General features: G+C 40.4%; 2 protein-coding genes across 3 annotated transcripts; one reads left to right on the forward strand and one right to left on the reverse strand.

Moving 5' to 3' along the window:
• Positions 1 to 1,986: 1,986 nt before the first annotated feature.
• On the reverse strand, positions 1,987 to 202,778 carry LOC126039439 (multiple epidermal growth factor-like domains protein 6). The gene is made up of 38 exons (XM_049802584.1): positions 202,629 to 202,778; positions 188,287 to 188,421; positions 187,526 to 187,635; positions 185,960 to 186,064; positions 89,116 to 89,238; positions 68,790 to 68,912; positions 61,825 to 61,950; positions 57,476 to 57,598; positions 54,693 to 54,815; positions 51,964 to 52,101; positions 49,745 to 49,867; positions 49,045 to 49,167; positions 47,897 to 48,055; positions 45,205 to 45,336; positions 42,776 to 42,904; positions 42,286 to 42,414; positions 41,303 to 41,437; positions 40,154 to 40,288; positions 39,606 to 39,731; positions 38,361 to 38,492; positions 37,302 to 37,430; positions 35,550 to 35,681; positions 32,349 to 32,477; positions 25,996 to 26,124; positions 21,159 to 21,287; positions 19,360 to 19,488; positions 18,716 to 18,841; positions 17,515 to 17,643; positions 17,158 to 17,286; positions 15,922 to 16,053; positions 11,077 to 11,205; positions 10,085 to 10,210; positions 9,273 to 9,401; positions 6,948 to 7,076; positions 6,501 to 6,629; positions 5,708 to 5,833; positions 3,141 to 3,269; positions 1,987 to 2,092 (listed from the first exon to the last, which is right to left on the reverse strand). Exons 1-38 carry the CDS (start codon positions 202,721 to 202,723, stop codon positions 2,013 to 2,015), a joined length of 4,794 nt encoding a protein of 1,597 aa, XP_049658541.1. The 5' UTR covers positions 202,724 to 202,778; the 3' UTR covers positions 1,987 to 2,012.
• A 32,112-nt stretch (positions 202,779 to 234,890) lies between these two features.
• GOLIM4 (golgi integral membrane protein 4) lies at positions 234,891 to 269,823 on the forward strand. 2 transcript variants are annotated; one of them, XM_049802607.1, is made up of 16 exons: positions 234,891 to 235,724; positions 250,874 to 250,948; positions 252,205 to 252,254; positions 253,002 to 253,055; positions 253,574 to 253,724; positions 255,045 to 255,127; positions 255,698 to 255,781; positions 258,679 to 258,846; positions 259,665 to 259,997; positions 261,173 to 261,411; positions 262,610 to 262,689; positions 263,162 to 263,274; positions 264,466 to 264,633; positions 265,369 to 265,437; positions 267,461 to 267,541; positions 267,906 to 269,823. In XM_049802607.1, exons 1-16 carry the CDS (start codon positions 235,538 to 235,540, stop codon positions 268,056 to 268,058), a joined length of 2,088 nt encoding a protein of 695 aa, XP_049658564.1. In that variant the 5' UTR covers positions 234,891 to 235,537; the 3' UTR covers positions 268,059 to 269,823. The 2 variants fall into 2 exon arrangements, with proteins under 2 accessions (XP_049658564.1, XP_049658565.1); XM_049802608.1 differs by lacking the exon at positions 255,698 to 255,781 and having other exon boundaries at positions 234,892 to 235,724.
• The last annotated feature ends 18,535 nt before the right edge of the window (positions 269,824 to 288,358 follow it).

A 288,358-nucleotide genomic window follows, 5' to 3' on the forward strand; every position in this document is an offset into this window, starting at 1 on the left:
ATACATAGTTAAGATCAAAACAAGTCAATTGCTTAACTTGGATCGTACTTCTGCAGCACTTTCTAAGATTATATCTAACTGTCTCACACAAGAGTTACCTTATCAGTTCCGGTTCAGTGAAATCACCCCAAATTCACATAACTGCAGGATCGGACCCAGGCCATCACATCTCCAAAAGAACATTTAAAATGTCACAGCTGACAGTAAAGCCCTGCAGAACGCCACACACTTCTGACTAGTTTTGGGACAACAATTTTGCCACATTTACATTGAGTAAACTTTCCAGCGACATTTATAGAGCTCTAAAGAAGAAACGACAAGGGATTAGCATCATCCCCTGTGATTTTCTGGCTGAAAGCACAGTTGGTTAATTAATTTTGACACATTCACAAATATCTTTACTGTGTTTTGGATGACTTTCAATACCGATGAAGTAATGAATAACAACAATAAGACTTCCATGAAGCTTGAAAAATACCTACCAAACCTGTATTGCTTCCTGTAGATCACGGTTTGAATTAAACTCCCAGGTGAGCAAGCTTTGCGGGCTTCGTACTGGACAGTTAATGACTACAGATGTGTTTAAGACCTGAGGTGAACCATGGGTTAAAACTGTTACTTCGCCTACTCATTATCCAACTGCAACAACAAACATCATCTTTAAAAATCACAGTTAACACCAATTATTGTCACTTTGTCTCTTCTAAGACAAAAACCTTCTCTTGCAGAGTTGCAGTTCGTTATGGTGTGTGAATGGTAGTGTGGACAGAAGACCTGGAACTGCCTGTACTACCACGTCTGCTGAGCCCATGGTCCTGACACCCTTTAATAGGTGCGCTTTTGATATAGTAAGACTCAAGAGGTTGTTACTACATAGATTTTGTAACTCCTAACCTAAAGAGAGGTATAAAGAGGTACTCTGAAATCTTTTAGTCTGGTTAACTCAGAACATTAAAATAAAGAACATTATTTCTTTATTATGACATAGTCCTATATTAAAGAACAACCTGTCTAAAAAGACAAAATAGCACCAAAATGTCTTTGTTATATTAAGTGACCAACAGCAGCTGTTGAATTGTATCAGGGCTTTTTAAAGCTGACTTAATCAAAGTATTGTGCAGTAAAAGCACATTATAATCCTTTATATAAAGAACACAGAGATTATCTTTAAACTTCTATCCTTGCTTACTATCTGCTTCCTCTATCCAAGATAAAACTCTTTTCTGCGTTAGCAGGTACTGTTGGTGAGAACTGCTGCGCAGTTTGACTCAACAAACCACCGAGAAACTCAGCTGACAAGATGGGAGAACACAGAAAGCCACAAAAGCGTGACAGATGACACCATGCTCTTTGGAAGATGGTTTGAGACATAAGCAAGATATAGATGGAGACCTTCCAATCAGTCAATCCACACTGGCAATGCGGTACATATTCTTAAATTAATTAAAAACTTATCGAGGACTGTGGTGGATTCTTCTTCAGTTGCAAGTTTAAAATTAGACTGAATGCTTTCCTAGAGCACACAATGTTCTTCAAAGAGGAATTAATGTGGTGAATCTCACTAGTTTCTGTGCAATGTGGTTTTGCAGTGAATCCATATTGCCTTCATAATCTGTGAAATGCTCATTAAACTTCATGCTGGTTGTCAAGCAGGTTCAGAAAGCCACTTATACGTGGTGTGGCTCACTGCACATTGATATGTTACGTACTGCTTAGCCTGATACTCTTTGGAGCTGGCCTTATTAAAAACATGTCCAAGCTTTCAAACAATGAATTATATTATATATCAGAAAGAATGTCCAGAGCAGATTAATGGAGGGGTAAGAGCTAGGAATAAATACATGAAACAGATTCAACTTTTTAAAAGGATCCAGCTACTAAATGGCCTCTGTAGTCTTCCATAAGAAGTGTGAATACTTCAGTACAATTCAAGCTGAATTGAATAGCTGTTTTCATATCCAAATTCAAATACCGTCTGTGCATATAAAACAGTTCATTTATTAGTCCAAATGTTACTGTTGTAGAGCTCTTGGAAAAATATTCCCTCTTTCTTGAGTTTGTTCTTCATAAAAAGGAAGCTTTGGAGGGCCACCTAGAGAATTAAGTAGAAACACGGTTTCAGGTCTATATAACATAATACTGAAATATTATATAGATTATACAATTTACACTTAAATAACTCAATAAATTGTATTCTTCAAAAGAAGGTAGAGGACTAAGTTACACTGACCTCCTCACAGAGGCAGAGAGCAGGCAAAACAATAAAACACCTCTGGAAGGTTCCCAAAGAGTTTCCTAAACTAAATGCAGAATCGTATGGTATCACCATCAAGCCAGTTGGTGATTAGTCTACAAGTGGGAGGCAACTTTCACTCAGTACTATATCTCATTATGAGGAAAAATTATCTAAATAAAAAAAAAAACCAACACCAAACCTTTTTGTGATGATAGTGCGATAAGTGCTTTAGCACCCTCACAAATCAATCCAAATCTATTTTCCAATCTTTTATCTACTTGTCTGGCTTATCACATCTCACCATGCTCTTCAAGACCTGACACCTCTACAAAAAGTAAGAGAACATGATGGCACGTACAGCAAGTAAACCTCCTTATTCACCTTACAGAGGCTGTGGATATCAACTATTTCAGGCAAGATTTCATACTGGCAGGCATAGAAGAGTGTATCGCTCTCCGGCACAGCTGTGCTGGAGGCAGACTCGGGAATCCTTGAGCAGGCTGTGCAAGATCCCCGCAGCCTGCTCTGAGGGGAAATCACTGCACTGAGTCAGTTCAGCTTGGCCAAGACCTCACAACCACCTGGAACGACTCCTGGCATTTGCATTTGTCTGCTGGCATTTGCACCATCAGGCGCCTAGACATTTAGGAGGACAGCACACACCAAACGTAACCCTTCCAAGCAAAGCTGCTGCTATCACAGGCTCTGAGTTTTTCACCAGAGGTGGAAATGCAGAACAGCTTCTGCCTCACACAGCCCGATGCAGAAACTGTGGTGGCTGCTGCTGAGCACCATGTTTGCGTGATGGGTTGACACTCCCGTCCAAACGGTCCACCGACCACCACCATAGTCGATGCATGATTTCTTCAACTAAGAAAGGCTGCACATCTCCAGCTTGTGTTACCTTCTTTGCAGGTTGGCCCCATCCACGTGGCTGGGCATACGCAGTTCCCGTTGTAGGGATTGCACTGGGATTTGCTGGCACACTGGCATCGCAGGGAGCAGTCGGGGCCGTACTGGTCTGACCTGCATTCTGGAAGGACAGAAGCATTTGGAAAAGGGTGAACGCTCCCTAGTAGTTTCCCTGTTCCCCGGGATCAGGAAGCTGCTCAGACACCTACATCTGTTAACATTAAAACATGACATTTTGGAAAGCCTTGCAGTCCTCAAGTTTCATCTACCGCATGGTCTGCCCAAACTGTAGCCCAGCTGTCCTAAAGAAGTTCCCAGAATGGAAACCATGACTGGTGTAAAAACAGGGGTTGAGAGCCCAACAGAAAAGATCTTGGGATCTGCTCAGGAAAGTTACAGTCAGCATCCTGGATCCACACTATCTTCTGCAGCTCTCCACTGCACAGCTTTGCTGTCTGCGTGCACCAGCAGAGAGCCTTCACTCAAATAATGTGAAATTGAAAATTAATCCATTTTATATATACTCTTACATCTTACTCCGACTGTGCAATTCTGCTGCCTCCTGACAAATTAAACTCGCAAAATGTCTCACTCCCAAACACAAATACATTTCATACCTCACTGCAATTTTTTAATGCAGAGTACGGCAGGAAGGAAAAGTTAGCAGCAGGTCACAAGGCAAGGTGCTAAATACACTGTAAACAAAAGCCCTCTCTCCCTCACCTTGCTAGAGAATACTGTAAATAATGAAGGCGCTTGCTTTCTCACACAAGCACCGTTTAGGTAAATAAAAGTGTTGCCGAGCCCTGCATCAGCTGCAGCCCCAACACGTGGGAGAACTCTCCCTGTGCGCTCAGAGCTTGGCCTTTTCAATTAGGAAATGTTATGAGAAAAGGTCTCCTCAAACACCTCTGGACCTGATTTTCATTTATGTAATACCACATTTTCATGTTAATAACAATGTGTATTTAAGACATCTGTTTGAAAGTCTGCAATGTTAATTTACTACAGAAAAAGAGCACCCATAAAAGTCTGTTATATTCTCTCTCTTTTTTTTTTTTTAATTAACATTTTGCCTGTTTAATGGGTGCTTTACCAGAGTTCAAATTAAAATCAGGCCTTTTATCTTTATGGCTGCTGCACAGTCACAGCTGCTCACAGTTATATCACAGATGAACTGAGCCTAATTGAAAATAAAAATGCAAATAAAACCTACCCCATAACAGCTTTTCATGGATGGGGGCTACCCTAGCTGGTTTAAGAAAAATAAAAATGACTCCTAGAGTTTGCAAGAAGCAAAACCTCCGTTTACATTTTTGGTGCTGAGCTTCCCCCTTGTGTTCCACTTCTGCCTAAAATTTCGCTGGAAAGGCCCCTGGATGCCCAACGCCGTGCTTGCTGCAGGGGTGGCTGATGTACCCCATTGCACCAGTGCCTGCAGACTGGGTGGCTTCGCTTTTTGACCACAGGACAGTGCAGAGAGGGAAGCAAATAATTTTCCATTTTAGTTTTGCAGGTTGCCCTAACACTTAAGCTCCCATCAATTACTTTGCATTAATAACAGGCTGTTTAAAGCTGTTTCCTGCTCTGTCCTAGAACAAAAGGAGAAATAATATTCCTCCACTGTGATTCGGGGGCTCAGGAGGATTATGGTTCCTGATGGGAACCTCCAATAGTAGCACATGGATGCTCACTCCTTTTATCTTATTTGCCACAGCATTAGGATCACAAATCTCTTCTTACACTTGTTTAAACCACTGCAATTCCTTACTCCAGTGATTACCCTAAACTCTAAATTTACTCTGTCATAACTGTGATCAGACTCTGGCTCAGGAATCTTGCCTGCCATTGCTGCCTCTCAGCCCTGCAACCATCTCATCAGGCTACAGCGGTAGGACTGGTTTTCCCTACAGGAGAATTTTCTCACCTATTTTTATACCCTTGTTACAAAATAATTCTGTTCTCATGGGCCAATCATTTCCCCAAACACACAGCCCAAGTGCCTGTGCTGCAAATGAGGGAATTTTATTTGGATTAAATGTTCCTGGACTACTGCTGAACCCCAGAGGCAGGCATAGCTGCTGCAGCTCCGCTACCCTCATCCGCAGGGATTCTGCCCTCCTTCCCGGTGAAGCAAACCCAGAGCTGGATTTACTTTTGCATTGGTCTCAAAAGGGTCACAAATGTCCGCATGACAAGACACACAGCAATTGTATCCCTTCATGCCCATTTGCACCCTCTGGAGTCTTCCCAGCTACGTCTGGAAAACCATGGGCTTCTTGGTATATTCTTCACCAGCGTACGTTCTCCAAAACTCAGGGAGAATGACATTTTACAGCTGACCCATAAACAGTTTTCCTATCAGTGTATCAGTCTAAATATTGATTAAATCAAGAGGTACAGCCTGTTGATAAAGCTGTTGATAACCCGTAAGAGTAATTTGCTACAAACAATGTGCTCTTGGATACCGGTAAATGTCCTTTCACAGTTATGCTTAGACCAACAGGTCATATTGGTTTAACGATACATAGCCCAGCCCTTAGGAAATATTACCCTTACCAACGCCACATTTGTCTCCAGTCTTCCCAGGTGGGCAAAGGCACTTCCCGGTCTCTGGATCACAAGGAGCTCCTCCACAGTCGCACCGGTGCCGGCACCTCTCTCCAAACCAGCCCCTGTCGCAGCCTGACAGCAAGAGCACTTTTTTAGATGTGCATTTGAATGGCAAGATGTACATTAGGCCAGAGTTTTTCCAGGATATCTGAGAGGAAAGCTCATAAACTCTCCACTGAAGCTAGCGTAAATGCCAAGTTTAATGAAGAATGAAACATAGTGGAATAGGCATAATATTTATATGAACTCTCCTTCTGTCAGGTTTGTCTAATCTAACCTACCAAAGGTATCTGTAAAACTGTCCCAGAAATGTAACTGGCACTTATTTTCATTTTTAATTAGAACTCTCTAGAAGACCATTCCATAACACTCAACAGGTCTGACATGCACCTATTTAATAATCTCATTTGGAGTTTTAGAATCAAAATTACAATCAGTAAAAGGGACTTATTTTTAATAAACGACATGTGGAACTCATTGCTGCAAGACATCATGGAGACCAGGACTTTCACCGTGTTAATTGGAACCAGATTAGTTAATTTCTAAGGAAATGAGAACACCCAGCTATATAACAGGTAAACAATCCCAAATCTAGTGGTTTGGGATATTCATAAAGCTCAAAATATGAAAGAAGTTGCTCTCAATCAAAAATTTGAGTAATGACATGGTTTTAGGGGGTTTTAATTTGGTTTTTTTGTTTGTTTGTTTGTTTTCTTTTACATCAGAGTGGTACAAGTACCTTTCTCGCAGTAGACACCTTGATAGCCCAATGGACAAATGCACTGTCCTGTCACTGCATCACAGCTCGCTCCATTTTTACAGGCACATGCATGAAGACAGCTTAGCCCATAAAATCCAAAGGGACACCCTGAAAAATGAAAGTATCAAATGAGGAAGCTTATGAAGAAAAACATATATCTCTTTAAAATCCTCTGTATTGTTAGCTACGTTCCCTGGGAACCAACAAAAACAATTGTATTTACCATTCACTCTAATAATGCCATGTGCTTTTAAACTTCTACCACCCCAGCATCAGAGGTATGCAGGTTAGTCCGATCTGGAAGCAGCCAGGTGATCTGGGACACCCCAAAAATTTTAACTGAACCGGTGAGGCGTTTACGTGACTACTCCGAAGCCCCACATCCCATCGCTGTTGGAGGAGGCTGCCCAGTGTGGTTCCACTTACTGTGCTCACAGGAGTGGCCGTAGTAACCCTCGGGGCATCGGCAGCAGCCCGTGAACCTGTCGCAGGTGCCGTTGTGCTGGCACGAGCAGTCCAAGCCGCAGCCGGACCCGTACTTCCCTGGGAGACATTCTGCTGGCAGGACACGGACAGAAAAAGACAAACAACAACAACAACAAAATCACTGACCTCACCCAGAAAAGCTCTTACGTGATAGCTTGTATAGCTGAAGTATGATGCCCATACAGTAAATTGCAGAGCCAAGGAGAATGTTTGTTATGAAGACACAGCATTTCTGCACAACTATGATGTATTTACACGCTTTGATGAGAAATCTTTTGTATTATATAGATGTCTGAACAGCAATTGCCTTGTACTTTTTATAGTCTACCTTTTTAAATTTGTCTCTTCATGTAGTCAGCGTTGTAAAGCCACATAGTAAATGGCATAAATGGTATCTTCAAATTTTTTTCTCTATCTACAGCAATATTTTCTTTCAGGCACTCAGAAAGTGTGAAAGAAAACACGAAGCTTTTCTTCCTCTGTGTTATCATTGGAGTTCACACTATTCCAATTCCTAATAAAACCCGGAGGATCTCTTTTTCACACATAGCAACAGACTTTCCATGTATAATGAGATATCTGCTTTTACAGAACCAAACATTTCTCAAATTACCGAAAGCCGAGTCATGCAAAAGTGACTGTGCCAATATAATTAACCTAGGCATCACTTCTGCATAAGTTAACTTCCCACTGCTGTGATAATTTGAATCTGGGCAGACCAACTTAAATGAGCGTGGCCGTCCAAATAATCAGATTCATAACTGCAAATGTCAGACAAGAGCTTTCAAGAACATCATATCTAATCACTAGAAAAAGGATGCCTGATTAGCTGCCTTTGATTTCGAGTCAAAACACACTCAAACCCACACTGCTGTGGAAATCAAGACTCAATTTTCCCAATAGCTTAGCGATTTCTGTCAAAAGATAAACAGTGAAGATCTTTCTAGTGATATAACCCACCATCCCTTATACGATGTGAGCATGTCTGCCTCCTGTGCTTGACTTCAGAGACGTTTTTTCTAAGCACACCTCTAAGATACACCCACGATCCACTGCTCCATGTGGTGACACCTGCACGGCCCTACTGAGGTTTTGCAACCCAAATGCTGCCTATGGGTGGTTACAGAGATTTCAAGGAACAGACAAACAGAGATGAACACAGGTGGCCTACACAACATGAAGTTAGCCAGTTTTTGGTAAACTGCACTTTTTTAGTGCCTGTCCACGGTGGTATTCACATTGTGAGTGGCTCCATGTAGTTAGCATCATTCCTTTTCTCTTGGCTCCTTCTCTGCACACACGCATGCACAAAGTGGGTGTCTGGGTCTTCTCAGGTGCAAAGTGAAACAATTGCATCGAAGAATGCTGCTAAAAAAAGCGTCAAGAACGACTAGTTCTTGGTAAGAATATGTATGGAGTTTGAGGTAGATATTCTACAGATGTCAGGGACAGAAAGGCTGTAAATGACAGCCTGGGAGTGTGTTGGGGGGATTGCACCATGAGAGTTACGACGTAACGATGACATTTGTCTTGAATGTGAACTCAGAACTAACTACTCCGAACTAACTATTCATATTTCATACCAGTAAACTCATGGTTTCCTGAAGGTTTAAGTCCACAACTATACAGATATCTCTTATCTAGAGAGAGACATGGGAACACAGAAATGCAGAATGACTTTTGGGAGATGAACAGAAGGAGAGACTTGGAAAGACTCTACTCTGGGCTGGCAGGAGGGTTCCTGGAGTGAAAACTGAGCTTATTCTGTTTAAATGTGCTTTGTTTTGCGTAAGGGAGAGCTGTCATAGCATGACAATCTCAATTGCTTTGGACAGATGTTGTCAGAACTGTACTAGCAGGGAAGTCAATACACGGGAAGTTCAACTGCAGTCCAATGTCAAAGGGAAGAGAATAACAAGAGAGGAGGGAGATGAAGGCTTCTGCTGACCTCGGAGGAGCACGTGAGAGAAGATACAAAACAATGTTCCCATGAACGAAGGAACACAAAAGTTGGACAGGAGAAGAAATAAGAGTCCGTGCACAGGAATTTATGAGAGTTACAGAGCAGGACTCATGAGGAAACTTGTCTCTGAAAAAAGACCTAAAGCTCTAACTAGGGGCAGTTCTGCATGAGAGAAGCTACAGAGATGAACGCAGCTGGGAGGGAGTCTACTTAAGCAAAGCCTGTCCCCTTTTGTGGGTCTGTAGACACTGCGAACTGCTGCTTGAATGTACACATCCACTATCACCAAAGCAGAAAATTACCTTTCTCGCATGATCGTCCTGTCCAGCCGAGCCCACAAGTGCAGTTGCCATCCACGTGGTCACAGATACCGCCGTTCTGACAGGTACATGTCAGGTGGCAGTTGGAGCCATATTGTCCCTGGGGACACACTACAGAGAATTAACAAAGTTTGAAAAAAAAAATAATTAGCATCCCAAAAAAGGATGAAGGTGGCAGGGAATAAATACAAACACATGCTTCCCACAGAGTATCCCTGGTGTCTCCTGAGGGCTGTGGGACACTGTACTCTGTGCTTATTAGCAGTTTCATTCAAACACTGTCTGTCTCACCATATCTTTTTCACTTGGCTTCACTCCACATTTACTCCTCTTGCTCTCTGCCCTTTGTCCCATCTCTCAACTCTTCCTCTTCAGCAAATCCTCTCCCTTCACTTTTTCAGCTCAAGCAACTTGCTTCTAAATTTAGCCCCATCCCTCCACAGCATCCTCCCCCTGCTCACGTCGTGTGGTACAAACTACCCTTTTCCCCATCTTTATGTTCTGTTTGGACTGCAGTCTCTGAAAAGAGTCACTTCAGCTTTGCTGAGAAACCAGCGCAATGGTACCGAGTGTGGTGGAGCAAAGCGGTGAGATGCGGATGGGAGACGGGAGCAGGATAAAGACGGGGTGATGGAGCGGAGAGGGACAGGGGCCGAGTACAGCAAACCGCAACCTTATCAAGCAACCGCATTGGGAAACACAGTTATAAACAATGTTTGGCGCTGAGTTGTATTTGCTGGTGGTTTTAAGCATGTCACCAACTGACAAGATGACCTTGGGTCCCGCTTTGTTACCTTGCTGACAGCTGGGTCCCATTTGGCCGGGAGGACAGGTACACTTGCCAGTCTGTGGGTCACACTGACCTTTACCACATGCACAGAACAGGGTGCAGTCCTTCCCGTATCGGTTTTCAGGGCAAGCTGAAGGAAACACAGACTTTTGTTAAGCACCCTGGGTATCCAATGCCAGTTTTCATTTTTAACATAGGCGGGATCTTATAGGTAGAGTTGGCTTCATTTTTATTCCAGCTAATATGCTTCAAAGCAACAGCTATGAAACCAAAATCCATCCAAAGTCATGACTGCTTCTTCCTCTGAAACTTTACTTGAGGTTATAAATACAATCCATGGTTTCACACGGAACATTTAGTGGCTTTCCTACCAAAAAGGTGAACGTACAACTGAAATATCAGCTGCTCATCCTTCCAGCTAAAGAAGTCTTTCCTTCCTTAATATTGATGCTGTCCTATGCTGAAGAGTAAAGCTATAGGCTACTAAACTAAAACATTGCCTTTCTGTGAGAGAGAACTTCAGAGAGATCATAGCTTTGGAAACAGCACAGACTTTCAGCCACACAACTTAGCTCTGAAATACAGAAGTAAGAGTAGGGTTGCTATGGAGCCTTTACCAGTTTTGCCATGACAAAACTTGATCTTTTTCCCATTTATTGAAACTAATGGCACCATAGTGTGAAGCAAAATATTGAGATAATTTCTCAACCTAGAAATTTTGGACAGGAAGAAGGAACTTGAGCAATTCATGCTGAGCTGGCTCTAGAAATAAATTTGGGCAAGCAGGTTGTAATCCTGGGATGAGTGTCTTTGCTTCTACACATGCAGAAGAGAGGGAAAATATTTTGCAAGAGATTTTTTTACAAAGCTGGAATCCTGATTTACAATTCAAGGAGGAGGTAGCTGGGATCTTTCTGTTTTTCTACTGACAAGCTCTTATGCAGATTATACTCTCTGCTGTTTTTTGAAAGAAGCAGAACATGAATGTTGGCTTACTTTTACTACAGTCGGCTCCAATGAAACCAGGCGCGCAATCACAAGTTCCCGACGCAGGGTCGCACTGGCCTCCATTCATGCATTTACAAGGGGTTTGGCAGTTTGAACCATAAGTACCTTTTGGACACCCTGTTTTAAAAGAACAAAATAGCAATTAGGCTATGTTGCTACTGGGCCCATCGCATTTCATGTCATAAGCACTTCGTTGCTTTCAACCAAAATCGGCTTTTCATTTTCTAACTCTATTCCCTTCTAGAGGGCCAGGAGTAGATGGCACTCCTTGGGGCAGCAAGGCAGCGCTGACTTCCAATGTCAAACCCCTGGAGAGCCAGACCGACCGCTGCTGCCGCCGAGCCTGGTCCAACTGCTCCTGGCTCTGCCTGCTCTTCCCATTCCTCCCACATAACGGTAGCAACAAAAGCGAGCCCCATTCTTCAGAGGTTTTTCCTCTTGGATTTCTGTTCCAAGTCAACCTGTTCCCCCTTTCCCTCCTATGGCAGAGATGGAGAGATGGGGCCCTGGTCCCTCTTCCTTTGGGCAGCAACAGCCTGGTTTGCCTGAGACGGTGAGAAGCCGTGAGCCAACTCTGCCCCTTTTAGCAGTCTTTTTAGCTGACCAGCTATGGATACTGGGCCAGGTCTCGTCCTTTAAAAACGTTGAAGAAAGTTTGTTTCCTTTATAATCTACTCCTTCCCTCCAAACTGGAGCTAGCGTTACTCTGGCGCATCTAGTGGGCTGCGGATGGAAGACTATGAAAATATGCATGCAACAATAACACGAAATTTCAGAAGACACCGTCTCAGAAGATAGATACAGAAGAGAGATGGTTTAAATGCAAAGCCAGAAAATTCTCCGGAGGAAAAAAGCAAAGCTGTTGTATTTTGTAATAACCAGAAGAAACATTAGACCTGGATGGATTGCTGAGCCAGTGTTACATGGCAACGAGCTGTCCATGAAGAGGTTTTCCAGGTGGTAGCGAGTATTTCTGGTTTCTTTTTGGACAGCTAATGTTGAAGGAGAGCTGAATACAAGATGAGAAAGACATGAATGCATCTGCCATGCTTAGCCCATGTCTTCAAGATGCTCTTTAGAGTGATAGAGGCTGGCACTGAGGAAAAGAGCTAGGCAGAGCTGCTAGGCACGTGCCTCCGTGTGTCAGGGTTGCCTCCAGCATGCCACCACTGAACTCTAGAGATGCAGGTTATTCTCCTAATTTTCCAGTGAAAAGGGAGAAGCTGCTGTTTTTAAAGCAACGCAATCATTGCTGAACAGTTCCACTAGTGCTACTACCACTGCATGCCATTTCTTTGCTCCTTCCTTCTCTTCCCCTGGCAAAAGAAAAGCCTATGGCTACTCTGGGAATCTGGTTGAATATATATTTGCACATGTCTCCAAGCAACAGATCTCTCACAATCTGTGCATAAATAACTTTATATATTTTCTCTCTTTTCTGAAGGCATGAAAGCATGGTCTGAAGTGGCTGGAGAAATCTCTGGATTTTTTGAACTGTTCAATAGAGAGGGAGAGCTTATGGTGAAGCTTTAAAGGGATGCCTTTTAAAATAAAACTGAAAATTGGCTTCCACTCAAACCAGGATAGCAAATCATCAGGACTAAACAGATACACACTTTTATAACAAGCAGATACTCTCCCCAGCCATTCTCAACCACGGCTTCTTCTCAATGAATACTTCGTCATCAGTGCTTCCATCTGTCAGTACAGAAAATCTGTTTCATGTGCAAACCCTGGCACCAAGGAGTGAGCCCTGCAACATCCATTTCATTTCCACCAAGACATGAAGTTAAGGACACACCCAGATTCAACGATTTAACTGGACTCTAAGTGAGTTTCTCTTTTTCTCCTCCCTTTCCTTTCAGTCATAATTTGGCTTTTCTCTTTTTTTAATTCTGTTTCCCACACTCCTAAACATGTTGCTTCTCCCTGGCAAAGCTTTCAGAGTTGTTCCTCAGCTCAAGACTAGAAAGAGATGCTCCGTTACTGAAAGGGATGCAGTAATTGCCTCCTTACCAATGTATTTACCCTTGCAGCATTTTATTTATTACGCTTCAACAGGGAGCAGCACAAGCAGGGCAAACACATCAGCTGCAACGTTCAAGTGATTATTAACAAGGCCATCTCATCTGTTACTACTTTGCAGAAGAACTTCTATGCAGATAGCTAGGGCAACTTACACAGTGTCCTGCCATTTAAGTAGGCTCTGCCTTTATAAAGAGGGTTAGCCTCTAACCACCAGTTATCTCACAAAGACATTTTCTAATTAAAGAGTTTCCTGTGCATCTGACTTTCTGAGAATGGCAGGAGCAGCAGCCAGATTTCTAACTCATTTCTTGATTTTTTCCTTCTGGTTTGGGTGGGTTCGCCATGACCAAGAGCTTCTAAATCTTTTCATACCAACTGCATACGCTAGGGCTTTTCTTACCGATGTTATTAACTGCATTTTCAAAAAAATCACTTCTGAAGCATCCTGTTACCTACAGCTTGAAGGTGAAGCTGGTGAGGTCTTTCTGGCTCAGGGTTCACCCATCCCAGTAAATGTCACAGAGACATAGCATGGGATTCTTTTTATCCATTACAATACCACTTACTGCTTTTTATTCATAACTCCACTCAAGTAGATCTGCCCATCCACCGAGTTATGGACAATTGATGGGAACCTTATTGCTAGTTTGTCTGCTTCCTTTGGATCCTGCCAAGAGACTGTTTCAGCTCTTCACTCCAAAATTTGAGAACACGAAAGCCTCGTTGCTCTTGGCTCCTGGAAATTTGACTTCCCAGCCAACTACACCTTTTATAGATACTTTCTTGAACCTTTTTTCACAGTACTATAAATATAGCAATAGTTGCCAGAAACCGTTTCCAGCAGCATCCAACCACATGTTGACTGGACTGAAGCCCATTTCACGTCTTTGGGAGCGGCTCCCTATCCTGTTTTTAATATTATATCGAAAGCTTCTTCATCCTGGAGCAGCCCCAGTTCTCCCTGTAGTGAGGACAGCGGGAACACGGAGTATTCCCGCCAAAGTCACGCCAGCTGTCCTTGGTTATCAGACAGTCACTTCAGAATCAGGTCCACAATCTCTCACTCCACTGGCCTAAACCTAAAAATAACTCCCACTTAAACTGTTTTCCTTCCAGTTTTGTGTCTGTCTATGCAATGCTCAGAGTGGCATAGGGGAGAATAGGAAAAAAACTCCTCATAGATGCAAGACAAATGTTCTCTCTCTGTGAACCTCCACCATTCCATTATCTCTCCAGTAAACATTTAACAAAACTGTATTTGTTAAGTGAAAATTTGCTGTGCAAGATACTGTGGGTTTTTTGGAATCTAAGAGAACACAATGCCATGAAGGCTCATGTCTCATATGCTACAGGTTTAATCCTAGCTACACAGAAGTCCGTGCCAAAATCCCCTCTGAATGCAACGAAACATAGATTTCATTTTGTAAGTAATTTCTTTTATATCAGAACTTCAGTGTAATTACTAATGTTTTAAATTTTAAAATTCCGAAATTAAATCTTAAGGATCTAAGCAAGCTCAGGGACATTTACTATAATCTATAGAGATTTGGTACTATACTACACGCACAGGTAATCACTACTGAAAGATTGCTACATAAAAGTAATAGGCTAACCATGATTAAGTCTTTTAAAATGATACTGTTAAATAGTTGATCTCCACTACTGCTCTACTGTAATATTTATTATAATCTAATGTATAATGGATCCAGATGGCTCTAGCCAAGATGTTGAAGGCCCTATTTCAATCTCACTTACAGTGAGAACTGATGTACAAAGGAAGATAGAATCAATCCTTACATTTACACTTAAAAGAATAACTTGTGATGACATGATGGTAATACAAATGCCCGTCTCTAAAATGAGCCTCTTTCCTATTTCTACTCGAGGAGTAAAGCACAGGTTTAACCCTTACTAGAGCCACATATATTGCGGCTGGCCTTTGTATCCAAATTGTCACCCAAAAAAGCAAGCAAACCAAACAGAGCTGTACTGGATTCCTAAGAAAGAAAAATAAGCATTTGCCAAAGAGAGAAAGACTGAGCTTGAAAGACAACAGCTTTTTTTTTTAAACAAGATTATTACAAGCCATGGAGTAAGAACAAAATTAAAGTTGTAAATAATAAGGTAATTAACTGTCTCCTTTATTGGATACTTTGGTATATGTTTCTTATCAGTTGCCACATTCCACCAGAAACAACTTCACAGATGTCCTAAAACACTGGCATGAAGCATGTGGATCAGGGAATATTTTTTATGATGGAGCGTTCGGCCAATTGGCATGTTGTCCTCTACACTAGTCACCATTTTTCAATCCAGAGTAACAATTTGTTTTAATTTGATTGTTCCTCGGAAGGCCCAACAACTTAAGTGACTTTATGAATCAGTTAGATTTATTGCCAATTGAAGCTTGTTGTTTTCTAATAACCATTTGTCCTCACTTGAGCACGCAGAGATTTTGGGAAATATTTTGGCCTAGGTATTTGGAAATGAAGGAGCTACACAGTATCCAGGTGTAGCTGAAGATGAGAGGTAAATGCAGAGAATGATACTGATATTCTTCAGCGTGGCATGAAATTGGAAAGCATGTAGCTAGTAAATGAGTCTGTCTTTTAATTATTTTCTTTTTAAAAAATAATCCTTTGCAATAATACAGGTAATTTTATTATCATAAATTAACCCAACCTATGCTTATTTTATCTCAGTCAATGCTGAAGGTACTGACACAGATTAACTCAAAGCACCAGCACATGCTTCTGCCTAACTCGGTCCTCGCTCGGAAAGCGGACAGCCCACAGAAATACTCACGGAGGTTGCAGCGGGCCCCGTAGTACCCCGGGCGGCACATACAGTCGCCGGTCACCGGGTGACATTCCTCATTCTCGGCAGAGCACTGACATACTTGGTTACAGTTCTTACCATACGTGCCCGGTGGACAAGCTTGGGGAAGAGGAAATGTAAACCAATAAATTAAATTTGTCTTGGTAAATATAGCACTCAAACAAAGAGCGAGCTCAAATTTATTAAATAAAATCCCTGCCTACAGAACAATGCTCTCCTCCGGGACTTTGGATTTATTACATTTACTTGGAGGTTACTTCACTGCTTGATTTTGTTTTGTTCAGTCAATTTGTGCCCAACTGTCAAGGGCCAGATACAATTTTCTTGTCACTAGAAAAAATCATAGGGAAATGTCAGGTAAAATTGACTAAAATAACAGCATAATTCACAAGGAACCAGGCGTGTGGATAAAGACATTCTAGCTTTTGCAGGGAGTTTAAACTTGCAAAGCTGCTGTAGTACCAACATCTTCATGGGTTTCATTTTGCCTGTTGACAGCCACATTGCCTACAGGTTTTGGACTTTCCACATCTAATTCTTGCAGCTCACTTCCATTAAGTTGCCCTGGTTGTGGGTCAGGATTTAGAGTCTTTTAGTGGAGGATATGGGACACCAATGTCAATTCTTTTAATTCATTTTTGGTGGCGTTTTTCTTTTTGCTAAAGCAGCCCTCAGGCAAAATGCAAGGAAGAACAAAGTCAAAATTAGGCAGCTGGGGTCACAGAACGAGCCTCCTTTCAAAGACAGCTCCAGATGGCCAAACTCAATGCTGAAGACAAACCAGATAATGACACTTCCATGAGCTCTGACAGCAGGAAAAGACAGTCTCTCACGACGACAAAACCAACAGAAAGCAGAGCTGCTGCTTTACCCATGGCACAGCAATGGCTGCGGGCTGAAGCCGGGCTCCGCTGGCACCTCCTCAATCTATTTTGATCCAGTTTAGCCCCCAGCTGCTCCCTGCCAGCCTGAGAGCTGCAAAGCTAGAGAGGGCAAACCCTGCCAGCCCAAACTGCACCAGGCACAGAGGCCAGAACCGAACAAACCATTTGGGTGAGCAACAAGCAGTCCTCGTCCATCTTCACTGCTGTGAGGTTGTTGTCTCCTCCCTCTTCAGGCATTCTATCGTCAGGTTTTTATTTAAGAAATTAATTTCTTAATTAATTTACAAGGGAAGTATTTGCATTCTTATAACATACTTACTTTTCTCACAGCCATAGCTAGTGAATCCTGGAGGACAGCCGCACTCGCCCGTCAGGTGATGGCAGGGGGTACCCACGGGACACCGGCACCGCTGGGCACAGCCCGTGCCATAGCGGCCGGGCAAGCAAGCTGCAACGATGCAACCAGTCCTCGTCAGGGCATGGGGCAGGGGCCAGGCAGGACGGTGCAAAGCTACCCCCCTCCACTGGATCTGCTGCACCCATCCCTGGTGAACGCTTCCAGACTAACCCCACAGAGCAACACAGGAGCAAAAGGATCCTGTCACCAGGTCTGGATCTGGGAGGAATGTACACGGTGACCTGAACTTCCCTCCGTAAATGCCCAGCAGACACTCACGTTTGTCACAGTGCCTCCCTCGCCATCCCTTTTCGCAGTGACACGCTCCAGTTTGATGGTGGCAGGACAAGCCATGCACGCAGTCACATTGCTCCTCACACTGCTTGCCAAAAAATCCTGGGGGACAGACTGCGAGGAGAAGCAGAGGGTGTAAGGGTTCTTCCTGCTGCACAGAAAACATCCGTCATTGGCAAATAAGCCAATATCGTTCTTCTTGCACATGGTGATGTATATTTAGAAGGCTGCATGCCCAGGAAATATCATTGAAAGAGAATACATGAAAAATATTAAAGGCACTTAGCATTGGCTATTAATGGGTCCGCACATGGAAGCTTGCAAAGACTTAGTCCTAGTCTAGAGCACAAATCCAGATGGTGTCTATAGAGAACGCAGCGTCTTTCACTTTTACACAGTCATGCATAGACAAAGGGACAGCTCTTTGAACAGTGAAAATACACTGTGTCCATGTGTACTGCTTTCCACCTCACAGGTCTCTGCAAAGTGATCAAAGAGAAAGCGAGGCTTGAAGAAAAGAAAGGTGGGCACTGTGAAGGCTTTACAGGTCACACTAGTGGCTGAGGCTTTGCAAGTCCTCTGCACCTCAGGGGACATCAGAAAAATGCTTGTGGCTTACAAAAACCACAGCACCTCAGTAGCCGAGCTGAAAGTGCATTTCAAGTCATCTGATATCTACCATTTATAAGATTTCTATTTCAGGGATTTACATGGCTTTAAAAAATCCAGACAGCTATGTCAAACCTGGGCAATCTGGTCCGCATGCAAAGTTGGTACAATCTGAACCATTACAGTCCAATTTGCTGAGCTCCCCTCAATGACCCACTGAGATGCAGCAGCATGTGGCTGATCTGGCAAACTCTCCTTACAACTCACTCCCTTTTGTACATTCTTCCTTGTACCCATAAGGTAGAGAAATACCTTAGTTTTCTGAGCAGGCAGGGAACAGAACTAGGAGGACATAAAATGATTTGGACAGGGGCACATATTTGTGGTTGGGCAGAGACCTGCTGTGGGGCTCCCAAGACACGGTGAGTGCTCACACCAGCTTTATTTCTTATTGGCCTACAGAATACAGGAAAATTAAGATACAAACTAGAAATGGACTTCATATTGTGAAAGCAGAAATGACTGATTGCAGAAGAGAGCGTTAAAACACAGCATCTGCAGAAGGAACTGCCCTTACCAACATCACAGCGGTCCCCAGTCCAGCCGGCGTGGCAGATGCATTTCGCCAAGTGCTGGTCACAAACCCCGTGGTGGCAGCTACAGTTGTGCTCACAGCCCTCTCCGTACCTCCCGTCCGCACACTCTGAAAAGAGAGGGGGAAGACTGACGGGGGGGCAGGTTGGAGAGGCTCCAAGAAGAATGCATTTATGCCTCTGAAATATGGTGAGTCATCTAAGCTCATCCCCAAAACCTTCAGTGAGGGAGATTTTGAAGCCTCCTTTGACAAAATTCTCTAGAAATACATTGTTTTCCTCTTGAAGGATTTCTTCTGGTTTTGTTTTTTCTCCTCAAATTGAGTTCATTAGCTATCTTCTCTCTCCCCAAGCGACAGAGAATAGCTTATTCCTCTCCTCTGTCCAGGAAGTTTCTAGCACCACAGTACATTTAAGTGCCAATACCGTTTTCTCCCCTCAGTCTTCTCATCCCTTACTAAACAACCCCAACTTTTTCACCCTCTTCATACCCGGTGCTCTCCAGACCTCTGCCCCTCCACTCTCTTTTTTCTGGGCCGTCTCCAAGCAGACCTCACCAAGAACAGAATTTCCTTGCAGAGTGACTGAAACGAGGTGCTGGAGGGGTGGAGGACACGTCGAGACTCACCCAGCTCACATGCTATCCCCGTCCAACCTTGGGGACACAGGCACTCGCCCGTCACGCGGTCACACGTCGCCTGGCCGTGGCAGACACAGCGCTGTAGACAGTTTGCCCCATACCATCCAGGAGGACAGGCTGTGAAGAGGAGGTAGGACAAAAGCCTTCCATGAAGAAATGCAGGAGAAGGACGCAGGTTAAACACAACCTTTCCCACCTTACACTCCTTCTCGCCCTGGGGATCATGAAGATGCTGTGGGAGGTACGATCAAGTAAAAATGGGGCCACAACTGATAAGGAACTATGCAGACCAGTGTAAAACTGGTCTGTGAACAAAATAGGTGATAAACAGAATTAGCTATGGCCCACCAAATGGCCTCAAGATTTTCTGTTCGCACCTAAAAAAAACATCTCTTGGTTCCTACCAGCTTTCTCAACACCACAGAGTCGGGTTATTGATTTCTCTGTTTTCAGAATTTCTTGGTACAGTCCTCTTAAAATCACAACTCCTTTTCTAATTGATCCTGCTACCCACAGCTGGCTGACACCACTTCACAGTTTACTTGATTTTAGTTAAGGAAGTTTATTAATTCCCATCACAAGCAGATCCTACAGATAAAACCTAATTTTTTTGGCACAGAAAATACACATCTCTGTCATGTGCCAGAGTAGCACCTTTTCAAGATGCTAACAGGAGCAAGCTCTCACTCTGCAAAAGCACAGTCACCAGAGGATGGCTCACCCAACCTCACACATTTATTCTACCTCCTTACTTCCAAAGAGAAAAGAAATCCCCAAATGTACCATTAAAACCAAATGTTTTACAATGTCTTCATATTTGACAACAGCTTGTTTTAACTTTTGCTTTGGGTTTGTATTTGAGGCCTTCATGCAGAACAGAATATTTTAGATCATGTCATACATGTCATAAAGAACAGTTTGGTGCCTTCTCAACTTTTTATTCCTTCATGGAAAGAGCTCTTCGTATTAGGTTTTAAAGGGGGGCCCGCTTAATTTATATATTCCTTTACTCCTGCCAGTTTTCATGCCCGTTCCCTACCTGTCCTCTCGGTACACTGAAGGGCAGCCGCTGCGTGCATGGAGGTGCTGACTCCAAACCCCAGCTCACCCAGGAGCATCCGCAGCAGCATCCCCAGCTCCGTGGCACTGCTTACAGAGCCAGGTACCTCACGGGGGAGGCACAGAAAAAGGAGCCTTCTGCAGTGGGAATGGACAGACTTTTTCTAGCGGCTTGGATGCAGGGGATTAGGATGTGTAACGTAAGCCTCAGTGCAGCCTTTCCTTTGCCAGCCGCTTTTCTTAAGGCTCATTGGAGTTGGGCTTGTGTTCGAGTCACATGTATTGGTCTAATTGCCAAGGCTAGAAGTCCCAATGCCTTTCACATGTTCTGGATTTAGCCTATGTCTGGAACAGTGTACGGTAATGACGAGGATCAGTCGGGCGCACGGGACAGTAAAGCAGGCCATAGAAAAGAAACAGAGTTTTATTTCAGTGTCATAATTGGGAGTTTTATGGACCTTTTCTCCCTTAATCAGCCTTCAAAATCAGCTCTGTTTCTAGTTTATGATTCTCTTTCAGCCCCCCTTGCCCCACGTACACCGAGCCCCTACACCTGGCCCCTGCAACACAGTGTCGCAGATTTATTTAATGGACTGATCCCCATCATTGTGTGGATACAAAACCAGGGCAATGAGCTGATAATTAAAATACCAATGAAGCCCCCTGGGCAGAAGTTTTATTTTTCCCTCCTATAATCCTCCGTGAAGGGTTTGATTTTCCGACTGTACCTTCTTGGCAGGTCACTCCTTTCCACCCCGGGCTACAAAGGCACGTCCCGGTTACGTGATGACAGAGCGCTCCGTTGTGACAGTGACAAGTGCGGCTGCAGCCTGGCCCGTAGCTGTCCCCCTGGCAGGCTGCAATGAGAGAAGTCCATAAAACTCCATCAGAAAGCATCAAAGGAGGCATTGCACAGAGTAAACCTGAGACAGAACCCAGCACCAGGGAAATCAGTTTGAAACTGGCTTCCGACAACACACTTTTCACATCATAAGGGTACCTAAGTCCATATATTAACTATGCCCGACACTAAACAACGTGGCTTAAAGATATGTATCATAGCACATTCTGAAGAGGTTTTTATCGAAGGGCAGGATCGCTCGGGTGATGGATCAGCTGTCATCCCCTGCCCTGCGGAATGTCTTTGTGCTAAACTAATGGTCCAGCAGAACCGCCAGCTTGACAGCCCGGGTATTTATTTGCATCCTGGTAAGAGAACTGACAACTTCATTGTTTTCAGTGTTCATTTTTCACAGCTGGATGCCTTCGCTCACCAAGAGTCTCATTCTTTGGTCAGAGAGGGGTGATATTTTCAACGCATTCGGTTAAGCAGCTGGCTCCCAGGTGGAAACTTAACAGCCATCTCACAAACGTACACTTGCTGCAGCTCCGTTTTCAGTGCTGCTGCCTATGAAAAATGGCAGTGATAAAATTCCTGTAGTCTCCATTGCACTGGAGATTTGGATAGCTTTAAATGGTGGAAAACAGTCAGTACCGCTACCCTGTTTTCTTCAGATATCGCCCCCAAAAACACAAAACGAGTTAATGAAGATGGATAGACTCCTTGCACGTTTTTTGCGCCTGCCTTGCAGAGGCTGTCCTTCACTTACACGTAGCTGTCAGAGCCTCTCATCCCTGCAGCACTGCTGACATGCATTGGAGAGGCAAAAAAAGCCCTGATCCCGAGGAGTGTCCTGAACTCGCTGAACGTGACATCTCAGGATCAGACCCAAATGATGACTTTTCACCAGAACCTCTATGCCTTTGAGGGTGTCAGTGTGTGGAGCGAGATGCAGTGTTGTGGGAGGACACGTGCCTGGGGACCGAAGAGAGGCGTGAAACCATCTTGACCTCAGGGGTGAACTCGGTTGACATCTTGACCTCAGGGGTAAACTTGGTATCTGACCCAATCTCAGCTCTTCTCTTCCCATCTGAGGACTTCCAGCTTCCCGCAGTTCTCACAGACACCATTTCTCCCAGGACTTCTTTTCAACAGTGTTCATTTTTGTCATCGCTTGGACCCCATCCACATTGAAACCACAAGAAAGTGCAGGAGCTCAGTCCCATCACAGTTAAAAGTCTGTTCTGCAAATGAGGCTTGGTTGCCAAGTTAAAAGTTCAGCCCATCCTACAGAGCTCTGGCTCAGTTTTGGGAGCAGAACTAAATATTTCCACAATACAGACCAGAACTATATCATAACCAAGCCAAAGGAAAAAACCAGCTCATAACCAGGTCCCCTGACTGGTTACTTAGTGGTCCGTGTGAGGTTTTTGGAGTATGCGTGCAAAGCTCTTGTTATGCTTACCAAGAAGACAAGAGAGTTTTCCAGTGAAAATTCTGGTACGAAAGCAGAAATTTCTGAAGAAGAAAATTTTAATTCTTCTGTTGGGTGGATACAGACATTTTTTAGCTTCTTGGTAGGACAATCCTGATTATTAAAGTACTTTTCTGAAGATTAAGATGACAAGTGATATATTGAAGTTATTTTATGAAGTTCCATAACTGAATGTACAAATATCCCTGGGCCTTTTCTCCTTTATTCATGATGAATGCAAAGGCAAGAAGCAATAGAAAGGTTTAAATTATTAGACTTCTTCCGGCTTCAAAATTTTCCTCTCGGTGCCTTTCCTCTGTAAGAGGAGGATTTATTCGCTTGCAATCTTTAAAATCCCTTTTTGCACCCAGAGCAAGGAACACATGAAACTGGAGATTTTCTTCCAGACTCAAAGTCAACAGCCATCAAAAGTGTCAGGGAGCATGGGGAAGTGACGGGTGCTCAGACTCTATAGGGTACCCAGAAGCTTTGATTTCATGCAGCTCCTGTGGATTATTCTCCCCCAAATGAAGCTTCGGCTTTAAAAGAACAGGGAATTTGCAAAGTCAAGTTCTCCCACACCACAAAATGTCAAACCCCTGGTTATCAGGGCCCCTGAGCAGAGACTTTGTCAGAGCCGATCTTTCTCTACTCATTTAGTTTGCAAACTAGTGTGGTCTCTTTTTTACCACAAGAAATTGTGAAGATCCAGCTGAGCCCCAGCAGCTTCAAAATCAGGTGGTTTTGGTACTAATAGAGTCAGGGCAAAATGCAGATGCTGAATTGAGTTCAGCTTCTACAGACTACATGCAACATGAGATTTTTGGAGGTGGTTTTTTTTGTTTGGTTTTTGGGTTTTTTTGAGACTGCAAAATTTGGAGGAATTCCTATACAGAAAGGAAGGTTACATCTCTAGCAAAAGATACCAAATGTCAAGCCCTCACTTCTGTATCACTGAGTCATCACAACACTCAATGAAACAGTTTATTTAAAAAAAGGAGAAAAAAAAAAAAAAAGCAACATACTTTTCCTAAACCTCTTTCCTGGAAACCTGAAATATCTTAGGTGGACACTCAAAAAAACCCCCAAAATAAAAAAAATCACCAAACACAAACTTAAGCTGAAGCAGAACTTGCTTGGCAGATTTCATCCCAGATTAATATAACTCATTTACAAGCAACTGAAAAACACGGTCATGTAATAGAAAGCGTTAGGCAGCTTCAACAAAAGGCATTACTGTCCGTATTGCTCATAATTAGATAGCAGTGTATAAAATGCGCTGCATGGCCGGCTTAAGATCAATTCAAATCCCATGATGTCAGAATTATTCCTCAATATCCTCCAGCACATTGCCTGCAATCTGATTACTTGAACACGAGTCCTGTCCTTCCAGCTGCTAGAGCTGGCAAGTCCCAGGAACTGGCAAGGTGAATATTAAACACCCAACAAGGATGGGGAGCGGTGAGCTGGCGTCTCCGACCCATGGCGGCCTTACTCCGAGCAGCTTTTGAGCGGTGTGGCTGACATCCAGTCTTAAAATCAAAATGAAGATTCATCATTTAGCCAAGAGAAAAGGAGATTACCCTTTGTGCTGTTAACCGACCCTGCTCTTTTACTTACAGGCAAAGGAGACCTTGGAGGCTTTAGCATCTTCACCAGTGTGAGAAATAAATCAAAGCAGCATAAAGATCTAATGGCTGCTGCGCAAGAGAATAAACAGGTTTTTTTCTCATGCGAGTAGAGGCACAGAATGCTCTTGACAAAGAGTTGTGTTTCTTAATTGAGTTTAATGAAATATGTAGGAACAAAGCTTCCCATCCCTAATACAGTCCCTAAGGAGCGGGACATTGCTAATGCCACGGCTCGGCTGAAGGGCAGAAAAAGTGGGCTGTGACCAAGAAGCAAACATTGTACCTGTTCAGCAGCACCTTTTCTGCTCTGTGCTATGGCTATATGGCTCTGGCTCTGCATTTATTATTTCACGGTCAGCTCATTAACCTACACCCACAGGGGAGTATTACCACCACCATCTTCAGGCAGTGGGAGATGGAAAGCCAAGTGTTCCTATGGGGGGCCCCGAGGAGACAAAAAGGAATGCAATGGTGGGATGTTTGCAGAAGTATCTAGAAAATGGAAAGATTCACCAGCGTTGACCTTCCTGTAAATCAAAAGAGCAGGGGATTTTGCAGGAGAAGCCCTTTCAGAAGACAGGCTGTTGCATGGTGGGGGAACATGAGGGAAACATATGAAGAGAAAGCGCAGCACTCAAACAGGGCTGATTATAACATGGTATATGGCTGGAGAATAGAATTGTTTCAATACAAGTATCATTTCTCTCTATTTTCTAAGCTAAACTGTTTTTCTGTTGCAGAAATCTGCAACCTGTGGATTAAAGAAGTCTTACAAAAGCGTTCACCACCAATGAACGTTGGGTCCTTGTGGAGCTGCCTTGGGCCCCAGCTCTGCAACACAGTCCTGCAGACGGCAGTCATATTTTCAAAAGCAAGTATAGACCGTGACATCATCCTAAAGTGAAACTAGGAAGCTGAGAGGCTAAAACCTAAAAATCTTAAAAAACCCCACCCTATTTGCTATATTTTGCAAACAGTCTCAGTGATCTCCATATATAATGCTGTGTAGCTAACAAAAAGAATTTAATTTCCCATGAAATTTAGTGAACAATTTCTCAGAAGAGCCAATTTCATATATGCATACACACAAACATACAAAAAACCCTTATTAGCTTAAAGATTGTAGGATAATCCACACTTGTGGAAATCTAGGAAGTTGGCTTTTTTTAAAAAACAAATAACTCTTCTAAGAATTAGTTACAAACCTATTTTGTCAAGCTCAAATAACAAAACAGTCCCAGCTTTGATTTTTGCACATTGTAATCTGTTACTTTATAATTGATAATTAGATGAGATACACCAAAACAAGAGATACAGCATTTCATCTCTTAATGTTGCACAAAAATAAAAAGCAGAGATTCGTCATATGGTAGGAGACAGTTCTGCTATTTAAAAACTGATTCTTGTAATGTTTGACAAGTGCCAACAGCAGTTAAAAAAAAAAAAAGTTGATTATTTACACAGCTACCAAAAATTGTTCCCTTTTTTTGGCATCTTTGGAAAGGAATGTGACTTATCTAAAACTGTACCCTGGGACGTCATCCTACATTCCCAGAAGAAACCCGTGTTAGTGCTGAAAGCGTTTGTGAACAGCGATGGCGAGTGTAGCCTGTACGTACGCTGCTCGCAGGTCTCTCCCAGCCAGCCGGGGAGGCAGCGGCATGTTCCCAGGACGTGGTCACAGCCAGCAGCATTCTTGCACTTGCACACCTGGTGGCAGTCAAGCCCAAAGAATCCATCTGGACAAGCTGAAAATGCAAAAGATTCATTTTTAGCAGAGTTCCTGTTTCTTTTTTGTATAAACTTTAGCTCAGAGATCTGAAAACACAGGGCGCTGCTCGTCTTTTTGTGGATGCTTTGTCACACGCCGTCTGTGACTATGCTGAAGAGCCAAAGTTGCTTCAAGGGTTAAGCCTGCACAATTCTGCTACACGCATCTCAGAAAAACGTGACCCATTTTACACAAGCAACAGATTTCTGCATAGAAAAAAATAGCTGAGAATATTGAAAAGCCATAGAACAGGAAAGAGAATGGGTCTGGATTCACACAAGCGCTTCTGTAATGGACAGAGGAAAAAAGAAGTAATTCAACACGATGCAAGACTATGGGGCCATTCCTGCCTTTTGAAATGCAAAACTTATGCTCCCATTTACTCTCTCTAAACATTTTTAACAGTGAATATAAGCCATAGCATTGTAGTTCAGTGCTGAAATGAAAACCTGGCAAAGAGAATGAGGAGAGAAGACCAAGACAAATCAAATGTAGCAAATCAACTCCAGGAAGCTTAAGGAGCTCAGTACCTACGGACACATAGGACACATCTAGGACATGTAAGGAAGAGCAGCCCCATGGACTCAATTTACATCTGTACCAGTGTTGACAGCAGTGAAAATAAGCCATTGGTGCCTGTCAGTGGGCCACATCATACCCAAAATGCTGCATTACAAGATCATTAAGGCTGCTATTCAGAGTTACAAAAAAAAGAAAAAAAATAATTAGGAATTATGTTGCCTATGTAGCCTTAATTTAACCTCTGTCTACATATATATGTGTGTGTGTGTTTAGATTATATAAGTACAAGTATAATTATAATAAATCTGTAGACACACAATTGTATGTCATTCTTTCCACAGAACCCCCGAATCACTCAGTCTCGGGAGCGAGGGTGCTCATTAAATAAGCAGTTATTCAATAAAACTTAGCTCTTTGTCCTCCTTGTTCAATATAAACTTACATTTAAAACCCGATCCTCACTCTTCTACCATGAAATCAGAATGACTGGCTTCCCAATAGAGTCTTATGATGATTATCGTCATATACACTACCCAACGACTCCTCCACTTCACAACTCTCTACCGGGTCAGAATAACACCATTCTCCATATGCACATTCCACCCTTGGACTCTTCTGTCCCTTTTCTTGCCCTATGTCTTCTTCATGCCCAGGCTCTTTGTCCCAGTCTGCTTGCACTGCCTCTTCCACAAATGTAAATTCAGTCCTCTAGCAGAAAGCACTGCTGTCTCCTTCGGCTACAGGGGGGAAATTCCCTGTCTGTAGATATAAGGCAAACCTGGACCTTCAGACAGTGACAGCCGTCGCGTAACGCTGCAACATCTGTTTTGGCTTCTCTACTCTCAGGGCTCCTGCTCAGCTTGTGACTACATGTGATTGTTTCATCTACTCAAAATCAGAAGACTGCTCTTCCCTTCATCCTGTCCAGACTGCAGCTTCTTCTTCGGCGTAAGAAAGATTTCAGGCTTGCACCGCTTTCCAAGTACGCGCTGTCCCAGAAAAACTGAAAAGTGCCTCATACCGATATAAGACTGTACCACATCCGTCAGCCTCTCTTCAGTTCGTACTGGGGAGAGAGCTGTTTTCAAGTTGTAAGGAAGAGATATCAGCATGTGGTTTCAATCTTTATGCCCTTATTTATTATTCTTTGGTAGCACGTATGGCACAGCATACAAGAAAGGACTTCTACTTAACCCTAGGTGACTTCAAAGGCTGATAAAGTTTTTCTTTGTTTAATGCAGGGACTACACAGTGTTGTCAGCTATTCCTAGATATGCAGAGTATTTATTTTTCCCTTTTATCTGATTAAAACAGAAATCTTGCTGGGCTATCTTATGATAATGAATAACTGCTAAAATTCCAAGAGAGAAGCCCAGTCAGTCTGTCCTGCGGTAGTGCTGATTTAGACAGCAGTTCAAATGCAAACTTTGAGTGCTGCACTTCACAAGGGCTATACGTTGCTGTTATTCATGCATCAGTTAATGAACATACTGTAGGAAAAGTCCAAGACTCCTGCTGCCTCCAATTTGTGGAATAATTGTGTGGCATTTTGGGATATTTGGTCAGATTAAGCAGCGAACTGGATAATTCTTCTGTTGGCCTGATCCCGTAACTGGACACATGCCTTGAGTCATACAACACATACCAGAGCAGCGGGGAACAAAATTAAACAGAATTATGGTGCAGTGAAAACAATCGCAACCTTCAAAGCGGGAGCAGCAGATGCTCAGCACTTCACAGAATGAAACCAATTATAACAATTGCCTTCCCACCAAACAGGAGCAGAGCAATCCCGGTGCAGAGCAGGGTGACCCGGCTCGCTTGGCATGGCACGGCACGCTATGAGCACGGCTGGTGAACGCAGGCACGCTTTGATTCCTTTTGGGTTGGCTGGGTGGGCAGTTGGGCTGCCTGACATCAGAAGCCCATGGCCCAGGCTTCCTGCATGTCAGATGTTAACATTTATTTGAAGACAGCATTGATATATTTAGCTGTTTATCACAAGAAAGATTGGGTTTGGGGTCGGGGTTTTTTTGGTTGGTTGATTGGTTTGGGTTTTTTGTATTTGCCTGCTTAGCTGTAAGCGCATTAAAACCAAAGCCCTACAGCAGTGGGTGATCACGACAGGCATGTTTTCTGGAGAAAATGCTAGTCGCATTATCTATGCCTTAACAGGATAGAGAAAGGACTTAGAAAGCCATCTTTTGCTATGATCACTGCCTTTGCACAGTCCAGGAATGCAGAGGCATTAATTGCTGCTTCAGTTCAGGAACAGCCAGAAGCCCACATGTGCCTGAGGTACCTTCTCCCCAGGCACGTAACATTGTTCTCTCAGATAGGAAAGATATTTAGAGGCATTGCTAGTAGCATCACTCTCAAGGAACCACAGAAAATGATTCGTTTTCCTTTGGTAATGCTACACCTTGTGAAGAACCATACAGTGTTTCTTCAAGTGTTCCAGTTGTATCACTTGCTGCTTTCAAGAAAATGCAAAGGAAGCCTTTCCTAGGTTGTTCAGATATCCTGCAAACATTTCTTAGTAGATTATTTTGTTTCCAGGCTTATCTGCAAGCGTTAGCTACTTTGGAACTGAAACAGTTCTGCTCCTTTTGCAGCTATTTTGAAAGAGTTACAAGATTGACAAGGTTCATTTTTCCAATGGACTGAGCAGAGCTGAAAGATGGAGTGGGCATGTACCACCTTTAGAATTGTCTAATTTTCTTTCAGAAAGTGGCTCGATAGCTTTATTCTTACCCATTGTTATTATATGTGATCACACCACTACTGGAGAGGCAGCAGGACGACTGAATGATACCAGGTGGAGATGAAGTACAGCTTATTGAAGCTCACGCAGCGCAGAACAGAACCGAGACACTGATGGACAGGTGAAACTACTTTGAAGAGTGTGAGGTCTCTTGGGAGCATCCTGTGGCTGAGGGCACAGAAGTTCAGGCAACCCCTGAAAAATTCACAGCAAGGTCTCACAAAACGGCAACCCGGAGCAACAGTATCTCCTGCTACTGCCTAGGCTTGGAAACTGTCGTGCGCTGGTGGATGATGATGTGGCTTTGGTTGTGGTTGTTATCTGTATTACTGACAGGCGATATATGTACGTACATACCAATTTGCAGTGAATATTGCAAATATCTTTTGAGCCACCACACTGTCCCCACTCTTCACGCTCTTTTCAGAGAACCCTGAATCACATACAAGGTCTTGGGTCATAGCTCCAAAATACTCAAGTCCAGGGAACTGAAAGGTTTGCCTTGATTCAGTTAAAATTGAAATATGACGGAAGCATCACCCCTGCCTCAAACACGATGGCACGCTGAAGCATGGCGGTGCTTTTCTGTTAGGTTGACTGTCTCGCCAGGGGATGAACACTGGTTACTGGTCAGAATACTGCAGCACGTCAGCTGGTAACATGACTGCTCAAACTGACGAATACAGGCTTGCTTGACCGAAGTGCCGTAAATCCTCCAATGGCTTTCTACAGTTGCTAGTGCGCATCCACAGAGGCAGAGTAAGCTGGATAAGCCTGGTTAACTTCACCATAAAGAGAGATACTACAAAATCCCAATGTTGAGACTTAGCAAGGACTAAGATTACATTAACAATGCTAATAATAAGAGATTATGGAAACTACTACTTCACACTGAAGGCAGTAAATTAAGGAAAAGGAACAGCAGTACTTTGTTCCCACCTGAAAAAAGAAAACCAATTCCAAAAATCCCAAAGGCAAATTCTGGGAATTCTGTGATTTCAGCTTGAATCTGGATCCCATGCTGCCACAACGCAAAATACCAGAAGCAACAACCACAGGCTCAAACATGCTTATTGCGCAGGGGTAAGATTAATATTAGTTATTAATATTAGTCAATATTAGGTTTCATAAGGTGCTGTCTTCTCCTAGGACTTTGAACTTAGAAGGCTGCAAAAGTTTCAGTTTCAACATTTCTGTGATGATGGAAAAGTCCTCCCTAGCCCTGGGATGAAGCATCAGCAGTATGCGAGAAGTCCAAGGCAATTCAGCCGCGCCAGGTCTCAATCTCTACGTTCTTGTCTGCAAGGCGCAAAGCTTGGCTGACGTGGGTGGACTGCCAAGAGGACGGCGAAAAGCACATCCTTGCCAGAAGGAAACCCTGCCAGTCTCCGAGTCACTAAAAACAGAAGTGTTACAGCTCCTCAGAGAAAAGGTGCCAAGAAGGTTCTACCAAGGGCAAACCACCCACATGTTTTCCTCCCTCTTCATCTTTTGGAAACAGCCAAACCATTCTGGCTGAAACTTTCTACGTGAAAAGGTAACAGAGGTCAGCTCAGAGGAAACACTCTGCCTGCTTGAGAGAAAACATGCAGAAAACAGGGTCTTACAAATAGCAAGTGCTAAATTCTACTCTCCCCTCCACAATCTTCTTTCAGGAATTTAAAAAGATAAAGATGTCCAACTTGACTGATTTGGAAGCTGAGACTTGTATTTTTTTTTCCAATAGACGTCACCCAGGCTTCTCCATATTCCTCACGTCTACTTTGGCGAAGGATATTTAGCCTCTTTGTCCCCATTTTGATTCCTGCTGGAATGAACAGATTCATACCACAACACAGATAACCATATAGCTTTTCCAGTTTAAAAAAAAAAAGAAAAGAAAACAAAAGAAAAGATAGACTTATGAAAACAGAGTTACAGTAAATAATTTAAGAGAGAGACATAGGGGAGATACCATAACCTATGAGGCACACTTTGCAGCAGAACCCTGAGAAGAGTATTTATTTTGTATAATCATTCCTGGTAAGAATGAGAGGGAAACAACGAGCAATATCTGAACTGCAGTCAGTGGGGTGCTTTCCTACATAACCAGTAAGGCTGTGGAGCAGCTCCCTTCCCATCAGAGGGCAGCAGCTGCCTGCGAGTGCTGCCGCTTCCCTCTGTTGTAGTTGTAACGCCACCTTTGTAAACTGGCTGATAAAGCTGTTTTCTATGCAAAATAATTGTGACTGGTTTAATGACCATCATTTGTAGAATATTCAATCATTTACACTTAAATAACTTTCATAACATCTGACTATGTGCTGTTTCTGTTGTATTCAAGAGTGTATTTTTTATGATCTGCACAATGATGCAGCATGACAGCAACCTCCTTAGACGATGCCACAGACTGACTCATAATAATGTTTCCGAGGAATCCAGTCCAACCTTTCCAACACCTTACCAAACGGTCAGGTAATAGAAAATGATCTGTTGGATTTATTAAAGTTAAAACTAGATCTGTTCCTAAAGAGTTCCTTTGGGAAGATGCACAGATCCATGTTTTTCTCTAAAACGTTTCAGAGATGCACTAGGAACAAGCAAGTGTAAGGCAGGACAAGCATGCTTCTGCTCAGTGTGCTAATAATAGGAGTCTGCTTGAATAGAGAGTCTTCATAAAGATGTGTTATAGCAGGAGTCTTAAGCATGTATCTAATTTTAACCACGTTAAAACACGTGCCCAACACTAGGCACCTGTCGAAACGCTTTGCTGAGTTAGGATGGAAGCGTGCACCTCAGTATTATCTTCCAATTAAATTCCATGGTTTATTTAGATCAGGCATTGTAAACTGTAAAACCAGCTCTCTGCATAAAAAACCCCCCAACAAACCAACCATCTGCATAAACCCAAAAGGGACCAGAGGGAGCAGCGGTACCTCTTCCACAAAAGGTTCCTGTCCAGCCCGCTGCGCAAGTACAGGCTCCGCTCACGTGGTCGCAGGCAGCTCCGTTCTGGCACTGACAGCTGTACTCGCAGCTTGGGCCAAAGCTTCCCTCGGGGCATCCTGCAGCGGAGGAATCAAAACCAGATGATGGGTTAATTCTGGAGCAGATCCAGGATCAACAGGGAATTTTTAAATATGTGGGAATTCTTACTATTCGCAAAAGAAGAATCAAGGCATAATGGTAACGCCTTAAAACTGATGTGATTAAGTGTTCAGCTTGGGGTCCAGGTAAGTTGGGCTGTGTTTATTAAGGCCTATTTTAGAAAAACTCTAGGGCATTGGAAGACTAAATTCTGCACAGAAAACTAATATCATCTGGTAGTTGAAAAGCCTGCGACTTGGCACGTTCTGCTTGATGACACTTTGCGCGCTGGTCTGGAGTTGCTTACACGCATATCTCCTCGGGGGCTTCATCAGTCAGGAGGGGGAAAGCTCCGAGCTTCTGTACTCCTTTTGAGGCCCTATCCTCTGTTTTCCTGCAAATCCTCTTTCCCCAGAAAGCTGGAGAAAATAGGAAGTGTGGTGGCTTCCTTCAGAAAGCTCCAAACTGAATGCTGCATACTTTACTTTCAGGCTCTGCTTTGAAAAATTAAAGCAAAACCATTACATCTGGGGGACGGATTAACAATTACATTTCCACAGCAGCTAATGTAAGGAGTTTTAAAAGATTTGCATGGTACTCACTATCGAAGGAAAGAAAACAACACTTGAGAACGAAAATAACTTCTTCCAGGATTATAGGAAAATAAATTAAGAATAGGGACAGTTGCCTAATTCACATTAGGTATTTTGGACAGGCTGAAATACAGAAATATACTTGGCTAAACACAATATTACAGGGCCTCTACTCATGTTTGAAGTCCTTGTGAACTCCTCTGTAAATGAGTTAGCAGATTATTGCCAGATCTCTCTTAAAAGTGTATGATTTTAGCATTTACATCAACAAAGTGATTTTCAGGCAATCTGGAAAGAATCACGGAGAACAGAAAACAGTGAGGATCCTCAAAGACAACTCTACATCTGGAATAAAGGGGTGGGTTTGGTGCTGCCTATTTGGTACCATAGGTGGGCAGTGCTCGGACCTGGTGTGAATTTGGTTGCTCCTGCAGCTTAGTGACTCTCTACTAAGTGGAGCCAACCCCTCGGTCTCTTATAGAGGCTACAGGTTGGGATGGGAGACAGAAGGATAGCAAGGTACCTTAAGTATTTCTTTGCTTTCAATCACCTGTGTCAGAAAATGGGCCCTTGTTTAAATGTAGTTGTTTGAATGTATTTTTTGCACTAACAGGTGAAATTCAGTCCCAGGGTTGCACCAGTGCAAAATCCTATTATTTACATCGCCTCCTATTCCCAAAGCTACAGATCATCGTGCATCACGCATCCTACACTAGTTTAATGAGTAAATACATAGAAATGCACTTGTGCCTTAAAAGCTCAATCCTGCTCACTGTTTACTCTTCACTTGAAATTTGAGTCAGAGTCCAGAGAATCTATGCAAGGAAAATAGTATTCCAGTGCAGTAATAGGAGGGGGGCTCTCAGCTGAGCTTTCGTCAAACCTACAGCATGTAGCCTGGGGCTGAGACTTTCAAGGTGATGGCAATGGGTCAGTAGACTTCACAAATGATTTTGCAGTCCACATCACAGAGAATCTGCCCTCTGCTCGAGCAGGCACAGGCTGGTGCGATGCACGCAGAGATACAGCCACCCAGCCAGAGAACCGGAGCTGCCTGCAAATCCGCAAAGGGAAAGAGCCCGACCTGCCTCAAGAGGCTAGAGGTGCCTCGGGAACAGAGGAACTCTCCAGGGATAGCACAGATCTCACATCCAAGGCAGCATGAAAAGTTTAGGGAAGAATTATGGCTTTCATCATCTTGCACACACACACACACACATATATATGCATTTTTTTTATACGTATATTTATATATGTATACACACACACAATTCAGGTGGGGTAAAAAGCAGACTGAACAAAACGGAAACCCCATAAACAGAACATTAGGGGTTGCCAGATGTTTTGTTGGTGGCAATGGCTTCTCTGATTACCTTGCCAGAGACGATGACAACCAGCTATTTGGCTACTTTCTGTCTGCAGAGATGCTGTTTTGAGAGAGGTCAAGAGCAAAAGAGAAGTGGAGCTGGCAGCTCTTTCTCTGGGAGCTGGTCTTCCCACTAACTGCCCTTCCATTCCCTCTGTGCCAACAGCAACAAGAGCCGTAAGATCAACTTTCCAAGGTTTTTGTCTTAGATCAGCATTCCAGATTAATTGTTTTGACATTTCTGTGTGACACCACCAGTTAATTCTGCCTACATTGCTGAGCGTCTGGTAGCTACATCTGTGCTACTGTAAGACTGTTAAACTAATAGATAAAAGATTTATTTTATTTTACAACATTAGTACTACTACTACTGCTACTACTAATAGCAGCCTAACTATGCAACTTATTGTCAAAAGATGAAGTGGATGCCAAATGTTTGCATGGAATCAAAAAGGAAATAAGCACATTAATTGGAAAAAATCAAGTTGTATTAAATATAGAGATATTGCTTCTGTCTCAAGAAGCTCCTAAGTGACAAATTGATGAAACTTGGGGAAACATATCGAGAATTATCTATGTGCCCATTTTTATCCTCTTAAGGCATCTGCTGTTGACCAATGTTTGAGACAGATTAGTGGGGGTCATGGCCCTCTGGTAAGACCATTGTGCATTTTTGTTGTTAATAAATAGAGGACCCTAAATCTTCCTGATTTTTCTTCTGTTATGTACATGTAAAGAATTTCTACATGTCTGGCCTTAAAACAAGATTTATGAAGAAAAAGTGCAGACCTAAAACTGGATAAATAAAACCGATATGGAAACTTCTATGCCACAAGCCAAATATACATCAATCCTATCACTCACACGAGGTCTCAACATTAAAAATAGCTGCGGAGTCCAAAACAAGTCTGAAAATAACTTTTTTGGAATGCAAATTAGGGAAACTATCTAACCCAGATGAAACCCAAGAGCCCTGCGACGCGCTGGGCAGACCGGAGGCGGTACGGCCTGGAGGTCTTCTTGGAGAGAATTATCAGGAAAAATGATTTCTGGTTTTGCAAATTCCCCGTGTCGACAAAGTGGCAACTTACTCCATTCGCAGTGTTTCCCAGTAAATCCCGGCTCACAGAAGCAGGAGCCGGTAACTGGATCGCAGCTACCGTCGCTGTTATTGCAGACACACGTGTTTTCACAGCGCTGTCCCCAACGGCCACTATTGCAGGCTGCAAGGTAAAGCAGTATTTGCATTGAGAATCAACTTTGAGCTCGGCTAACGGATTATTTTACATTTAAAGGAGAGAACAGAAAAGATGCAAAATGGCTCCTTAAGATACAGGCACTCTGGACTAGACTCTCAGCTGCAGCATGGGGCACAGATCAATGGAAATAAATATCTTTTTTGCTGATTTATTTCAGCTGAAAGTAGGGGTCCGTAGGCAGATATTACACCATTCACGTAAAACTAATCATTCATAGTCAATCCATATCAATCAATCCACAGTCACAAACACATAATTTCATGGAAATAAAATATTAGCTATTGACTTACTTAGCATAAATCTGCATAACCAGAATAGCTAATGGATAAAACAAGACAGATTTGTGAGCATCCTCCATATTTTCCTCAAAATGCTGGGAAATGCAACATGGACACAGACAGAGAAATCTCACAATCTTTGTTAAAGCAATTTACTGCTTTCATTCTAAAAATCACATAACACTGACAGGATTATGACAGTGTACCACAGCATCTCCTTCCTTTCTTGTAAGGATAAAGATGAAAGCGTCAATTAGGGCAATGGAAACCTGGTTTTGGAGTTGGGCATCTGTTTCATGCCCAGTCTGCAATAGTTGGAAGAGCTGCCTTACTGAGACATCTCTGCAAAACAACTTTTCTCATATCTTAGCCTGAACAGGAATAAAAGCTTTTCTTTGCCATGGTCTCTTAATTCTTTAGACAGCCTAGGGAGTTATGGAAAGCTATCTAAATGGCTCTACACATTACCATTTGGTTTGATTTTTAAAATATGCATATTGGTGGAAACTTCAGATTTCCCAGAGTTTTCTTCAGTACGGAGCCTGAGAAGCCAGGTCCAAAACTTACTGCTGTCAACACTGACAATTAATTTATATGATTTTATGTGTTTAAGACCAAGTTTAGAAAGCGGTTTGTATTCTGTTGGCTTTTTGCAAGAGGGATCATAACAAATCAAGGAGAAAAGACGTGAAACAGGAAAAGGAAAGAATAAAGCAGGATGGCTTAACATTTATATGGTGCTATCCAAAAAGGGCAAATCTGCACTTTTACACAGCCATCAGTATGGAGAGCGATGCTAAAGTCAACAGAATGATGCTCTGCTCTTCCAGAGAACAGAATTTCTCCCAGCATTTATATTCACAAGTTAAGAAGTGACCTTAAGACACATGACTGTACATGCCACTCACTTGTTGAATAAATCTCCCCTAAACAAAATGAAAAAATGAGAATTAATCTTGAAACTAATCTGTGCTGAAAATGAAAAACAAAACTGTCTGTCAGTCAAAATGCTGACAGGACAGATGGTATTGGGCAAAGGGATCCATAGTGTTGAAATAAGAGCTTATATCAATACTTTGCACTTCATCAGCCATCTATTTCAATACTTTGAACCTAGATAATTAAGGATTATAACCACCCAGGCTGTGCAAACCCATAAACACACAATTTCAGAAGCAATAAGATTAGCAAAAGTATATTAAAAAACTGTAATAGGCTAAGAACAAACAGAGCTGCTTCTTACGTTTGCAGTTAAGTCCCTGGGAGATACTATGTACCCTGTGGAGTGAATACACGTTTGACTTACGGTGTTTGCAGTCGTGGCCAGTCCAGCCGGGGGGACACGTGCACTCTCCGGTGATGTGGTGACACTGAGCACTGCTGCTACAGCTGCATAACAGCAGGCAGTTTTGTCCGTAGTAACCATTGGGGCAGGCTGAAAACAGATGAACAGACTGCAATTTCACCTAGGTAATAACTCAGGCACGGGCTGATCTTTTCAAACAAGACAGCAACAGCTTGCCTCCTAAAACATCCGTTAGCTGAAGCCAGAAATCAAAATGGCAAAATGAAAGAAACATCCGTAATTTGTATACTAGGTGTCTGGGGCCAAGTCCTGTAAAGCAGGAATAGCTTGAGTGACTTTCAGGTACTTCTCCTGCACATCAAGATCAATCAGAGAAGGAAAAAAGAGTGCTGAGCAAACCTTCGTTGAAAGCGATGTTGTGACTAACAAGGAGAAAAAATATGCCACCGCTGAGGTCTTGCACGAAGCAGCGCTGCCCCTGAGAGCCTGCCTATGGCAGCATGACAGGTATACCCAAGCAGCCTTTAATACCCATAGGCTGGGTAAGGAGCCATGCCGCGGTAGCATGGACCGGTTGCTCGAGCATATTCCCATGGTCTCTGGTGGATTTGCAGAGGCAGCACTGATCCTACTCCTTCATCCTCACTACTATTTCATCCTGAGTTAGCTACATCAAGGAGTATTGCTACAAACATAACCCAAGAGTGATGCCATAGGGGCGAATTGGTTGGCAGTTCTTGCCAAGCAACCAGTATTACAACGCAAGTATTATGGCTATTAACGTATTTCTAAGTATATATTGCCATAAATCAGGTCTAATGACAACATTGACTTGCAATGCAGTTTAGCTTATCATCGGCATTTATCTGTAATCTCCCTCCAGTAAATAATGTCAAATCCAGCCTGAGGAATTCCTGAAGCTGAAGGGTACTTTGTCTTGGATCAGTATGTCTAACCTAACAAGCATCTCACAAAATAGCAAGAAGGTAGAAATCAAACCATAACCTGAATTTTCAAACTGACTTTCTTTTCACGGGGAAGGCCAATGTGAGGACTTACATGCAGAGCAGGATGCCCCGGTGTAGCCAGGGGGACACTCACAGGCTCCAGTTTCTCTGTTGCACTGTCCGCCGTTGGCGCAGGGCTCACAGAAGGACTGGCAGTCTGGTCCCCACCGGCCGGCTGGGCAATCTAAGAAAAAAAAGCACATGAGATGTCCCCAGTGCCATTTTCTGTTTCAAGGCAGTTAAAGATTTCTGCTGTTACCCTGAAGAATTTAAAAAGATAGTAAAACTAAGCTGGATAAAGGATTGTTGTATTATCTCTATAGACCTACAGCACTGTCACAGTAAATCTTCTGAAAGAGGCAACACGCCTCTGTACTGCAGCATGCAAGAACACGTCTAAAGAGAGACCCGAAGGCTCTCTTCCAACTTCTGTGGTGGTGCATCTGTTTATTGGTTTGGTTTCTGATACAGTAATGTCAGGAGTATTTGGACATATCTGAAAAATTAATTATTGCACTCAGCAAAGGACATGTCCAGGGGACGGTAATCTGCAGACAGATGCAGAAATAGAGGGTTGCTGTTGTATTTTTACTGGGCTGGGTGGGGGTCAGGATGGTCATCCAGTCCAGAGGGACTGGATGTGAGGTGGAGTCCAGGTTTCCATACGGCTCCAACGCCTTCATCCGGGTCCTGCTCTGCAGCATGGGAAGCCACAACCTGGATCCACGCAGGGCAGCCCCTCCTCAGGCATGCAATAGCCAGAGCCCTGCAAGTGGAAAAGGGGCATCCCGTGGCCCCTTGGTAGTTCAGCGTCCCTGAGGCATTTTTCATCCCTTTACTTAGTTACCCACAATAACGGTCTCCTTTTTAATTCCTTCCTCTGTTCTAGGTCGTTCACTTGCTGGTTCCACAATAGCTGTCTTTGGTCAAGGCCCTTCAACAGCTCCTGAGGCAAATTGTGTGCATATGGCAGCACAGTCCCAAGCTCTGCTCTGGGGCCCAGAGCTGCTGCAATGCCCCGATATCTCCACCCAACTTGTAGAAACCCAGCCCAGCCTACAAATCACTATTATTAACTGGAGCAGAGAGGTTGGTTAGGGTAACTGAATCACGCTCCCTCCTTTACAAGCGATCCCATGTGGTGGACGTCGTATGTTCTGCATCAAGACTTATCCTTTACCCATTCTGCAAATGAAGCCTATTGTGTTGCAGCAGTTTTGGTGGGAAACAGAATAATTCCACTTATCATGTCTGTCAAAGCAAGACACTCACTACCCTAGTCCGACAGCTAACACACCTTGCTCACACGTAGCACCAGTCTTCCCAGCTGGGCAAATACACTGTCCCGTCTTTGGATCGCATGGTGCTTCTCCACAGCTGCATCTCTGCCTGCAGTTCATGCCAAAGCTCCCGGGCTGACAAGCTGATCAAAAGAAACCCAAAGGCATGGTTAGGATAAGGAAGCATTTTGAAGACATTAGGAGGCAGCAATGTTAAACTGAGCTGTGCTGGTACCAAGTGATCAATGTTAGCATCGGTGTCTCAGTGACCGGTGGTCTGTAATTAACTGCAACAGAGCTCTAGAAAATCTGTGCCTGAAGCTTTAAAAGGCACTATAGTTACCTCGACAAATGTTAGTTTTAGTAACTGGCCTCAGCCTTGTGCCTTGACCTTTGCAAGCAGAGTGACACAGCAGTTGCCAGGCTCCAAATATCATTTTGGCTTCAGTGGGCAACAACAACAAATGTACCTTTATTTGCAACTTCTATATCTGAACATAAGTTTCTTGAGTAACCTTTCCCATCCAAAGTGTACCTCCCAGGGAAACATGCAGTGAGTACCTACATAAATGGCATTTTTCTCCATGAAACCCAGGTGGACATGGATGTTTGCAGACTCCCGTCTCATGGTCACACAGAACATCGGTAGGACAGCTGCACCTCAGTTTGCAACCAGCCCCATAAAAGCCAGGCGTGCACTCTGGAAAATGCAAGTAGACACAGAACACGTATAAGAAAAAGGAAGAGTTAAGAAAACTGAACAAAAGTCAGAAAATAATTTGGCGGAAACTTGCAGAAAATGTATTATAATGTACATTTTAGAGGTGCTGATAATGAAGTGTAAATACTTATTAAACACTTGCACAGACATTTCAAAGAGGTTATTGCTTAAATACAACCCAGAAACAGAGTGGCAGAATACTTAAGGATATATTCAATTACAGCCATCACAGAATTACTCTTCTTATCTGTCTGTACCTTCTGCTGCTCTCTGCCTTGGTGCAAAGCCAGTGCTGGGCGAAGGATGCTCTCCCCCAGAACTGAGCACATCACCAAGACGCTAAAGATATTAAACATTGTCACTATTATTCTCCACCAACCCCCCCCAGAACTACTGTCATAAATCCAACACGTTCCTGCCTGCCCAGAGAGGAATCTGAAGGAAGAATCTTTATTGCGTTACTCCATTACTGTCTGGAGAGGACTACTGAGACATGCAAACATGAATGTGGAATACAATTCTCTTTGAACTACCCCCAAAAACTACAAAGAATAAGTTGAATTCAAAGACCTGCAAATCTGAAGGAAAAGTAGCGTTACTGAAACCATTTACAAATAACCCTGCTGCCATAAAACAGAGGTTTTACCACTTATTTACTTGTCTGTGTGGAAAAAGGAAAGAAGAGAAGTGAAAACTCCCACAATCCTCATTACTTAGGGTTGCATTAGAATTTGGTTTCTAGATTTCTGTTGTCATCTGATCAGGCTAAAACTGCTGCATTCTTAAGCTGTATTCCCCTTGATGTCCCTGTAAGCCCTGTGATAGCAGGCACTCATGGCATTTGCTGTATGAAAACCCACAGACAAAATAATTAGTAGAATATGAATATATTAGTAGCAGCAGCAGCCGAACAAAGCAGATGGAAGGAAGAATGAGAAATAATGCTAGGACAAAGGAATAAGCAGACATAGGGACTCTGGCTTTCTATTATACCTTTCTGACACTTTTTGCCGTGATAACCAGGTTTGCAGGTGCAAGTCCCGTTCCTTGCGTTGCATTCCAGTGTGTGCTCTTTCACGCACTGACACTCCTCTGAGCAGCCAGCTCCGAAGGCCCACCTGGGACAAGCTGCAGGCAGATGAAAAGGAATCATTAGCTCTGTAATTATGCATGAGTTATTTGAAATTGCACACTGCTGCAGAATGCAACTGCTGCAAAAAGCAAAACATTCATTTTATTTTCAGCAAATACATCCACATTCCTATGACAGTGCCTATTAACGTGTGGGTGTGTAAAATATAGTTTACATGATTCCTACATTAAGTAATTCGTTTCATTTCAAACAATATGTGGTGAATGCAAGAACCAGAAATGTTTCAAAGCAAACTTAGTTAAGTTTCTGAATCAAAAAGTATTTGGATACACTCCAAGACAAAAGCTTTCACACACAAAAAAAATAAAAAAAATTAAAAAAAACCACCACACAACTATTTTTCAGTCTTGCATAGATTTTATGAACAAAACCAGTAAGTGCAAAGAAACTTGACCGTCTCTTTTGCAACAGTTTTGTTTTGATACTTTTTATTCCCATTTAACATTTTGCCCTTGTCCTGCCCCAGCCAGCCCTGCTCCTCAGGTCCCACTCCAACCGTATCGGCAGCCACTAACTACCTCCAACCAGACTTTAACCACACCGACAACCCTAATGTTAACCTGCCTACCCCAACCCGACCTATAGTCCTCACCTTTGTGCATCAGTAAATCTCAGTCCTAATGGCAATGATTATTTGCTAGAGGAAAAGATTAATGAAGTTTCTGGGGCTTCCTGACACGCATCAAAAGTCATGTTCTCCTGCTACTCCTGGCTCGTGGCAGAACCCAAAGCCTTGCTTATTTTCTACATGATGTGGAATCTTTAAGACCGTTATGTTGTGCATGTGTTAAATAAACAGATCTGAAAAATGATGAGGACTTACTAAGATGGCAGAAGCGCCCGTAAAGCCCGGGGTCACACAGGCAAGCTCCATAGAGTCTGTGGCAATAGCCGTTGTTGGCACAGTTGCATGGTTTGTTACAGTTCTTCCCAAAGAGGCCTTTTGGGCAACCTTTTGAGCGACAAACACAGCAAGGCATCAGCCGTTAAGTGTTAAAACACGAACACCAAATCAGCTCTCTTTTAGCTGACGTTACAGAAGAGACCGCGCTGACTTGTCGCTGACCTGGGGCTCTGCGCAGCCCATCCCTACAAGGCGCTTGCTTTTTCTCACCCTCTGTCTTGCTTATTATTTAAATAAAAGTCACTGCAAGGCAAGCTGCAGTGTTATAGCACGTCTCGCACAACGGAGACCGTTCTTGTTCAGACCCTTAAGATTTACCACGCACAATTACATCTAGACAGAAGCGAGGGACAAGAAGCGGTGAGGTTTCAGGCACGCGCTACAGCCGGCAAGACAAGGGGAGCCGTACCATCTTCACAGAGCTTGCCGTGCACACCGGGCGGGCAGCGGCACTGCCCCGTGACGGGGTCACAGGAGCCTCCGTTCTGGCACTTGCAAACGCTGGCACAGCCTCTGCCATGCGTCCCGGGGGAGCAAGCTGTGGAGAGAGCAGGGAAGATGAATGGGCCAAGAAATCCTTTCCCTTCACTAGAAATGAAGCGAAATAAGACTCCAGTCATCCAAACCGAGCAAGGAAAGAGTCCCTTTAGTCAAGTGGGCTCTAAACAAAGTCATATTCTTTTTATGTAAGGTAATACACATCCATCTAGTATTTACCAGATAATTTGAAAAGGACACCTGAATTAAACAAGCTTACTTATGTGAAGTACTATGTGATGTATCCAAATTCTCCTCTCCACACAATGCACGAGGCTCAAAAGACATTGCCTATGAAGTGCAAAGCTTAAAAATCAGAGCACAGTTTTGAATACTTGGAGATAAGTATTTTAAGCATCTTTTTCTTCTTCCTCCCAAATACTATTACAAAAATAACATTGTCTTTTTCTAACATAGCCTCTTAAATTCCCCAGATGATCATGGTAGAAACGCATCCACAATAGCACGGGATTCTTTCCTAAAGCCCTCATCGCTCCAGCACAAAACAAATTGTGAAATGAAGCCTTGCTCCGCTGTTTGCAGCCTGAGCTAGCTGAGTAAATACAATTGCTGGAGTCATCTGACTTAACTGACATTTTATCAATGTACATTAAGAAACTTGACATTTCACATCAATTTCCATTCGCCTTCTTTGGTGCATTATTGTGAAAGATGTCCCTGCCCATGGCAGGGGGGTTGTTCTAGATGATCTTTAAAGGTCCCTTCCAACCCACACCATTCCGTGATTCTGTCATTATTACAGAAATTTTGTTCCAGTTTTCTCAACTGCTTAGCTTACCCTAAACCCATGCACTATGCAGTATATTACGAAAGCGAGAGAAAAGAGTGAAAGCGATCACATATGGCTAATTCATACAGATTATATATTGTATTTATCACTGTCAAAGCCTACTTCATTGGACTGCAGGTCTGGCTCAATAATGCAATCCCATTAAGGTTCTTTAAATTCCAGAGGCAAATTCTATCAGATTACATGCATGGGTATGTACTGTAAATATAGAGCAAAAATATTATTATTATTTCTTAAGTGAACTAAAGAATTTGTATCCTGACTTGAAATTTTTATAATCTATCCTGAACCACTAGAGCACCATGAATAGAACTAAGAATATCCTATCTGGATAGCTTGAACTGTCTTAGGTAGACTAGAAATTATCATTTCAGTCCTCCTCATTCTTATTCTCGCAGCTGTCCCTAGCATTTACAAACCAAACCCACGATCAGCTGCCCAAAATAACTACAGGAAGACTGCTGATTTCAGTCATTTGCTGTTTTTTCTATAGTTCTGTCCTTGCGATGATGCCTCCAAAACAATCTCGATGGTGTTTAACCTGAAAATTGCTATCTACCAACGCTAAGTAATAATTCTTCATCGTCCCTTTGTCTCTTCAGGGACAGCACAGACTTTCTGAATATGATGGGCCATCACGCCATACACCATGAAACAGAGAGATCCATCTCAAACGTGCGGGAGACCTGCTGTGTGAAGTCTTAGACAAGCAGCAGACAAGTTTTGCCAAACTGCAGGTGAAGAACAGCGCATGGTACATCCAGAAATCGCCGCTCTATCTTTCTACTTGGTTTTGACACATACTTCTGAATCAGAGATATCTTCTGCCAAGAAGTGGGAATAAGGAGAGTAAAAAGCTATTGCAAAGGGCACTGGCTGACTTGGTAAGAGAATTCTGAAAAATACAATTTCCAATATTAAAAATTAACCATACCAAGAAAACGATGCTGATAATAAAAAGAATGATAAGGGAAAAAAACAGGTCCAAGTTTGCCGACACAGGGCAAAAAAAAAACCAAACAAACAAACAAAAAAAAAAACAAAAAAAAAAACCCCAACAATGTCTTGGGATGCTATAATGGAAAAAAAATCAAATTTAGTATACATGTCCACCCAGACTGTCACACCACCTGCCAGGACAGACTTCTGAAAGTCAGCAAGACAAGTTGTGCAGCAAAGCATGGCAGCCAAATCTTGGCACTTTTCAGGAGCAGAGTGAACAGGAATGAATACTGACACAAATACTTAGGAAGGGGTACCGTACTGTACCGCACTGGAGGGCAGAGACCTCACTGCTTGAGGTAAGCATCCCTTACAATTTCTATTTAACGTGCCACATTACAATAAAATTTTGATCGGCCTGTGAGGCAGCTGTGATCCTTAGAGAGCTTTACAGATTTAAAGTACAACAGGTTATTCCTATTTCCTACCTATCTGCAGTGTCACAGCACTAGGACAAAGCCCCCACCTTTCAAATACACTGTACTCACTTTCATTACAGATAATGCCGGTCCACCCAGGTGAGCAAACACAGCCACTGTGTTCACTGTTACATCTGCCTCCGTTCAGACAATCCTCACAGCTCAAGCTACAGTCATTGCCAAAAGTGTTATCAAGGCAAACTGAAATGAAAAAAATATACAGAAGGTTTAGTGAGCATCCAGACAAAATAATTCCACAAGCTCTTAACTGTCGTTCCAGATGCACAAGTGCAAAAAGGAACCTACACAACATTGACAGTCAAAGAAAAGTATTCACATTGTTCGTGTTAATGTTGGTAGTGTTGCAAATACCACTGATTCATCACAAAAGACAGTCCCAAATGGAGATTCCCAAGTTTTCCTCTTCAAATTTTAGAGTCCAAATAAAAGGAAAGCTGGGACTTTAGGTGGAATTTACTCCCTTAAATGCTGTAATTCCACATCAAAGAGCACTTAAAACTACTTTTTAAAAGCAAATATTTTGCCTTCAGAAAAAGTGAATTTGCACCTAATGCCTGATAATATTGTATATAATTAAAAGTATTTCTTGGGAGAGAATCTCCTTTTCTCCTTGCTAGGCTATCCTTTTTGTTATTCTATTGCAGTAGTTGGATGCGGTGCTATTTAAGCATAGTTCAGTGATATTTTTAACAGCATAGTCTGAGTGTTATCCTAGGAAAACAAAGCATAATCACACATTTATCACTTCCTTTTTTTCTTCATGGATATGAAAAAAAGGGTTAGTTTATATGGGAAACCTTGTATGAAAATGCATTCCTCCCTCACCTTCCCCACCCTCCTTTTCTCCCTTGCCCCCGCAGACACGAGCACGCTCATGTTCTCTCTTTGTTGGGTCTATCGAGAAAGGCATAGAAAATAAATGTTACTTTCTGCTAAAATACCTCAGTGACACTAAGATCCTATCCACACGGTCAGTTTATTGCCTTTGAGGCTTTATGGCTGTGGCTGGAGGCTTTTTGGAAGGGGATTTTGAACGACACCTGAAAGCGAGCTGGCAGATTATTTCAGCTAACAGTAAGTCAGCAGGCTGGTTGCTTTTCACCAGCAATTTTCTATGTGAGGCCAGATTTCCTCTAGGTCTCAGCACCCGACTGTTCCTTTTTCTGAAGCTGAACAAATGCCCAGGCTTTCAGGGACATTCAGAATCCCAGTGCTCCCACTTGGAACGTGTTACAAATTCATACTTCAGGAGAAGAATACAGGCTACCATTAAAAACATCATGCTTCTACATTAAAAAGTCATTCAATCTACAGAAAATAGTTGATTACTTGCACCAGCTTATTGTTTAAAGCTGAATTTTTGTAATATAGATAGCAGCAGAAAAATATGTCCAAAAGTATGAGAAATAAATCAACATCTGGGAGGTAAAAGAACTTACTAAACCATTAAAAGTTTCATTCCTCCACCACCTTTTCCTACAAACGCTCACGTGCTACAAAGCCTCCGCTTTAGAAAAAGTGCAGACACTCAGCTATGACTGATAATACCCAAATTTATGTGGCTAAACATAAATAAAACATGTAAAAAACTGGTCAATAAATATTTGATTGTGGTTTCCAGGCCTGATAATTTTGCCTGTGGTTATCTCATTTATCAGTTTCCCAATTGGTTATCAGTGTCGTTGAGTCCGGCTGGATACTATGTGATTTGGGAGGTCTTAACAGTTTTGTTCATAAAAATAAGTTAATTTTTTATTAAAGCCAGGACCAGTTCCTGATTTTTGCCTGTAGGGCACAGTCCTCGGATGAGTAATTAGAGCTCATATAAAAAGCACAGGACACACGTAACAAAAATAAGAAATCTCATTCCTCCCTGGTGACCCACCAGCAAATACTGCACTCATCAAAAAGAAAGCACAGGGTTTCAAATCATAAAACTCTTTAAGTGGTGATGTTTCCACCTGCAGGTGGAAAGACTGAAGTCATGCAAAATCCAGGTGGAGGGCAAAGCTGCCTTGCACCCACTCCTGTGACTGTGTGTGCTCATGTGCTCTGTTTGCCACCAATTGCGCCAAGCCCTTGGCCAAGCTGAGCTCTACGTGGATGGGTCCAAGCTTTTCCCGGAGAACACGCTCAAAGCATCAAAAGGGACCCGAATCTCCAGAGGGTTGTTTTTTCCACAAACAAGAATGCAAATACCTTCAGCAAAACCCCTCCAATTATTATAAAATGGCTTGTAAACAGGTACACGTGCCCCCACAAGCCCCCTTCCTAGCTCAAGGAGAAAGGGAGCATTTCCCAAGGGCTTGTTCCCAGTAGAACGGTTCCAGTGGGTTTTGTGCATTGCAGTAACCCGCGCAATCCTCTTGCCCCGAGGGTGAAGAGAATCTCTGTCTGTTGCCTCCAGGGCTTTCTGCGGACACTCTGGTTTTCCAAGAAGGCTCCCATCCCCTGCTTGCTGTGCTGCTCCCTTTTCCCATGCCTTCCTCCGCATCCCTCCCCGCCACATCCAGGCAGCAGCAGCTGCGACCGGGGAGCCTCCCTGTTCCCCAAACATATCCCATTTGGGATGGGACATGTGGCGACGTCTCCTCCCCACCGGCGTGGCAGAAAGCAGGATTAATGCTCACCGCTCCTCTGCTTAAGCCTGGCCAGCCCAGCACCACTCACCCCAAATCCTCTTTCCAAGACTACTCCCCCCAGTTTGCTGCAAGGGCTAAAGCGACACTTGTTCACTCACCGACCCTCTGCACCAGGGTGAGCTCTCCTCGAGGGTCTTCGTCCTCATAGACGGCACCGAGCGCGTAGCGAAGGAGCTGGGGGGGACCTCTGAACTGCAGCCCCGGAGCCGTGGCGAACCCTGCTGCCTCCTCCGCATCCACCTCCTCCCCACCTAGGGCTGACACACACACATGTGCCATCACAGCCTGGCTCCGAGACTTCCTCTGTGACGCTTTTCTCTCATTTACCTCTTTTTGGTTTTGTTTTTTAATTATGCTAGTAGATATTCCAGCTACACCCCTGTGCAGTCTGCACAGCAGTCACAGCTGATTCATTTTCTCATCTGTATTTATAAACAGAGTTTCTGCTATCCAAAAAAGAGAAAAGGGTGGGGGGGAAAAAAAAATAAAAAAATCTTTCCCTTTTCTTTCTTCTGAAAATAAACTCTGGTCCTGGAGAGTAAAAAAAAAAAATAAAATCTAATGGAGAGTTTCATTTTCCTCACTTGAAGTTTGAGATTATGTTTAGCTAATGAAGGTCATTACTCTAGCTCATTTTGGAAATGACAAATATAGAGTGAGGCTGGCTGTCCGATTTATTTTCAGAAAAACTAAAATCTGAGCCTTAAAATGATGGGAAATCAGTTGGCTTTCTTTTTGGATTTGGTTAAAATACCAAAGTCTGCCCAAGGTTTAGCAGGTGCTAAACTTGGTTATAAAATCAAGTTGCTAGGCTAAGCTCTGTACTGGTTACACTGGCAGAAATCCAGAATCACACCACTGGCTTTAGTGGAAAAATAAAACCCCCAAAACTTTAGTGGTTCATCAAAGCAGAATCTGGCTACCTTTTTTCCACAGGATGTTAAACTTCATCCAATAGTGCAAGAAAACTTTCAAGAATAGTATTTATTTCTAAAACACAAGCTTTACATTTTCAAACCTATCCAGGGGATTTAAGCGTTCATCTCCCATTAATCTTTGGCAAAACCCATTACTTGAGGATGAACTCGGGATCCACACGTTGCACGTAGCTCTACCCTGGCCACATTCAGAGATGGCTGAAGTTGGGCTTCCAAAATCCCAGGATCCATGGAAATCCCAGTTCCAAATTCACATTTTAAATCAGTGGGAGATACTTAACGGCCTGCACGATATAAAAATAACTTACCGATGCAGGACCGTCTGTTAACACCAAGCCTGTAACCCTCCTTACATGCACATTCGTACGACCCCAGAGAATTAACGCAGAAATGGTCGCAGTTGCCATTATCAAGACGACATTCATCCACATCTAGAAAAGGCAGATATAAATGCTGATTAGGTGCAAGTCCCTCTGCTTGGAGAGCGCACTCTGTGCCTGGCTGCATCTAAAAAATTATTCTGCACATAAGAAAACCTGATTTTCTTAGTACTTTGGGGCTCTCCGTTTCTCACTAGTATTGGAGATATTAAAACATTTCAGGGCAACATGGAATAGATTATTTCACCTTTTTTGTCTCAAGTGAAAACAGCTGCTTTAAGCTGTTAAGCTCAGTTGATCCTTTGGTTATTCTGAGGGCTCTCTTTTTGTAGAAGTAGTCTTTAACACACATCAATATACAATGTCCAGGGAGAGAGGAGGAAGTTCCTCTCCGCTGGCTCATCTACCACAGCCCCACTTCTCCCTGCTGGATGCTGGGTTATTACTGTATTCCAGTCTTACAAAGTGGAAATTATACATTTGTAAACCTTATCAGCAAAGCAGGCACAAGGTCACTGATTCTCTTATTAGGGAAATGCCCGCAAAGCCCTGGGATGAGCTCTGACAGCATTTCTTCCTCCCGTTGTTGTGCTTAGTTAGACTGAGCCACCGGTATCAAAGGACTCACCGTCACAGGCGCAGCCGTCGGCGTTCAGCTGGAACCCCGCTTTGCAGGCACACTCGTAGCCACCCGCATAATTGATGCAGAATTGGGAGCAGCAGGACTCTCCGGTCTCGCACTCGTCCAGCTCTGCAAGGAAGGGGCAGCTCATTCAGCCCTTGGACACGGTCTGAGCTGCTGCCGCAGTTTTGCTCAGGAGCTACTGCACTTTTCAGCACATGCCTTTCTCTGTTTCCTTTCTCTTCCCCTACATAAAAAACTGTCTGAATCCTGACAGCAGCTGTCTTCTACCTTCTCCCACAGCACCCAATACCCTCCATGTCCAGGGAGAGGCATCTTTTCTGCAAGTCTTAGCCGCCGCAAGGTGATTTACAAAACAGACAACAACTAGGTTTCACCAGCCCACAAAACCCATCTATTTAACAGTAACTTACATTTAACTGTTTTACGTTCAACCTTATTCAATGCAAACTAACAGTAAAACAATGCTCTGATCTTGCAACGCATTTGCCGGACACCAGCAGCCTGGTAGGTGCAATTTTTAATAATTAACTGCCCATTGCCTTATCCTGCCCTGCGTCCATCCACAAATTGGTATCGTTGACACCACTGTTCAGGTGATTAGATATGAGAATCGAGCTGTTATCTTTTCACTGCAGGCTCTCAGCTGATCTCAGCCCCTGCAGCCTGCTGAGTGGGTCGGTGGCCATTCAAGGGCCACCTTGTCAATGCTGAGTCTGCAAAACGCTTTTGAACGTTACCCAGATGAGCAGCCGCAGATGGGAAAGGTCAGTGTCTCAATTAACCTTGGAAGGAGCACCAACATTATTAGGAAACACCGACAGGAGAAAGAGGAGAAAGAAAATGTAATTAATCAATCGAGGTGAGGAGGTCAGCATGAAAATGATTAATGTAGGTTACGTGAACACGGAGTGTTTTCCAGAAATGTCACAAGCCGAGCTCCTCTGCAGTACATCAGACGATGCCTTGCTCTGGGGTCTAGAAACAGCCCCTTGTCTGTGTAGGAATGTGAAACGTGCATCCAACAAAAAGGAGATTTTTTTGGTGTTAGGAGCTGCTTTTCATGTCCTCAGCCTTGCCAAAGCCTTCCCCTGTGCTCTCGCTTCCCTTGCTGTGTCCAGAGTAACTGCTTCCCTCTGAAATTTCCATCAGCAGCTCACTGAGCCGGGGCGCGGGCAGAAGGCTGTTCTGCCTCCTCTCATCCATACACAAACAAGAGTGCATAACCCATCCCACCCCTGCGAGGCTCTGGGTCCAGATCTGCCTCCCTCACTTTCTTTTCTTTTGGTTTTTTTTAAGCCTCAGCACCAACTGCCCTTGCAGACCTCGGTGCTTCCCTCCTCCCCTGCTCCTTCCTCTCTCCTGCGCTTGGCTTTCTTTGTTGCAAGACCCTTCTTGTCTGTAATGCCTCTCACATTCACCAGAGCTCCTGCTCTCTACCTCTCCGCACGACTTGCTATACGCTTTATGATGCCTGCTCTTTTTCCCACCCCCGCCTCTTCTTGGCTATTCTTTAAAATTTTAATGGCATAGTGACAGCAAGCTAAACCAGAATGAGATACAGTTTGCATAGCAAAAGCTGTAAACACCCCACACCCCCCCAAAACCCCCACATTGTAAAATCATTTAAAACATGAAGGAATTTTTAAGCTCTTTTCTCGAAATAAAAACAAATCTAACTCTGTTGCTTTCACTTCCTAAGTGAGACTTCTCACAGCTAGAAGTGCAATCTCATCTCTGAGCAAATCTGATGGAAGTACAGCAACTTCCATAACACAAAGTGGAGTTTGCACACGAAGCACTTGAGAACAGGAGTGCTACCGCTCCCAGGCAGACCTGACCCTCTTCCCAGCTGCTGGCTGAGGAAGGGAAGGAAAAAAAGGTCAGAGAAGCGATGCTTGGGCTGGACACAGTGAAATACGGCCACGGCAACTGGTGACGCACCAAAGTGTCATCTTCCATTTGGGAGGCAGAACTCCTTCCCCTCATTAATTAATAAGCCCAGCAAACATGTAGAGCAAGGCAAGCTGGAGCAGCAGCTGAGGAAGTGCCAGAGGATAGTATTAATTAAAACTTGTAGAAGAAGGGAAGGGGATGGGAAGGTGTTTACTTGAGCGACAGCTCTCCTGCAGGCTCCTCTTGCAGAGAGACCCACCACACCTCCTCCTTCCTCCCACAGAGATGAGGCATTCGCCATGCATTACCTGCGCACATTTTGCCATCAAAATCGAGGCGATAGCCGTCGTTGCAGGAGCAGCGCGGCCCCGCAGTCGTGTGCTCGCAGTGGTGAGAGCAGCCACCGTTGTTGTCCTGGCAGCTATCGACAATTTCCATTTCAATGCCTTGCAGAGAAATAAATCGAAAGGATGTTAAAAAGCAAGTACGGGGGAGAGTCACTGGAGAATAAGCCTTCTGTAAAAGAGCATCCATAAGCCGACTGTAGCAGGAAATATAAACTCAGCTCCCACACACCCCCCAGAAGAGCACGTTTTGGAGTCACTGAACTCCGCGTATTTGTCTCCTTGTGTCATAACAGTAGAAGCTCTTGACTTCAGTGACATGAAGCCAGCTCACTGTTTCAGCAGTCTGCCTGCTACGGGAACATTCACAGGTTTCCTGAGATTTATGCTTTGTTTGAACGCAATGGCGAGTTCTGCCCTTGCCCCAGAGGAGGAAAGGAACCATCTGAGGAACGTGGGTGGTCCATCTCAACCCAGACTGCTTATGCTTTCCAAAAAGCAGCTTTTAGTTTTGTATGTGAACAGGAAAGAGTTGGATCCTGAAACATCCACCAAACACAAATGCCTTACACCTTAGCCTAGCACCTAATCACAAAACAAAACAATCCACAGGTTCTGACCCTTGGATGTCCCTTCAAGGGGACATATGGCAGCTCCTCTGCTGTGACTTTGTCCCCCTACAGTTAAGACAGAGTGGTGGAACGATGCTGCCACCAGCCCCCTTTGCCCTGACAGACCACCCCATCCTCTGGCACTCGGTTGCGCTGGACACCCCTCACAACATTTTGGCCGGGTCCAGCAGAAACCCGTGTAGAGGAAAAGGAACATCTGTCCATTTCATTCCCACCAAGGTACTTCATGAAATGATTTCTTTAGGATGAAAAGAACGTATAAGGTCGGTTATAAAGTTTCTCTTGAAGAATTAGTCAGATTGTCTTGTCACAGAGCTATTTAGAGAGGAATTAATTTCCCATATTGTGTAGGACAACTGAGAAACACCCTCCCTAAAGATGTCATGGCACTTCCAGAAACATGCCAGCTCAGAGCGGCAACCATCAGATCTGGTACAGAAGGATGGCATTTCCCCACTGCCGTGGCTCACAGACACATCTGCATCGTGGCTCTGATCCCTTTTTGTGCCCCCAGGGAGCAACCTGCCCGCCGACAAGAAACGCAAGTCTAGCTGGAAAAGGCTATAAATTAGGAGAACATATATCGAGGGCTACATCTCATGCATAGTCTGATTATTTGCACCAGGGAGAAGAAACCTAGTCTCCTGTCCAGTGTGTTGAGCTGCGATTTAGGAAACCAATTGATCAAATGCAGTATCTGACTTTATACACTATCTTCATCATTTACTTTGTCTCAGTTCTTCATCAATAAAACTGGAATAACAGTTCTTCCCCTTGCCACTGGGGAAATGAAAGAATAAACAAAGATTGTAAATTGCTCAAACACTGGCATAATCCTGATCATAAATATATGCAGAATGTTTTTATTTTTATTGTTTGCTCTCTAATATTGTACATAAGGCACAGAGAATCAATGTCCCCTGAGATTTGCTGAACATTGAGAAAAAATACTATCAGAAAATCACAATAAAACCTAAGTGGTCTAAACCACTTTTTTTATCCCCATAACAGATCATTTTGTAACTCCATATTAATTGCATTTCCTCCGCCATTGAACTACTCACAATTCCCCATCACCTATGAAATAATTCTCCAGAATGTCTTGCACATGATTGGGTTTTGTTTTTAATGTATGTTAATGCTTTGAAACTGATTTTCATCCTTATTAAGTATTTCTTACACACACATTCTTAAAGAAAGCATTCATTCTCTGGCATGCAGTGTATTTTCCTAAGGAAATTCTGCTGAAAGTTCTTGCACAGTATTATTAGATTGAATGATCTTTGCCCACCTCTTTGCTGAAACAGGTCATGCTTTTGTCTGCATTCCAGTGAGCTTATGTTAGGTCCATAATAACACCAACTCTTCCACATCACCTCCTTTATTAATCTAAATTTGCCCTCAAGGACAGCCCAGGGATCACCTACCAACTAACAGTGCTGGGAGTCAGCCCCCTTCTCAAGAAAAGTAGCATTGATTAAGAAACCCCACTGGCAAGAAGTAAGTATGTGAGGGAAGACAACAGGGCTCAGCATCAGTTTAGTTTGGGAAATTTTAGTTTTTCAAATATTTTTGTCATCCCCAATCTTGCTTCCCCCCCCCCCCTTTTTTTTTTTTAGGGCATCTACTTAACAGTATCAATGTCAGGAGAAACATAAATAAACCTAGACAGATAAAGACAAGAGCAGAACATCACATTGGTTTTCTTTTGCATCAGATCCAGCATATTAAAAAAACTGGGAGGAGGAGAGCAGGAACAAATACATTTCATAAAATAGCAATATTTTGGTCACTCTGCAGTAGAATTTGCCAGACTCTGAAGATAAACCAACAGGGCTATTTGCTCTTTGAAATGCAGTAATTAAGGTCTGTGAACACAGGCTTAGGAATGTATCAACCTGCAAAACCAGCAGTAGCAGAAGATGAAGAAAATAGTATTAAGCTTGAGCTTTTGCATACATTTATTTTGCTGGAAGTGCTAATCCAACTGAATTAAAAATGAAGCGTAGCAGTTTGCAGATAAGATAGCCTGAAAGGCATAGCTTTAAAAGCGTCACTTACGGTAGCACTGCCTTCCATCAGCCCCCAGCTCGAAGCCGGGATTACAGACACAGGTGAAGGATCCCAGAGTGTTCACACAACGATGAGCACACCTGGCTCTCCCTTCTGCACACTCATCAATGTCTATGAAGCAGAGAGAAAGGCAGAGACATTCATTTGGATATTAAAATAAAAAATAATACTGCTCTACATGCACATGGCTGCATTTCCAAATGTCCACTGAAAAGAGCATCCTGATGTTAGTGTACAAATTACAGCATCTGATGAATCCAGGAATGCTGAACCCACAGCGTTATTCTCCCAAATAATCTTTTCTTTCTAAACACTGTTGACCCTGAACCTCTCAACCTGAATATTTACAATACCAAACATTATATTTACAGCATCAGCCAAAGCAGTTTGTTTATTATTCCTGTAACAAGAGCAATGGCAAAAGAAGCCACATGAAGAACTCAGGAAAAAAGTCCTATCTTCCAGTACCCTAAAATTATCACTAGGTCCTCAATGCCATTATATTTAATTTAATGAAGCAGGAAATGGCTGATTATTTTCTGAATGTCAATTGATTTGGATTAAATGCTGTCTGGGTCTCAGCAAGTATGACGGAGACAGATCTTCTCTGTCACATCCCTGAATCCTACACCTACTTCTACAGAAGTCCAGCAGGCACCTACTCTAATCAGAGGAGTTTTACCCCATCCATAGGAAAAGAAAAAAAGGTGAAGAGCTGTAGGTGGGGAGACTGTTCTTCACCCAGTCCTCTGTCAAGTAGTTTGTTCCTCAGCTTTATACTTGCTAGTCTGTATTTTGGAGTTTAATGTCACCAAAGGCATCCCTCTTCCTAAAAACTTAGTGGAAAAGCATGAAAACATTTTTAAGGAATAACAATTAGGAGGAAAAAAAAAAAGACCAACAAAAGCTCAAATACTGCTGCTGTGGAGTATGGCTGTAGAAAACACCAGCCTCCGTGCAAAGACTGGCATTATCTTACACATGACGAACCCCTAACTGACCTCCTGCTCCTTTTTTTTGTTCTGATGTTTCGCTTGCAAAATACAGATTATTCATTGCAACGATCCTGGGTCAGTCTCTCACACACAGGAGAACAGTCCGGTGTGCAGCTCCTCACCTTTTACCACAGCAAACCACTTTCTAACAGGTTTTTTTTCCTCCATATGTGCTGTAACCAGTGCCGTACTCATGGCCCCTTGTACTTGAAGACAAGTAGCTTTACGAATGCAATCAGCCTACTTGCAAAAAGAGGCCCCAGGCAGTGCAAACACCACACACCGACTCATGAAAATTTCAGGATAAATGACAGCTTCTCTGAAGCAGCAATATGAGTAGCTGCTGTTTAGAATAAAATGGGTTATTTCTCCTTTTTCTGTAATTAATTGTCACTTTGCAAGTAGAGCATGTTGGCAAATGCTGTAAGTGTTCTTTTCTCTTTTTCTGCTTTTTCAAAGAGAAAAATAAAAAGTTGGAAAACTGAACCCCAGCCACCATCCTGCACATGTTTCTCTGTATCTTGTAAATACACTTAGTAGCTGAAGTATGACGCTTTAGTTGCCCTGTGTCTCCTAGCTCGGTTTCCAAATACCAGTTTGAATTTTGCAAAAGCCGTTGAATGTTTTCTGGGAGAAAAAACAATAATTTTGTATCCATGGTAAGACACGATGCTTAATGATTCAAAAGACTGTTTGCATGAGGTCAGGAAGAGAATTTGTTCTAGTATATAACATTGCAAGTTACCTACTGCTTTAGTTTATACATAAATTAACAGAACTGTCAACGTGTATCCAAGATAAAACGAGTAACATGCTGGCCCTAGTATTAAACCCACTGCTGTTTCCATCCATTAATCATCAGCGAAGTGTCTATGTTACTTGAAAATACTTTGCTTTTTCAGTACCTTACTCATGAGTAATCCCAGTAAGAGAGGGGAATCACTGAGATGTGCAATGCTACTCACAGAAGGGCTTACAGGCAACTGAGCAAAATACTCAGGGTAGGAAGTAAGTATTTTGCAAAGCACCCAGCACCCTCTATACACAAGACAACAATTTAAATATTGGCAAAATTTTGGCCAAGTTTTCAAAAGGAGTTTAAAATTAGTGGCTGAATACATACCCTGATCCTGACAAGGCTGTTAAAAATCTGTGCCCCATAAAGTCCACAAGTGCTTTTTACTTCATAGAACTGATAAACTATCTAGCTTCCAAGCATCATATTGAATGAGAAAAGCAGGTATTTTGATTTCTAATTTCCCCACATTTCTGGTCAGAAATGCTTTAGAACCTTTTGAAAATCCCAGACTAAATACAGGACTTTGGAATTCAACTTTTTAAGCTCCTCTCTTTGGAAATCTTACACTTCATGATTTCTTCCTTCACAGTAGTTTCTCTATTAATATGGAAACAGTTCTCCAGCTAAAAAGCCCTTTGAATTCTAAATAGGTTTTCAGTGACCTGGTTCAGAGTGTTACTTGAACCAATTTTCCAGGAGCTGTATCTGGGGCATTATTTTAAAGGGGCCCTACAAGAATAACACTATGGCGTCTACAAATCCAGTTGCTAGAAAGCATGATTTAAGAGATCACAGAGCAATTTTCATTACTAAAATGGTCCTTCAAGACTATTGGCTAACATAAATATCACAGAGAGAAACACTGTTCCAAAATGCATACATATATCTGTATAACGTATTCTTTTCCATTCAAAGCTCAGTAAGCCAGAGTGCTGCTTAATATCTTTCTTCCCAATAAATAGTCCATAGCTTCTTACCTAAACAGGACTTTTTGTCTGCAGAAAGATAATGCCCTGGATGACACTCGCATTTTGCAATTCCTCTCTCATTCTGACAGATTTGTGAGCATCCTCCATTCCCACTTGTGCAGGGGTCTATCACTGAAACCAATTAGAGCACACTGTCAACTTAAAGGTCACGTTTTTGTCTGAAAATGGTCTTACCTGCCATCGTTACAACTAACAACGAAGATTACTGTAGCTGTAAGAGATTACATGGAAAAAAAAATATTTGACAGAAATTGGTGTATAGTAAAGCCGTTGTTTTTCTGTACGCTATTTTCTCTGTTGCTGGACAGCATTTTTCATAGAGCAGCAACGACGCTTTAACAGCAGGAAACTGGGCTCATATTACACTTTGGAAGTAGGACAGGAAAAGCACATTTTATTCTTATTTCGCTGTAACTGAGCAGATATCAAGAGTCGTGCTAAACAATAGCAATTAGCACTCCAATATGTGTGAACCCATAAGCATATACAATGGCAGAGTTCTTCACGGAACAATATGTATTTAAAAGTCTCTAGAGGAAATAAATGCTGAAGATCCCCAAAAGGCCTCCTTCAGTCTAAAAACATACGCTGCTCATGTTGTACATCCAGAGTTTTTTTCTTTTCTTGAACAATAACATACTATTTCAAGGATAAGCTGTTCTAAGTGGCAAGTACTTAGAAATACTATTTATAAAGTGTTTGCAGAAGTCTCCACCTCAAAGATTTCACTGTGTTTTATGGGTTTATTTCAGGAATACATACCTGCTGGAAGTGTACTGATGTATTTGCCCAAATAAAAACTTTGCACGCACAAAAATAGACCTACCGGCACTGTTTGAGACAGGTCTGATTTAAGAGCCAGAGTTTTCATATCAGTATCTGGTATTCTGCCCAAGGTTGAGGTTTCAGTTTAGAATAATAGTTATACTAACACGCTGGTGAATAACATTACATAGGCAAATTTGGAAGACACCTTTGAAAATGTGTCCTCTGAAGTTTTGCTTAGTTTTAAATAACGCTTTTTAAAAGTCAAGCCTATTTCCTTACAATTCAAGCGCTAATTCAGTATTAGGGTGTTACTAATTACCGTCCAATTTGAGACATTTGACCAGTATTCCTCACTTCCCTCCAGCCCAACATGTCCTTCACTGATCATCTCAAGCTCTGTACAAGGCAACTTCTATCAGGGCACCAGGAAGAAAGTCAACATCAGTCCAACAGCACTGGCAGTGGAGTCAGGGTTTCAGTAACCCTGGGGAAGGGTTGAAGGTGCTTTTCTCTAGACCTTGCTACTTTACTCTTCCAGTTGCTAACCGCATACATATGTATAGTTATGCAGGAGAAGGGAATAGGAGAGAAAGACCTCTATTTTATATAGATACATATAAATATGGGGTAGGTTTTTCCACTTTCTCCAATTTTCACTTTTCTATGTAGCCAGTGGCATTTTGTTCCACCATTTGGCAAAACAGGAAGTTGCCCCAGAACACCTTCAAATTCCCTCGTTTCACCTCCTGCCATCTTAGGAACATAGGTGTTCAACTCAGCAGGCTGAGAGTTTGACTTGACAGTATTAAAAAAGAAAAAAAACACAACCCCCCCCCCCACTGTTAAGGATGAAGAACTGAAATTTTCTGTTGGACTTTCAACACGATAGGTTGCAAATAGGTTTCCAAAAGACAGCACCACTTCATGCTACATTCAAGGCTGACAACTTGGCTCTGCAGTTCGACAATTCACGGTCTACAAAGGATTTAGCTTCAAGCAAGAACTCACTCCTTGCCGATACGAAATATTGAGTTATTTGCAGCTTCTTTTTCTATTTGTTTAAATTAAATGAAATTACTATCAAACAGCATCTGTTAAACCTGCACATTATAAAGGTTTTCCAAGCATCTAAAGCTTTAGTTTGAGAATGATTACAGCACAGTAGTGTGAGCGAGTATGGGCTCTGCATGTGCTGTGGACCTTCCAGACCTTCACTGCAAGAACAGTGAAGAACAGGGTCTCCAGTCCTATCTGCCACAACCTCCAGAGCACCTAAAGAAAGAGAATTGGGCCTTATTGAGTTAATTTTCTTGCTCATGGCAATCAGGACTTGACAAAATGGAGAAAATACAAAGTAGTAAAGAGTAAAATTTCCTTCTCGTGGCAGGGAAGGCTAAGGGTGGAAATAGCATTGACTTCTAGAAAGGAAACTCAAAGTGGCTTGATATTTGTTCTTGCTGACCCTGGGTAACCCAATGAAGAATTTACCCCAGCACACATCCTGTATAGCCCGTCCTCTTACAAGTATCACAGCCACTGCTGACCACATCCATACATGTCTCGCCCCCAATACAACTATTCCACCACTTCATCTGGTGCTACACACCTCTCCATCCCATCGGTTTGCCTCCATGATGAAGGCTGCACCACCTTGGGTGTTTCAGTACGGCCTTTCAGGGCTACAGGGTGCAGCATTAGCTCCCAAGGAGTCAGCGAGGATGAATCCACACCTGCAGCCCAGCTACGCCTGCTGTAGCAAAAACCCTCGTGACGCTGTCATTTCTCCATCCAAACTAGCACTATGGCAACCACCCTTTCTGGTTGGAAATTAAAATCAGCCAGGCTCACCTTCTCCCACCTTTTCTATGTAAAACATCTCTAATTGCCAACCCAAATGTATTCATGACCACTTTATGCTCATTTGTTCCTGTAAAAATTTTGTCCATCAGCTTAACTAGCACTTTTCTCTCCCAGGTGTTTATTCACCAAGGTATTTATGGGAGAAAAACATCCTACTCAGTCTTCATTTTGCCAGCTGAGTTCCCCTTGTGAGACAGATTCTCCTTCTTCTGACCACAGCTGTCCTCCTCCAGGGGTTGCGCTATTATATTTTGATTTACACTACCCTAAACAGAGGTAACCAGACATACAAGCAAACTCCAGATAAGGTCTGACCCGCCGACAAAGCTGACCTTGCCCCTTCTCCACTGTTCGGTAATTACCAGTTGGTGATGAACTGCTGCCTTCGGTGGGTGTCTGACCCTCATCAGCCCCATAATGTGAGGGAGCAAACGGCCACAGCTGCCAGTGTAGTGGCAAAACCTCACCAATTAGGGGACCGAGCCTGCTCATTTTGCTGAGCTGAACCAGTGGTTGGTGGCTGAGACAGAGCACAAAGTGGCACGTGGAGGTTTGAACTGCTCCATGACCGCCCAAGGGACAACTCCCACCCGCTCGGACATCGCCACAGTCAGACCCTGCCGATCCAACCTCTGTCTCACCACACCACCATAAAAAACACCAAAAAGTTTTATGCAGGGCTCTGCACACCCAGCTGGCTTGGCCAAGGACATCTCGAGCGCCAAAGGCAGCGGAAGAGCTACGAGAGGTTTGGAAACAGGCTGGAGAAGAGGGGAGGAAGGCCTCTGATGGCCTGTCCCCACTAAGGCTCTCCTTTTCTGGCTCTTTCTGACAATCTTGGGGACAAAACGCGGCCACCCCGTGAGAGACGGAGGAGAGGCGAGCTGGCTGCGGGTGCTCCCTGAAGCGCAGTGTGTGTGCAGTCTCTGCCGAGGGCAGGATCAGGGAGGCCAAAACCGAAGGCCAAGCGCTCATTGCACACAGCATGAGTTGGAAGCGAGCTGAACAGCAGGATTTACTTACACTTTATACACAGCATATAAAATCTCCGAGCAGAAGAGGAGCCATATGGAAACGGTTTTGTGACAGGAATTTTAGCGCAATAAATTCATAAATTTGGCCCTATCTGTCTCTGGCATATTCAAGGGTACCATGTGTGTGCGCTTGTGTTGGGGAAGGGGGGGTGGGGCCTTAAAAACTGATGAATATGCTAAGATATACGAGAAAAAACCCCAACAATCAAACCCAAAGGTAGCGTTCCTGTTCTGCTTGTGAGAGTGTTTGCTTAGGAACGTGAAGAGGAGGATGAATGAATCAGACTGCGATTAGGAGCAACATAAACCAAAAGCAGATAAAGAAAAGGCTTCACGTAAAATAAAGCATGGTATACAGGCCAAGTCTATATACAATATGATGAGTAATAAAAATGTTAGAATTAAACCTCAATTAAGTTCCTAACCTCTACCATCATCGTCAGTGTGCAACAAACAGCCAGAGGTCTATGAGGCCAAAATCTTGTTCGAAGTTGTGAAGCAACATGAATTTCACACCTCAAACACGTGTCATTTTCGTCCTGTTAATAAGCGATTCCTAAAGCTGCTTTGGCAAGCAGGTTGAAACATGAATGAATACAGGGACCCGAAGCACTGTCCTGGGGGCTTTTAAATTGCCTTTAATCCGTATCTCCCAGTAGGTAGCTCAGGACTTACCTTCACAGGATTTGGCATCCCTCTTCAGCTGGTAGCCCGGCTGGCACTGGCACTTGTAGCGGTCTTCACTGAGCTGAACGCATTCCTGCTCGCAGCCCCCCCTGTTAACGCTGCAGGAATTGATGGCTGGAGCCAAGAAAGCATTGAAGGAATGCACGTCAACAACCCAAGAAACTAATTTCCTATTTTAAATACATAAATGACAGTAAAAAACCCTCAAACCTTGCCAAACAGCTTTCATAAATGCACCTGTCCCCATTCCCTGCGTGATTACTCCCCCCTGTATTCATAGTGCTTGTTTGACACAGCGTCCCACGTCGGCGAAAGCCCGTGATTCCAGCGAGAGGCAGGTGAGATCTAAGAGCTTCAATGCTGACTGAAGTACAGCCACCCTTTGATCTGACAGCAGCAAAGCACTCGAGAATCCACTGAGGTAAGGAGGGGAAAAAAAGAGCGGCCCTACTGGCACTTGCCCACTGTTGGGGTTTTTTTCTGTCCCTGCTATCATTGATTAAAAAAAAAAAATATTTGTCTTTCAGGCTGATTTCCTCAGCCTCATGCAAAGGAAGCTGCAAATGACAGGAGTCACAAGCTCCGCAGGACAGACTTACAAAGTAAACCACAAAGAACAAGAGGCTCTTTAGTACATCTCTAAAGATGTTTCTTCTTTTACCCAGACAAATTAATATTCTTTTTTGTTCAACATAAATCCCTAGCCTCTGGAGAAACATTTCTCCTCCTGCCAAAATACGTTAACACACACCCACAGCTATTCACACACTGCATATAAAAATAAGATATATCATTTGAACCTGTTATTGTGCTGTACGTATGCAAGTGTGAGTGTGTGCATGACTGCATCTATATATATTTTAACAGCAGGGACGTATTATGTTCTCCATGAGTAACTGGGAAGACTATTTGGTTCTTCATGGAAGGCAGGAAACTCTGGACCCAGCGAAATCAGCAACAAGCTTTGATATTCATTTTAGGAATATTCATATTAATTCATTTATCTGTAATAGACATTAAGAAAACATTAGCCACAAAAGCTGCTGTAGGATGCCCTTCACCCTACGCTACCCATTAGCAAATACTTAGTTTGTGCAGTCAAATATGTGCTGAAAAGACAAAAAGAAAAGCCAATTTTTACATTATCATGGCTGCATACACAGCAGTAGCCAGGAGACACCTCACTGCACACTGGACCTGACCCTGGCGTCTGATCTCCACCTCTGTCTGCAAACCTCCCGCCCAGTTAGCGAGGTGACTTGAAAGCAGCTCGATATCTACACGGGAGATGGCAGACCCGATACACTCAAAGCTTCCCCGCTTGCTGCACATTTGTATCCAAAGACCTGTTTTTCAGCAAGAATATTCAAATGAGATGAAAATATTTCAGAAGATGAAAAACGCCTTAGATCGGCTCCAAGTGACAGAATATACATCTCAATTTTTAAAAGTGCCATTTTCTCCCGCCTTTGCTGGGCATGAGCCAATCTGGATGCAAGGGGAAATAAGAAGCAACCTGCTGTACCGAGAACTTTGGACGTTTCGAAGCCAGAAGGGGACAAGCGTGAACTCCCGTGCCGAGAGCTTGCACCGGTGGGGCTCTGCCGGCGGCTGGGGATCGAGGGATTACTCCTGAGCAGCCATGGCCAGCTCTGTCATGCCTGCTGCTGAGGCATCGTGCAGGCTACGTGAGAGGAGGTGTCAGACTGAATGTCAGAAAAGCTGCCGGGGAAGGAACAGGATGAATCGGGCTCGTGCTGCCAGGTGCCAGCAACGCATTTTTGATCAGAAAAAGGGAGACTTGGCACGTCACGAGTCCAACTGCACCTCTTGTAAAGGGGCTTACGACTGGAGGTCTGAGCACGTGCATGGGATTCAGGCAAAAATACGGCACGCCCTCCGCTTTCAAAGATTTTACTCTTGAAAAGTTTGGTAGAAAACCAGCCTCGCTGCAGAGTCCTGACAGGCACAGCAGTATGGGACCAGCCCTGGCTCTTTGCCCGAGCGGCTGGGGGTAACGCCTGGCGATGCCGAGGGAGGGAGGCAGCAGTGCGGGAAGGGGGACGGCGGTGGGAGGCAACATGAGGGAAAGACAAGGATCTGAGAAATATACATTTCTCAACCCATTATTTTTTTATAATAATGGTCATATTTGTACAAAAAACCCCTAAGTATGAAGCCATAGTTAGATGTGTATGTAGCAACCACGGGGTTAGAACATGCAGTCTCTTCAAACCTATGTTTTCCATCACCTTATCAATGACAAGAAATGTAATGTCAGACATACTGTGCTTTTACTCATGTGGAAAAACAGATTATAGATTTGTAGAGAGATTTTCTTTGTTACTTCCTTTATTAAGAGTCTTAGTGTGTGAAAGTCTCCATAAAAACCCGCATCTCAACAGCTTTTCTACATAAGGCAGACTTCAAAGATAACAGCTGGCACCAGAGATGAATTGGGGTCTAAAGACTGTGCTCTGCTTTCACTTCTAGGAGTTCAAACAAGAATAAATTCCAGTGAAGACAATGAATTTGCATCAATCCAAAAACACAGCCTGATACTACAATAAACATATTCTCTGCCTGAGTTTCTGCTTTCCAGACATCAGTTGGTTAAACTCTAACGAAGTTAAATTCTTTATATTGACACAATCAAGGCTTTAAAAACAAAACAAAATTGGACAGTGTTACCTTTGGTTACTCTAATTACCTAACTTGTAGTGAATGTTCAGTCTAACACATATATATAAAGATGAATTCAATATTGAGCAAAATTTGTGGGACGAAAAAGCTAAGAAAGAAAAGGAGCATTGAAAAAGACGAGATTCTGGCATGGCAGAAAGTATTGGGGATCATCAGAAGATTCAAGAAGAAAGTATTTTACTTTCACACACTAGTTATCATTGCAGAAAGCAAGCCATTTTAGAAGTTGTTTGCCTTTGAGTACAAGAAGTTTCTAATGAGAGTGGGAGGAACGACAAACAACAAACAGATTTCTTCAAACCATGCTATTTTGAGGGTCATACTAGCAGTGGAGGGATGGACCATCAGCAGTTAGTCAGGATCCCAAACACACTATGATGACGTGGTAGATCCCAAACACACTATGATGACGTGGTAGGAGGACCGGACTCGCTGGAAAGACCTTGGGACAGACATTCAGTAATCTTCCATGCAATCGCACGAGAAAGTAGCTTATCCCCGGTTTTTGACTCTTCAGATGTAGGCTGAATATCTTATAAGAAGATAGATCCACTTCCTTATGTATGGGAGACTTCCAAGCCATCTAGGCTGCAAAATCTGCTTCCCCTCAAGTCATTTTGGCACTTTGGCTCCCAGAAACATAGGGTTGCCAAAAAGAAAAAGAAGACGTGGAAGAAATGAACATAATAGAAATCTGGGCTGGGTTCATCTGATAAAGCCTGTCTAAAAGGATGCTTGTTTCTTATTTCTGCAGCCGAGATAATCACCTTCCACAACACCTCATTTCCAGAATGTAATCCCTTTTATTTGTAGTATGTGGGAGGGATTGTTGCATCCTCTGACGTACCCACAAAAGAAATATTATTGCTAATGCAAGGCCTATTTGAAACGCTACATCTGCTGCTTAGCTGCACTAGGTCAAAAGAGAGGTGCAATATCGGGTTTACTTCTTGATTGGATGAGTGCTCAAAACTGACTGTGTAAACCGATGCAGCAGAAGAGGCAAACTCTCCATCCTCAACAGTCAGCGGAAGCAGTTAGTGCCCAAATCCCAATGCTAGGTACTTGTGGATTACTGGTTTATAGGAAATGCTTTTCTCTGTCCTCATCGATTAGTCACTGTCTTGTGCTCCAATGCATGAAAGCTTATTATATCCATTTATTTTGGTGTCTTGTCCAAACAGCTGAAACAGAACTCAATATCCTCTGCTCAGTATTGTGTATATCCATTATCATGATAGCAGTTCTCTCTGAAACTTCCTCCTGTCTCTCATCTTAGGATTTATTTGTTTCTCCTCGATAATTTCTGAGATACTGCAAACAGAACTGAACATTGTATTAAGTATTTTTAATAACTTCTTGTGAATACTTACATTTGTGAAATGAAAACTTGCTTTCTGATAACGTTCATAGCTAGGACAACTCCAGACTGAGCTTCTTGATTATTTGTGCCATGAGAAAACTACTATTCTATGTCCACTGAAGGTTTTACATATTACACAGGTAAATTCATTTAATTACCATAATATCTCATTTTTGCATTTATCATTCAGTTATCTCGGTCTTATCCCCAAAGCCACTTTAGTCCCTTTTTTGTAATAAATTCCCTCTCCACCACAGCTTAAAATGAGATTATTCAGTAAAAGTAACGTAACTCAGACATCACATTTTTCACTTCTGGGTCTTCCTTGGTCAGATCTGATCAGAGAGATTAATTTCTCTCTTTTAATTCACAGAAAAACACTCGTGTTTCTAGTTAACTATGAACCACTCTGCTTTTGCATTAATTTTTTCTATCACACTACTGTTTCCTTACCCTTTCCTTCTGTAACTAAGATAATCAAGAAAAGATTGGGACTTCACTGCACTTTTGATTGCAGTTAATTACCAAAACACTAGAAGTGTCTGTATGTGGTAAACCCAACAAACGTAAAAGGCTATGTTCTTTAAATAAAAAATATTATTCCCGCAGCTTGAGCACTGGTACATCTTGTGTTCCAGTTGCATCAGTAAATTTATTGCTGTGATAATACCAGAAATAACTGATGACATATGTGGCTGATGTTAAGCACAACCAAGAGACTTTGTGCAAGAACCGAGACAATGACCAAACTGTGAGTGAACTTACTCTGCAGATGTGGTCTGACCATACTTGACTGTTCTTCTCGTATTACCTAAAATCAGGCTTAAATTTAAACAAATTACATCCTTTTCTTCTCCCCAAATGACAGAACGTTTTAATTCTTTTTGCAGAATTCAACAACTTGACTTTTGTACCGATTTAAATGCAACACAAGGACAGTATATTTTTTTTTATTATTATTATTTTTAGCAACATGGAGAATTAACTCTGCATGACTTGTTTCAGGGCTCAGAGTCCAACTTAAGAAACACAGGGTTTATTTTTAATGGCAGAACTGCTGCTAATCCTCTCCACAAGCACACAAATAGGCATTGTGTCATGGGCTGAACTGCCGAGCTCCACGGTGCTCCTTTACATGAGCATACATAGGGTAACTCCATGCTGTAAATTAGCGGCTTTTCACCCAAATCTGAAAAACAGGGTAAAGCCTTTGGGATCATATCCACCCTTTTCCTACTGTTTACTAATGCCTGTTCCTTGGAATGGGATTCCTCTGACCAACAGTAGATGTCTGTCAGTACAACTGCGAGCATCGTTCAGATTAGCAGAGCAGTTGCTGAGATGAGACCTGCAGCCAGCCCATGCTCTATATTTAATGTCAGCAGAAAGGGGAACACATCTATGAGCAAGCATTCATGAACTGAAGATCTTCAATATGGGAGCTTTAATACCAATTTTAAAAAGGCAATCAGTTTGGTTTGCAACTTCTTTTGTTGTTGGCTTTCATGTGTTATCTTTTGCTTGGGTGTGCCACAGAGGAGTACAGCATGGGTTTTGCTGGCTGAGCAAGAGAAATTTGGTATCAGTTGTAATGGAGATGTTACAAACTGGACTGCAGTGGATGAAGATGTATCTAAGGGCATAGGACTGCTGTGGGAACAAGGAGCTTTTGCAAATCTATAGCACTCTAATTATCAGCCCACACCATGAACAGAATCTCAGGAAAAGTGCTCAAAACTCTCAGCTTCACATGCATTGGCACCTCCTGCGTGAACTAAAACGATTAGCACAAACTAAACATTCACGTAATATGCCTTGGAGGAAAGTTTTCAGCCCACTCCATCCATACTTCTCACTGTGCCTAATAACTGAAATGTAAAACAGACCCAAGCAAACAATTCTGCTTTAGTGTTTTACCTAAAAAAATTCAACACACAGCAAAGGCTGAAGAGAAGAGATGAAGGGTAGGGCTTCTTCTCTTCATGTGTTCTCTGAAAACCAGAGAAGACCTCTGAGTGCATACTTAACTATTTCATTAGACTTTTAGAGCTCCCTCTCTAGCTACCAGTCCATAGCACCATACTCTGACATGTATCCTAGTAATTCACAAATTTGGCCTCTGCTCTTGATCCTCCCAAGAGGATTTTCTGCTCTGCTCACTGTAGCACAGTTGCAGAGATTTGACTTCATCATCTCACCCCTCAACTTAGTTAATGATATCCTTCTGCCTCTGCTCATGCCACCACCTGGGAAAGTCTATGGGGTCCCAGCCTGGGCAGTCTGACTGAGATGGTCACCTACTGTAAGGTTAAATCCAACTGCAGGGTGGCAACAACAAGCTTTTACTTTGTCTTCATCGCTGAAGACACAAGCTGCACTTTGGGACTGCTTGGTTGGAAGAGCAGCGTTCTGCCAGACACCTGCAGGCAGGAGATTTACTATCTGTTGCTTGTACCCCTTCAGAAAAAACAGGCAAAAAGCCTAAATAAGAGGAAGAGTAATGGGGGCAGAAAAGCCCAGGGCACGACTGAAACATGGAGGGGGATGTGACAGACAGAAAAAATGCTCTGAATTGAAAAACCCATTTTCACTGGAAATGAAGACCCCCTATTTCTTTAATGCCTGCTGCAAAACAAAAGACATTTTCACAAGATTGCATCACAGAAACATGGGACACCATCACTGCTTTGTTCTCAAAATAAGAACAAATTTAGAAACACTTGAATTCTTGCAAACTACTTGAACTGGAAGGGATACTGACATCCTTTGTGATTTAGGCAAAACTCAGACTGAGGAAGTCTACAAACCTTTGCACTTATGCGGAGGCAGGTTTAGAAGAGAAAAACATGTCTTGAAGTATGTGAAGTGCTTGTTAATGTTTACTTACCTATACAAGTGCGCCCATCAGCATGGAGCCTGTATCCCGCCTGGCACTGGCAGTGGAAAGAGCCATGCGTGTTGACGCAGCCTTGCTGGCAGCCACCGTTCACCACCGCACACTCATCCACATCTAGAGGAGGAAAGCAGATGACAAGAATTACAAGACAGCCTCAGCAAAGACATATCCTGGTTCTCCTGGATGGCACGTAGCTCATACATAATGCAACCATTACACTCAGACTGGGTTTTTGTTTACTTCATTTCTGTGCTGTAAACAGAGCAAAGAAAATTGAAATTTTATGGTGTTTTTCCATGTTCCCGCAGGCACTGCCTCTGTAGTCTCTACTTCTGAAGCCCTTGTAATTAGAGTGATCTGTGACACAGCTGTTTCCTTGGGGCCAAGAGAAAAATATAGGGAAAGAATTAGGGTAAGATAACACATCTGAGCTTCTAGGTGTCACTGGTCAAACTTTTGGCTTTTATAAAAATTTGCTGTATGAAGATTTCCTCTTGCATCAGGCCTGTAATCCTATTAGCAGGTGCTCTTGAGGGTACAAGCACATACAACTGACGTAAATGGAAAAAAGCCATGCAAGAGCAGCACCCGTGCTCTCAATCAACATTACATTTTCAACCACTGAATACACAGAGACCTTAGACATTACATTTAAAAAGAATGATGATTTTATGCCATGTTTTCTGTGACTCTTGCCACACCTCTGGGCTTCCTTGTGTTCACCTGAACTTTCCATAGCATCTTCTCAGACGACTTCCCAGAAAAATGATGGGATTTCCTGATGATACCTTCTCTGAACCTAAGCAGGTATCTTTCCACATTTCACAGTTTAGGGGATTACGTTCAGTCAAATGAAGAGGGAAACTAGCATTAAAACAGCTTGAGAATGCTGCTGTCATGTTTCATCTGAAAATGGTGGACAAAAAAGATCAAGAACAGTTTAAGTAAACAGACCCACAAACTGAATTTCCAAAAGTACCACATAAGCAGTTTCTGCCCCTTATCAGCAACACCAGGCTACTGTAAATAGCATTTGATTGGCATGTTGACGCCATTACCTTAAAAATCAACACAGGAGTCATTGGAAATAAGGGTCAGTTAGTCCACTCCCTGAAAAAATTTCACCTGGTAGATGTTTGCCTCGAAATTTGTCCGTCCTTTCCTTAGCAGCTCCCAGGGATGGCAACTCCACCTCCCTCCATCCTACCCAGGAGCGAGGCTGGTACCAAATTATCCTGACCACCAAAGACACTCTCCTCTAGCCAAAGACGAACCTCCCTCCTGCAACAGGCATCTATAAAGAACCCCCCATCAACATTAAAGACTCCCATTGATTTAATTGCTCTTTAGATCCTCTTCTCAAATCATCTAAGGGATTTACCCACCCGAGCGGGTGTGGATGAGGAGACTGGGATTTAAAGACATAAGAGTGGCTGCAACAAGAGGCAAGTCTGCAATTGCTGCTGCGGGGAAGCGAGCCAGCAGCGGAGCAGAACACAGCAACACAAAGACATTCCCCCCCCATATTGCGCTTGGGGAACAGGGGGTCTGGCTTTCATATTTTTGCTGTTGATATATCTGCTTTGCATTTAGCTTTCATGGTTTACATTTTTTTTATGCTTTTATGTTTATTCCATTTTAGAAAATCTAATAAAAATTAAATGAAAAAGGAAGTTTTAAAGATGACTTGGAAATGCACAGTGTCCTGGTTCTAAGGAAATGTATTTATAAAGTTAAATTTTAATACTTCACATGTGAATTTCACTCACCTAAAATGAAGTCCTGGTGTTGACTAGTGTTTAAATTCAGACCATTTGCTAACTTGCGCCACTTTTTAATCCTTCTGTTATATTTGCTGTTCTATTAGACTGTATACTACATACATTTCCTACTGCCTGGAGACATCTGGAATACTCTTTTTTTAAACAGAAGTTTTGCTTTCTTTAATGTAAACAGTAAACAGAAAATGTTACTCATCTTGTTGAATTCTATACTGTTAAGAAATAGCCTGCTGAAAAATGCCAGGATGAAATCAAAACCAGGAAACTATTTGCCTTGAGTATCACAGAAATAAAATAAGCAAAAAGGCTCAGAAAAATATAACAAGGAAGCAACTGAACTATATAGTACAGCATGTTCTAGTGTTTATACATCAATAAACTCAAATACTGGGAGCTTCAATATTTTAATTTTATAGGCTACTATCAGCTGCAGAATTTCTCTAATACACCAAATACAGTTTTAAGTTAGGATATCAGCACTTACAAAGGAGAAAAAAATAGTCCAGCTAATAAAAATGAGCACTTGGAGTTAGCTCTATTTGTTAGTCTCTATTTGAACGTTTAAAGAAGTGACTTAGTTTACGGGGAAACTCCACACCCAGCAGCTCCAGCACCCGCTGCAGGTCTTCTTTCAACGGCATTTCCTTTGTGCTGGCACATCCCAAAAGGCCATAAGGCAATTATGTTGCTGAATGGCAATATAATTAAATGAAAAATAAAAAACTAAAATACTTGTATCTATAAGCTATACCTAACCCCACCCGAAGACTCCCTGCAGCAAGTGGGGAAAAACAGGGGCGAGATCAACAAGCCTGCAACACAACTCCACGACCGTCTTCCCAGGATGCCACGTGAGCGGCAGGTTTGGTGACAGACGATCCCTTCTAGTCTCAGGCTTTCTCTGCAAGATCAATATTTTAAGGATTATATGTTGAAAGATTCCGTCACGTACTACAGATATAATCAAGAAAAATGCAACGCACAGTTGCCTTTCAATGTCTCCTACATCTCAAGACCAGGAAACTTTGCCCCCAGTTACAAAAGAAAAATGCTTTAATTATTTTGTCTGGGGAGCAGCCTGCAAAGTAGACACTAATCTAAATGCTTGAACTTCACTTGAAAGTTTTAAAACTCTAATCTATGTGGACTTTTATATTTAAATTGCTATACTAGTAAAGGACTTATATACCAGGAAAACAACAACTTATGCTGTTACAGGTACAGAAGTAGCCATTTCTTTTTCTGCATGGGAATAATTATAGAAATACAAAATTATTCTAGAATTACAAAGTTATAAAAATATTAAAAAAAATCTAGAAATATAAAGTCATTCTACTGGAATTCTAGAATATTATGGGATCATGGAAGATTGTACCTGTTTAACAATACCCTATACTTAAATTTGTATTAGTTTTCACTGCAGATCAAACTGAAACACCTACGTGCTCAACTTTCTGTAGTTACAATTTAGGACACTTATCTGAATAACCTGAATTTCAAACCATTTATGGCTAGCTTATCACAAGTCAGACTGTGCATTCCCACAAAACAGAGGGAGAGCAATCCGCCAAGATGAGAGGCAAGAAGCGAAATGAGAACAGTGTGCTGTCCCCAGGCTATCTCGCAAAAGGGATTATGCTGCTGGGTGAATAGAGCAGAGTCAGTAAGTGAATATTCTCCTCTTCACCCGTGAAAGATTTCAACAGAGATGCATTTTAGTGGGGTTTCCCACTGAAGGTGTCTCTGCTTTCCATGCTGTCTGTACGCAGCACATATCCCAGGACGTACAGGGATCGCGTCCCCGTTTATTCACTTTTCATTGGGAACAAGCTGGCAGGGACGACGTTATTGTCAGTCATACAAGCTAAAAGTCAATCCTACGTGTTTCCAGGACGTAAATTATTTTAGCCACCGTGACATGTGCCTTTTTTAGCTCCTCTTGCTTCTGAGGTCTGTGCATTAGAACTGAGCTCTGTGCATCATGACTGCACACTGACCTTTCCTCCATCCCGAGAGGATGCACATCTCAAGTCCCAAACATGGGAAAAGAAAATGTGGTGTACAAATACACAACCCGCTGCCAGCACTGTGCCCTTTCCAAGGGCAAATCCTGCTGATGAAGTTACAGATCTTAAAGCCCTGCACACCCCTGAATTGGGGCTCTGCCAATCTTCAAGGAAGTTTGTCCCCAATTGATTTGACGGGCCACGCTGGTAAGAGTTCGATTTCCCTGCCCAAAACCTGTTTAAATACAGAGCTGTGTGATTGCTTGTTTGGAATTCAGGGTCATCACATCAGTGGCTTTTTTCATATTGTTACTAAAATGTTTAGGAACAGCTATGATCAATCAGCTGCTTAAAAATAAACTGACAGCAGTGTTAAACACAGATAATTAGAGAACCTGCAATCATGTTTTTATAAAGGAAAAAAAAAAAAAAAAGCAAGATGTTGCCAGATCCCTGCTAACAAACAGCTTAGCTTTTTAAACCATTAAGAAACGTAAACAATGTGCAAACCTAAACCCTAAAAGAAAAAACAACCGAGTTCTGATGGCAGTAGGGCTTCATGTTTGCAGTACCCTCTCTGTTTTTATGATCTTTCCTCTCTTTTCTGGCCATATTGTGCAAGACAGAGTTATAAGCACGGGGGCTGATATTCAACTCCCAATTTTTAAGTTCTCCACTTGCAACAGCCCAGTACCACTTGCAGGTCAAGAGCAGGCTGCAGCCACAGCTCCCACACCTCCGAACAGAGGGGAGCTGGTGTTGCAAAAGGCACTTGTGCTCATACTGCAAATGGGGTAAATCCTTAAACCTGCACATAACAAATACCTGAACGGTCACGGGCCTCCAAAGGAACCTAGAAACGTTTGTCCCTGTTTTAACCACTGGACAGGTGCTTCATGCAATCCCCCGTCCTCTTTGCTTTTAAATCCTCTTTTTCCAAGGAACCTGTCTAGAAAATTCTGCAGTAACTACTCCCACGATTAACGCATCACCCGCTCTCCCATAGGTCTGCAACGATGCATCCATGAACCTCTGTAGGCATACACATATATTTGGGCTCTGGTGTAGGACAGCTGCCACTTCACATCTCAAAGTGCCTGTGGAAATACCAAAAGGCAAGCCTGCTTATCCTTCTAATTAAATTTCTCTTTTAAAGCACTGCATTCTTCACAAGGTCATTATTTGCAACTTTTATCACTTTTCACGTGCCTTCTGTGCAGCTGCTTTGGAAGTACAAGATTAAACGGTCTTCTAATATTGTTTATTGCACACTTTTCCTGCTCGCACATTTTTAGGAAAATGAAAGGTATAAGGTTAGTTAAAATACAGCTTCTACTGCAGACCCGAGTTCTCTTCTTTGGGCTGGCCAAGCCAATGATGGCACAAACATTTTGAGAATCCTGAATGGAAAGAGAGATGATGTGCCAAGGGTATCCCAGGGATGGCATTCACATCAAGGGCACTTTGTCAAGATCACGGTGTGAGATCTAAGCAGGCACAGGGTGACAGAGTAAGGTTTACCTCCTAGCTAGCTTCACGGAGCAAACGGCATTTCTTCTAGGTGACAAATGAACAGGCTTTCTGTCCCTTCACTGTAAAAACATGCACAGATTGATAACTGTTCGAAGCCAGTGCTTTCTGATAGAGAAGCAGAGAAGAAATTTCCTCTTCACAGTGCCCAGGCACTGCTAGAGAAAGAAACCAGAACTGGACAGTAGGGACCTCATCATTTGGGGATATTCTTTTTATAAATTTTTATTTATTTATTTTTCGTTTTGGCAAAACCTCTTTACTTTGGCAAGTAAAGAACAACATGAAGTGAGGCAGAGACCAAACAGTTGTGAGCATTGCCTACCCCACAAACACCAGAGGCTTGATATGGATAAAAAGATTTCTGTCCAGCTGGGAGCTGATGTAAGAAACATGTTCTGGGTACATGCTAGAACAATCGCCTGCACGCAGGGACCTGAAACACCACAATACCATCTGCGGATCTGGCCCAAACGACTTTCACAGAAGCGTAACTACACCCTTTTTACCAGATGCCTAAGAAATACTACATAAAATCGGAATGAATGACACACACACATTTCCATTCTCCATTAACCACAATCCCCCGAGCTCACTGCAGAAAGGATGCAACCAGCAGACGCAGAGAAACACAAACCCCTACTTGCATTTACTTAGAGAATGGTTTATGCTGATAGTTTTTAAAGTCAGATTATAATTAAAAATAATTATAGTAATTCTTTATCAAAAAATCATGACTGGAAAGAGGAAGCACAGCCTACTCTTTGCAGCATTATCTTAAAATTCAGTAAAATCAGGGGTTTGTCTCTTATTTACCCAGGGAGCTCTGTGGGTCATTGCTCCCCACACAATATTGTGAGGATTAGTCAGTAATGATGGTGATGATAGAGAAACAGAGAAGAGAAGAGAAGGCTGGGTCTTATGTAAAGAACCACAACGAGAAACCTTAAGCGGCTATATTTAAAACTACCGCAAGCGGATAAACTGTTCAACTCAAACATTTATTTGGAAATAAATTAACAAAAATCTGGCTTACCACTCCCTTGCCCTGACTAGGTCTCCTAGTCTCTTCAGTTGTAGATCATTTAGTACATCTGACATGAAAACTCCTTTATTGTTTGCTATTTAACATGATATTTAAAAATCAACAAAGATGTATGACAGTGCTTTCCCTTCTGTTATTTGTAACGGCACTGTGATTAGTCTCTTTTATATATTCCAAAGGATGTTTAAACCTCACACAAGTTATGAAGTGAAAATATCATATGGTCTTTCCCCACTAATTTACATGGCGTATTTTACACATTAATTTAGTGTGTTTCTAAATTAAATAATTTATATACTTAAGGGAAGGAAGGGAAACAGGCTTGGTTCCCAGCCATTCATAAGCTGATCACAAAAGTCAGAAATTACTTTCACAAAAGAAGTGAAACATAAAATAAGTCCCGCTATTGCTATAAATAGATAAATTTATGACAGATTCAGCTCACAGCTTCCTTTAACTCACATAGTCTCCCCAAGTCTCGAGTTTGAAAATGTCCGTAATTTGACAACCGGTGTGAATCCACTCACAAATGTACTCACTATTAAGCGTGACATAATTTGCTCTTGCAGCAGAAGTTTTTAAAAGGATCTCTCCTGTTTTACTAACACTAAAGCAGTTTTCAGGGTTTGAAAGTTTGATTGGAGGAATTTTGAAACTCCCGTTGCTAGAAAAATATTTGTCCATTTTTTTCCACAAGGAAGGAAGTTTGACATTTGTATTGACTCTAGGAAGAAAAACACAGGTTTAAAGTCTGGTCAAAAACAAAGCCTAAAATTCAACAAGAAAAAGCAAAATTTCTGTTCGTATTAATAAAAACCATATTTCTGTTTCATTGAACCCAAGTGAGCCGCAAAGAGCCATTTTTGATAGCTGTGAGATTTTAAATTGCAAAATCCCTAGTCTAGGGCTTTTTTTATGCTTCACAAAAACCCATAAATATGCTACAAGCTCTTTCAAGTGGTCTACTAGAACCTGATGTTAAAACACCTTCCTAAACCAGCTTTCAGGATAGATAAATGTGCTCTTGCAGAGCCAGCTGGGTCATTTTGAACTGTTAGAGCTCCTAGGCTTTTATTTTTGCTCTTCAGCTATTTGTTTCTGCCCTTTCCTGGCCCCTTCGATGGATTATATGAGCATCCATTGTCTGCTCCGGTTCAAAGTCACCCAGGTTAGCTCCAATCACTGCTGAAGCTTACTTAAATTTCAGTAAGTCACAGGTGTCTGAGGCAAGCCTGCTACAACAAAATTAATTAATGGAATAGCTTCAGCAAACCAGACTGAAAGGAGCATGTCACATCTGGTAAGAGATTGGTTAAAAGGCATGCTTAAGAGATTCCTTACCCAATTTAGTCCCTGCAAACCGACTCCGCAATGAAAAAGAAACCTTGTTAGAGCAGCCAGTTTTCCACTATGTTTCTTCTTTACCTGGGATTAAGGACAAAGCAGCTTTAACCAGCACCTGTTTCGGCAGGGCTAGCCAATTTGCCATGCACAAATAGACTTTCCAAGTCATCTGATTGTTCACCTTCCCCTGAAAATCGATGCCATTAAAAAAACCAAAGCTTTTTGTACCAGATCCACTGTGTCTTTCAGTCCATCACCTTCCCTTAGACCTCCCCAGTGATTTGGTCATATTGCGGAGAGAAATTTTCTACCCTGTAGTTGGTACCTTGCCCTAGATTTCAGAGATTTTTCCAGGTAGCTTCAATGACTTCTAGTTGTGTCTAGGTCGGGTTTCCTTTCTCTCACCCCTGGTTTATCTGTCTTTATACCGAGAACACCAAAGGACAGAGACCACGGCACTGTGAAATGCTGAACAGCAGAGTCATCTATGGGACTATGTCTGTGTTAGGTAATAAATTATTTATGTCCAGGTCTGAAGGGAGATGCATTTCCTGATGACTGTTTTCAAGGAGGGAAGAGGACAGAGGCATCTCTGAGGTATGGCTTTTTGGGGAGATTCATGGAGCAGCTGTGGAAAGCTGCTTCCAGCACAGATGCCCGGTGCAAGCTGCCCCACAACCCACTTTTGGGGAGGCTTCTATAAGCACTGAAAGGGCCGATCCACCTGATCAAGTCTTAAAGGCCTGGATTTAATTTCCTGATCTGTCACTGGCCTTATTGGAGAATAAATATATTAATAAATTGCTGTGAGATGTCATGCAACCTTATTAGTGGGAGCCACAGATGATTTGAAAGAACGACATTGATTTACCAAAGAACCTGGTAATTTGAATTCATTGTCGGGACAGGGGAAGAATATATCAGGGAAAAAGATGCTCTAGGATTTTTTTTAATTTTTTTACCTTTTTTTTTTAAATATTGCTTTCATGTGAAGATTGCACAATACAACCATTGAAAGTGGTGACTCAATCCTCACCAATGACTGGATCCCACAATCACAGTTCATTTCTCAGATGTCCCTCAAGAGCAGATCTCCTGGACAGAGTGATGTGAAAAGACAATCCCGACCAATATCTGTACTGCCAATTTCTGCTTACTTTCAATGCCTGACATGCCAATCTCTCCTGAGATATTTAACAGGGGTTTAGCTCAATAAACAGCCAAGAGCCCCTCATCCACAACTCTATATGCAAACCATATGTTGCAGTTGAAAACTCTGAAGATTATAATTAGAACTGTCCATTCAATTTAAACAAGGTCAAGAATGAAAACTATTTCAAATTCAATAAACAGGCCATTTGAAAGTGTAGACGCTGTGGAGGACAAGCTTAACAACTTAATTGACAGGTAAAGCTTCATTTCTAATCCTCATTTTGATATCGTCTGTAGCCTCGGGAGTCAAAACACATCACTGCTCAGTCCTCAAAATATGCAGAGAAAATGAAAATGTCAGTTGAATGAAAAAAAGGAGAAGCATCTGTTTGATAGCTGTGTAAGCCTGTGATATGTAAACTGCTTTGGAGTCAAGCAGCCCTAATTAGAGTTTCAAGGCATTCTTCATTAAATATACACACACAGACACACACACACACATATATATATATATATATTTGAGTTTTAAGCAATTATTGAGGCCAGATAATTTGCAAGAAAATCAGGGTATAGAATTAAAGTAAGGAACATGATAATTTCATGGACTGACCTCAGACAACAGTGTGACGTTTTCACACAGCCACAAAGAAATAATTTTCTCCATCTTTTCACAAAGCAGATCTGTACATTTTTCTCCACTGTGAGTCTTTAGAACAAAAAAGAATGATCCATTTCTGAATCTCAGAGTAGTACACAGCATCTCAGCAAAGTAAAGCCAAAAAGGAAGACTGATAAGGTTACCAGCCTCCACAGTGGGGTTATACTAATAGATGTTTTGGCAACTGTACACCCTTGATGACTCCAGTTCACATCCATATGAAATCCACACAGATGGACATAAACTCACAGTGGAAAACTGGTGCCAGGATAAGTGAATGACCACATGAGGATAAGTGAATGACCACATGAAATAACAAGGGAGTACAATCCGAAGAATGACAATCCAGACAAACGCATAACTTATGATCTTCAAAAATGTTTATATACTGAAGAAAACAGCCTCATTAATTTTACTGTTTCCTGTGGAAAAGAAATGAATGTACCAGCTGTAAACAGTGAAGTTGGAAGAAGACCTTTTGCCTGTGCACCGCAGCAGTGTGGGCTGAAACACAATAATTAAAGTTTTATGTAATTTCTGCTTAGGAGAAAGGCTTTGAGATCACTAGCATCAGCAGCTTCGCTGCAACGCTCCTGCAAGTTCTTCTGACGTGGGGCAGAATAGCAGATGGAAAATTTGTTGTGGGGCTATCAATTTTTAAATACAGTTCCTCAGCACAATTCAGTTAGGCCATGCTGGGAGGTGGGAGGGTGGCAAAGGAGGAAAGGATCTCTACGAGGAGATGTACTTAATAAGCGACAGCATGATACAGCCCAAACTCCTTGCACAGATTCAAATCTGAGATGTACTAAGGAGGTTTATACGTTGGGCCATCAGCATCTTCTCTCGGCAGGATATGACAGCTTGAAAAAACAGTTATGAAATAAAAAGAGAAATGACTGATCTGATGAGAACATCTGGTTTGTGTTAGCAGCAATATTAATGCCCACTTGCTGAGCTCAGTAAGTGTCTTTACTACAGTAGAATGCATAGAGAAATGTCTTTTCCACACACAGTAGGTAAAATATGCAAAAGAAAACGATAATCTTGCAAATACCTTCATAATTTGATGTTTCCAGCTTACAGTACATACACTCTGCTGGTCGGAAACATGAATGCTATTTGTGACAAATGTCCTACTTGGGTTGGTAAAAAGCTTTAAGACATCACACGGATAGACTCATCTTGCAAACCGACTGGAACATAAACCAATCTTGGGAATAATCGCTTTGGGAGGAGCAATCACCAGTCAGAACTGCATTCTTCAACACGTGAAACGCTTGCAATGCTGGCACCGTGCTTGCAGTGCCAAGACTATGCGGGACTAGGAAAACAGGGAGGGACAACACCATTCAGCCACCAAAGTCCAGCTCTCTGCCAATCTTACCTAGACGAGGCCACAGCACAATCCACTCCAGTTCTGTAAAAACTGGCTCACTGACGGTACTCTACGGCCGCTAGTTCATAAGGCCCCTTTCTCAAGAAGCCGCCACAAGCATCGATCCCCCACTGGAGCTATCGCAACTCCAGGCCGTTGTCCAACAGAAACCCCCAGTGAGCAAAAGACTGCATCTTACACAGATTTTCCCGCTCTGCTTCCTTATGCCATATATTAGTTGCGACTCTGCAGAGATTCAACCACAAAAAGAGAGAAGTGGCATTAACACATCCCAAACCTGTCCATACCAACTTCCAGAGCTGGATCCTAATGAACGATGTCACCAGGCACAAAAGATTTTTTTTTTTCCCCCTCCTTTTTTTCCTCTTCCCAAGATTAAAAATGACATCAAATTAATCACTTGATTGCTCCATTTTTATTAGTTGTTTTTGAACTCCTTGGCTGACATTGAGTCTCTTTTGGGATGGTAATTGTTAACAAGGTTCTCAGGTGAGTCTTTCAAAGATCCGGTATGCAACAACGGCAGGTTTATTTCAAGTTGGTCTTCTAATAAATCCCAGCTAAAGCCCTCAGGTACTCATGTAATTGAAGTTTGAGTAATCCAATATGATGTTGATCAAACTACTGATCTTTTAATAATGAACTGTAGCCCTCCCAGCAGTTGCTATATTGCTGACAGTCACGTCTGGATCGCTTCCTTTGGGCCAATGCTTTGAACAGGGAAGCTGACAGATTTCTGTTTGGTTTAGATTTTATCACAAATTGTTTTAAAGCTTTTTAAGGATATATCAGATGGCTCGTAAAATCCACGGGCATTTCAATAAAACACGGGATTTCTATTAGTTGTCCCAGGGAAGACTGGTATTAAATGCTTCTAAAGAAGAATATAAACACCACTCAGGAGTTGTACTTCTTCCTATCTCCGTATCTGCCATTAGTCCTTGTTTACGTAGCCCGTAGGCAAAGCTATAGAAAAAGCAGTAGTTACCCTGCACAATACTCTCCACTGAAAGGCAAATGTGCACATTTTTCCTCTCATAATTTCCATTTAAAGTATGAATTGAAGGTTTCGAAGCCTTGCCTCTCTACACAAGAATAATTCAGTTGCAATTTACATTTTCGATGTGCTCAAAATGAACGCCAAGATGACTCATGTGCTGTTTATAAGATGCTTATATTTGCTGGTAAATACCTTGCTACAAACAAGCTATAATTTAAGTATTCAAAAGTCTTGCTTCTGCATAAAATTACTACTAACGGTAATTTTGGAGACCATGACCAGAGCTTCAATTTCAGGCTTGCAAAGCTCTTCCTACACAATGATTCTTAAAAGTACGAGTGTGTTTTCTTCTCTGACAACGGCAATCATTGTATCTCTGTAATTGCGGAAAAGATTACCTAGCTTTTAATTCACATTAGTCAACTGCAACAATACCATGCTTCTTCCCTTTCCTTTAAAATAAACTAATTATTGTCAATCAGCCCAGTGGAATGTTAACATTCTCCATAACCTGCCTTTCGGTGGTAGTCATAAATGCTAGAAACTAGCTGATACAAACTAATCAGAGCCCCAGAAAAATCTCAAAACATGTCTGTACTGCAGTCTATCATTTTTGTCATATTATTTCTAAATATTATATTTTGTCTGGACAATAACAGCCTTTTCATATAGTTATACAGTGCTTTTCATCTGACTATTCAAAGCTCTTGCATTAATTAAACAACATTAAATCCCTGAGTGGTATAGCAAATACTATAATATTTCCAAACCTTAAATGTTTTCGTTGTCAAAAGCTGATCAATAAAGCTTTATGCATCGAGCAGTTTGGACAAAGAAAATTTTTCAGGCCAGTATGTTTGCTCACGCCCAACTTTCTGCACAAACTCACAATTGCAAGACCCGGAGTCACACGCAGAGAACCCGTGAAGGGGATTACTGTCATTCTCCCTGCACTTTACACAACCACTCCTTTCCAAAGATAATAGCAAGTTACGGTTCCCACTTAGTATTTCCTTCCAGCTGGTAGAGCCTGTGTGAGGCTTTTCAGATCCCGGAGGAAGACACAGGAGCTGGAAGCCTTGGGGAAGCAGCCCGTGTGCCGAGTCTATAATCAGCTGTGACGCACGGTGAGCTTTCAAGCGCCATATGGACTAGACCAGCAGACGCCGTAGAGATGGGACTCTTCGTTTGTTGTTACCTGGGAGGCCTGTGACATCTAGAAACAATGTTTCCCTTTCAGGCCGTGTCAGATCAGTGATCAATAATTCATCTGCTAACTGAAATGCAGAATGGAGTGCCAGTTTTCTGTGGTATATGAATAACACTGTGCTTTTTAAAAAACATGCTGCTTTGGAACATAGCAGAAGATGCGCTGAAGGAAATGCGTGACACGCCGATAAGCTGCACTACACCCAACCCTGTGTAAACCATACGTAACCTGAAAATTAAACTGCCAGTTGTATGGTTTGTTTATGCAAAAGGCTGTTATTAAAACGCTGCAGATGAATTAAGCATTCAAAGAGAAAACTCCAGACGCAAAAAAACCCCTCCATGGAAAAAAAAGAGATTTTTTTCCTCCATGGAAAAAAGGGATTTACCAAGATTATCTTGAAATAACCACTGAATTCTTGAAATATGAGTCAGCCCCATTCTGCCCTGAGAGCCAAGGCTACAAATGCAGGTAGGACTCCTTCAGCTGTTGCTTTGGAACCTTGGATTGGGATATTGCTCTTGACACCAGCCGTTTCTACCCAACTGGTCTGCATAAAACTTCTACTTAAAAAGTGACTGCAAACTGACTGTGCCTGTCCTCAGCTCCAATCAATAAAAACATGCATCCGGGATAAACGAGCTCACTCTTCAATGGCAATATTCACTTTGGAGGAAGCTGTCATAACTGTTAGTTCATCTACCCTGAGGGATATCAGATGTGAGAAATTATGTAGTTTAGCTCACAGCCATCTTTGTTCAGTGTGTAAGAGAGGAGCGGGGAGACAAGCAATAGCCAAGCATGAATCTAGAATAAGCTAAAGAAGTGCAATTGAAATTCAAAAATATATCCATTATCAGAGCATCAGATGCTCTTCTCGGCTAAGACTGCCACATAAGTGCTCAAAAAAACAGGTTGGAAGTGTCTGTTCTGGTCCGAGTAATGTGTCTACCCTTCCCTGATTGAAGAGAAACAGGTCAGACAAAATGACTGTGATTTTGCCGAGTTTAGTATATGATACATTTTAATAAGATTGAAAGGGTTCACGTGTCCCCGGTGTGTAATTGAGTGGATTAGGCTTGGGAGGGCACACAAAATGAGAGGGGACTGACCAAACCAACCCGTGGCATTCGCTACGTGCTGACAGCCCCTGCGAGCCTGAAATGAGCCCGCCGAAATTCAGCTCAGGTTCCTGCCTGCCTTGGGCTTGCCATTAATCAGGATTCAGGTAATTCATTTTAAAAGTCCAATAACCTACAGTTAATGTTACCTTTACTATGAATCAGTTGTAATTTTTACTACTTGTTTTGAGCGCATTTTTTGCTGTAGTGCCACCACAAAGAGAGAAATGCAGAAAGATGACACTATTTGCCTAGGAGAGTGCAACAGCTTCTTGCAGCTATCGATCCCAGCTGGCTCCGAATGCAGCCCAGGAGTGCCTGAGAAAAGTCAGACAAATGACCTCCAGCCTTCATTTCTTCTCAAAAGCCAGAGACAAATGCTTAAAAATGAGAATCAGGAATTTCCAAAGAATTACTCAGGACTAGAAATAAAATTACATTCCCAATAAAGTTTGCAAATGTAGCTAGAATGCCTTCAGTAGTTTCTGCCCAGATCTCCTCTGCACCCATGCACAAACACCATGCGGTTCTCCTGCCTAAATTAAATAGCCTCCAAAAAACCACAGAAGTCTGCCTGCGTAATGCTGAATAGTGTTTAAAATGCACAATTAATCCTTAATCTTAGTTAATATAATTCCCTTTATAAGAGGAGTAAGGGAACTGTTGATTTTTCTCAGCTGGGATCTGAAATCAAAAGCAGTAATTATGCTTTTTATTTGTGACTAAAGATACTGACTTGAAAAGTTGAAGTAACCATAAATAAACAATATTCAAATGTAAAACCAGGTATTGCTTCTTGTCGAATTCCCTTCAAATGATCAGACCTCTACCGGTATTCTGTATGTCCAAACTAATGGAGAAGAAAAATGTTTATTCTTCGGCTTCTGACAGAGTGCTTCACTGCTTTTTTTGTATTTTGAAACTGAAATACTTGGGAGTTTTCTGACTTAGCTGTAAGAACCCATGTTGGAGTCCCAGGGTACCCAAGAGCACCTAACAATTGGGGTTGGAAATACCAGAAATTAGGTTTTGTCCTCTTTTCTCTCATCATTCTTTTTATCTTGCCTATTCTTTTTCTCTTCCCTTTTGAATTGCTATAAAAACACATTACATTAAAATATCTTAGTTATCAGGACTGTTCACCCAGGATTTGTTAAGGTCACAAGATGGAGTTGCGCATTCCCCTAATTCTCTGAGGTGGACATTAAGTGGGCAAGCTAATTCAGTTATAAATAATTGGATAATTGTGATACAATTCCTGCAACTGGTTTTATTTCCGTATCTCAAGACAAAGTCTTGAAATAGAGAAAGCTGAAGAAGGCTAAGTAGCTTCACCTCATCTAGGAATACCTTTACTCTATTGCTCTAAGATTTGAGTTCACGTGGAGTGGTACTTGTTGCACCTGTAATCAGAACCGTGTCATTTTGGGTTTTTTTTTTTAAAATAGAATTTATTTTCCTTATTCTCCTTCTACTGAAGTGTTCCTGAAAATAACTAACTCTGTGTCATGGCATGCCATAGTGTTATTAGTCAAATGTAACTTTCTCAGATAAGACAACGGAAAAGCATCCTGAATCCCTCCAGTGGACTAATTACACCCATTCTATTAAAAAATAAATAAATTAATGAAAAAGCTTCTTGGCGTTTCCCTAGAGGTGCACGGTATTACGTCCTTCAGGTTTTTTTCACAGGACATGGCAGAAGCCTGGTGCATTGATTTGTTGGGCAACGAAAACAGTCCAAGTGCAGAATTAGCATGTTTGTTCTCTTTGACAAAAAAAACAGAGTTTGACAAGAGTAAGTTACACCTCAAACCTTACAGACTAAATACATGCTTAGGTCATTTTAGTAAACACTTTCTTGCTCTTCAACAAATCCCTCGGTATTCCTTTTAGCCAGGCTATTAACTCTTCCGTGGCAACGGTGTTTGGAGAGTTCCCATCCGACCCTGGGATCAGGCTAGATCAGTGACACTGATGACTATTACACATTACTGGCGTAAACAGCGGTGGCCTTGCAAAGTCACACACCAGCTCTGGATGCAGCTGCTCTGAAAGTCCCTCTGGCAAAGGTCAGGAAACCTGCCAGGGCTTTGAGGTTTGACCAAAACCCCCGGGGATGGGGTTGCAGTGATTGCAATATTACTCTAATCAGCAAAATAAAAGCTTCTTTTCATCGACAGCTAATCATAGGACTTCACTGGTCTCTAACTTCCTTCAGTTGTCTTGACAGACGAGAGCACAATAATATAAATAAGAAATGACATTTTACCAAAGAAGGTTAACATAAGGTCACGACCCTTTTTTATTTGACTTCTGGAGCTTATTCATGTGTGAAAACACGCTTTTGTAGCTGTAGCCTCAGCATCCCTTACAGATCTGGACTTGTGCCAATAATTGAGTTATAAAACAGTATTTATGTTCAGAAAATACCATTTCTGCTTTTTGTGATGTTTGAGTAGAATTGTTAAGCATTAGTATAATATATTAAATGAGAATATCTATACGACTCACAGCGTATCTCACTGACATAAGAAGTCAGTGGTAGCTCTGCTTAACAAATAAGGAGGTATTACACACACACACACACACGCAGATTTCCTCTCCCTTCCTTAGACCAAGTTACAGCTTTCTGAGAAAATCTACACACAGATGCTGACCAGACTGCCCCTGAAACGCTGAACACCGGTGCAGATACATGGGGCACAGAATCAGGCCAACAGCCATACACTGGTAAATGTCAAATATTAAGTTGTTGTAATATTTGTGCGGTGATTTAAATCCAAATCCTTTCTCATCATTAATATCCATCAGACACACGAAGAGCAAGAGGTAAGCATGAGCCTTCTGTCAAAATCTGTAATGCCTATGTGACTATCTGCCAGAAAATATTTCTCTGTCAGATAAGAAAACTGAAGTTCTGTCCATGAATACCGGAGAGTAAAATCTGCAGTACAACATGTAGATAATTAGTTTTGAAAGGCTAATCAGTTCACCTCCCTGGCTGGCATTTCTATGTAGATGCACATGCCTTCGCCTTACTACAACTTGCCTCTTGATGCAAGTATGCCTCCACTGATGTGAAGTAAGACTTTACATACCACATAACTCTGAATGATACATCCTTCCATAAGAGTCCCCAGTTAGTTATAAAAGATCCTTACAGGCCTCAGAAGGAGTACGGACCCCATAGCGTGGGCTGTCCCAGGCTGTGCTGCTCGATCCCCTTCCTCATGTGGCTCTAACCAGCCGCAGAACCACCTGAGAAAGGGAAGGCTTAGTCAATGCCAATAGCAATAACTTATTTCAAGATTATCTCGCCTATTCTATGTTGTCGTCTTGTTCATATTCATGATACCTTGTGTCTTGCACGTACCTTTGACATCCTAGAAGACAGAGATGCTGAGCACCCTCAGTTCATTCTAGCTGTGGAATTAGGCATTTGGGTCTCCTAAAATTGCTTACAAAACCCCCAGCTATTATTGATGAAATCAGCAGTACACTTCATTATGTTGTTGGATTAGTGAACTTTCATCCACTTTCCTTTCCTTAGCACTAAACTACTACAAACAGCCGAAAACAGTAAAAAAAAAAAAAAACCAACCCAAAACAAAACAGTTCTTTCCTGACAACATCTTAACTTTTTGTCAGAAGGATGCTCTATTTTGTTGCTGAAAAAAAAAAAAAAAGGATCAATCTTTGCACTAATAATGACTTATGAATAAAATCTGTACTACTTCCACAGTGCATGTCTAACGATACACCTTATTTGTACTTTGGCTTATAAAATACCCTGTACACCTATTGACCATTTGAGTCACCAGTGAAATAAAACCAACCATGAGACGGATAATGGGAGCAGAACAATAGTACCCATCTACTTAATGCTGGAGTTTAGACTAAGGGGTAACATAAAGCACAATGATGCTATAAAAAACAAAAAAATGTTACAACCTAGAACAACTATAGGACTTATTCCTCCAAAAATGCTGGCTAACCTGAATGAGATGCTGTTTTACTCTCATCTGCAACATGACCCCTTTGAGCAATGCAGAGGCATCAATAAAACACCAATTCAGTGTCATCTCCTGAAAGAGCAGCACCTTCCAGCAGCACACACAGTTTTGTTAGGAAGTGGACTTTTCCCTTATGTAGTAATCAACCACTAAGTTACTTATATTTTAATATCTGATGGCTAGAAGTTGGCTGAAGCTGGCCTTCTTGCAAGTCAGTACAGCCATATGCTTGTAATCATTATCATCTCCAAAAAGTTCAGGTGCAATTAGTGTCACCGCTACGTTCACTTTGTTCTATGACTTGAACATTTTCAATTTATTGAACATTTCAATTTTTGTCTCAAGATTTCAAAAAGCAGCTTCAAAACGGCTAATAATATATTCTTCTGTAATTCCTGGTTAGGATATAGTACAAGAATCAAACATCTTAAGCTCTGTTTGAGTATTTAAAGAATGTCAAAACACTAGAATTTAAAGTATATTTTAAGAATAGAAGAATTGTGCAGAAGAAACACTAATTTAACTAACTCATTAACACAAAACTATTTTAAAGGAAATGGGACTCTGGCATACTAAGCAATTTAGGATTACAATGAGTAGGCCCTGCTTTCAAAAACTTAGGTTTTGGACAACTTTTGTGCAGCTTTGAAAGCTGTAAGTAGTCATCAACATACAGACCTATACACTCATCCATGGGAATATTACAAGCCAGTCCCCAAAAGAGGTAAGAGAAGGCTGAGGTGAAGTAGCAGGAATCTGTGAATCATGCATAGTATTTCTGGCTTAACCTCTCAAAAGGCCAAAATGAAAGCATGGAGGACCGACCATAATGAAGAACTTCAATCAAAATAAAATAACCATCTACAGATTATTTACACTGTCAAGTTGGATGTCAAACGATAGGGTGGTGTGGAAAATAATTCTACCATCTTCTAGTGAAAAAAAGGAGTGCTGCCAAATAAATTATAAAGTTAGGATGAAGCAGATGACCACAGCCAAGAAATACATTGCTTGGTACAAACCTTAAGAAAGAAGTTGAAGGACAATGGTAAAATGAAATCCTGGAAGAAGGGAATTTGTAAAATGCTATGCAGCAGGAAAAGCCAGGGAAAATGGTTTCTCGTGAAAAGATGATAGTACAGTTCATTAAAACCTACCTAGTGCCTTTCATCTTGAGACAATCAAAAGACATCAACGATATACTTACTGCAGCAATGAAATGCAATCGAGGGTGCAATCCAGGCACACAGCCAGTGCACACAAGATCATATGGCAGCAAACATTCATTACCTGTGTTAGAGGAGAGTCCAAGAAGGAACTGCTCAGGTCTGCAATACAGTACACCTTGGCTACTTTACACGAGATCTCCTCTAACTTTTGCAGCATGTGATGCTGCAAAAAAATGTGGTGACTATAGGTCAACAGATCAGACAGGCTTGCTTACACCCACTCTGTGTTTACCAGTGCATCTTTAAGTCTAACCATAATTCATTATGCCTTCTAACATAAGCTTATATGATGTTTTGCTTCTACAGAAAGTCAAGCTTTTGCATAAGAACAAATTTTACCCCATAATGCACTGACTAGACTTATATTTCCCTTAGGAAGAAGACAAATGGGTTTACGTAGCATGTGGTTTTAAATCCTTTTTCATTCAGTTAATCTGTAGCTGTGGAATTGTGATTGAAATGCAAAAATGTACGTGTATTTTCTGATAAGGATGATTTTGGTTTAGAGACAGATGAAATGCTATCAAACATATACGTTTTCTTCAAGTTTTTAACTTGATAGTGGAAATTCCATAATCAGAACATGGCACATGCAATCCAGGTTAAGTGATAATGTTTTTTTTCAAAAAAAAGAAAACAAAACCCCAACTCTTTGAAGTGTTCTTACAGTTACACCTTCATAATCCAGATATGAGAAGATCTGCACTCTTGACAACTCTGAGTATACGGTTTCCAGTTGGCTCCAGACAAAAGTTAACATCTCCTTTTCTTTTCCAATGTCTTCACTGATTTCTTAATAGCAGCGAGACACAGTACAACACATTACCTCCACAGGATTTTCCATCTTCCTCCAGTTTCTGGCCAGCTGGACATTTGCAGTGGTAGCTGCCGATGGTATTACAGCACTGGTCATGACAGCCACCGTTCTCAGTGGTGCACTCATTCACGTCTGTTGGAAGAAAGCATACAGCAGTTAGTAAAGAATGGGTACTGGCCACGTTACCTGGTTATTTGAGGACAATCGCGTATGATCCTGATGTGACAAAATGAGAAAGTTATGGAGAAGTACAGCTAAGGACCCTGAAGGCAACCACAGGAGCAGTGACTCCCAGCTACGGTGCTGTGCCCCCCAACTCCACCAAGAGCGGCAACGGTGGGATTTCCCCCCCGCCTTCCGTGCAAGGTAAGCTGCAGAGTCCACCCAGCTCCAGTCGCAGGCTCTACCAAACTCGTCAACTTCCCACTGGTGTGCAACAAGATCAGGAACAATCTTTATACTGCCATTTCCACCAGGCTCACTCGTGTATTAGGTTGCTTCTAGCAGTCACGGCAGAGGTGAGAAACCTCTGAAAGTTGGTAGTTTTTTAAATCAATTAAGGTCCTTCTTTTCTTCAGACATGTGTGCATTAGTATCTACACACCTTACTTATTCACCCGATCAAGTTAGTGCTTGCCTGCGTGCAAAAATAGAACTTCACACATTATAAATGAAGAACATTAAACAACTGCATAAATAAATAAATAAGTAAATAGGCTATCCATGGCAGAGAAAAATCAATAGGGAAGACATTTGCTTTTTATCCCACGTATTATATACCCTACATAAGAATTTCTGAAGAAATGCAATAGAAATCATCAAGCCAGTAATACTGCTCTGTTGAACAGGATCAGAGACAACAGATGGTATGGAAGTATTTCCAAACTAGAAAATTTATCAAATGGGATAGTAAGTGTAACAAACCAGCAGGTATTTGCTGCACTGATTTCATGTATTCTGGAACACATATTTGTGCGATGCTTTCTTGCTTGCTTTGCTCTCTCAGAAGTGTTAGTGTCACACACACACATAATTCATCAGTGCAGGGGTAAGCAGGGACAGCAAACCTACATAAGAATAATGGGCTGTGGGTTTCTTTTTTTCCATATTTTGACAAACGTCTTGAACTGGCTTGGTGGCCGGGCAGACCTCCTTGGCATGTTGGTAAGGGGAAAGCCAGGACTAAGGGACACAGCACCTTCTCAAAGCCTGGCATGAGGACGCAGGTGACAGATCTCACATCCACAAGGCCTTTGGCACTGGTAGAGATCATATATTACATTCAGGCTAGACAGCGACAAAAGCAGGAGGAGGAGGAAGATTAAGCAACATAAGATAAGCATCACCATGACTGTAAAAATCGCAGGCAGTTACTTCATATTAGCAGCACTCTGCATCTCCAGTGGGGAAACGCAGTCTTTTAAAAAACTTCTAGTTAGACTCTGGTCAAAAGAAATACAAGGTGCTGTAAAAATAATAAAAAAAAAAAGAATGAACTTCACATTCAGGCAAGGGAGATGAGAGCCTTTCAATTGCAATCCTTAGCTGTTAAAGTCTAAGATTTACCAAGGTTTGTTAGTTCTTCGATGAGCTTGAGCTTAACTTTACTAGCTCATTTCTGATCCTGGCTAAAAAAACAGAGGTTAGAAGAAATTTTGGGGGGAGGTTTCAGACTATTAAAAAACTAAAAGTGTATCATGAACCACCAATACTTACTAAAATGCAGCTGAAGAGGCACAAACTCACTAAACCCATCTCACTTCTCTATGGCTCTAAATTCAAGTGTAATGACGGACACAACAAAACTTTCTTTGTCCTTCGTAATACTGAAAAACCCTGGCAAGCTATATATAACAAAAAAACCCCAAAACCAAGACCAAAACAACATTCATTTATCTGAGATATACACAACAAACCAAATCCTAACTCATGTGAAGTCAGCAAGGCTCTCCTCAATTTCATGGGAACACAATTTAGACAGAAACTTTTCAGAAGAAAAACACTCCCCTCCGCCCAAAAATGCAAAAACAAATCATACCAAAATAAGACATTCGTCTGTTCACTTCTCTTCAGCAAGAGACGGAGAGAACATATGACAAGCGACAGATTTTAGACATATTCCTCAAAGCACTGGAAGAAGGCACGCTAGCGCTGAGTATCGTGCAGAAGATCGACAAAACAGGCATGTTTCAAATGATTTACTCCCTCTAACTAGCAGACATCTTGATGTGCCTTGTGGTAATAAACAGTAATGAGCCACATAATAACCCTGCTCCACAGCTTCGACTTCTATTTATACTAACAGTATTGAAAACTAATAAAATCTCTTGCTCTTTTTTATTTTTTTAAACAAAATAATGGGAAGAACTACTTTATTCTTCTACACTGTGTTTAGCACCTACAATGCTACGTGACCTCCTAGCATAAAATATTGACTAAGTGATGTGGTCTACAATACACAGCCCAATTTATTAACACCAGTGTCTATATTTTGAACCAAAATATTGGAAGAAAGCCTTTCTAGCTGAGGAGCTAATCATTATCCTCTTGATTTCACTAGGGTATAATACATTCAGAAGCGTATAGTGCTATTGTATACTAATGTATAGAATGTTTTGCCTTTTGGTTGCAGTGTGTTTCTACGAGCAATCAGAAATCTTTTTCTTTCTTGTTCAGCATAAAATGCTGTAGTCCACCTTTGAGTTTTGCCCCCCCAAAAAGCATTGGTGCTATATGACTGATAATCTCTTCTTCTTCTTCCAGCCCTCTGTCTTCCTAATGCTGTGTCCAGGATTTCCTTGTCTCTTCCTTAAAACTTGCTTTCATCCTTCGATGAAATGTTTTTATCCATTTCTTTGCTGCTTCTTACACCAGAAATCCACTGCTTTTTCTATCATATGCAGAAAACCTGACATTTCATCCACATGTCTCTTTAAAACAAATACCTCATTTAAAGCTAATCATCATAATTCAGAAATTAAATTATTTTAAGACACCAGAATAAGCTTTTGGATACAGCTTTATCCCTACTACAAAGCACTCCCATTTGAAGGAATACACTCACTAGGTATAAATCGTACTAGTTTTAACCTTAGTGTTATGAACATTTGCTCTCTAAGCATCCGCATCCTTTGCTGTACTGTCTCGTGTACGAGACTTTCTCCATTGCCTGTACTCTGCCAAGTTGTTTTGTATGAATCTGATAAAGGTCACATGTTGCCTTAGTCCAAGAAGCACAAAAATAAATGATCTGAATGTGAATTAATAAAGAATGTGTTTAACATTCGTAAAAAGATGGTTCAAATAGCTCTTATAAGCTGCAATCAGATGTTCTATATTCCTAAAACACAGAGTAGTCAGAATTTTAAAATCTGATTACAGCTTTGCCACTGTAAAAAAAAGAAATGAAAAAAATACCAACAAAAACAATTCTGTCAAATGATAAATTTCTGTCTGCTTTCCATATTCAATGTCACTCAAGGTTGCAAATATATTTGCCTTTTGAATAGCAAGAAAAATGACAGAAAATTTCTGATATGTAACAAGTCTGCCAGGTTAGGTCTGACAAAAGTTCAATGTTATCAAGACTATCAATCCATCTGTAATGACATGCTGTAGGCGCTTCAAAAAAAATAAATGTGATGTTTGCTACTGCAATGCTTCACATTTATTTATAGAGCCAATGTTGCACCACAAAAACATTATCCATGGGACATACTCTATGTGAGCTTTCAATCCTGCCATGTGAAGTCTTAAGAAAAAAAAATTGAAACCACCCTTCATCTAGATTAACTTGATATCAACTTTATATATATGATCTGACTACAATACATGTGGAAAAAAGATCCACAGCATATTTTAAATCCACTAGTGTTCCAAAATGTGGATTGTAGACATGCGCCTACGTCCCTCACTCCCCACACATGTTATAATGGAACGGCACTACATGAAAAGGTATTCGTCTGAAAATCTCGTCAAATATTTGATATGTAGGGGAGCATGCCTTTTGTTCATGAAATGGACCATCTTTGCCCAATTAAATATGCCTAGGAGCTATACGCTAAATGGAGGAGGACTGATTCCAATCCCTTTACTTCTCTGTTCTTGTTTAATGCTACTCGCTCCCTGTCTGAAAATATCACACAGCAGAACAAGTCAGAGACATCCTCGGCTCCAGGGAAAACAACCCTCCACCAAGTTTTTATGCATGTCTAGGTGATTTCAGATTTCCTACAAATAACTGAAAACTTTAGATAAAAGCAGACACTGGACAAAGTGGTTTTCATAGATTTAAAATTGGAATTACCAAACAGAAGCACTATAACTAGCTCTCAAATGTAGCAAGCAGATGAAGGAAAAAAAAAATTAGTCTGAAAAGCAGAAATACATTGGGGCAGAAGTCTCCTCTGCACACCTCTATGTTGAGCTATTGGTGAGGGCTGCAGCTATGCAGGTCCCCCATATGGACCTTAATTCAGCATCTTTAAAACCCAGCAAGGGATTAAGCCTGCCCTCACTGCACAACTGGACAGACTTGCTGAAGGAGAAAGCATCTGCACCAAGAGGAACAACCCTGCAAGGAAAGGCCGTTGTCCTGCAGCAGGAAAACAACGGAGTGAATGACCATTTAATTTTGGCAACAATTTTTACGTTTAATCTAACGGACGTACCAGCTAACCCATTGCGGACAGGTTAAAGTTTTTTAAGTATATTTTACCTATACAAGTTCATGCAATATGCATTAGTATAAAGATTCATTTTTAAGATAACAAAGAGAATCTCATAACTGCAGCCCAGTATTTAAAACCTGTTTTCCAAGGTTTCTATATTTATCAGCTGTATACGGGCAACAACTTTATTTGCTTAATGCAGCCACATGCAAAGTTGCCATTTCAGTGACCAGCCTTTGGGGCTAACCTGTGCTCTGACCCATAAGCCGCTGACTTCAGTGCATGTCAGAGCTCGCTGGACTTGTAATAAATCACTGAAGTGGAATAAAATCTGTAAAATCATTCACATTGTTATTGCAATACCACACGAACAAAGCCCACCATCATGGAGCGGGGAGGCTATTTTGATTAGTTTAAAATTGTTAGGCTAACACACCGAGCTTCAATTAGGGGTCAAAGTAACGAGAACATATTTATTTAGGAGGAAGACAGCATTTCACTAATATTTCTTCCCAGCTGGAATTTTCTCCTGAAGACTACGATGAAGACGGTCTGATTTCTGGATTCTAAATGTTAAATATCTTCATCTAAGAAAGAGGTTTAATTACCCTAACAGGCGCTGGCAGCTTATATTTACTTTAATAGCAACTTAGAGATGTAAATTCCTAACTCAGAAAACACAACTTAAATACTTTCAGGTACAAAACCCTCATAATGGTTAGAATCAAAGCCTAAATATAGTTTATAATGTGCAACTTAAATGCACCTATACGTGTACCTTAATATATCTGAGTGCCTGGTACACGAACAAAGGAGTATATATGCAACTGTATTACAATTTGCTTTCATAAGGAGGTGTTATATGCGAGTGTCTACAAATCATAATGGACACCTGACAACTTCTCATTTGTAGATCTAAATAATTTGATTCAATTTTTAAAAAGAGGTAAAGATCCAGCAAATAGGTAGCTCCTTTACTTATGGGTTTAGACACTGTTTTTTAAAATTATGGCCCAGATGGTCCGCAACCAAAACCATATGTCTAAAAAATCCTGAAACCTGAGAAAGTTGATCTGAACTTTAAAGGCCACTCACTGCTATGACACAACGTAGTTCACCCAAATGCATACGCACATACATCATAGCAATGTTATATGTAAATATAATGTAATGAGCAAATACACTGGACAGGCTGTCGAGCACAACACTCACACCCCAGAGACTGCATTTGTCTTTTTCTTCGTTTTGTGCAAGAGCTTTGTAATAGTTGTCTTTGAACAGTAATTGTCTCTAAAACATAAATTACATCCATCACTTCCAGCACTAACCATAAATTATCTGCCTGAATAGAAAACAAAGCTGCTCATTCTGATAGTCAAGCGCAGTCCTACATGTGTATTGATTAAGCACTCTTAATGCTTTATTAGGTTTTCTTCCTCCACAAAGTCAATAACAGGATGAATATTTCTTCTTGTGCTGTTATGAAGTATCGTAAATCTGAGCTGTTATTAACAAGCGTCTGATTAGTGGAGCAAACTTATCTGAGAGTTTGGCACAGGCTCTTTGTGTGTGAACTCCCAGAAAACACCCATCATTGCAACTGCCTCTATCGGCAGCTGTAGTACTTGTGTTTTCACAAGTTATCACCTCCTCTTTTTAATTGTTTTTCTTTTTTTGTTTGTTTAAAGAAATTACTGCTGCACTCATTCCTCTTTATCCCCGTGTCACAGTCATGTACACAGAGAACATCAGTCACCTAACAAATGCATGCACAGCCCGCGTTCCCGGGGATGTGGGTCTCTGCCGTGGTTTGCTCTCTTTTGTTACTAGGGCACTAAAAAATTCCATTTCATAAAACTTAGAAGCAAAACCAAAAATCAAACAAAGCCCCTCATTAAACATACTTTGCTAGTATTACTTTTTTCCATATTAAAATCATCATCTTAAGAAAAAAACCAAACAGATTCATCAATCATTTGCACTCGTTTGCATTAAGAATAACTCCTTTGAAGTCAGAATAAAATTCTGTAGAGACAAAAACCAGGCTCAAAGTTTAAATAAGTGAAACAAGCAGCTCTGGAAACCCAAGACTGTGGCAAGCACTACCATGTTGGATGAGCCCTGTGGTTTATCTTGTGCAACAGCAGAGAATGCTCAGTGCCCTGCTGCAGGTAGAGATGGCCTGTTGCACCCCAAGCTCTTCTCCTCCTGCTCTCTGCTAACTAAAGACTAGACTCAGTTCTGAAAATTAGCATTTAAAGGTCCTTTTAATATCTCTGTCACTGTTTATGGCAGTCCACTGTAACCATATACACTACTGCTCGCTCTCTCTCTCCCCCCCCCCCCCGCCTCTCTTTTCATTCCTGTTGTCTTGAGCATCAATGATATTTTGGAACAACGACTTCCAAAACCAAAATGTTATGTGAAAAAATACCAGCTTTAATTTTTTTTTTACCCCTGTTTAAAATTCTCTGTCAAGCAGGAACAACTATTTCCTAAAAGGGAAATGCAGGACCTAAATCATGCACAAAGTTTTCCATCCTATACCAACTAGAATCACTAAAATGAGGGGCAGGGGAAAAAAAAAAAAAAAAGAAAAAATCTATTGCAGTACAATGAAATCCTGTAATAGTACTCATTTTTAAAATGCATTTTCCCAGACAAGGTATGAATAATGCAACTAAACATCCCAGAACGTCTGAATTAAGCAACAACAGACTAACAGATGCTAATTGGCAATGATTGGAGATGATTGTGGAGTATGGCTGGAACTATGATTACAAACAGAGCTTATGCATCCAGCGTAAACCTCAAGTACCGTTGCTGCAATTAAAGATATTTTATCAAATTAGACAAGTGTTTTCCTTTGCCTGCTATGATGGTTATGAGCAAAACATAAAAGAAAGCATCGTTTGCTGTACTGCAACTTTCCTTACATCAGAGCTCTGCTGAGATAGATTTCTTTCTGTTTCGATTTTTATGCCACAAAATGGAGCCTTTTTAGAAAGAATTCAGGACTCTTCAGTGACATCTTTAAAAGCCCTTGCTTTTGTCTGAAAGTGCTTTTGCCCTACAAATGCATTCTCTTTGCTGTATATCTAACTTCCAGTACCAACAAGTGCTGGTTATGCATACGCAAACAAGAAAAGACTTTGAACTTCAAAAATTTGATTTCACAATACAAGCCCTTACATATTTTGCAGGCAGGTAAACATTCTTTAAAGATCATTTACAAAGCAGCGATTATTAGCAAGACTTCAGGACTCATAGCAACTGGGTTTCTTTTATGCTTTAAGTGCTAAATCCCAAGCATGAATTGCAAGCTCAAGCCAAGCAGTTGACTCCAGCCGAGCCAAATCCTGGTGCCAAAGGGGAGTTCACAAAGTGCACCTTGAACCCGAGACAGGCTTGCATCTTGCTGCCTTCTGCTTTCCTGGGTAAGAAAATCAGTAGAAGATATAAGCCACTTGGTCACAAACTAAGGCTGTCTCTTTCCCAGTATTTTCTATTATTCCCAACAAGGTCTCTCCAACTTTCGTCTCTTGCTCCTGTACCTCAAGAAAAGTTACATGCAGAACTTCTGCCTTTCCTCCAGCTCCCTATGATCTCCTATAAACCAGGTCATCAGATTTGAATTGAAAAAGAATAAGAGAAAAAACCAGGTACGCTCAGTCATTTCTAAAAGCTTAGCATTTACAGTCCTTAAGATTAATTTTATAAATCTCTAAGAACTAATTGCTTCCATATTTAAAAAAAAAAAAAAAAAAAAAAAAATCAAGGCTATGCAAAATTATGGAGGTTCTCAGGCCGAGATAGCTGGGGAGTGACAGCCAGTATGGTTACATGGAGGTACCCATGGATTAGCTAGTGGCAACGTCTTCAGGACCAAACACAAGCTCAGAGACTTACAGCACTGGCATCAAAAAAGAACAGCAAGGAAACAAAGGAGGCAGCTCGTACATTCTGCTCAACCTGTATTTTTCAGAGATTTAAGATGTCACTTCCTATGAAGAGCACTGCAATAGTCCAACACATAAATAACAAAGGCAGAGATAAAGAGAGAGCTGTACGTTGTTGATGTCTTTCAGACTCACCAGGATAAAAGGTGAACGAACAATTTCAAACAGAAATAAATATGCTTGCTCCAGGTAAAACCTGTAATGATGGGTCAGATTCTACCAATTCAGCGGTGGCATACTTTGGTACCCATGTGCAACGTGGGATGTTTAAAAGCTCTGCTATACTATTACTTGAAAATCTATGTATAGCAGCAATTTGAGTTTACGACAGCAGGAGTCTGAGCAGGGCGAGCTCCAGCCAGCAGGATGCAGGAAGAGGGAACTGGGCGCTGTGAGAACGGCTTATTTGGAAATTAGCTTCCAAACATTCATGTAAAGGAAACTCAAATCACGGTTTTAGCTTCTAGTTGCAGAAAAGATGACAAAGAAAAGTACTATTACAAGTGTAGAATAAAGTAAGTGTTTATTCTAGCTTTGTCTCTTTCTCTGTCTTTGCACTCAGGAAAAGAACTGATTAATCTAAGCAAGTGTATGGCTCCTTTTTCCTAAGCCTGTAAAATAAATATCTCAAATCCAGGAGTGTCCTCGCTTCCACTGCAACGCTGTGGAAAAGGGACACTTGAAGCACTCCACAGTAAATGTTGGTACTTCAACTGACATTGGGACAGGCTCTCATTTGGTACAAAATACTACCTGATGTCATGCCAGCATGTGTCATGATGTGGCCGGAACCGTAGGTGCAAAGAGATGGGTGCTGCCGTGGGAGGAACCCCCTAGCAGAGAGCATGTCAAACCACACTCCTGCCTACAGCCCCCGGTCCAGGACCAAAGCCACGAGTCCAGAAGTTGCTGCTTAATATACAAACAGGCTGATGATTACAATAGCATGGTCTGAGCAAGCTAACAAATTAAGCAGCTTAAATTTCAGGGCACTCCTGTTGTAACAAGTCAGTTTCTTACAAACTATTCTTTTTCATAATATAATTAACCCCAGGACTAAGTATGTGTGCAAATTAGTTCATTTTTCACATGAATAATGAAAACCTTTTTTTCTTTTTTTTTTTCCCAAAACCATTACGAACTGAAATGAACGTGAAAGATTTCTCAGCAGAGAAAGGATGATGTGTGCCCAGCTTCTGGTTTAGAATTGGAATTCATTATTGAGATTTAAATGGAAGCTCCTATTTTCTTTTCTTATTTTTCTTAATACTTGTCCTTGCCAGTCAATGTCAATCACGGGTAGAACAGACTCTACTCATCATCAGATATAGCCTGGGATTAGATCAAACAGCAATGAATGGCACGCCTCCGCTACTGACTTAAATGGGTTAAATATTTCTTTCTTCCTTCCTATGTCCTCCTGAATATTCTCTCCCATCTTTTGTTTTCCATTTCTAGAAGATCTTCCTAACAGTTACGTGGGCAGAATTACTCACTGCACTGACAAAAATCCTACGCTACCTATAGGTGTAAAGTCATCTCGCTTTCTACTACAGAAAACAACTTTTCTGTAATCATTCCCTGCATGGCTGAAATACAACCATACAATCAGGTCACTCGTTTACAAGAGACATAAATGAGAACTCGTTATTTGGTTTACACAGACATATGCCATTACCACTTAACTGCACTCAGTCACTGTGTCTTCTAGTAACTGATCTTCTGTGTCAAGGGCAAAGGAACCCATGTAAGAAAAAAAAAAAAAAAAAAAAAGATTAAATCTTCATCAGTTTAATTTGTAAAGAAACCCAAGGGAAGTCATTATTCCTAGAGACTTCATTGCCTAATTTGTCTTCTGAATTCTTCTAACTTATCTGACACCAATGGGTGCTTGTTAACTATTGCTTATTGTGACTGCAGGGCAGGTTTGCTAAGGAGCGCAGCATGCAATAGCCTACCCACACAAAGAGCAGCTTTGTTCGGTGCCACCTCGATGAAAGGGAGGCACCGGGTGCTTCTGAAAGGCAGCTATTTCATTTAGTGCTAAACAGGAGCTAAATATTTCAGAGAGGTCTGGATCCTTCTCACCAGAAATGGCAGTGAGGTAAGCATCCTTTAACTAGAAGGGAATTCCCACTAAGGAATTCAAGCAGGACACCTAAACTTGGATATGGAGTTATATCAAGCTTGAAAAAAAGAGATGTACAAACCATTAAGTTGCATACAGTTTTCTACCAGTGCCAAGCTTGAAGCAAAGGACAGAAGAAATAAGATTTTCTTTTTCCAGTTAAATTAACAATGACTAGCAGAGAACAGTTGTGATTTCTCAGGGCCTTTCCTAGCAGAAGAGCACAGAGGTCTCCTTTAAAACAAATAAATCAGGCTCAGCGTGATGGTGTAAGTCAGACGCTCTGCCGAAGGAACAATTTGGCAGAACGTTACCTCAGCCTGACACCGGCATTTGAACCTGGGACCTTCACTGCTTCTGCAAGCACATGTGTTCACCATGTGTAGCGGCTGTCGTTAGCAGAGGTAGCAGACTTAGTTTTACAGCCTAGGAGTTCTGGTTATAAAAATATGTGATCTCAAGGTTTTTAAACTGTCAAATGTCAAAGGTGATCACAGGCAGAAATTAGAGGGCTGAAATTGTTAATCCTGCATTGCTAAAACTGATTCAGACCAGAGCCAGAAAGAGCCAGTCTTATGTAACCCAAACTTTACCTTCTGGTTCCCAATACAAACTAAATTTGCCTTTTAAATCTATCTGGATGTCAGGCATCTGGTTTTGATGGAGAGCCATACCCAATTTTGTCAGGGGATATAACCAAAAAGAAATTTGCATCTGTGTTTTCAGCAAGGCATCAGTGAGATGGCGTAAATAATTTAAAACTTCAAAGTTACTACATCAGTTGGTCTTTTCAAACACAATCATTTTGCACTTTAAAACATGCGTTCCTCTACCTCTCTTCCTGCAAACAGCAGACATATTTTTTATGTTCCTCACTATTAACAAAGAATATACCATTGTAAAATCTTAAATAACAGCAGACTCCTATAAAATTGTTGGGTTTAGGATAACCAACCATATTTTTTCAGCAGCAGTTAAGGTCAAAGCATTAAATTTAATACTCTTACATAGAACATGTATTAGAAATAAATTCAAAGTTCTTAAGATCTATTGTAGATGTTCAACAAATTAAAAACAGACATCAAAGGGCAAATGCTATTAGGGGCAGAAAAAAACAAACATGGCCACGGAGGCTGTGTGGAACTGAATACGTATCCACCGGGCACTTGTGTGCAGCACGTGTAACTTAGGCAAAGACAAGTATATTCCACAGACACGCGTATTGTTTGGAGTCCGAGTCCTGTTTTCAGAAGAGTGAGGAAATAGATCCATAAATACGTTTACCTTGATCTTTAGCTCATCTTACAGACCACTCAGAGCATCTAATTTAACCAAACCTCTTCAAATCAAACACTGCTGGCTCTTCAGCATGCGGAAAAACAGTTGAACAACGTACTTCAGAAGAATCCAAGGCTGGACAGCCTGGTCTGAACATACCCCAGACTGGATTGAGCACTATTTACAGCCAAGACCTTTCTTGCTATATGCATAAGTCCCTCCTAAGCGTGAGCATTTATGCGAGAGCGCGGCGGTGCTGGGGCCGTAGGTCGACGCCAGTTCACAGCTCAGGTTTCCACATTTGGAATTTCACCCTTCGGTTCCAATCAAAAAATAAATTCCTCACATTCAACCCAGGCTAATCACTTTTTTGCATGGAAAAGACAGCCAAATTCATTCTGACGCACAAAAGGAAAGTGTGATATATGAGCAAAGTACACGTAGTATAATGTTATGGATGGTTCTGAAAATCTAGCCAGAAACATACGTCGCTCCTAACATCGTAGCTGTTGCCAACAGTTACCACCTAATGTTGTCTGAGAGACTGCAGTGATTTCATGTTCAAAGGAAAAGGCAGACTCTGGTATCTCAGATACCACACTGCCGTTACTGATGGCAACAGTGAATTTTTAACAACTGGAGAACATTCCTAGAGAAGGCAAGCGATCATCCTCATCACATGGAATGCATTCACCGCATACGTGTCCCTGCGTTACTTACAAAACACCACACAGCCCCAGAATCCTGGAATTTGGCCATGAAGTTGTCTGGTGAAGGAACTGACACAGCGAGGCCATCAAGCTGATCTTCAATTACAGGATACTTAAGCTGTGAATTTTACTTGTTCTGTGTACGCTGTACTGCCTCTTTGGCCCACCTAGAAGCTTAAAAGTCTTAATTTTACTAAATACTTACATCTCTTCTCCAGGGTACCCACATTATGAGCATTAACAGTGAAAAGAACTGGTAACCTGGATACTTCTGCACATTTGATTTTTGTAAATGCGAGAAAGGTGTGAACAGTGACCAACACAAGTAACGCTAAAACCTGGTTACTACGCCACTACAGCAAAAGACCACAGGTTCAAAGACAGGAGAGGAGGAAATTCATATTTTAACTTAATAGGCAATCTTCTATTTAACATAAAGGTAAGAAGGATTATTTGGAGGTTTTAGGCAACCCAAAATTATTAAAGGAAATTGTTTTAGCAACTGGCCTTTTTACCTAGTAGCCAACCATGGTGCTAGTATAGCCCACAGTTCACCTTCCCACCGGATATTACAGGGTTTTTAGTGAGATATCCCGTGATGACAAACTCTTGAAGTCTAGAGGGACCCAGCCCCAGCGTACATCTCCACCAGGTCCGTGCTGGCTCCACATAGGATGAGGTCAGATGTACCTGTCGCAGTGCAGTCACCCGGGTCCTGGTGACACTCTTGGTCTTTGCACCAGCATGGACAATGAATCAGCAGAAACGGGAGGACAAGAGGATGGCCGCAGCCTAGGGAGAAGAGACAGCAGGAAAGGCAGCCATGCAGAAAGGATCTCAAAGTGAATTAGGCTCATTTTCTGTAACTTCTGTCCTCCATGCTGTGTAACCTCCCTGCGGCTGGATCAGTGGTATCTCAGAAACCTGAATAATTCTGTCTGTGTACTACTCCAGGAGAGCTTTGCAACACTTCTGGGTGAAAAGCAATACTTAAAAGATACCTGTGCCAGATCTAACATGAAAACGTTAACATTCACAGGTGGCCCTGGATCTTCTGACATGCAAAGACCCGGTAGGAAAACTCACAAAAATAAATGTTAATAAACATGCTTATCAGCAGATATGAAATACCTTTAAAGAATGCTTCGGCACTGCTGAAAATAATTTCACACTTGAAAAAAACAAAGCTCAAAACTGTATGTAGGAACTGCACTCAGAAGGGCAAACCAAAGGAGCAGATGCTGCCCAAAGGAGGCAACGCGGTGGGACAGTGGCCGAGGGTCCTTGTGGACTGTCAGCGTTCCCAAGCTAAGGGCTAGATGGCAACAATTGCACTGGGGAAAAGAACAGAGCTCAAGGAAGTATTTCTCTCCATGATGATCGTTCCTAGGTTTTGGGTTTTTTACAGCTGAGTTTGGCCCACTGTGGGGCAGACGACTGATGGTGTAAAGCAACGAGGTATGCTGTGCCCCCAAATTAGATGCTTGGACATGGCTCTTTTTCCTCTGCTTTTTTTTCTCCTCTTTTTCTTTTTTAAGGGTTTGTTTTCTGAAATTCCTCTTGCGCATTGTCAGAGGGACTGAGCGACAGCTTTTCTAGGAAATCAGCTGGCTTGGGAGAAGATGAACAATTCTTGAGAGGCAAAAATTTAAGCTGTGTTCTTAACTGGTCCCCTAAACCTGCGACCCAGACAGGTATCATTCCCATATAAAAGAGGCCTCTTCTCCACCCTCAGGTAGAAGTTCTTCACAAAGTGCAAAATACTTTTAAACATATTTTTTTTCCTTATTTCTTTCTCTTCCCCCACCTCAGCAGCCATACACTTCTGATTAAATTAAAAACTGGCAGACTATAGTTTTGTGGGGTTTTCCCCTCAAATGCTAAAGTATAATTATAAGATGGGGGGAATAAAATTACAAATTCAACCAAGGTCATTAATGTACAAAATGCAAATTGTCTCCCATTTGTCAAAGACCCTGGGGAAGTCTAGAGATAATTGAAATGATAGATGAACAGAGGAGACTAACTGCTAATGGTCTGTATATCAATGAATCAATGTCACATTTATGAAGGGCTTTGGGAAATTATTTTAAATACTTCATGTATAGCTGAAGTTTAGCCTACTTTTTCTTTTTAATGCTGAAAAATTAATGATAAAGTTCAGTTTATAGTTACAGAAGTGTAAACCTGTGGTAATTTAAGCTCAATAGCAAGATTTTGAAAAACTACTTCTGTTAGTGCCAGAAGTGACCAAACTTCTCAATTACCAGGGATTATGGTATAACTAAGAGCAATATATATTTCAGAGATAATCAAATATAGGACCAGCCCTCACCCTCAAAGCATTTAAACTCATCTATTTTCCTGTGCATCTCATTTCCTCCAGATTTTGAATAAATTGGAAAAATGGGGAGTATATATACCCCTGATTCTCTCGCTTACCTATTTTCCTCATATTTTTAATTACAAACTGAACTGCTTAGAGCAGGGGCTATTTTCAGATGTATTTATGGGGCATCAACCAAACAGGAACAGGGAGAGGAGAAAGGAAAACCAGAAATATTGCCTTTTCAAACAAAAAGTGAAGTGAAACTTGGAGGTAACTTTGGTACAGTTATACAAAAAAAATCATATTTCCACTTCAAAAGAGGAAATACTACAAACCAGTAAGTCACCCTGCAGAGTCTTCTCCCAGTTGTGTAGGGGCCACAGTATATTAGTAAGTGCCAAGGCATAAATAAAAAGGAAGTTTCAAACATTAAGATGCCATTTCGGTTGAATCTGTAGTTTGGGGAGGAGGGAGCAATTCAGAGGTTTAGTTTGGCTTTTTATTTATTTATCGCTCCTCCCCCCCCCTCAGTATTTTTCTGCTTTTCTTCCTGCACAACAGGAAGGGTTTGGATGAAGGGAAACCAGTAGGACACCTGCAGGCTTTTTTTATGAAAAAAACCCCTTTTTCTAGCAAAAAGAAATAAACCATCACATCCCATTGAAGTGGCAGATAGCTGTACGCTGAAACAGGTAGCATCACTACAAAATCACCTGAATTAAACCCCTTTTCATCCTCGCCCTCTCACGTTTCTTACATGAACGAAATCACACGGGGGGACAGGGAGAAGAGGTGAGTTTTTATGAATGGTCTGTAGGATTGAGAGAGATTTGCTTCATCTGAAAATAGTACCACAATCGCTCGGCCTGTGGAAACATGAACTAATCTGGAAATTAAATCTGGATTTCCCCAGAATTTGAATAAGCTGGTTATATCCAAAACATACAACTGATTCTCCTATTATAGGATTTGGCACATGAAGCAAGCAAGCGGGTGAGGCTCTCGGGAAAACATCACTGTCTGAGAGGAAACTTTGCTGCTGTCTGAGAAAAGATAACACGTATGCATTGCAGGTAAAAAGTTCACACTAAATTTTCTAGTCATTCCAACCTTCAACCACAAACATCTCTAAAAAGAATCAAGAATTCCCATCAAGCTGCTGAGAAAATAAGGAGGGGTTCCTATATGTTGGAACCAGTCTTCTCGATTATAAAATATCACTGGGGATGGTGGAGATCTGGACCAGCTTCTCTTCGGATAACAGCAAACCTTGAAGCAAAGCTCATCAGAAATGTAAAATCCACGCAAAAAAGGACCCTCCGAATCCATCTGCTGAGAACCAGCACTGGCCACACTGACTGTCTTTTCTAATAAAGACTTGTGAATAAATACTCCAAAAAGTCTCCATAGAAAGAGGCTGGTATTAGTGGGTAAAACAAAATTTGCAGCACCTATTTTCAGGAAGGGTGGGAGGGAAGAAAAGCTAGCAGCACAAACAAAACAAGGTGTCTTACAAACTAGAAGATATTCTTGGGGAGAAAGTTTGATCTGGATATTTAAGTTGGTTGGGAAGGCCTGAAAACACACAAAAATAGTGTCTGCTTAATGCTGGTTTGCTTATATACCTGTCCTTTCTCCCCCTGCTGCCCTTTTAAAATCTTCATTTCTCTTTCAGGCTTGCCTTAGTTAAATGAACAAGTATTTTTCTCCTTTTATCTATTATTACTCATTTACCAATCGGCAAATAGGAAGGGGAGCAGGAGTGAGCAGAGGGGGGCAGGAGAGCTCCCTCTCCAAGGGCTCCGACCTGCCCTTCCCTCCTTGCAGCCCTCCTGTCCTCCCCAAATCCTTCCCCCAATAAAGAGGCACAGAGAAGACCGAGAAAAAGGCCACCACCAAACAATAAAAGCTCCAACAATGGACTAAAGTTGAGCTTTACAGAAATCTTTAACTTTCCAGCGAAGGTGTATATCAAGTAGTTTCTTTGAGCATCTCAGTTCTGCTGCTTTCCATCTGGGCTGAATTTCCACCTGGGGCTTCATGGAGACCCTAAAGGAGAAAAAAAACGGCCTTTGCAGATTTTCAGGGGAAAGTTAACTCTCCGTCACCGTGGGCTCTAGTGCTATGTAATTGGAAGAGGGCTATCGGTCAGTCATTCCACCTCACAGGTGTACCACGAGGCTCAGTTAATGACTCTTTGTGAAGTGCTGCCTCTCTCCGCTGTTGTTGTTACAGCTTACTAAGTAGCCAATTAATAAAACATTCAATTCCTCCATTTGCTGAAGCACATTTGTTCTGCTAGATTTTAATTTTTTGAATGAGTGAAATACAAGTAAGATAATTTACATGAGTTAATGATACAGTACAAGTTAACTGATCAGTTATTCTGCATGAGGAGATATCTATTTGCAGGGAACAATTTATACGCAGACTTTCAGGGACATAATTACTTGCCATACCAGAGTCTGAGCACACTCTGCCATTTTTATTTTTTGTTACTTTACAGATGTGTCTTTCTCAAAGTCCTAAGTGAAAGCAGATTACCTGCCACTGATTACCCAGCACATCCAGAGTGGAAGGTAGGGGAAGCGTCTCTCCAGTGACAAGTTTTGATTTGTGGATGAAATTCCCCTCTTAATTGAGCCATGCTTCTTCCGCTAACAAACTCTTGATGAAACCCTGGGATACATTTGCCTCTTTGTAGAGTAAGTTTTCCCCCCATTATGTCCTCCACTTACTTTCTTCTTATTTTATTAAGATTTTGAGTTATATATACAAACCGTTCATTTCAAATACTCATTATGGAAATACTGCAAACCCAAAAGATATCACAGTCATTTCTTTTACAGCTTTTCTTTTTGTAAGCGACATTCATATTGCAGAATAATTTAGACAGTAATTTAATCACAGGGTTTAGAGGTCCAGCAAATGTTACATTTACATAATGTCAGTCTTTCAGCAGATAATTTGGTCCTTTGCGTGTGTTAAAAGATGACATAGCTTGTTAAGATCATGTTAGTACGTTTAACCCAACAGATGAATGGCTGGTTTGTTAATCTGCCATATATTTCTAATTTTCCTAAAGATGATTAGAAAATTCTATTTAGAGTAAAGTCGTGAGCACCTTCATGCCATCAGAGTGACAAATCAAAAAGGTTATTAAATCTCAGGGTCTAGAAATTTCCATAAAGCAGTCATAAGTTCTTGCTACACAGTAAATACCAAAGCTTCCCTCATATAAATACTACATTAGTTTATATTTTGCTTATGCCTCCTTTGAGTACATGTGACTGAAGTTACTAAAGTGTGCCTTATAAGTTTTATAATGTTCTCACAAGGAAGTATGGGTGTTTTGTAGTTTGGAAACATAATATTCTTCTTTATCTTGTCAAATGCTGCTGAAGAATGAAATATGATATAAGAAATATGATTAAGTTTCAGTGTGGTAATGCCACGATCCTGGAGCCCCAAAAGTTAAAATAAAAGGTGGTAAATCATTATTACTCAAAGAGAAACAGCATGTCTGTACAAGTGCTTTTCAAAAAGTACTACTGTGTATTTAAATTTAGAAGAATAATAACCTAGTCAAACAGCATCTCAGGAGCCTTAACACTGAAAATTTACATTTAATGCTGTATTTCTGCCTTTTCATTTCAAAGTTGCACATTGCATCCTTGCTACTCACATTAAAATTGAAATCTCTCTTTTAATTTAAACTTGTACAAGACCAGGATTTACAGCAGAACAACTGTTGCATCATCTGGCCAGCCCATGCCACTGTAGGATATTCCCCTATTTGCTATTGCCTCACTTGTCTGGTTTTAAATGTACTGTAGCTAACCACAGACAAAATCAATAAGCCAAAAATTACACCTGGAGCTGATGGCACATTTTCATCACTTACTTGTATCTTGGAACAATTTAAAATAGAAGTGTGTTTACCTAGAGGACAAATTTGTACAGTCTTCTATCAATGAAATATATAGCAGACATCCAAAGCAAGGGTCTGAAAGAAGCTGGAGAGCGAGGTAGCAGAACAATACAAGAAAAGAGACGCTCATTATTCACCTTAATCCACTCAATTGACAATTGTTACCAGTTCTACTTCTACAGTGCAGAGGAACACTCACTTTCTCTCCTGACGTAAGATTTTGAAAGGATCATATTTCACTTCTGAAACAATTTTATTTCTTCTCATCATACACTTAATAAGAAATGGAAATACTGCCCCTTCCCCCACATTTGTGTGGCATCCTCTCTCTGCAGGATATTGGAGATACGGCCGTAGTCCTTGCTGCAGGCCGATAAGAGACATAATTTGGGTTGTGAAGCAAGGGACAGTATAAGGGAAAGGAAGGTACAGCTGCTTTGTAGTAAAAATTTTGAGAACACATAAAAATTTCAAGTCAGTAGTTTGCAATCTGTATCCTTTCTAAATTATTTTTACTTCTTAAAGTAACTTAATGGTTTTTTCCATTCATTATTTGTCTTTAAAATTAAATGCAATCAGCCTTTCTGTTACGGCAAGTTTGGGCTGAGGACTCCAGAAAAATAAGGAAACCCTACCTCTTCAAGATGTAAGACAAATGCGCATCATCTTTGCAATGAAAAAATGGAATTGGTTAATTTGCATTAATACTTAGATGATAAAGTTTTAAAACCATCAGAATTAAATCACCTAGAGATTTAATTACCACTAAGGTTAAAAAAGAATTATTTGCTATTGATGCTTGAACTCAGCAAGTTCCAAATTTAGAGTTAAGACATAGCATCTACAGGCAACTCAGAATGCACTGATAAGTTTGTCATCCAAGTTACAAAATTCTAAGCTCAAGACACTTCCTTTGGGTACTTTTTAACATAGTTTGTATTACGGCAGTAAGACCAGATGACCCGTTGCCAAATGTATTTCCTTACTTAGTTGCCGAGTCCTTTGACAGTTTAAGGAAATAGCCTGCCAATGAGAGGCTGGATTTCCTTGAGTCAAAAGGTCCCACCAGTTGACCCCTTCGTCAAATAGACTGGCAGAGACAGTACGACTTGTGGGTCTGCACTAGGAATACATTGGAGAAAACAGGCATGATGTCAAACTAGTCCAAAAGTCAATGTGGATATTGATGCAAGATGAGATCTTTAATGGTAAAATCTTTAAAGTTCTTTACATCAACCAAATAATTAAATTAAAAAGAACTAAATGTTTTCCTAATTAAACAGCATGAAGTGCCAAATACTGAACTGTTTTCACCTTCGACATGTTTTTGTCATTCTTCTCCTTACAGACCCTGATGTTTACCTACAGAAAAAAAATCTCATCCACTTGGAGTTATAAAAAAAAAAACACCTGGCTTACAAATCCAAACAAAACCTTGAACTCTTATACAAGAAAGCAGTGAAAAGTTATAGAATTTACTCCAAAATGTTCTCATTAGTGCTTCTTTTAGGTAAGAATGAGAATGAAAAAACCAGCTCTGTGAGGAATGAATGTCACAGCTATTTGTTGAGGCTATTCTAATAGTATCAGTGGCTTCTTGAATTTCATAGCCATAGCTATACACCCTTCACTGACAACTAGCAGTGAGCTGAACTCAAACTAAAAGCCTAAACCAGGATGAAAAGCATACACACAATATGCTTATAAACTGAAGAAGAAAAAAAATCTCAAAAGGTCAGTTTTACTTTATGGTGACTATATAGTCAATAGGGGCAGGCATAACGCTCTGATTCGTATCTTAACCCTAGTGAAGCCATAAAAGGGCAAAATGTGAAGCTCAAATATTATATATGTATTCCTTATTGTATATTGACACCACACAATACAGCGCAATGAAGAACACTTCACCGCTCTTATTTTTCAAATAAACCTCATTCAGTGCCAGGAATGAGGAAGTACTTTGGTTTCTGGTACCAAAGTGTTACACAACTTTATTGGGAGCCAGCTCCAGCCTCTGCCAGTGTCAAACCTGGGATGGGCAACAATGATCCACTAGTACCAGGCACGGGGTGTGCAACCTCCTGCTTTCCCTGAGAACCCACAATTGCGAATAACTAGCAGCTGGCACTGAAGTAAACCTTGCATAATCCTCGCTAATACAGCTAATCTTCCTCTTACTGTACGAATGAGTTATGCAGTGCAAAGTGAGGCACTGCCTTTATGATATATAGGTTTTTCTTACACCCAGGTTACACGTTTAATTTGCTATTTACTGAAGCCTCCAAGCTTGGCAGTAAAGGGAGACTGCACGATTGCCAAAACAATTGGAGAGAATTAAGACTAGACAGTATAGTAATGACAAAAGCCTCAGGAGAGATCACACAGATGTTTCCTGATGCTAAGCATAAACTATCTGCGACCCCAACTAGTAAACAATAAACTAATTGATACAAGTCCCAAGCCAGTGCAAAATGGGAATACTTTAGTGACTCGATGTGTAGAGCATCTCGCCTGCTTGCACTGTCCTGCATAAGGCACGTGAGCCTCTGGGCCGGTGTCACAGCAAAGTCTGGAAGATGTCAGTCTCAAACAGGCAAGACGACAAACAAGATCTGTGATTTAATTAGGCCACAACTTTATTAACCTATTTCTTCAGGGAACTACCGGTGATAGCTCACACAGTGTAGGCCATGATTCATTTTTTAATCATTTCTGTCTGGTAAAGAGCTGTGTCAATGTTTTCCTCCCTCCCTTCTCTACATAGCTGAATTCTTCTGAGTAACACCGAAGGGATCTAGTGCGTGGAGGTGCCTTTACCATGGTCAGCCCCATGCTGTACCCCACTTCTTTTTACACTCTCCCCCCAAGAAAGAAATACTGGCACAGGCAACATGAAGGTAGGTATCACATAGTCGTTCAGCTCCTTCTCCTCAATCCCAGCTGAGTATGGAGATAATTAACAGTTCCCTCTACAGAATTTCCCACTGGAAAGGTAGACATTAATACCTTTAAAAAAGCACATAAAATACAATATATTCAGAGGGCAATTATGCATTCACATCACTCCGGCTGCCTTCTGGCCTTCTCACCACCTGAAGGGCGGGTCTGATAAATCCCAAGAAGTCGTCCATGTGCAGTACCCTTGTCAAATCCCAAATTATTCTTGTTTACATGCAGAACAAACACTTTGCAGGGCTCTTCCTGGGGGGAATTAGCCCATCTGGTCTTGTGTTGGCCAACCAAGAATTGTTTTACCTTTGAGGTACAGCTGCGAATTTCCAGGGGAATTGCCTGTCCATTTGAAGACCCGGCACACAGTAGAAACAAATATTAGCTCACGTCATCATCATTTTTTATAGAAAGGCTACAGCCCAAGACACGTTCAGATCAAGACATGACGATCAACTTTTATGGCACTTGCAACTTTTGGGCCAAGTACTCTGCAGGCAGAGCTCCAAAGACTTCAGAGTTACACCAAGAGAGAATACGTTAATTGTCTGGCCAAGAGCATAAAAAACCCGTTCATGTTGTTGTTGGAAACCGAATGACAAGCAATTCATTATTGCACTGTAATTCAGTGCAATTTATTGGTTGATTTGCTGTGAGGGATTTTAGCTACGTACTAATACACATACTATAAAAAGAATGCAAATTCAGTAATGCAAGTCTAAATGAATGAGAAGTAACATTTTCTCACAGTTTGCAAGAAATTAACCTTTAACGTCTTTCCTACGCTTTGGGAACAGCACTTGGCCAAAAGCTCTTACAGTAATAAAGCAGTGACCCATAGCAAAGAATAAATGTCAGAGTGAAATGATAACAGCAAGCCTATTTGCCAGAAAGTGGTAATTTATAAGATTTTAATTTGAGATCATCATGGGGGGTCAGCCTTATCAAATAATTCAAAACGTAGGTCACAATTATAGCCCTTGAAGTGTGGTTCTTCTCTGAAATGTGACTGTAAAAATGGCATGTTTATTATTTCTAAATGATTTCTTTATCAGATATATTGAGTTTACAAGTAAAATAGTAATGGGACAGATTTGAGTTTTGCTTTCTCCAATTTTTACATTTGTGTAGCTCACTGATTTCAGTAGTTATTTCTGATTTACATTACCCTAAAAGGAAAATCAGACCCCTCAGTTTCTCACCTTCCTGCTTAAAGTTCCGCAGAGCCAAATTATGTCCCTGCTGTTCTCTGTGTCACCAAAAGCTTTCAACAAATTTACACATTTCTAAGCTAACTGGAATGCAAAAAACCCAATTCTCTCAATAATAAGGAAAACAAAATACAATCTACCTCTCACTTCAGGCAGATTCCTTGGGTAGTGTCAGTCAGTGCGGCTCCATCAAAATCAACGAAGTTCGCTAACATACAGCTTTCTCTACAGTGCTGTCTCTTGGCTTTGTTGGCTCTTCAAGTCTAACAGCACTGGGAGAAAAGGCATTTAATAGGTTTTTAAATCACCCTGCCCAAATCAGTAACTGTGAAATGCTAATACCTGTCTGGAGCAGATCACTAGGAATGGCTGGAATCCAGCATATGTTTCAAAGTGAACCATACAAAGACGATGGTCCAGGAAGAAGGAAAGAATGACCAAACACTTTTCTTACCTTTTCTCACAACATTTTCAGCACCTGTGAACTCCCAGTTCCAGGTGGATTCTTGATCTAATGCAATGTAATTGCTTATTACTCCCAGCAACTCAGCCTATTTTCAGAGATGCATTTGGGCCACTTCTCAGCCGATTTCCAGAGAAAAAAATATTAATTCTAATAAAGCACAGAATGAAACGAGAACAGTGAGTGAGGCCCACTGGCTAAAGACAAGTGTGTTTGCTCCACCATTGTCTGTGCAGAGGTATGGAGACAGGAATGTTGTTTATGTGCAGGAAGGACCTTGCCTGTCAATAGTACACACAGTGAGTCAATTCAATATTGCTGCTGCTAAGGAGCAAATCCTATCCATCCTGTTGTGTCTTGAGAATTTGCATCTTTGCTTCTTTTTTTCCTTTAAACCACAATGAGAGTTAGAAAGGCTGAAAAAGCCCTTACTCCTCTCTTTGGCAAAACAAGCTGTAAACAGAGTATGAACCCATTGAGAACAATGGGCCGATTCTCCTTTCCATTACACAGCTTAGAATCAATCAGAGTTTGAATAAATCAGACTTAAACACAATGCAAGTGAGAAGATGACATGAAACGTCTCCATTCAAAATAGGGTCACATTCTGATTTTGTCACGTCTCCGATTTTATTTACTAATTTTATTCAATAATTACATTTCTGCAGTAATTCTGCCTTTTGACATTCTTCTTCTGTCACAGCTTTCTTTAAGCCAGCATATGCATTCATAAAACTCAATATTCACATGCAAATAGATGATGAAAACAGACTGAAGTCTGTATTTATCTGTCCTAGAAATTGTCACGGACTAAAAACCAAACGCAACCATTAGAACACAGATTTCATGGGATTGCTGAACTCTGCAGTTTCAAAAAGTAAAATTCTGCCATTACTTCAAAACACTTTTAAATTGATCTCATCTTCTCCAAGGTATATTCCCAAGAGAGGGAATAACTGGACAGTTATATAGACTCAAGAGCTGGTGGCATTGTCTGAGGGTGACAACTGAACCCAAGGAAGCATAACATTAAATATAATACCTTTCATTATAAAACAAGGTAGCAGAAATGCAACAAATTATTCCCTACAGACAATTTGTTGCTTAATGGCCTGAAGCAATACTAAGGGCCGTTAGAGCTGGTAAGACAGTCCTTAACCATAGTAACAATCTGTACACTGGAATTAATGCTATCATAAAGTTCAAGCAATGGTTTATAACTCCAAGTATTGGCAGAAGCAACCAATTTTCTGTCTCCTGGAAAGCAGAATATCTTACATTAAGTAAATCATAGTTCAAAAGCGAGGGGGGGGGAGAAAAACTCCTGCCCTCCAGATGAATAGGTTTCACTTATTATAGTATGTGTTTGAAAATACATACTTATATGTCAGGAAACAGAACATGACGTAATGCACTGAAAATGTCTTCCTGCTCTTTTCTCCCAGGTTGAGTCAACATTCAGACAGCATTTTAAGGCCGATGCACATGGCTTAGCAGACACAGAAGAATAAGCCTGCTTTTAGGAGGCAAATGCCTGACAGTACTTGCCTGGTCACAAATGCACACGAAAAGGCTGGAGATCTTCCAGAAGCAGCTGATATTTTGCCTACTGATCTACCAACAAAAATAGTCTGAAAAACACATCCCCTTTAATGGTATCTAGCTCTTCAAAGCTTCAATGGTCAGTCCAAATCTCTTGAAAGACCAAGTATGAAAACCCAAAGGTTGACAGTGAGAGCCAAAATAAGCCCAAACTCAGTCCTAATAAATACCACGTACTATTCAAAGCTTTTAAGAAACTCCATTGGGGTGCCAAGTCCCACAATAGCAAGCTATCTCATTAGATTTTTAACATGGAACTTCTGATCCAGACTGGGAAAAAATTCAGTAATCATTTCTCTCTGCAAGTCATCTACCACGTTTGAGTTTCCAGATGGGTCTAGAGCAGATGCAAGTTCAGGAGCAGCAAGGGCTGGATTCCTATTAGAACAGCTTGCTTTTTCTTACAAAGGATCAAAACCAGGTTAATTAATATTAGAACTATCTTTTAAGTTCTCCCATGCAGTGAGAACTTTGAAATGAAAGCACAATGTGTTTCAATTAGCACATCTAAATATTTTGTATCTTTGCTTGCACTGGAGAACAATGGAGAAGGAGTCGGCAGCGTTACAGCATTTGATTTTATCCCTACTGCCTCCTTGGACAGTGCCTGCACTGGTTTCTGTCCATGATCGAGGCTTCTATGTAGTGTGCTGGGATATGAAAAAAAAACCCCAACAACCCAGCATGGTTTATTTTTTCCCTTTGCTACTGTAAGTTAAAAAAAAAAAAAAAAAACAAACCAACCAAAAAAAAAAAAACCAAAACAACCCCACCCCCCACCCCAAACAAAAAAACCACCACATTTTAAGTAGGAAGCTTTCAGAAAATATACTGGTCTTTGGGCATTTCGACACCTTCTGTGTCATCTTGCTACTTTCTTCTTATTAAGTGGCTACATTACTCTTGCAAACTAGCAATGGGTGTGGAAGTATTTATTATCATATATATTTTCTGTACAGATCATCAAAGGATAGTGAAAAGTGTCTGTGTGCAGAGAGGGTGAAAGAGAAATGTAATTACTCCTGCTTGATCTGTTTATTTCAGAAGTTGGACACAAGTCATTGCCATGACATTTTCATTTTCCTGGATACACGACTGGATTCTAATCTCATTTGTGCTGGTGTAACTGCAGGAGGATCAGCGAGCTTTCCCTCCATTTACATTTTGGTAAGTAATAGCAGGAATCAGGCCTGTAACCCTTGATCGTTAATTCTGGTTCACCTCTTGCATGTAACAGTAGCTGTCAAAAAGATTTTGGAAAACTGTCAATCTCTGGTAAGAGATAAAATCTTGATTAATAAAAATAATTTAAAGCTGAGTTTGTTCTATTGGAAAGAGAGGTCATTGGCACTACAGTGTCAAGAAGCCAATATTTTTCACACATGGTATTCTTAGGGGAAATCAAAGCAAAGTCTGTACAGAGACTCCTGCCAAGTGAGCTAACAACTCCATTTAACTAAACAAAATCATCCTGATGCTTAGAAGAACTCTTTCCTTAACAAATAAAAATCAAAGCAAAATGCAGACCAAAGCAAAATGACTTCCCTGATCAAATCAGAAGCTAAGGACCAAACTGTGTGTGTTGAGGGAAGGGGAGTGTGTGTGTGGGAGTTTTGCTTTTAACAAGCAAAAAGACTAATGGAAATGATCAACAGTGAAAATTCAGTTCTCTGAGCTTCTGTTCAGCTGTTTCATGATTTACCAAGAAGTTGCCTAACAGATTTGAGTCTACAGCTCTTCTCAAACTGAGAAAGTCAAGAGAAAGACTCCGTAGGAGTTGAGATGATCTTACTCAGTCTGACTGTCCCTTTATTTGCATCCATTTTATATGCGTGCATTCTCTCCGATACCAGCTGTTTGGATAACACTATTACAGCTAGCTCATCTGAGAGGGGCCAAAGATTCGATGCAAGGGTTGCAATAATCAGGTTACTTCACCTGCACGTGCAGACCTCCAAAACATCACTGGCTTTGGCAACTTACATTTATGAGACCTTTCAAAAACAAAACTGACCCATAGAGGGCATTCCCGTACAGGGCTAAGCATGCTTTTGTGGATGCTAAGTATCCTTTTCACCTCTGACTAGTCATGCTTTTATACCAGTCCAAGGCACAGACAACAAGGGGGTGAAGTATCCCACCAGTTAGCAGCTACGTGTATGTACAATACTCCTTGTTAGTTTTTAACATGTGATAAATTTCACGGAGATACAGAGACTTTTGGTCCAAATTTGTATTTGGAGAAGCTACACCAGGGCTCCAACAGATGCAATGTATTGTCAGTGAGAGTCACCTCCAGCTAAGCTCAGAGAGCAGCTCTGGTACTCTGAATTCTCAGATTGAAACCTAAAATTGCCTTTGCATCAAGTTTTCCTTACTGAAGTTACTAGAGGCTATGCTTAAGACGGGGGGGGGGGAAGTCAGCATTCATTCTGTGATTCTATGAAGATGTGCTTCCACAGATATGAGTATGTGTATATGTTGCAGATAACTAACTAGCTACATGACAATATGCATTGGAGATGAAACCAAAGCAAATGCCAGCATGATATATTGTGTCAGTAACATCAAAGGAGAAGGGGAGGGGAAGTGAGTGTGAAAATCAAACAGAGTGCTTGGGAAAGAAAGCTAATTTTGAGTTTGATGTGCACGAGTGACACTCATTAAAAATTGACGAGTGCATGTGAGAGGATGCCACCTGGGATTATGCAACTGCTAATTAACATTTAACACCATTTTCTAACCTTATAAAATATTCTTAGCCTGCTGAAGGCTTTTTCATAACAAGCACAATGAAAAAAAAAAAAAAAAAAACACCCAGCACCTAGCAACAGCAAATCAAATGGGAAAACTTTATGAACTTTTTAAAACAACATAGGAGACATGAAGGGCTTGCTTAAAAGGACACTGCCAAGGCAAGCACAGCGTATCAACAGGTGAACTTCTGTGTCTGTGCCCCTGCTCTCTCTCAGACGCGGGCAGACAGCTAAGCCCAGCAAAGGGACAAAGAAGCGAAGGGACACGGCACTGGTTACGGGTACTGGTGGTCAGTGTGCCTTCTGGTGCAAAGAGACCCCGGTCCTGCCAGATTCCCACTGTCCTGGTGCTTTCAGAGCGGCACTGATGTTCCTGCCTGGAGGATCTGCTGGATTTTCATGGAATTGTTTAGGTTGGAAAACACCTTTAAGATCATTGAGTCCAACCGTAAACCTAATGCTGCCAAGTCTACCACTAAACCATGTCCCCAAGCACCACGTCTACACGTCTTTTAAATACCTCCAGCACACATTAATATTAATAAAAAATCCAGCACATATGAATATTAAATATTCTCCAGCACAGCACCCAATTTCACCCTGAATGACACCCTCCTACTTACTGTAAGCCACAAGTGAAAGCATTACGTGAGGTCTCTCACCCTTGAGATTTAGCATGAGCCTTGCAATAGCTGCTAATTTTCCCCCCAAAACCTGTCTCCTGGATTCATGCCACTACCCAACAGCCGAATCCCAGTTTCGAGTCCTTTTTGTAATAGCGGTCAGAGGAAATATGGACTCCAAGGCACCTAGCATCTGTCCTTGCTGTAAATTCACATGGTTTAGGGTCCCAAAATAGTAATTTTGAGAAGCTGGGTATGAAATACTGGCGAAAAGAGGAGAATAACTGAAAAGAACAGCAGAAAGTAAGGGAGAAAAGACAGAAAGAAGAAAGAAAGCAGATAAGGTGACAACAAGACCTGAGCCTGGTTGAACTTATCATAGATGAGATGAAAGGGGCACATTTGCTGATTCAGCACAAAGTTTAAGGAGCCTGGGAACTTGCACTTCAGAGCATTTAAAAAAACCTAAGCCCAAAGTAAAAAAGTTTATAGATTACATTTGGGTTTGGCTATTTATGCTGTGTGTTTACATTGTGCATTTCATACTTTCAACAAAGAAAGGGGACCAGACGGTCCCAAACCCAAACAGAACTTTCCAGGGCCCAAAGCACAGGCATCTCAGCAGATCTCCCTGCAGTAACAACAATATGGTTCTTTGCAGTTAGAGACGTTTGTATAAACCCAGGAGCCTTCCAAGACTTCCATGTGTCCCAGAAAGAAAGTGGGGTTTTTAAAGATAAACATCTAATGCTGTATGTGTACACTGTAACTTTATGAAAAAAGATGGCCCCATGATATCTTAGATATGGCCCTAACTGCAGAATACTGACATATTTAGATAGATTTTAATTAATACATTGGTATTCATACAGCATGCCCAGGAGGATTCTTGTGTCTTTCTTCATATCCTTCCAGATGAACTTGCTAATTGAATGGTTAAATGCTTTCCACGGAGGCAAGACAGAGATTCTCCCTCTTTTCACTGAGAAAAGAGAATGGGATTAACTCTTACGAACAATTCTCCATCACAATCCAAATCTTTTAAACCAGAGTAATACCTCCAGCATTTTCAGATGTACTGCAGTTTAACCATGTTCCTTAAATTTCAGAGATACCAACAGCTATTGATGTAATGTAATTTATCTATACCCAAAAGATATGACGTGTTGCCTTGCAGTTCTCTGCTATAATTAACAACTACTATGGTACGTCTGTCCTGGGTAATGGATAACAAGAGCAACATGCAGTTAGGGAAGACTGAGCATACAAAAAACAACAAAGGATGTTTCTCTGAAGGAGAGGGATAAAAGAGGGAAGAAAAGGGGCTCAGTAAATAAGCAACAGCGATGTTCCAGCCACAACAGAAGACAACATGAAAGACCAAGACCAAGAGAAGATAGTCAGGGGGCAAGCAGCAGCATTAGATATTGGCTTGGCAGACATGGTACTGAAGCACAGCAAGGAGGTGGAAGAAAATTAATTTTTAAATAAAAGGAGAGTTGGTTTTTCTTGCAAAATATGAAGCAGTGCACTTCCAGAGGTTCTGCTTGGGACTGTCCAAGCCTCCACCCGCAGCCGCTGCCCTTTTGTTTTACGGGGCAGTGTCAGGAGCAGGGACAGCTCTGGAGTTACTAGAGCTGTACCCAGGGTAGGATATCACAGCCCACCCAAAAGGAAAGGCTATAACCTATATAAACTGTACAGCAGATATATTCTCTAGATAGAAGATGAAAGGGATGTCAACATATGAAAGAATGAAGGATGCCTAGGATAAGAATTGTCTCTGTAAAAAAGAACATTTTCCTTTTTATGGACCCAATTGAAAAAATCCCCCACTGTATTACAGTAAATAGTTTCCTGGACTAAATGAGAGCACTCAGTCAGACCCAGGGCAGGACCATGCTTCATGACCAGCATCCATATTCATTTCAGAGTGTGCCTGCCCTCAAGTTTGGATTTACAAATTCCAGATATTGTGCTGGCTTCCTCCTTATGAATTGCAAAACCTACAATTGAGCAAATGGAGACAATGAAGTTTAGATTTATTTTTTTTTTTTTTTTTGGCTTATTTTTATCATTAAACATCATTGTTTATAAAATTTAAAAAGCATGACCTTTTCTGAAATGGTCCCTGTTTAAAATGTAAAAATATACTTTCACATAAAGAGATACTTATTTTGCAGAAAACCCAGAGAGATAAAGCTTACTGATTGCCATGAACTGTCATCTTTATAAGAAGAAAAAAAAAGATCAAACACAGACTTTAAAATCTGCCCAAAGCTTCTAACCCCTAAGCTAATAAAAGAAAAACAGTAAATCAGCTTTAAAAATATACTACCCCAAACCTTATATTCCTAGAAAAGCATGTATCTGAAAATTATTACACCACAAATATGAAGTAAGAAAAAAAAAAATAAAGACCCTCTCTTATATGCCAGAAGGAAATAGATCAATTAAAAAAAAAAAAAAAAAAAAGAAACAGGCCTGAAAAGCCTATTCAAAGAATGGGGGAGTAGGTTATTTTGATTGCTAATATGCAAATGAGAAAGGATATAGATAAATGACATGCAGGAATGTGATTTTTTTTTTTTTTTTTTTTTTTTTTTTAAAAAAAAACCCTCTTGCCAGAGCTTTCCAACACAGGAAATTTCTGTTTATATTGTGAAGTATAATTTCAGGAATTTTCTTATTTCTTTCTGTATTTTCTAAGTATTTGAGTATAGAAAGCCACTGATAGTGAATTTTGGGGCATACTTAGAGCAGGTGGCTTGTTTTGTTGAATATTATTGCCAACAATTGATCATAAAACAGATGCTTATATTTGTCTACACTTCCTTTATTTCTATGCTTCTGTCTGCATCCAGACGCAAACCAAAACCCAAAGGCATGGAGTGGATTTTCTGTAGCAAAGTGCTGATTACTTGGTCCACTCCATTTGCCAGCTGCTTCAAGGGGCACCAAATCCAAGATATATTGGAATAATTAATTCAGAGAGCTACACCTGCACAGGCAAATATGATCAGCTCCACAACCAGGAGAAATGGTAACATGGATTTACTGTATTACACAGGAAACCAGAAAAATTGTATTCACTGAGGAAAAAAAACCGCACTTTTTCAATAAGACTGGACAGGCATCACAGACTCATATTGCTTCCTGCCAGTTTTACCTTTGGTTTATTCGCAGTTGATAACACCACAACAGTTTGTTGCAATTTTCCATTCTAATTTGGCAAATGGGAATTTGTGTAAGTCTCTAGCTGTGCTGAATGAAAACTCGTATGATTTGCCCAGCAATGAAGTTTTGGTACTAGAAGATAAAAAAGGGTACAATCATTACTGTAGGACATTTCTTGATGGACTTCTTGTATAAAAGCAGCATTCTCAAAAAGGAAAACTAATTTGAATTTTCTACTCTTCAGAAAGAAAATTTAGGGACTGTGACTCTCTTCCACCTCCTAAAATTACAGTAATACTAAAATCAAAACATGATGAAATTATTAGTAAGTTAGATAAAATTGTGAAGGAAACAAAGTTTTTCCTAATTTTAGAGAGAAGCTACAGCCAACGAAGCCAAGGTGCTTTCTACAAAAATATATACCATCTATGAAGCAGCAGGGATAAATTTCATTTTCTTCCCAACCACTGTGCCTTAAAATCTCCCTCAGATTTATGACTAGTATGATAAAAAGGAGGGCAAGAGTTTAAAGCCTCCCTGCTTTCCCTTTTCACCAACAAAATGTAAGCTTGCTATTTGCTAATACGAAAGGCCTCTTACTACGACTCATTCAACTTGTCATTGTTATAAACTTTGCTGCAAGCAGGGGGAAAGCAAAATTGTTCTCTACTTGCCACGCGTATAGTATTTTGTGTAAGAAAACAAAGCGCGTCCACGCACATGCGCGCACATCAATACCCAGCAGTGACGATAGCCACACAGCCCCTGAAACCAAGTATGGGTCGCCTTAAAGGTTGCTTACGAGGTCTTACCCACCCTTGATTTCTGGAGCCATGGGGATGGCTTTGGGTGAGGTGCTGCATCTCTGTGGAACCCAGCGCGGGGCGAGGATGATGAGTGTGACATCTGTCTGCACCAAATCCCTACGGATTGATTATAAAACAAAGGGGGTTTGGCCAAGAAACACATATGCCTGATCGAATGAGTTATATTTCCTGCACAACATTCCTCTTACATCATTTGTACCGTCTCTCCTGCACTTTACTGGGACTAATAAACATTCCACACTTACTCTGCAATGTATTTTCTCCCTGCAAGACAGCCTACTTGCTATTAGCATGTAAACTGCACACTTGCCAGTCAGGCTAACCTCATCAATCTTATCCAAGGCAGAGGAGCTTGTACTCTCTTGCAATATTTCTGGGATTGCACTTTCAAGTTATTCATCCATTTATTTGGGGGAAAAAAAAAAAAAAATCTTAAAGATTTCATCTCTAGACTTCAAAAATAGGACATATTAATGGAAAGAAAAAGGATCACTTGAGTTATTTTTAAACTCACACTTGAATTTTTTAACCCAGAGGAATCCATTTTTGTGTTTCCCAGAAGAATATATTACAATTTCATCCCTGCTTTGAATTAAGAAAGCAGAATGAAGGAATTAAGATTTTTAAAATAACTATCAAAACCATGCCTTGGATTTTTGTGTTTATGCTCTCTCTCAATAATGGCTAGCAACTCACCCCCTAAGGAGCAGAATAAATTAAGCGTATACCATATTAACACAGCTTCTTATTCTGGGCCTGACTTCAATATTCCTGCATACCCCTGCACTGCATGGAGATGATCTTCTCAATGCCTTGAAGAACAGGGCTCTAACCACGTGCTACCAGCACACCATGCAAGAAAGGCAGTCTCTGCCGGGAAGAGCTTAGAGTTGAAAGAAGACAAGGAAAGATGGTACCTGAAGCATCCCTGATGATCACAGTCTGACCTGGTTCAGTATCCTGGCTGGCTGATGGCTGGAAAATCAGCACATCAGGAGGGAAAGGAAGAAGTCCTCTCCTCTCTTCATATTTTGTTGGGATTTCTCCAAGACGAAAATTGCATCTGGGCCACAGGATACAACTGCTGCTGATGGGCATGGAATTTGTCTAGTCCTTCCGAATTTGTTTACTTTTCGGGGGGTCCACATACTGTGAAACTGGGTTCCCTCATTTTGCACTGCTTGAAAAAGTAATTTTTCACTTTCTCTAAAAAGGAAGCATGGGTAGTTTTGTTTTGCAGTAAGAAGAGAAAGGCAGGGAAAGATTATGAGGCTTGCTCAAGACCATACAGGAAAACCACCAAAATAATAAAAAGACCTTTTCAAATTTCACCTCCGATATTTTAGAACTAATTCCTGAATTCCTCTGGAGGATTTGTGAATGAGGAATTTCAATATGTTGCCTATGCCTGAATTAACATGAGTTGCCTATGCCTGAATTAACATGAGACTTCATTAAACAGAAGTAAACCCGAAATCTGAAAGATTAGACCTCAAAGTGCAAAAACATTTACCATTGCAGAAGCTCCATTCTTTAGCAGTGCTGCTTCCTAGCAAAGCTTTTCCAGATAATACTTCACAAACTGAACATTGCTTGTAATGTGAACAAAAGCTTTCACTAGTAGGAAGGGGGGCGAAAAAAGCATCCACATTATTTCATTCTGAAGAGTGGCTGTTGTACAGCAATTACTTTGCATAAAATCTTTCATAATGAATTAAGAACACCGAGTTAGTGCAGCAGCCAGTCTGACATAGCAGGCAATCCATCACAGAAATGATTCATAAATTAAATCATCCCCAACTAAGGCCTTCACATATCACTGTATAATAGCTCCTAAGGAGTCATTATGGGTATTCTGTCAATAATGCATAAACTTCATGACCCTTTTATCTCCTACCGCCCCTGAGATCCAAACCGTAATAGGCCTTCACTCCTTCCCCCCATCCGTGATTGCTGCGTGCTGTTTTCTCACCCCCATGGAAGTCAATGAGAGAGCTGTCGTTGATCTCCAGCAACAGAAACTCTCCTTCCCTTGCCTTAATTTTTACAAACAAAGAAATTCAAACTCAGTGGTCCTGCCAGGGCTGAAGCTGCATGCAGAGGACTTGGAGAAACAAAGAAAATTAAGGATTAAATACCAACTTCATTTATATTGCCAAAGCTCTGCCCAAACGCTCGTTTGTGTGATACACAACATGCATACAGAGGCGAGCTTGTCCAGTCAGTTTAACTGCTACCGATTTTGTTAATCCTTCTCAATTTTCTGCTTTCACATTGTGGTTTCATGTGCAATTTCACTGATAAGAACTGATAAAGCCAGAAGAGAAAGTCCCGTTCGACATGGCCTGTGTGACTTGGTGGTTTTCTGAAATATTCCACCCCAGCACCACAATTACCAGACTGAAATGATGAACTATCTCCCAAAATGCCAGTGCTGCCAAGGGGAAACCAGCTGGAAGGCACCTCCGGTAGCATAAGGGAACTAGGAAGCATTTCAGCAGTTACCACCAAGGAAAGGTGCTTTTCAAGTAAAGCATTTAGATCAAGAAGGAAGCAAAACTGTAACTGCAAATCTGAAATATATTGGTTAGGGAATAGAATAATTGAATGTGAAATTCCGAGTCTGACATTTTATAGCCCCTGTTTAAAACGAGTTATTTTGCAGACGTTTCTTTTGGTAGAAGAGATATTATGGCCAAATTCAGAAATGAGTGTGTTACTAATAAACAATAGCATAACAGGTTATACCTTTATTAGTTTAAGGACTACTTCACAGAAGAAAACTGTGTTCTTTCTTTTAAGAACTTGAATAAGTTAAGAAGAAACCTGTTTTGTTACATACAAGAAACCATCCTGCAACTTGGTAAGAAACAACACAAAAGCAACGGTCCAAACACCGCAGGGATTTTGCTTAGAAGGAAGATTTATGAAAAGGAAAAAAAAAAAAAACACCAACCTTTTTAGCACAATATATGTACAAGAGAATTTTTACTTCCAATAAAATCTCTGCCCCAAAACACTAAACAGTTTGGAGGTGTACTTGAGATAAACAAAACCTAAAATTCTGAGTTTACATTAGGATGCCCTTTACCATGTCGCGTAGCGTAAATCAGTGTAATCTGCAGCTGCATACATCTAGTAAAGCAGACCAAAATACAGCCTGCCTCATTACTGTAGCTTTTGCAATTTCATTGCTATTCATCTTACACCTTGCAGAGTTCGCTCGCGGATCAGTCACATCAATTACTGCTTTATGCTATGAAGCTCTGATATTACCTTAAGGAAGCTCTGTACACCCAAATTCAAAGGCTGCCAAGGTGCAGTTGTGACTTAAACATTATCATTTAGTTTTCACACACAACAAGGAAACCTATCATTGTGAAAATGGGTAATCAGCCAAAGAATCTTGCATTCACCTCAATTATAGGTCTGCAGTTTACAGTTTTTACAGCTGAGTGAAATTGTTGGGGGGTTTTTCAGTTGTAAATATTATTTGTAGTTTACTGGAATTTTCAAGGAAAAGAAAAAAAAGAACAAGAATGAAATGAAGCATACAAACTGCAAGGAACCACACATACTGGGTTTCTTTCCAGTATTACTCTTCGGGATGGTTCAGATATTTCTCTTTCAAGGATTTTACGCATGGTAAGCAGTAACAGTAACCAGAAATATTTTCACTGCACCAGCCTTCTGGATCCACTGGAATAAATCACCTCTTATAATAGTAGCACCAAATACTTCATGTCATTTTAAACCTCCGGATACCTAAACCCATCCTTTACTTCACTAGTAATTACTTTTTTAGAAAAAAGAAATATTACCTGCTTGACAATTTAAGCCAGCACTGACACATTAATCTTTCTCTTCAGGTAGTGTCTCAGACCGAGCATCCCTCCTAACAGCGAAGCCTGGCTTGGGGAGACACAGACAGGTGAGGCATCCTGACACTATTTTCAGTCTGACACTGGGGAAAGTCAAAGAAATGACTACTCGCATTGTTTCCTTCTAACAGTTGTTAGGTTTAGTACAACTTTTTTTTTTTTTCCCTACCACTTTGCAAGACAGAAGAATTCAAATAGAAGTTTATTTTTATATTTTTTCTGTGCTGTTTCCATGCCTGAACACCACAAGCCTTGAACTCTCCCATACCTACTAATTGTATTTGTGCTGAGGCTGTCCCTGGTGCTCGCTCTCTTTTGCATATACAAACATACATAAACCCATTTTTCACAGGATACATAATAACCTGAAAACCATCATTTCCACTAGTGAGAATCCTGAGAACTGTGAATTTTTCAACTCCTTTCACTCCCATTAAGAACAAAGCCAGATTTTGGTTGTCGTGACAGGTGTCGAGCAGAAGCTGCCGTTGAACTGCGGGATATGTGAACGGGACAGTGGCGCTGACATAGCGTCAGCAGCGGGTGCAACAAGGACACATCCTCAAGTGGTGTAAAAACCAGTATGTGAACCTCAACAAATGCAGCCAGGATTTATAGGAGCTGAGTATCCTCCCAACGTTATGCAGCAACAGGACGAACAAGGATACAGCATTGGCTTTGGCTCTCCCACAGGAGATTTACACCAGCATCACAGTCCAAGTGAATTGGTGTGCTCCTTAGGACTCTAATTTTACATCTGACACAGCTGCACAGGCACTGGAGTCTCTTAATTGCTGCTCTTAAGACTACCAAGCTGGTGTCAGAGTACATGATCGATAACTTTTTTAGGATTGTAAGTGGGGGGAGAAGCAGCCAGGAAGATGGCCGTGCTTCAGGGGGAAGTTTTTTGTTGTTGTTCTCTGTGCGTTTTTTAATATACAAATATATACCCGTATTTTATAGTCTCACAGCTCTATAATCCTAGCTGCTGTTAGGCTACCCTTCCTTCAATCACCTTTTGGTCATCTGCCACGCAGCACTAACAGTTTGGGTTGGAATTGTAAATGCTGGAACTGGCAGCGCATGGCCTGATGCTGCAAGACTGAACATGAAAACTACCTCTGTGCACCTGTGCACTGATTTGTATGAGGAAAACCAGCTTCATACAATCAATATAATTTCAAGTGCATTTAGTGAAAAATTACACCCACAATTCAACTGCGTGTTGAATTGAGTTTCCTGCAAACTTAGATCAAAGAGGTATTTATATATCCGAAACATGAGATAACCAATTGCATTGGAACGTAACACTTGACACACATGTACTACTTGGGCTACTTAGAAGAAAGAACTCGCCCAGAATAAGAATTTTCCTTTCATTGAATTTATTGTGTACCCAGATGCATGGCAAACCTTACTTGATCTGTTGCACGTGCACTGTTTCCTATTCAGATTAGAACACAAATGCAATCCACTGGCTTCACGTCTTTACTTCTTACGTATTGACTTTTTTATACCCTTACTTGGCCTAGTTCCATTTATTAGACGCATATAAAAAATGATTGCCTTCTATAACTCTTCTTCTAACAATGCCTCCAGCCTGAAGGCTTCATGAAGTTATAAGCAAAGATTTATATGTAATAAATTATTGAAATTGAAAAGGTCTTAAATAAGTTCTGTCTTCAACAAAAGAAGTAGTATATTTCAGGTAACAATGACTTTTCTAGTGAAAGGGAAGATAAAAGTGTATTTAACAGGGATTCTGATACCATAAACTAGAGTACAACATTTGCATGCTCAAATATATTACAGAAAAAGGTGCTAATTCAAATCCTACATTAAGAAATGACTTACTAGTGTAAATTGGAATTCCAAATAAAACAATAAACTGCAGTACAGACTTATATAGCTTACACAGTCCAGTTGGCAAAGAAAATCCACTCAAAGATTTAATTAAAAAAACCCAAACCAAAAAACCCAAAAAACCCTAAACACATGCATATGATTGTTAAAAGCACAAGAGGAAATACTAGAATGAGATTTCCTACCTTTGTAGCACATACCTTCTCTCTTAAATATCCACTCCTGATTTTCCCATAGGAGTCCTACATCCACACCCCACGACTCAGTTCATAAAATGGACACAGCTTTTGTACAGAGAAGCTACTAAGTGGATTAAAGCTTATTTTTCATGCATGGCTTCCTGCTTTACCGTGTTTTGCCAAGACTCTTCCTTGACCAAACTTGACCTAATTCATACATAATTTTAAGATGATTTAACGTATACAAACACATGAATAGATCACAAAGCTATACTACTTAGATCCATTATAGTAGAAAACAACTCTTGAGATTTAAACTCCAAATATGGTTCTAAAAACAAATGTGTGCTCTTTATGTTTTTGTTTCAAATGACAATAAATCCCTTTTCACTGCACTGGCAGTTGACTTTTGACTAGGCAGGTTAGGATCAGAATAAACTAGTTTTAGATAGTTTAAACTACTTCTATATCTTAAGTTGTAGTACCTACAAAGTCCATAAAATGGTCCAAAGAGAATTTATACCCACATTACACAAATAACACATCAAGCATGGAAGCCAAAATGAGAACGGCACTTTCCCAACAACAGGAATGAAATAATATTGAAATAATGTAATACAAAAGCCTCATGGGCAATTTCTTCTAAATTACCGTCTTAAAAACCTGTGCTATACTTTTATTATAAAAAGTTTCAGTCTATTATACTGACAGAAGAACTTTCTAAAAATTTGTTTTCACTTTCAATACACAGAAAGACGATGATGGTATAAAACAAAAGGTTATAAGATGGATACAATACCATAATTCCAGTATTTGATTCTCTTAAAAACAGTAAGTTAACAATCTTATTACTGCCAAAGAACAAGATACCACTTCAGTACCTGTGACAAGCAGTTTCCCTAACGTAAGGTGATAATGAACCATAAGGCTTGAATCTCAATGGATGTGAAACTTGCTGCAAAAGCTGATACTTTGCACACCTCTCTCTGCAAAGTCCTGAGAGCCACAAAGAAACATTTTAAAAATTCAATGTAAGTAACTAGTCATCAGTTTATGAACACCAGTAGGCACCTACCAGCAACTGAGGTTAACTACAAACCAGAGGCCAAGGGAAGCACGCTGCTGAGGAGGTTAACAACAGCCTTGAGAGATGTCTGCCCACCGGGAGCTGATTTCAGCCGCCTGGTCTACATTACTTTATTAACTTAAACAAGGAGATAGAAGTTTTGCATTGCCTAGGACATCAGCTTCATATGCCTGCTTCAATCAGTTCTCTTGGAAATGAGAAACACTCTCATATTTGGGAAGCTTCTCAGTAAACTCCTGAAGACTAGAGGAGGGAACCGTGTGGTGGCTAGGTGAAAGGACTGGAAGCATGTCTTGTATCCCTGGTCACTTGTTTACAAAGCAGGAAAAGGAAGAGAATGAAACTGAAAATACAACAGTAGTCTGAAAACAAAGATATGTTAGGACTTACATGTCATGGTTGGCCTATGGCAGCAGAAAATTGGACCCAATTACCCAGACTGATCCAGCTACCCTAAATTCCCACAAACCAGGCACTTCTGATTTGCCACCACAGTCCCAAAAGGTCCCATTCTGTCCTACCTCAGCTCACTTGCACAGTTCTAGGAATAAATCAGAAAACCAGTTGTTAGTTCAAGGCTTAGTTTTCCTTTCTAGCCTTGTGTACTGCTGACTAGGCTCCACACAAAATTCCCTGCAAATCAATTTGCATTTTGCACTTGGGGGGGAACCAAAAAAACAAAAAAACCCCAAAAAACCAAACCAACCAACCAACCAAAAACAACAACACCCCCCCCCCCCAAACCAAAAAAACCCAACCAACCAAAACAGAAAACAAAAAGAAAACAAACCCCACTTTTTTTCCCTACAGTTGTATATTTTCGCAGCAAAGAAGTATACTTCCCTACTACCACTAATTTTTGGAATACTGAAATGCTGTTTCTTTTTATACACACAGTGCTCTGGGAGATGCCCCGGAGATTGCCCCATTCCCAGGAGATCTTTAAATTTATCCTGACCAGTTTATTGGCTTCCTCCCATTGATTTCTGGCAGCCTCGCAATTTCATTTTGAATCTAAAAACCCTGACAATTTTTTTTTCTTGCTGCATGTATTACTGGCCATGAAGATCCTGCTATCGGAGCTTTCCTAATGAGTATGGTGGATTTGCTTAGCCCTGAGAAAAGCCCAACTCCCATTTACAGGAGCATTGCTGACTGCAGAGCTACTAGCAAACAGAATCTATTTTAGTTTCTTCCATCAGCGGGTTGGACTGTAAATACATGCAGGAAGTAGATCTGCAAGTAAGGTGGTGTCATCATTACATACTTATTTTCAGGATAGTGCCATGCTTTAATATCTTCATAATCACAATACCATTTAAAAGCTGCCCCAAGCTATTGCCAATTTATAGCGGACACCCATGCTGAGCAATAATGGCTTGTACTGTGATAAAATAGATTTATTTGCAATATAAATATACTTACTGAAACAGCTTTTCTTAAATCTTTATTTATGAGACACATCAGATAGCCCAATAAATGAAAGGAAATATTTCTACGTATCAGACTTTTCACTTCATTTCCTAGAAAGATTACAGAATATCATTGACACAAGGATCACACTAAAGGCTACATATTCTAAATAATAATTTCAGAGAAAATAAAACACTATGAAGAAAGGTATCTCTACAGAAATCCACGCAAATATCAGTCTATATACCCATGTTTGGCTCTAAAATGCACAAATGTAGCTCAGACTTCAAAATGAATGGAGTCTAGTTGATGGGCCTTCTGGAGATATTTATTTGACAAAAGACTTTTAAATTAGCCCCCCCCCCCCCTTAAGATATTATCTTTATAATGTACTAAAAAAAAAAAATTGGCTTTCGATATTCACCTGGCAGCACACTGGGTTGTGCTGAAATTAATAAATAATAGAGCCACTAGCAACACACTATTGATTTTCTGCCGGATTTGTCTATCTCCTCAGAATTTTAAGAACTGTTTAAACAGATATATCCATTATGTGTTGGAAAGAATTTTAAAACTCCCCAGTAGGGCCGTAGTTGATGACATATTGACAGTATCTCAGACTGAAATAATTTTGGACACTGCGCTTATGTAGTCTGTGGATACAGAGCCAAAAACACCCAGTTGAAGGGCAAAGTGAAGGTCAAATGCCTAAAGCACTCACAAAAAGCAGCTATACTACAACACTATTGCTTCAACCCTTGGCCATCAGTTAGTGAAGACAGAAGCAATTCCTGTTATCAACTGTACAAATAAAATTATTAAAGCATCAGACTGTTTTTCCATCGAAAAGAGTGCCCTAAGGACTGAGATTTTAACTCTGCTGCTAAGGAACTGAGAAGTTCTTATCTTCGTTTGCTAATATAAACAGAATACCTTCACTAATTCCCCAAAGCAGCTCCCAGCTCCTTTGCAAAGCGTTCCTGAAGTTCTTTCCCCATGCTCTTTTTCTATTACGGCACAATTTAAGAGAACATTTAATGGATTAAATCTTGAAGGCTTCAGATTTTCCATTTGAAATGTAGGGCACCAGAACATTGTCACCTTGCTAATAAAATGGAATGATGTGGTTTCACATCCATTTACCAATCCCTTGGAAGCTAAGGTAATTTTTTTACATTTTAATGCACTAGTTTAATAGAAGAGCGTATAAGAGTTTTGGTTCAACTTTGACAGGAGACTAAAACAAGAACATGTTAATCAGCTGCGTAAATGCTCCTTCTTGTACTGTTCCTATTTTCTGCTCCTTTGCTTGAGTAGAAATGTTTTCCTCATTATGGTCTTGATTAAGAAGTTTGATGTGCTGACCTTGAATATCAAATTAAGCTCCATGCTGCAAGCAAAGCATCCTATCTTCTCTAGTGGCTTATAAACTCATTAGACACTTCAGACATAGTTTTAAAATTTGCTGACACTAAATTCATTTAATGTGGAACAGAACTGTTAAGATTTATGAGGCAAATTTGCAGTTAAGTGAAATACGCAATCTCCAGGTGATTTCCACCAGGAATCCCTTCCATCTAGGTTTCGCCTTGTTCTTAAAACAATGCCCTATTAAATATCAGGCTGTTAATTATCTTTTCATTTTCCAGTCAAATGATCAATACAAAAAAGAGACAGCCGTCTGACAGCTGTTGGTACGAATCCGAGCCAGAAAGGCTACAGCACTGAAAGACAGTGTTTTCTTGGTGCCGTATGGCTCGAGACAGTTGTGTGGCACACCACGCAGAAGTTCAAAAGGAATAATTTCAGTGTAAAAGTTCACTTGCTGCTATATAGTGAAAATAATTTATTTCAGGCACTGTGTTTTTGAAGCTGCTGGATCGGAATTTTAAATCTTTTTGCCATATATATTCCCCAAGGGCACGCGAAGTGAATCAAGGCTCTTTTTTGCTTTCATGAATTCTAGACTTTGACAAGAGTTCACAGAGAAAAAAAAAACCACTTCTGAACATCAGTCAAGCCCTGTTTGCCTGGTCTTTGCTTAACATGCTTTGTTTTCATTTTGGCAGGATATGTTTTGTTTGCATTTAAAATGGGGCATTTGATGTCAAATACAAGTCATTAGCTAAAAAGCAGCTCTACCAACAATGACGATCTCATCTAACATGCAGGATGAGAGTCACAAAAGAAAGTTAATTCAGTCATTTGTAAAGACACTTAAAGGGGATGTCAGGATGTAAAGCCTGCTCACAACGGGAAGGCGGGATGAGGAGAGGGAGACATAGGGTAAAATTTATTATTGGAATAATATTCTCACCAGACTAATTTATCTGATAGAAGGAAAAGTGTATGTCACATACCCTCATGCTGACAAGATTTAACTAAGCAGATACACTGCAGAGAAAGGGTCAATATGAGGACACAGAGGCACCTAAAATACCCGGCAGCCTTCCCTAAATACTCAGCTGAAATTATTCTCTCTCATCTTCCACATGGTGTGCGACACAACAGTCTCAAGCCGTATGGCACCAAGGATGCTGATGTGCACTTCTGCTGCCATCCTGGCCAAGAACCCAGAACAGCAGCAGCTGCCACAGGGATGTCTCTTCTTTCACATTGATCATTTTGCTAAATACTGAGGATCACTGCAGCTATACACATCACAGCTCCAGGGTGGAGGCTGCGTGGCTCACACCAACACTTTCTTGGAAGTCTGGTATCAGTCTGCGAGTTACTTGTGAGAAGAAGATCCAAAATCAGAGTGGCAGACAGGATGTTCAACCAACAGATGCAACCTTAAGCACAAAAGTACTTTTTTTTTTGGTGGAGTTTCACTTAGAGCCAGTTCCGCCTCAAATATACATTTCAAAACGGAATACAAATATAAGTAAAAAATCAATATGCTGATAGAAACCATGTACAAACGCTCGGGACTGAAATGTTTATCTAGAGGGTGATTCAAAGTGGCCTGAAGAAATAGAGTGGCATCAACAGAACTTGATATTACTGTTCGGTTGACTTCTCTGTTCTTACAGCTGTTCGAGGGGAAGCAGCTGTATCTAATGTCGGCATTAACTGCTGGAGCTGCAATTCAAACCAGGATGGCAAGGTGGAAATAGGGGTCATATGTTGACCTTGTAAGTAAAGAAAATAGAGAGTGTAATTTCAGTCCACAAAAGACCAACGTGCAAATACAGAAGGACAACAAAAGGACTTTATCCCACATTCAAGTTGACATTTCTAAGATTTATTACAGAAATGAAGGTTTTTAAAAAGTGTCACACAGCTAACAACATCAGAGAGGAGAGTGACCTTCACTAACCAAAGTAAAAGCAAACCTAAATAAAATAGCCAATTAAAAGATGAGGTGAGAAATGGGAAGAGACCACTAGCCATTTCTGCTTCCTCTTGAACCAGAATGTAAAAAGGAGGGGAAAGAACTGAACTCAACTCTGAATGGTGGAAAAAAATGCTAGCTAACATCTTCTGTTGTAGCTAATCTTTCCCTGGGCAAATACAATTGGCTTTAACATGCAATGACAACAACAAAGTCCATCTTTTGCATTTCGGCCACTGCACATTTGATAAACTACCGAGTGTTTAATGAATGCTACAAATCTGCTTTCTGAAAACCAGAAATAATGTATTCTGGTTTAGTTACCTGTAAAAAGAGAGCAAAATAGCAAAATACAACACAAGAAGTTATACCTTGTGTCCATGCATGTCATACAAAGCAATCAAGATTTGTACCTGTATTTTTTTAAAATATTTTGCACTTAATCTACAGCAGCATGTCTAAAGTGTTTAAAGAAATGTCATAGTAACCAAAAATAACATCTTCTAAAACAATTTTATGTTTGTCCTCTACCCCTTTTACTTCTCTCTTGTTTAATGTTATAGTGCTTACATTTGATATTCCTGTTAATGATCACCTGCCTTTGTTCTAAAATAACATCACAGGATTCACCTCTCCCATTGCTCCCCTTCCCAGATCTACTGCAACTTTACTCCCCAGTCACCACCTAGTGCCACACACAAGCTGATCAGTCACCTGTAAGTGTCCTGCTGTGGCTTGCATTAGCATGGAGTTTTATTTAAAAGTTTTAATTGAAAGGGAGGTACAACATTTGTTTGCGGAGTGTGGCGCATTTAAGAGATGCTCACCTTTTTGTCCTGTTCTACAAGGGAACCGCAATTGCACAACGCTTTCTGCTCTGATATCAGAGGGCTGCTTTGTCCTCTTTCCGAGGACGTTTTCCTTCACGGCCAACTCTATGCAGAGAAAAATGTTCCTATTGGCATGAAGGTGGGCAAACTAGGCAGGGAAAGGAATAAGATTTCTTCCTGTTTTTTCATATTTTTTCTGCCGACTTCCTGAAAAAAGCAGAGACTTTACACGAGAAGTCCAAAAGCTATAATATTTTGTGTTCTGAAATGTTTGTTTTAACTGAACACAATGAAAAAGCAAAATTTCCATCACAACAGTGAAGGTCTACATATTAAATGAGAGCTGCCTGCACACAGGTCATAAAGTAAGAGAATTAATAGTGTTTTAGCCCCTCAACTCCTCATTTCGTTGGATTTACGGTCTCATACTAAACCAGAAAACCAAAACCTGACAGGAAGAGATGAGGAAAACCTTGGAAAAACTAGAGATCTGCGTCCACCGCCAGATGGTTTAACAGCAACAGCACTGACAAAAATATTTAATGACAGTAAGATCTGAAACAAAGATACGACTAGTATAACATACAATTTTTAAAGCAATTGCTTAACAAGTTTATAGAGGGATTAATAAGACACATCTGCTCATGCTAGCTGGGAATTCTGTCAGTGGCCCAGGAGCCCTCTTCCAGACCCAGGCCTATATTATTTGCTGGGAATCTCTTAGGCTTCAACGCATTTACCATCAAGGCTTTCCTGCGAGGTAGGGAAACGCCAGTCTTTCCATTTTACCAAGGAAAGGGGGAGATTGAGGACCCACTCTGGGCTCACGGAAGGAGGAAAGCGCAACTGCCTCAGCAAATACACAGGCTATGCCGCCATTTCAGAACCTCATTTCAACCTTTCACATACTGCTGAATGTTCCCTTGCTGAAACGCTTCTTTTATTCTTTTACCTACAGTGAAGTCTCAAATTCCACACCTTCACTAGCTGCTGCTAGACAGCTGCGTACCGTGTGTGTTCAGAATTATCCATTATCTTCTTAAGTGTTAGAACCTCTAATAAGAGTTGTGCTTTCAAGTTCTCCCAGGCCTTACAACCTCATTTCTATTGCTATTTGCTTTAGCAAATACCAGCTGCTTGTTTTTCCCTTCCCCGAGTTAGCAGATTTTCAACCCCCTTCCAACCTCTGAGAGGGATGCTGTGTTCCTCTATAATGATGTGATCCCATGAACACTGATCTCATCCCACCACCCATTTTTGCCTATGTGGTTTAATCTTCTCTGCAATGAAATAATTAACTGTTCTCCCACCTTTTCCAAGATCAATGAATCTCAGTCAGTCCTCGTTAGTGTAACTCTCTTATCATAGCACACAATATGACTCTATCAAAATTATTTCCTGAATCCTTCATGCTCTTATTAACAAGTCAGCAGAAGCTTCTGGGTGGAAGGGTTTTAAATACTGCTATATAATGTACAGTTTAGTTTTGCCAAATCAAATTCTTTCTCTATCCATCCAAGAACATAGGTGTATATAAGTTATATGGTATAAATCGTTTTTAAGTCCATAAATGGTGGGCTGCTCCATTTCTGGTGTGTGTGGGATACCAATCTACAAGCAGGTATTGCCAAATAACCCAAACAACAGAAATAACAGAAAAACAGCAAGGACCATCTTGAAATACCCAGCTTTCAAAAGAGGTCACCATTTTAGATGAGTATCTGGATCTTGGGTTAATCTACAGCCAAGTCTTAATCACTTGCAATTTAAAGACACAAACACCACCAGTTAGGTTAAGGATGTACCACAGCATTGTTGAACAGTATCCTTCATCTTAAAACTCTAAATGTCAGCTTACTGAAGGGCTTTGATTTTCATTTCAATTTGTTCCAATTCTGCTGTCCTCTTTCAGATTTCTCTCTGTTCTCATCTCTTTGCCTTCTCCAAAGATATGTTCATAGAGGGACTAATAGGTGGAACGAGAATAATGCTAGATGTGGCGGGTATTCAATTTCTAAGCACAAACCTTGGAAATCTTCAGTGCTTTGCAAATCCCCAAAAGCCTAGACCAACCGACATGAACTTACATACACCAGGTTCCGTGCTCAAAACCACTTGCTTCTGTTCCACCCCAAAGGAAGACAATTTTATTAAAGGAAGTAGCAGAGTGGCTTAAACTAAACTTTAATTCTAAGCTTTTTATAAGGTAATCAATTAGGCATTAAAAAGCAGAAAAAGTAGCTGCAAAATTATCTAGTCCTCCAGCTGCTAAGGATCCATAACCGCCTTCCTGCTTTGCAGCCTGATTCAAGCGGCGAGCCTCAAACCAGAGAAATTCATCTTCTGCCACTAAGGAATGTTAAAGCAAACCAGCTCCTTGCGCCCAGGGGCAGCTCATGCAGCCAGGGACAGGCCTCCTGCAGCGCTCGCCTTCAACTCCCCTGGAGAAATGCTTTTCCGATAGTGCATAAAGAGATGGAGATTTGTAAGAGCTGGCCCATTTTCACTGCCAGGTAGACCTGAATTTGCTAGAAAGGTTAAACTCCCCATTTAGGTTAGAAGTGCACAAGGGTTTGTTGTTGTTGTTTTAAAAAAGTCCAACAAAGAAAGTGTCATATTTCCATGATCTCATTACTGCCCGTGTCGGAGATCCTCCCAGATTAATGAGAGCCATGAATCTGACATTCCTGCTTAGAACAGCCACAGCTTTCTTTAGCGGACTTGTCCAGCACAGCCAGAGCAGACCCCCAAAAAGCCACAGAAATTTCAGCTAGCAAGTTCTGGTTTGATCATAAATAAACCTGTGTTCATCCCTCATTCATTTGAATCCACAGACTAGATTTCAAACTGCCTAGGCACACTTCAAATGCAACAAACACAGTGTTGGTTTTCTCTCTCCTAGAGGAAAAAAAAAAGTCTGATAAGGAGAAAAAAAGAAAAATCAATTTTTATCATGAGGCAACTTTAAGTTAATTTAACAATATTTCAGGATGACTGCACATAGATTCTCAGACTGTCAACTATACAAGTTATATTCCCTTTACAGTCTTATGCTGCATTTTGGGATCTGCTCATTGTTTTAGTCTCCTAAAATTAGTTTGGAAGCCTCGCTTACACATGGTTATTTTTTCTCTGTGTGTCCTAATTTGAAAAATTATCACATAAATGCTTCTAAGTGTGATCAGTATTTCTGATAAAATCAGGAGGTGCTTTGTTAAATGGTGGTTATTGTTTTAATTTTCTTTTAAGACCTAACATTCCCTCTCCTAGTAATTAATTAATTCAACAACAGGATTTTACAGTTCTCCTGGAGGAAGGAGGATTCCTTATAGCTCTCTGTCCTGCAAGACGACAGAGATGCCTACGTGCACACTTTGTGCTGCTTCACTGCATCTACAGCTACTCTTACCTACAGCTCAGGAGCGTGTTTTATTTAGAACTATGAGTAATGTGGACCTCAGTCACCATATCTGCCTTTCTATTTTTTAGAATCATGTATGATGCCTTTAGGACCTGAAGTACAACAAAGAAAATGAACTTGAAAGAAAATGGTCCCATCTATGCAATAAGAGAGTTTATGTTTGAGGATATTAATTTCTTCTTACATTAGTGACAAAGGAGTAGAAAGAAAAAAACTGCCAGCAATCAGCAACAGAGAGCTGGGGGGAAGAGTCTAATTTGAATCCTCAAGGGAAATTTAGCTAGACAAATTAAACATCCCAATTTAGATTTTAGCTGGTTAACACAGCTTAAAAGGACAAGAATAAAGTTTTCGGTTTAAAGGTGCCCAAAGCCCATCACCTGCTACTACCCTATGCCTTTCACTTCCAAGATTAGGCTTTTGTTCAGTACAGAACCAGACACCATCTCTGCTCACCACACTACCTTAAAAGCAATTTCTGCCTCATTCTGTGCTTCCCATCTAACTGCTAACTGAATCTGACATAATTAAGCTTTAAAAACTAAGGCCACTGTTGGGTTATTTGTCTGCACCAAGTCTTCCTAGTTTATATGGTAAAGTTCCTTTTGTTTTGTTTAATTTTTCTAGTCTTGGAATATTTTGTAACATGGTAAGTTAAAAAAACAAATAAAGAGCTGTGCGACAAAAGGAAGAAATATTCAAGTTACATACTGTGCATTGCTTTTGAGAGTAGAGATTTATTACTGTTTTTCTGTTAGGAGAACACCAGAGAGTCAGTGCCTTTCAAATGCACTTAACAGGATGATGGACATATCTCAGAGAGCACAGTGGCCAGTGAAGAAATAACAAGAAGCAGCAGCCCACAGGCAAGAGAATGCTAAAGGCAGGGCAAGTGTGTGCTTGACAAGAGATCAATATGTGCTGCAAATCTGGTGACAGCGCAATGGATTTCAGCAGAGGAAAAAAAAAATTATTTAGACAGTGAAATGATGTGCGGGAAGACCTGAAGACCTGGCAACAGTCATGTAACAGGACAAGGGGAAAGCCACTAACATGTACTAGAAGTATCAAAAGAAATTCTGGTTAGCAGGGATTTTTTCTAGTCATCTTTAACTACCTACTCCACAGTCCTGAGAACTTCTAAGTGCTTACAGAATCTCTCAGAAGAGATATATCAAAAGGACAACTGGAATCATACTTTATCAGGATAATGCTTTCAGACCTCTCAACAGCCCCCTCACATAGTCTTCAAGTAGTAAGTTTTCTTTGAAATTTGCTTACAGATTGGTGGAAGAGGTGTCATTTTCTTGGGAGGTTTATGGCCCGCCCCCAAGGAAATGTTACTGAAATTACTTCAGAAAATGCAAACGGGTGTGAAGCCAAGGAGAAAAAAGTGCACACAAAAAACGACAGTATTCAATTCTGGGTCAGCAAAAAATTAAGCTAGGTTTTAAAGTTTTACTCCTGAAAGAATTAAGATTTTTAAATCTTTTCTGTCTTGATGAGAGAAAAGGTTTCCATCTCAGTAACTCTGTAGCAAGGTGTGAGTTGTTTTACAGTTCATGCAGTGTTAAACCTATTTAACATAAAATCCTCAGTTTTCAGGGGGCAGTTGTAAGTGCTAGTGTTCCCACAACTTCTATCTTATTTACGTTCTGTAGTGCTGGCTCAGTTCAGTGGTATAACACTATCAAGCGCATGAGAAAAATCGTCAGGAGTTATCGCAGAGCCATGCCTCAAAATCAGAAGCTGGGCATAACGGTTAGCCACAGACAATTGAACTAATTGAGCATGTTTCGCTTATCCCGGTACTTAAGAGCTAGAGATACTGAGTGTGCTGGTGAATAAAAGAACATCTGCCTGGTAACATCCATTTCATGTGTGAGTTACAAGTTTTAGAGAGCAATTACACAGCATTTTTGTTTCAAATCCAAATCAGATGTTTAAACCATTCTGTGATTGCACAATTATCTTGTTTTACGAGGCAACCCAAACATCATTTAACAAGATTTGAGTACCACTGTGTATTTTCAATTTATTAACAAAAATATGGAAGCTGAGCCCCCAAGCGTGACAGGGAGAAGCGATGGAAAAAAAGCATTTAACAAGGCAACAACCTTGTTGGGCCAATACCACTCCCCACCTTAATGGGAACAGAGATGCTCCCAGCTCTCCTACTTCATTATTGCAGGATTATTAAACATGCAGTAGCTGCTGATGAAGCAGAGGCACAAAGGGAAGCCAAGGCAGATCATTCCTACCAGCTTCCCCATAAGAACTCTCATCTGGTGAGGCAACAGCAAAGGGCAGAAGAGCCCGTTCCTCACAGCACAACACCAATCCAAGTACCAGGAGAAGCTGCTGCAGTGAAAGCTCTCCTCGATCTTTGGTCCAGACTCGGCCTGTCATCTGCAAATCTGGTCACGCTATTCAATGAATCCTCACAGAAAGTCAGAAAATTAGAGGCAAAAACACCAGCCCTCTGTTTGGTTACTCAGAGGCTTTCCAGGACCTGTTACAGCAACGAGCTGAGAGCTAGAAAAGCATCTAAGCAGTACTGGGTCCCTGACTTACTCGGTGAACTGCAGTACAACCCAGAGTTTTCTTATTCGGACTTTATCCAAATGTAAAATTGGGAAGGAGAATAAGCCAGATGCTGCCTTGGAAAGGATAGAGGCTGAGTAGACATAAACATAATTCTGTTACTCAGGAATTAATTCTCACCAAAACATATTTCTGCCACACTGAAATTGTAATATTCAGCTTCCAAATCCACAAAACTCATTCCAAGAGTACTCAGTACAAATTACACCCTTAAAAAAGCTTTGATTTATCACGTCTCATTTATATAACCTTCTTCTACAGTCTAAAGCTAATTTAGTGTTTTCTAACAGAAGATTTCCAATGTTACTGTACTGAATTAAGCAATAAAACTGAAAAGTCAAGGCCAACTCTCAACTCCTAAAGCAGTGCTGTTGAGCAGGGCACAACAAACAAGAGTCTAAATGCTCACTTGTGCCTCCCCGTTTTCAGTCTAGGAGCACAAGCAATCCCATGCAGGAGGAAACAGTCATGACCTCCACTTGCAGAATGACAGGGGCTCCAGATGCTCACCTTTTAAGGTGAGCCTCATCATGTCCTTCTAGTCTTTAGCAAATTTTAAGACCAGGCTTTTTCTTAAGAGGTCACAAAATACATAATCTCTGCTATATAACTTGCACTCTCAGCAACAAACTACTCGGTGCAGGTTTTAGTCTTCCATCCCCACTAGGACCCATCTTTTGTTCTCATGACTCCCAAGGGCTGGCAAACCAGAACTCTGAAAATAGCAGTGGCTAGCAGGCCAGATTTAACCCTGCCCTGCAAAAATCTTGGCAAGGTAGAAGGATCACCACTAAATCTGGCTCCAGTCTGCCTAATTACTTGACAGAACATGATGGGAGACAAGCAGGGCTGCTGCCTGAAAAGCGTAGCAGAAATTGAGGACTGCAGACATAAGGGATTGGAGAACAATGACAGCCCCAAACCTCAAAGATAATTACAACTGAAAATAGTTGCTTACTAATTTGTCTACCATTAATACTCTCAGTGAAAAATCATTACTCTTCAGTTTTATGGAGCAAAAAAAAAAATCTTTAATAGAAGCAAATAACTTAATCATTCCTCCACATTTAGGAGATTTGGGGTCCAAGGAACACAGAAGACAATAACAGTGAAATATGTACTGCGTTTCCTTTTGTTTCACCACCAAGTACATTTCACAGGCAGAGTACTCAGACCTAATCTCCTTTCTACAAGGACTTAAAATATGTATACAATAGGAAATAATCCTGCATTAGGACAGGGACAGACCAGATGACTGAAAGGTTACCCAGAGCTCTAACTTTTAACACTGATTTTCTGGACTTTTGGTAGAGGCTACATGAGTGTAGATAATTTGCAAACTCATTTCCTCCTGAGTCATCTTTTATTTACCTTTTTTCTCCTAGCCGACTTACAGAACTAGCTTTGTGACTAAACAATTTCGGTAAGCCTTGCAATCAACAGGATTAAACAGTGTGTGTTGGGTGAACTACAGACAGAATTCATTTGTCAGATCCCCAGTGCCCTGACTTTAATCAGGGGTAATAAAGCCAGCAGTATTGCTAATCCAATCAGCAAGTCCAATGAAAAAATAAATTTGTAAATGCAGTTCAAAAACTGCCCTTTCACTGTGCAAAGCCAAAGTGCAATGAAAATTTCTCCCTTTTTCTCTCTCACTCCAAAGGTCCCTAATGAACAAAAAAGCAAGGAGGCAGAGGAGCTGCATATCAAAGCCCAGTTGTCCCTTGAAATCTAACTTCAATTATTAATATATATGATGTGCTGAGCAAAGACAACATCTTTTAGCTCTTGCAAGCTTACAGTGCAAAATGGTATGTTGCAAAGCTATATCACTTAAAACCAAGTCGACTGCCTTTTCAGGAAATTTCTCATAATAAATTGTTTATCTGAATATGGTATTTGTCTACTCTCTTCTGAAATATTATTTCAAAACTTAAGATGTTTCTTTTCCCAGGAAATTGTTCTCAGTGAACAGCTGCTTCTGTATTCCATTTGCAGAGGGGTAAGGTACAGCTCAGAGCACTGAAAACCACAGAAGAGTTGCAAGGACTGAACAGGCCACAATGATTAATGGGCACTTGCTGACTCTGCTGGCACAGACTGATGCCAAGAGCTTTTCCAACCCACCTTCAGTGGATATATATGGCAGCATTTCTTTGAAGCAAAGCAAAAATTAAGGAGTATCTACCTTACAACGCTAGCTCTCCTATACTGTTCCAGGAGTTGTCACTATTTTACAAGAGCTATGATAAATATTTCACTTACTACTGATATGTTGGCTCCAATAATTTCTTACATGCAAATCAGCTGGTGGAGGATGAAGCAATTACCTCATGGTGGGGACAGACTCCCAAATTTTATCTGAAACTGGGTCTTTCACACACAGCAATTTCACATTGAGAAACTCCTTGTCTTCTTAATGGCACGCCATTAACTTCACAGGCATACCCTCACAAGGGCAATGACTAAAATAATAAACATTTTATATGTCTTAACTTTATTGCCAGACTTCTGCAGAAAGAACCACAGCAGTGAATGAGCACTATGGACCTCACCTGCCTTAACCCACGTGCTCCTCAACAAGAGGTGCCGGCCCCCGACCATAATCTTTTGAAATCTAAACTGTAAAACAACATTACTGTGGCTTTTACATGGTCAGAAAGAAAACTTGGTTAACGCAATTCTCTTTCAAAGGGGGTACCTCCCTTGAAGCTGCTCCTGTTTTTAAGGCAACAGCAAACCTAACTTGCTTCCTCTGGCTGATAATATTTCAATGTAAAACAACTCCTTGTAAGTAACTCGTAAAGAAGCCTGGCCAAATTTGAGACACTGGAATATACTTGTAGGGACATTTGGCACTATATTATTGGGCTTGGTCTTCTTCCCCATCAGGCACCATATCCAAGCTTTTTAAAGAAATGAAATGAATGACCACCTTTCAGCCTCACCTTCCACTTGTTGCTTGTGAGCGTTTCACTCAGCATGGCTCCACAGATATGCGAGTTCCCTTTGTCTCTCCATCAGTTTTTAAAATGATGGACTCCAAGGGTGTGGCCAAGAAGTGACAATTCTTCAAAAATTCATTATTTAAGTCTTCATAAAATCTCCCCCAAAAGCTCAGGTATCAGCAGGAATTTTAAAAATACAAGTCAAAAGCAGAATGGGTTAGGATAAAACCCACCTCTCTCTACAACATTAGTTAGATGCTCTGAGGCCATCACAAGTACCATCTTTTAGGCAAGATTTTGAAGACATGCAGTAATTGCTCAAAATCACTAATGAGTGCAATGAAATGGTAAGAGGAATCTGCATTAATGACAAGATGGTAACTGTAATGCCTTCTTGACTTTTTTTATTATTATTAGAAGCTACATTCTCACCTGTATCATTACTTTAGCTGAATAGGTTGTTCTAGACAACTGAGCAGCTGCTCTAAAGTAACCACTGCTAATACTTTAATTATAGCAATATCATCATTAACTTGTGCTCTCTCAATCTGTTGCCTCCACCTGTTATTGTTAAGTTTATATTTATCTTACTATAATACCTGGGAAAGAAATTACCTGCTACGTAGTTGTACGTTGCTCAGCAAAATGGGGGCCCAAGCATGACCAGGACCTTTATACACTACCAAATGAGGAGAATAAAATGTTTCAAGTTCTCCCTCAGTCTTCTCTATTGCTACTGGCTGTGATGTAATGACCCAGGAGCTCCAGCCTGGAGGTTAATGCATTTTCATAATGAAAGAAGCAAAGAACTTCAGAAACACTTAATAAAGCCCACGGGCACTGATGAAAAGCAGAATATACATGATATATAAAACATTATTCAGGATACCAAATGCTTAGCAGGTAGTCACTGTCTATTTGAACAGATATTTTTTGTATCGATATTGGTTTAATGAACCAACTTTTGCTAGTTGTTAAAAGAAAAAGCTTATCTCTCTTGTTATCGTAGCCTGTTGATCACGGAAGTGGATGCTCTTTTGGTCCTCTGAGTCACAGCAGGAAGCCAACACACAAGCCACAGGTTGATTGAAAGTCTGAGATATGGGCTTTGGATCAGCTCCTGAACAAAAGTATATACTTTTAGGAACAGTGACAGACTGTCTAAAGCTGAAAAAAAAGTTATGTCACACATGACAACCCCAACACAAGTCCACGACACCTTACCCGTCAGCCTACTCATAAAACCAGGGAACAGCAAGAAAAGTTTCTGAAATTCTCTCTAGACAACAAAATTACTTCAGATTTTCCCCAGACAACAAAATGACTTCAATTAATCTTTACACCGATAGACTGTTTCAGGGCATATTTGTAAATGGCCTAGGGAACAATAATTAAGCACTTAACTTGACGAACAGCAGCACTTTTTTGAAACCAGTCATTAAAAGTAAGGACAGAGTTACCTGCCTCATTGTTTAACAAGATCTATTAGAATAAAAACATGAAATAGTAACCCTAGAGGAGAAATCATTCTTCATAAAATATTAGATGGTTACATTTGGTTTCCCCACAGAGTTCCTTTCCTGGCTCTGAATTTCTTCAGGAAGAAGGCAGCATCTCATTACTGCACTTGCTCTTTTAAAAGAGCAACGCTTGTGATTTAGGCTAAAGAGAAGACATTTCAAGGAAGTGGGTGACCTCTATATCCTTCCTGGATATAAAAATTCAGAAGAGTTATATATGGGTCACAGTTTCTTGGAATTCTCCATTAAAACAATATTACCTAAAATATTGAGATGTCACACAATCAGAGTAGAGGTGAGTTATTCACAAAACATTTTTTCTTAAGAGTGTTTTTTCTAATGCTAATTTATAATTACTCAAGATATTATTCATTTATAAAAACTATACATTCATTAACACACACACAAGTTCTCAAGACCTTTCATGCTGTCAAGCTTCTACAAAAAAACCTAGGATGCTTCAGTTTTGAAAAAAAGGTTGGCTGGAATAGACAAAGAAATATTTTAGTCTTTTTATAGCCAGCTGCTTTATCAATCTGCTGTAGAACAAAATAAAGAAAAGTATCTTCAGATACATCCTTATTAAGCTTCATGAAAAATTCTAATTTTTTTTATGACCTTGGTTAGGTTAATGGGAAGACTCTACTGACTTCTACTCATGATTGTACCAGGATGTTCCTACAGGGCACATCAAAAAGAAGTGCAAAAGAAGTGTTGTTATTCTTATTCTTATTATTATTATTAAATCCCAGTTCCCTTTGTATAGCAGAGTCACTTCAGTGGCATCCAGAGTCACTTTTCAAATACAAAAAGAAATTAATTCAGCAAAAGAAAAATAATCAGTCAAGAGGCCGACTTTCTCACTAAAGGGACGATTAGAGCCTGATCTATTCCCAAAGTAGACAATGGAAAGACTTAAAGAGTATTTGGATCAAGCTGAAGACAGGAGGAGTAGAGGAGGCCTGACCTGGATACATATTTCAAATTTGTTTCAATTTATGATGTCAGTAATCTGGAGGGGAAGGACCGAGGCGGGAGGAACCGTATTTTAGTTTTGGACAGGTTTGGTCTTTAAGATCTCATTTACGCCACACTGCATTTTACTCAATTAAAAACACTTTGACTAAACACTTGAATATTTACCACTGCCTTAGCACCAGTAAAAGAAAAACTTTTTTTCTGGAACTTTGGAAAACTGTGGGCAACATTTTACAACCCAGAAGTCTTCTTTTCAATGTTGTCAAAGTCACATACCCCAAATGACTTCCCAAATGATTTGGGCAGCCAGCATTCCTGAAAAATCAAGCTACAGTCACAACCTGTTCTTCAAGAAGGTGAGCAAATCACCATCAAAATAGACACCCTTTGATGGCAAGGGTTAAACCCTGCATCAACTGGTAAGTAGGAGTTACAAAAATACCTTAGGATTGGGAAATTTAGCTTAATTGTTGCCATTTTCACTGAGTCGTATCTCCACAAACACTGAACAACAACGTGCCTCAGTTTCTCTCATTTATCACAAAGTTGATATAATCAAACTGCCATTAAAATCTAACTGACACGTGCTTACAGATGAGGTGGTAGGAGGATGCCATTTCCAAAACAACATTCCTGTACTGATGCCTATAAGTCACACTGAGAAAGAAGAGGCAGACAAAACCAACGTGGCATTTGGCCCTGCAATTTCAGTGGCTCTGCAGCAGTTTGCATTAATGGAGGAGCTGCAAGAGATGAAACTACATTCTGTACTTTCCTCATACCGTAGAGCTTTTAGTGGGAAAAGCAAAACATCGTTGAAGCTCTAACCTTGTGTAAGCAGGAAAGGTTAACAGGCAAAAATCAGGCCACATAATGAGAGACTGAATGAAGAGAAAAGAAACCTTCCTGGCCAAAGTAGTTATCTGCTCCAGAAGCAGAAAACAGTCAAAGATAACACAGTTTGCCCCCAGAAGATAAAGTTTCTGGTGTCTGTTCAATGTGAAGGCTTGTGCTTGTTCAGCATAGTACTTTTTCTTGTATTTGTTTCCCTTAGACCTTGGTGATCTTTCCTGTATTCAATTGCTCAGCTCTATTTCTCATCGTGCTGTGTGTTACAAAAGCAACTATTCAGGACTTGGAGGTGCTGAAACTCCTTATCTTGAATTTAAGGACAGATTACACTACCCTCACTCACAGTGAACAGTATTTTATACAAAGAGTATGCACCAGCAAAGTCTCCAAGAGCACCAATGCTACAGTGTATGCCACAACATGAACAGGGATATCACAAATGATCAAAATCCTTTCTTGGCACTTCATGCTGGCTGATAAATACACCAACACAATACAGTATCAATACAATTTTGGAGATCTCTGCCATTTATTACCTAAGAAAATCCATACCTGCATCAGAAAAAGAGGGCAAGATGCATTTATAGAAATCTGTTTGTATTAACTATTCTTACAATATTTCTCTCTGCCTGGACTGAAAGCTCTTGTAATATTCTGAACTAATCCAAAGGGAAGGATAGATCTTTCTTGCTTTGGAATAGATGCAGATGCCAAACCACAGGGGTTGCTTTGACTCCAGAGGACCAAGTCTTCTAAATTTTCCCTTTACTGGCGAGAATTCCAAGAAGTAAATGAACTTCCATAGAAGAAAAAGGGAGTACAATGTCTTTTCCAAGAAAAAAAAAAAAATTGCAGGACCTCATCTGTCATATATCAGAAAACGGAAGATGAGCAGAGTAAGCATCCATGAGCGTACAGAGGCACACAAACCTTTCTATCTCACAGATGGGGCTGACTTGGAGATTGCCAGCCCCAACAAGGTCAAGCTGGCAGCAGTCCCTGTGATGACTGGACTACAGTCCGGCCAAGTGTACCATGAATAAGCTGCCAGACAAAACTCACACTCTGACCTACGAATTGTGCCCATCAGTTGTTTGCAGGTGAAAACCAGAATCACTGAAATTTTGCAGTGAAGTTAACTTGTTCATATTTTATTCAAGTCTGTCTATAAATTGTTTCTTCTTCAGTCTTTGTTGAATCAAAGTCTACAGTAGCTTATTAAGCCTAAGATTAATTTCTGAAGACCCTGCAGCTGCAGTGCACCTTACCAGTCCCTTAAATCCCATCAACTCGCTCACAGATGCTCCCCTGAATGCCAAGAGCACCTAAGGCACTTACCAACCCCATAGAGCAAACAAAGCAAAGGCTTCAGCCAGCCAGAATGAACTAAAATTGGCCCAGGATTCCTAGCAATCCACAACAATGGCTCAAAAGCTCTGTAGGGTACCTTTTAAGTAAATAAAATGATCTACTGAGGTATAAACTTTATCATAATATTTGACACACACACAGTTTTTTCATTTTGCACTTTGAAAATTATCTTAAGTAAAATTAATGCATGTAAGTGACCCAAGAGCTCTTTCCCCACACACACACACACATTACTGAATCTCATGGAGACAGCATCACATGTGCATATCAGCTCCAGAGAGAAACTTTTTTATTAAATCTTTACTCAAGGAGGTTACCATCAGTATTCCTTAAATTAATTCAAAAAAAGACAGTTATTTTATTCAAATCGACATCATCACATTAAAAGTTCATCATAACATTGTAGCAGTTCATAGCACAGCCCAAATTTTGTAGAGATACTTTTCTAAAGAAAAGGTATTATCCTTCAAAACAGTGCATACTGCTGTTTAAAACAAAATTACCCTCCAGTTGCCTGTTGAAGGACCCTTAGCTCTGAGGTGATTACAAGTCTGCAGCCCATCTAGTACATATGCATGGACCACATGAGACTTTACAAAAGTGGCAGTTCTTCAGCCCTCTAGCAGCTTGCAGTTATTTGTAGTATTCTTAAAACTAAAGAAAACCCTTACAAAATTGTAAACAGTCTTTCATTCGTACAAAATAGTTTATGAACAAGTCAAGCTACCATACTTGGCATCAAGTTCTCTTTGCCTCTCTTAGTAGAGATAAGGGTAAATCCAGAGAACCCAGAATCTTGTTTTTGCAGGCAAAGTGATTAGAAAAAAGCCGTGGTCATCTGCTGTGTTGTAAATCTGCTTTGAAAATAATGTGCAGTGCTTAGAATGTCAGTCTATTTATTTTTAAATTTAAAAAAAAGGAAAAAAAAAAAAAATCAATGTGTATGACCATAGTCCTTCACAAAGGAAAAAAAAAAAAGCATTCATCTAGTTAAAAAAACAAACAAACAAAAAAACCCGCAAACACACACCCCCCCCCCAAACCAAAACAAAACCCAAACAAAAAAAACCCACCAACTTATATGGTCCTGCTCTGTTGCATATCTCTTGGTAAAATATATCCCCCCAAAACGTGTTTTCTGGGGCAAAGGAGGAAAAGGAATACTTTCTGCCTGCTTTCAATGGTCAAACGTGACAAGACTATTCACATACGCCAACGCAAAGTCTAAATCTAACTGATATTTCAAGGTCCATACTGTCTAGGTCATATTAAGTGACCAACCCTGGCCTATGAGCAGAAAGCTGCTTGCCTTGATAGCACATTGAGGTATGAAATACTACTGTGGAACCATAGAAAACCACTCAAAAACTATTTAGACCCAGGTATGGAAGAAGTCTCTATTGTCTTTGAATCCACATTCAGTTCTAACCCAATTTCAATTCAATTCAAATCTGAATTACTATATGGGAAATTAGAAACATTGCCTACAATACATGGGGTTAGCCTTATCATTTACGCTTTTCTGTATACACTCATACTTACCTATGAGTATGTAACTTCAAAAATCACAAGTTTTCTATTTCTCCAGAAGTCTCATTTGTTTAATAACATATGTGATGGCTTTACAGAAGACAACACATGCCATCAATTTGAACCACCACATTTTATTTCTTGGTATGAAATAAGTAATGCTGAGAAGTAAGTAACATTATAGACCAAAGGGAAGTACACAAAAAGACGCAACCTGACTGTATCTTAATCAGCTTGTCTAAAAACAGCACAAATATTACGGTATCATTTAAAGGTCTCAGCTATAACAACCTGTACAAAAGCAAGGTGCCTTACAAAAGCAAGCAAGATGCCTACATGGCACAGCAAATTGCCATTTCCAGCGCCTCCTACGAGCTTTGAGTAAGTTCTCAGCTACCAGATGCAGTGTGGCTAAATTAGCTAGAAAAATAGCAACAGGTAGTCTGGGGGAAAATCCAGGCTAACACTGCTGAGAGCACATAGGGTAAAATTGTCCCCATTCTGAATTAGTTCAAATGAACCAGAAAGAAATGGTAGGAGGTGGAAAGCAACAATACAGCAAAGCAAAAAACTTGCTAACACGGACTACGCAAAACAAACCTACAGCAACTCCAACACAGAGCCAGTTCTCCTGACTCCCCTTGCTTGCCCTATATATCACTCCCATAACATATGGTGACATTCTGCAAGAATACTAATGAGTTTTAAAAATTATGATTCTTGAAGTTAATGCATTTCTGCACTTTGCAAAAAGGGCTTTGTGCAATACCTTCTGTTGGACAGCAAAAAAGATCATAACACTTTTCACAGCTACAGATTACCATTAAAGTCATTCCACAGATGATGCTTTCAGATGAAAAAGCGCTTTCTAAAATGCCTGCTCTCTTCCCCTTTCCAAAACACGGGGGGTTTTGACTTGCACAATTAGCAATCCCTCTTGCAATTGCTTGGATCCATCAGCCGGTAAACCCCTCCTGGACCTGCCCCTCTCTACCTCCTTTTTGGTAGTGCCTGGGAGCTTTCCAGTGGACACAACCCCTTTTCTGTAGGGTCTGCCCACAAGACAGAAGCTATTCTGTTTCCACTGCAAATGTTACTCATTACTTGTCACCAAAGGCCAACAATATTTGGTACTGTGTAAACATAAAGATACTTTCCTGAAAAGACAATGTAGGCTCACTGGCTCTTTATGGATAGGAAAGATAAACAAATTGACTGAATATAGATGCTACCCTAAAGTAACCAAGCATTAATATAGTGAAATAAGGACAAAACAATACCAAGCAATGGCCTATACAGTTTTTACATGTTATAAACAAGAAACGAAGGACCTTGATATGCAAAATGTACAAGAAACACTCTTGAAGACTTGAATTGATTTAAAATGGATTTTGTTTAGAGTCACTTTCGACTCCTACTGCTTTCTTACAAGCCTCAGGTCTTGATTTTTAAACAATGAACCCCTTGTATTCTGTCACACATTCACAGTAGTAAAAGCCAGATGTGAACTGTAGAGTCTCATTAAAAGCATCGTTGCAAAGAGGTGATGGAAGCTTAGAGGACTTATGACCAAGCAGGGAGGTCTGAGATTTCAGTAATTCTTTTGGTGCAAGAATTTATCTTCAGAGAATAAAGCTGTCTAATGTGAAACAGCCTTTGAGCTTTCAAATAAGTATAGGGCTGAGAGCACTGCTGTTTGTAACAGAGTGGTAAGAAATAAAGATAACCAGCATTTGTTAGGTTTACTTTATTCTAGACATGCTGAAAATAACTACGGTTCCTAGTCAGGTAAGTCCTGTACTCCCAATACTAGTTCCAAACATAAATGGCTTTAACCCAGATTACAGCTAATACCTCACCACACTGAAAACAACCTCAATTTACACAAATTGCCTTATTAGAAGCCTTAAGTGGGAACAAAGACAACTCTCTGCTTGGAAGGGTTTCCACCAGGGACAGCATAATTGAGGCACGTTGGTGGTCCAGTAACTCAGAAGGCGGCTTTCCTACTCCTGTTCTGGGACAAAGGGAAGGATCCGGAGCTGATGTTTCATGCGGTTTCATTTCTCTTTTCACAAGAATCATGCTTACAAGGAATATAAAATAACATGTGGACTGAGTGGAGTCAGGGCTTTAAATGTATTTGGGATTTGTACTGTGACTATTTTGCATATTGCTTATAGGGCACTTTTGTTGGTAATTAAAAGGTTGCGCTCTTAAAGATGGTAGTAAGATCCTTGTAAGCACTTTCCTGGCTCAAATGTTTAAAAACTCACAAGCCAACAAAATGTACACAGTCAAAATTAACACTGTACATTCAGTATCAGACTAGCTAAGTCTTGAAACTGTGCGCCTTTTAACAGTCACGTTATTTCAGTAAAATAGCACGCTCCTCTCCTAGAGGAGATATGAAAACTGGTTGCACCTCTGTTTTCTCAAATATTCATTTTATTTTAAATAAAGCCACATCTCCCACTTTCCCTTTATCTGAGGCATAAAGACAACACTGCACTAGAAAGAAATTGGGCAGATTTACCAATTCAAACTTATCTCCTCTTTTAGGAATGATATAAGTGAATTTAATCCAGAAAAACTGTATCATTAATATGTGCTTATAGGCATTCCCTTGAGCTTTAGAGTTTGGAGAACAGTACGAGTAATCATATCAAAACTGTAAGCGCTAGACAGGGAAAATGGGAGTTGCAAGGTCTGTGATTAAACATCAAGATAAGGTGAGAAAAAAGTTTCATTTTCACATATGTAAGTTCATTTTTCTTTAAAAAATAAGTGTTAAATTTACCAGTCTTCTCGGCACCACTGTTTGACTCTTCTTGTAACTTCTACTAACCATGATTAAAAGAGATGAAGTCCAATTCTGTTCTTTGTGACAAACAAAAAAAAAGATAGTGATGAATGAAGTATTTCCATCTGGTAAACAAACCGCCACAAAAATATCAGAACCACTGTCAGTGCTAGCGGCAGCGGCAAGGCAGAGATTTGTATTCAACCTTTAGCTTTACTGTAGCTATCTGAAGTACTTAACATTTTCTTTCACTTTGTAGTAGGCTGCTTGAAAGGGAAAATAATTCAATGTTCTCTACACAGAAAAAGAACAAAACTGTATCTTATTATAGCAAATAATTTTTTCATTAAAACGACTACCTCCTAAGTTTTATATACAAAAACTCTCCTAAAAGTACTGCTATGAGGAGGTACAGAAAAAATTAAAGGGATTTAACTAGTGATTCAAATCCAAGGAAGAGAGGGGTCACATAAATTTTAAAATAAAAACCCTGCTTTTTTCATTAGATGTCATCCAGATAATATTTTCTTTAAAGGGGAGGAAAAAAAAAAAAAAAAAAAAGGAAAAGAAAACCAAACGTTTTACTGTCAGATGTGGATCAGACACTGCATTATTATTGTTGTTTGTTATTTACAGCTTCCACAGGCAAAGTATATTACTAAACATCCCCTTTGTTTACAGCATGTTACACTTTCCAGCTTGCAAGTGTTTGCATAATATTGCAGTAGCTGGATTGAAAATACTGCACAGGGAAGAGATCCCTGACCCAAATGACTGGACAAATGCCTCCTCTGAGACTTCCCACACAACACACAATAATTCTGAAGCACCTGATAAAACAGAGACACATCCTTGGGTATGCAGAATAAGGGAACACAGCTGACAAAGACAAATTTCTTACAGATAGCACATGAAGGGGAAAACTGCTTTTGCAGGGTTGATGATCATAGGGCAGAATAACAAAACACCGAGCTACTAATTTCACCAAAGCCAGAATCATACTAAGCTGAGAAAAGGTACGTTTGTTTCTGAATAAGTAAAGTGTTAGACAGGCAACCAAAGCTTGCAGTTAGCTACCAATTACAATATCTAGTAACTAGTCATGGCATAGTCATTGGACAAAACAAATGAGACCGTCATCATTTCAAGCAAAAGTTCCTGTAGAAAAAAAAATTCTGAAAAAACAAAGCATCGGCACTTTCCATTGCCAACCAGTAGCAATTAAAAGCAATTATAAACAGAGAATTTGCTTTCCTGTATAATCATATTCATTCAAATCTGTATGCTTGCCATATGAGAGGAGGGTCAGGCAAGAGACAAACACGCAGAGAGCTGCACAGGTCAATTCAATTTATTTGAAAGTCTCAATGGACTTCCAAAATAGAGAAACCTTATGGAGCGGGAATTGTCAGCTGCATAGGTCTGAAGCTACATATATTTTAGTTTTAAAAAAGAAGATACAAAAAAGTTAAATGATGAAGCACAAAAGATTAATAGTTCTGATCATTGTCAGACATTTGATTCATTTTGTCAAACTGACAAGGTGGGGAAGATGAAGATCCAAAAAATTGTTAGCAACTAAAAAATAATATATTAAAAGAAGAAATCAAATGAGAGGATAGACCCTGCTGCAGATAACAAAAGGGAGCAAACTCTTGACAGTGAAGAAAACTCTAGATCAAGACCCATCCAAGACTCCAGGGTGGCTTTTCCAGTTAAGTGAATTGCTTGAAATTTAGTTTATCACTAACTGCGTCTGTATTTTTCTAATTCTCAAATAGTTTTGCTCAAAACAGGAGCTACTTTACTGCTTGCTCTTACTTAGATTTAAAATTCTAAATCTGCTTTTCCCCAAAAACTGGAATTCCAATTATTTCATCAGACTCCTAGGCATGTGCTTTTGAATGGACAAGCTAATTAACAAATTGTTTTGATGTTTTAATGAGGTAGTCTCCAGCTCCTTTAAGGATTAATTGCAGTGAGGAGAACAGGGTTGCCATGTTGTCTGTCTGGGTGTTATTTGGAGAGAAAAAATGTTACTGCTACATCTTCTCTCGTCTACCAGGTACCACATCGCCATCCTGTCAGGCAACCTGCTAATCTGCACATCATCTGGGTCTGCCTGCAGATCCCGACTGCCAGATCTGGTCTGCCTACCAACTTCAATAACAGCATATTCATCTGCATAGCTTAACTTCTTTGTGAGGCTCTCATAATTTTTTACATGTTGACTACTGTAAAAAGATTTTCTCACACTTTTTTTTTTTTTTTTACTTTTTTTTGAGCGTGAGTGTTGCAATTTCCCTTACTTATATCAGTACAGACTTGCGAAACCACCAGTCCAGATAAATGGTATTTGCAGCCAAATCTCAGTGCTGTTTCTTCTACTGACTCCTTCTCTGCAACATCAAGCATATTTTCTTGCCTTACCTTACTTCCAAGGTCCCCAATAGCTCTGTCTCATCAATCAACATGTCAGACTTCATTACCCATATGATAAAAATAAAAGCAAACATCTCTCCTTGCATATTGTCTTATGTTGTCCCTCACCTTGCGGGACCAGGCAGGGACACAACTCTCTCCAAATGAAACTAAATCATTGCCGACTTTCAAAAATCCCTCTAACAGCTTACTTTGTTACTAAGAAGCTCAACAATTAGGTCATAGCTATGACAAAACCACAACCTAAAACAATAAATAGTTTGAATTCTCATTGGTTTTCTACATCCCTGTCCATTAATGTCTATTGTCTTTTACATTTAAGGTGTAATTCTTGGATGGGGATAAGCAAAACTCCTTTGTATTTTCACCACTCTGGGAACCTCATCCATAACTAAACTCCCCAGTAATATGTTAAAGTGAAATACTGTCAAAACCATAAAATACTTCTTATCCCTACAAGTTAAACAAGAAACAAATCTACCACATTGAATCTGTAATTTCAATATAGGTAGGTGGCTCCTGTGGTTTTGTCTCTCTTTTTCCCCTCAAATCACCAGGAACATGCTCCTCTTCCTTCTCCTTCTGGCCTCCACCCAACCTTTCTGTTTTGGCACTACTACACGTTGATATATTAAGTATTGTATTTTCCAGTGAGCCATCTCAACTCTCTCTGATATCACATTCAGAGGAACAGCGTACTTGCTTATGCTAACGTGGTTTTATTACGCTTACCAATATTTTCTAGCCTTCTAATGTTACTGTGGAATATATGGAGTGTGCTGGACAGGTAGCATGTGTTAATCTTACTGCCAGAAAGAATAAGAATTTTGCATTGGAAGCATCTGGTAAAAGCACACTAGAGGCCTTGAAATCATGACCAGTGCTCTTACTATTTGCAAAAATATAAGTAAAAACACACACTAATTTGACTTCCCAAAACCTGTTTGCCCAATAGGAACCATCTGCTTCTATTCGTTGACTCCTATACAACCTGATCCAAAATTCATGAATCCAGCAGCAATCATCCATCCTTTGTCTGCAGTGGTCTTTGCATTAATCCAAAGCAGAAGACGAAATAAAGAATGTTAAAATGAGCTTTAACAATCTATAAAATTCTTCCATTATGCAGTTTATGGCAAACTATTATCACTACACTTTGGATTCCCACAATGAGTTACTTTCTTAATAGCCTCCTGAGGGCATCGTAGAACAGAGTCAATGGTTGAAAATTATACAGCAAATGAGACAGCTCCGAATCAGCATTTTATATTCAACAGCAACAGAGATGCAAGTGGATTGACTTGGGCTCTGCATCCCGAGATGGTTTCAGTAACGAGCCTGAGTGAATGTAAGAGAAGAACTAGCAGAGTTTCTCACAACTTTACTCAGCAACGCCTGCATATTTTTGTCCTCTGAAAGTATATATATTTGAGACATTTAAATAACAGCAGATGCAGCTGGCACAGAGCAACAGATTTTCACAAAGAGGAGGAGTTGTAAAAATCCTATGTGCTGGACAGCACACTGTTACTCATCACAGACAGTGGTAATGGAAATAAGGACTACGTGAATCATCTAAGCTGCTCTCTAGGAGCACACTGGACCATTCTACATAGGCCATAACAACAACATTTGTTGTTCTACAGTGGACTTTTAGATTAACTGTCTTATCTGTTTTTGTGATACTGTGCTTGGTGCATTTCAACACAGCAGTCCTACAGAAGGTAAATCATTTCACTAGCTCTCTAACCAGAAAGCTATAGTATATCTTTGAAGAAGTACATATTGATCAAACCTCTGTCATAATTATAGACTCTGCAGAACATTCCATTTTCACCAAGGAAAAAGTGACGTTATTGGGGAAGACTATGTATCTGCAGTGAAATCTGCTATCTCTAATGATTAAATTGAAAGAATAATTTCAACTGAAATTCAGGTTAGTATGAGTACTGACCAATACTTATTACAACTCTAAATCATGTTCTTTTGTAAATGATAGTGAACAGTGAACAGATGTAGCACTATCAAGTCAAAGCACAAAGAGGAAGATGCTGCAATATGCGTAAATTCTTTGAGCATTTAGCTTAATGATATTTATTTTTCCTACAGTTTTGGGGAACTTACAGGTGCAATGGAACAAATGCTAACATTCAGAAAACTATTTTCTAGATTTTTTTTAATTTTTCTTTTTAAAGAATGGCCGCCACAAAGTTACAACCTTTGAAGAACCATAAGAACATATGTATATTAAGCACAAGGTTACGAGAGTTTCTAAAAAAATCTTTCCATGACTACCCTTTCTCATTCTGGTTAGCTATGTAACAGTTGTCAAACATCTCATTACAAGAAAAGCTCAGTTTTATTTCAGAAACTCAGGAACAGAAAAATTAACTGACAACCCCAAGAACAAGCTGGTAGCAAGAAATGGGATCAGAAGCTGCTTTTTATAATCCCATGGAATACATATCTCAAAAAAGCATCATTAATGAATTTTCTCAGAAGCAACCTTTGAAACTTCATTCTAAGAGGTGAGCAATACAAAAACTAAAACTAAAAATAAGTGGGTATATAACCTGAAATAGCTTCAGCTATTTTCAAATCTCCAGATACAACAGAAGGGAAAAATAACATAGGAAGAGAAAACATTACAAGAACGGTTTGACAAACAAAAGTTTTCATGTTTTAAAGGAGTTAATTTACAGCATGTTAGAAATAATTACTTGTTTAAGCAAGCCACCCACTGAACAACTTTAAGAACCAACAGTGAGGTTTTTAATACAATGTATCAGCTCAGTTCTGCTTGAAAAAGTAATTTATTTTACTCAGAAAATAAATTGTAAACACGATGCTCTCTTTGAAATCCGGTAGGAACCCCCATTCTGCTGCAAGAAACACTTCGGGGGAGAAGCTATGTTTTAAATTTATTAATGATTCCTCAAGTTGTTATAGAAACGCAGTTGCAGCAAGGCAATGTCTAGAGACATGAGTCTCTTTCATGTACACTTTCATAGGAACTGGTTGCTGAGGTTACCTAACAATGGAGTAACTTGTACATCCAATTCCCTCTTTACAAAGGCATTACAAAACTAGGGCTTTACAACAGAACAATGCTCACTAAAGCAACTACTGTGCTTTATTTACCGTGTACACATTTAGAAAACTTTGTTTCCTGGCTTCTTCAAATACCTGTTGGCCATTGTAGGCAGAATGAGTTCTTCAAAGCAGACATTAAAAAAGCTTTAGCTGGGGAAGCAGAACACTACAGTTATAAAACAGGCATCGACTCTACCAAATACTTAAGAACTTAGAGCATATTCTAAATGCATTTTTAACTTCAGTAGGACAATTGAGTGCTCAGTGAGACACCTAGGGTGAGATCTTAAAGACTTACGTACACTCTAATACCTTTAGTCAGGAATACAGCTCCTGTGGCTTTCAGTAACAACTCCAGAGATGAACAGATAACCTAAGGGTTTTTTTTTTTCCAGACTTGTCTAGCATGTTATACTTGCTGTGAGCATCAAAAACTATTGGGCTATTTCTTCTTTTCAAAGGTCACAAGAATGAGTGATGGAAGTTGACCATCCAAAAGAAATTAAGTTTGTTGCTGTTGTTACAACATGCAAGTAAGAGCATTTGAATATGATGCAAGTGAGATGAAAAGTCAAGCAAGGAAAGAAGAGAAGGCATAGGGAAAAAAAAAAAGAGGGAAAGGTATATTTTCATAATTAAAAACAGATTTCAGAAGGAAAACTCAGTTTCACTACAGTCAAAGAGATTTTTTCCATCAATTTTAAGGGAGCCATGACTTCACCCCCAGACAGTTATGAAGTACAACCAGCTACTACACTTTTTTTTTTTCTTTTTTTTTTTTTTTTTTGAAACAAGCAGAGGAATAGTAAAATGAAAAATCTTTGAATCTGGCAAATCCAAGAACAGCAGTTGAATATAAATGAGGAGATAAATGATGAAGAGTGTGTTAAAGCAATTTTTCAATAGGTTGGAACAGAACAAGAGTTTGTAATCTCACTCCACATCCCCAACATTATTTTTGTGAAACTGGAACTAGAAAATCATGGTTTGGTATGGGTAGATGTCTCACTAGATGACTGAACAGTCTCAATGGATTTGATAAGCAACTCCTACAGTATGCCTGTAAAGCATACACATGTGTTTGTGTGTTGCACATAACCACATTTGCTAGAAAGAGACAATATTTAGATAAACAGTGTCAAAACAAACAAAGCATTTCCTTCAGAATTTATCATTTTTGAAGCTTTTTGCAATAAGGTCTCTACTAGTATTCTTTGAAAACACTAGCTGCAACTGTGCTCCATGTTTTGGGGTTTGGTTTTTTTTTTTTACTTTGGCCTCTTAACAGTTTAAGTTATGATCACACTTGTTACGTTTGTGATAGCTTCACAGATGGGATTTCTGCCAGCCTTTAACTAGACCACTACAAAGTGTTTCTGCACCTTCGTGGCCTTTATACTAGGTGAGTGTGGACAGTAGGGCTACATTGCCATAGTCCTTTTGCATCCAACACCCTTACGGACACATTCAGAAACAATTCCTTGCTGGTATGGCTTATACTGGGTCCCAGCCCAATTTACATATAACAGTACTGGTCCCAGTATAAAAGTACTGGAAGAACACTGTGTACCTATACAACTAAAGGAATTGGTCTTATTTACGATTCATTTATCTGAAGTGCTCAATAGAAGATGTTCTTAGTATATTTGGTTTCAAAAAGACAATAAGTCTTTTCTCTTTGTAAGCCTTCTCTATATGGACTATCTTTTTTGCTCAGCATTTGTCCAGTCCTTAACACAAGCCTCCTGGTACATGTCACAATGCCTAAAAACTCCAGTTCAACACTAAGGAATGCAACTCTCTATTAAGAGCTCTAAGATTATAAAAAAGGCTATTTTTGACAGAAGTGGAATAAAGAACACTCAATAATTCCAAATACATGAGTTGTGTATCATTTCTCTGTGTATATCATTTATACGATTAAATCAGTAATAGCACATATGTCTAGAACTGGCAGGCTTCACTTACTGAAGGAAGATATTAAAAAATTAAATGCCTTAGTTTCATTACGCTATTCAGAGGGTGCTCTTGCCTCTTCTTGCCAAACACAGTCTGAAATCTAGATTAATCTCATAAATCATTTCCTATTGTAAACACCTGAACCATGGACTAGAAAGGAAATTCATCACAAGCTCTTCCCACCTATTGTGGCATTCTCCAATTCTCTAATGAAAAGACCTCAGGCTCCAAGAACAGACTTTTGTTTTCTTTAACAGTTCTACTTTAATAAAGCAGATATAATGCAGAAAGGCTTTAAAAGAAGATATCCACTGGATAAGATCCATGTATATTTCAGTTTTGTCCAATAAGGAAGAAATTGTTTTCACTCTTACATGACAAAATTTATGATGAACCAGTCTTGCAAACTATTCCTCACTGGAGTCTTACAGAGTCTTGACAGCATGCCCATAACAATTACACTCTCATCCACACAGATGACTGATGATCATAAAATGCTGCGAGTCCAATGTGTCTTACTGAACTTTATTTAAACTCATCGCAGCTACACAATTGCTCTGGAGATCTCATGGAATATCTCTCATTTTACTTCCAAACACTTATCAATAGGTTTGAACCAGTAATGAGGCTTTCACTGCCTTTTGCCGCTTTATGCTCCAGACGATCAGGGACTTTGGGAACGCAGGTCTGGCAGAGCACTAGGCAAAATGGTACTGGACCTGTTCAACCAGCAAACTGGAGTCAGTGAGAGGCATCACGTCTACAGGAGATACTGAAGTATAAATTAACTGGGTATCTTCCCTTGTTCCACAACATACAGGCTAGATACTTGACATAGTATCTCCACAGCAGGAGAAAAAGCTCCTTTGTGGCAACTTCTGCCACAAAACCTTTTGCAGACTGGTTTTCAAACTCTCCAGTTTCAATTACATAAAGTGACTTCAGACTGGGGCCAGTAAAGCTGCTCCTGATTTACAATGATGGAAATAGAGGAAAACTTATCAGGAGAGTTCACAGAAAGTTAATTGGCTGAACTTACAGGCAGAGAGTCTTTCTCTATTAGACTGTTACAGAAAATACAGAATTAAGAACATAATGATCCTCTGAACTTTTGAGCACAACTTAAGCTACAAGAGAACAGAAGGGGAGACAACAGCAAGTGTTCAGCTCCAGCACTGACTGAGTCAATTCCCACAGCGATCATCCCCCAAACTAAATGCAAAACTGACTGCCAGAGGACAGAGATTAATGTATATTTTACAGATGCTCCCCTGCCCCTGCTGCATTCTCCATCCATTCTTCCAATGTTTTCTCTTCCTTTGCAGCCATCATTGCCAGGTGTTTAAGGTTTCCAGGACTGCTAGTGAGCCTGAGGAAGAGAAGAGGGCCTGCTGGGCAGGCAAAGGGGTGGATGACTCAAATATGTAAGTACATTATGGAGGAAAGCAAGCCACCAACCTGACAGACAGGAGCTCCAGATATGACAGCAAATTCCTATTCTTTGTATTACAGTGCTGTACACACAATAAAGCTGGCAGCAGTGGGGCAGAAGGACAACCGAGACTCAACAGTCTTAAGCATTAACCTTTCTTGTACCTCCTCTTGTAATCCAGGACAGACTCAAAACCTGCACCCACTCTGCTGCCATTTCTAGTACTAGTCCCTGGAAAACTGGATAAAATTACATTCTAAAAACTTCACACACCACATTGAGAATAATTGTTTGAAATTCCCACTAAAGTGAAACAGATGTTGGAATGCAGAAATGGAACTCAGAGTTGCATCACAGCACAGAAATTATTTTGAATTATTAAAAAGTATTTGGAAGACACAATATTTGTAGAATTATGCCAGCATATAATAAGATGAACATTTAAACATTAATATAGAACAGAACTGAAGGCTCAACTCTCATTTCTATTGACTGTAACACACATTTCTCCAGAAAACGGGTGATGAGAGAAGATGTGTTTTCTTTCAGTGCCAGACATGCGCATAGATCTGACACTAAAGAAAGTGTTTCACAATATTCTCCAGTGGCTGCAGGCGTGTTCCAGAAACCAATCCTTTAAGAGCATTTAGTCATAACACTGGTACTTTGCAAATAAATCAAAATCATATCAAAGTAGCCACAGCATTAGATAAGGCATTGGATAATTTTGCTTAGGATCATATTTACTAGTGCTGAGAAGAACCTATTCCACTCTTACTACCATTTCTTTGACTTCTAATAGGACTGGAGTTTAGAGGGAGGGGTAGCTTTTTTTCTTTTTTTCTTTTTTTAAAAGTGATGTTGTAATTCAAATCCTGGTAACCTTGGAAACAGCCTCTCTCCTCAGATATGCCTGTGTCAATTAAAGTAATTGGGACACTTCAGCTAATGGTGCCTAGTTTTCAATATCCAGGCTAGTGCTGAAGCATTAGCCCTAAAGGATGCTCAGCTGAGAAACAGAACCTCTGAAAAAAGATTGTCTTAGAAAGGTTCTTCTCTTTTTGTAAGCATTTGTCAGAAGGTTAGCTGGGAAAAGGGTAGCTTTAAAGAATTTCTTCATATGTATACAGGGTGCACAGGGACTATTTAGTAACAGTGAACTTGGACATGGAGTTTATTTGTACGTGCACATAAACAAAGCTCCCTAAGCAAAACAGAGAAACACTGTTTACTTAGCTTTAAGATGTTTCACTAAAAAACTTTACAGATTTACAAAATTAACCTTTCTTACCTGTTGTATATGTATATCTGTACATAGACACACACACACACCCCCCCTCCACTCGAAATTAAATATTCACTAAGACAATTTCTATACATGGCAGATGCATGATCAAACAATACTGACTTTACTAAGTATCATCTTAGGTGATCCTAAAAACTGGAATAAAACTTACAGAATTACTACCTTATAGCAGCCTGGGGGAGGGGGAGAAGAATCAAGAAGCTGTTAGGAATTTCTCACAGCATCTAAAAGCAGCTTGTTCCTTCTTCCTTTATTGAAACTAGAAAGACTTATTTTAAAAAAGGAAGATTCTCCAACGTATTTTGAAAGCCACATAGCCACCAATCAATCACTCAGTTCAATGACATGCATCACCACCTCTCTGCAGATATATATATATGTATACTCTCAGAAAAGGTTTTTGCTAAAATAATGTCTTGAGACCCACGCCCACACATACCAGAAGACGGCATTAAAAAGAAAATTTCTTCCACAGAGGATGTTCACGGCAAGAATATCGGAATGTAGCATTGCTAATTAAAAGGTACAGACATTTTAAAGATATTTGCTCATTTTTGCATGTTAAATTATTGTATGGCAGAAAGTAATTTTTAGTAGATGTTTTTGGTTATTATGCAAATGGTAAAGTGACTAGACCACATGTAACATCTGTCCTTTCCACCCCTATCAATAGCAGGGAAAACAGAGAAGGAATTAAGTAGTATTTGGGGAAAACTGCCTAAATAATGATGGCTTGAAACTATTATTATTGGGTATTTCAGTTGTCACATATAATACTGGCAAAGGGAATAAAATAAGAAAGTCTAAGCTTCAAGGCATATTTTCCTATATTAAAGATCTACTTTAAGTCTTTTCTAAAGCCTAGATGATCTAGGCCTTCCAAGCTGAAACACCAAAAATGACCAGCAAATAGAGTATTCAGACCTAGGCTGAGGTGACTAAGTGATCCTCTGATATTGTTAATAATGAGAAGGAAAAAAAAAAAAAAAGCAGCCAAAGGAGTGCAGTAGCTGAGTCAGGACCGAAAAACACATTCACTGCCAGCAAAGGCATAAAAAGATCAGAAAAATCACAGTCCAGAATTGGCCACCACAACTGTTGTTTCAGTCCCTTGGAGGTTTAAAGTTATTTATATAAGAAAACTGTAATGCAATATGGAATAACTCGATCAACAAGATTTAAAATGAGAAGCGTACAAGTCTACAGTGGAACAGCTGCCAAACTGGAGTTGGGACAGCTCAACTCTAGAAGGCCATTTTTCAGTGTAAAGACTACAGTAAGCAAAATCCTGAAATATTACGCCTATAAAACAGTTTGGAAATATGCTGTAATACTCAGTAAAACCAGCAAAGGTAATGCAAGTTTCAACTTGTTACTCATTATAGTTTGAATATGGAAAACACAGTCTAGTCACTGAAAACCTAGACAGGAAGGTTTTCTGTAACAATTTATTCCTATAAAGTAAAAACTTGTGTATGTATTCTCACTCTTAAGACATAAGCTAAGGGTCCAATTCTCCTTCCACCGAAGGAAGCCAAGTTTGACATTCACATCAACAGCAGCAGAATTAGGCTATAAAGCTACAATTGCAAATAAACAGCTGTCTGACAATCACATTGCAGAATAAACAGAAACCCAAAATTAATTCAGAGCAATTATTTATATAGGCTTCAGTGAGACGAGCATTGTAGATTTTTTTAATTTGGTTAAGATAAAAATTGTCTTTGTGTTACTACCTTCTTTTACGTGAATAGATGCTGAATACTGCATCTTGCTTAAAAACATTTCATTTTTTTAGCCTAAACATGTACATTCAATTTCATTGAGGCAAAAAGTGGTTTACTTAGTGTTTTAATTTACTAGTTTTACTTTTTCTAAAAGTGGTTATATTCTCAGCAGAAGAGGTGTTAAAGCTGTACTAAGTTCATTCTGTTGACCAACTATAAGAGGCCCACTACAGTGGATCATGCCAATCAGATCTTCCAGAAACATCAGCAGAATTAAATATATAATAAATGCTATTGAGCTTTTTCCAAGAAAAACAAGTTTGTTTGTTTTTAGATCATTCCCTGAAATAAGTATCTTACAGAAAACACATGAGTTGAAATCAAATTCTGATGAAACATCGAGGAGGCATATGTTAGTGAAGAGCATAGCTGCTCAGCAGTTCATGCAGATGGCTGCTAGAGATCCCTGGTCTGCCACAACCCAGAAGAGCCCATCTGGAGGAGTTACGGACCCAGAAACCACAGGATTTTCCTTCAGTCACAGAACAGGGACATTCTCAGGAGACAGATGTCCCCTACGTCTAGAAGCCATGCTGGCCAGGGCCCTGAAAGAGCCAAGCTGCAAGGCTTGTGCAGAGCCAGGGACACGTCACGCTGTGCGACTGAATGGCTCTTCGTTTTATTGATGAGTATATAATGGAAGTTGCAAGGATCATTTCAGGTTTATTCAGCACCTGCTGGAGCAGGTGTCCTATCAAGGTACATGTGTACTCTACCTGAAGCAAAATAATGGAGATCTTCAGGTCCATAAGCACTTGAATTTTGGTAGTCTGTTCTGAACCAGAGCGAGATCAAAACAAAACAGCTCTCTGATCTTGAAAACAATCACAGAACAGAAACATCATTGCCTGGCCAGCCCTACACTATGGCACATTTTCGCTCATGCTATTTGCACAGGCATCTGCAATCTCAGCCCTTGCTGTCTCTAATATTCAGTATTTTGTTCACTTCAAACTAAGTACAGGATGATGAAAACTCATGAAACATGATGGTGCCAAAAGAAAATCTGCACCACCATTAATTGGTACAGGAGTACATCAGATCTGTCATGAACAGTAACATGCCAGGCATAACAAGCATCTCTGAAGTCAAACTCCCAGTTTCACTCTGCCACAGAATAAAGGATGCTGATGACAGATGGGCAGAGTTAAGCAAGCCGTTCGGCCAAAATCCTAGATAGATGACTGTAGCTGCATGTCACTGCCAAGACCAGAACCTTAGTTTGTATCAGAAACCACTAACTTTCTGGCTTCAGTCAGGGAAAAGAAAAAAAACCTATACAAATTTAATGTTATAAATAATAAGAATAAAAATGAAACAATCATCCACTCTGTTGGCTCCTATTCCTAGTTTTCTCCTCTGGCTCCAGGACTATTCCCTCTGCCTACATAGTCCCAGATCCACGTAATTGCAGAACTACCATTCCACATCAATTAATGCTGCTATCCACCCAAGTCAAAACTCCTCTTCTCCCTTCCATCTGACTATTTTTTATTCTCTCCACCAGAACTAGCATGTACTTTTATTCTGCCATGTTGACTGGGCACCAGCTTGGAGTCACTGGACAGAAAGGTTCAGCCATGCCTTCTGTCTCCAAAGTCTAGCATCACTTCTACTAGAAGGTGATCATTTCTCATTTACTCCATTGTGACAGCACATCACTTGCCAAAATTATGCTGAAGCTTCAAAACACGCTTAGGGTGCATGCAGTCAGGAGGGACCCTGTCAGACAGACGCATCATATACAACATGGTATTTTACCACTTTGCTCCTGCTCTCCCAAATTCTGCTGGGACAGCTTGTTGCAGGTTCACACATGTTAACCTGAAGTTGCATTGTTTCTCATGAAGACTTCCCAGCAATTTCAATAGGAGCTGCAAGTATCTAAGAATCAAGAAGATCCTTTATTTATTAAGGTTAACCATGCATCAAGTCCTCTGCTGCCTCACATCCCTCCCTCAAAGTCAGCAGAGCTGAAAAGAGTGCGAGTCAGGGTAATTTCAGTCAAAGTCTCTCCAAGTATTTGCAACATTCACTTTTTTACTACCTATGAATTGTAACAGCAAGTTACAGAGCGCTGCCAATTACATAAACTTGCATTTTAAGCTTAAACCTATTCTCAATAAGAAAACAACCATTTACTTATGTATGAGAAAGAATGAGATCATTACAAGTACAGTACAGTCCAACAAAATGGCAAGAAGGTTTTCAAATGTTTTTTGATATTGGCAACTTGTGTAGACTCACTTTGCTAGTCATTACCATCTGGTCAAAATTAAAACAATCAATAATACATTTCTACTAAGAGAAACCTAACGTAGCACAATACCATATTGTTGTGTGCATTAAATCAATAGACCTCCTCAATTTTAATGTAGTTGTTGCAATACTTGAAAGAGAATTTTGAAAGGAGTGTTTAAACCACAGAAGCTTACTTCCTTCATTGTAAATACAATAGGCTTTTAATGAGTGTTTCTCCATAGAGATAAGATTCTTTATAAAAGAAAAATATGTAAGACTCAGAAAGGCTTGGCAATTATTTAAAAAACAAAACAAAACACCCAAACAATTCTAATGTTGTTCATAGATGGGTAAGATGAGGAAAAATCTGGGGGCTGCTTGCCCCCAGACATAAAACATGCCAAACAAGCCAAGGACAGACCCGTGAAAAAAATCAGATGTTTTAGGGAATCATTTCAGCCCCCCTGTGCTCAGAAGTACAGTTTGTAGGATCAGTTATTTATTTTTCAGCAATACATATTCCTGCCTGTAAGCCCAGATGCAGGGACCTTTATGCTACCTCTTCATGAAATGTTGCAAGAGCCCTACAAAGCAGCTAACACCACCTTCATCAGAGAGCCAACGAGGACAACTAGGCTAAGTAGGATGTGGAAAGGGTGCCCTGATGCACAGATAGCAGAGCTGGGAGTCTCTGGCTAGAGCAGCCAGTATCCTCAAAGAGCGTTTAGAGAGCTCAGCTAGAGCCCTATGCAAGTGCTCATGCTGTTCCTTTTCAACCTCCAAGAAAAACTCTATTACTCCATACTTGTAAAATAATATAAATTTTATTCACTGATATTTCTAGCAGTGCTAAGAGGTGGGACATGTGTCTGAGCCACCAGGAGGTGGCCAGAAGTGCAATTACACCATTTGAGAAAAGAAAATAAACTGAAAAAATCACGTTTTGCATGTCAAAACCTTCATATTTATCCAAAACAAGAATAGACTGTTCAGCAGAAAAAGGTCAAATGTAACTCTGAAGATGACCGGTTTATATTTTGACTTTTAAAAGCAGTATTATACGAAGTGAAAGAGAGAGGTGTAGTCTGATTCAGGATATTGAAGGAAGAGGGATAAAGATACACATGACTAGAAGTAACAAAATGGCTTATTGTGCTAATCTAGCAAGATCAGACAGTAATAAGGCAGGAAAAGGAAGAAATACTAACTTACCTTCTCCACATTCATGGGTTCAGAATATTTTTGGTTGATATTCATCACTGGGTTTATTGCGGGGGATGTTTGATTTTCATTGCTGGTTTCAAATTTGCTTTTTATGAAAAAAAAAAAAAAAAAAAAGAGAAAAACCACCACGTTGCTCCTAATGAAGGAATGCAAATACCACACATTAGTCCCAGCCATTAAAATCTTTAAATCAGAAAGAAACTGAGCCAGGAAAAAAAAAAACCAAAAAAAAAAACAGTAAAAAGCCTTTAAAATTGCAGGAGTGCCTCAGACTCACCCCTAATAACTAATTCAAGAGAGACTGTTACCAGTTCAGTTACTTACACACAACCATAAGCCTTTCTATAACAATCCATGTGTGCAGAGGTAGGAGAAAGGGGAAGAAGTAGTAACTTTTTAGGAAAATGTTTTTGTCCTATTAGGCACTACTGGCTCTACATCTATCTGGACATATAAAGATGCTTTTTTCCACAGACATAGACTTCCCATAAATTGCTTGTGGGGTCTCTAGAGGAATACCAAAGCATTCACTCTACACTTAAGTACCTAATTTTCAGAGGAGCTAGAAAAATGAATCACGATACTATTAAGATGATCCACCATCGTTTTGTGGAAAACAACACAGGAGCTAAACCAAAAAGGCACCACCATACTAGTGATTCTCCTTACCCTTTAGCTGTGGATTCTCAGCATAAAGCATGTTCTCTTGCAGAAAGACACTGTCAACTTATCCTTCCCGCACTGCATTTGGACTGTGTCTTCACTGCCTCCATTTGACATAGGCCTGATGTGCAACTGAGTCACTTTCCTTCATGTCAATACGTGCATATGGTACTTTTGATCACCAAGACCTATTTTTGCAATCTAAAAGCTGGCTGCAGATTGCAACAATCAAAAAGACATACTGGTTTTGATCTAATTTTCTTACATATAATTTGTTGAAAGGTTAAGTGCTCATTTTCTCTAGAAAAATAAAACAAACCTGATGTAGAATTTAAACACGGCTAAATACCTGCCATACAAAACCTTCAAACGGAGGGTATTAGAGGTCAAATGCAATGCAAATAGCTTCTGCTAGGCTATGCAAAAGCAGACATGGGGCAAGCGCTCATAAAGAAAAAATGCTTCTGCAGTACGCTCAAAAGCCATTGCTTCCTTAACAAGGGCTGTTGATTCTTTAAGACCTGGAGACCTATACTAAGGCCTATATAGTTCTCAGCTCCTCTGAGGAAGCACTTACATATTAATCCCAAAGAGCTGAGTGAGAGGAATACAAGAATAGGACAATCTTTTATAGTGGAAGGAAAGACTCAGGGAGCAACAGGCCAGAGGACACCACAATATTTAGTATTTGCCTTTGCAGTTTCAAGTTGCTGGCATGGCAACAAGTCCTTCCTGGCTTGGGAAGAAGACTAGGTGCTTCACACATGGTCCTCTGAATTTCTGTACTGGCTATAATCATACTCCAGTGCAATAAAATGAAATGCAAAAGACATATGTTCCACAGGAGATTGCAACATGCTCTGGCCCATGTCCTAGGGACTATCAAATAAAGCCACCTACCACTGAGCCTCCTAGCTTACGCTAACATCTTGCAAGATTAAACACACAAGGAAAGCAAGGAAAGACCTTGCAGTGGATAAAAGACGATCCTGAATTGCATTGGCAGCAAAAGGACTTCTGAAACGTGCTGGATTCTTTCTGGACAGTGCTGGAGAAAGGAGGGCTGCTCTGTCCCTCAACTGGGATGCCAACACAAAAGCATTGGAGCAACCTCCAATCACTCTGCTCTCATACAATAAGGCTATATTTATTTTCTTTTCCTCAGGAAAGCGTATAATATAAGACACATGAGCCACATTGATGTGGTTTCTGGACAAGTGTAATAACCCATCCTTTGTTCTCATGCCTCAGTACATCAAAGCTGTGTAAGTCATCAACTAATTTAGCCTATAGACATTAGGCTGTCATTAGGAAGAGACAGGCACATTTGTGAAGATAGTATGCTATGTAGGCAAGAGCTTCACCATTACTAGTTAAAAATGTAACAGGTTTCCTGTTAGCACTGAATAATGTTAACAATGACCACACAGAAAACATTTACAATGGTGACAGAAATATGGGCCTCCCAACAGAGCAAAAAAATATGACCTGTTTAAAACTACTAAGTCAGGAAATTTGATATTGGAAAGGAACAAGCCCAGCAAAATAAATCAGGTGATAGTTACTAAGTACCTGTGTCAGGATAAAGGGCAAACGAAACTCAAGGCATTATATCCAATGAACTGTACAGACAGAATGAACTGCATTGCAGGTCAGCCAGAAATGTTTGTGCAAGGTAACTGGACTATAACCTTCACTATGATGAACCATACTCCAAGCATATTCAATTTCTGAATCCCAAGCACAATGCTACCCTGATAGTATATTTTCATCTGGTTATAAATTTGAATGTGCTGTTCCTATACACGCTTTCCATTTGATACTTTGATAGGTCTATTAAAAATAAAGAGATACTGGCATTGAATTTGCATTTTTGAAAGCTTATGTAAATGAACATTCATAAAGAGGGCATGAAAGCAATACATCAATTAATAAGGAAAACTTGCACTGACAGAATAGCCACGTTTCAAGAACTTGTGGTTAACTGATGCCACATGAGAGCACATTTAACCTCACAGTTCCTCTCCTTCAAGTTCTCCCCCACTACAACCCGTGCATCTCACTTTTCTAAATGTTTGGGTACATATGAAACTTCACAGATATGGAGGACTGGCTATTTGGAGTAGTTCAAGCTTTTTTTCTTCAGACAGTATTCCTTATTTATTTTAAGACTAAAGCATGCAGAAAGAATCATTCCTGGGATGCAGTAACTGAACACTGCGAAGTGCTGGAGATCACTAACTGCCCAGCTAGGCCTTTACAACAAAAGCATGCATGGAACATACCATAAGTCAGACATAACTTTTTTTGGTTTCTAATAAAGACAGCATGCTTATGTTACAAATGCTTATTTAAGAATACACAGGAATTTTGAGAAAAATAAGAGAAGAGTCAGATACTGACCAAACCTCACTTTGAACTGTTTTGGATGGATAACTAAAATTTTCTCTGAAATTTTACTCAGTTATGTTACCCTTTATACACTTTTCTAAATTGCTCGTTAGCTTTATCCTTCACCTCAAAAAAGCTGTCCATATTCCACGACAAGATTGACAGCAAGGTGGTTGTTAGTGACTTGTTTTATTTGCCATTCCGTTTTCCTACAGAATTAGATGAAACCAAAAGAAAATGTTTTCAGTGAAATTGAATTAGTTGCACAACCCAAAAATCCTGAAGTATTTATTCACGTATACAGTAGTTCATCAGCTCTAAAACTCTCAGATTTATTATGTGCTTGTCAGAGTAAATGATAATGCCAAGTGGCTGGCAGGATAATGAACAACTCTCATGATAAATGGATCGTCACACAAAGCTATCTGAAATATAAAGATGATGACGAGAGCAACACTTAGAGCTACACCTACAGTTTCTCTTTTTCTTTTCCCCATGTGTTGTGCAATTTTCTTCTGTCTCAAATTTACTTGGCTGGAACAGAGGTGGAACATGAAACAGTGTGGCTAAATTCTCTAGAGATGTGAAGTACAACTCCGCTGCAATCAATGTATAATTGTACAGTCATGCCACAGATGAATTTGCCCTCCATGCAAAGAATTCAGCAAACGTTGTTAAAATACTCATTTAATTCACAGTTATTAAAATTTGCCCTCTGATGAACACCTATCTGTTACCTACTCTGTTTGCACTTTTTTCCTTCCTGTTGCTTCACACACACCACATAAAACGAAAGGAAGACTATTACAAGTGGAGATTGTTGCTTTACGATGCTAAGGTCAAAAATATTTCCAAATTCAGTTCCCAAATACATTCATATAGCACCACCTTGAAGTTGATGAAAGCAGATTTTAACCACAAAGCAGAGAAATCAGGGAAGAGAGAATTTAGTCGAACTTTTTTAACTGTGCAAAGATCTGGAAGTGATATACTGCAGACCCCAGCTTTGAAAACATCACTTACATAAACAGTCCTTTGTGGGGAGGGGGGTGGGGGGGTGGCGTAGAAAAAAGTCACACTTGTACCTGCAGGTACACTTCAGGTTGGGGCAGGGGTGGAGGAAGAAGAAATAGATGGACAAGTGAAAGACTAGCCCTAAAAATCTCCACTGGAATGGGCTGTTTCCCCCTCCTCAGTTAGCCTTTATGTTATATACAGGATTTCTAGTATTCACATGTGAAGTAAATGATGTAAGACACATCTACCATCTAACAGATCAGTATTGCCTCCCCTAACTCTTGTCAGCTTTCCTGAGCTCCAAACCAGTATGAGATTACAGTGAGAGAAAACAGATTCAGGTCAGCAACCCTGAACACAAAAGCTATACTTGCAGTATGGGTAACAGTGAGAAAAGCAATTGCCCATGAATTCTTGGTGAACCAAAAGCAATTAGATTTTACAAAAAAGGAAACAGTCAGAAATAAGTTTTCTTTAAAAGGATATCACAGACACCATTTCCCTCACTTCAGTACCTTGCAAGTGATGCACACCATCAGAATCTCTCAAACAACTTGAAAACAAGAGTAGCCACTTTTATTCCAGGTGGCCATGAAATAAATTTGGCCTTTTCAACTTTTGTTGTACTTAGAAGAGGTTATTAGAAAGTACCTGAAGAAGCAGAAAACAATTTTGAAAAAAATGGATCTGAAGTTTAAGTCACAACTTCACGCTTGGAAAGTAGCAAAGACAGGAAAAAAAAAATGAACAAGGAAAAGAAGAAAGAATGATCAAGACACTCAATAAAAATGAAAGAATTTCAAACAACCACAGGGCTAACACCTCTAGAGACTATCTCATCCATAGCTGCCTCTTCCTCCACAAGAAGAGGTGACAAAGCAGAAATGACAGATATCTGCCTAGACAAATAAAAGCTGCACTTTCTTTAAACAGTGTAATTCAGCGCTCCATTATTATTGGGGGGAAAAAAGGGGGCACCTAAGAACAGGCCTAAGAAATGCCACATGAGACTCAGCTTTGAAACAGCCAAGCCTGGAATTTGACCAACTTTCATAGGTTTTTATGTGCCCAACAAAACATGCCTTAAACAGGGCCCATTTTCAGAAAACAGCACGGCTCATGGTACAGAAAGCAGAAAAGGATTTCTAGTATTCCAAATCATTACTCACCTCAAAATTTAGAAGGGCATGGGAAGTCATTTTAGGAAGCAGCTGTAACCAATGATGCTGGAAAATGGCAACAGGGAATGTCAGAACTGAGTAGAGTTGAAAACCTGCTCCACAGTTCAAGACTGCAATTGTCGGGGTTTGTACTGTACAGCTACAGTCATTTTAGAAATGCTAGAAAGCCTTTCTGAGCAGGAGAAATTTAAGCAAGAGTAGTTAAGCTTGCTTCACCCAATTAATATGTTGACATTTGGATAAAATAAAGTCCTCATATTTTTTCTTCTACAATTAACTTCCAGACTGATCATTTCCCAACATTAAGCTTATACCACAACTTTCAGAGATTAATAAAGAATGTTATAGGTTACAGGCCTATGTTACAATTGAAATGCTACCAAAACTGCTGGGAGTAAGATAGCAACTTACCAATGATACAACAGCATTAGAAAAGAATTTTTTTCAAACAGCTGCTAGGGCAAATCTTTGTCTTGCAGATACACCACAGGGTCTGTATAAGTATACAAAATAGTGCAGACTTGCTTTATAGTGTATTCTCCTGAAGACACACTGGCATGCAAGTAATCTAGTGACACAGAAGAAGACTTGCCTTCGTGGAGGAAGAAGTCATAGCAGCAAACAGTTTTTCAGGTGTAAGAGGCATGTCATACTAAATGGCACCAATACAGCCAAGTTTGAAACCAGGCATATAATCTCTATCAAACTTAGAATTTCCACATCATTGAGACCTAGCTCTTGTTCCAGTCTGACTTGGAAAATACTTCAGATTGCTTGTGGAGGTTGTAGCTTCTGGGTTTAGTTTTTCAGACTCAAACTCATTTTAAAATTTGAAATTTTCCATTCTATAAAAACTGAAAAAATGTCAACCAAAGAAAATATAATTTCAATAGCCACATATTATTCCATAGCATGTGTGTCATGGTAGTCTATTACTGACATATCACTAAATAAAATAACAAAGAAAGTGAACCTTTCAGGTGCATTTAGCAAATGGTTAGCCTTCTCCCATATTTAGTCTTCTCTCCCTCCTCACATTTCAGGCAGGGATAATGCTTACTTCATAAGACTGCTACAGAAATACAACAAAATCCAATAAGTATTATTTCCTTTCTAGCCTGTTTAGCTACATGTTAATGACACAACCAATGCTTAGCCTAGACTGCTTAGCATTACAGAAGTCGCTCATAATACAAAACACACATGCACACACATTGCTGTTCAATATGTTCAGCGATCAGATACTTTAAGACTTTTATTTGTGAATAGCCTCATATTTTTGGGTGGAAACACAGGATAAAATACTGCATTCCTGACATATCTGAGCAAAAGCCAAATAGACAAAAAACAAACCTCATACTGCAACCTCCCTGGGGAAATCTTTGTTCATTTTAATACTTGTTCAGTCAGCTGTCTCCATGAATGACAAGGTTTTATCTCTAACGTGAATGGCTTCGAAGGCTACTTGCGTTATCCATTCTTCAGCAGCTGCTGCTGAAACCACAGGGTTGCAAACTTGTAATTAAATCCAGCTGCCACTACTGTGAGTTCAGTTATATCGAAGTGAACAGTAATGCCTCGTGGTTGCTGGCAAGATTCTGTCTCCATTTCTAGACGATGTAATTAACTCTTTTGCCCCTTTTAGATGAAATAAACATCAGCACTGAAGAATGCTGTTAAATGACTGTAAAATAGTATTTATATAGAAGAATTCTGTTGCAGTCATTACACCTGAGAAAACAAATTTCTAAGTGGATGATGGCTAACAGCAAATAGCTGTTTCCTTAAAAGCACTGAGAGTACACCCAAAGAGACACAAGGCACAGGATGGAAGGAATTTTCTGTAAAGGAGGTATGACAGGATACACTAACAGATCTACACTTAAGCATCTAGAATAAAGCAAATATCAAGATCCAGCTTGAGAGAATTGCAGGCGAGGGCTGAAAAGGAACCAGTAAAGGAACCACAGGCCTTCCTTTGATGCCAAGATCATTTCTTAAAGGCCATTGTCCATGTCTTAAATCAGACTTAGAGAGAGAGTCCTGACTGAATAGCTGCATAAGCACACTTCTAGAGGCATATTTTTTTTCTTTTACAGTCAAAAACTGTTCATATCCGTGTGTCAGTGTTTAGGTCAGCAAATACAGCTACCTGAATTTGACTCTTGGTCATAATCCTTGAAGTGCTGCTCAGGAAGGCTCCATTTCCTTACTTTTATAAGAAACATTGCAATGACAACGCCTCAAAAACATTTCATGGGGCTAAAAGCAATCAGCAATGACATGCTAGACTAATACCACTGAAGTAGAAAGCAATAGTCAACTGAGCTTTGTTTGTGAAGAGTTCTCATTAATTGTACCTCTTTGGAAACACACAACAGTCCAACTACTTCTGAGGATGGGTGAGAAAGCACAAGAGAAGACAGAAGCACCTGACCTCTGACTCCAGGCACAAGAAGGTTAAAGAAACGGGAGAGCTATCTCTTGAGAGGAGAATGACATGCGTAGCAACCATCTCAAAATTCATTCTGCAAACCTCCCAAAATACATCAATAAAGATTAAAAAAAAAAAAAATCTGCTGGATATTCTGCCAAATCAGTTAAAACGCTAGGTTATCTAGATGCTTTTTTAACATGGGGTTTGCATACAGAGCTGCATAAAAACTGCATGAACTGGGTGTTGGCAAAGGTCTAGCCACAGTACCATGGGCTAAACTCACCTGTATTACCTGACATAATTGATCGTGATCTAGCTCAGATACATCTGCACTGCACTGAAGCAGGCAGGCTGGATACCCAAATAAGTTTGCCCAGTCACAGAGACCAGGAGTCATGAAATAGAATCCAGATGTTTTTAGAGACTCAATGTCTGTTCACTCACCTTTTGATGGGGGCAGGGGAAACGTACCTGCAAGCATCTCTGCACAACGTTCACCTTTGCTATGGTTTGCTACCACATTTCCTGAACCAACATCAAATAAATGCTAGCAGCTGGAAAGCAAGTTTTCTTCCATTATTTTTCACTTTTACTTTTTGCAGCAAATACAAAGTAAACAGCCTTTTGTACCAAAGACAATAAGGGTAAATTTGTTCTCAAGTGGTATTCTTAGGTTCATTTACTTTTGACGTATTTGTTTGCTGTTTCACTACTGCCGTCTGTCTACCTGTCGCTTTGTACTAATGGCTACAAAGCCCAAGCACTCAAGAGCATTTCAGCAAGATGGGCTGATTATTATATCCTGTCATATCTAGGCGAGACCCAGTCATGATTTTTCAATCAGCGTTTTACCATTCCCATTTTAAAATGGCAAAGCTTTTATTACTCCTAGCTTTTTAGTGGCTACTTTAAAAGGCTTTTTATCTGTAGAGGTTCATATCTTACTGACAATGAAAGGTGTTCCTAATAGACAACACTGGCAAAGACTAGATGTGTATGAAGAGGGAAGTGAATGCTGGGAAAGGGCAAAGAAGAGAGAATGGAAAGGTTGGAAGAAGCCATACTTTTGGGGTTTTTTGAATCCTTCATAGGATCTTGCTTGCAACTGGAATTAATCACTGAATCAACTGTTATCCATCATTAGAACAAATAATGTCATTTTATCTTAACCATAACCTTTTTCTTGAGAGATTATAGATAGCTTGGACTTTCTGCAGTGTTTTGTGCACTACATTTGTCTTTTGCAAGTCTCTGTACAGAACATTCAACTCATCTTTCTCATGGGTTTCTAACTGGCTCCAGCTCTGTGACGCTTTTTATTTAGGTCCAAAGTTACATTTGTATTAATTTGTGACTATATATGTCTATAATTTATTATTCAAATCACAATCTGTTTTAACTGTCAGGATAGCTATCAGTTGCCATCAAAGTGCAGAATACAGGAGACAGATTAGAAAAAGGTATATTACCATGAGACCAAACCCAGAAGGCATTATTCGATGACAGCAGGTGACTGTTTTGAAGGACCTATATGTAGGGCTTGACATTGCATATTAGAACCAGATTTTTAAAAAAATACTTCATAGGTAGGGGTTTTTTTCCTTTTAAAACATTTAAAAATCTAATGTGAAATTTACATGCTACGTTAAGGCTTATTTTAAAAAAAAAAAAAAGAAAGAATCCACCAGTGCATATTTGTTTCTCAGATTTTCAAGGCAATTAGATCACTGAAGTGCTGAAGGTCTCCCACTATCCACCGAGACCAGAATCTGCTAAAAGGTTACATCAGAAGACTTTATCATGGCTAAAATTTCATTAAAGTTGATAACACTAATTATGGACTGAAAGAGCAAGACACCAGTGTTTTTCCCTTTTTCCTACAAGTAAGACAGGATGAGATCGATTGGTTTTAAGTAGTGTAAGACATCACAGAAAAAAACCAATCAATTCAGTTCACTAACTATAAATAACTGCTCTGATTAATATACTCATTTGGAATGCCAAAGGTCTGTTGGCACATTTTCTCTTGCCAATACTTTTGATTAACCACATAAAATTGCCTAAAGCATTTGGTTTATATAAAATTCTTTATAAACTCAATTTTTATCCAAATTTGCTCCCGACAAAGGACGAATTAGAATCATAGAATGGTTTGGGTTGGAAGGGACCTGCCATGGGCAGGGACACCTTCCACCAGACCAGGTTGCTCCAAGCCCCATCCAACCTGGCCTGGAACACTGCCAGGGATGGGGCAGCCACAACTCCTCTGGGCAACCTGTCCCAGTGCCTCACCACCCTCACAGCGAAGAACTTCTTCCTTCCACCTAATCTAAATCTACCCCCTTTCAGTTTAGGGCCATTACCCCTTGTCCTATCCCTACCTGCCCTTATAAAAAGTCCCTCTCCAGCTTTCCTGTAGACTCCCTTTAGGTACTGGAAGGCTGCTGTAAGATCTCCCCAGAGCCTTCTCTCCTCCAGGCTGAACAACCCCAACTCACAGCCTGTCCTCATAGGAGAGATGCTCCAGCCCTCTGATCATCTTCGTGGCCCTCCTCTGGACTCGGTCCAACAGGTCCATGTCCTTCTGATGTTGGGGCCTCAGATCTGAACACAGTACTGCAGGTGGGGTCTCATGAGAGCAGAGTAGAAGGACAGAATAGAATCCCCTCCCTCGACCTGCTGGTCATGCTTCTTTTGATGCAGCCCAGGACACATACAGTAAAAAAAAAAAAAAAAACCCACCAAAAAAACCCAGTAAAAAACTCATGCAGTAAAAAAAAGCCAAACAAAAATCATTCACCATTTCCAAGCACAAGAAACAGAAAAGCATACGAAAGGACTTGCTTAAATAAGTTCTACATAACTAGCGATGCTTCCCAGTTACTACAAATGACCAAGTTAAGTGTCAAGCTCTTACGACAGTCCAAGGGAAGAGCTGGCTTTGTGCCTATACTTCTCTATTGTTCCTGTGAACTCTCAAGCTACTTTGGGTTGAATATCCCCATCCACTATATCAGTTGGTTCCTGCCCTAATATTCCTCCAAACGATGCAAGGATTGTCCATCCTTTGAAAAATTACACAAGCCCTGTTTTTGAATGGATATGAGGTCTGAAATAGTTTTTGAAGTGCAAGGACAGCATACTTTCATCATTCATACCTTCCTTTCTGCTTTTGGACTTGAACAGCATTATCTTAGTTGCCTCTGTGCTCATAGACTCTCTGGACTTCCGTGCTATCAAGGAATCTTCAAGTGCTGTCAAGCTTTTATATTGCTTCTGGAAGGGCCAAAACTGAATTTGTAGTTCTTGTGAGGCTTCACAGCCCCCACCTGAGGCAGAAACAGGCAGTGCCGTGACAGCAGCTTCCAAGGTCACCAAGAAGCAGATTGCACAAGAAGCATCAGAATGAACAAAGCGGTGACAGCAGGACACCAATTTAGCCCTGACAACTCCAAGCTGACAGAGGCTGATGATACACTGGGGATTACATTAAGAAATACAAAGGCTGCATTTGGTACAAACTCACAGGATACCAGTGTGCTACAGACAGTATTAAGGAAGGTGAAGAAATGGAGACTAGGAGGACCACCACAGTAATAACACCAATATTTTCATATGAAATAAGATACTGATTTTTAGTTAGCAAGAGGGGAAATTTGAAAAGGTCATCCTTATTTTAGACTGAGCAGATTTCTAGATCTCCTTTTGGATTGGCCTTCTTGCCTACAGGACCACTCTACACAAATCAAGCGTACAAATTGCTATGCCATACAAAGACACATCTAGCATTTTTAGCAAGAGCAGAGCTGTCTAGCCAACTGATGTAGGACCTTAAATCCAAAACCACCTAAAATAAGTTAAATAAGGGGGATTTTTCAAATGCATGTTGGGCAGTAGAACACTCTTAACACTGAATAAAAATCACCTGAAACACCCTTTGAAACAGTTTTAAAGGAACTGTGAAATCTTCAGTGTTGGAAAGAATTACAGCAGTGGTAAATACTTACTGGATTCTCAGGTCACTTCATCGAAATCAAGGGCTTCTGCATTTGTAACATGACCAATTTATATTAAGGTTGTTTAAAACCTAGACTGCCTGCTGTTCCATTGAATTAAAACAGTTTGCTTTAGAACTGGCTGAGATGTCAGCAGTGACTACTTCCTTAACAAAACATTAAGCATTAGTTGCTGGCCACAACCGACCATGTAAGAAGTAAAGACATTAAAGCACCATCATATGAAAGTGCCTCAAGCTGCTCGTCTCTCTTGTGTGTTTCACACATGACAAACACAAAAGAAGTGCCACGGTCTACTCAACTTCTGATGAGATGAAGCATGTCAACACACGTCATTAACTGCATTTGTTGTTTAAAACACACTCAACGTTTTCAAATTTTGCTACTTGGAAGGGTTTTGGATACTCTAGTACAACAGCACTGTTATTACTTTGACGAGTGCTAAAAAAGACACTCATTACCACAGCCCCTAATTCAGGCACAAGCAGTTGCAACTTTGAAGTGCTTCAGCACATACCAAGCCAACAGGATGCTCTCAAGCTGTCAAGAGCTCACATGACACTGGTGCTCCTTTACTGCCGTATAAAGCACCAAAAGCATCTACACCTTCATGTTTGCTGTCAGCCAGTGCTTCTTAATCATGAGAACAGAAGGTACGGTAGCCAAAGAAAAAGGTACAGGACTGATGGATCATTTTTCCTGGGAGTTCAAAAGGAGCAGAGGAAGAACAGAAGAGCACATCCCACTAGGAGTAGAGGATAATCACAAGGTTTTTTTCTGCTAGAAAATAGGTACCTTTCTATCCTGAGCAGCCTAATCAGTCATCTCTGCTTCCCTTGCTGTGACTGGCTCACTACCATTTCACTAGCGAGACTGAGTCATTCGGAGCAGGAGAATGACTCTGCTAGGACAGAAAAAAAAAACCCTGATAATCTTAAAGAGCTTACGTGCACTAAACTAGAGCAATCTGAACATAAATCATCTTTGCACCATCCTCTTCCACTCTCCCTATGGGCTAATGGAGAACTTTCATGTTAAAAATTTTGTCTTCAGTAAAACTGCATGGGACTAGTAGCCAAAATAGGAAAATAAAACGCCAAAACCCCTAGCAACAGCAAGGGCCTTGCTATCAGCAGCACTGAGTAAGAATGTTAAAAACTAGTCTACCCTCACAAATACTGAAACATTATCTAGTTCCACTGAGAAACAAAGATCCTGAAAACTAAAGACATCTCTACATCTCTATGGGTAACAGATCCACAGGAGTTTTAAGCTTGCCATTTGCTATTTCAAGGGACCTACAAAGAATGAAAGTTTGTAGCACCATTTCATGGATATATACTGCCCTGTAAGGTTTGTCTAGGTCTTCAGTCTCAAAGAAGAAAATATGCATCCCTACAAGAGACCAGAATGGCAGACAGGACATTAATCAGAAGTTTTATCAAATAACTCTTTGCAGGAAGAAATATTCCCTAGAGGAAAATGGAAGAAAATTCTTTTTCACAGTGAATGAAAGAGCATTTTTAGTTGCAAGAAGATACATCAGAATTCATGCAATTTTAATCAGTGGTTTCAAAAAAACTAAAAAAACCCGAACAAACCACCTTTAAGTAGTTCTGTAGTGTAAACTCTGATCTACCTGGACTAGGAGGTGCTGATATTTTTGTTACTAGAATCTTTATATAGTTCAATATCTTAATAGTGTGTGACCAGAGTTAAGGAAGAGATTGACAGCTAGTCAATGAACTGATGAGTATCTATCTCATAAGCATTTCATTTTAGCTACCCATGCAGTGTGCATTTTGCCTTTATATACACATTCCAATGCTATTATCTTACACTTAATTACTTGGGTCTCAAAGCACTTTACAAAGGAACTAGCTATCATTATCAACATTTTGTATATAATGAAATTGAGGCATAGTGGTTTAATCTGCTAAGTTATTGAACTAATATCCAAGGTCAGTGGCAGGTAAAAAACAAAGCTCTTATCTCAAATATCACGTGAGCACTGTTTTCAGCAGACCACACTGCCTCTCAAGATGTGGTAAATGCTTCCCAAGCACACAATCTTTAGTAATCTACATCAGGTAGTATGAAAGAATTGAAAATTCCACCTGCATTACAGCAAACATTAACAGTGCAAAATTTAAATATATTGACACTTAATCTGCTAAACACTGGAATATCACGGTCAGCTTTCTTCAAATGATTAAACTAAGATGACAAACATCATGTCATCATAAGATGACTTTCCTGACAAGTCTGCCCCGGTCATTCCTCATCTACTTTTAAATGTCTTCTGATAACACACATTGCCTCAGAGATGTTCAATTGTAGTTACTCTTTCCTAATTATGGTAGCCTCTTGCAAAACCTTTCTAATGCTGGGATTTTGTTTCAGTCATGAACTTACAAAGCCTGTTCAGTTCTCACTCTTGCTTTTACTTCAAATATTAAAACCAGCAGGAGGCACTTGGTAAAACCAGCAATAACTTGAGGCTTGGCGACAAAAAATGTTTGAGTCAAAACTAACCCCTCATTTTGTATTGAACAGTTTTATGTACATGAGGAGTAAATAAAGTTATCCTTGTTTGTAGAATTTGGAATGCTTTCACTAGCTGCATGTCCAAGTAGAAGTCCCAGTGCTGAATTAAACAAGCTAAATGAAATTAATTTACTTCCATGTCCAGCTCAGGTGGCTAGCAGGCCTTGAACAAGATTACCAGGACAACTGATGAATAACAATGAAAGCAGCACTGCAGCAGATTTTATTCGTGGCTCTAGGGTTTACAGTTTTGTTACAAGTCTTCCCTCCCTTTCACTGGCTCAAGAGAAATGGGAATCTCAACTTCCAAACAAGTTTTTTAAAAAAAAACAAAACAAAAAAAAACAACAACCAAACAAAAAAAAACCACAAAGAAATACAGCTTACAAGTTTACATCGTAATTGATATAAGTCTATTATTACAAGACAAATTGCAGCAGACAATGGAAGAGACAGCTCAATCTGTTACTGAATCCTTGTAATGGCTATATGAAGAGCTCGACCATTTCACTCATAAATCTTTCTTCTAAGTTTTTATTGCTGCTTGTGTGGGTAAAATAATAAAACTATGGAGTGAAGTATACAAGAGATGCAGTAATGCATTTCTAGTCACAATTACTTAAAGCTTGTTACAGGAATCATAACCCTTTCAGCGTCTAATCAGAAATAACATTGTGTTACAGGCTGTTAAAACACAACATGATATCTTTAAAAAAAATCATTAGATGCAATCGTGCCAATTGTGAATAATCATCTCTGCTACAGATTGCTATGATGCACTGGGCTGTCATAAGTCATTCTTGAAAACCTGCCACAAACTTCCTGCAGGACAGACCAAGACAAAGCATTTAACAACTTGATTTCCAGCAGGCTGACCTCCTTACTAACTTAATGGCAAATACAAACTCAGCAAACAGGAAAAGCCAGATCAGAAGATTCTCAAGATTTATGTTCCCATTTATTTTTTCAAGTAGCTGATTTTCATAATATTTTTATAATAATTTGTCTATTGTCTGTGGATCACAGTGCCCAGCCAGGAGATCATGAGGGCCACTGCACAAGTGAAACCTTAGAATTAGCTGTCAACACTGACTGACAGAAGCAGAAAGATAAGCAAAGAGGTTGGAGAGGGGGAGATATAAAATGGGATACAGGCAGCAATTTTGCTCAAATGAGTTCAAGTACAGTTATGAAATGCCCACAGTTCCCCCTCTGTCAGGAGACTGACAGGAGGCCACAACACCAAAAGTGACAGAAACCAAGATTACAACCAAGGATACCCAATGGGCAGATTTCTGCCAGTAGTTTGTGGTCTCATACCCAGTTAGAACCTCCCTTCCCCTGTAAAGCCCCCCAAGAGGATTAGCCAAACACTGCTGCCAAAGAGGCAACTGAAGAATGCAGTTTAGAGGTACAGGGAAGCGTGCCTCTGTACCAAAGACATTCCCCTTTGACAGCTTCACATAGAGTATAATCTTTTCCACTAGCATTCTATAGCACTTGTTCCAAAAACATAAACCGTGGTTTTCCTGGCAATCCTCTGTTCCACCGAATCCTCAAAGCAAAAGATGCTGGTAGGAGAGATTCTTTTTCCTTTGGGTTAAGTGTTGGAAGGAAAACAGTTTATTTTACAGTAAGGTTGCACAGGCAAGCAAGGAGAAGAGGACAGACTAGACTTAATGATCATCTAAAACCACAATATATTACCATTAAGTAATGCAGTCACATGAAATTCAAGCTACTTTAGGAGAGCAATATTCCAACATCAGCCAGAAAAACAGATGCTATAGCTGCTAGTTTCACAATACACTTTCTTTAGTTTTGCTTGCAACAAATATGATACAAACCTCACAAGCATCTGACTGGAGACACCTGCAGCAGTTAAAAGGCCTTACACTCTAAATTACCTTGCTTTTGTTAGGCAGGTGAATTGTCCATAACATTCTTTCTGAAAGGAGGTTTTTTCCCCTCAGAATTTAATTTATAAACTCATTCCTGCTAAGCTGCGATAGCAGCTACTGTATAAACCTGAAAATGATGACTACTGAAATTCCATTCAAACCTTAGGAATCAATAGAAAGCAGACAAACCACCAAGATAAAAGTTCCACCCGACTGCAAAGAGCCAGAACTGCAGGATACCTCACATCATTGTTTTTACAGTGTCTGCAGTCACCAACCTGTGAAACAGAGACCGCACAATCCCATTTCAGTTTGAAAATCTGACCTGTGCTATCCACAGGCTGCACCCCCATAATCCGCCTGCTGAAAATGCTTTAGTGCCGTAAGTATTTCCAAGCAAGAGAAGGAGACTCAAAAGACTAGCGAAGACAGTTTAGAATTTGCCAAGACTTATATTGCATTTAGTAAAAGCTTATTATATGGGCTCCTTAGATATCCTGATCCTGCTTACCTTGAAGCAGCAGCTCTGCTGTAAGTCAATATCAAAGCAATCTGCATTGGTGTCACTCTGGTTCATATCAAGTTACATATATAAACTTACTGGTTCTATAGGCAGTAAAGAAATACACAATCACAGCATCTCCTTTGCAGTCTGCTTAACTGAACTAACATTGTCTGAAGGCAGATGTTGGCACACTGTGATATGATGTCAGCTGAAGTTTCATTGTAAAGAGCTCTGAATTTTATTTAAATGCTTGCTCATAAGTGAAAAATGTTGTTATCTATGACCTGGTGTCAATGAAAACAACCCTGTTACATTGTTTGCTGACTTGTTGCATTTCCCACTTACCATGCCTACTGCAACTCCAGCTGCTTTATTACCTTCACTGAGGGAGGCTGCTACCCATACAGACACAGTTGCTTTGGTGCAGCGAGCCCACACAAGCCTTGGTGGAGCCCAGAGGTTATGAAGCAAGCATGATACAAGCCACGTATCAAATACAGAGCTTAGCTTTTCAGCTCTTGAAGGGATTGTTGCAGTTATATTCCTTCTCACTTATACTTCATGACAGACAAGCCAGGTGAGGATATGAACACACTAGAATTCAAAATATTCAAAAATCTGCCTTCCTTTGAACAAAACACAATGTGCTTCAGTTGAAAAGGAAATTATCATTTGCCTAATACAAAAGAAATCCTTTGTCCCAATCACAGCCTACTCTGAGGGAATGACTTTCCCCCACCCCTTAAGAAGCCAAATGGATGCAGTTCTATAATTTTAGAGAGCTTTACACAGTACGTGATGGTCTTATTTCACATAAATTACAAGACAACCCATTGTGGGTTTATCAGATTGTGAACCAGCATATGAGAGAAAAAGACTCCCATTGAGAGTGGGTGATAGCCTAAGTCACATAGAATTTAGTCTATAATATGCTAGAACACAATTACCGAAATGAAAGATTGGTGCATAAATTATTTTAAGAATACCAGGAAATATTTGGTAGTGATCTGTAAAACTAGACTTCCTACTTTCAGATGCACCAAAAGAAGTCCCATGAAAAAAATATATTTGGTTCATTTGCTACATTCTTTACGTACTGCACAACCTTTTTGACTCAGAATTTACTCTCACAAGGGTAAAAGCAATGCTGGGAAATTTAGCAAGAGCACCACAAGAACGTGCAAGTTCAGAAGCAATAGAAAGATACTCTACTGGGCACCACTGCTCATATTCAATGGTATTACCCATTACAGAAACCCATCTGATATCAGCCAAATTAAATTTTCATCTTGCTTTGCTAAAGTTCAATACCAAAAAAGGCAAATTCTGGAAAATAAGAGAATGGCCAAATAACCAGTTAGAATGCAGCAAAGGCAACTTTAAGTCAACATTAATAAAATATTCATGTTTTAACAAATATTGTTAAACATGCATTTTACCCAAACACCAGATGCATTTGAGACAATTTATGTTCAACTCACCATACTGGCAGCGAGGACCCTGAAATCCTGCAGGACATTGGCACACCTGGGATCCTGCTTCAGAACATTTCCCTCCATTGAAGCAAGTGCCATCACTGCACAGCACTAGTGCACACAAACAGAATGAAACAGGGAGGGGGGGTTGTTGGTTTTGTGCCAAGGATTCTCCAAGAATTGCCTGTTCCTGTTATAGTCCTGCTGTAACAAGAACTTCCAAATAAGAAGAAATCCAGCTTTTTATTTAAGTGGAAAGGCTAGACTGCAATAGTTATCACGGGTATAACTACCATGTTAACATGAAGAAATTTAACTTCAATAAAAATAAGACTAAGATAACACAGTTTAACCTGAAGATGCTTCAGAGGCAGAAGACAGTTTCTTAGCACTCGAAGCACTGCCTGAATCCAGAATGACAGAAGAGAGATGAGCTGCTAAAGAACAATGCAGCAATGGTTAAGAAACACTAGTGTACTAAAAGATGTTATATATGTCCAAGGGAATTACAATACTTCCCTTCTTCCAGGGCAGAACATTATTTATTTACAATAAATTAAATTCCACATACTTGAGCCAAACTTACAAGAAGTATCAAACATAAAAGAATAATTCAACCACTTTGGTGCCTTAAAGAATTCAAAGCAAGTCTGCACTGCTCTTTCAGGAAGAAAATAATTTTATATTGCCACTGGTGTTCAAATATGTTAAAATCCTTTACACCAGAGATTAAAATACAGACTGTAAACATATCTTTGTCTTCTTACAACTAAACAGGTGCACACTAAATATGTAGATTCAGGCTGAAACTAACGGGAATACCTCTCAGGCTTGTTTTTGTTTTTTAAATACAAAGAGAAAATCATAAAAGCAAGCTTTCTGAATGCAGCCCTCAAGTTGGTATGAAGATTAAAAAATACATAGGAACAGATGCTAACTTTCATACAGAAAATACAATTACTGACAAAACAGTAACAAGACTAAACACTGAGTAGATTGCTATCTTATACTCGTGTCTTGTTAACAGTGGCTAAAGTGCTTCCTTAACATTTAAATTAAATTCCATCTTCTAGGAAAACATCCAATCATGATTAGAAATTACTGATAGGAAGGGGTTCTCATCAGATGGAGAACCATAACGTAGAAATACAATTGCTTCAATGGCAACAGCAGCAGTGAAAGAGCCAAAACCAGTCAGACTCCACTATGAGTGCTACATCCAAGAAACAAGCGCCTTACAGCAGATTTCTTTGCATAATTTGGGTAACAGCAATAAATTTGGTTGGCCTGTCAAAGCCAGGCTGGCACAAAAATGCTGCAACAACTATAATCAGAAATTCCGTTTCCCCTGTTTAGATTAAAATTAGAGATACTTGGTACTTTTACATATGACAGCTTTTGTATTTTTAAAAGAAGTTTCTTTCCCTATCAATAGATTACTTCTTTATAACTGGAAAATCCAGTTATAAATAGCAAGAAACAAAATCCATCTTTCTAGAAGTAAGCATCAGTAGGGAAGTAAGGCCCAAGAATGTCATCTCTTGGTTTGTCACAGTTTTGCCATCAACTTACAGTGCAAACAGCCAGGTTCATTGTCATGTTGGACCCATCCAGGGCAGCACTTATAGACAGTTTGACGCTCCATTCTGTACATCTGCTTGTAAACTGTGTAGTACCCAGACCTTTGAAGAAAATAAGTTTAAGAGAATGATCACAACTTCTATTCCACGTATTCACATCTCATCAGTAACAAACTGTACTCATGTCATTTACTATACAGTTTTTCAGCCCCTATCAGTAGTTCTTGTTAAAAATGAAGCAAATATAGCAAAATGCATCCTGATAACATCCAATAGCTCTAATATACTATATCCACATATTTTCTGTTGAATTTCTATTCAGGCTAGTGAAAGGTGAGTAATTTTGTTTTGCAATCAATTTTGGTTTTAGCTGTTGGGGGACTCAGATCTCCCATCAGTTCTAAGCGTGTGACAGAAAAAGAAAGAAGTTCAATTTTTCAAAGTAGATGACTTGACAGCTGGACTTCACCTGAAAAAGAATGAGACAGAAGCATTTTCTGATAATATAAAATTGTGATCTAGAGCCAGCCAAGTTCATGACCCACCAAAAACACAGGGGGGCGGAGTCACGTTTTCTGCTCAGCAATAACAGACTTAAGGTGAAGTCTCAGCAGGACACTAACTATATCCATAACTAAGTCACACATATTTCAGATGAGAGAGTTTACAACTTCTCACACCAAAAAGAGTTATGAGGAATTTGCACTAAGTTCAGTAGCAAGAACCCATTCATAATTATAGAGAATATATTACCTTCTCTCATAGCCCATACACCATCTCCTCCTTGTACAACCTTGTTTCCACATCTTGACCATGCGACTAAAGGCTTGAACACATGGCTGTTGGTGTCCTACCAGTGCCAACTCAAACACTGGACAGACATTTGGCCTTGAGGGAAAGAAAAAGATACTTTATTACTTTTAACACAAAATTTAGAAGGCTAGAGAAATATACATAGAATTATGCTATGTATAGCAGTTAGTAACAATTTGAAACAGTTTTTACATTGCCATTTAAAAATACTGTAGTTCTATGATTTTTTTTCACCTTGAACTGATCAAACAGCTCTCTTACAAAAAATATAGTATCCATAAACACCTGACAAATCATGATCCCACAATTCCAGAATGGCAAGTGGTCCACAGACATTAATGGAGCCAGGATTTCATTAATACATTGGTTGCACAAGTCACAAGCACGAACACATTCCCAATGGCATATTTTTTTTTACATGAACAGCCTGGCTAGCAAAACACAACTGTATGTTGTTCCCAGAAAACGAGAGCTAAAGCATTGGAGCAGGATTTGACTGACAACTCAGCAGACACCCTTTGCTGTCTCTCGCTAACACCAGTCTACGGTAACCCTTTCAGATGAGGCGCTGCCTGACAAAGGATGGCACCTCACAAGCTGAGGAGCAGACGACTGAGGCAAGGGAGCTTGAGAGGCTCTTCCTACACCGAGACTGCTGGAAGACTCCCTCTATGTCTTGTACATGCGACAGCCCCCATTTCAGCTGACATTCCAGGGTGGGAATCAAAGACTTGACAACTATAGGCACTGACCTCCACAGCTCAAAGCTACTGAATAGCCAGCCTCTATACATACGCAATGAAAACACAGCATCTGCCTTAGAAAACAGTAGGCAAATGTACAACGAAATTCAGGCTCCACACAAATCAATGGAATATTTACCATGGATTCAAGGGCAGATAAGATTTATTTAAACTATTGCTGTGGAAAGTGTATATTCTATAAGAGACCCCCTTTGCTGTCAGTCCCCTCAGGGAAGCACATGAAATTCATAAGAGGAAGTATCCTTGTTCTCTGCTGATTATTCCTAAAATAACAAGACCAAAATTAAAGTGTTGCTTTGTAGGTTGATATGTAATCTTCATCCTGCTACCTAGCCCTGGTTACAAATGTAGCAGGATTTCAGGAGGCATGGAGGGTCAAAAAAAAAGGGCACGTGTTTAGTTTTGCAGAGATTCTGCCAGCCTTATTCTGATTTCTTTGCCCTAGGGTAAATTAGGAAGTACTGCATGCCAGAAAATAACTGCATAAAACATGCAAGGTCTAACTAAAGCCACAGAACATCGGGGGTTTTTGTTCTCTTTTAAGGCAGGAGCCTACTGTATCAAAAATGAAATTAATCCAGTGATTTTGAGTAGTTTACAGATTGTTAACATAATAATTAAATCATTAATTCCCCCAGACAGCCTGCTCTAACTGGTAAAGCTTTGCAAGTTTAAACCTCAATGACTAAAACGCAGGGGGGAAACAGGGACCTTGTATACCCACTCTGATCAGTGGTAAACAACATTGAGCAGTTGTGTCATACTGGCTAGCAGACAAGTCCTTCCCCAAATTTCAGTTTGAGACCCCTTTTCAGGCTAGAGAGTAACACATTCACACACTCATTTCCTCTGTCAATCGACAGAGATATGAATGTGAGCCTGCGCTAGAAAACAGAGAGGGGGTGGTTGCATTTATAAGATAGAGAACTGTTCTAGCACAACTGCTGCCTGGCAGTTAAAGTTATCATTAGTTACACTGGATACTGTTAATATCTCATTCAAGATTTACGGTGCTTTTCCTCTCAGAGGCCCAAAGTAATTTACAGCTTCCTATTATGTCTGAACACCACACAAGGTAGCCTTTCTAATAAAAAAAGTACTTCTTTCACCTGCAGGTCTTCAGGTAGTTTACAAACATCATTCAATTAAGCCTGTGCAGAAGAGGAAAATATATAAGAGCAATCATTTTTACTGATGAGCTAAATATGTGGAAGAAAACCTGCCTACCTAGATCAAAACCACTCCACAATATTCCCAGTACTGAGCAGAAGACTCACAGTACTCTGCAAAGGCCAGTGATCATGCAAAGCACACCCAGAATGGGAAATCCAGCCAGGTACTGGAGGTACTGGAGCTCCCCAGCTGAGGGGAATACTTGGGACATCCACCTCAGGGTAAAGAGGACCTTTGCTGAATGAGGACACTCCAGTAGAGAAACAGATCAGAATTAAATACAAACCAGCCACCCCCTCAGGAATTCCAGATAGCCTACATAAAGGAAGTCATGAAAAGAAAGTCCACAACTGCATGCTCTGGTTGTCTTACCACACTCACCATGGAAAAAGAGTAAAGAGTACATCTGTACTAGAAAACCTTAACTTGACAGAATTAGTTTCCTGAACTAGAATGCCTATTTCTCCCAGGCTTTGGAGGAACTGTTCATCTCCGTCACCCTAAACCCCACTTCCAGTGGACATGCGTCCCACATTGCTCCATGTTCTTCCTCCTCCACTGCAGATTCTGTTTTCTATATTGCTCCTTATTTCCCATTCCTTGAGTTTGCCCTAGCTGGAGCTGCCAACACCATGAAGCAAGACCCAAGACAGTAGCAGTGTAATTTCAGATTGCCTTAAATTCCTCCAGAAACCACTTTTTCTCCACATTCCCATCTCATCCCCACTACTTAGCAATACTTCCCACGTGTCCCAGCTACCCCTTCCTCTCAAATTACCTCACCATTTAACATATTTAGCTTCAGTTTGGAGCAATTGTTCCCAAGCCATTCTTAGCACAAAGTCTGCCGTTTGTTTCACATCCAAAGGAGGTCTTTGTACACCCAAAATCTTGCCTGCTTTTTTTCCATTACGTCAGTTGGTCTAATAAAACCTTCGCCTTACTTAGCAACCATGCCTCACTTAGCAGGCTTTTTAAAATGACTCTCCCTCTAGTGAATAGAACATCATGTACTGATAATTCATGCATATCTCCTTTTATTAGAATTGCCTAAAACTTTCCAGATAAAGGTACATTCATATGCATTGCTCTTCCATAAATAAAAGAGAGAAGCTGACAATCGTTGTAATGACATACTGAGCCCATCCTATAAATTCTTACTCATGTGATATTGCCATCTTTCCAGGAATAGCTGTATTGACTTCTATGATACAGTTAATAGGAACAAATGGCACTCACAGAACAAAACAAGCCAGCAGCATAAAGTCATATGTTTATTAAGATTTATTCAAAGTAAGCCATTCTTCCTAGATGCCCTTGGGATAATGTAAAGTCAGATATCAAAACCTCTGCTACACTATAATTAAGTTGCAGCAATTGCATAACATGTAATCCTCTGCTGGCAAAGCTGAGAAAGAAAACATGCCCTCTCCAACAATTAGCCATCTTCACAACTCCACACACACATAGTCAACACACCATTTTTTAAGCCATCTGACTCATTGCTCCGATATGTTACCTACAAACTTAAGAACAGTTTCTTGAACAAGACTACAGCTATTGAAAAATACAGTTTTGTAATATGGCATTCTATTAGAGGCCATCTAAGACTAACTTGAAAGCTCAAGTGGATGTAATAGTACATTTAAAGGAGGAGAGCTCCATTTTTACTCTCATTCCCTTTGCATTCAGAAAATATTTCTTAATGGGAGCTTAAGTGTTAAAACAAGCAAAACACACAAATGCTTATTATGTTCTATGATTTGATTGATACACCAGTCCCTTAAAACCTTTTTATACTGATGCTCTCTGTTAGCCAAGACTAACACGAAGGCTATTATTAGCTTGTCAGTCTGACTTCAGCAAGCCAGAAAGCTCTCTTTTAATATTTGCATTAGGAGACTGCCCTTTAAACAAAGACACCCTACACACTTCCAGCTCAAGACTTAAGATTCTAATGAACAGATAATTAGACCAACATGAAGCAAGAGCAGCCTTGGCTAATCATATAGCCGTGATGCCTGTGAACCACTGCACAACAGGAAAAGTTCAGAGAAAATTGAAAGCATCTCCAGGCAGGATATAATTCATTCCTGTGTTTAGAATTTAAAAAGGAATATGTATCTCCATACAAAAATACAGTCAAAAAAAGCACCCATGGAGGTCTATTAAATACAAAAATGGCAAATCTGACTCAGGAAGTCCATGAGCTTCAAGTTACTGAGGCTGAGGCAGTTATTCAGGCAAAGTTTCGCTGCATGCTCACCCCTTTTCCTATTCTCCCCACGAGCAATTTGCTGCCCATTCCAGGAAGCAGCCCACAAGCTCACTGGCCTCTGGTCTCACCTACCCGGCACCTCACAGCATGTGGACATACAGACAGCATCCTTGATGTCCTCAATGAGTCACTTGGCAATTGTGGTCATTTGTCCTGAGCTGCAATTCTACATCTTCCACCTCAAGCTGTCATCACCACCAGTATCACCTCAACTGAGCTCCCCTGAGAAGGGACTACAGCCTTCCCACAACTCGTGGCAGAGAATAGATGATAGAAACAGCATGTCTACAATCTCCCAAGTGAGTTTCTCTGCAGTTTCATCTTTGCCCATGATTCTGCAAGTCTGAGAAGGATATCGGTGCAGTTAGCTCTTTTACACACACTCACCCAAGCATAAGTAATTTTATATAGCAGTAGAGGGGCTCTTATGATGAAGTGCAGATGGTTTTCACATACCAAAGGAAAAGACAGGTACAGGCCATCTGCTCATGGGAGCAGAGGCGCAGCTTTCTGCACACACTCCTGGCACGTGTGGTCCAAGAGGGGCAAACAGAGGTGAGGAGATGGGAAGACAACTGAACACACTAGAGCTACAAAAGGAACAGCTCCACCATTTCAAAAGGTACATCATATCTCTGTTGGCAGGGATATTTTCTTATTCTGCCTACCATGATCCTAACGCCTGGCTCTTTGAATGACAATTAAAGTAAATCTCTCTTTCTATCAATCCACTTTTTTTCCAGCTCTAATCAAGAAGCTAAAGGTAGGTAGATTTAATGGTAGTAAGAGAGCAAACACACATCAAGATATCCCTAAAGGTTTCTTTCAACAGCGCAAACTTTAAATCAAAGCATTAATGAATACGAAGCAAAGAATGATTTGGCTGCCTGATTTTAGGTTCTTCCACAGAGACTAAGTGAATGACAGCACTTTCTACACTAAGCCAGAAGGCTGTTAACATCTTCCTAAAAATTAGATGATGTAGCCTGCATTGCCTCAGCTGAAGAATTTGCAGCCTGAACACTATTGATCTTCCCATGAAACAGTCAATAGATGGAACCTGTCATAAGAAGCAACTTGCTGGGATTCTGTATTTTCAAAACACTAATTGGTCGGTGCTCCTTCCCTTTATGTCATTATTAAAAGTTTAGAAAAGCATAGTCTATATGCTTTTCCAGATTTAGTTTGAAAAGATCAAATAAGAACTTTCCTTAAGACGACCAAGATTATAGTCAGGGCTAAATTCTCCACTGCTGTGATGACAGCTAGTGGCTTTGTTCTAGATGTACACTGATGTTGATCAGAACATAGTTGTACATAGCCACAATGGCTTTGGCTAGAAACTTCTCAGGCTAGAAAATTGTCTGAATCTCCTCACACCTCCAACCACCCAAGGACAACATGCCCAGCTTCTTATAAAAGAGATCTCTAGAAAGTCAGGTTGGCACCATGCAGAAACATCCTGCACCATAAAGGACAAAAGGTCAGCAAACAGGATGTTGATTAAAAGTTTGCTATAAATATCTCAAGTGGAAAGGAGAGAAAAGCAAATTTCATCTGAACACCGGGAAAAAACGTCAAATTAGGAAATAGGCCACAGAAACAAAAGGTTCAAAGAACAAGTTACATACATTTATTTATATAGAGACAAAGATACAGATAAATTTTGTCTCTAGATATATATTGCTTAATAGCAACAATAATTCACAAAGGCAGGAATGACAGAAAAGGCTTTTCTTCCTTTTTAGACTGCCAAGCTCCCCTTTCTACCCTTAATCTATTTTAAGGCTCATTTCCCCACATTTCCCAGATAAAATTAATCAGCACTACCAGAGACAATTAGGACATCCTGCTCCCTTGACCACTAATCAATCCCTGCTCTCTACTGATCCTATATCAATATTTGTGATGTTTATATGTCCTCTGGGATATGGATCGTAAGCACCAAGCTCATTTAGATTAGGTCTCATTATCACTACTATTCTCTGGATCTGTGGACGAAGGTCCACCACAGAAGACTCTCCTAACCCCACAGGTTACTAATGCACTGCTGTGTCCTATTCACATCCTCCCTCTGATTACATGGAGCAGCTAAACAACATGAGAGTTCTTTCAGCCTTTGTGCACTGCATCTAGATTAAGAGCAAATCAATATGAGATGATTAATTACACGCTCAGCTATTATAACAACAATAAGATTTTTAGTTCCTACTGCTATCAAAGTGTAGCGTCTGTTATTTAGCTCCTATTTAACTATCCTCCTCCCTCCCCCAAGACAGAATAATCTATTCTGGTTAGCAAGAAAAGCAGAAGATAAACATGCACATCCAGGTCATTTAACTACAATTTGCCAAGTCACCTTTTTTGCATTTTAAATCAAGGAGTGATTTTTTAAATTTTTTCCTTTTAATTGTGTCACATGGCCTCAGTCCCCAGCAACAACCAGTTTTATAGTTTCTTCTACTGGCTGACCTCTGCAGGCACTAAGTGGCATCTGCAGGATCAGGTAAAGTATCAAGTAAAGTACATACCCACAGGAATAGTGTCACCACTTTAGCATGCAACTCTGATAACCTCCAAATACATGTCTTCATTCACGTTCACTCAAGTGTGCACATTACTTGTATTTACTGTACCCGAAATAGTTGATTATCCCAGAATATGGCTGCTTTGGGATAAGTCTTACTGCAGACAAAGAAAATTCATTACCAAAACAATAGTACAATTGCAGAGACTATGTGATATTGGCATCTTCTTAAATCCATTGTGCTCTTCATTGTTAGTTGCCTTCTGCACACCTCCACAGATTTCTACGCTGGGGTTATTTTTAAACAAGTGACTGAAAGAACAGCATCCAGAAGAATGTCACCGTCACTGCCAGTGACAAGGCCTGCCAAGCCTCACACAGCACCAACAAACCCTTCTAGCATGCAGGCTGCTTTACAGACAACTTAAAGTACCTTTGTCCCAAGGATCCAACTCTAATGTATTTAGAAAACCATATGGGAGGTCACATATAAGGAGGCTAGGAAATAGCTTGCACATAGTCATTGTTAAGACAAAGCAAATAATAGGCCAGAACTCAGAAAAAAAAAAAAAAGAAAAAAAAGTTAAAAAGTATGAAATTATAAAAGGAAAGCATCAAGTAGCAGCAGTCACCTCTAGATTAAATTTCATATTAACTACACCCATCTCAATTATCATTCCACTGCAGAAGAGTGTATAATAAAAGTCACCCCAGTAAATCTGCCAGGTACACACACCTCAGCTTCTTTTGGCAAGAAGACTCAAGAGGACCTGATGCTAAAATATTAAAATAAAAATCACTGAAAAATGTCACATTAGTTGTGTCATAAGAAAAAAAATCTTATTTTGCTTTACAGCAAGTGCCACATTGTTTGACAGTGAAACTAGTTAGAAGGTAACAAACCCCTCAGTTTCAATTTGGCAACCAGTATCTATGAATTGTTCACCATTTTTCTGGTGGATGTCAGATTTTACCAGTTTAGAGCCAAAACCTCTTTTCTTGAAAGCTTACTTTTGAAGTAACATGTAATATAGGCAAGAAAAGTCCCTACATGCCAATGTTTTAAGTGTTAAAATATTCCAAGTCTTTTACTCCCCTATACATCCTTAGCTTGATACCACTGATGCATATGCCCATTTGGGGGGGGGGGGGGGAGGGGGGTGTAATTTTTTTATTATTTTTTTTTTTTAATATTAAGCAATTTTGGTAAAGCTAAATATTTCATGAATTCTAGCCACAAAAAAACCATGGCAACTAGTAAGCATGCATTAGTGGATTAGTGTTCAACAGTGGTAAATTGGGGGGGGGGGGGGGGGGGGGGGGGGCGTGGGACATATTCACCAAACATTTATATCTTTCAGGTTAGAAACTTACACTGAGATTCTAAGTAACCCACAGATTCCTGGTGTTACTTTACAGACAAAAACAGATGGACAGGCCTTGCCTCATGAAGAATAAAATTATAAGAGATAAGTTCATGCAACTGTATTTTCCACCACTGATGATGCATCTGTCAGGCAGGGAGAGCACTAGCAATTACAAATAGAAGGATAACCACTGAAGAGTATTGTAACGGTTGAGGTGTATGAAAACTCATCTCCTATACAGAAATATTCTCACCCGAAAAGACGAGGCCCCAAATATGTAAGTGTTCCATAATTTGAGAATTTTTTTTTGTCATAAAACAATACAAAGCACCTTATAAAGCCTCTTTCTCAGGCATAGCCCAAGATAGTATGAAACATTTTCAATATTGAATTAATTTGTGTACATAAAAACACAGTCTGGGTATGGCGCTCTCTACTAAGCAACAATTTGAACTAAGTTCTGCTCTGACTTACAAAGGGAAGGCAGTATAGTATTTCCACTAAAGAATACAAAAAAAGAACATCAGCACTCTGACTTAAATAACATTCCCCTTTTCACACACGAGATCAAATATTCATCCATAGGTCAAAGACACCAAGAGAAATACAGCTAAGTGCACAGTTCAGCTTGTGTACGTGTTGTATCCGAAAGCATACATCTTATCAGGCAAGAGGCAGAAATCTCAAGTTTACCTCTGGAACAATTAATGACTAATTTTAAACCAAGACCAGCACAGAATCCAAAGTATAAACCCAAGACTACATATGTTCAATATGCAATTTTAAAATGCTTTGATTTAGCAGTAATGAAAGGAAATTTCTTTCTCCTCAAATAAATTAAAAGCAATAGATTTCAGAGAGAACGTAAGCAATAACAGGCTTGAATTTCAGAAGGAGGAAATCTATTAACTGTGTTCAAAGAGAGAAGGTATTTAATTGGTGAATAACACAAGTCTGCAATATGGTCTGTTAACTCTCCGAGGACCAAAGCATTGCTTCCATCAAAGGAGGTTCTGCTGAAGTCATCCAAAGACTAGGTTTCACATTACCAGATAATCCTACCCCTCCTCACCAGGGGGTTCCTTCAAATTTATTAAAAATATTCCACGTTCTCTGCCACATCTAGATCTTGGCATGCCTAGAACTATGATAAATATGCAGCACTGGATATGAACAGAAGGAAGAAATTGAAGCAAAAAGCAGGCAATTTTCCTAGAAATCAAAACTTCTGCAAACACAGAATATATGCACGTAATATACGTATGCATTAATAACTAAACATTTCATAATGCAGCACAATTAAACCTAAAGAAATGCTGACAAGTTCTCCCTTCTTAGGGTGCATTTTTGAAGAATAATTTAAGAAGCCAAATCCCATTAAAAGTGAACGGGAGCAGGAGCTTACCTAACTTAAACTTGCAAATTTAATACTCGCACAGTATATATAAGCTATTGTGATTATGGGCAGCAAATTTCTAAACTTCTTGTAGGTACATTATGTGATGTCTCTGATATGAAAACAGATATTTATAAAACTGGAAAATATTTTACTGTCAATCATGAGATCAAGTTCATCTTTGATAATCACATATTTTCATAGTCTTACGGCTATTTCAGAGTTTAGGAGGAAGTCTTGACCTCATTTTTTTCCTGAAGAGCAGGAAAACCCGTCAAAAATCAGGAAAAGAACTATACCATGATGACACTCATTCATTATCTTTAAGTCTCCTGCCAATGAATATACAAGAGAAGAAAGAAAAAAAAAAGAAGCCCTTTACCATCTGTTAAAAGACTAAACTCAAAATTAATTTTCCTCTAGAAACTCTGAAACAGAGGCTTTAAGTGCAAACTCTTGAAAAACATGATTCTGTGCTACAACGCTGACCAGCATGAGCTCTATCTGGTGGCAAGATATTGTAGTGCACAGGCTAGAAAGACTATTTTTTGTTCAGTGTGTTGTTTACATTCACAAAGATAAGAAACATCTCAGCCTTCAACATTTAATTTTCTTTCCTAGAAAGAACTACTGGATGTTAAAGGACTGGGGGAACATGGGGCAGTAGGCAGGGGGAATGAGGGGATGGGACTGCTATAACTTTTATGCCAAAGCATTTAAACCATGCTTACTAGAATCACATTATCCAAACCTCAAAGGCTGGAGGTAGCCACTCTTCAAGAGTACTGAGGGTTTACTGCAACATTATGGATTCTAGGCAGACAGGACTGAGAAGAAGTGCTTGAGGTTTCAGCTGAAGTAAAACCTCTTAGGTAAAATTCAGTAGTCTAAATCAGAATTTGGCAGTGACTCTGGGTTGCCAGCATCACTTCAGCCAAGGTTTAAAAAGAGTTGATAAGAAGACTAACTTCATCTTACTTAATGTAAGATAAAAATTTAAATACACCAGTGGCAAATTGGGTCTTTATTTTCACTAGAACACCTGCAATCTTTTTTTAACTATCAAGTCTCTGAACATAGGGTATCCCATTCAAAGAAATAGAAGGAGATTCTACTACATTACTCATTTTAGCTCCAAAAACTAAACATACTCTGAGTCCTTATATAATGCTAGGAATACAAACTTTCCTCACACCTGCAAATTGGCACCACTGGAAGTGAAAACATATTTTGTATTGGCTAAACAGCCAATATACTAAGACAATTTCTCACCAAGAAATGATTGCACAACCTACTTTTCACGTCATTTGGACAGTATTATGACAACACTCCAGGCTCCAAGTTTAAGCTGTATCACCATATACTTTACAGAAGAATTTTTTGTGTTACTTTGAATATGTTGGAATGCAATGCAGAAAAAAAAGTGACATGCAATTTTTTCCACTGTAGCAATCAAAATTCAGAACCATCTCTTCGTATGGAAATGCTTTCTACAACAGTAGTTTATCTTGAAATACATTCCAGTCCTCAAAAAAGTGGACTTCACCTTTTTAATTATACCTAACAAAAAAAAATAATTATATCACTTTGAAATAGTGTCCACAGCCACATCTGTTTGCAGTGAGACATGGTGCAAAAATGGTCCTGTATCTTTGTAGCCCAACAACGGCTACGGTTAAAGGACCAAGTTCACTTGGGTGTTGCAAACGTAGATACCATCTGAATGCTAGATTTTCCTTTTGGGAACACGATTTATCTGAAGGTGCTCAAGTAAGCCTACAGTGCCCCATAGGATTGAAGCTGGAAAACAGTTACTCAGCCCGGAATCCAGCTCTAAATCCAGGTGTTCCTTGGAATGACACCAAATTTACTTGCTTATGTATAGAGTGAAAATATGCAGCTGCAACATTTGAGCAGTCAAAAACACCTAAACAAAATAGTTTTATTGCAAGATTGTGACTGGGTCCTCTAAAAATCAAATCAAACCCTTTAGGTGTCATCCTGGACCTGCAAAACCAGAGAACAAGTCAATGGGCTTAATGTTGACAGGGGCAACATTTATCTCATGACTTTTTCAAAGAAGTCCTCACTCATGTGTCACTTGGGAACAGAAGAATCCATTCTTGATCCGTGTCTCAGTCCTAACTATGAAAGGTAATATTTATTGCACAAAGTGGGTTCCTAGCACATACCTCATAACCACTCCTGCCTTTTGCTCTGTCCTATATAGCTAACCAGGAGCAAACATCTGTACTTCTAAAACCTGTAGTGGAATATTTCTCTAGGAGAGGATTTACCACTTCTGACAGCAACTCAAGCCCTCTAGTCTTAGGTCCTATTTCAACTACTTCTGCACTGTCCCACAGCTACCCCCAGCCTTCTGTGAAACACGATGCTGAAAGTAAACTCAACGCTAGATAACCACACATCACACTTGCAATGTCATTATATACCCCAATTTTGAACTACAGAGCTCACTGCAAAGTGAGCTGCTAAAAATGTGCTTTTTATGACAAGAGATGGTTAATTCCTCCTTTCAAGGCCTAAATAGCATGCTTTTCAATGACAACTGCATATTTGTTCTCCAGTCCTTCCAGCGTTCTCTAAAGTTCTAACACAAGATCATCAAGGGCTAATTGTCTGGAAATGTAGTTGATGGAAACAGCTAGTCATCCTATAATCTGTTCTACATTAAATCTCCTCAGGGGGCTTGGAAGTAGAATACCAACATCCACACAGATCCCTTGCATTTTTAGCTAGGAGCAAATACTCAACAGCAGAACAAAAACAATTATGAAGAATCTCCTGTATATCCTCAGCCACATAAGATCTCAATCAAAACAACAGCAAATGCTAAAGAAGAAAGCAGTCGGCATGGTACGTTCCAAGGGAAACATTTGTTGTTCTTATCGCATTGACTGCAGATGACCGATCTCAGAAGAACAAAACAGAATTACTAGAAAAATGTGATTCATTAAAAGTATCCTTTCAGACATTTCACTGTTTTCTTGGTGAAAGCTGGCAGGCTTACTGCTAAGGAGTAACGATGCCTTGTATTTCTGTTTACATCCAAGGTAAAGCCCCTAAATAGCATGAAGTAAGTTTGGAGTAATACTTATAATTGCTCTAGCTCAGGAAAAGCAACAAGAATTATAGTAATTGCAGGAATATGCCTCTTGGAAAAAGCACTCAAGTCTCTGCCACAGGTATGGGTGTTTTGGGTGGGTTTTTTTGATTGCTTCTGGCTAACAGTGCACTGCTGCTCCCAATTACTTGAGCCCAATGGTAATATCCTCATACAGTGTCATTTCCAGAAAGGAATGTTTCCCTTGTTCTTTCAGTGACCCTATCTTTAAAAAGGTAAAAGCAAACAAAAATTGTTTGGAGGCAATTCACAGTTGACACCACCTCCAGCTTCCTAAGTGCAGGATCATGGTTATTACCAATGTCAAATGAAAACAGATTAATATAGGCCAACAGTATTCTTCCTCACAGTAGAGTAATTGCTTATAAAGAAAAGAAGAAGCATGCCCGAAAGAAACACAGAGCACTTCTAAAAATAGAAACATGTTTTACCAGAAAACGAACTTGACTTCTCTACACATTGTGATGGATACTTAGTGCTCCAGCAAAATGGAGTAATACAAACCACCTTAAAAGCACTTCTAATAAATACATACTTGGATAATATTGCATAGAAAACCAATGAGCAATAGGCTAAGAGATTTCAAATTTATGATGGAAAAAATAACTAAATTGAAATCAAATATAGGACAAATTAATTATAAAAGGGTAGGATGAAGTTGATTAAGTCAAAAAAAAAATAGGAAGAGAAAAGAGGTTAGAAATTAGGGTATACACAGACATCCGACAAGGCTGTTGTCAGACTGCCTTGGCAGGGGCATGGTGAGAACATTCCTTAAAAATACAAGGGGGGCTTTGCAGAGAAAAAGGTGCCCGACACAAAGCAGGGAACAGTTTCCAGAAATTTTATTTTCAATTTCAATGAGCGAAAACTTTAACCATAAGATTCTGTGCGTGCTATCAGCTATCCTACTTTAGAATTTGACCAGAAAACTACCTCTTGACAAAAACGTCGCATTGTATTTACAACAAAGGACATTTGTTGCTCATGCCATGCGAAACACCTCATAGAAACTTCCTTCTGCTCAAGCACCAGTAGGTATCCATGTGGACCTAACTCCTTTGTGTCCCCGAACGAGCTGTGCTTACAGCTGCAGATGGATGCTTCCATCGCTCACCTCTGCCTGCTCGCGGTCCCCATTGCTCCCGCCCGGATTTACGTTTTCTTACTCTGGTTTTTCTGTTGCTGTTCTCCAGCAGGTAAAGCTCACCTTAGCCTCTCAAAAAGCATGGACCAGTGCCGCCGTACGAGGCTCAGAGAAGGAAGAGAGTCCGTGATACCGGCAGATGCACTCTCTGAAGCTCACTTCAGATCTCGAACCAAAGTCGAGCAAGCCCGCCCGCCTTCCCCCCGGGGCTGCCAGTTTCACGAGCAACCACTCAAAAATAACTCCACGGATCAGAAATCTACGCTGCGGGGAGGGGTGGACGACTCGGGTGAGTTAAAGGCGCACCCAGCAAAACTTTCTTTGTCGCCGGCTTGAACCGCGATGAACACCGACCTGCGTTCAGCGGCGGGGGGGTGGGGAAGCCGGAGGAGCGCAGGTCCCTGCCCCGGCACAGACAAAGGCGGCGGGTCCCCGCGGTGCTGCGAGCCCCCCCAAACCCACCACCCGTCCCCAGCCCCACTCACATGCCCCGCTGCAGCTTCGGCTCCGTCGCGCCGCTCGCCCGGGCGGCCAGCGCCCAGCACAGGCAGAGGTACAGGCACGCCGGCCCCGCTCCCATCGCCCCGCCGAGGGAAGGGAGCCGGAGGGCGGCCGCGGCTCGGCGGCGGCACCACCACGACCACCACCCCCAACCACAGCAACAACCACGACCGCCACCGGCCCTCCAAATCATTTAAAGCGGCGGCGAGGCGCGCCACTGGCTGGGCGGCCCCGGCCCGCCCCCGGCAGCCCCCTGCCTCCTCCTCCTCCTCCTCCTCCTCCTCCTCCTCCTCCTCCTCCTCCTCCGGGAGGAGGCTGGGTGCTCCCTGCCCGCAACGCCGCGGGGGTCTCCTCCCGCCCGGCTCTGCTCCTCCGCGACGTCTCTTCGGTTCCCCTCCTTTACAGGGACTTTCCTCCTGGTCCAGATTCCTGCCGGGTGCAACGCAGAGAGGTGGAGATGAGGAGGGATTTGTTTTCACTGAATAATACGTGAAGTTACGTGCAACCTCCTGTTCGGTGACGGTTACCGGTTCTGGGAGGAGAGCTGAGCACCCCCCGCACGCTCCCCCTCTGCTCCGGGGTGCCAAGCCTGCTCCTGCTTTGCTGCGAGAGGCGTTATCTTGGCTCCTCTTTTTTTCCTCTGGTCCTCCTTTGTTCTGTGCGTGATGTCCATTGCAATCACATCTGAACACTTCAAAGAGGTAACCGTGAAAATAAATGCATTTAACAGCGTGAGGGAGGGGTAACACCACTACTGCTGAGAGTTAGTGACAGCAAGAATGTGAAGCTGGGAACCGAGGAGTGGTTTCTTAAATCCCAGAGTTGCCTGCTATCCCCTAGACCATCCATTCTCTCGTCTTTATGGTCTCCCCAGACCTTTACTACTGCTGTCAGAAGGCAACTCTTTCCCCTTTACTGGTGAGAGGAGGGAGACCAACTGACCTGGAAAGGGAACCGTGCATGGTAGCAAATAAAAAATGAGAAAAACACACCTTAAGCATTTTATGACCTAATGTAGGACTCGGGGTCCATTACACCACGATTTTCCTATCTCTAGAGACCCATGACTAACCAACCACTGGGCTGTGAATGAGCAGATGGGCCCTGAGCCAACCGATGCTAAAGACAACTGTGATTTCCTTCCACTCCGGTAGAATGGGCTTTATCTCAAGTTGCTCCAAATTAGCTCCTATACGAATTTGTGATGGAGAGAACTGCGTGGGCACACTAACATCCTCACGGGTTAGGGGTCAGCCTCAGTTTTACAGGGCATTACTTTGTCTTCCTTTCAGTCCTGTAACAAGATACACCGGCTTCTCCTTTACACACACTTTACAAGCGCAGTTTCCTGTATGGTTTTTATTTTCCAAAGCCTTTGCTAAAGTAGGTAAATGTTTACCAATCATAACAAGAAAGCTGCTTTTATATTGTTCACTGCTTTGAAGCTTGCATTGACATGATCCCCTTGAGATTTTATCAACTCCTTTCTTTTTCATGGTAAAGAAAACATATAGCCCTTATCTGACCTTAGAGCAGATTAATTGTACCCTGAAATTTCCATTGAATGGCTAAGCTTTTCTTGCGTCTGGAGTAGTTTTAACTCTGCAGGACCTTGTGCTGAGCTAATCTCATTACCTCCTGCAGAGCACATAGTTTTCTAATCATTTTATTTCTTAAACCCCAGAAAATCTTTCTTCATAAAATAATAGACCTTCATTATGTCAGGGCTGAGTGTTTATTACGTCCTGAGATGTCATCCCAACCTGGATTATTTTCAGGATCACATCATGGCAAAATAGCAAAGGATCTTATTGCTCAGCTGTTTTTTCCAGGAGAGGTAAATTAGTCTTTAAAAAAAATTTTAATTTTTCCATCTTAAGGGACTCACACTGTTCAACATTATTTTTCAAATCTGTATGTGATCATTACAAATTACACACAACATTTATTACACCCAATTACTAAGAATAATGGAACAGCAACATGCAAATTGGGAGGTACTGAAGTGCAAAGTATGGTGAAGGCCACTTAATGGATGAGGCCTTTGCCTGGGGGCCATACAGCAAAATACAGCTGCAGATGAATTCTGAAGATGGAACGGTGTAAAATCTCCTTGCAATCTGTGCAGAAAGCCTTGCAGGCCTTGCTTTAGCAACTGACACTGACATTCTCCTGAACTGAAATGTAAACCCAGCCTGTGCAATGTGCCCTTCTTACAAATATTATCTAATGTTTTATCCTCAGCTGTGTTTTAATTGAGAATATCCTGCAAAGCTGTTGACTTTAATGGGACGATTCACATGAGGAAGAGTTGCAGGGAACCAGCATTGGTGAAAGCAGTTTCAAAAGCCTACTGGGATAATTGATCCGACTGTGCCTAAGTCAGTTAAATCTTCACACCTGACACAGACAACACAGAGGTAAAAGCAGACTCATTTATTCCAGTTCTTACAGTGGTACCAGTGGGCTATGTCAGGAAGAAAGGGTAGCAGATACAGCATTAGTGACTTCTCTGTATTCCACATTCCTGCCATGACCAACTAGATGCATGCCTACTGTCATGAAGCTTATTTGCTATACAATTGTACATCTTTGATCTTGATACCTACAAACCACACTGTGGCCACCACCAAACCAAGCACTGAACGTGTTGACAAAAGAGTTCCCTTCCTGACTGGTGAAAGGAGTAAATTAAATTGCATCTTGCTCTGCTAAACCAGCTTTTGAACTGAATAGCTAAAGTGCCGATTCCCCTTGGTGGCTTTGTGCAGGTGAGCTATTATCTAATCCAATTGCATAGAATACAAACAGTCAGAAAAAAGACAGCTCATGCCCTCCATGTAGTACTGAATGACTTTCTATGGGAGGGAAAATACATAATTTTCATTATTCTCCTCTCTCGTTGATCAGAAAATTGTTCTGACAGATTCCAGTGCAATCCAAATTCAGCACATTGTTTACAACTCTGTCCAGATCATGAACTCTGTAGAAAAGTTGGTATCTCTCATGAAGTTCCATCCTATCCTCTCCATTTTAAAGCATATTTCCCTCCTCATTAACATTTTAATTTTGATTTATGATTTCATCTTGCTACAAAGGTGTTGTGGAAGTTGTGGTGTATCCCCAAGCGTGAATGAGTGTGCCCACAACTTTGAGTCAGTAACACACCACCCTTTTCTAATTTCATTTTTCTGTCTAATTCTCAATATCCCCACTTCCAGTCTTTTTAAATCGTAGCTAGTTACAGGATTTAACATTCCCTTCTGATATAAAGAAATTTTCGTGCAGAGATTGTAATTAGGAAGGCTGTGCTGTGTTCTGTTATTAGCAGGAATTGTGATTTTTGGAGTGGTGGGTTAATTGCTAATAACCATATGCAATGCTTCTCTCAAGATGTTTCCCATTACAGTAATTAACTTAGCAGCTGGGGTAACAGACATTTACCATTTGTCTTCACAGTATCCCTGATTTAGGATTGTTCCAAAAACCTATTTGGACTTTTTTTGTTCAATTCCCAGGTGTAAGATGAAAAAGAGGGAACACTGAGAAAGAGAGATTTGGAAAGAACTGGTTGTAGGCATGGTACCTGTTTTCAGACGCAAACTGTCTATCAGTGTATCCTTAGGTACTCTGAATTTTTCTTCACTAGTCTTAGTCTCGGACCATCATTTTCATCAGTGCCGACTGAACGGACAGCATGGCAGACCAGCCTGAAACAGAATGTTTTCAAAAGTGTATTGATTATTCTGTTGCTCAAATTAATCTGATTAAGCTTCCGCCTTCTAGAGGATTTATTAATTGAAAAGTGCAGAATTTATTATTGCCTACTCATATCCTTAACCTCAAAATCCCTATGGTTTGTGATTTTTTGTTTTCTTCATGTTTCATAGTCAACTATATAGATATAAACATTTTTAGGTAATTACTTCCTTTCTATGTTGTCTCACCGGAGTTCCTTCCTCCACAATAAGCAGTAAGAGCTACGCCAGAATTACAGTAATATTTTTAAGTATATGGCTAACCTGAAATTTAAGAAGAAAATAAAGTTGTTCTACAAAGCCAGACCACATGACAGAGCAACAGCAGTTTTGTTGACTTAATTCATCAACAAAATATACTGAAAAGATTAATTTTGCTTCCAAGATCATTTTAAAGACTTTTAGGACCATGATGCTAGATTTATCTCTTTTTTAAGTTCATTCTGGCCAGAGGAAATTTTGCACGATGCTGTATTAAAGAAGGTTTGTTAATACCCTTAAAGATGTAAAGCAGCATACCAAGGCCATTGGAAGCTTTCTCTGTTGCAATGAATTGGCATCGCTCCATTGCAATGAATGGGGGAACGCTAATTTACAGTAACTGAGGATCTAGCCCGCATTATTAATCATAATTATGGACTTACTTCGGGAGGTACATTTTCTAAAGCAGTTGGGTAAGACAAGAAAATTAAGTTCAAATTATTCTCTTCCACAGGAAGTAAAAGTAGTACATAAATAAATACTTGGTGTTGCACTAGATCTTTAAAACATATAATAGCTTTCTGGCACTGCATCATTCCCTGATATTTTTTCCTACAGCACATAATAGTAAGTTTCTGATAATAGTGCTCACAGACAGCTTTGATTATAACCACTTGTCAGGGAATGGATAACTAGGAAAATAACACCATATTCAACTGTAAAAAATGCTGCCTGAAATACATTAATACAGTGATAATTTCTGCTAATAGAAGCCTCCGAACCCCATCCATTAGCTCTGAATTGAAATTCCTGCTTCATTTCTGTCTTTCAGAGCATTGCTGCCCTCTGACCCCCTCTTCCATTACTTGGTAGCAACACAGCCATCCACAGACATTAGCTGCCACAAAGGGCCAAACCCCTGCACGAAGCGTAATGACAAACTCGCTGTGTGTCTGAGCAAACCTGGCTGGGACTGGAAACTGGGACCCTCGCAGGGGCTCTGCCTTCAGCAGGCATTGCTTTGCAAGTGCCGGTACAGGTGATGATGACATGCAGGGCACGGGTGGTTCAGTAGGTTTGCCTTGTGTGTGAATTTACTGTCAACATTCTACTTGTTCCCCAGTCACTTCCACCTCAGCAATCCAACAGTCACCGACAATGCTCTCCCATTTGGCCAGTAGAACAGAAACTTAGGTTTTCATTGATGCTGGGGATTCATTCAGAGGAGACAGCAGGAGGGGTTGGAAGGGAGGGAAAATGAAAAGGGTCTGAACAATGTGACCCCATAGCAGTCTCTCTAACAGGGAAAAAATGTTCACATAAAGTATTTCTTTTTCACAGAATAAGTAGAAATCCATTCATATTCAAGTCAGGAATATATTTCTGTAGGGAACTATTACATCTGATTGAGAAAATAAAATGTTACCCACATTCACAATTACTTAAATAAAGACGCTGATCTAATTTCTTAGCTTTTCTCTTTAGCATTAGTTAACTAAAACCCTAGCAAGAACACGCTATTGACAATATAATCCTGAAGTAAGTTTTATGTTGGCAGGCAATAACAACTGGGAGTACTTTTATCTATTTCTGGATTTGGGATAATGACACTCCAATGAGTGGCTCATCTAGTGTATTTGTGTTCATTCAAATTAAAATCACACATTTGGGGGGGACTTGTATCTTCTCTGACCTACACAGGTGAGAGACAGATGTAACTCAAATAAATGTAATGGAGCTATTCCAGCCTCATCTCAATACAAAGAAAAGAATTAGGGTTTAGAAACTTCAGAGCAATCCACTATTTTGCAGAGCAGTGCAAATATTACAAAATATTTTCTAGAAGGAAATTTTCTTTTTATTTTTTAACAGTTCTTTTCCCAGTGATCTTCTTTTGGCCATGCTGTTACCCACCTGAAAAATCTGCAAAGAGCTGAACAAGCACTCATTCAAACACTCGGCAGAGTACCTGCATGCTGATGTGTTCAGAGAAATCAGATTTGGGGTATTCGTGCTAGGAGTGTTTAAAGGCTCATCAAGTCAGGAAATACAGAGAGCCCTTTGAGACTTAGCCAACCAACCACAGGTAGACAACACAATCTGATAAATATTCTTGATAAATACTCTTCAAATATTCTTCATCTATCCAGAGGGTAGGAAATTTCAAAGAGTTATTCTCTGAGAAAATTGAAACAAATAAATGCAAAAAAATACTAAAATATGTGATAAAAGAGGTCTATTTCACCTAATGAATTTTTCAGTTAGTTCATGGCATAGTTCAGTGAGTGTCAGGGCTATACTAAAGGGACTAAGTCAATGACACAAAACAGGCAATAATAACACTCCAGCAACCGCTGCATGTAAAACTACAGTCTCACCTAGCACTAATACTTCAAGCATTCTAATTTATCCTCTGGGGTAGGCAGCCCCCTCAAAATTTGGTTTTTAGATGTTAAAACTAGTAACTCTCGTCTACATCACCAAAAATGCAGTTGCAAAATATATCAAAGAAAGAAGTGCTCAGAAGTAGAATTCTCCTCAGGGTTTCCCCGTCCCTTTGGAATTGCTCATATATTTCAGATGTGAGCTGCTGGGAAAGCCTCTGTTTTCTCCTTTGTCTAATACAATGCTAAGCACATCACTGGTACTTAAAATACTAAAATTCAAAGGAATAAATGCTTTGTTTGTTTGCTTCCAATTAGGAGCTAATGAAATCCCAGGAATACGCTTTCAGGTAATTTGTCACAGAAGAACCGAAACTCAGTAGCGTGTTTCTCTGTATAACTTTCCTCTCTCTCTGTTCTGCTGACACAACTAGACCACACTTCATTCTCAGAAAGACATTAGAGCATTACTTTACTGTTTTTTCCCTATAAATTACCTGCCTGGCTACTGTCACCATTGATCTCTTAAGTCCTTGACTGAGTAATCAGTCAGACAGGTAATTAATGTAGTGGCTTGGAGGGAAAGAAGGGAGGGAAGGATGAAATGAAAGAGGAGAGTTTTTTCCTTATTCTTCATGTTTTTATTGCCATTGAAAGGTGCTTTATCCATAGCACAAAGGAGCATTTGTCTGTGCTTTTTTCTTCTGAGAGACAGTTCACCTACTATAAATCTACTTACCAACTATTAACAGAAACCAGTCGAATTTCATGGGAATGATGAAACTGAAATCTAAGCAAAAAAAAAATCTAACACTTTGTATTTATTTTTCCCCTATTAATACTTATGGACTGCAGTATGTATATTGAATGAGTAGAAAGTGCAAGACCTGACCCATATTTTCAGATGTTTTTAGAACTAAAACATATGTTTTAAAATTCAGATAACTTTGTCATATTTTGATAGAAAGAGAAGGTTTTTTCCCTCTTTCCCTCCTCCTGGGTCCCCACCCCATAGATGAGAATGACCCATGTGATCTACAAACCCAAAAATTTATCTGGACTTGTTTTTAAACAAAATGGGTCAAACTCAGGTGCCCAAACATATTGCTTAAACACCACGACTCAGTTTGACTTTAGTCCGAGACCAAAGACATGAGGAAAGGGAATGCCTCATGCTCAAATGTATATTCCAAAAGTACTCATCAAGGTCCATAATTTAAAAAAAAAATCATATAAGCATATTTTTCCTTTATGAAAGGAAAGATGAAGCACTTTGCTCTAGATCCTTCCCTAACTCCTAAGCCTTTAGTAGGCTTTCTTTTCAAAGATCAAGTCTAGAAGATGATGCCTGCACACTGCAGTTGAGGATATTTACAAGCTTTCTGTCATACTTCCCTATCAAATGTTAGTAACAAAGTTCTCTTAAAAGAATAAATGAACTATTAAGAAAGTTAGCAGAAGATAGATCCTGTTTTCCTTATCATGGGTATTTGAGAAGCATAGAGGATTCTCATCTTTGTAATAACTATGATACATGAAAAGGTACTGAATTTCCTTTATTCTCAAGGAATCATACGCACCCTGGAACAGCTCTGTTAATACACAGAGTTAACCTCATACTGCCATGCACATATATATAGGTATTTACATATTACAAGGCAGGTTTTAAACACTTTTGCCTACAGGGAGCTGATGAACTGAAAATAGTTTAATAAGCTTTCTTTTTAAATTCTTAAGGGAGACAGATATTAGCATCAGCAGTATTTGTTGCTAAATGCAAATAAAATCATTCTGAGTATGGGAATTGCGCTGACCATGCTTCATGAAACAGCAAGCACCGGACTGCAGCAAGAAAGTGGCAATTAAATATTTCACACATGCTTGCGTGTCTGTTTATCTACAGCTTAACGGGTTGTACCATGATCATATCCAACAACAACAGAACGGTGTTGGAATGGAATGCCCAACTAATAATTCTGTGCCTAATATTACCTTGTGGAGAAACCCACATTGCTACAAAGACTTACATAAAAAGTGTCTGAGAAGAATATATAACAGTCAAAAAAGCAGTCTTCACTCCAACAAAATCAGCATTGAGTGGACTAAGTACTGCAAATCAAGCATGTTTTATTAATTCAAGTATCAAGACAATAATAAATTAAGCACCTAGATATACGGAGGGAAAAGGCAATGTCAGCAGTTACATGCTTTTTAGACTGACCTCAAAATTTGTCTAAAAATCAAAAATATTTATGAAGGTTACTATAATTAAAGATTAATGGAAATGGTATAAAATTCTAAAAAGTTTATGAAGCTAAATCATGGCAAACTAACTCAACATTCTTCTTTTATTATTGACTTTTTAGACGCAAACTCTAATCTATACAGACTTCAGTGAACCATTTATTACATGTGGAAAATTATTAGTTTAACCTCAAGCAGCTTACTGTACAAGAAAAGCTAAGGAGGACACAATGGTGAGTTGTGTTCAGAAGGAAACTGTTTAGTTATGGGAAGCTCACTAATGAATCTTTCGCAGATGAGTCTTGGGGAAAAAAAATAGTACTATCTCTGCATGTGGCACAAATGACAGGCATAACCTCATGAAGTTTGCTGGTGAAAAGGTGAGAGGTGTTGAAGAGAATGAGAATATCATGCTGGAAAAAACAAGATGACTGAGGCTGAAGTAAGAACCACAAGAAGCTAGATGATATGCTTGGGGACTAATAACACCACCAATCTTTGCTGTATTTGCCATGACACACAAAGAGAAGAAATGGAGGCACTCACAAGATTCTGTAAGCCAGTAATGTGATGATAATACAGTAAAAAATAAAATTAAAAAAAAAAAAAAGTCAGTATGCTACTAGAATATAGTGATACATTAGCAGTAAAGATATATTGCTCCTACTAGGAGGCCTTCTGAGGTACCGCATACGATTTTGATTATTCAGGAGTATGAAGAAAAGAATTCAATGTGATGCAGGTATGGAGCAGGCCTGTTAGGATGAACAGGAGAACAGGCAGCCAGGAAACTAGAAAGAATTTGATCTGTTTAGACGAGCAAAAATAAGGCTTGTTTAAACTAGCAAAATGAAGGTTGGGGCTGAAAGAGAGACTGTTATGTGACTGCTCTCTTAAAGCACACTATGAAAACGGGGTGGGACAGGATAAATATCAGGGACATGCAAGAATGTTGGCAAAGTTGAAAGACAATGCTGGCATAAGAACAAGCCAGTCCAAACTGGCCATACATACACGTTTAAGCAGTTAGTCTGGAATAGCCTCCTAATACAAGCAATAGGAACAAAATAAAAAACTAGCTACATGGTGGAAATTTATAAGTTCATTAAAAGAATTCTAAAATATGGGTTTATGTGATAACAGGGAACTGGATTTGGTCACCAGGCAGTGCCTTTCAATCCTACATACCTTGCTAGTTTTCAGCCTTTTAACTATGAATCCTATCACTATAACCATAGTGCGTTGCAGCCTCAGGTATAAGAATAACACATTGATATTTTTCTAGTAACTCCTGTGCTAAAAATGGGGTTCCACCTCAACTAACTATATGAAATAGCTTTGGAGGTTGCCAATTTAACTAACTTTCAGTGACTTCCAACAGCTAAAACTCTTGCTCCTTGAAGTTGGAATAATCTTTGGTTTGTGTTTGGGTGCAATAGAATCCTGAACCTTGCTCGGGATCTTTAGCCTTATGCTAATATAAATAATAACCCAAAACCAGCAAGCTAACCCTGCCACTACAGCATGCTATGATGTTTTCTCTTAGGATAGGAATATATTTGTCTTTTAGATCACAGAAAAACATCTAGAGGCTGAATAAAAGCAAAGGCCAGCTACAATTTCAAAACACAAATTTGCATGCAGTCATCTATCATGATAGCATGGGTAATTACACCAGCGGTGTCAAGATAGTCTAAACCTGCTAGCTGAGTTTATTTGCAATGTTACTGACAATGGGAAATGATCAGATTTTATAGTTTAGTTAGAACTAGAAAAATAATATGTGTCAACTTTCTTTTCAGTATAGCAGCACCTTCTTTTGTAACCATATGTTTACTGATAAGCCAGATCTACCAAGGTTAGCACTGCAGGGCTAACAGAAGAACAAGATAGCTTCTATTATATCTTTGTACACCATCAGCAAGTTGCCTTCTAAATTTTCTTTACAAGACCTTTATCTCTGGCAATGATGCATGCAGGAAAAAGACTGGCAATTGATCAGCAATTGCAAAGCTGATTTTGCAGATCTAAACAGTTTCAGAAGAATAAAATCTCGCTCCTACTATGTCATTCCTTGCAACAGCATTTTTCCCTACTTTTGTACTGAACTCATGACAGAAACATTTAATTTCATTAAACTGTTACGGTAGGCAACATTCACTTAACATCAATTAGCTTGTATTATAGCTGATAATTTCAACCAGGGCAATATGCAATTGACATTCAGAGCTTGGTCCGGACATGATATGGATAAAGGGGGATGCCTCTGCAGCTGTGTTGCTCCTCCCCTGTCACTTAACTATGTGTGTGTTGTTGAACTAGATAGCAGCCCCCCAGGGCATCTGCTCCTGTTATTAGGAATTACAGCAATGTACTAAAATCTAGTTTGAAAAGCGGTTTCTCTTTGTATATATTTTGTTATAATTCTCAGTGAAAATGGAATTTGCTTCCTGAACTGCTATGATGTATTTTGGCTGTTGCAGCATTACAGAGCAGGAATCTTTAAATTTATGGTGTTTTTTATATTTGCTCTCTTTATGCACAGCAGTGATATCATTCAGATATACATTATTAACTGATAAACTATTCTGTCCATCTTATGGCTTGTTTTCACTTACTTACAAGTCAGTAAATGCAGCACAAGAACCAGAATTTGATAGCTTAGGCATTAAAATTATATGGGACATTTGGTTTATTTTCTTGCTCCCAAAGCCTGTAGATGACCTGAAAGAAGTCATGAGAAGAGTTGTAAAGTTGTAAAAAAATTAACTTTAGGCTGTTTAGCTCCTAAAAGTAGAGTTGCAGCACCTAATCTTGCTGCAGAGAAGAAATGGATCCTCAGCATCACCGAGAAGGAAGCTATAAAAATTATCCTATAGAAAAATACAAAAGACAGAGATGTGTCCTAAATCTCACCTTCTCCTGGGCTTAAATACTGGCCTATGAAAAAACAACTATGTCTGAGATTATCCTGATATTTACATCAAGCAATCACTAGATAAATTGGCAATCTTTAGAAGAGGGATCAAGACCAAGGCATCTCTTTTTCAGCTCAATGCCTCCTTCTGCTCCCGCACCATACTGCACTGCACTGAGGAGCCAGAGCTTGCTCAAAGCAGCTCCATCCATCTATATTCCTGTCTTGGCTTCCTCTTTCTCCCAGCATTTCTCCAGAAATCCCCAATTTCTCATCCCTATTTCTCCTCCGTCAGGTACTTCCATAGAGGAAGACTGGCAGAAGTACAGGAAACACTGAGGAAAAACGTCTTCTTTTGAAATATTGGCAAGAATAGAGACCTGCATCCTCCAGCTTAATTTCTAATGAAGATAGATACTGGCTTCATGTCTTCTGGAGAGATTACCTCAGGTAGCAGTCTGCACAGAGGGATGTCAGCATGGGACAGGCAAAGCTGCTGAGCCCTGCTAAGACAGAGACAGTTCTGGACACAAGCTGAAACAGAATGTTAAGCATTTGGGAAACATCACTATCAAAAACATGGCCATTATGAGCTTTAGGCTTGCAATTCTCACTGTACTGCCAGGATTTAAGTACTTGTATTTCACCTCAATGTCCTAAGGCTCGGCGGGGGGGGGGGGGGGGGGGGGGAGTGGGCAGGGAGGCTGTGCTTTAATTTCAGGTTTCCCTTTAAATTCTCCCTGCCTTGCCAAGGTGGCCTAAGGACAAATCCATTAATGCATACAATATGCAGGTATATTTACATTATGAGAGTTATGTAAGCAGGTAGATCTCATCAATAATTAAAGGCTTTGTGGGTAAAGAAAGATGTGACAAATTTCTTCTGCTAGCTTCTCAGGATTTCTGTGCAAGTAACGCAATCCATATGCTTCTCTCATGAATAATTTTAAGGGACAGTGTTTTAAGGGATGATGGTTCCAATCCTTCCATCTGCAGAAGGTTGTGTGAGCCTCTCTCGCTTATTTCTCATAGAAACAAGCTAGAGGAATTACCAATGTAAAATAGGAATTAGTAAGGGAAGGATCAAGCTCTCTCATTCTAGTTTGATGACAGTCTGTCCAAGGTGCAATAAAATCAATAGTTTCCCTTGCTGAAAGGTTTCTTTCCATCTACAGCAACGACAAGAGGATAGCGGGCAAAGAGCTCTATTAGCTGTTCTTCAAGAATCAATCACACTTAAAAGCAATAGTGAGTATGACAGCAACTGCACAATGGACGAATAATTTTTTCACACAAATATCCTGAATTTCAGAGAAGAGAGATACTTTTAAAGAGATGGAAAATAAAATATCTGTTTCTCTCAAAATCAAGAAAATACTAAGCATTTATTACTGAAGACACTGAAACAAAAATGCTTAGATCCTTAAGGGGTAAAAACCAGCAAGCAAATTCAGTCCACCTGAACAAGAGCATTTAGATAATGATCAAGATTCACTGAAGCAAAATTTTAGAAGTCATATCAGGAAGTTCAAAATTCATGACGCTGCACTCCTAGAAGGAAGCCACCATGGCTGTGTCACTTCTACTGTCAAACAGGGACTTTCCCTCATCCACAGTCTAAAAAGCCTCTGATCCTCAGTATCTGGTGAAAGATGTGAGCTGATGCAGCAGAGAGCCATTGTCTTACACCAGATGAGAATCAGCTGCATTATGCCTCTGTATTATATCTAGATGCATCATAAAGATGTAATTGGCAATTACAAAGTCACATTAAGTAGTATGTAGTAAGCTATTTAAATACATCAGAAGCATGTATAACAGAAGAAAAAAATAAAATTATATCAGGTAAAAGGCATATTCATGCATAAATAATGAGGGGAAAATACCACAAATCAGCTTGTTCTATTGTATCTCATTGAAATTTCCATACGGTGTCAGTCGTGTGGAAGAGCAAATGAAAGCCAGAGCAAAGAAAGGAACTGTGCTTGGAGAATTATTCCCTGTTGACACTGGGTGAGCTTATTGTGGCTCAACAGCAAGCATGAAAGCACGATCAAGACCAAAAGAAACATGCCCCTACTTCTGTCTGAGGCAGAGGGTTTTTTGAGGTGCTATAGTTAAGGAACACTGTCACTTACTTTGAGAAAAAAATAGACAATAGATGTATGTTGGAGTTACAGACAGAATGACTTTGTAAGTGTGGATAGCAGACTGTACTCTGTCTTTTCATGCTGTCATGTTTCTTTGTTGATGTCTCTGTTTTAAGATCAGTTTGCTCCATGCATCACCAATTGTCTTTTGTTTTCTCACAGCAGGGAAGGCTCAGTTAATCCATATGTCATGACAAAAAATTCAGGCTTCTCTTTGATAGGAACCAAGCATGACAGCAATCTATTGAAAAGGTGTTTTGGACTATCATTTCTTCCAAGCTAATTTATTGACTGGATGGCTTTCAAAAATAATAGGTCTGTTTCCCAAGATAATGAGCTGAGATGTGACTCAGGAAGTCCATGTGAGCACACAGACAGACTAATTATGAGAAATAAACTAATAATAAACTATCAGTCTCTAGAAATCAGTATCTGTTGTGATATACCAGTCTAAACTTCAGAGAACATTAATGTCTCCGCCTGTTCCCTGCTGCAATGATTTTTTTTTTTATTAGCTTTAGATATGTAAAACAAATTTCTTACTATTAAGCCTTAGACAGATCAGAAAGATACTAAGAAAGTATCTGATTTTTGGAGGTGGGGGATGACAGTTTTGCTGAGCAAACACCAGTTCTAGCATGTGGTTATACGGGGCAAATGCTATCCCACTAATATTTAGTAAGGGTTCCAGAATCCACAGATTTATAAATCAGAGCTGGTGAAGTGAAGCATCCATGCAAATAAAAGACCTTTAACACACCCCATCAACCAATTCCTCTCCCCCCACCCCAGTATATTACACTTTAAGTATATATACCACAGTGCAACTACATAAACAATGTATCTTTCCTGTAGCATTTGTGGAATAATTTTAACAATTTTAACAAGTAGTTTCTGTCACTCATTTTCCCATTTCTAGGACAGATGACAGACAGGACACAGCCACATTCCCACTGTAGAAAAGGCATACTAAAGAAACGCGACATACTTAAGAAACGTGAATTACTCTCACACAATGAAACTTCTAACAAACAAAATGCCCATAATCTTATCTTCCAGAAAAAGGGACTATGTTCAACTTCTGCTGAAGCTGTAAGAAAGACTGTCACTACCTAGCCCAGCCAATTTTTAACTCTTGGAATCCAGAAGAAATTTTCATACTGTAAAGGGCTTTTCTGGCATGTTTATGACATACCAAAAAATGGGTATTCAAAAAAACCTTCACGATATTCTCCTCTCTTTAGGTATAAACCCAACAGGACTTGTTAGGATTACTGACTACCTATGCTTACTCTGGAGTAATCAGCTATAAAAACAGTAGAACAGTAGAAAATTCTGGGCCATTGTGTGTTTATGACTCTTTTAAGGCTAGCACTTTTAAGGCTGACCCTGAATCATCCTGACCTTTACTTAGGCATTGAAATGTCTATGCCTTATGTTACCAAGGAAAGAAATTGCTGCTTTAAAATGTTCTTGACCTTGTTCAGCACATTCCTCATGCCATAACTGACTTGCTTTTAGTTGCCAATAAAGCACTGTCAATGAGTTTAGAGATGACAAACGAAACTTGCAGAAGTTGCATTCCAGGAGCATTTATAATTTCTTCTAAGAATTAAGAGCTCCTTTCTAGCACTGTGAACTCTGGACTGCTGTGGATGCTCTGTCTTTTGCTTATATTTCTGTGAATTATTATGTGATTTCTACAAGCACACTTCAGCATATTGGACTTACATCAACACTTACTAATGCTTAGCAAAACTTTTGACAAATACGGTCTGTTCTGGGTATGTACAAACAGTGAAAATAATATGGAGCTACAGAGTCATCATTATTTTCTAAGCCCTGCTTTCTCTTTAGCACAACAGATGTCCATTGAAAAGAAAAATATGTTTCCAATGCTTTTAAAATTACTAGGAGTTTTTCCTCCACAAACATTTCCTATAAAAGCTGTTCCTGAGAAAAGTAAGTGACCAAAAGCCCCATTTGGAGCTGCTCTGGTAAGCCCCTGTGTACGTAGATTTTCACTTTCCGCTCCTTCTAGGGCCCTGAATAAGGCCTCCAGTTTGAGCAGTTCTCAGTAAATGTGGGATTGCACAGTAGTAAAATGATCATTCAGCAGAATTGAACAGATGCATTTTTATTTGTGAAATAAAACCTGGATTTTAAGGGGTGAAATTCTGAGACATAAATAATCCCATGGTGTCACAGCAACTCTGTTACAATAGGTTTTAAACCAATTTGCCATAAATATTTGTGTATAAGCCAAAAAAAGCAGTTCAAGTATACTAAATTGATACCTAGTAGGTCATCTCTAACTAGTGCAGGTCAGACAGTTACCTGTTGGTTTCAATTAAGCTTTGCAAAAACACCCTTGTGTCATGGTATACCGTGAAGAAAAATAATGAGGCAACATAAACCAAAGTGCTTCACTTACAGTGCAGACTTTAGGCTGTAAGAATCAAGGTTGCACTGAAATTAAGCAGCTCACCATCACACTGAGAACAGTAGGTCAATGAAAAGCAGGACGAAGAGCCGGGGTGGGTGGAAGATGGGAATCAGAAAGTTTTCTAAGACCCTATTTTCCATCAGCTGGTTACAAGCACTTTATGACTTGTTTCCACTGAAACTCTGCAGATTTTATCAAGGTAATAAACATAGGCTATTATCATCTCACTTGGCACTTCTTCAGCATGCTCATCCTGCAGATCTCAAAACACTTTACAAACCTCTGGCAAAGGCTGCCTTAAAGTTCTGGAAAAGCTTTTCTGAATGTTATCAGCAATTTATACACAGAAAGAAAAAAAAAAACACAATAAAAAATCATAGCAGTCAAATATTTTTTCCATTATATTAACATCTAGGGATACCCACTGAGGCAAAATCAGTTGTGAAAAAACATACATTGAGAGATTAAAATTTTATAGTATAAATAAACAACACATGGGAAGAAGCAAATGACCATCCCCAATTCACAGAGAAGAAAAAGGCAATATGTAACATGTCCAAAGTCAAGCAGAAGCAGAGAGAGGATGCTCAGAGCATAGTTACCTTGAGGCCCGTGGCAGTGCCCAAGCCACAAGTATAGTACAATATAATGTTCTCTTTTTTTTTTTTTAAGATAGTAAAGGGCATGTAACTAATACATAAAAGTGTATCAACTGATGGGAAGTCTAGATGAACATTAACATACAGTTACTGTTTCTTGTTTAGTGACACAGCGAACATCTTTGAACTCTATGATGAAATCTCCACCCACTAGGGAAGGGGGTTTATATTTTTTTTTCTATTTCCTAGTCAACATTTCTTTTTTTGGCTCTGAAGTAAAAGTGGGACATGTGGAGAGGTGGCCCCAACTAGTTTTTATTTTTCTTGGACAGACTCTACTTTCAAATGAAGTGGAAGAAAAGTGTCAATACAGTATTTACTACTCTGAGGAGGAGGAAATGCTGTTGCTCCAAGTAGCTAACCTCTTCAGTCAAACTGTCGTATAAAATGCCAGAATCTGCCCAATGCAGATAATGAAAAGATCATAATAAACAAAAGTCCTGTTTTATTTATGTGTGTACACATGGCCACGCTCTGAAGGCAGTACGCCTTTGCGACAGCATACCTATTAATTCATCTCCAAACCCACACGCCAGCTCAAGCCAGTAGAAAGCAGATGTACTTCTTAAACTAGAATTTTATACTGAGGCCGTTAGAAACGGATCAGAGCAGTGCAGAATAGAAGCACTGATGTATTATGGCACCTTGCAGATCCTTTCCCAAGAGCTGACAAACGTTCCTCATACACCTGGAACCGCGCGAGCGCGTGCGGAGAGAGGAACAGAAAACCCACCACAGCAAGTAGCTGTAGACACAATCCGCCTGGCGAGCAGAACCCGTCCAGGTACAGGTCAGTAGGAAACCTGTGGTAGAAGAGAACGAGGAAGCCGGGGATGGGTTGATGAGAGCAAGCGGCTTTCCACAAAGGTGTCCTGGAATACGGAGGGTAGGGGGGTTGAAAGAGCCTCTCACAAAGATCCTTCAGGCCAGGAGATGTTTTCAGGACCCTGCACTTCCAGGTATCCCCATGTTGCCTGAGGGAACTCTGTAAACTGGAGATTATTTTTTTTTTTCCCTCAGGAAGTTGGAGTATTTGGGGTTTAGCTCAACCTCCGTAGTCCCCTTCTGGGGAACATTTCATTTTATTCAGTCTGAAATGTAAACCGACGCATTTTCACTCTCACCGGACTTAGTTTCCTCAGACAAAAAGGGAGACGAGGACGACGCCGAGGCACACCTTGCGTCGTCCAGCGGCTCCCGTCCCGCCTCGGGGGTGCCGTCCCGCCCCGGGGGTGCCCACCAGCCCTGAGGGTGCCGTCCCGCCTCGGGGGTAACGTCTCCCTTCAGGGCTGCCTTCCCGCCTTCCCGCCCTCAGCCGCCCTCAGCCTCGGTGAGGTGGTGCCACCTGGCGGAGCGAGACTGCAAGCCCACCCCGTCAGCCGCAAGGCGGGAAGGGAGCGCGGCCCCGGGGGTGGAAGGGAGCTGGAAAGATCACGGGGTGCGACCTTTCCCTTTTCTCCCTGAACTCGAGTGGGTGGCGGAGGGGCATCCGTGTCACTCCTGTGCCTCCTCTAGCCCACGGGCACGACACACGCGGTCGCTGGGCCCGCGCGAAGGTGCGAAATGTCACCGACAGAATGGCCACGTAAACCCGCGTTTTCAGAATTACGCCTGCTTGACCCTTAGGATTATTATATACAGAAGCAGAACAGATGCTCTTGCTGTTGAGGAACCACAGAGGGTAAGCAGAACAGAAATTTAAAGACATCATACTTAAAGATCACCGAACAAGGAGAGAAGAAAGAAGAGGAAGAATAAATCTCAAACCGGCTCACAGCTCGGATGCCCGAATGGCAGAAAACAGAATTACTGGGAAAAACTCATGTCAGAGAGAAGCACCGGGTGGATTGGAGTAAGTGACCAGGAATGCTCTGCTTTTGCTGAGAATTTCACAGGTCAGTGCCATCCATATACCGTAATGGATAAACACAATGTAAAAATGAACACTGGAACCGCGCCTGAAGAGTTTTCAGAGCAAACGACCCATCGTGGCAGCGCACGTACCTATATAAAGTAGAAATGTACTGTGCTAATTGAGAGCCAGAACATCTCAGCATTTTACCACCAGGCTGTACTTGTAAGAAATATTTCTGTCACTATATATTCTCATTACAAGGTGTTAAAATTGGCTAACAAATATACTGCTCCTTTTTAATGTACAACATGACTGTACGTTAGTCAGTGTTTCTTGTCTCATTATAAAGTAAAACAATTTCTCATCGGCACAAAATAATTGGTGCAGCTGATTTGCATACAGGGGCTTCCATATCACTGCCACATCTTGAAACGTGAAGTCATATTTCACTGAAAACCCCCAAAAAAGGATTACGTACTCACTTCAAAGGAGTTACTATTCAGCATCTGAGAAGCTACTAAGAACCCCAGAAGGATTTGTTGGATTTGTTTCTGCAAATACTGCCACAAATACACTTGAATCATTTACTTTTGTGCTGCTTATCGTCATGAAAAGATGAAGTTACAGGTCATGCACCTCTCAATCCAAATGGAAATTCCTAAAAAAGCTTGGAAAAGCTTCTTGTTGGTGAATATGCATCAGAAACATGTAATATGTCATAACATAGGTGGCCTTTGTCCAAAGGCAGCTGTGTTCTAGAAGGGACATAGAAAATAAGACACACCAGGGAACTTGGAGTAAGGACTCTTTTAGTGTGGTTTCCTCCTTTTAAAAAGCTTACTAATGAGCTGGGTGTCATCAGTTAGCCTGTTTCCCTCTTCTTTTTGTCTCCCCCATCATCCTCTTCTTTTCAGTTGTATCAGCACTATTGGCCATTACTAGATGGGCTCTAGTGATGGAGATACACTAGTTAAAAGCTCTTCACTGCACATATATTATGTCCAAAATGAAGTGCTCATACCCCATATTTTGTAATCCCTTTTCCAAATTCTGTTCAACAACAGGGTCCTGATCTTGGGGGCCAATATGGCCTCAAATTAAAGTCCGCATAAACTTCAAGGCAGAAGGTATTTATAAGATATTGCGCAGAGAAGCAGTATAACCGAAGCACAACATCAAAAAACATTTTTTCCAGACTCAATCCTTAGGTGCAAAGGAAAGTAACATAAATTGGCAGGAACACATTCCTAATTGGTTGTTTCAGTAAAAGCAGCTCATTATTTGAGGTGAGAAACTCTCCCCCAGCCTACAAAACCTAGAGATTTACAGTATGATCCCCATCCAGCTTGGGATGACATCAAGACTTTTCAACACGGTATCCAAAACAGTCAGAAGCCCGGTGGCTAGGATATTAACATAGTGTGAGGCAGCCACGGTTGAATTCTTCCTTTCCCTGATTCAAAGAAGACTGTAACCTCCATCTGCCATCTCTCAGGTAAGTTTTATGTGTACACTGCCTTGCTGTGGACTCTGACAAGACTTATCCTTCCATCTCAGAAACAGAGCTTTGACAAATAGGGTGTTCTTTTTTTTCGCGTAGGAGATCTTTATGTTAAAAGCAGCTCAGATAACAAAGGCCTGACTATTTGTGATTGAGCATAGAGGCTCATTTACTTTGCTGTTTTTAAAGGCAGGATCCCAGGGAATGTTTCTTGTAGTCAAGGAGAATTTGAGTTCAAAGGAATTTAAACTGTGTCCCAACAAAGCACTATGGCACGGAAACAGGATAGAAAGCTTGGATGCATATTCTGGATCTGTTTTATAAATAGAGGGTTTGGGGCCCATGCAGTACTAAAAAGATTTCTAGTGATTTCAAGACCTACGGCCAGATTTCTCAGGCGAAGTTTCCTATTATATAGGACTGCTACACATATGCTTAATTGCACAATTTCCTTTGAGAGTGAAAAAAACCCCAACTATTATCATTAGTCTGTCGCTTTGCAGACTGGCATAATACATAGGTAGGCACCAACCAAATGGAACATGCTGCAGTGTTCTACATGTTTGCATACAGAGGTTGTGACTCATGGTAACAGCTTTGGAACCTTGAATAGTGTTTATTATTGCCAGAATAAATCCCGTACTAACTAAAAATATCAGGCACGTGCAACGTACAGGTTTATCATCAGAGGATACTCTGCATATGCCTTTTAGAAGGTAAAGGATATCTACATGCTTTCTTCTTTACTGTTCCTCATTTAACTGAGTCCCATTTCTTGCACATCTTCCCTTTTCTTCACCTACTAAGCCAGAAGCACCAATCTTTGAGCTGCCTACACCAAGAACTTTATCTAACTGCTTTAATCAGTTATCGTGAAAAAGAGGGTGCTGGCACTTTGGGAAAGGAAAGGATGTTAGGGGTAAGCTAATGCAACAAAAGAGACAAACTCCTTTGACCCTGTGGCAGCAGAAGGAGAAGGAGAGGTACCTTTGGGACAGTGAGAACTTAATAGATGGTGCAAAGTGAGAAAGCCTCTAAGAGCCATAAAATCAACTTGTCTATTAGAACCTGGAAACATTAATGTTCCAGGTCAGCTTTTGAAGCAACTTCTAGGAGTTCTCTGAGGATCTGAACTGAGAAGCCAGAGGTGGAGGGGTGTGGAAGGCAGCCTACTTTCTCTCAGCAACAAGGCATCTGTGTGTCCAGTTGTGCTTTGGTCCCACGACAGCACCCAGCATAACAACCTGGTGGATGCTGTAGCTTCCATACAAGCACACACAGGTCACCCAGAGCACTCTTACTATCCCACGATGTTTACAGGCCAATGTTTTCCGAGCAGGAATTTTGTGGGAGTACTAGCTTGCCTGAGAAGGTAGTTAATATGCCAAACATCAAGTTTAAACCAAATCCTGCTCTTCTGGAACAACTGTTTTCCCCAATTACGGAGTGTCATCAAGCCTCTGCAAATCTTGAAGTTTTCAGTTGTGTGCTGCATCACCAACAAATAAGCTAATATGATATATTTGCATGGGTTTTTAAGTGAGGTGTAAAAAGTACATTGCTAGTGTGAAGCTACTGAAAGTCAGGTTTTTAGCTGTTACCTTCAAATAAGGGAAGGAACATGTTTTGAAGCAAAATATCCTAGATACCATAAATCCCACTTAAAAAAATGGAAATTTATTTTCCATTTAAAAAAAAAATAATAATTTGTTTCAGACTAGACCATGTGCCTTTGATATTTGTAGAGAAATATTGGCATATTTAGATATAAGTGATGTGTCCAAAGATGATGGGTAATCTTGACTGATCCTGAGGCTCCACATCTTCAGAAAATCATATAAAACCTACTTCTTGAACTAGTTTCAAAATTTGCACTGAAACACATGAACAGAGCCCTAAAAGACAGTGTACGCTGACCTCTAGGAAAAAAAAAGACAGATTCAGAAAGTTCAGAAAGCCCACTTTGAAACCTAATATGTCTCCAAATGCCATTGTGATGAATGCAGTAAAAATTTCAGGTTTTTAGGACAAATAAATCAAAGTGGAGTATGAAACTTACAATGTGATCTAGTCTATGGTTACTATAATCTATTAACCAAACTTCATTTATGTGTCCCAAAACAGAGACAACCCTCTTTCCTCAAAATACCCTGCAAAAGTCAAAAAGTGAGAGTCTGACTTCAAAAGCTCTTCAACACTGTAACAGTAGATCAAGTGTATTTTAATTAGAAAAAGATTCAGACTGCAGAATACAGGTCTGGCTCTGGACCTAAACTGCTCCAACATGCAGTCTGGCTGTCATATTTCAGCTGGGGCCTCTTATTTTTACTGTGGAAATAAAAATGAAAAAATTCTCCACTGTAACATTGGTATGAGTCCAAACTGACAATAAAATTACTAGAGTTCCTTGGGATTTACTCGTAACAGGAAGTTTTATCAATGCATATCAGCATTAGTCATGCATTAGGTTGTAAGTCAAGTCAAAACAAAGTAATCACATATTAAATTCTAAAGTGAAAAGAAAGTAAAAGTGAAATCTTGAGTACACTACATTCAATAATCTGATGTTGACTTTAATAGAACGAGTACGTCACCCAGAAAACTGTCTGTAGGAATTAAAGGGTTTTATATACATAATACGCATTACATAGCATGTGCCTCTTCTAAGAAGTGAAGACCTTAGGTAAATATATATGCATATTTGATTTGAATTAGGAATTGCACTTTTAATCAACTATTCTTAAGGTAGGAGGTCAGGAATTATTTTACCTAACTATAACCTTCAGATGTGGACATTTCTGCTATCTGAAACTGGAGAAAAACATCAGCTTCCTGGCAGCATGTTTATTCTACAGGTACTGTATGAGCTCAAAAGCCATGTTACTTTGCTGCAGCAGCCTTCTCCATCCCTTGAGGCACTTTACTGGTAGAACAAGTTAATTTTAAGCAATGAGGAAGTTTACCTGAGTCACTAGAAAGCTCACTATAATAAAATATCATTTTACCAAAAGTTGGCAAATTGATTCTCCTCATTGCTGGTATCTGAATGCTAAAATATCCAATAATGTATTTTGATTTCCAATTGTTTTGGTAATTTACCCCTTGAAATAACACAGCTCTACTCCAGATGTACTTTAACCTTCCCTACTTCCTTCTGCCAAATTTCTGTTTTCTGTTTTCCATTTGCTTAGTGCTCTTATCGTGAACAGTATGTCTGTGTCACTTCCTCCCTCTATGTTCAGGCTTTTTCTTGAATCATGCAATATGTAAGAAGAAAAGCCAAAAGGAGAATGCAAGCTCTTTATGGTTGTTATTTTTAAATACAGGAACTTCTGTGGGGCTGTTTGAAAAGGAGATTCCTTTTGAAGAGTAGATAATAAACAACATGGTAGAAGAAACATGCATGTATAATTAGTCTTACAAAATCTCATGTCCCAGTCCTCTAGCAGGTCAGCATAAGTGAGACTCCAAAAAGCACAAAATAGCCAAAGAGAAACAACAATGTACCTGATGCTGCAGGGATCTGGGATATTTGCTGAAACATGTGGAATGTCACCAATGATCTGGGCCACTGGGTTGCTGGTATCGCTTCTCTTTCCCCCTCTCCTCCTCAAGGATTGGCTTGACTTACGGTAAATACAACTTTGATTCCTACAGATGCAAGGCTAACTGCCCCATGAATCCAAACCCCCTCTTTTCAGATCAAGGGCTGAATAGGTAGGGAGGAAGGGAGATCCCCTTTGAGCCTGGAGACGAGAGAGGCAAGAGTCCCAGCGGTAGCATAGAGGTAGGGAGTTCAGTCAATTCCTATTTGTTCTTCCTAGGACCATGTGAATTGCCACCCTCTTCTAAATCACAGGGCACCTTCTTCAGGGACCATCAGTTCCTCAGTCTGCTGGCAGTCACATATTATAGTTCTGAACCCCCAACTGGCAACAAGGTTAACCTTAATGTTTAAAATAGAATGAGTGGAAAATAGCAAGAATACGTTCACAGTATACTAGGATATTCTACTATGAAACAGCAAGAGAAATCTAGGTAAGACAAATACTGTCCTTGGGTTTCTGCCAGGATATAAATATATTCCAGCTAAGAACTTTTGTAGCACTAAATGGTACCATGGTACCAGGCAGTGTGCTGGGGTATGATGACAACGGTACTCCAGCAACGTGATTCCACTTCAGAGACTCTAATCAGGAGTAAAACCACTGATGCTGATTAATACCCTAATCCTGTTCACATTCCTGTTTTACTACCAGTTTTCTGTTATTTTTGCCTAAACAAATAGTTCCAACAGAAGCTCATCTTTGAAAATCTTGTGGTTTATAGTTTACTACCAAAAGTAACTGTAGCTTTTCCTGTGCTTCCAGTATTTATAAAGTATTTTTCCATGTTATCAGATGCTAGTTGATACCACATTTCAGCCTTTCCCTCATGGCTCACCCTCCTCTACCCTGCCACCTATTTGCATGAAACTTTCAGCAATGTAATATCTGAGATTGCTTCCCTCTGATAAGTCTGCTTAAATCAGACAATGAATTGCAAGGTTTTAAAGAGAACAACACATAAACACAACACTCTCGGCTGATTGCAGCATCATTTCCTAAGGAAACTAAATTAAAAAAAAAAAACAACCCAAAAGTCAAACAAAAAAGTCATGCACTGAGCTGGACTTCATGCCTCGCAGAGACTGTTCATCATCATGGCCAGAACACAAGAATGTCTGACAACATAGATGAGTAGGTTTTACTCTCAAGGCTCATTATTTATTATGCAGTAATTCCATACAAAGGTTCTTAATAGCAGCCATAGCACTTCTTTATTCACAGTGTAAATGTGCTGTGTAAATGCTTGTAAAACTTTATGAGCTCCATTGCCTCAAAGCACTTACAGCTCAGGTATGATTAACAAATCATGCATGTGCACACTGTCTCCTGTCTCTCCCTAACCTTTCAGGGCAATACTCCAGTTGGTTTGTGTCACACCACAGGCAAAGAGCTCCCCTCCACTGACTGCACAATGTTAGGGGTTTTTTTGTTAGCTAACTCTAAAAGACACAAGTCCCCTTATAACAGAGCTGTATCAGAGATTTAATTAACTTTACTTTTTTTCACCCACACATGGTCCACCAGCTGTTGCCTTCATCTCACACACTCCCTGCCTCGCTTGCTGATGCTGCCGAGCACCCACACCCTCATCAATGATTTCTTTATTTCACAGCCTGACCTCTATGAGATTTCTTTAGGGTGTAAAGCAGCAGCCTGGTTCTACTCAATCTTCTGGAGCGCTCCCACTAGGTGGCACCGACTATCTGACAGTCATTTTCTCTCCACCCTGCATATGAATTTCCCTTGCTTTGCTCCAGGTCTTCTCTCCCTTTTTGCAGCATTTCCAAACACTGAGCTCATCGGTTTTAGTAACTGCAAAAACAAACAGCTCCTGGGATCTTTTTTCCTGTCCTTACAGTGCTGCACGGATCCAAGCCAAAAGACAAGCTATGCTTTTTCACAGACAAAAAGATCAATTTCCAATGTCATTTCTACAGCTAGTTCAAGAACCTTACTGGTATAACCATTAATTACTTCTTTCAGGACCATCTTCGTACAACAAGTCCTTAGTGGTTCTTTACTTTGTCACCCTCACTTACATGTGCATGCATAATAAACCTAACCTCTGCAAGAATACCCGTTATCCCAGACGGACTGATGAGCTGGACAAACAGGGAAAGCTGTGAGGAAAACCGATGTGGCAGTAACTGAGAGCTGCCAGCAGGCATTTATCTTCTGGTAAATGGGAGGAGGGGGAGAGAGTCCTACACAAAACCCTTTGAAGGGAACTCAAACAGGAACTGAATCTGGCAAAATGTGGCTCAATGAGCTTTTGGTAGCAATCAAAAAAATACTACTTCTCTCAAGAGGAAGCAGTCAAGAGTAATTCCTCACCAACAGGACTGAAGTAATTTTGACTATCTCAGGCATAAAATATTCACAGTGCACAAAGATGAACAATTTAAAACACAGTGAAGAGCTGTACTTGTATCAGCAAAATGGAGAAAAGGTTTGCAAACCTGGGGACCGGAATCATCGCATCTTGTTAAGGTGTCCAGTCATGTGCATTGAGCCATCTGAACACCAGGACCATGTTAATCCTACAGCAGCTCATGTGGTAAAGAATTCCACTCAAATTCTTCAAGGTATTTGAGCTACCGGTAAGATAAATACTTGCACAAAAAGTAAACGCTAACCAAAAAAAAACAACCAACCCCCCCCCCCCCCCCCCGCCCCCAATGAAGTACTAAAGGCTGGGGGAAAAAAAATAAAAGGGGAAAGGGCAGAATTTTCTGACACACAACAAATGAATAGGGTTTTCACTCAAATTAAGGACTTCTTTTCTTTAGCAAGAGCTCAGTGAGTTCCTAGATAGCCTTTTACAAATTGAGGCCTAGACACCGCAAACAAGTACATATGTGTTTAAGTGCAACCACTCCTACCAAATTCAACAGTGACACTTGAAACACAAAATTTTACAAATCTTTCAGGAGAAGAGCTTAAGATTTTTCTGACAGGTCTTTCTCATATTCAGCTATTTTATCCACTCCTCTATACTCTTTTATGTTCCCAAACAAATCTGTAAAATTCCTTTGCACTGGAACTAATTTTAGTTTGTAATGTAAGAGTAAAGCACTTCCAAGACTAACAATTAGGACAGATAGTCATGCTTTGTGAGACAAGCCTGCACATATTTTCCTGGTGTATAAGAGCAGCAGAAAAGGTAGAAGTAAATAACTAAAATTAAAATAAAACTACAATCCAGGGATAATCCTGTAACTGACTGGAAAAACAGTTTCTATTTCTGAGTCTGGCAGGCCATGATAATATCACTAATGAAGATGGCACTCCTATGAAGATGAAAATGAATGTGAATATGGCTGTTAAAGCCATGGGTTCATTTTAATCTCATTTAAAGTTCTTTATCTACATTTCTTCAGATTTTATACATAAATTCCTGAGTGCTTGTTTTCTCTCCTCGAATTAACTCTGCAAGTAAACAGTTCTTTCCAAACTGTACTTAAAAGTCTCCATTTCAGATCCTTTAAAAATCACAAAGATATGGATATAAGCATCAGTGAAATGTACATTAGTTCATCAGTCACTACCTTATCTTACAGTGCAATGATAATGGAAACAATTATGAAGAGGAGATTTCTCTTTTCTGGAAGGCCAGACAGTTTTACAGCTGTAGGATATCAGACCCTGGCTTTTATTCAGGTGCTGGAAAACCAAAAGACTGTGAAAAAAATGGACAAGTCTGGCAAGACTGGAAAAAGCAGGGAAATGGAACAATTCAAAATTCACTGACCTATTTACTTCTCCACCTGCCATGGCCTCCAGTCTGGACAGCCCAATGGGAAATGCACCAGGAAAATGTAATCACTGGGGATTACTCTATGTATCAGAAAAAACAATGTCTGTAGTCAGTGTTCCCAAGTTCAATATTTTCCTCTAACTCATAAAATACGGAATGCAACTGCTATCTTTTGAAACAGTGAAATGGGGAAGCCCACTTCCCTTGCAGAATTTTTCAGCTAGGACACAGGATTCCCCAACACTCTACCATGTGGAAAAACCACCAGACTCCTGTGTCCAAACCATTCTTATGTTTGCATGGTGCTCCCCCAGGAGTTAGATTTTTCTCCTGTTCCCACCTCACTGCAGGCACAGCCCCGTCTCTTTATGTGTAGCTGCCCATGCTACAAAACACATCCACCTGCATGGGGCCAAGTGAGCGTTGTTGTTTGCATTTCACTTAGTGGTTCAGATTGATCTGTAGTAAAAACACACAGAAGCAAAATACACACAGATCCCTGTCTCGGAACACTTCTGTTCTATGCAAATAACATGCGGTTAGGTAAATGCCTAAAGGCTCAAGTATCCAGCCCCTTAATCCTAAGAGCATTCGTGTTATCATTAGCACCCAAAAATTATTATTTTTCTTTATTGTAAACCACCATCCCTCAGGAACACAGGGTTTCAAATTGCAGGTTTCTTATAAGGTGGATCATTTGACCATTGTTTAAAGTCAATTCATGATTTAACATGGTATTTAAATGATTTGGGATCCTAATATTTAAGTGTTTACTAACAGTTTTTATGGTAGCTGTCATGTTAAGAACAATGGAGCAGGTAACGGTATGAGTTTTTTTTTCTGGGGATTGCAGCAAGAAGCTGATCAAATTCTAGTGTTTCTTAGAAGTTGTTCTGCCTTGACAAGCAACTAATAGCTCCTGGAGTACTACCCCTTGAAGTTCATCTGTGGTGACTGTATGGCAATGACGTAATGTATGGCAATTCCAAGTGCGTCCTCTATGGCACATGTATAGTGAATTTGTAGATCTGTGGCATACTTAGCTCTGTTACTTCCCAGTCCTATTAAAACAACTGTACTTTTTAGTGCATCTGCTTACCTGCATTAATTATTTACAAAGGATAATGTTTTGGAGCCAGTAAAATGACAAGACTATTTAAGTCAGGAAGCACCAGAAACAAGATATTCAAAGTCAAAGTGTAGCCTCCTTACTCATCTCCACTAGTAACCACTTTTTCTCATCTCAGTATGGAACGCTGTTTAAATTATTCTATGTACCTATGCAGAATTTTCTGACCGTGTGTCTTCCCCATTCCTACCGTGAATGCTGAGTGATTTAGAAAAATGTATCTTTATATGCATCCACGAGGTAGAAGTCAGTCATCATCTACTGTTCTACAGCCAGAACTGAGGCACCAGAAAACAAATGTCAAAGCTGTGTTAACTTTCGAGTGTCCAGTTTGGGATACCTTACGTTTGATTATTTTTTTTCAGAATATTAAGTAGCACAGCACTTTCTATAGTAACACACACCTCTCCTTGTCCTCACCTCAAATTAGGACATCAGCAAACAGAGTTCAACTGATTACTTAAGCTGGACACTCGGACACAGGCAGCTGAGAGGTCAGCTATAAAAAGCCTGACTTCCCCTAATTTCACAAAGTATGACCTCAGGCAAGGATAAATTCTATTTTCCCAGGAGCATTCACCTCTTCAAGTCCAACCTCTTTATTCCTTCAGTTCCTGACCACTTAGAAATGACACTGAGTGTTAAAACAACCTTTGTACGCATTAGTAAGCTTCAGTCACTGGACAAAAAAGGTCATTCTTGCCTAACATCTGCGGCTGGAATGTACTTTGTAGCTGGAGAGGTAATAACATATGCCTTGCCAGTACATTCCTTAACTTCTGGCAACCAAATGAATGGGCTGTGACTTGTATGGGACAAACTTCACTGTACATTTCCATCACTTTGGATCCCTGATCCATTGATTGGTAGGATTTAAAAAAATATAATAAAAAAAGACCTGCTGCCTGATCTATTTAACTGCTGTGTTCATTGGATCATTCTGGAAAAACTCAAAGCTGTTCAATGATCATTTGCATTAGAAACTGGTATCCCTAGCTACAAAATAATCACGGAATCTAGCTTAGTAAAACTGACAGTGAAAAAAACGGAAGAAAACACAAGAGAATTACATTAAGAGGAGGAAAACAAACACAGGAGATAAAAACCCATGTAGTTCTGTGATGTCCAAACTTACTGAGGACTGCCTTCACACATCTTGTGGTTGACAGTAAGAACCCATGTCCCAAAGAAATGGGATATTTCTAACATCCTTCCCCTGAACAGGTTCTGTTACCTGACAGAGTCTGAGCACGCGTAGCCTTTCCTTCTGTTAGTGAACGTACAGGGTTATACTTTATAGGTTGTTCCTCCAATTTCTCAAAACCTATAGGAACTTCATTTTGCTCAACATTTCTACAACCCAGTTAAATTTGTCTGAAATTGGCCAATGCATTGGCCAACTGCTTGTACTACAAGGTGTAAACTGACAGACGGTTTGATTGCACAAGCCTCATTTGCTTAGGAAATTAAGCTAAAGATGACAAATAGGTGTGTATTAATGCCTGGCCATGAATTCCCTGTTGCAGCCTCCGAGCATGCTTCCCATGGTACAAAATGGCTCAGAAAGCACTTATCCCCCAACTTTTCTGATTATATCAGTAACTTTTTCAGTGATCAGTCAAAGTAATGTTCCTCTCCTAGCAACCAATTTAATGCTTTTTAATATATTACAGTCTCTTTTAGGTCCAAACCTTTCTATTTTGGGACTTGCAATTCAAATTTGCCGAACAGCTTCGCATAATTGTCCCTTGTTCCCAATAAATTCCTCATTTTAACTCTAATTGGTTTGCTTGTGAAGAATCACAATTTACATGAGCTGAAGAGGAGATATATCACTAGCTATTACTGAAAATAAGTAATATTTGATTAAGCAAAAGGAGATACCAATTTGCTTTTTTTCTCAGCATTTGTTAATGGTACTGCCAATTTCTACAAGCAGATAAAGTACATTTACAACATAATCAATTGAATGTACTTGGAATAGGTATAAAATAATGTCTATTCATCATAATGATAACCCAAAGTGACCACCATATTCAGACGAAATTGCTGGTTAGCCAATTGTTCTCCAGCACAGCGATCAAAACTAAAGGCGTAGACTGGTTTTACGAAAGGCAACGTAAGCAACAAGTGAAAACACAAGAAATTAAATACTTTGAATAGCTGCAATACTGAAGCATAAATCACCTTCAGTGATTTCAAAGTCTCAGTCTAGAAATAAAGAATTGTCTCATTCTACTCAACTGCGCTCAGCCTGAGGAGCCTGGTAATGCAAAAATGCGCTGGACGTCTCTGAAGGAGCCTGGGAGAGGAAGGGAAGCTGGAGTTTGGGTGATACTAAGAAACCTAGTCCCTACTGGGACTACTTTGTGAAAGAAATGGATACTATAAACCTGCATGAAGACAAGTCAATTTGAAACACTCATGGTTTTGAACAGAAGTGTTTAAATAGAACTTCAAGAACTTCAGGAAGCTTCTTAAAGGCAAGGGAAAAGAGTATGATTTTTTTTTTTTTAAAGTATCACTATTTCAAAGCAATTACAATTTCTTCCCGAGTGTCTAACTCATGATTTTGAACACTTCAGTCCTCAAATGGAGAGCAAGGCATTCCGTTAAATTAAAAGACAACAAATACAAATTTGAAATACATTTAGATAGAAGTCATACCAGCTTGTGGTACTGACTGCTGTTAATTACTGGTATATGTGGACTATTTGAATAACAAATTTTAAAGCCTCTTTGATGTAGTTTTTCTTTTAAGGCCAGAATAATGTCTGTGAAAAACATGGATCAATAAGTTAGACATTTTTTGAAAAAATAACTTTGGAGTATGTCTTTGATTTTTTTGCTTGTTATTACTTCTAGTTCAGCTTGACTCTTGGTTGTGGTTTGGGGTTTTTTTCCTGTCATAAAACACACTAGTAGAGAGAACTCTAGTTACGCTAATTCTGAAATCATGCCGATTAAGGATAAACGCCGCAAGACCTGTCTCACCTTTCTACGCACGACAGTGGCATTTGGGAGCACTGCGTTAAGCAGAGACGAGCTCTGCCCCTGAATTAAGATTCACCAGCGGCCTGAGCTCGGAGGACAAGGCAAAGAGCGGCGAAGGCCATGACACGCAGTACCTCTTGGGTGCAGCCAGCACCCCGAAACAAAGGGACGGCCAACGACCTATGAGAAAAATATGATGAAGAGGGTAAATAAACCAGGTGCTTGATTATAAAAACAGCCTCTTGGGGACTTTGCCTTCTCAGTACGAGACCCCCCCAGGAACCGGGCGTCCCGCGGGCCCCCTCCAGCCGCCGCAGGCCTCGCCGCCCCCCGCCCCAGCGGCCCTCACAGCTCCACACGCCTCGTCCCACAGCGCGTCCCACGCCCCCACACAGCCCCCTCCCCGGCTCCCTCACACGGAGGCCGGGCGGGCACACAGGCCCCGGCCGCCGAGGAGGGACCGCCCCGCCGCCACCCCGGCAGCCCCCCCACGCCGGGCCGGGCCGGGCGTGAGGAGAAGAGGCGGGCGGAGGGAAGCGAAGCGCCCGGCCGAGCGGACGGACGCGGCGGGTACCCAATGCGCTCAGGCGCTGCCGCCCCGAAGGGAGGAGAGAGACCCGCGGTTGGGCCCAATGAGGCCGCGCCCGGAGCGGGACTTCCTTCGGGGATCACCGCGGCGGGGTGAGCCGCGGCGGAGCGGAGGTGACACGTAAGTGCGGGGCCGGGGAAGTTGCCTTTGTTCCTCTCAGGTAGCGGGCGGCGGCGGCGGAGCAGCAGCAGCAGCCGCCACCGGGCCGGGCGGGGCCGGGCTGGGCTGAAGGCGCCGCCTGAGGAGAGAGCGGGAAGCCGCCCCCGCCGCTCCTCTCCTCTCCCCTCTCTTCCCCTGCCTCAGGCCGGGACAGTCAACCGGTGGCCGGTGGGGGCGGGCAGCACCGGGCAGCCTTGCGGCCGCAGCATGCGGCTGGGGAACCGGCCCCGAGCCGCGCAGAGTCCCGCCGGCTCCGCTCCGACGCAGGGGGAAGCCGCCCGGGGCGTCGCGGCCGCCGCGGTGCCCAGGGGCTGAGGCGCTCGGCCGGCTCCTCCCTCCCTCCCTCCCTCCCTCCCTCCCTCCCTCCCTCCTTCCTTCCCTCCCTCCCTCCTCCTCCTCCTCCTCCTCCTCCTCCTCCTCCTCCCGGCGCGGGCCCGGGGCCTCCGATGCCGCCGCTGCCGCCTCGTCGTCCGCCGCCTCCTCCTCCAGCTGCCCGCTGCTAAGCCGTGAGGGGCGGGGGCCCTCGGGACCCCGCCGGGGACATGGGCAACGGGATGTGCTCCCGAAAACAGAAGCGGATTTTCCAGACCCTCCTGCTCTTGACTGTGGTGTTCGGCTTCCTCTACGGGGCGATGCTCTACTACGAGCTGCAGGGCCAGCTGAGGAAGGCTGAGGCCACGGCGCTCAAGTACCAGCAGCATCAAGAGTCCCTCTCAGCTCAGTTACAAGGTACTTACCTCGGCAGGAGCCTCTGCCGCCCTTTCCTATGGCTTGCGGAATACCCTCCTTCCTCCTCTGGGGAAGTCTGGGCTCCAGCTGTCCAGCCTCTCGCAAAGATTCGCTCCTTAGGCGCTTCTAACCCTTCTCTCCCTCCAGCCTGTGGGGTTTTGGTATCTAACCGCGGGTAGGAAGGATCCTAGCCCTGCTGAAGTCAGTTGTGAGTTTTTGTCGCGGACTGCTAGAGAGCTCACGTTCCCCCTCGCTCCCACACATTTTATAGAGTGACTCTTATTCCCAAAGGACTGCGCATCACTTTGGAATTACTGGTATAAACGGAAAAGGCAGGCGTGCTGCCCACCGCTCATCTAACAGTACAGACCACGTCTAGTTGTGGGACCTTTGCGTGCTTCTGTGTTGTCTTAGCAGTATTAATTTTATGCTGCTGAGAGAACATGCGGCTGCAAAAATGCAAGGCTGCAGTTCCTGGGCAGCATAAACCTTAAATAGCTCCAGGAGGGAGGAGAGGAGTATGCTAATAAAGCATTTTTTTAAAGGGTAGTTTGAAAGTAAAGTTAAATAAGTTATTTGGATACAGCTATTCTATTGCTTTTGGCATAGCTTTGAATTTCTTGGCTTAAAGGTGCCACATAAATACAGATCCTTGTGTATCTTGGTTTAAGGAGGCACCAAATATGGGCATCCTGTACTTGAAGATGAAAAGATGCCGATGTCTGACATCTGCGTGTCCAGAAATCAGATGCAAAGCAGCAGGTATATATGTGAAGCATCAGTGCTCTAGGAAGTGCAAGACCTCAGCGCCTCTCTAATTGCCAAGTGCAAGGTTATCAGGTCAGCATATACAAAGTCCAGAGCCAACTTTCAAAACTCTTTAGAGTTTTATTTCTCAAGTATCTATAAAACAAGAATAAGAGTGGTCTGCTGTAGCAGCTGTAACAGTACTTAACTTCACGGTGATGTCCAACCATACTTTTCCCTGTGAAAGCATACATAAAAGTGTGCATAGAAGCATACAGTTCTTATGCAGAGAGTGCAGAATCGGGCTTATGCTGTTAGATTCTTATAGTGATTTGTTACTTGAATAGGTTTAGCTACCATCTGAGACCATTGTTACTTAGTATTACATTTTCAGGACGTTTCCAGGTAGTGCCATGGAAACATTTGACAGAAACCTTCATTTTAGTCGTGTAAAAGATGTAAATGTTTGGCCAGGAGGTGGGTATGTGGCAGATGGCTGAAGGTCTACTTTTGCTAGTCTGTATATTTGCCAACAGTATTTGAAGAGGACACAGGAACATCTTGTTCTCAAGCTAAAATTCAACAAGTTAGCTTTTTCTGTTGCTCTGGCTATACCAAAGAGGAGCATGCAACAAACTTTATCCTAACACAGAAGAGAGATTCTCTTGATCAGATTATATTGGGTCTGGACTGTTAGTTTAAACTTTCCGCATCTGAAACATTATTTTGAGTAGCCATCATCTATCCCAGCAAGTTCATGGAAGCAGCAGGTAACTAGTAGTTGATAAATGCGGTGACAGTGCTGCATTTTATGTAAGTATTCTCTTGCTTGTGTCAGTATAGCAATGAGAAATGTAAAATACAGACCGGAATCCAAAAACATTAATACGTTTGATTATCAATGTGATAAATTCACGTGGTTCTGGGACCCATGCCAATGTATCACGCCTATTAAGCAGGAGATCTGATCTATGCTAGTATGGTAGCAGTAAACTTTGTTTAAAGAAAAATAATTACTAGCAATTAAGTCACAGAATACAGGGAAAAATACAATGTAACAATAAAATTGATTCTTTAAATTTGCCTGTATTATGGCAATAGCTAACATACCTAAAAGAGGGTGAGGCTGAGAGCCCAGAGACACGCTAAATGCAGCAGCAAGTGTTAGATGCTTATCTCCCACTAAAGTAAATGGAAGCTATATGCCCAAGGACTTCAGAGGATTTGGGCCTAGTGTGCTAGAAATAAACTTTTCTTACCTGTCTTTTCCTGTACCTTTAGTGACTCTTTCTGGGATTGCCTTCCCCGTATAGTTGCTTGGATTTTTGCAGTAGGAGTTTATTAGTGAGGAGAACATACATAATTCAGAACCTGTGCCTATGCGCAACTCACCCAGAGATAGGCAGGCACCATGCTAACTGATAATGTACAACACCAAAACCATTTCTGAACCTTTCCTATTTAATTCTTGATATGGAACGATAGGAAGGAATTTTCTTTAAACACAAGACTTTGAAACAACATAAAATGCTGACAGAAAATCCTGTGTTTGCAGGTGCAGTATTTGACTGCACTTTGAACTTTTGATTTTAAATGGCCTGGATTTTAAATCAACAATGTTTCTGTTGCCAAACAAAAAAAAAAACCTCTAAGAATTACTAGGCTACATCTGTTTGCTGACCTTAACAACATGAGAGATTATTCTTTTATGAGAACAATAAAATGCATCACTACTAAAGCAGTGCAACTTACCTTTTCCATGCAGTGTAATCAGTTTCTCTATAGATACTGGTCTGGAGGTAACTTTGGAGTGTGGAGTATGATAGGAGCACTCTGAAATCTTTTAAACGGGAACCAGTTAAAGGGCAAGGTCACTGACAATAGCATTGCCAGGAGGAAAAGAGGGTGCAGTATCAACAGTGGTTGATTTCTTAGTGTTTACAGCTCTCTTCTGGGTGATTAAGTAAGACTTCACAGCTCATTAAAAGCTGAGGAGAGAACTGAACCTTGGACTTCTACTTCCTGAACAACTGTTTCATCAGTAGGCTTTTATTGTTTTAAATCAAAGGAAAAAAAAAAAAAAAGGCAACTTTTTAAAGTTGATCTTTTGAGGATCCTGAAGCTGTATTGTGCCGGGCTAGCTCTGCTCCTGGAAGGCCGCCTGGATTGAAACGCTTGGATGACAGTGAAATATCACCTGTTTTCTGAATTTTGGTTGGGTTTTCTTGTGTCTGTTGGTGCCTATAAAGACATTTGTTTTCCTGTTTGTACACAGAGGAACACTCTCAGGGCTTCTGGGTGAAACTTGAGTCAGTTTATGAAATGCTTAAGGATCATAGGCCACTCCTAAGTTTATGTACAAGGTCACAGTTTTGCACCTGAATGCCTTTGGTCTGCCCAAAATCTTAAGAAGGATCCTCAGATGTAGCTTGGAGTGCAGCCCCCCTTCGCTTACTACTGTCCCCTCTACTATTTTTCTGTCTTTGTACATACAGTTTTTTAGGTTTTTCATCTATGTAGGTGGTAGGAACCTTCTTTTTGGTACTTGCCAGTTCTTCATGCCTGAATGAGCAGCGCTTTCTGTTTTTGCTCGAAAAGCCAGTCGTCTTAGATTTTTATCTTTCTCATTGACTTGTTTTGCTCAAACGCAGCACATGAAGCAGGCTAAATCTTCTGTATAGGTGGGAAAATAGCACTCTCATCCACCAAGGGAGAATGTACAGATCACTGAAAAATCGTGCAGGAAGAGGTCTCAAAATCATTTAACCCATGCACCTGAACTGAAGAGGGCTGCATATGACTGTGGTTGTAGGGAGTTCTGCTTTTTCTGGTCTTCACAGCTTCAGCTACTCAGCTGAGAAGTATTTGGGCCTCTTGAAGTAAGACCAGGGTGCGAATGGAAGGATGGCAGACTTGGGGAATACGGTAAGAACAACTGGCTTGGAGAGGCTGGGATCTTAAGCTCACCTCCTTTAGACAGTTCACATTGTAGAAGGTTTTGTATTTGAAAGTGAAACTTCCCACAAAAAAGAATGTCAAACTTTGGCATTTTTATCTCATCTCTTTAACAAAGTTCTGATGGGCATGGAGAAAGTAGGGCAGCTTTTGTAACCCACAAAGGGAATACCAGAGGCAAAATTTAGAGATGACACAAAATTTCTTGGCTGCTAAGAAAAGCTGAAGTCATTCATAACTATAAGGTCTTTTGTAGAGGAGCTGATCTTCCCAGTAAGCCGATTGTTTTAAAATCTCATTCTCTGATCATTATATGTTCAAAACATGAAGATAATCTTATTTAGTATTTCTTAAAATGATAAAAACAAAATTAGACACTCTTTGCCTCCTACAAAGATGCGGCAGACTAAGTCTTAAATTACTGGCCATATAGGAACAGACTTCAGTTGCTAGAACAGAAATGCATTAACAGCTGTAGATGAACCTGATCGTATCTTTGACTGCTTCAAGATTGAATGTATCTACAAATGTCTTTTTAGCCCTTACAGCTTCTGTCTTCTCATCCTCTGGGTATTAAGTAACCCCTTGTGTACTATTTTAATCTGTTTAATCTGTTTTAATCCCTAATCCTAATAGCAGCCTACATTTAGTGCCTTTTACTACCTTAATTTTCTTGCTCTTTATCTTGGAGTCTTAACATATCTGGTGGCTTCAGGCAATCTCTGTGCAGTCTGAGACCGTACTGTAATCTTGGGAGCCAGCCAGCAGGGACTCTGGACTTGAGAGTTCAGAGTTTGTCCTACTGTAGACAAGGTGTGGGTTTTCTCAAAGCTGTCTGATCCAGTGCTACAAAGCACCAGCTGAAAAGCAAATGTAGAACTCCTCTGTGCCCCTTGTGCCACTTGTCCTAAACCGAGGCCCCTCCTTGGAGGTGACCTGCTAGAGGTCGATCAGATCTATAGCAGCTGTATGTATAGAGGCTTGCGTAATGCATCACAGTTCATAGTTCACATCACTAGATCATAGTTCCGTGTAACTTTATTGGTTAATATTTATTATGTCTTTCTGCATGCTAACTACACAGATGCCAAAGCTGTTCTTAGTGAAGTACATACAGATGTGGATGTACTTCACTATCTCACCCCTCTTTTAGAGTACTCCATTTAAACTTGTACCATAAGTTGGCAGAGCTAGGAAGAACTAATAGTACTTTTGATGGCTTGTTCTTCACAGGCGTCATACAAGTAGAGCTACATCTGTGCAACTCCTGTATGGTTTGGTTGTTCTCCATTATAACAGCAGTCTGAATTCCTGTCATTCCTATTGGTTTCAGATTGCACGTAACACTACAGCACTTATTTTGATTGTATTTTGTTGCTATCTGAGATCTGAAAGATCTGTGGTAGCACTGTAATACTAGAGGTTAGTTCTCTGTGTACTGTTGGCACGTAGATCTACTTCGACACCAAGTATAGTACTGCAGGAAATGGTAAATACAGCATCCCTAATTCTGCTACCTGGCTTCCTGAAATGCTATGCTTTGGTTTGTAATCTCATCTAAGAATCTGTCTTTTGTACTTCCATTCACATTTTCCACTGGGTATTTAATGTTCTAAATGCTTAAAATACATTAAACGTTTAAAATTATTTGTGCAAAATTTTAGTATGGAAGATCTATATGCTGTAAATATGTATGCATATATGCATTTGTACGTACATATGTATGTATAAAATGTATATTGATAGGTATATGTCTGTTTTGCAGCTCAGCCTGAAGATTTTGGGTTTTCTGGAATTACTAACATTTCTTAATAATCCAGGTACAGAAAAGGTGCTAGAGCTTTGGCTCAGTTAACTCAGGGAACTGGTTTGTTGCTTCTAGGTCCATAGTAAGTGAGAGTCCCAGCAGCTGAATCCTATGACTGGAAAAAATAAATTGAGCAAATGCCCGGGTTTTTTTTTCTTTTTTTTTTTTTTTTTTTTTTTTTTTTCGTTCCTATAATGTGTGCCCAAGTGCCCTTCAATCACTTTCCTTGCGGACGTAATACTTCTAGGATAAATTTCTACTAGTGCTGCAATGTTACATCTGCACCCAAGTTGGAATCTGGGCTGAAGATCACAGAGCATGTAGTCTGAAGGAATATTAAGCAGCATGAGGTAATAGGGTGGTTTTGTTCTCTGGGTTTTGTTGTTCCCCCTCCCCAGTTTAATATTGGGCCTGGTAGCTAGCAGACTGATGGAAGATAGAGCCAATATCGTGGAACTATTTGTTACTGATGATGATTTAAGCCTTTTAAAGCTTCTAAGTGATTGATCTGTCTGTGATTATGAAGACTTCAGAGCTGAGAGAGGAGGAGGGAGGCAAGATGGGTGGATGCTTTGGTGAGTTTGCATTCTGGCTGCTTTGACAGTCGACTTCTGTCACACGTTCCTAGCAGGCAAAGGTTTGACAGAAGCTTCTGCATCACCTAAAACATCATCAGCTTTGTTGGAGGGAGACCACTAGAGAAGCAGAGGATGAAACTGCCACGGTCATGATCTGAAAATTGTAGCTGCAAACTGAGCCAGAAATCCTGTAGGCAACAGCATAGCTTAAGCAATGTCTGGCTGTGCTAAGCACACAATGTGGGAAGAGTTTTAGGGGGGTTGTGACTTTGCAACTGTACTGACAAAACTTTAAAGTTAATATCTGAGAGTTAGGCACTCCTGGTGTGGAGATTGTTGGTTTACTGTTAAAAGCCTAAACAACAGAGTGGAATTGCTTCCTTACTTCCTAGGTGAGCAAAACTGATTGAATTCTTAAGTTTTAAATGTGATGTTCCAAACGCATTGTCTCATTGGGCTGGTTGTTTTGCTGGGCAGGGGTATGTATGTCTGGGTGGGGCAACCTTATGAGTAAGGTTTCCACCCACTCTGAGATTTGAGTACACATTATAGCATCTCTTACATAGTGGTGAAGATATTGCCAGCAATTTGTGGCTAATATAGTTCACTTTGCTCATTTTTGGAATAGGATCCTTGCATAGAAAAAGTAATTAAATCTGTCCTGCTGAAAGTCAGGTGCTGTTTTGAGGTTTAATGGTAATGAAAGCTAAATAATTCACATTACTGAAAAAAATGAACTATGCAGAACAACTTCTGCCTAATTAAGGCAGAATCTTTTGTTAGGTGATTTTTCTTGGGATTTTTAGGATTCAGGGCATGAATTTCTAGCCGTGTTGGAGCCTAAGGTAAGCACTTAAGGAATTCAGCCTTTTTGGATGCTGTTCCTTGTTTAAAGAGGGTCTTCTGAGCTGGATGCAATTCTGATCTTTTTCTGGTGATCTAGCATAAACCAAACTTCCCAAGATTTTCTACTATGTATCATTAATTAAGAAATAAAAGAAACTGCAATTACTCCACCTCTTCCTCTGCATTCCACCTGCCCCCCCCCCTCCACCAAGGTATCTGAAATTAGCCTAGTATCTTATTTTCCTGAGGTGGCTCAGACCCTGAATTTGGCAGTCATTTCCAGGGCTTAATTACAGAGATGTTGTGCCTGCTTGTGCTCCTGGAGGGCATAGTCTATTCCTATCCATGCCATGATGCTGAAAAATGCCATTTTCAGTGTTTCAGTTAATCTGTCATACTTGGATGCATATTTTGAGGTTTGACAGTGATATTCTGTTACCAAAAAAATAAATAAATTATGAACCACTAACTCAAACTATTGATTTCTGTATGCAGTTTTTCAAAACATACAACTGGAGGTGACTCCAAGTCCCCTGTGTTAGCGCTCTCGAGAACTAAATTAAGGAAGTGGTTTAGCAGTTTTGTAAGGTGATAACCATAGCTATTACATCAGTTTTTGCCTTATTCCATTACAATAAAAATGCAGATGTATGTTTCAATTAGGAGAGACCGTTAAAACAACATGTGTGTGTGTATATACAGATTACGCCGCTTTTCTTCAGTGTCAGTTTTGCACTAGTTTTTTTAATATATATATATTTACATAGATCCTAACACCATGTAGATAGAATCATGAGACATCTGCATAACATTGAAAAAAAAGGCTAAAACAGTTTTTGAGAGAAAGAACCAGGCCCTTGTTTCCTGGAGCTGAGAGCGGAGCAGACTCAGACATTCAGAGATGATGTGAGAAGGAAATTTGTCTCTGCAGCTCTTCTGAATGTTTGTGTGTTTTCTTCAAAATGATCTGGTGTGTCATGGCAAAAATGGCAGAATAATGGAGGGAAAATCATAAAAAGAAAAGGGAATGAAATTATTCTAGAAGTAAATCTGCTAACCTTAAGAATTTAAGTCTAAAATCACTACACAGGTTTTGTTTGAACTATTTGCATTTATCATCACTTCAAAAGAAAATCTTTAGCATAGATAAGTGTATAGAAAACAGCATATACAAGGTGAGATGCTAATCTGACCCAACATGTCATAACTGCGGGTGGCATCAAAGATTGGAAGAAATCTTTTGTGGAGCGCGCAGGAAATCTTTTCTGGGATGGAAAACATGATCTCTTTCCTAATAAAAGTCATGTCTGAAGCCTAACTGTTAGGGATTAAATATTTAATCTCATTTAATACTGTTTCTCAAACTTTTATTTTTAGCAGCAGCTGTTACAGTTTACTGCTTCAACATGATAAATACCTCCCTATATCCCAAGATATCTTGCAATTTGTTTTTAAATCTGTTGTTTCCTAGAGGTGTTATTGACTTCTGAGAAAGGGAGTACATGAGGCAGGGTGGAGTGAAAGGATTCTATTAAATGTAGGTGTTTACTCCAGTTTAGAAATTAATTTTCATGTCATCCTTATAATTGAATAGAGGCGACAACTATTTCTTAGAAATATAAGCATGTATTTCTGGGGTGAACTACATCAGTGTGCCAAACTCCCTAGCATTCCCCTGTTTCCAGAACTGCAGTCAAAGCAAAACTTTTAAGATCTGCAACGCTTCTCCACGTTGTGCTTCAGATTTCCTCTTTTCTTTTTGAGGATGCAAAGCTGAAGGTTTGATAAGCATGTGAATATTCTTATATGCTTATCTGAACTCTCCACACATTCCAGAGCTTTTTGAAGTTCTCATGATTCTCTCTCATAGCTCTGATACCTTGTCTAATCTGTTACCAAGCTCTGCAGTGTTAGTGTGGGAAAAAACCCTTGATAGAAAGCAAGTTTCATAGAGAGCATCAGTGATAATTCTTGTCCTGGGCAAGACACCAGGGACTGAGTTGGCGTTTGTAGAGCCAAAAAGCATGAGTCTCAGAGCTTTAGTTAAGGAGTCAGCTATGAGCTTTAATGGATTCCCAACACTCAGTGTCACGTCAACTACCAGGATACAGATAATTCCCAAACTATTCTTTGTTTTTTTCAGGTATATTCCAACTTACCCAGAAAAAATTCCAGTGTTCCAAGATGGAAAATACTACCTAAAAATGCACATAGTCAGTTCTCTGTTATCTTCGGGTAGATCGTAAGTAGTTCATGGCTAAACTTTGACCTAAGTGCAGGCACTTGATCAGTCTCCATCTACAGCTCTGTGTGGAGCTGTTTTAGCAGCAGTGGTGCATCTCGTTCGTGTAGAACCACTCTGTGCATTAGGAGCATGGTGTGGCAGGACGTCGCTGCCTGCACTCAAGCTAGTCAGATCCAAATCTCCATAATTTGCTCAAATCCCATTCTCCAGTTGTAGTTTCTTAGTGAGGTACTGACTAACTTACTAGAGGAACAGGTTTATTTTAATTGATAGGCTATTTTTGGTGCAGGATCTTTGAAAGCGGTAGATGTTACGCTTTTTCCTTGTGCAACTGAAATCAGTGGCAGGTCTATGACAGACACTACAAAAGCCCTGAATGTGAAGATCCAGGTATTAAATACAAACTTCTCTCTTAAAATTATTAATGCTCTGAGGAACATAAATGCCTAGCGAATTAAGTCAAAGCAGTGGTTATTTTTAAGCACAACTGCTGATGCATGGTTTAGTTTGCTAGGAGGAATTCTGCTCTTTTGCAGTGACTGGCTGTAATTTGACAAAGCTATTACTTGATCATTCTTCATGTGAGTAAATTGAAAAGTGTAGGAGTTTGGTTTAAAGTAAATGTAATTGTCATGCAATGCTAGTTGTGGTTTTCAGTGAGCAAAATGAGAGCAATCCATTCCTGCCTGTATGTAAAATTGTTCCATAATTAAGCCAGAAATATGCTTGTTTTTCACATGCAATCAGTTTCACATTATGTTGGCTTCTATTTCTGCCCTTTTTGTATAAATTCAAAACTGAAAACTTCAAGGGTATAAAATATGAAACAGCTTCAATATTTTGTTCAATATATTGTAAAGATATGGTTTCTGTAATGTTATTTTCTTGCGCTATACTTAAACCACAGTTTTCCTAGTCTTTATTGTGGCAATACATCCATTGTTTCTTAGATGTTTGCAATGTCACTGGAATATCCATTTATTGCTAAACTCTCAATTGAGAGTCTTTGAAATAGATGGAGTATATGCTGTGACCATATGGGTTGTACTGTGGTAGGGAATCCTGATACTTGTCCAGGAGCTACCCACAGTTTGATAATCTGTTTCTGATAAGATTATTAGTAGTGAAATAGTGGATCTCCTTGTTTGAAGCCAGATTCACTGACTTAATCTAACACAGAGCTGGAAGCTTAGGGAGGAGGTCTTGTTATATTAATAACGCGGTCTCACAGCATGAAACGTTAGCATCAGATGAGTCAAGAAATATCTTCTGAGATCAAAATTTTAATTATTGTCATTGGACTAGAAAATCTATCCTACATCCCATATTGAAGAGGTTCTTCCTTGGCTCGTGGAAATGCTTTGCACTCAGCAGAAAAGCTATTTGCATGGGTTCACATTTTAAATGGTTCTATTTGCAGTGACAAGAATTGGAAATTATCTGTATTTTTATAACAAGTCTATGTTCTACAGACCTTCGTAGTGTTACTAGAAAAGTGCCAGTGTGGCTTACCACACGCTGCTGGTTCAGTTCAACTCTGCCACAGTCTGTGAGAAAGCAACATTGAATGTTGCCAAGACTACTGAAATCTGCTGGTTTTAAATGAAAGGTATTACTCTAAGCTCAGAGAAAGATTGCAGAACTGCATAAGAAACAATAACATTGAAATTAATAACATTTCTGGCATCATGTATATTTAAATCCCAATGTAAACTTAATTTTCCAGTATACAAGATAGTGGTAACTGAGGTATTTTAGACTCTGGAATCATGCTTCTGACAGACCAAAATACCAAAGTAACACAGCTGCAAAATTGCTGGTAATGTAAAATAGGAGATACTTTCTTCTAAATGTACAATAATGGCATATGTTGCTCAAGAACAGTTTTACTGCTTAGATGGGCAAAGCAAAGATAAGAGAAATAACCATGACTGTTAAATAAGCTTGCTTTCATCACATTGCTTGACTCCTGTGTTGCAGTTAACGTTCAGCAGTGGTCAAAGTGGTGCAATCTTCTGAGAACCTACAGAGCATCGCACGCCCCCCCCCCCCCCCCCCTTCTCCTCCACTTTCTTTTCTGTATGAGAAAAAATCTTAAATCAAGGACTTGATTTAATTGGGATCAATTCAAGAACTGTTAAATATTTCCTTGTTGAAGGAGAAGGGTGTTTTAACTAGCTGTGATCTTACCAGTTCTGTTTCTGGGCTCTGCTCTTTGAGACTGGATCACCTTTCTGTGAGTTTGTTGTTCTTTGTTCATTCATGTAGGTTACATTATATGGGAACTTAAAGAATAAACCGAAGCCTGCAGTTACTGCAGCTTTGGAATAGTGCCTATTAGCCATTAGATGACCATTGTACCATTCTATTAAATATAACATAGAAACGAAGTTGAAATATTTGTGCAAAGATCAGTACAAAATTAAGAACTTACCCTAGGAACAAATTATTAGTGAAGTTGAAGTGCCCTGTCGGTGCATCACACCAGTAGGAATTTGTCAGATTCCTTGTATACGTTCTGCCCCCCCAGCTGGGAAACCTATAATAGAAAACATGTTTTTTAGTGTATTTATTTCTTTGAGAATTTTTCTCAGACATCTTGTATCCAGGTTGGTAGTGAAGAAAGAGAAATCCCCTGCTGTAGTAACAAGAGCCTTGTAGTTTGGACTCTTCTTGTCTAGGAAGTTCCTGACTGGTGGGAATAATTTATGTTTATGGGAGATAAACTCCTATATGTACTTAAAAACCTGACCAGCAACCTACTCGCCAAAAAAGCAAGTGAGAAAATATGCAAGTCATGCTTTCTTAATAATTATTCTTCATCAAAATCTTCATTACGTTGCACGTTATGAACTTTTATCGGAGAAAAACATTGCTGAACCGACATGTAAATGAAGTAGAAGGGGAGAGGTGTAGGAAGAAGTTTTTCTTAGTCCTTTCTGGCCATCTGAAGGGCTATTTTAAGACATTTGCAGCTTTGTTCCAGTATTTCAAAGGTTAGCACGCAGAAGGTAGCAGTGAGGATGCACTACCTGGGAGGGATGTAGAGACATTGCTTGAAAGTGCAGGGTGAAGACAGGAAAGCCGAAGCTCAGCAGAGATGCAATTAGCTGTGAAAGGTACCGAGCACCGCGGTCCCTAAAACCCAAACTATTGCATTCTCTTTCTCCTTTCTTCCTGCTCTCATGGGTTTGTTGTGCAGGGTTTCCCCCCTCCCCCCTACTTGTTAAAACACTAGGAGGAGCTGAGGAAGGTAGGCTTGCAGACAAAGAAGTGAAATGCAAAATACTACCTCTGAATCTGTTTGTGGTTTAGTCTGTTTGCCAAAAAGCCTATTTCTGCCCCTGATTGTGTGGGAGGGGAAACCCATTATGGATTTTCATTTCTGTCCTGAGTTGCTATGCTACAACTACTGTTCCTTTTGCAATGTAATTCAGCATTCACAATCTTTGGTGCCTAGATAAAACCATTACTGTAGTGCTGCCATTTTTTTTCCTCCTCTGAAAGCTTACTTGCTGGTGACTTTGTGAATATTCATTACATGCTTGTTTTGTTGCAGAGGATGTTGATACATTAGTTCATCTTGACTGATGCCCTTGACTTCAGAAGATAAATAGCAAAGTAGAGATAGGTGACAAGGATTGATTAGCAATCCAGCTCCTAAGTCAAAACGTAAACACTTGTAGATAAGCCAGTAGCAAAAGAGCCTGCAGAATGCACTTTGGTGGAATTAAGAACACGTTTTAAGGTGCAAGAGGAGTTTTCTGTGGCGGGCAAGATACAAGTCTTTATTGGATGCTTCCTGTTACAGGCTTATGTTCACCAACGGTTTACTTCTCGGAAAATGAGTTTCCTAGTTTTGAAAAATCACACATTCCATTAATACAAATTAATAACTCTTTGAAGGAGCGCAAATTATAATTTGGACAGTGAAATGTACATGTGTTAAACTGAGCTCGAACCAATATAATTGTACATTTGCAAGAGTTTTAATGAATATCTTTGCTTTACTGCAAACTTGGTAGGCTAATTCAGAAAATGATCCTTCAATCTAGTGAGTGGTGAGAAAGGGTAAATAAGGACCGATGTGCCCCATCACTTGTGAGAAACTAGCAGTTCAAAACACAAGCTGAATGAAATGCTGCTTTACTGGCAGCTAAATGGTGGGACTTCCTGCCAGAGGCTATTGGATGTCCTAAATACACATGGATACAACAAACAATTAGACTTAATAAATGTAAAATCGATTTTGATATGGTGTACGCAAAGGACCTGCGGGCACCTCGGACAGTCTTTGGGAGGCATAAATTGCTGGGAGACAGTGCCAAAGAAATACTGTAAATTCATTGTGTAAATTCTGTATTAGACATCTGTTCTTGTCAGGTCTTGAGAAATGGCACGGTTGGTCCATTGGACCGTTGATACGACCAAGAGCAGTTGTCATACTGTAAAAAAACCTAGAAATAAGGTTGTCTCTGCTTTCTGCGATCAAACCTGGAGCAGTCTGTCTCCTGCCGTGCCACCCAGAGTTCCAGGTCACTGCCAGTCATCACTACTGCTCTCTTAAGAACTGTACAAGCCGGCACTCTCACCCGAAATCATTATGCACCCTGTCCCCAGCTGCTAGGTCCTGCTGTCCCATCACCCACAGGAGTGAGAGCGAAGGGAAGGGCAGTATGAGAACAAGCAGCAGAACCACCTCTTCTGGTAGCAGTGTCAGCTCAAAGGGCTTGCAGAGTTTAGCAAAGATGTCAGAGCATCTTTAAAAAAAAAATACACATTTTTTTTGTAGTCAGTGACCCTGCTGGAGGGGACGGTGACACACTGCATGACACACTGCATGACTTCTGTTACCTGGTCCGCTGAGGATGTTGCGGGTTTTACTCTGAGTAGTGCCCCTAAAACCTCAGCTTTTGCTGTTGCTTTTTGGCTGAAGTGCTGTACGCAGACCACTTCTTCATTCGTCTCTAAATCGTATGGGTTATTTTGACTCCATTAAAGAAAATGCATAAATGCCTTTAAAAATCAGTGAAGATTAAATTTTACTCTCAAACTGAAATGATTTCATGATGAGCAGTCTCCTATACCCTATACAGAGAAGCATCCAGTTTAGCTTTATACTTTAGCTATCCTAGCCCTTCAGATGATTTCTTTTGTTCTTCTTGCCCCATCTCCTTAACTGGGGCATGAAAAATCCCTCAAAACCCCCCAAATCCTCCTCAGATTACATGGATATTGTGAGTACAGGGCGCTTTAGCGTATGTATACTTGCTGTCAGCGCATGCTTACTAAGAAATACAGGACACTATAAGCATTTAACTGTGCAGTCTGTGTGTCTTCAACTGCACTGTGGTGCGAAAGGCTACTGTTACCCAGGCTTTACAAAAAAGAAGGTTGCAGAAAACTGAGTTGTCCGAGTTTTTTGGAAGAATTTAGGAATGGATCTCAGGTTCTTCGTGTCTTAGTCTAAGCGGCCTGTCTAGTGTACTTCTGCACCTTTCTAAGCTGTCCTGCTCTTGTGCATCTCTCTTCCCTCCTTGTGACAATTTGTTTGCTGCAGGGATTTACGCTGGCAGTAAGGTTGTCCTGTCTTATTTCCTTGTCTCTTTACAAACAAGGGAGGAGAGAATGAAAGCATGGGAAAATGTGTACCTGTGTACCTAAGAAGGAAAGAGGATTTGGTAGCTTTCATGTAGATCCACCATCGCTGTAAACAAATCACTTACATGGTTATCACATTCTATGTTTATGCAATGGAAATAACCCAGAATTCAGGATCAATAAAGCATGCAAAAAAGAAAAAAAGTTACCGTCCCAAATGACACAAACAGTCCTTTATCCTGTGACCGCATTCCACTTGTATTTTCCTGGTACATTCTGTGCCAATGCTCTCCGGGGATGCTGGGGGTGGGTGATGTTTTATTTATGTATTACTTTTAAAATGAATTGTGTACAAAATTTCTCTTTTCAGTTGTATATGAGCACAGGTCAAGATTAGAAAAGTCATTACAAAAGGAAAGGCTTGAACATAAGAAAGCAAAAGAAGGTAAAAAAGTGCTTTTCACTTTGACATTTAAGATAACTTGATTACTTTAGAAAGTAACTTCAGATGTATTTTGTTCCATTTTAAATGAGTTACCAATGTATAACACATTAGCAGGACCACCTTGGCAGATCTGTGGTGGTCTTTAGTACATCTCTTTATTTTTTTAACTCTTCAAAAAGTATTCATCATTTTAGTACTGTTTACAGATCACTGCAACATGGCATAGTATACACAGAGAATATGTATATATCAATGTACATAAACCTAACATGTATGTGGAGTTCGGGCATGTGTAAAACCTGTTCCGGCATACTGAAAATTTAAAACTTGTACCAAAAACATGGGATCTTTTCCTGCATTTCATCAATGTGAAATTAAACCCTGAATCAGAATTTTTACACATGCTTAAGGGTAAACACATGCTTACATTCTTTTTCCAATTAAAACTAAGTTCTAGGTGTGTGTGAGGGGGAAATGTTGGCACACATTGTATTTCTTACACATCTGCCCTCTGTGAAACTTCAGCAGAATGCAATCCTCTGAGTTCTCTCTGAGTCTTTTGTTATGTTGAATTCACTACGATTTTCAGAGTAAAGCCTGAAACTTAGGCTAAACTAAGGCTAAAACTGAGGACTCAACCGCTGAATTAAAACAACAACTTTAGCAAAGATTAAGAACCTGTAAGAAATTATTCTTACTGTGCAGTTCTCGATAGCTTTCTGGTGCCATCTAGTGTAGAGCTGTCCCATTGCTATGCAAGGGTGAGTTGGCATTTTCAAATCCTGAAAAGAGGATCAGGGAACGAAAGGGGAAATTTTTGTTTTATTTAAACTTAGTCTAGACTTTCACACTTCTTAAAGTACTTTTTTTTTTTTTTTTGTCCTAATACAAGAATACACAATTTATAAATGTCTTTTTACTTTTGAATGATGTTACTGGGCCTCTACTGAGAGAGTTCATGTAACAGATTTAATTACCTGTCCATAGTCTTGAGCCTGTACCCCCTGTATCTCACACTAAGATATGAAAATATTTTATGAAACTATGAAACTCTTTAACTAAAATATTTTGTCAAAATTTGAGCATTTAATTAAACTCTCCATAGCTTTTTTTTGTTTTTTTAAGATCTTTTGGAAAATTGTAACTGCTTAAGTATTCAGCTCTTAAGAGAATTTATGTATGCAACAGTTATGTTATTTAAGTACAGATTCTAATCTTCGTCAGTTTTAATCAGTATTTTCCCTTTTATGTTGTAGATTTTCTTGTTTATAAACTAGAAGCACAGGAAACGCTAAATAAAGGAAGGGTAAGTCATCATTCCTAGTACAAGTTTTTAATAGTTGATGCTATTTGCGTCGCAAGAAAAAGGAAATACTTTGCAATTATAACTGTTCAAAGGAAGAGGTCTTACAAAATACTAATTGAAAGAGCTCTCACTTATCCCATTTCTACTCTGCATGCGTAAGTGCTCTGCAATTCCTAATCATTTGAGCTGTAGTAGTAGGTACTAATATCTTTCCAGAAAATTAATTTAGAAAATATCCTCCTGTTTATATTATGGTAATTCAAACATAACGTTACTATTTTTAAGGGGAAGGGGGGGAATAAGAAGGCATTAGAAATCTTCTTGTAGCCTAGTCCACAGGGAAAAGGACAGTGACAACTTTCTAACACGTGGTCTTTGAACTGACAAGTATAAAAACATCAAGAAACTTTGTTTTATATACTAAGTGCCAGAAGGAAAGCTGTATCTGGCAAAGGACTGAGAGACCTGTAGAGAACTCTTTATAAAGTGAGTAAATTAGGATTTTATGGCTACTTCATGTTGAAACTGGGGAGCGGTTTGTGAGCTGAGTAACTTAAGTTAAAATACATTGTTGCCGCAGTAAGCACAAAGGGTATATGCTTGCTATTTTCCAAAGCAAGTGGAGAGATTAATTTGTTTCCTGGGGAGTTAGGTCCTTTCGCTTGTGACTCCTAAATAACTGCATGTACAGAGGTTAGAGGAATTGACAGTATTGTTCTGTTTAACACTAGTGTTTTTATTTTACAGCAAGACTCAAATAGTCGATACAGTGCACTCAGTGTACAACACCAGATGTTGAAGGTAGGTAACTGAGAAACCCAGTTTCACAGGACACTGGTATTCTGCAATGTCAGGGAGATACAGCCTCACTGGCTCCTGGTAACTCACTCCAGAATGTCAGGACATCGATGGTGCCTTCCTCTTACAACAGTACCTTTAAAAGATGATTTACTGCAGTTTTTCTTACTCAGGCTTCCCAGTGGGTAATTTAATCGTATCAAATACAATTACTTGTATGGTATGCTGACTTATCAGACTTTACATAGTTTGGCATGTAAGGAATTTCTTAGACACATTCAGCAGCTCCCAATGGGACAATGCAACTGCAGGGTGAGGTGACATAGCCCTAGAACAGGAGACTGCTCATCATAGAGATCATTCTGTGTTTGAGAGGAGCTGCAATATGCATGCTTTGAATAATAAACTTCTTGTTATGAATGCTTCCTATTCATCTGGACTTATTTAACAAATTGCCAAAGACAATATTAGCCAGATATGCAGATACAGAACTGTTCCATTTTCCAACTTGGTATTTGCAGAGTCAACATGAAGAACTAAAGAAACAGCATGCTGACCTTGAGGAAGATCACCGAAAACAAGGAGAAGAGTTTAGCAGAACGTTCAGTGATCACAAGGAGAGATACTTGCAACTGCAGCAGGAAAAAGAGCAGGAGATCTCCAAGCTGAAGGGTAAATGCAACCTGTATCTGGCTGTCCATATTAAAATGTGTATTTGTCATTGTGTTTTGTGTGATGTGAGACAGAAAGGCATCATCTCTGTTCTCACTAACAGGTCATTCATGCATCTTATCCCTCCTGATGATAAGTTACATTTTCTTGATGATTTTCTGTGGCCTCTTTCTGAACTCGTACGTGCACTTTGTTTTTCTATCTAGACTAGAGAAATAGTAAGAAACACAGCACTTAAAAGCCCATCAACTGTCAGAGGATGGTTTATCCAGTCTTTCATTTTTAGTTCTAAGACTTGTGTAAACCTGGAAAGATAGACGTGCCTCTTTGCCTTTCATTTACAAAAAAAGAGTAATCTAAGAATTACTAGAGAGTTAATTGTGCCTCTTTACGAAGTGACTTTACATACCTCATTTTTAGACCTACTTTTCTCATATGTATCAGTTTCTCTGAAACGTTGCCTCTGTGTACTTGGATGATGAGGTATTAATTTTTTACTCTTGGCATCCAGTTTCCTATTAAAGAGATTCTTTGCAGCTCGCAGACCTCTTCAATCCTAATTACACAATTGCGTAGAACAAAAGGATGAGGCTTTCTCCATCAAGGGCCTTCAGCCACTTTCTGCTGTGTGTCACTAACACATGAGCGAGTTAGTTTTGGAGCTGTCTGCCGTTTTGTCTGCACAGTATTTTGCAGGCAGAGGCTGTGTTTATGGGTTCTGCCTTGGCACCACACCAATGAAGTCATACAGCTAGCTCTTGGACTGAGCTGGATTGCTGCCTAGGAGCTTGGAGTGTGGGAAGAGCTTGCCTGTGTCTGCTTGCAATATTCCACATCAACATAATGTAAGAAGCGGGAAGAGAAGCCCCTCTCCCTGGTCCCAGAATGTAAAGCTTTTTAAGTATGCTGGCCATCTGGGCACCTCTTCCAAAAGAATAGCTTAGTCCTATGACATAAAATTCTCGCTCACCAGATGCGATGTGGGGGAAGAAAGGAGGGTGGCTTCCTCTCTGCCTTTAAAAGATTCAGATTACCGTAATGAATTTTGCCGTCTGCAGTCCCTAGTGTGAACAGTGATGCGTAATTCCAGTTGCAGACTGGGGGCACTAATATGAAATTTTCTGCTTGAAAATGTAAAGCTTTTTATGGGGCTGGGGAGAGATGTAACGTAAACAAACCATACAATTACTCTAATCCATTTTTACTGTAGCAGTTGTGTAGGATTTTATGTAGTTTGTGTTATAGTCTTAATTTTGCCCTTCAATCTAGTAGTATAAATCTGACTGGATTTAAATTTTCTATGTAATTTCTTTTAAACAGAATCCCTGTATAACTTACGGGAGGAGAACAGACAGCTGAGAAAAGCTCACCAAGACATTCACACCCAGCTACAAGATGTCAAGGTAGGCTTTGTTTTGAGGAGAACTTTCAAGACCATTAAGAAAAAAAATATTTTCCCAAGTTTTAACAAGCCAGAAATGGGCTATGCTGAAAACTTGTAGTTTCTCTTTTGTGGCAAAAAGGAGAAGAATACGGCTGAACCGGATTTCTTGTCTTTTGCCAGCTGCACTTTAGGTACATGCTCTTTTTAAAAAAAAAAAAGTATTTAGTATAGAAATTGGAACTGGAAGTTTGATTTTGCAAGTTATGAATTGTATTTTGGCAAACTAAGTTTGCTGAAATTAATGTTTTCCAGCTCTTATGTTTTTTTTTAAACGTTCATCAACTTCTACTCCAACTTTTAACTTTATTTGTTAAGCAAATCCTGGCCTCTGAATTTTCTTTCCTGGCGTGCTCGCTTTCTCTGTCTAATATGCATTCCACGTTAAATAAATAAATGCTGTCATTCCAGCTCAGGATTTTCTTTTCGAAATAAATTGAATTATCTTCCTAGTTCAAAACCCCCCAGGCTACCCAATTTACCTTTAGAATGAACTTTATGTGAAACATGTAATGTTCTTCTTTTTGTGTAGCAACAGCATAAGAACTTACTCTCCCAACACAACCAGCTTGTAGTGACATTGGAAGACCACAAGAGTGCACTAGCTGCTGCACAGGTCAGAAAGGAAAGCAGCTTCTACTGGCTCTAACCTTCCTAAAACTTGTTTCTCCTAGTTCAGCTGACTGTAATGTTTTGCATGTAGCCTTTCGCATGGGGAATTTGCAGTTAGCACCATGCTGCACACTGCAGGGAAATGCATGAGTTAAAGGGTTGCTCTTGAAAAGAAGCTGTAACAGATCGTAGGGCTGTCAGAAAATAAAAAGCTGTGTTACAGGCCCAAGAATGCATGTATTACTGATAAGAAGAGTATCTCTGCTTCCATGAGAGCTGTCAAATACCTTTCTTTCTCTGTCTTCTCTGATAGAACTTCTCTTAGTTTAACATCCCATACTCTGACATTCACATGTATCACTTACCGAGACCTGGATGCTGGTGTACTATAAAGTCTCTTTTTGTGTATGACAGGGAGATTTATAAGGCTGTATACTTCAGTGCAACAGAGGTAGAGTATATATGGAGGAATGTAAACTCCAGGTGGAACTCTAATTAAAAGGAAGCAACAGCATTACCTTTCTTGAATGTCATTTTCAAGTGAACTAACCATGAAGCGCAAACTTTGCTAGACTGTTGCAGATTCAGTCAGGTGTGCCAGTACAAGCTGTGTGGCCCACAGGGAATCTGAAAGTAGGAGTAACGTTGGAGCAGAGGAAGACTATTGGTGAAAGATCAAAGGGAAAGGCAATGAGACAGTGTGAAATTATTTTTATTCCTGATGAATTTTCTTCATTTAAGTATTTTCATGGTCCACAAAATCAATAGCAGCATTAAAAGCATTGGATCTTTTTTTTTTTCTGCTTGCGGTGCATATCCATACGTGTAGATATTAAAAAAAAAAAACAGGGCAAGACCAGGAAGGTCCCTCATAGACTAAATATATGAAGAATCTTAATTTCCAGTACTAAAATATGCTGGCAGCTACTTTTAAGCTCTTCTCCCACTGGCCCCATTAGCTACTTGGTATGTATTTGCTAACATCTGAAATTCCACAAGGGCAGATGCAGGGTCTGATTTAAGGTTCACCAAATCCAAAGGGAAGCTCCATATACTTCTTCTGGCATTGATTCAGTTCTTTAATTAGAAAACCTGTGTCACACAAAGCCTTTCTATCTGCAATCAGAATGTGGCGTTTATCATATAGAGAACCTCTCCTTCAAGAGAAGGGTCTTGCACATTCTTTCAGAACAGAAGGTAGCACAGTTGCATAGTTTCTCCTGCAAACCAGCTACAGAAAGTTCACAAGGGATTATTGCTTAGAAACACAGCTCAATAAATGACCCCTCTATTTCTAAGTGTATCCTGGACATTAAATATCAGTAGTCAATATTGCACTAATGAATTTGTCACCTGAATCTTTAAGGCATTTTAATCTTTGTATTTTTCCATAGCTCAAACAGCCAGTCAGATTCATTATGGTTTTTTATAAACCCTGTCTTTCTGCCAGTATTAATACCTTTTAAGCTATGGCCTTGAATCACAATGTTCAGCTTAGCGAGTCGTGCAGCAGAACGGAGTACTTGAATTCTGATCTGGCTGTGTGCTGTTTAAATATCCTAGCATATTAGTGTCTGCATGGTCAGTGAGTGGGGGGAAAAAAAGTTCAAGACACCTGCTTATTAGTCTTACATTAAATAAATACTATTTTTTTCCTCTAAAATTTCTTATTGGACTCTCCAGCAGTTAATCAGGAAGCAGAAGTGTCCCTCTGGAATGACAAGAGTAATTACTGTGCATTCTGCTTTGCTTTTAGGCCCGTCTGTTTTAATGGATGCCATAGTCTTTTGAAGATGCTTCGAGGTGCGTCTAGCTTCGGAGCTGTTATGCATTGCATCATGTCAATCTGTAGCACTGTGGATATTGTTTTGTATGAGTATTATGCATTGTACATCAATGCATCATGCCTGTCTGCTGTACTATTGATTGCTATGATACCACATAACACACAAAATGACATACACAGTCACTTAATGGAAACTGTAGCCATTTTTTAACATGAATTTTGAAAAGGATTGTGACATGCACCTCTGACTTCAAAATGGGTAGTAAACACACCCACCACCTCCCCTGGAGCAACAGAGAAGCTCTCTCATGGGGCACCACCTTTTGTATATGCAGCTGATCAGCTTTTATAAATCCTGTCCATCTCAAATTTTTACTTTATGGGATAATCTTTCTTGTACATCTGCTGTAGAGACAGGGACTGGTGTACCAACCAGTCTGGATTCTCACACTGCAGTTTAAAGCTTTTTGAAAGTATCCTGATCTTACACAAAGTTAAGCAGCAAATCAAATTACAACATTTTACTATTGCATTTCAGGAAGACTTTAGAAATGTACATTTTCTCTCTTCTTTTTCTTTTTCCCTTCTTTATTTTCTTTGCTTTTCACCAACAGTGTACTATAACTTCCTTTGCCTCAGTTGCGTACATTGGCTGTTGTCTTGTGTAACACCTGTCTAAATGTTGAGGATTTGGTGTTTTCATATACTTTAAAACTACTGTTTCTGAAAGAACTGCACTACCAGTAAAGGAGAAGTTGTGGTGTTCTTGATTTCCCTCAATTTAGTCTGCCAGGAAAACTGCATCATCCCCTTTTGACAATTCTCCTGCTTGGCATGAATAAAACACACCTTCATCTTTGTCCCACAGAGATTTTTTTCTAATATACTTTGTATGCATGTGCACTTTGGCTGAAAAGATCGTGATGAATCAATGTTATCTAGCGTGTGGAAACAACCAATTTTAAAAGCTTCCATCCCTTCTCCTCCCTGATATTTGCTCTAATGTGAATATTGAGTCTCTCTACTATGTGTCTTGCCAGCAAGTTTACTCCAAGGTGACTACGTTTTGTTAAGAAATTGATTTGGACACACTATAATTAATGTGTTGACTTTAGTCCCAGGTGGAGGAATACAAACAGTTGAAGGACACACTCAACAAAATGCCAAGTTTCCGACAGCCCGAGAAGTTAGAACGACCAAATGAGCAACCAGAGGTGCGAGCACCGTCTCCCCGCAGTGACCTCCCAATGCACCACGAAGCTGTGGCTGAAGAGCAGAAGGAGGTATAAAGTACTCACTGGCTACAGACGCTATAAGAAATGGTTCTTATTCAGCAAAATAGTAGCTACGTGCTTAACTTCCAATAGAAGTGTATGTTTAATTGTAGATGTTTGTCAGTTCTTGAGTGAAGTAGGAAGGAACAGTTTAATCTTATTAAGTAGTAGAAAACTATATTCATGATGAACTTTTCTCAGATGACTGTAAATGCACTTAAAACTAATTTATGTAAGCCGTTTTAAAAAGTTGCTAAAAATCCTAATTTTTTGAATAATAAGTGGTCTCTCAAATTTTAGATGACTCATGGTACAGAAAAGTTTTAACAAGTTCTGAAGAAATTGCCTTTTCACATGTTTTATAAAGTTTCAGTGGCACACTGAAGTCAGTATATTTAAAATTGGCACACTATCCATTGTTCAAAAAGAAACAAAAGTAGTGGGTAAAGTCTAGAAGTTAAAAATATTAGTTTTAGTTTTGTTTTACAAGAGTTCTTGGCCAGCAGAACCTACAGGAAATAAAAATACAAAGCTTCCTTTGTAGATATGGAATTGTAATAGTTTTGTTCCACTTCAGATAAAACAAGGCTTAATCTTCTTTGTGATGCAATTGTACAACACCTTTTGTAGCTGTGCAGAGCCAAGAATCAGGTATTGATTCCGTTTCGCAGGAGGGGTAGCTTGTTCCAAAGCAGGCATTTGGCTCTCCTGACAACAGCTTCACTACTGCAGGCTGGAATAAAGGATATCCATATCTGGTCCTTGGCTCTCTTGAAAATATGAAATCCATAATATCTTCTGCACACAATCTTGTGTATGTTTTGCAGAATGAGAAGCAAAAAGAGAGAGAAGAAATAAATACCCAGGAAAAAGAAGACAGAGCTGAGCCTTTTCATCTGCAAAGAAGGGCTAACGAGGGCCGGCGTGCCAAAGAACTAAATATTCAGGAGCAACAAGAAGCTGGAGAGGATGATGAGCAACGTGTTGATCAAGTTGAAGAGGAACGCAAAAAAGAACTTGAAGAGGAAGAAATGGAGCAGGCAGGTCAGCCTGAGCACTTGGAGGAGGAACAGGATCAAGTACCGGAAGAGCATGAGTGGAAAAAACAGGAACAGAAAGAAGAAGAAACGAACATGTTGGGCGATCACCTCCCTTCAGAGGTATGGAGCTCTTTTCTTCTCTACTGATTTATTAAATTTGTTGTTTAAATGGAAGCATCTCTTATCATTGCTGGTCCTCTATTGCACTTGCCTATTTCTAGGTAAAATCAGTGTCATGTTTATAGAAAATTTGGGATTCAAAGCACTTGGATGCATAGGATTCAGGCTCAACTTCAGCACACACATACTGCAGTGCTTGCCAAATGCAGCTTAATGAACATTAATTCTGCTGATAAAAAGCAACAGATGGAAAAAAAGAGCAGTCAGGTTGAATCCCATCTCCTACTTTAAATTTGAGGCCTGTGGTAGCTGATGGGAAGACGACAGAATGAGACTTAGCTTCAGCACTTTGGAGAGCTGTCCTGCCTTTACTAATTTGATGCATCTCAGCAAATTGCAGTGTGTTTCCTTGTCAGATATAACTACCTTCTGTAAACACATTTCCATCTAAACATTCGCTGTCATTTGACAGGAAATTTTAACTGCAAGATGAACATGACTAAAATAGCCAGAGGAAATCAGTGCGCAGCAATGGCAAGTCTTGGTCTATGCAGCTCTAAATAAAACTAGCAAATCCTGGATTTACATTCTAGATCAGATCTCCAGTGGAAAATACATTTTACTGATCTCAGTTTAGGCTTTGTAAACAGTCTTCTAGCAGATTAATTGTATAACTCCTGTGTGATGAGAAGCCATTGTTGAAGAGATGCAGTGGATTAGAACAGCAGCAATAAGTTAAGCTGTGGAACTAAAGTTAGTTTTAAGTTACTGCTGGCTGTAGAAAGTGTGCAATGTCTCACTTAAGGCTCAAAGCAACCCCTACTGAAATTACCAGTTAAATCAATGGAAGCATCTTTGCTGTCTTAATTGTCAGCCATCAAAACTTCCTTTTACTGGTAATATATTGGGGCATTTTATTATTATTGATGTGTAAGAAAAGCATGGCTTCTCCCAGTATCTCCTCTTCTTTCCCCATGTCCTCCACAAACATACCAACACTTCCAGACTGTGTTCAAAAAAAAAATTAAATTTTAAGCAGAGACAAGAAAACTTAAAATAACTTTGCTGTAATTTTGCCTACTGCATGTAGCATCTGTCTTGTCACAGGTTTCTGCGTGCTCGTTTCTGATCATTGAAATTATGATTAATCTATGACTAACACATTTCTTTGACAGATAACATCAACAAAAGCTGTAACAAAAAGACATAAGCCAGCTTATGAACAACAACTAGAGCAGCAACAGCTTGCAGCCCAAAGAGCAGAGGAAGCCAATCAGCTACGAGAACATCAGGAATCGCTACACCAGCAAAGACTGCGAGGACAGCTATTACGGCAGCAACAGCTTCAAGAAAAAGAGCTTCAACTGCAGAAACAGGCAGAACAAGGAGAAAAACTCTATAAAAACCGGCTAAGGTTAAATCCTTCTACATGAGTTTGTCATGGTCTGTGCTTTAGGTTTTATGGTTTCCACCATACCACCTTCGAAAAGAGGGTGGTTTAACACTATAAACCTAGACTGCCCATAAACTAAATTCAGTGAGCCTTCTCTCCTCCTTTCCAAGGATAAATCTGATTGCTATTTTAAGGTGTTTTTTTTCTTGCCATGGAAGCCTCTGAAGTCTGGAACAACAAGCGTACATTGCCATGCACATCCTTGGGAGAGGTTAGGGGCTTCTGCCATACAATGTCCCTTGTCTTAAAGTTTGCTATAAATTAGTAATTACTTTCTGCTAAGCAGCAATTATGATCTCTTCATACTGAGATCCAGTATCAGATATGTAATAAGTACCTAAGCTAAAGTTCCTCTTAAATGTGAGATGCTGTTTAAGTAATTCCATGAGGACTTTCTGGACAAGAGTGACTAGTGTTATTTGCACTGTAGAGACAAAAGCATGACTTCAGGAGAAACCAACACCCTGTTAGTATCATAAAATTATTGTGAATGCAGTTACATTCATGATATTGTAGCTTCTACACGGCTTTTACCTTCCCCGTCATATTCCCTTATGCTTAGTTTAAAATTGTTAGTGACAATTTTTTGTCTTTTGGAATCTTAAGCCCATTGAATTTTCTCTGCTGAAACATTGAAATATTAATTATTAACTTGACCCATGTTCTAGAAGGATTTTGGTATGAGAGCGCCTTTCATAAATTGATAGTCAAAATACTAGTCCTGCAAGAACAACCGCACAAGTAAACCCCTTTGAAGATGAAAGCTAAAACTGCTCATTCAACAGAATAACTGATCCATGTAGTCTGTCTTAAAGACCTTTTATCTGAGAGGTTCTTTGCTTCCAGTTCATAGTATTTGTGCTTTGATTATGGAATATACTAGCTTAGCAGTTTTGAAAATACAAAGCAGATCCCATTAATATATAGAGAAATACAAGCTCCAAAGTTAGGATAGTAGGACAAGAAAGTCTTTGTTCTATGAAGTTCACCTTCTTTCAGGAAAGGTGATGTGAAAACATACTAGGTAACAGAAAGCTAAACTGGAACCCGTTCTGGCAGGAGCTGGGAGGGGCAGAGATGCAGTAGGATGGTTTGTTTATTAAAGCAAAGCCACACTTGTTTGAAACCAAAATGATGTATTTGCGTTTAATTTTCTCAGCCAACAGGCTCATTATGATAACATGGACCACGATATTGTACAAGGGGAAGAAGAGCAAGGTATTCAGGAAGAGGAAGGAGGTAAGATGAAATGTGTGTCCCTACCATGTTCACAGGTTCCCTGTGAGATTTTAATATTCATTTCATAACCAGTTTGGATTCAAGTGATACATAAACTCACAATTTAAAACCAGAATCTCACATAACACTGGTTGAACTGAGTGAAATACAGGAGTTACTGAAGATCATATCCACATTCCTGAAAGGAGAAGTGTCCTTGTGATTGAGCTGCTAGGATAGGGCTTTGTGGATCTTGGCTACATTCCTGGCTCTGCCTATGATTTTGTTTGATCTCTTCAAATTGTATAATCTTTCACTATCAGTATCCTGCTAGCAGTAAAACAGTTCTTGTTAGCATTATATGTTTAGGTAGGCTCTTTAGGTAAAGGCTGCCAACTGTTAAAAGCTCATATGGAAGCTAGGACATAGAAGGCTCTTAAAAAGGCTAACTAAAAACTGCTGTAATACAGTAATAATGTCAAAAATTTGTCAGCTTATGAACGTGACAACCACCACCAGGATGAAGGTGAAGATGATGATCAAAATAATCCAAATGAACAGCAAGAACCAGAACATCAAGAAGAAAATCAGCAGGCTGATGAATCAGTGAGTATGAATTAAGATGCTATGGATTGCAGTCGTTACTGAAGTGAAAACCCAGAAGTCTCATCTAACATAATTGCACGTTACAGAAATAAGATGAACCAGAGGTCTGCTAGGAAGACAAGTTTGACAGTTTAAAACTACATCTAAGATCTATTTAAAGTTGTCCTTACCGATTCGGGAAGAAATCAAAAAAAGCTTCCTTGTTGGAAGGAAGTTGTTTTTCTACATTCCTTTCATCTTTGCTTTAGGTGGAATAAGGGATTTGGACTTAGCTGGGACTTGAACAGATAAACTTGAATTAAAAAAAAACAGCAGTAACTCATTGGTGGTCAGTCAAACAGGGAGATGACAGTATTTTTATGCTATGAGTAGTTAAGAGGGTAAGAGCCAACTAAATAGCCACTGAAACCAGCTGGTCAGTGCAGAAGAAGTGCGAGATCTTGAAAGAAGACATACCTCAGCACTGAACACAGCCATGATATTGATTGCACAGAGATCTGGATGCAGGAGATTGTCCTGCGCCTTCCCCCAAGTTCCATCTTACTCGGCATTGTGGAACATAAAGCGCATCATCTTTACTCCCTTCCCCCTCAGCAAATTACAGTTGCATAGTAAATATTTCTAAAGGATATTTAACTTGTCAGCTATGAAGATATCAGAAATGCTTTTACTGAATGATAAGCAGAAAGAAGTTTTCGGAATGGCAAAGTATGATGAAAAGTGAGTGTTGTTTTCTTTTGTTTTATTATAGATGTAGACAAGGTCAATATTGCAGGACAGACTGGTACTGAAAGATCACATCAGCTCTTTTGAGCTCTGAGCATTTAAACGCTTATCTTTTTTGCACCTGGTCTTATCAGGCATTGTTGTTGTCAGATAGTCAGTAAACAAAAGGAGTTCTACAGCCTATGTGAAATAAGTCATCAGATTCAATCTGCTTTCTAGCAGATACCCATACTGCAGTTCTGTCTGTGTTCAGTGCTGAAGTACTTTTTCTTTCAGGAGCTGACACTTGTGGATTGGCTAGGGTTTAATCTACTGACCCCTGACACCTGTAGAGAGGTTCCAGCTGGTTTCAGTGGGTATGGAGTTGGCTCTAACATAGCTCATGCTAGGGCTAGCTTTCAAGTGAAATGGAATTTGACTGTGAGATGAAAGTAAGTATTTAACATTCACTTCTGAAAATTACAGAAGGCAGCCATGGAAGATGTGAATCCTGCTGATGACCCCAACAATCAGGGAGAAGATGAATTTGAGGAAGCTGAGCAAGAGAGAGAAGAAAATCTACCAGATGAAAATGAAAAGCACAAACCAACCAGTCAGAAACAAGGACATCCAGGAATGGAAGAGCACCTAGTGGTCAGTAAAGGGAAAGGAAACATTTGTAGGTCCTCTTTAAGGACAGTTTAGCACAACTTGGTGAGAGAACACTGAACTTTGACTTCTAAAGATTTCTTTAAAGCCATATGACGTGCACAGGTGAAGTGTGGAATTACTCCTGGTGATACACTGGTATGTCTTTCATCGCTGGCTCCACTCAGTGAGGTTCTGTAGTCTCGTAGTTCAGAGCCCCTGTGTTTTACCTTCGCACGAGCCCCTGCAAGAACACCCATTCATACAATCAGGTCTTTGCACAAATCCCTTCTATGCCACTTCCATGCCATCAACACTCAATCAACCGTAAGCAGTGGCATCACTTTCCTTCTATGGCCATTCCAGTGAGTGCTGTGCATTTCAACCATGTTTAAACTGTGAACTCCTCCAGGGAGAGATAACCTGTATTTTTATGGCATTAGTCTTTAATGGTGTGACTATTTCATTGTCTTCCTGCTTAGTAAGGAAAGTCTTGCTTTATTCTGTGAAGTGATTTTTATTATAATCATTCTGCTTGTCTATTTTTTAATTTAGGGCAGTTCTAAATCATGTAGCCAGGCTATCATTAATGCTAATGAACACACCATAACTTCTTATGCTATTATTGTTACTTTAGCTTTACATGAAGTTTTAGTTCCAGAACAAGAAGCTTTAACCTTCAGTCTTCTAAAGCTAATAGACATACACACAGAACTGAATTTTTATATGATCTTTCTGCAGATGGCAGGAAATCCTGACCAGCAGGAAGATAATGTGGATGAACAATACCAGGAAGAAGGAGAAGAGGAGGTAAGAAAACAGACATAAGGCATACGTGGACTCAGGTAGCATAGCATGTTTCCATTCATGTTCAGCATTGGTATCTTTTGTAACTACAAGATGAACCCAAATCACTTTGCCTGACTTCATGAAACCTAGGAGGTCTTTGCCATTACTCTGTCCACTTCTGGACACATTCAGTATTACTCATACTTATATGCTGCAATCCATTAGTCTTCCATGCAACACGGTATTAATTGTGCTGAAATTGAGAAGATTAAGCCATTCACGACAGAAGGAAAAATTCCTGAAAACCTCAAGCCCTCTGCAGGTCACTAAAACCCCCCAACTTTGCATCTCTAATCGCACGCTGCTGTTGTGGGCAAACTGCTTCCTTGGCCAGTTACTTGCTCTTTAGCTCTGACTTTGATTTATCCTCCTAAGCAATCCAAGTTCTGTAAGCCCCTACTATTCATGGAGTCAAATAGTCAGGAAGCTCTTAGCACATTGCTTTGAACTGGAGGAGAAAAGGAGAAGGGACTTTTTCTTTTGAATGTTGAATGGCATGCTCATTATGCATGTGCTAGCATAAGTTGCCCTGCAGTTCTTCAATACATACCTAATCAATTGCTATTTTCTACTTCATACACAATGATTTACAAAAAGCAATAGAAACAGCTACTCATTACTCCCTTATGGGGAACACTTTGTCTAGATTAGCTGGTGTGCACTTAGAATTCACCAGTTCAAAACACAGTAGCTTAAATCAAATCAGGTCATTAGGAACTGGGAGTAGTTGGCCTTTGGCAACTACTCTTTGGCTTACAGGAAGTAATTTAATAGAAGTTTCATAAAGGACTATGACCAGTGTGCTTACTGGAAGTCTTAAAGAGTGAACAGTGATTGAAAGAGCAATCAAGAAAGAGTTAAGATGCTGTAATCAGGAATAGTCTCTTCAGCAAGTAGACTCTAATATTATACATTGCTGTTGTTCAGATCTTTCCCATATATCGCTCAAAGCAATCCAGGTTTGATGGCTGCCCTTCTGCTGGCAGCAATACCTAACCCCAGAGAACTTGTTCACAAGCAGTTTTGTCTCCTGTCGGAAGCAATTGCTAAATATACTCTCCTGCTCCCGATGATGTTGAGAAGGCTGTTGCTGCTGTTGTTCAGGAGGAGGTGATAGCAGCTGCTAGAGGCAGGGAGCCCTGTCGAAAGCAGCAATCTCATCCTTGCTCTTTGTGGCGGGGTAGGTGGCAGCACTGAGTGGTGAATGCTTCCTAGCCAGGTGAAAGAGCTGGTTTTTTCCATGGGGACAGCTGTATGTCCTTACAGAAGCATCTTGCCCAGCTTGCAGGGCACCATTTGGAGCAGACATGCATAACAGCATTGTCCAAAAGAAAATCAAGTTTACTTTGAAAAGCATGCCTCTTTTGAATCTGCACCTAACCATAAAGGGACACGGAAGCGAGGGAGAGCGCTAACATACAAGAAGTGCTGGATCAAGATCTGAACACCTGGAAAACAGAGTCAGTGTGGCATGCTCTCTTCAAGGATAGAGTTGGAAGAGATTATTCTTCACTCCCATTCCCCCCTTGCTCCTTTGTGGTTTTCCAGGAGCAATTAGAAAGATAGCTCAACTGCTGGGAAAACATGGACAAAGTTACCATTAAATACCTACCTTGCATCTCAGAAATAGTTCTAGGAGTCCGTGGGGGGGTGGAAGTGTCAGTTAATGACTCTTTGCTATGTCACGACAGTCTTACCATGAAGGACAAGGAAAAGATAATATGTATATGAAGTTAAAACATGGAATGGAAATCTAAACGTGTTAGTTGTGAAACTTGTAGTTAAAAGTTAAGTATGGTCTGAGAGGAAGCAAGTTTCCCAACTGTTGGGGGGGTTTTCCTCCTTTAACCTCTCCACGCCCTCTCCTCCCTTTCTTTTGAATCTTCATTCTGTGAAAGTGTAGCTGTGTAAACATGTACATTTACACCACAGGCCACTTTTTTAAAGGAAATTAAAATACACAGAACATCTCTGTGCTTTGTAGATCCAGGAAGATTTGACTGAAGAGAAGAAACGAGAACTGGAACGCAATGCTGAAGAGCCATATGGTGAAAATGACGAAAATGTAAGTACTGTGTAAACCCACAAACTCAGTGACATGATTAAACACTTAACATAACTGCAGTCATGTCACAGTGACATTATGTAATAATTGTTGTAGCTTGCTTTCAATCAAAGACCTTAAAATTTCATGCTGTCCCAACTTCCTTTTGCTCCTCCTTCCACCCCCACATCAGTTCTTGCTGCCTGGAAGACTTTGAAAAAATCTTTCCCTGTTTCTGTCTATCAGCACTAACAACCCCAGCTGACAGTCATTTTTCCTTTTCCTTAACTTCATCTCATCACCCTAAAATAAACTATAAGGAAACTGGCAGTTGTACTGAATCTGTGTTTTGGGTTTTTTTTCCTTTCCCCCTGCCGGCAATCAGGCAGATGAAAAGAGTAACAGAGGAGCAGATCAAGAAATGCAAGAAGAGAACAACCAGAAAGAAGTTCATGAAGAAAATTATGAGGAGGAAGAGGAGGAAGAGGAGGAAGGCCGAGCTGTTGCAGCAAAAACTCGTAGACGAGGGGAGATGTAGTCTTTTTTTTAAGCACACAAATTCCTGTGTTTTGGTTTTTGTTTGTTTTAAAAAACCAACTTTTTTTAGGATATTTAATTTCCCAAAAAGTTTGTGTTTTACACTTTTTACTTTTCTATTAGAAGCTCTCATATGTTTATATGAATATGGTATTTTGATACTCTAGCTTAGGATTTCTTTTCTATTAAAACTGTACATAAACAGACATCATAAGTTTAATTTTTTGTAATGCTGGGCATGTTTTATAAAGGCCATCTTGGAATACACTTTTACCTTGTCCAAGCCTGACAGAGGTGTTTGGTCTAATTTCAGATACATTCAACACTTGAGGGAATATATTTAGTGCCTAAACCCAGTCGACATTAGTCACTCCAACTCTCATTGTCTTCCTTGACACAACTTTTATGACTAATGGCTGGCCACACTACCCATCTGAGGCACAATCTGCGGTGCTCGTAGAGGCCCAGGGGTAGTTTTATTCATTATTATCTCATGAGATTCTTCAAATCCTTGAAGATAAGCACATGCCTAGCAATCTGCAGGACCAGGCCTTTTATGGTGCAGAACAGTTATAAAATATGCAAGTTTTACAAGCCTTCAAAATACAGCCAGGTTAACAGCTGTTAATTTTGGCAGCTGTTTATATACAGTTAAATTATGCATTTATTTTAATGAGCATACCTAGGTACTTTAATTATATGCACTACATAGCAGATAATGCAAATGGTGGTATGCCAAGATGAGATGCAAGCTAGAAACCAATTTAGACTTGAAGATCCCTTATGCCAAATCAAAACACTACAGCTGTCACATGAATGAAGATTTACAGAAAGAACAATTTTGTTGTTCCAGTTACTATATAAAATGTTTGACCGGAGAAATATAACTACATTGCCTCAGTGACATGCTTTCTGGAAACTGTAGAAAGAGTTAAGGCATGTTAACTGAGTTGACATGATTGGTGCAAGATGTTGAATTAAGGCCTTTACCTTCTTTTACTTATTTATTTTTAAGTCTATGCTGGAAGGATTTCTGCGTCACCTAGTGTGAAGAATCAGACTAGAGACTAATCCTACAGAAGTTTTTTTTGAACAGCAAACATCTCTAGCACTGCATGCCAAAACGTAAGGGGCAGGGGGGGAACCACACAAAAATTGTGCCTTGGTAGGCTACTATGAACATAATCACAGTGCATGAATATATACATTATTTGTATTGGTACAGACCCTAGTTATTTAATATATGTTAAAAGGAGAATGGGAATCTGGATTTCCTAGGCTATGCCCCATTGCTGGAAATGAGGTGCACAGTAGCTCCCCGTGAAAGTGTGTGTTAATATATAAAAGGAGAACGTTTGAGATTTTTTCCCTTTTTTAATGATAATGCATAGCAATGTTTTTAGTTTAACTTTTTATATGAATGTAATTTAATTCATTTTTCTACTAACTCAATTATATTATGTTTTATAGTTGGTTTCCATTCTTTGCAATTTTCCTAATGTCCCAGACACAGTGCTTATGTTTCATAGGAATATTTTTGTCAGCAAGTACTTTGGGTTTTCTAGTTACCATAAATCAGATTTACCTTATGTATAAAAAAGTTTACATGATACTGTAAAATGTATAATATGTACATAATCTTCAGAATACAATTATTTTGGTAAATTGGCCTGTATTTTTAATGTCACAGTTGCAGTATTTAATTATTTGAGGCATAATAAAACTTGACTGCAGTCAATAAACTAGAATATAGTTACTGATCTTTCCCACGTGTGATGGTTTGTTGTAGTTATCCTAATGATGCGTTCATACTCAACAGAGCACAGTGGAGACTGGCAGAGAGAGGGAGGGAGCTCGGAGCCACAGTGGCATTTTCAGGGAAGCAGAGCAGGGTAAGGACCAACATTAGCACTAGTGGCACTTTTAGCATTCCGTAGATGTGCTCTTTAAATCCTTGTTGCAACTGAGGTCCTTCTCCAGCTACACCAATAAAGCATCTTAGCCTTTTTTATCAAACATGGGTCTGTGAAAGAGGAGGGAGAGCCCAAGGCTTTTTCTGCGCAAGCTTCTCCCACAAACAGGACCCGTTGTCCTCTCTCCTGCCCACCCCATGGTGGGGGAAGCCATCCCTGTCGTCCACATTGGGCCCACTCAAGCTGGGAGGAGCGCCCTTCCTCCCTGGCAGAGGAAGACGACTAACTCCGAAGGTACAGGTACATACCAGAATACAAAGGGCTCCGTCTTTTTCACAGTGTCTCTCACACCTATAGCAAGCCCTACGCTTCAAGCATTTACGTTAATGCATACAGCATTGCCTGTGGAGACATGGAGAACACAAGACTCCGTTCTGCCCCACTTACAGTGTGGAAAAAGCCACTTCCAAAGCCATCTGCAGGTACAAGTGACCTACCAGCACAGCATCTTTACACCAAAATAAGCTGCTGCTTACGCCTCTCCCTTTGCTTCAGCAATTTGCTGGCTGCAAATGAAATTAAACAGGTGCTCACATGTTCTGCTGGCTTGTAGGCCCTGCTGTTGCCCAGGTCCCTGGGCACAGAGCATGTTTATTAAACAGCTTTGACAATGTCCTTTTGTTTACTGTCAGGCTGCCGGGCTTCACTTGGATAACCTGTGGCCGCAGCAAGAGCCCAGAGAGACAACAAAACTCTGCCCAGAACGAGAAGCTGCAGAATAAGGGCTCCTATTGTGCGTTGTACGAGCCAGTATTCACAGCGGATGCAATATTTACTTCAGCAAGTATAACAAGTTCACAACTAACATGAATAGGCCAAGAAAGTCTTAATGAAAGCCTGTTCTGTCCTTAATCAAGGGCCTATTCACTTCAGACAAGAGTTACTTGACTGAAGATCAACTTTCCAAGTAAGACTTCAGGCTTGGCTGACAATAGCGGCGTGTAATCTCCGTAACTCGCCGCAGCCACTGCTCTAGCAGCGACGGGTTGTGCTTTCCCACAACTCCCCGGCCAACATTGTTCCCTGCCAGCGTCTCAGGCTTGGCACGATTCAAACCACAACTCCTCGGTTCTTCCAAGGACCTTTTTGCAAAGGCTAAGGGCAAACCACGCAAGACCTTGTCCAACTGCCTGCTCTGTAGCTGCTCAACCTCAAACCATTCTGACCTCTTTGCCCGACACACATCACTTAGTGCCAGACCTTGTGGTCCCATTTGGTAGATGAGCTGGTGGTGAAGGCGGACGGACCCACATGGCTTGTCCTCATTGCCATAGGATGTCTTCTGGGATACAGGGAATGATTTAGCAAAGTGTTCAGCAAGGAATTAATGTGTTCATGTGACCTAAAAATAAACGGGAAATGGTCCACTGCTCCAGCCCTGTGGGCGTACAGAACGAACGGCAGAAGGAAATGCTCTCGGTTTTACTGCTCACAGAGCGCGACTCCCAGCGTGATGCTGTGGCAAAGAGGACTAATGAGTCTCCCACACCAACGGAGTGAAAATACGAATTCAAAGGGAAAAGTTACATCACTTCAGGATTTGGCAGCAGCCAGACAGCTATCGGCATACTGTGACCAGGTCTAGCAACCACTCATCAAAATATCAGAGACCATTCAGGGAACAGGGTGCAAATAATGGGAAAACTGGGCTTATAGGAAGAAAGTTCATGCTACAATTAGCTCAGGAAAGAAGTGATCATAAGCTTGGAGAACCCACAGAGGCAACCACCTGATGAGACAGGGGTCCTCAGCCTCCCAGAAAAAAGCAAAAGAATCCCACAATAAAATTCAGGCCAGAAAAACAGCATACATGTTTTGTAATGGAGCTAATTAAGCATTGCAGCCACTATTTTACAGGCTATGATGAATCCTTGATCACTAGGCATCTTTTGAAAGTCTTCTAGTTCAGCCTCAGCTTGGGCATCATGAAAGAAGTCCTACTGCCTACAATAAATTGAAAGGTCAGTCAAAAGGATCATAATAGCATGCTCTAGCCATAAAATACATGAAGCAATAACACTCAGTGGAAAAAATAAAATCCAGTGGAATTCATTCCATAGGTCAGGAAATCTTCCAATGGATCAGATACAATATCTCACCTCAGTAAAACGACCGCTCCTTGCCACATCGCCTTTAACAGCTCTGTGTACATCAGGGAGTTTGAAACCACCTGCAGGCTGAAAGCCACCGTGCACCATCAGGGACCTTCTCAGCACCAGCGTGCAAACAGCACACTTCGTGTCCGGGTTTTGTCCAAATTACAAAATGCCAGCATGCTAACTTACAGCTTGATCTAACCCAGGCTGAAACTTGAGTTAAGATAGCTGTACTTTAAAGCAAACAAAAAAATATCACTGTGACTAAGAATGAAACACACAGATACACTTGTCATTGAAGTACAAACTAGTTTCTGGCAAGTTTCATCCCCTTTTGCTGCAGCTTTTCATGACAAAGGAGCTGCAGAGCAGTCATTGCTAAAAATGACCTTCACTCAGCTTTTCAAGTCTGAGCACATAAAATGTGTTTACTCTGTGCACAGAACTTCTTACTTAGCTACATGCAGGAAATAAATTTATATCATCACAGCCAAAATGTTTGCAGGGTGAAGGGAATGAGAAACCCAAAGCCACATATCCAGGGTAAGATAAAAAGTTGCCTCCATACACCTGACACATCATCAGCCTTCAAACAAGTTTCCTTCCACAGATCTTGCTTTAATAGTTCTTGCTGGTTCACATGTAAAATTATTCATTATTTTCTCATCATTGTCACTTCTAAAGGGAGTAAAAACCCAAATAACTTTGCCATATCTACTAAGAAAGTAATTTTAAATTTTTATTAGAAGTTCAGTGTATTAAAGCTATTTATCAGCTCTGTTATAGGCAGGGATTCAGCTGACCAGATTAGCAATGCCTCTACTTGTTCCTACATGCTGAAATGCACAATAGAAAATTCACAGGCATGTTGTTATCATTAACCTGTGAATCCCTGAAACACAATCATTGCACTGTAATAAATATTTTGTTCTCAAAGCTTCTTTTATCTGCAGATCTCAAACCATTGTGAAAAAAGTGTTAAACCCCTTAGAGAAAGGCACAAAGGCAAGGCAGCACAAGAGGTTTGGAAAAGGTTTTCAAGAGGAAACCTGAGAACAGAGATCAGATTGGGCCTGAGTTTAGCCCCAGACTCCTGCTGTACCTTCTGATAGTGATCAGCAATATTAAGCCGTATCTTCCGCATGTTTTCAGGTGCACAGCAAAATGCTTTTATGAGTTCAAAAAACTATTTTGCAATAGACTTTTAACCTGGGGTTGATCTCTCACTATTTTAGTCTTACAGGCCTTGCTTGTACGAGTTCCTGGCTTCGCTTTGCATCACCTCTGACATCAGCTAGGGCCTACGTATTTCCTTAGCTCCAAAACTACATTTCAACTACACAAATTAATGCTCCACCAAAATTTCAGAGGTGGCAAAACCATCAGGACATTTTTTCATCGCAAGTGCTATGTACGTCGGCCACGTAGGTGACCACAGCATCACAAAAAGCCTTGAAAACATTCATGCTGCCCTCAAAGCCAGAGGAGCAGATCCTCCAGCAAATGTCCATCGCAGAGCTAACCGGCTAGAAGAGCTGTCATTTTCAGAGTTGCCTTTAGTGATCAATTAACACAATTGCCAGCATTTTCACAGCCCTACAGACTTTCACAGGATGCCCACACACAGCTCTGCTGCTTCAAGTTGGGTAGGAGTCCCCTTCCCAACCAACCACACCAACATAAGAATGCTGCCTTGCTTGTGTATCTGTGCTAACTCGTCCATCTCTAGCTACCACTTACATACAACAGCTGGGAAATACAGTCCTTTCTCCTCAGCACTTCTTTTATTTCATAAAATAAACCATTACTGCCTGCAGAAAAAGTCAGCCAGTTCCATTCCTGCTGCCCATCACCCTACCATGGTTGGTGCTTGATTGAACTGAAACAACTTTGACTTCCACAACCACGTGAGTCACAGGCACTGGTAAAGCTTTTGAGGCAAAAGGAATGGACTCAGATTGACTACAGCAGGAAATGGCTCAGCCCTTAGCACTTACGTGAGATTTCTCCCCTGCCACCTAAACTCTCAGTTCATTTGTTTCTCCATTTGAAAATGGGCCTCCAGAACAGCCATCAGTCACCCTGAGCAACAAGCACGCTCATTTTGCAGTTCTGTGGGCAATGCATTCGATCATCACACACCACGCAAAGCGCAGGCAGTTCCACATCCCTCTTGGGTCACTTAGCCTTTGCGATTCCCTGGTCGCGTTTTATAGGGAAGTGCTATAATGGTGCTTTTTAGGAACGTCGCTCTTCTGCTCCAGGCTGCAGGAGGAAACAAACATCTCCCTGTATTGAATACTAGAGAAAAATCAGTGTCAACTCTGATCAGAGGTACACAACAAGCTGTTCTGCAATTCCTTGATGGTTTTTTTTGTCCTTTTCCAAGGGGGAGAAGGCAACTGTAAGGACAGGCTTGCCAAAAAACCTTCTGCGTAAAGAAAAATTTCATGGCTAACGATCAGGGTTGAGCTCTCGGTGTGCCACAGGTCAGAGCCTAGCTGTCAGGCAAGCCACAAGCATTGTGATAAATTAGTTAGCATTTCCTAAATGTTTGTAGGGACTCCTCAAGTCATCAGCATTACGCAGGAGGCTCATGCAAATCTTCCTCATGCAGAGGACAGGGTCAAAGGCTGGAAGCAGACGGCCAGGGCTGGCCCAGCAGTACCTCCTGCTGGGGACAGTGATGGTGAGAGATGTGGCTCCACAACCTCTCGTTTCTCAAACAAGCAAAAATATCTACAAAATAACCCGCTGCCGTGGAGGCAGGATTAGGGGATCTCATGCCTCAGTGGTCAAATAAATTGGAAGGTCTGCCTTTGCATTAGTATTTCTCTAAAGGCTGCTGGGTTTTACCATGAATTTGCATAGCGTCCAATGAAAACATGCCTCTCCTTATCAAGGATTTTGGTTTACATCACCAATACGTTAGCACAGTTTCTCTCCTGAAAGAGTTCATATTCATGTCAAAGCTGACCATTTTACATTTGTCCATGGGTGCAATTAAGACCTTAACTATGAATTGAAAGAGATAAAAAAGGTGAGCTTTAATGAAAGGTTAAACTTCACAGGGAATTTTATATACTGCCTTATGTCAAGGGAACAAAAAGAGTCCTAGATGGCATTTTGGAAAAGGCAGCATCCATAATTAATGAACAAATGGTATTGTTAGCTGTTCATCAGAACAAAATAGCCAAAGTTGTGCAAAAATGAGATTATGAAACTAATTCACAGACTACTTGGGATACATTATTCCACTGGTGTCAAAGAAAATGGCAAGACCTGCAGTTTCTCCCTGACCTGTAGAAAAGACAGGCTCAATCTTTCCTGGCAGGAGCTGCAAAGTACCTTTCTAAAGTAGTAATCGTGGTGAATAACCCAGGTCAGCCCTGTACAAGATACTCCTGATTGCAGAAGCCTCGAGCTGTTTGTGTACAGGAGATATTGCAAGTTGAATGCAAACAGCCCTCCCAGTGTTACAGGCAGCCAATTTTCTGGTCATTTATTGTGACAGGTGAGAAATGAGATGGCTCGTATACAGTAAGCTGAGATGGTTTATAATACTAAACAACATCCTCGCACCCAAATAAATCCTACCTGGATTTAGCTTTGCTAGTAGTTTTATACTGTAATGCCAAAGAATAAAAAAAAAAATCAGGATCTGGGAAGACATAGAAGGGATCAGAGTACCCATTTAAAAGTTGGTGCAGAGCACAAATGGGAGGTGGAGTATTGCCAGACACCTCGGCACACCTCAGAATGATCTATTAAAAGCAATAGTGGTGCCAGAGAAAACCGCTGTATTTCAGTCACAGCTAACCAGGGCCTGTGCCAGGACATTGATATTAAAGAAAGATTAAAGGAGTTTTCTATTTTGCCACAGGAATAACCAACAGGTATTAGAAATGAACATATGCAAATGCCCATTACAGCAGCTACACCTTGGACAGCTTAAGAGTGACCTCATGGCAAGTATTGGACATCACAGTTGTTTTATCAGCCACAAGGGACAAACATAATTCAGCACCAGCCGTCATGCCGGAGCACTGCTGGGAAGCAGGGGATATCGAAGGGACCTGAGGGGCTGTGCAGAAGGGGAATAACTGGAGCCATAGCCAGGGTTACCGTGCCAAAAAAGGCAGAGGGATGAAGGACAAAAACCACATGATACCAGATTTCATTGGCTCTAGTGTCTATGGAGCAATCTGAGCTACCTTGAAATTATACAGGTATGTAAAAACATACAGCTATACAGAAATATATATTACATTAAGAAATAGTTTGAGCCAGCTTGTATCTACGTGATCTTTGGGCAAAAGGTGCCTGCAGATGAGCTCAGTTCCGAGTTTGCAGCTGCTGCCCTTCTCCTGCAATCCGAGTTAGACCTTTATGAATACCTACTATGTACCAGCCTCTTCCACCAACGAGCAGTAACATTATGTGGCACAGAAGAGACAACTGCACTCCTTTACACAGCTTGGGCTTCCAAATGCTCTAGAAGACATGGAAATGGTTCCACTTGCTTTACTGATACATCAGATGGCCATGTTATTGTACTGATTTGCTTGTAAAATTAGAGAATGTGGTGCGATAACTAAAAATGTTGAGATGTTTCCAATCTCAAGATCAATATTTTGATCGGTTTTAAAATAAATTTGTTGAAAATAATGCTGTAATTGAAGAAAGTCTTTGCATAAGTGTTATAATTCAGTGATAAATGTGCATAGCCACAAACCATGTTATTCCTGAAAAGCCATTGACACTTATTCTGGAGACAGTTTCTTTAAAATCAGAATGTTAGACAACCCAATATCCTTCTGCAGTTTGAAAATACTAGAAAAGTTACTTAGAAAGGAATTTCACATTGGTGTTTTTGCATAGGGGTTCATAAACCCTACCAGGAGAGATATCCAGCTCTGCTAGTCTGAAAACCAAAAAACTGAGAGATCATGTGGGTTATCTGGTGGTTCTGTTACAAACCAAGGTGACTTGGTACAAGTATGAGGAAAGAATGTGTCATGGCTTCTAGCCTTGCTTCGATTTTCCATATTGATTTTGACTGTAATGTAATTAGTAGTTCACCAGGCTATTCTGCATGGTGGTTCCACACCGTCAGACATTCCCCTTAGGGCTTGTCCTCACAGCAATTGTCATTAAATTCACAATTTACCTTAGTACCTGCTACACCCCCTGTCCAGACAAACCTTCATGCCATATTGCTTCAGTTAACACAAAGAAGTGTTGGCCTACCATTACTTAAATGTGACACAGCACCGTTTCCCTGGCCTGTCTCAATTTGTTTTTATTTATACTCTTTAGGTTTCCTGCCTTTAACAGTTGTTCTTAGGAGGACTGGGTTTCCATTTCTTCATGTAAATCCACACAAACAGCACTGCTACCTCGGGTCTTCCCCTTATGTACCAATCTGCTTCGTTGAGCCTTATGGATTGAAGCCCTTTGCAGGTAATGTCTCCATTAGATTAATTTAAACTCAAAATTTGAGCTGCACATACCTTATCCACATTGGTAGTGGGCCATCTGCAATACCAGAATTCTAATCAATGCTGTAAGGAGTGAAGGAAAGAACGGAGCATTTTTGTCTTGTTTAATAGCAAAGGTGTCACATCTCCTGAACTATAAAGGCCATAGTATGGAAAAAAGAAGAGGAGATCATCTGAAATTCCTCTGTATCTTAGGAAACTGCTAAGGATTCATGGATAGTTCAAGGAGCCCTGGGTTTTCTAGAAAGTACCTTGGTTCTCTTTGGTGTGCTACAGATGTGGATTTTTTTTTATACCAGGTACAGCATCATAGATGCATGGATGATCATCTAGCATGGGTTGACTGTATTTTAAGCATCAGGGGAAGAAAAAAAAAAAGAGATGACCATTGGTGTTTCTGTAGCAGTAATCCCACACCTTGCTCAGTTGGTTTATATGAACACAGAACAATTGCAATTTCACAGGTTGCCAATTCTTTTTGTGATTCACATTGTCTATAGCCAAATATACATTTACACAGAACCTGGTCTGCATGATTTGCTCATCCTGCATAGTCTCTTACTTTGTTCACAGGCAGCTGAATTTTGCTACCACATGCCTCTTGTAGAAAGTAGTTCTCATCTTGAGTAGAAGTACAGAGTCAGGTTCCAGTTTTCAGAAGTTTTTGTTTCCTTGCCTCCTTAAAATGATATTTTTCCTTCAGATGCTGTTTTCTTGGGATAGTTGTGCCCAGAAGCCAAAGCAGCTGCCAGGTTAGGTTTCCAGGGGACCCTGCAGACCCTACCTGCCCCTTTGTATTTACCATTCACTCAGCCACCAGTTAACACCCCATCCGTACAGCCACCCAGCAGTGCCTTACCATTGCAAGCCTGGTGGGAGCACTGGGATTTGTAACACAGAGTTCAGCCCTTCCTCTCTGCCTCCAAAACCCACAAATTTCATCACAGTGAATGCACACAAGGAAAACCCAGAGAAACAAAGAAATGAAGCTTCAGCCATCCCAGGAGGGGCTTGGTTTTTTCAGTTCCTTCTGATTTCATAGGGAGATAAAGGCCTTCCACATTCTGTATTACCAGACCCATAGTCAATAACTTAGCCGCCAGCGAGCAAACTGCATTCATCCTCTGCAAGACAGGACATACATCTAACTGTCAGAGACAGAAAATGCTAAACTTTTAGTAATTTTTCCCCATCCCTCACAAGATCTAGGCCTGTACAGGTATCATCTCTTGCACAGTACTGACACAAATTGATTGATGCATCATCCCTTTTTATACAAATCATTTACCATGTTCTCAAAAAGTGACAGAACACTTCATTACTTCCCATTACCAACAGGTCGCAAACATGCTAACAGTCAAGGTAATACAATACCTAATAAGAGGATTAAGTAGAGAGGATTTCTATTTAATATTGTATTAGCAATAGCAGATACCTTCCCTGCCCATTCTTACTCCCTCACAGGATACAATGTCCACAGTTGTAAGGGAAGCTTATTGACATCTGATCAGTCAATAAATCTGTTCTTGTTTTTTAATGACCCCAAGAGTTGTTTCCACATGCTCACATAATCTTACCAACAATTCACCCTCATAAATTAGTAATTACCTTTAGGGCCTTTTAAACCCTAGAACCTGATTTAGTTCCTCTGCAACAATTCTATTCTAATTGTAAATCAAGACTCAGCACAGAGCAGGATTAAGCCTCACCAAAACAAACACAGCAGTGCATAACAAGTAACCAAGAGAGACAGAGACAAGAAGACTCCTTCTGTGCACAAAACCCCTCTGACATCTACAAAGATTAGCAAAAAACTTCTCAAAGGAAAAAGGATGATCCCCAAATTTGGACACTAGATTTGGGATAAGTGGGTTTGAGTCTTTGTTGCTAAATCCTGCATATGATATTTTTAATTAGTTTCCCTTCCGTGTTTCAGTTTTCTGTCTGTGTAAATAGGGAGGACAGCATTTTGTTATCATACAAGGACTTGATCAATAATATATTAAAGATTCATATACAAGTGCATTAAAGCATCCATGCTATGCTGATGTCTCCTATTTAAATACTATAAAAAGCTCACTGGGCTCTTGACTGAACCATTCAGTGAACAATAGGCAAATAAGAAACATCCAAAAAACCCACCAGAATTACCTTCTGCTGTGAAACACAGGCAACTCCTATAAAAATCAATGGGACTGCATAGTAGTAAATTGCCAGGGAAATGAGCTTTATTTCATGGATCATAAGTGAAAACGAATCCCTAACAACCTGTCAGTCCTGAGAGCTTTGCCTCTGGGAAGAGCTGGCTTCTCAGGTGCTGCTGCCACCACAGCCTTCGTCCCCCCAGACCTGCTCATTTGGGCAGCTGCCCACCCCCCCCCCCCCCCCCACCCCGAACCAACAGCCCTGTCCTTCAGCAAGGAACCACGGGCTGGAGCATTAGCCAGAGGCAGGGATGTGCCCATATTGCATCTGGTCCCCAAAATACTGGGAGATGGCAGAAAACCTCTCAAACCTGACCCCACCAAAAGCTGCAGTGAGGAAGATGCTGGAACAAACATCGCATCAGTCGAGCTGTGCAAGCGCCTCTTTAAACCGTGGGGTTTAGTTTTTATGCGTTCTGCTCTCTGCCTAACAACCTTATGCTTCAAACAAGTTATTCACTAACAACTTGAAAGAAGGAGGCACTGAGAGAGAAAGCAGCCAGCCTGAAAACAAACAGAAAAAAAAAATCTATGACAAGGCTACAAATTGAAATGGGAGCAGGGCTCCCACATGCCTTGAAATTTGTGTCCTGGTCCAGAGCCTAACCAAAACAGAAAGATGCAGTGTTAGCTAGCTGGTTTTATGTTAGGAAAATTGTCAACACATGGCAGTCATCAAATCAGATTGGCAACAACTGTGGTGCTACAAAATACATTACCAGAGGAAAAGATGCATATTGCAGAGACGTGGACTTCAGTGACTGCACTGTGCTCACTGAAGTGGTAGGATGGCTGAATTTGAGGAAAATGCATGTTAATATGCAAGATGTCCTGCAAACACGAGTAGCTTTGCTGCTCGCTTAGCTTGCTGGCAGACCATTTACCTACCCTCATATGCCAGAAACCTAGCATGTGCCAATAAATTCTCTCTTTTTAGATTACCATACAAATAACTTGTTTTGATGCTGGCTGTTCACTTAGGGAGCATAGTGCCATCCTCCAGATTCAACAATAATACCAAACAGGGGTTCTACACAAATCAGCACTTTGCAGCCGTATCTAGAGATAAAAGTCTATGGGAACAATAGATAAAATCAAATAAATTGTTGTTTTGGTTTTTTTCCAGAACCTCAGGGATTTATGCCGTCTCAGATTTAACCATTGCCTCCTACTTCTTCACACAAGGACATTAAAACAGGCCTTTTTATCTGACAGTGAAAAGCATAAACTCCTGACACCTTGAGATGACAAACCAGCCTAAAACCAGAGTGTATCTTCCTTCAAGCCAAGTTCTTCACCTTATCCTCTCCTCAGATACTGCCCTTGCCTTCAGCTCCCCCCTTCAAGCTGCCAACCTCCTTACACAACCCATGTCAAGCAGGCACTTCCATCTCTCTCTGCCTAATCTTTCAGCTATTTTCCTTTTCCATAGTGGCTTTTTTCCCCCCTGATAATGATTTCTTGCTACCATCCAAAAGACATTTGAATCTGTTTTGCCAACTCATACAGCACAATAAGTTATCAGGAATTAAATTAGTTATCAAAGGGCTAATAGACTTGTTCCTTCAAGGGCTAAATTAGTTTTATCATACTTTATCTGGAAAGGTGAAGTTTTAAAAGTGTACTCTTCCAATAGGTTTTGTTCCTCATTATGTATACTGAAGCCTATCTTCAACAGCCACACAAGGGACCAAGAGAAGTCAGCTGCTCAGCACAGATAGCCTTGAACTAAAGGTCAAAGAAAAGAGCATGAAAAACACAGAAACACTTTAAAACCATTCTTGCAGACAGTAGTTGCTGGCTGGAGCTACCTTTCTGTATAGGCTTCACTGTCTTTGAACTGCCTTCTCAGTATTACTGCATTCAATTTAATTTTACAAGAAGGTTTTTTTGGTTTAGCTTTGCTTTGTGTTTTAAGTGGGATTTCTGGTATCTCTCAAGAAAGGAAAAAAATATTTGCTTCATTGTGAAAGGATTAGGAAATATGGACAGCTGAATGTGCTAAGACATTGTATAATATTAAAGCAGCCTGGACTCTCCATTATACAATAAAAACTTAACAACAAAAGCCCTCAAAAACAGATTATGAGAACTCTTTTTCCCTGTATATAACATCCTGATCCCCACTGGCAGCTGAGCGGATGAAAAAGCTATACTGGACATTATTACATCTAGGAAAAACACTGGGTAAATACCTATTGTCTGAAGTCCCTTTCAGCTTGCTAACTGATAACTGAGCAAAATGGAATACCTCATTTCTTTGACATTACCACTTAAAAACTGTTCTCAAACCACAGCTTAGTGCTGCACTCTGTGCAGTTTATTTCCAACACACTCATTAACACAGAGATTACATGAAAACAGAGATCCCTGGTATAACATATTGAATCTTGAACATTTGTAAGACCCATCAGTTTGTGCTACCAAGCTGGGCAAAGAAACCTTTCGGGTACAGGATCATCCCTTACCTGGGTGAGGCTGGACCAGACGACCTCCAGAGGGTTCCAAGCCAACCTGAACTCTCCAGCAACACAACATCCACCACAACCTCCCTACCACAAGCATTAACACTAACTTGCCTTGTCCTGACCACTATATAATGTATTCCAGCAACAAGATACACCTGTGAGGCAGGCATCAAACCCACCTGCCTTTGGCAAGAAAAAAAAGATGCTTGATTACAGGAGGAGTGCAAACAAGAAACAACGGGGCCATTCATTAACACACACCCGAACCAAGGAATGGAAATATTGATATGACCTTATCTGAGGTGGAAATTAGTGGGCGGACACTTCAATTTCATACTTTTGTAGGAAGAAATAGTTCAACAACGCGCAACAGAAAGAGTTTGTGATAGATACGCGGGGTGCTTTGAGGAACTGAATGTGCTCAGGTCTACAGTAATTGATTGTTGGCAGTTCAATATCTGCACAGAAATGGCACCTTGTGAACCTAAAGAGAGACCTTTCAAATGAACATCTAGTTAATTTTAAGAAGCACCATAATAAAGAGATTTTATTCCTTTGGGCATCCTGTGAAACAGAATTCTTTGAGGCCTGCAAGAAGCCTTGAAGAGTAATTTCCACAATTCAAAAAATCAGCACAAAGAGGGAAAAAAGCACTTTGAGCCCAAGGCCTATGGCCAGCTACCTCAGGTAGGCTCTTTCAGGCATGCTGGACACAACAGACTACATTTTTAGCAAAAAGTTAACAACTGGGAGACCCACAATGGCCTACGGATGAGAGGAAGAGCAGCAAATTGCACCTGATTACTGTCAAAAAGTTCAGTGTTTCTCTGTGAAATCTGTGTTTCTTTTGACTGTAGCTCATTCCAGTGAAAAAAACCCTCTTTTTATTTTACTAATTAAATTTAACTTTTGGCAGTTGCACTGCAGTTTATTGGCCAGGGTTTGGTGGCTGCTCTGCTCTCTACAATTCTTATTGTTGGATAGTTCAGGTCATATTATTTCGCCCAAGACAATATTAATTGCTGTGACAGTTCTCAGAGCTCATACAGATATCTATCTAACAGCTAAGCCAGTAATTCTGTGAATATCTTCTCTTCTAATCAATGGGCTTTGTTAAAATGGGATTATATACTGAAATGAATATAAGGACATTCTATAGTGAGTAGCTAAAATTAGTACTACGGGGGTTACAAAGCCCCGTGCTTCAGGAATGAACCACATACCGGCTGGTGACAGGCAGACTTGCCCTTCACTTATCTCTAGAAAAGGACAAGAGCTAAGCATATCTGAGAAACCCTATTCATTTTCTTTGAAAGTTTGCACCTCGGCTTTACTGCAAATAGCATACCATCTGTATAGTTGTATCTCAAATTAAAGGGTGCGTCTCCAAGTAAATTAGAAAAACAATTTATTTTCAAGAAAGAGATGAATTACAACTTAATTAAAACAACACGAGATGGCTGGAGAAGGAAGGATGAATTCAGACCAGTCCTAAGGGAACTCCAGCCCTTGCAGCACTTTGAAAGAAGACATTCGCGTATCATACATCATCAGCACAAGAATTTCCATTAGTTATCCCCAGGAGGCACAACTCTCCTCAGGTAGATGGCTTCACAAATATACCTCTTTACCACAGCATACTTCCCAAGCACAGAAATCACTCACTCCAAAGTCAACTTGTATTTAGAAACAAAAAGGAACAGAGATTGAATGGGAACACAGCAGCAGTCTGCTTCTGAAAGATTTAAAGTCGCGGCAGACAGAACAAAAGATGTGCCACTTGCATAGCAAGAAATGCAGCCGTGAGGTACAGCGCAGTAGCCAAAGAGGGTGTTTCAGCATGCTGTCCCATGTTGGGAAGCAGACAGTACTCTTAGAGAGTAGATAAATGCAAGGAGAGTGTTAACCTTCAGCAATACAGAGTCTTTCAAGAAACTTGCTTACCAGCTGCTTTTCTCCAGCAAAGTCACATTCAGCGATTAATAACCTAAGCTTTATGGCCTATGAAAAAAGTGTATAATAATTAGCTTACCTTGTGTAGCACCATGTTGTCTCCTTATTTGTTTCCACTCATAGGTTGCTAGTTGTCCTCAGACTGTTAGGAAGAACTGAGGCTTCAGCAAATCTGCGAAGGCCGGAGGAGCAAATCACAGCTAAGTCCAGTGGGGAAAGCACTTCCACAAAACAAACTCAATCTTAATGATCCCCCCTTTCCTGGCCACTCCATGCACACCCTAGCCCTTCATCTATTCTTTTTTCAGGGGCTCTAAAGTTCAATTCACCAAGTTTTTACCTTGTTAGGCAGAGCCCACAGTTGTCTTGGTCCACTGGCTGTAGCTGGTTATGCTTCTTCTCTGGGCTGTATTTATACGACCGTCACCCGTTGTACTTTGTGGGAGACTGTTGACCTCTGTCCTTAGCTTCCCAGAGAGCCTAACAAAAACCCTTCAGACGTTAGGAGGGCTGCCTTATATCTGGAGATAGCTGCATGGGCCCCAGACCTGGAGGGCAGCATATTTTTTAATTTACAGGCAGGGGAAGGAGGAGAGGGAGTAACAGGAAGACCAGTAACAACTGGAAAATGAGCACATCAGCAGTCCGGCTCACTTAATGATGGGCCTTACAGCATCCATACTGGATTCCTGCCCTTTAGAGGAATCAGGCACATGGAGGAGATATGCTTATATGGGGAGAAATAGCTTTCATTTATACACAGATGTTTATAATTAGAAACAGAAACCAAGATTTTTGTTTTCTCCTAATATTGTCATGTAATACCTTTCACTGTAGTTATTTTCAAAAATAACTAGCTTCTTCCAGAGACGACTGTTCACATACATTTACTAAACAAACAACCCCACCACCCCCAAATACCCGTCCTTCTCTTGCACTAGGAACTGCCCTGTCTAGCTTGCACATACTTTGAAGTTGCTTGACATTACATACACACACTCATTTATTATGTCACATTATATTTTGCTGTGAATGTAGATGTTTGGCATATCTGGGGCTTTTATTACTCATCTGGACTTTTTTCCTCTGGTAAATACAACAGAAGACATTACCTTTCCAGCCATGTTTATAGTTCTAAACTTGAAGACAACTGCGCTGAGCACTGCATCAGTCACAACAAAGGCACCGCAATACGTCTTCTAGACCACCGAAGCATTATCTTGTGAAACTCCTGCTGAAATGTGCCTCTTTTAGCTTTGTTGTAACACTGCATTTCCAGCCCTTGCCCGGGCTCGATCCTCTCTTCCCAGTCTGTGCCGTCCTTGGCCATCTGCCCCTCTGGTGTGCCCCCAGAGCCCAACTGGTTTCTCTCCAGCACAAATCCTCTCACCAGCCCTCTCCCACTCAGGCTCCCCGGGCACAAAACCTGCTTCGGCACTGGCCCGTCACTAGTACTTCAGCCATCCTGGCATCGCACTGAATCGGGATGTGAAGTTGCAGAGCTTAAAGGCAGATTTTGGGCAGACTTAATTATGGTCTTTTCAATAACTGGCAGACATCTGTGGTGTAAATAAAGCTGACTAGGATAAATGGGATTATATCTGCAGAGAAATTTGTCCTGGACTTATTCTAGCACCTTCAAGCTGACAAATATTAGGCACCGAATATAATAATTAGGCACTCTATTACTGTGAGGTTTTTGTTTCAGAGTGCTTGAGTGTGATACTGTCACAATAAAAAACTTAGGCATTTTTATCTCATCTTTGTGGCATGGGACATGATAAGCACTTTGAGCACTTCCCTCTATAGAATTAACATTATATTCCATTTTCTCTACCGTCATACATCTAGCCTTTTGAGCTTAAGCTGTGATTTTATAGTTGTATTTGTTGTAATGTTTAAAGGAAGACAATTAAAAAAAAAATAGCAGAGGAAAACAGACTGCCAATACTAGAAGTTAGAACCAGTGGTAAAACATTAAGCCGAGTGAAGAAATGCAGCAGGTATGAGCTCCTTATTCTTTCTCTTTTAGGCACTGCTGATTGCAAATGTCCTCCAAGCTGAACACATTCCTCTGTAATGTACCCTGATTTAGACATCCGTGCTCATGAAGAATTCTGCCTTTTAAAGATAAATAGGGATACCTCACACCAAAGGGATGTCATTTGACTGATGTATTTAAACCCGCAGAACTTCTTGCTCCACCAACAATTTCGGTTTGCCTACATGATACCAAGCATACCAAATGTAGTGGTAGAACTGAAGGTGGAACTGGGAGAAAGTGCAGGGCAGGACCAGAGACACGAGCAAGGAAAGAACAGCTAGGTCTGGGAGGCAATGGAAGGCTTGCAGCAGCCTGAGCCACCAGAGACACCCTGGGCTAGAGTTTCAGGCTCATGGGAAGCATTATAGCCCAACGTGGGGAAGGTCAGTCACGCCACAAGAGCGTGACTGAGCTAACACAGAAAAAGAAGCAAAGATAAAACCCAGGAGAGTAAAGCTCCAAGGTGCGTAATGCTGAGAAAAGGTGAGAGCTAAGCACTGACTGGAAAAGGGCTTGGAGCCCTGGGCACCGATGCGGTCTCTTGTTCTTGAGTTCAGAAAAATGGAACTTTGTACATTTTACACAGAAAATTAAAATTGCATCAAAGAAACATCTGCCTTCATCATCCATGCCACTTAATACGAGCATCCTTAAACTGGTTTAGTGCTCAGGTTGTAAAGAGCAATTATGGCAAGCTATTAGAAACAAAATAGACTGTATGTAGAGTAGGAATGGGAAATATATTATAACACATAGTAAAAACAAAATGATCAGTATGAAAAGAAAAAAGAAAAAAAAAAGGCTTGGGTTTCAGTCCCCAAGGCTGACTGCTCTGTTTCCTGTAGTTTGACTATTCATGAACTTTCTGGTCATTCCCAATTTGTTACTGTCCATGCTTGTCTTGTCCCTGTTATGGTCATTACGTTTATTGTTATAGCTGCTTTTATCCGAAGCATATGTTGTCAATGGCCTTCTTTCCTTATCTTCAGTGCTTTCAATTACTTAATGTAGCATGGTACCTGGCAATTCCAAAGCAAATGTATCTTGTATGATAGATTACAAATGAAAAATGAATGCTCTGGGACATCTTAATAGCTTATTTCCACCCATGCTTCCTGCTAATGTGCTTCTGCATGTCTCATACATGTACCCAAATAGACCAAAACATCAGACAGTATATTCACTAAATTCATTTTTTCTTTTAGTGCTGATAGCAAGGAAATAATAAAAAATGCCGAAGGTTCTTTATTGAACAGAAAAACTTAACTGGCAGCGATCGAAAGCTGCCTTACATAGACCAGGAAGTATTTGATTTTAATCAGCCAGGAAGGAAATGGTAAAACAAACAAATACACTCTGATCTTCAAAAAGAGGTTCTCCAGGGAAAGAGAAGAATGTTCCGCTTCTCAAAGGTTAACAGCCTCATAGTGCCCTTTTCAGTAACCTGATCCCTGATTTGTGAGTAGTTTCTTTCCTTCCTTCCACACAGAAGAATAAAGCTGTGCTTCTGCAGCTTGGAAGTCACTGGAAGTATTGCTGTTGAATTTAATGCGGGAAGGACTTTGGTCGTCACTTGTGTTCGGTGAGGGAATAAGCAAGGACTGAAAGCACCGCTGTCCTGGCATCACTAATACGCAACTACCATGAACAGAGGCCAGGGCAGACAAAAGAAAACTAATCCCTTTCCTGGCCAGGGGAACGTGCAAGCTGGTCCACGGAGGAAGAGCTAGACTGTCTTCAGCAGCAGCCAAAGCAGATCCTGCCGTGCAGCGAGACGCTGGCGAACTGTCAGAGCGCAGCCCTCTGCGCCCGCTGCGTCGTGGTCTGTGATGAGGCAGCAAGCACCGTCACCGACCCCGTCACCCACGTCCTTTCCCACAGCACGTTTCAAAGTGTGCGCCAGGCAAATTTCTTACAGATACAGTGACCTGAGTGTTGACAAGGACCTCGGGAAGTCACTTGTGATGTCCTTATAACCGTCTGTGCTGCAGCACTACCCGGCTAAACTCTAGGGAATCATTGACAAGTTATTTACTCCATATAGGTGTATAAATTTGGGCTT

Source organism: Accipiter gentilis, chromosome 6 (assembly GCF_929443795.1).
Source record: "Accipiter gentilis chromosome 6, bAccGen1.1, whole genome shotgun sequence".
NCBI lineage: Eukaryota > Metazoa > Chordata > Aves > Accipitriformes > Accipitridae > Astur > Astur gentilis.

Excerpts from the sequence above, each read along its gene's own strand:
- LOC126039439 (XM_049802584.1), bottom strand. The coding sequence starts at position 202,723 with ATGGGAGCGGGGCCGGCGTGCCTGTACCTCTGCCTGTGCTGGGCGCTG. Across the intron at positions 32,478-35,549 it reads TGGGAAACACTGCGAATGGA|GATGCCCCGAGGGAAGCTTT; the intron begins GTAAGTTGCCAC and ends CCTCCGCTGCAG. Across the intron at positions 6,630-6,947 it reads CGGCCACTCCTGTGAGCACA|GGTGTCCCTTTGGATTTTAT; the intron begins GTAAGTGGAACC and ends TTCATTTTTCAG.
- GOLIM4 (XM_049802607.1), top strand. The coding sequence starts at position 235,538 with ATGGGCAACGGGATGTGCTCCCGAAAACAGAAGCGGATTTTCCAGACC. Across the intron at positions 253,056-253,573 it reads TACAACACCAGATGTTGAAG|AGTCAACATGAAGAACTAAA; the intron begins GTAGGTAACTGA and ends TGGTATTTGCAG. Across the intron at positions 258,847-259,664 it reads TGGCTGAAGAGCAGAAGGAG|AATGAGAAGCAAAAAGAGAG; the intron begins GTATAAAGTACT and ends TATGTTTTGCAG.